Raw genomic sequence first — 267,062 nt, 5'->3', positions numbered from 1 at the left:
GACTCAGCTTAATTTGTTATGGAGGCGTATCAGCTCTAAAAACCTTTATTTATGTTTGCTTTTTCAGCTTCGGTTGTGAGACTTTACTAGTTTTACTCTCAAAATTCCCAACTTTAAAGCCCTCTTAAAGTTAGAAACATTAAGTTAGATTAATCTCCAGTACAATAGAATGCATTAAATGTTACCAGATTAAAGTCAAAAGGGGAAATAGAAAAAAGCTGGTTTAAATAATTTTTATAATTAAATTTAATAATTATTCAGACACCTCCCTGCCTGCAGCCTCACTATTTTTGGGCCAATCTTTGTGCCAAAAAGTGCCAATAATGGACAAGGAGAGTCTGGATAACTCTTTGTACAATGAGATTAAAGGTATAGAGGAGGATCTTTTATTTCTGGGTGGATCATCTAAATAAGTGGTCCTCCTAATTGTCAATCATTCTGGTGATAAGTTTACGTAAGGCTGTCCTATGTGCCCGTCCCCAGTTAGCTTACTTTTTCTGCACATGCGCAGATTCAGCTGTATATGTATGGTTAGCTACGGTTTCAGACAGTCAATGAAGCTCGCCTTTTTTACCGCGGTTCTTTGAAAATGAGGGTCGTAAGAGAAAAAGTGTCTACAAAGTGTGTGAGAAGAAAAGATAGGCCTCAGAAGAGGTAGATATTTCCCGGAATGCTTTGCACAGAGAGCTCTAGTCTTCTCTGTCACAGCAGTGGGGAGACTACTTCATGAACAGGTCTGGTAAGTATCCATGATCCTGGGGAGGGTCAGAACTAAAACATCTAAGACATTCGGCTTTGGATGATCTGATTCTTAGATGGTTGCTATAAACTCAATCAGAAAACTGACAGTTATCAGTTTGATTAGGTAAATATACGTTGTAAACACAGAGAAACCTTTTATTTTTGAACAGAAAATGAATAAAACATTTTTTGTAGTTAATTTTATATATAAATATATATTTATTTATTTATTTTTTAAACTATACATTTTAAAATGTTTTTTCAGTGGCTGTTAATCATTTCCAAACAGACAGAGCCAACTCATTTGCAGAGACCGTTTAAAACAAATGAGCGAAAATAAAACAGACTGTGGGTTGATTCATAAAAGGAAAAACTAAAAAGATGCACTTTGCAAACAAATAGACTAAAGTCAAATGTCATGGTGTAGTCTGGTTTAAATGCCAAAGAATAAAACTGAGTTTTCAAACAGGTTTTGAAAATGTCAAGTGTTGGCGAGGTCTCCATGTGAAAGGGCAGGTTTGGGCCCAGCTGCAGGAAAAGGACCTTCAAGGTGCTTTAAAAAGCTGCTTGGTACAACCAGGAGAATCTGCTCTGCTGATTCCCACCAGCTTCAGTCAGCAGAAATGTATATCGAGGTTTGACATCATAAATGTTAGATGTTTCTTTTGTTTCTGAACAGGCATCTTTAAAAACATACATGATGTAGATCATCTATTTTTTTTTTACTTTTTTTTCACTTCACAAACACAAACTTCATTTATCAAACTTGGATTTTGAGTGATGAACCAACAAAAAAAAGGAAAATTCAGCTCAGTGTCTGAATTTTAAGCATAGTAGTTCTTCCTGAAGATGCTTAATTATTTAAATTTTCAATGGCTTAATATGTCACTCATGTTAAATGTGCCCAAATTTTATCCTGATTTTCTAAACTAAATGATCACAATAAGAAACACTCACTCACTTCATATAGGTACATGATGCTTTACAGAAAGAAATCAACAGAAACTTAAATGCCTTTTTTCAAGGGGAGTTGAACAAACTGTCAGATTGAGTCTCTCCAATTTCCAAGATATCCTCTCTGTCCATCAACCCAGGTCAATTCTACTGTAAAACACAATTTAATAGCAGCTCTGTGTGCCTTCAGTCTGTCATAGACAGTAGTTTCTATCTGTGGAAATGTTGCTGCATGTGCAGAATACCAGAGAATATCTTGTTAGGAGGAGCACTGCCTACAGTGGCTAACAATGCTTGGAGTTTTTCCACCACAGTCGGCGTTCATATATCCCATATGAAAGCAACATAAAGAGGGAAAAGAGTTGGCCTGATACTTATTCAAATGAGCAAGGATGGGTGGAAAGACACAATGAAGTAAAGAAAAGGAGAGGTAGGACACAAGGAAGGGGGTTAAAAGAGGAAAACATAAGGAACAAATGGAAGAAAGGACCATCAATTGATGGATAGGATGATAAAGCCCAGAAGCAAGGGAAGGATCAGATGAAAGGAAGTACGGAAAGGACGAAAACAAATGAAACAAAGAGGAGGAACAGAAGGATAATAATAATGGTAGATACAGAAAAGGAAAGGAATCAAAACACAAGGTAGGAATGGAGTTCAGACAAAAGGATGAATGGACAGAAAGATGTAAGGTCACGAGTGAGCTCATGTAGGAGGGATGAAAGGACACAAGGAGGGCTTGATGGATGCAAGAGAGGAGGAAAAGAGGAAGGGAATAATGGAGAAGCCAGAAGTACAGTGAGGGCAGAAGGAAGTATACAAGGGAGGAAGGACATATTTGGGAATAAAGCCTCGCAATACAAATATTTATATTCATATTTAAACAGAGCTGGAAAATACACAATGCAACATTCCAGCTGGCATTTAAACCCAATTCGCCCCTAAATAATACAAAAAAAGCTTTCCTTTATAAAATTTTAAGGTGAAATATTGAAATTATACACAGCAGAACCCTTAAGTACTTTTTATTTGTCTTTATTGTTAACATGGTGTATTAATTATATATTTATTGGTAAATTTGTTAAGCCCTCAGGAATATTTTACAGCTTCGACTTGACTCTGCAAATACCTCAGTGGTCAAACAGCCACTCTACTGCATGTTTGGAGCCTTAATTATAGATGCCTGCAGAGGAACCGGGGATATCAGAGCAGATCTGTTTGGTACATCTTATCTAACGCATACGGAGCTCAGCCAGCCAGCTGGGAGGAGTAAAAGCCCTCATATGCTAATTTTATTTGAGCGTCAGAGTTCAGTCCTTGAAGTTCTTTATCCATAAACCTTTATAGGATTAGCTGGAAATGTTCCTGCTATTTCTTCTGATCGCTACTTCTAAAACTTGGCTCTTTCATTCTGCATCTTTCAAAACAAGAGCAAGATAAATGGAGTCCAACATTAAATGTACTCTTAGGTAAGACTAGAAATCCTGAAAGGGGTGAATAAAATGTTAAGTATTAGCAGTGAACCAAAGCCACAAAGATTCCCTCCACTAAACTCTAATATCTAAGAAAAGATCCAAGAGAAAAAACTATTTTGTCTTCTTCTATCCTGCTGGACTCTGAGGGTTTAAAAAGTAAATCGATGGTAAATATCTTTGTAACATCCAGATCTGGTCTCGGTACAGCTGAGCTAACAGGGAAAAACCCACCATCTGGCTTAGAAAGGAGGACAATCCTGTTTCATTTTAGGGCTCCGGTGAAAATCCAGCCATTGATCTATTTAGAAATGATCTGCTTTCATGAACTGCCTTCTTATTTCCTTCCTCTGCTGCACCAAATGGTGTCAGTGTAGAGCCGGCCAGGCCTCTGTCAACAGACAGCCAGACGGACAGATGAAGAGGAGGGAATTAACATGCAAGCTTCCCAAATGAGCAGACCTGAGTGTTCATTATGAAGCTAAAAGTGCTCTCCTACAAAACAAGCAGCTTCTGCCTCCCAGACAAGGACAAGGACGCGTCAGCATTTCCCCCGGTTCTTCCCTGGATGATTGCAGGAGACAATAGCAGGCCCCAACTCTGTCCTCTCAAGCCAGCCCTCCCCAAAACACATCCTGAATTATGATTTGCAAATGAAAAATGGATCGCTAATACAATTCATGAATTATGTAGTTGTCATGGTGACATTAATCAAAAAACAGACCCCGTTTCTCGGCTCTGAAAACTGTGTTTGTGGAATTGAGATGCATGACGGGAGCTGCACACCGAGCCGCCTGACTGAACGCAGGGCAAAGCAAAAGCAAGATATTGGTTCTGCCAGTCACTCAGAGGCTTATTATGAGCGCAATGCAACAATCACACGCCCTCAGGCACACAGACAGACAGAACCCACAGAGAAAATACTGAAGTGTGAAGCTATAACCTCACAACAGCAAAGCGTTTGCTGGTTCTTTTTCACTATTCAATCACAGCTTCTCACAAATCCCAAAGTTTTCACACCTGATCAAATGGTTTTCCATTGTATTTTATCTGGAATGTGTGTGACAGACCAACATAGAGTTAATAACTCCTGAGTTAGAAAAAAAATGATACATGGTTTCCTCCATTTAAAAGTGTGGCAGGCATTTGTGATATCTACAAGTGGTTTTAGAAATTTCCTTTAGGAGACACATATGGGATAAAGTTGAAACCATACTCAGGTTCCAAAACATAATCCTTAGCATTTAACATCTCTTGAAAAAATACAAAGCTTTCATTACAACAGCAAACCCGCAAAATATGTCAGAAAGCCACAACAAGTTCTGTCTGCCATTTTCTACAAGCTGTAAACAGGACACAACAAATATGTGTTATCCCTTTATACTGAAACTGTAATTTCCCTCTGGGATTATTAAAGTATGTCTGATTCTGATAGGGCACACAGTGAAATACTTTGAAAATCAAAATTCAAGCCAAGAGTGTTATTGGACGGGACAAGACCTTATTACCCTTGAAACATGGAACAAGTTGGATATTTTGATAGCAAAAATGAATGTCAATGTAATAACAAGAAACGCCAACTTGCCTGAATATATTAAGAAAAATAACAAAAGTGCTTCTATAAGAAATTCATGAAAAACACGCTGAGAGTGAAAGAAACACATTTTTTTTGGTCCAACATAACCTCAGAGGCATTAATGCTGATACTGGCACTTGCATTTTTTAGTTTATAAACCTAAATATTATTGTTAACTAGGCTTATTAACTTTTTAAATGTTTAATTAGCTTTTTCCCTTTTTTCTTAACTTTTCTTTTTCAACTTAATTTAAAGTAGGTAATATATCATCCAAGGGCTCATCTAACTGGTCAAATGCGAAAAATAAGACGTACAGCCATGTAGCAGTATCTTTGCTGAATGGCTGGATATAGATCTTGTGCTTCTAGACCTCACTGAGGAATGGGGGGACTTTTTAAGGGGTATGCTAGTGATCAAAAATGATAACTTGCCTTATAAAGGGTTAAAATGTCCTCTGATCACATAAGTACTAAACAGTTTGACCTGTGTGCAATTCAATTCAACTCAGCCTTACAGTCATACAGTCAAACTGATTCAAAGTTTTCTATCTAAGAAAAACCAGTTGATTGCATCGACTCATTGACTCTTCAGCAATTCCACACACCAAACATGCTTGTAGCGACAGTGAAGAGAAAAAACTTCCTTTTTACAGGAAGAAACCTCCAGCAGAACCAGACTCAGTGGGAGCGACCGTCTGCTGAGGCCTGACTTGGGTTCAAGCAGACAGAAGCAGCCATAGAAAAAGAAGCAGAAATACAAAAGGCAACTGTAAATGAAGCAGCCCCGTCCAGGACACACACAGCCAGCGCCCATGTCAGAGGATGAAAGAGGGCACATACAGTTAGTCACGGTTTGTGGAGGAACACTGGCAATAAGCATCATCCTGAACTCACCCCCACCTTAGTGAAACACGTTCGCAGCAGCATCATGCTGTGGGTGACGTTCAATAATGACTTAGAAGCTGGTCTGAGTCGCTGGGGTGTTGAATGGAGCTATGTGGGGTGTTTGTTTCAAATACACAGGCATTAAAAAATTTTTCATTTGTTTTCTTTCTTCTCTGCAACACCTCAAAGTTGAATACAAGGAATGTACCTTCATGTACCTCTGCTTTTCCAGCACAATCTCTGTCTGAGGGAAAATAAAAAAGCTGATAGAAATCTTGAACTTGGCTAGATGAAAAGGATGAAGTGACATGAAGTCAGACGAAAAGGAAACCTTGGAGGGAAGAAATGGTGGGAAGAAAAACTTCCAGAGAATGAGTGATTAAATGTTTTCTCCAGCCCTGATTCCTTAAGCGATGAATGATGGATGGTTGCCTTGGCTGGCATCATCGCTGCATCTCAGGAGTCTGCTCAGCTGATTAATTATTGAGCACCTAGGGGGGGTAACAGGATCAGTAAAAATCACTTTTCAACCATCTTTTTTCCGTGTAAGCAGTCTACCTTTGCTTGTAAAGACAACTCTCTGTATCGCAAGGATTTCCTTTTTGGAACACAACATCCTGTTATGTTTGTGTTTTTAAGTTACCTCACCTCAGCTCTGTATCTTTTCCCCTTTACCCCAGTGCCCCCTCTGCCTATGTGCCTCCAGTCTTGGCTTCAGCTATCAAATTTTAATCACTGTGTCTCACTAAACAGTCTCCAGCGACCAAATGCCTCACTTAAACCACTTAGTGCGCTGACTGAACAGGGTAGACATCCTAAATGCTCAGAGCTGCATTAGGCTTTTGTTTGCGAACATCACAGATCAATCTCTGCAACAAAATCCACATTTTCTTTTTAACTCTTGCTTCCCTTGTTGCTGCCCTTCAGCATATTTAAGGAAAATCAGACGTTAAGGCTGACCCCAGTGTATGAATCATTAACAATGGCCAGCTCCTTGAATATAAAGAGATTTTATAGTTTTACTAGAATTCTTGTTTTCCACCTTGCAAAAGACAGACCATAAGATGTATGCCCTTAAAAACACAAACATCACACACCTGTTTGTAGAAAAAGTTAGGCAGGATAAAAACAGATCAATCCCAGAAACAACAATGCTCACTGTTCCACTTGGAAAAAACGGATTTATCTGAAATTGATGATCCAAATGTTGTGCAAATTTTAGGAATTTTTAAAATATTGAGGAAACGAAAAGTCATATTAGACATGTTTCCATCCATTCAGGTGTACTTGGCTGTACAAACTACCACAGGCCACCGATTTTAATGGTTTTAATAAATGTGTTGCAATCAGACAAGTTGTAAATCCTTTATCATGTCGGCTTTTATTAGTGATATCACAACATCTGGAGACTTTGAGAGAAAAATGTGATTCTAATGGGATGCCAGTGTTGCACCATATTCTGTCCTACATCATATATTGTGAGCTAAGAGGGTGCCTCGTAGTTATTAGTCTTGTGACGTTAGGTTAAGCTGTGAATCCTGTGATGTTGGGGTTAGTGGACAGCAGACTGATGAGGAGAAGCTGCAACAGCAGGCGCTTGAGTCACAATAAAGGATGGGTCACAGAATATGGTAGAAGACTGGCCTAATCCACTTGAACTTATTCCACAAGCATGTTTCCATCTCCTTTTATGTATTTTTGAGGAGACATTGTGTAACAATTTTTCGTTTTTACTACCTGAAAACGATGACTGCATTCTCATAAGCAAAGTATTTTAGATATTTTATACATACAGGTGATCACTCGTTGGTGAAACGCCATGACAGTCTGTCATTTTGATCTGACGCTTTGAACAGCAAGTATACCAAAATTGTGAGAGAGAAAAAGAAGAAAACATTTTGCATTTAAGATATAAATCCTTTTTGTCTGTTAATATGCTTTATCCAGCAATCCTCAAGTGGAAAAGTTTTAGCTTCACCTGGTTTAAGCCTTCTTTAAGGAACATTTGGCTATCCGATTATTAGACAATTAATGGCAAAAACAATCATGAGATTAATCCATCCATCCATCCATTTTCTTACACGCTTATCCCAAATGGGGTCGCAAGGGGTGCTGGTGCCAGCTCAAGCTGTCTACGGATGAAATAATTTGCTAAATAATTGTTAGTTGCAGCACAATGCAGGACCATGAATATGCAGCAACAGTACAAAAAAACTGTTTCACATTCACTAAAAGAGTGAAAAAGAGAACTTAAAAGACAACAAAACCGCAAACATTAAAAAACAAGGACAGACATAGAGCAAGCCTTCCCCTGGTGGAATAAGCTAATGAAGGAGAAGGAGTTTAAAGGGGATGCTGAAGTTGCCATGTTGAACTGTACTGCCTAAATTAGCAAAATGTGAACTTTTTCTATTTGTTTTAATTAGACAACATGGCTCATTACCAAAGAAAACATTACAGTAGATCCTGCATATACATACAGTGAGTATTTGAACACCCTGCTATTTTGCAAGTACTCCCACTTAGAGATAGACCATGGAGGGGTCAAAATTTGTCATCATACAGTAGGTGCATGTCCACTGTGAGAGACCTAATCTAAAGAATGAAATCCAGAAATCATAAAATATATAATTTTAATTTTAACTATTATGATGCAGCTGCACATAAGTATTTGAACACCTGTCTATCATCTAGAATTATGACCCTCAAAGACCTGCTAGTCTGCTTTCAAAATGTCCACCTCCACTCCAGTTATTATCCGAAATTACATGCACCTGTTTGAGGTCGTTAGCCACATAAAGACACCTGTTCACTCCATACAATCAGTAAGAATCCAACTACTAATATGGCCAAGATCAAATAGCTGTCCAAAGGCACTGGAGACAAAACTGTAGACCTCCACAAGGCTGGAAAGGGCTAAGGGGAAATTGCCAAGCAGCTTGATGAAAAAATGTCCACTGTTGGAGCAATCATTAGAAAATGGAAGAAGCTAAACATGAACATCAATCTCTCTTAGAGTGGGGCTCCATGACCTCACCTCATGGGGCCTTGATACAAAGAAAGGTGAGAAATGAGCCCAGAACTACACTGGGGGAGCTGCTCAATGACCTGAAAAGAGCTCGGACCACCATTTCCAAGGTTACTGTTGGTAATACACTAAGACGTCATGGTTTGAAACCATGCATGGCACGGAAGGTTAAAGCCCATCTTAATTTTGCCAATAACCATTTGGATGATCCAAAGGAGTCCTGTGGTCAGATGAGACCAAAATAGAACTTTTAGGTCATAATTCCACTAACGGTGTTTGGAGGAAGAAGAATGATGAACACCAGCCCAACTGTGAAGCATTGGGGTGATAGCATCATGCTTTGGGGGTGTTTTTCTACACAAACATTAAAAGAAAAATCATATAATATCATATATTGTGATTTTCTTTTCTTTCTTTTAGATTATGTCTCTCACAGAGGACATGCACCTACGATGACATTCTAAGACCCCTCCATGATTTCTAAGTGGAAGAACTTGCAAAATAGCAGGGTGTTCAAATACTAATTTTTCTCACTGTATACCAAACTTGCTGGTCCAGAATTGTACGTTTACGTGGGTTTAAAAAATCTCTTTCTCACAGCAAATGTCTATTTTCTCTCTACCATGTTCGTGTTGCTAAGTGTTAGGATAATTATCATTGAAGATGTGTGAGTTTATTACACCTTGGTATTAGCTGCCCGTTGTGTGGCAGAACTGATATTTTACTCAATTATGTTTATCTAATTAAGACAGTTCCTCTGTCCGGATATACAGTTATAATCTTCATTCTGTACGTGGCAAAGACTTGGAAATTGAATGAGAGCGGTGTCCTTCAGCTAAGAACAAAGTGTATTATTTGAATAAGGCTAGAGCCATGGAAGTCTACTCATCTGCTAACGTGTATGATGTAATGATGTGATGATATGGCAGACTGGAGATGTATAAAATGCCTTTTTAACTGTTAATCGGGGCCACTTCCTGAGAGGTGAGCAGCTGCCTTCTGTAAACTCTAAACAATTTCTCCGATCTGAGTAAGATTAAAATTTCTATCAGGATCTGTTGTCATTTCTCCTGGTTATTTAATACATATAAGTTATGAAGTGTTATTTAAAGAGTTTGTCCCAAGTGATCTGTTTTCCCTGAAAACAGGAGATATAGAAACTCAGGAGATATAGAACATCAGGGTGCAGACGCAGAGCCTATCATTAACATAGGTTTATCCCATTCTCTCATGTTCTGAGTTAATGGTCGACCCAAGAGCAGGCAGGAGGTGGAAATAAGCATGGGGAAGGTGAAGATTCTATAAGTCCAAAGCTTATATGGACAATGTTCACCAAACATGTGAGTTTTACTCTCAGTCCTTTTTAGTCTGTGGTTATCTTTGTTGCTTGTGCAGTTCTTTACTGAACCATTTTTTAACCAGTTTTTCCCAGTAACTGGGATTATCATCTTGTTGCTGCTACAAACTGCAGTGTAATTTCCAAACTGACATTCTCACCAAACCGTGATTTATGTGCAGCAGTTCATCATCAATTTCCCCCACTGTCTCTTTAGACTTTAAATTAGGACCCAAAGGGGTGACGCTGCAAAAAGGCTATTCAAACCAATTGCTCGGGGCAAATAGTTGATTCAGGTTTGGAGAAAGCACAGAAAACTAAAAGATAACTGGTATCCAATATCAATTCTTATAATTATTTAGGTATTTCCCCTCCAGTTGTAGCTCTCTGTTGTGGATAGACTGAGGGAAAGCAACGTGGTGTAAAACTGAAGAGTGCAAGTATAACTAAATTTTTCTTCCGGTGACAGAAATCAGAGAGAAAGTCGTAGAGAGTGAACACAATGCAACTGGATGGAAAAAACAACAAGTGCCTCTTAGTGAGTGACCCTGCAACCTCTCCTCCTTGCAAAACTGTCAGAATCTATGTGCTTTCGAAGGGCTTTTATTCAATGAGGTTAACCCAGAGGTGAGTCTGTTCTCCTGTAACTTCCATCCATCCATCTCTCTACCCCCTTCTTTTACCTCCTATTCCCCCTCTCTTTTATTTTACCCTGCTGGCCTTCCTCTTTCTTTCCCTCCTCCTCCTCCTCCTCCTGCGTTAATAGCTCCCCCCCAACCCCACCCGCCCCCCCCATCCCTTACCTCACCCTCTATGCACTCCCTTTCTCTCCTCTAGTGTATTAAGGGGCTTTGACGCTCTCAGTAAAAGCTGATTTATTCTCTGGGTGGTATCGATCGGTTTTTGCATTAAAGATTATAATTCATTACCCCGGCCCCTTTTAATACATTAAACACTCAAAATAAAAATAAAACACACCCAGTCTGGAGCACACCCACACACAAGCTAGACTTTTGGAGGTCCTGAGGGTGCAGGAAAACAATCTGGTCAAGACGTCTGTGTTTTCCTGGTTCCCACAGCTCCCCCTGTCTATGTGCTTGGGCGGGCAGGTACTGTACTGTCCTTTATACAAAAGCAAAAGGGACCCACAATGTGTGTGACTCAGCATGCATTAACATGTTAAGATCAAGAAATGGTCTCAGGCACAATAAAAAGTCGATGACATATTTAAAAAATATGGTTTGACTGTACATGTCCGAGCTGGACTCACTGGAACAAGCTCTTTTTCATAAATGTGTGCACATCCAACAAAGGCAAAGTACCTTTCAAGATCACAAAAACACTGACGTCTAATGTTGATGTATCTAAAAAAAACATTTGTAATGCATGTTGAAGGCTCACAAGTTTCGGGATTAGCTTTAAAAACCAAGTTTGTACATACAAGCAAGGAACTCTGGTTCCACTTTCCTCTCAGTTAAAACAATAACCCTATTTCCATTGCCATTTAAAAGCCTGAGTAGGATTTACTGGCTAATTTTTACTTTTCTGGCGCTTTACTTAGGGACGAGCCCTTTCTAGCTTTCCCATGGGCTTCTGAGAGCTGGTTTGTGTATAGCTTTGTTCCACCAGTGGCGGCAGTAACTAATGAAGATCAGTCTAAAAATGTTTTTATTCCTTTAGCTTGTGACAAAATAAATCATCTGCGTAGTCATTTTATTGAGTTATAGCCTACTTTTTAATCTTTTATTAATCTGTGTCGTACGAGCAGAGCCCCAAGTCTTCAGGTCAGGCTGGGAGGGGCTACCTACTCAGCCAAGATGATGACTAGCCTCTGTGGAAAACTGCAGTTGTAACGTCTATCAGTCTGTTAGTTATTACGCATTTATTATTTTAACAGAAAAATAATTTTAAGATGTTTTTAACCAAGGTACATCTCAAAACTTCATTTGTGTAAGTTCATCAAGATTATGGTCATACATTTCAGGTAAGCTTCGGGCTTTAATCTCTAAACATCCACCGCTCAATATCGGTACAGTTTGACGTCAGTTTTTTTTGCATCAAATATCACGTTCATATCAATGTAAAACACAGCATATTACACTCACCGGTCACTTTATTAGGTACCCCATGCTAGTAACGGGTTGGACCCCCTTTTGCCTTCAGAACTGCCTCAATTCTTCGTGGCATAGATTCAACAAGGTGCTGGAAGCATCACACAGTTGCTGCAGATTTGTCGGCTGCACATCCATAATGCGAATCTCCCGTTCCACCACATCCCAAAGATGCTCTATTGGATTGAGATCTGGTGACTGTGGAGGCCATTTGAGTACAGTGAACTCATTGTCATGTTCAAGAAACCAGACTGAGATGATTCCAGCTTTATGACATGGCGCATTATCCTGCTGAAAGTAGCCATCAGAAGTTGGGTACATTGTGGTCATAAAGGGATGGACATGGTCAGCAACAATACTCAGGTAGGCTGTGGCATTGCAACGATGCTCAATTGGTACCAAGGGGCCCAAAGAGTGCCAAGAAAATATTCCCCACACCATGACACCACCACCACCAGCCTGAACCATTGATACAAGGCAGGATGGATCCATGCTTTCATGTTGTAGACGCCAAATTCTGACCCTACCATCCGAATGTCGCAGTAGAAATCGAGACTCATCAGACCAGGCAACGTTTTTCCAATCTTCTATTGTCCAATTTCGATGAGCTTGTGCAAATTGTAGCCTCATTTTCCTGTTCTTAGCTGAAAGGATTTGCACCCGGTGTGGTCTTCTGCTGCTGTAGCCCATCTGCCTCAAAGTTCGATGTACTGTGCGTTCAGAGATGCTCTTCTGCCCACCTTGGTTGTAACGGGTGGTTATTTGAGTCACTGTTGCCCTTCTATCAGCTCGAACCAGTCTGGCCATTCTCCTCTGACCTCTGGCATCAACAAGGCATTTTCGCCCACAGAACTGCCGCTCACTGGATGTTTTTTCTTTTTCGGACCATTCTCTGTAAACCATAGAGATGGTTGTGCGTGAAAATCCCAGTAGATCAGCAGTTTCTGAAATACTCAGACCAGCCCTTCTGGCACCAACAATCATGCCACGTTCAAAGTCACTCAAATCACCTTTCTTCCCCATACTGATGCTCGGTTTGAACTGCAGGAGATTGTGTTGACCATGTCTACATGCCTAAATGCACTGAGTTGCCGCCATGTGATTGGCTGCTTAGAAATTAAGTGTTAACGAGCAGTTGGACAGGTCTACTTTAGAATTAGGCAGTCCTGAAGAAAATGACCATCAACTCAAATGTAAGCCAAACATACACTACAAAACACAATAACTAAAAATTCATCATCAACTTAGAATTCATCATTTTCAGATCCTACTTTGTTTTTGAAAATATAGGGTTTATTTACCTTCGTAGTGAGTGAGAGGAGAAACTAACGGTTATGCATGGAGTGCACTTTCACGCTTCAAAATTGGAAATATTGTTTAAAAAAAATTGCTTGAATTTAAATTTGTGTAAATCTAAACATAGAAATTTGTTTTTTTTTTATGGTCAAATTAGTCAAATAATTAGTCAAATTCAAATAATCCAGATTGAGACATTTGGTCCAGATTTAGCCGAATTTGTTCCGAATGGACCTTTTACGTAAAAAAGGGGTCTGAGATTTTACACAGTTGTTGTCCACAACATGAAGAAAAAGTGTAGTAAGTATATTAAGTAAAATATTTATAGAAAAGAGAGAGACAGGGTCAGATTGGTGCAGACAAACAAGGTGTTGATTAGCTGACTGTCGATTATTCATCAGAGAGATAGCCTGGAGGAAGAAACTGTCTATTTGGTGACTTATTTTTGTACATAACGCTCTATTGCACTGCCCTGAAGCAAAGGTCTAAATAGTTTACATCCAGAATGTGTAGGGGTGTCAGACATGTTGGCTGCCCCTTCCCTAACCCCTATACCCATACAAGTCCTGGAGGGAGGGAAGGTCAGCCCAGCTTGTCAAGGTGTCCAGTAACATGCTTATAAATTCCAACTGTGGGAGAACCACTATGCTGGTATTAGTGGACCATGATGCAGCATTTTGCACTGCTGATTAGCCCATTTTATCAGAGTGCTTGGAAAATTGGGTCAGCCTTTCTGGTACAGCAATTGACTGGTTTAAATCCTACTTGTAGGACAGACTTTATCCAGAGAGGCATTTCCACAGCCCTGTTTAATTTACTCTTTCCCCAGATGGGCCTGTTGCTTCCCTACATGTTTTAATGCTTTTGGTCTCTTTTATGTTCCATGTTTTAGCTTTGAAACCTTTAAGACATTACAAACTTGCTGTCAGTGTATAGCGAGTCCATGCACATTAAATCATTTATATATAAATTTCATCACTGTTAAGGAGATTTCCGCAAAGAATTTGGACATTATTGAGTACAGTGTTTTTTCCAAAAACTTTCAATCCTATTTCAAGACATTTCTTGACATAAATTAACAGGACATTGTGATGTTCAAAAGGTTCCAAACAAAAACTAAGGATGGGCTTCACATTTATACTGAAGGTGTTTAACTGACTTACCTGGTCCAGGTCTTTTATCCAACAACCCAGAGAAGTTGCTTTAGCATTTATCTTTTTTCTGGTTCCATTTGAATTTGTTTGAATTTTTTAAGCAAACTTGGTTTAAAGCGAAATAACTAAGCATAATTTCCTCAAACATTGTTGTCCACATTACGTTGTCATGCATGGCTGTACTAACCAGAAATTAGTAGCTGCCATCTAGCACTGACAACAAATCAGTAAAGGAGTGATGTAATTCTACCGAGCAAGTTGGGGAGAGAAACCGGACTAAGCATTAAAGAACAGGGCCAAAACTATCATCTATAATCCATGGTGTTGTTGGCATCAGCCAAGCTGATATTGCAGTCCAGGATGATGTGACAGCCAAACAGGAAAAGACCAGATGAAGCTACTATGACAAGAAAGAGTAGAGAGTACATACAGGTGCTGGTCATAAAATTAGAATATCATGAAAAAGTTGATTGATTTCAGTAATTCCATTTAAAAAGTGAAACTTGTATATTATATTCATACATTACATACAAACTCATATATTTCAGATGTTTATTTTGTTTAATTTTGATGATTACAAATGACAACAAATGAAAATCTCAAATTCATCATATCAGAAAATTAGAATATTGTGAAAAGGTTCAAAATTGATGGCCCCTGGTGCCACACTCTAATCAGCTAATTAACTCAAACCACCTGCAAAAGCCTTTAAATGGTCTTTCAGTCTAGTTCTATAGGCTACACAATCATGGGGAAGACTGCTGACTTGACAGTTGTCCAAAAGACGACCATCGACACCTTGCACAAGGAGGGCAAGACACAAAAGGTCATCGCTAAAGAGGCTGGCTGTTCACAGAGCTCAGTGTCCAAGCACATTAATAGAGAGGCGAAGGGAAGGAAAAGATGTGGTCGAAAAAAGTGTACAAACAAGAGAGATAACCACACCCTGGAGAGGATTGTGAAACAAAACCCATTCAAAAATGTGGGGGAGATTCACAAAGAGTGGACTGCAGCTGGAGTGAGTGCTTCAAGAACCACCACACACAGACGTATGAAAGACATGGGTTTCTGCTGTCGCATTCCTTGTGTCAAGCCACTCTTGAACCACAGACAGCGTCAGAAGCGTCTTGCCTGGGCTAAAGAGAAACAGGACTGGACTGCTGGTGAGTGGTCCAAAGTCATGTTCTCTGATGAAAGTAAATTTTGCATTTCCTTTGGAAATCAAGGTCCCAGAGTCTGGAGGAAAAGAAGAGAGGCACTTCATCCACGTTGCTTGAAGTCCAGTGTAAAGTTTCCACAGTCAGTGATGGTTTGGGGTGCCATGTCATCTGCTGGTGTTGGTCCATTGTGTTTTCTGAGGTCCAGGGTCAACGCAGCCACATACCAGGAAGTTTTAGAGCACTTCATGCTTCCTGCAGCTGACCAACTTTTTGGAGATGCAGATTTCATTTTCCAACAGGACTTGGCACCTGCACACAGTGCCAAAGCTACCAGTGCCTGGTTGAAGGACCATGGTATCCCTGTTCTTAATTGGCCAGCAAACTCTCCTGACCTTAACCCCATAGAAAATCTATGGGGTATTGTGAAGAAGAAGATGCAATACACCAGACCCAACAATTCAGAAGAGCTAAAAGCCACTATTAGAGCAACCTGGGCTATCATAACACCTGAGCAGTGCCACAGACTGATCGACTCCATGCCACGCCGCATTGCTGCAGTAATACAGGCCAAAGGAGGCCCAACTAAATACTGAGTGCTGTACATGCTCATACTTTTCATGTTCATACTTTTCAGTTGGCCAACATTTCTATAAATCCTTTGTTTTTATTGGTCTTCAGTAATATTCTAATATTCTGATATGATGAATTTGAGATTTTCATTTGTTGTCATTTGTAATCATCAAAATTAAACAAAATAAACATCTGAAATAAATGAGTTTGTATGTAATGTATGAATATAATATACAAGTTTCACTTTTTAAATGGAATTACTGAAATCAATCTACTTTTTCATGATATTCTAATTTTATGACCAGCACCTGTAGAGTTAGGTAAACTTACAAATACTGTAGTATGGGAGACTAGAGATAGAATGAAGCAGAATAATGAAAAGGGGTCCTTATGTCCTCCAGCAGTATAAGCCTATAGCAGCATAACTCTGAAGATAGCTTAGATAGCTAATCTGAGCCACTTTAACTATAAGCTTTATCAAAAAGGAAAGTTTTAAGCCTTGCCTTAGAATTAGAAAAGGTTTCTGCGTCACAGACTAAAACTTCTAGCTGGCTCCACGGGTCAGGAGCCTGATAAGTAAAAGAACTGGAGATCAAACCAGCAGATTAAAAGTAAATGTTCTGTTATGAACATAAATAGCAATCAGATTTCTGATATAAGACGGAGCTCGGTTTTTAGTGCTTAATATTATAGACTGAATTCGCAAACAGATGCCTTCTAATGAAATTCTGCTTTAAGTCTTTCTTTTAGAAATGTCGGGATTTTTGTATACTTACTATATATCACCAGGCATCTGTTACCACAAACCCTCATGGCATAAGAACACAGATCCTTTGCAGATAGGTCAAGTTAAGGATTTGTGTACTGCCTTTGTCCACTCCTCTGTTTGTCAATAATATGGCCTCCATGGGATGGTCAGGATTTAAGAAGTACCATGTGTCCCTTATTGATTTTACCCCAAATGGCCGCACCAATTCCCTCCACAAAACAAGATTGCCCTTCCCCACCGACTTGACTGATTGATTTTGTATCTTGGCTGTGAGGACTTGAGGAGCAATTCCTCTGATTTTCCCTCCTTGCGCTGTCACTCTGATGGACAATTTCCCTCTCCATCCATAGCATTCCCTGTCTCACTGCTTTCTCCTTCCATTAAAGGACTCTTCTACCTTTTAAGCTCTAACTCCCCCACCCCCCACCGCTGCCTCTCTTTCTCTCTGACAGGCTTTCAGACAGTAAATCAGAGACATTGATCCAGCGCAGCGCCCAAGTGTCCTGGATTCTGCTAAAGAGCCATTTTCATTTCACAAGCAGTTTACTAGCCTCGCTACCCGCCACCCCCCACCCGTAAACATCGCTCTCCGCCCTCTTCTATCGCTCCCTCCATCACTGCCTCATCCATACGCATCACCCGTCTCAACTAGCTGCTGGATGCTCATCTTCTCTGAGTGCTGGACACCGCTGCAGACTCTCAATTTTCATACAATAGAAACACCTTAAGAAGGCCTGAAAGGTTCTGTTAATAATTAATCACACATAATCATGTATTTATACACCACACCTCTACTACAGCATGGAGTTCAGCAGCTACTTCCTCTGATATCAACAGCTCAGAGTCCTTCAACATCAGGAGCAAATCATCCTTACTGGACGTAGCTTGACATGAGCGCAGTAAAGAATTGCATTCTTACTTTCCAGACTGGTTTTTGCTCTACTCTAAGATGAACTCTATACTTTTCTATAAAGGTAGTTCTTCAATCTGAGTTTTATAGCTTTGAAACTCAGGAGAAAAAGCAGCCCAGAGCTGCTGGTGTACTACAAGATTTATACCTTTTCTACCCTCTAAACATCACAGGTCTGACATTTATGTCTGCACTCTGGAGAAATAAACACACAGAATGCTTGAATTTTGATAGGACCTGCTAGCAAAGTCTGTAGATGATCGTGAGTGGGAATTAAATTATTTCTGCATGCATTCATGCTTCTGTTGTTTGCCATTAGAGCAGCAAGAATTACAACCGTTTCTGGATTAAATGCTGATAAAGGGGCTTCATAATGCAAATAGGCACAATGTGACCAAACTTATGTCACAAAAAATGTGTTATTAACTGTAACAGTTTAAAAATACTGCAAGAACCTTTGAAATTACTAACAGAACATTTTCTGTCTGTGCTTACAAGAACCGATCTCTCCTATTAAACAGACTCAATTTCATTTTTATTCCTTAAATGAATAACTTCTTTATACATCATAAAACAGCATTTCAATTCAGTTAAGGTCAGGGCATTATTGGGATATATAAAAAAAAAAGGTATTATTTTTTATGCTACAAGTTCTGTCTCAAACTTTTGCTTTTTCTAATAAATCTTTTACCATGACTGTCAATTGAGGAAAGGCAGCAAAGCAAAATGTCTGAGAGGTTATATGTTTGTTTATAGAGGGAAATATAGAGAGACAACATTTGTGTCACCAGTGATAGTTAGAGGAAACATTCGAGTTGGCTGGAATGTTGTTGTTTTACTCTGTTAGAACTAATGCTAACCAAAGCTCTTATTGAATTCAATGGCAACATCTGCCACACTCTGTCATCAATTTTTGAGCTACAGCAGCAGAGTACCCAGCTAGGTTTCCCTCCTGACAGTTAAAAACGGGGCACTACAAGATATAGTTCTAAAAGATTTCCAAAAACAGAAAATGACAGGAAAAAGTGTGACACATCCAGAGAAAAGAAGGAATAAGTCAGCAGGGTTCAAACTGAGAAAAAGGGGAAAAGACACCAACTTCTGAGAAAAGGCTGGTTTTGTTTAATTACAAAATGTGTAAGTTAAGAGATTCAAAATAAACACCCAGGTCTGCAAATGACCGCTTTGGAGGTTTAAGAAAGGTAAACTTTGTGATAAACTTGGCTTGTTTTTAACTCTGGAAGGGGCAAACCAGCAGCTCATTCTAAATGGTAAATGGTATGTATTTGTTTAGCACTTTATCAAGTTCAAGGAACCCAAAGCACTTTACACTAAATTCAGTAATTCACCATCAAACTCACACACTTATGGTGGCAGGCCATGTGGCCCTCTGACCACCATCATTAGGCAATGTGGGTAAAGTTTCTTGCCCAAGGAAACAATAACTCAGAGGGATAGAGTACCGCGTCTCAATACAACCTTAGGTTGTAGGATGAACTCCTGCCTGCTAGGGTACGCCAGTATCTGTGTTTCCATTAAGCATCAAATTGGGATAGTTGTAATCACCCAAATTGATTTGCTAAATGGAAATACTGCAGTTTAGAAAAAAAAAAAAACAAACAGATTTTTTATAAAAAGTTTTTACATTTTGATGACGTGGTTTTTAGGCCGCACTGAAATGATTGTTTCTCAAAACTGCAATGGAAGAGCTTTTTTCGCATCACACGTGTCACGTGATCTGCATCTGGAACTTACTACCTTGTAAAAAGATGAAGGGGAGGATGTTGTTGGAGTAGTTGCAGGATGATGGCGCAGCATGTTTGGTTTTCTGAGGAGCCCGAGCATTTTTTACAGCTGGTTTACGATGATGAGCAAGATGAGCACTTGAGGCGTTGCTGAAATCGATGTACTTCATATACTTTATGTGTTTATATCTTCTGCTACCATGTTGCTTTGGGGAGTTATTGTGTGAATTTAAGTATTCAAATGCAGTTTTAACAGTATTTCTTATTTTAATAAAAATATTTAGCATTTTTGAAATTAGCTGAATATTAACATAGGATATGTCCGAATGTCCACCCTAATCACTGTATAGGGCCTTATATAGGGCCTTAGGACTCGAACTTTCTCACAACGCACGTTGAAAAATAGTGATCATCCATGGTCACAGGAGGAGCAGATATATCCCAGAATATAGGCTTTACTCTCCTCGCAAAGCCTATATTCTGGGATAGAATTTGCAAGGAGAGCTCTCGCTGTCGCTACCCGACAGTGGCGACTAAGATGGCACCGCGTAGTGGATGGCACCTGGTTATGTGACCAACGGGGAAACCAACGAAAAGTAGTGATCATCTGTCCAAACTAACTTACCGTATTTTCACGACCATAAGGCGCACCGTACTAAAAGGCGCACTCTCAGTTATGTGTCCCATTTCTGTATTTAACACACACATAAGGCGCACCGGACTATATGGCGCGTTTTTTATATACAGGTACATGTCCTCTACTACCTTTAAATACCTCTACTGCGTATTTAAAAATATAGCCGGGGCAAAACTGAGTATGACTGTGCTTTATTCACCTGGGAGCTGGCCGTGAGACAGACACATCGCAGATGACACAGCGCTGTGATGACTCGTAAATTAACTTAAAATCCTGAAACCTGCTGACGGAATATGTTCGCTTTTATTACCGGTATCCTGGTGCCTGCAGTTTAAATTATTTAGATGAAAAACACCTGCCAGCCACCGCGTGAACCCGGAGGCTGCCCGGCCTAGAGGCTGCTGATGAAGGGATTTTTACTGTCGGTGCACCGCTGGTATGTGGGGGTCTGAGCGCCTCAGACAGAAATAGATAATCTGGATGAACTGACTGCAATTATTACGTTTTCAGGTGGACTTTCTCACTTAAAAACATATTAAAACTACTTTATTCCCACTGATCACAGCAAATATAGCTGCAAGATTTAGATTATTTAGATGAAAAAACACCTGCCAGCCACCGCGGTATACGCGGAGGAGACCCGGCCCAGAGGCTGCTGTTGAATTAAGTTTTCAGGTAGAAAAATAGAGCGGGAGCAAAACCGAGTATGATTGTGCTTTATTCATGTATTTATTACAAAGTATTAATCAAACCCATCAAAGTCATCATCCTCTGTTTCTGAATTAAACAGCTGCGCTAAATCAGACATGCCAATTTCCCCTTCTTCGCTGTCAGAGTGACTTTCCGTGCAGCGCAGCTCCTCAGAAATAATGCCGGCTTTTGCGAAAGCTTGAACAACAGAGCCAGCAGACACGTTAGTCCAAGCATCTACAATCCACCCGCAAACGGTGGCGTAACTTGCCCGGCGCTGCCTTCCACTTATCCTGAAACTGTGGTCTCCGTCATCCATCGCTCCCACGCCGCTCGCAGCCTTACTTTGAACGGCCGCTTCACACCGATGTCGAGCGGTTGAAGTTCCTTTGTCAGACCCCCGGGATAACGGCGAGCACAGCGTTCATTTGATTCACCTTTTTTTTCCACATCGGCTGTGAGATGGGCACGCAGCAATGGTGATGCGTGGAAAAAAACACCTGGTCTCCTCACATTCACCTGCCTCAGCCAGGCTTTCATCATCTCCTCATCCATCAAGCCTTTTTCATTTGCGTTAATATTATATGTCATCAGAGCGCTGTGTCTGTCTCGCTGTCAGCTCCCAGATCAGCTTCTCTAATTGGTTGATGCGGCGCGTCCAGCAGCAAAACTTCAATTTTTCCATCTCGAGCTGCAGCAGCGCGTTGGGGGTGCGTCAGATGCTTAAACGCTCCCAACCTTTTGCTGCACCTATACGTGCGTCAACCATTGACTTTGCATGTAAACTCGCTGCTTCTGCTGCACCTGCTGGGTCCGGTTCACACCGATGTCGAGCGGTTGAACAGCGAGCACAGCGTTAATTTGTTTCCCCATGTTTTTCACATCAGCTGTGAGATGGGCACGCATGGAGTTACATATTAACAGCGATGGTGATGAGTGGAAAAAAAACACCTGGTCTCCTTACATTCAGCCACTCTTTCATCATCTCCTCAATGAGGTGGTCTCAAAAGTCGCAGTTACAACACACATAGGGCGCACTGCACTAAAGGGCGCACCGCACATTTTGAGGGAAAAAAAAGACGTTTAAGTGTGCCTTATAGTCGTGAAAATACGGTAGTTCACTATAAAGTCCACTATACAGGTGCTGGTCATAAAATTAGAATATCATGAAAAAGTTGATTGATTTCAGTAATTCCATTTAAAAAGTGAAACTTGTATATTATATTCATACATTACATACAAACTCATATATTTCAGATGTTTATTTTGTTTAATTTTGATGATTACAAATGACAACAAATGAAAATCTCAAATTCATCATATAAGAAAATTAGAATATTGTGAAAAGGTTCAAAATTGATGGCCCCTGGTGCCACACTCTAATCAGCTAATTAACTCAAACCACCTGCAAAAGCCTTTAAATGGTCTTTCAGTCTAGTTCTATAGGCTACACAATCATGGGGAAGACTGCTGACTTGACAGTTGTCCAAAAGACGACCATCGACACCTTGCACAAGGAGGGCAAGACACAAAAGGTCATCGCTAAAGAGGCTGGCTGTTCACAGAGCTCAGTGTCCAAGCACATTAATAGAGAGGCGAAGGGAAGGAAAAGATGTGGTCGAAAAAAGTGTACAAGCAATAGAGATAACCGCACCCTGGAGAGGATTGTGAAACAAAACCCATTCAAAAATGTGGGGGAGATTCACAAAGAGTGGACTGCAGCTGGAGTGAGTGCTTCAAGAACCACCACACACAGACGTATGAAAGACATGGGTTTCTGCTGTCGCATTCCTTGTGTCAAGCCACTCTTGAACCACAGACAGCGTCAGAAGCGTCTTGCCTGGGCTAAAGAGAAACAGGACTGGACTGCTGGTGAGTGGTCCAAAGTCATGTTCTCTGATGAAAGTAAATTTTGCATTTCCTTTGGAAATCAAGGTCCCAGAGTCTGGAGGAAAAGAAGAGAGGCACTTCATCCACGTTGCTTGAAGTCCAGTGTAAAGTTTCCACAGTCAGTGATGGTTTGGGGTGCCATGTCATCTGCTGGTGTTGGTCCATTGTGTTTTCTGAGGTCCAGGGTCAACGCAGCCACATACCAGGAAGTTTTAGAGCACTTCATGCTTCCTGCAGCTGACCAACTTTTTGGAGATGCAGATTTCATTTTCCAACAGGACTTGGCACCTGCACACAGTGCCAAAGCTACCAGTACCTGGTTGAAGGACCATGGTATCCCTGTTCTTAATTGGCCAGCAAACTCTCCTGACCTTAACCCCATAGAAAATCTATGGGGTATTGTGAAGAAGAAGATGCAATACACCAGACCCAACAATTCAGAAGAGCTAAAAGCCACTATTAGAGCAACCTGGGCTATCATAACACCTGAGCAGTGCCACAGACTGATCGACTCCATGCCACGCCGCATTGCTGCAGTAATACAGGCCAAAGGAGGCCCAACTAAATACTGAGTGCTGTACATGCTCATACTTTTCATGTTCATACTTTTCAGTTGGCCAACATTTCTATAAATCCTTTGTTTTTATTGGTCTTCAGTAATATTCTAATTTTCTGATATGATGAATTTGAGATTTTCATTTGTTGTCATTTGTAATCATCAAAATTAAACAAAATAAACATCTGAAATATATGAGTTTGTATGTAATGTATGAATATAATATACAAGTTTCACTTTTTAAATGGAATTACTGAAATCAATCTACTTTTTCATGATATTCTAATTTTATGACCAGCACCTGTATATAGTAATTGAGGGAGTTAGGGATTAGGGTGGACACAGCCATAGGTTTGCATACATTTGTAAAAAAAACTAAACAAAACAAAAAAAACAGAAATGCAGCACCTGTCCAAAAAGCTCCTTGCCTATTTACACAAGAGAGTAAACTTATATTTGTCAGTGCACAATGTGCAATAAATCAGCATTTAGAGCACTATTTAGAATTTACGGCAAAATATGTATTCATCTTTAGTTTTTAGTAGATGCACAGATCTACTACAGCATCTGGTTTATGCTTTTATGTAAAGACAATCTAATTAAGCCCAAATTTAATTTTGATTGGTTTGTTACATTTCTGTTCAATATAACCGTAAAGCAATATTCACAACAGGATACGAATAGTATAATCAAATACAACATATGCTATAACACATTTGAATTCAACTGGTTGTAAAATTCTAGTTGGTAAGATGGTTTCTTTCTATGAAAACACAGCTGATTGAATAATTTCAATAACTAATTTGGAAGGAATTCCTGTTTTAATCAATAATTGGTGACAGTAAAGAAAAAAGACTTCTGTTCACCAAGAAGAAACCTCCAACAGAGCCAGGTACAGTAGAAGATAGCAAGAGCTGTTCTAGACAGAAGCCAACAGGAGCCAGAGCCCCTTTAATATTGACCTTCCCCTGTTATAGTCCTTGTACAGAAGACATAATATTAAACCCCTTTCTACAGTTGATGGTGCCAACAACGTAACTAACTGGTCCTTCAGAGCAATTGTTGCATTTACAGTTCATGTTTTTGCATTGATTTCAAAGTTAACCTTTTAGCTTCAGCCATTTCAAGTGGGATCACAGTTTTTATCCGTTATGTTAGGCGATGCTGCAACCTGCACCTCCAATGCAGCAAGTGATGCTTTGACTCTATGGCTCACTTAGCATATTAAATAATGAACTACTGCTCTATCATTGTTTTTTTTCCTTCCTTTGTTTGGTGACCTTATAAATTTTAATTTTGGCTAGGAGTGCTTCCTACTGGAAATTGCAAATTGGTTTATTATCAAAGCTATCTTCATTGTCACAATCAATGAAGAAAAACAGGTAAACACCGAAACGCAGAGGTACTTTCTCTGAAAAAGAACAGTGAAGAATACAAAGTTAATGGATATATTAGTTGTAAATTTTACAAATGGAGATTAGTGGGAGAAAGAAACGGGGTAAGAAAGTATTCATCTTGTGCCTGAGCCTACAGCTAAATCAGCAATGGTTCAGGAGATAGCTCAGGATTATCTATAATAACAGAAACCATTTTAAAAAGGAATAATTTGGGCCTGTTTGTAACAATAACTGTGTCCACAGGAGTGGAGCCTGATAACAAAGAAAAAAAACAAAAAAAAAAGCCTCCTATTCTACTTTTACTATACTTCAATAACCAATAGGAAACCTGCAGGGAACATAATATAAAACAATCACTAATAAAATATGAAAAGATGCCTAATCATTCATAGGCTGTATCTAAGAGGGAGAGTGTTTAGCTATATTCTATATTTCACATGAAGCTGTTAAGAAGTGATTGAAAAAAATATTTTACCCGCTTTTCATTTTGTTTCAGTAAAATGTGAACAGAATCTCTTTAAAAGTGAATGATGAATGTTGATGCTTTAAACATAACTTATGACCCATATTCAGACATTAAAAAGAAGCTGAAACTAATGCTCTGATCTGATGTCGCACATCAATAACTAAACTTATTCAGACTGAAAGGAGCCGTCCTTTATGCACACCAGAGCAGAGAAGTCACGATCTCTTACAGTAAATATTTTTACATAACCTCTCTTAAAGGTTCAATGAACAAGTGATTAACAGCAATGTGAAAATTAAAAAGCTTCTGTGGTTTTGAAATGTAACTCTGCTTTCTAACTTTCATCTATTTGTAACATGAATCTATATTTCCATTAAATTAAGAGCTTAACTATGAAAACTAATAGTTTACTAGAAAGGCATTCATTTTTAAATGCCACTCCTACTGGATTAGACCGTTTGGTTTGCCTTTATCCTTTTCTTAAAAAATAACAGAAATGCAACTCACTGTTGTTCTGTTTCCTCATATTGTTTGAAAATTGCAATTACGGTCCTGATTGTAATCACTAATTGGATTTACCTCTGATGTGAGCCACCTAAAGCAGCGTTTACAGTCCTGATTAGGTGTAATTAATTAATGGGGCTTAAAATGGCCTGAAACCACCATTTATGTTGTTGCTTTATGCATTTCTGGCTAACAAGACCCTGCTGGAATAAAGCTGTGGTTTGCCATTTTTATTAAAGCACCTCCAATCTCAGCACTTGATCTGATTACCTGAATCCCGGCATCAAGAGTCATAACCATCTTTCTGCCAACAGCTGAAGATTCCAATAAACCTCCTTTGCCAAAAGCAAAATAAAGATTTTTTTTCATGGAAAATGTCTGAAATGATTTGTGTAATTTATTAAGATGGTGAAAACATGCAGCATAAAAACAGGGGGAAAGAAAAATGACAGAAGTACAGAAAAGGAGATTTAATTTTGCTTCCAAAACTAAAAACAAGTTCTTCAGTGGTTTTAGATTACTGAGATAATTTTATATTTTTACTTTACTTTACTTTATTTGATGAATAAATTGAAAAATTCCCAACCTGCAGAATAATTAATGGGATATAATTTTCAACATTCTGTGCAGACTAGATATTATTTGGTCATTCTGTTCTTTTAAAAACTGTCAGGCATCCGTAAATTACAGTTTTATCCAGAAAGTAAAAATATACATAAATATGAAACATATTTACAGTAGGTAGGTTAGAGGTTTAGCGGTTAAAAACACAGAAGAAAGCAACTTTACTGTTCAAAAAGGCCATTAGGAGCACACGCTTACAGTGAATATGAATGTTCTTAGCTTACCTTAGTAGGTGGAGCTCTTAACTAGTTACACCACTAAGCTAGGACATGGGAAAACATTTCTGTTTGTTCATTTTTATGTTTAGTCTGGTTAATTTTAACCCAAACAACATTTACACACGGAGCAGATATGGGTAAGAGATGTACTGTAGTTTTTTAGGGGTTACATTATAGAACTATCTGAGCTGTCTGAAAACATTTAATGCAGGAAACACTTAGGAGTTCTGGGAACAATGACACCAAGTTGAAATAACTATCTAGTTGCAACAAGCAGATCATCTCATGTATTCTCAAAGGTCAACATACTCACTAATAATTTCACTATTTGTGTTAGTATACTGAGATTAATAATAAATATAAGACCTAAGGGGGCGCTCCTGTTTTTTTTTTCAGACTAGAAAATATGAAAATCTTACCACTGCATAAAAAAAAAAAAAAAACTTTTACTATTGAAGCCTTAAATCCAGCTTCTCTGTAGCCTGAATAAAATGCAGCTAATAGAACACCGCATATAAATGTTTTCAGAGAAGATATTTCTCTGCATTTAAACACAAATGCATATTTGGTAAAAAGGCTACTCAAGAACTAACTTATCTATTTAGTATCTATGATCATGAAAAAAAGATGTAATATTTATTGAGTTTAAAACGTACAAAATCAATAAATACAGAAGAACAGGTTCAGTTACTGTATACCGTCTACTGGTTTATCACACAGCCTCCAAACAACATGGCAGACTTAGCAGAGGGATACAAAAAACTTTAACCAATAACCTAAGACTAAGTCTAACCTGCAGTTTCAAAGCCGTTTGTGGCTCTTTGGCCCCTTCTGTGTGGCTTGAAACAAAATCTTTTATTTATTAAGGCAGTAAGAAAGAGTGCTCTTGCATGTTTCCATGCATATACCAACTAGAGCAGCACAGCGCCAGGGATAGAAGGCTGTCAGAGTCCAAATGTGTGTGGTATCTATAATAAGGTAGGGAAAATGTTGTATTTTATCATTCATAATTTTGTTGGCTCACTCAGCTTTTTCTCATTCTATAAATTATATGATTATTCTTTGCTTTGCAAGGGTTCAATTATATATATATATATATATTTAAAATTGTGCAAGTAGAAAATCTTAGTCACATTTTTTGTTAGACTTTTAATATTAATAAAACATTTATCCTGACTTTTTGTAGCCATGGTGGCAAAACTTTTTGTATTGAAAAATGCACACCCCCAACATAGCTGGTACGTCTACAAAGGAGGATTAGGTTTTATAATTTAGGCTCTTTTCTTTCATTTCTAGCAAGCAGGCTGAGCCACAAAAAAGCTGTTTTAAAAGATATTGAGATTACTTTATGATCCACAGAGTAATGAAAGAGGTGGTAGTAATTCACCAAACACTTCGCAACAGTCCTTTCCACAAGCAGACACTCCTTAATACTTTAAGATATTTTATCCCCACACATAGACTGTACCCATCTTTCCTGCACTCACTCTCCCTCATGATGCTGTACAAGACTGAAGTACAAAATGTGTCATCTTCCTCAGCATCTGTCTAAGGGCAATAACACTTGGGACCCAGAGGATGAGGTTGAGTCAGGAGGGAAAAATGGTTTCCTGGAAATAATAATAAAAACTTGTGAAATGGCAGTCAGAGATTGCCTCACTACTGCAAACCCAGGCGATAATGCTGTCAACACGGAGACATGCATCCCTGATCACACTCCAGAGACTAACACAGATGACAAGAAGTGACAAAACATCAGCTTCCTGGTTCAGCAGCAGAATAAGGATGGACTCTGTGCTCAGCCTATGTAAAAGAATAATAACAAAGGGGTAACTGACAGATATGAGGCTTTGAAGGAGGGTCCTAACTTTAACCACTGCCCCTAAGTGGCTTTGAACTAAGGTTAAAAAGGATAACTTGAAATTTAAGGTTGGATTAAGCCTCGGATATTGTATTCGTAGTTAAACTCTGCAGCTTTATTTGACATCTTAATCTCTCACAGATCACCTAAAACTTTGCATAACAGATTCATGACATCTTCCCAAAGACTGCTGCTCTTTTCTGAACCAGCTTCCAAAGTCTGAAAAAAATCTCTTTTGTCAATAATAGTAATTTTTAATTTGGCCTTCTACCTCAGCCCACATGTCTTAAACAGGTTAAACCCTTTATTTTATTTTTCTGTCTCAGTCAGGTTGTCACTCCTTTAGAGAATTTTGTGTGCAACTTTTGCCTCCTTAAAGGTTTTAATGTTCTTTTTACAGAAGGTAAAAGTATCTGCAACATTTAAAATACAAAGAGGCATTTTGCTCTGAGTCCAGGTAAAAAAATAGAGCCGAAGGTTTTGTATGTTCTGAATGAAACTAATAGGCATATACATGCTTATCTTTTTTTAAAACATATCTGTTTAAGGGAAATCTGCTGCCATTTATTTCTATGCTTAGGTTCTTTATATGTATAACATTTTGCACACAGAGGAAGTATGGATTTTCTTCTACAGTATGCGTATAAATTTGGGTAAATTATGTAGATAACAAAAGTACCAAATTTCCAAGGTAACGACCAGAAAGAATCAAAAAAATATATTAGAGGTTATTTTAATTTTATTCTGCTGAAGCCTCCCAGGTTTGCAAACGTAGTTATACTATATTCAATATCATTAGTTAGTTCTGGTCAAGGTAGAGCTCTGAAGGATATTGGAGGACCATTTTGTCATTTAAAAAAAGTATATTACACATTTTCCTAGAGACACACACTTAGACTTATACTTAATCTGTTTTTACTCCATTTATTTTAATGAAACTGGACTTAAGCTAAAACAGGACAAACTGATCTCAGCGGTTTTAAAAACATCCAAAAAATATATACATTTTTTTCTTTAATATTAATTTTATAGTTGAAGAAAAAGAACTCTCTGAGACAATATAAAAGGTTACTGAACAAAAATATAAACATTTAGCAAAGAAAGTCTAATTCTATGTTTTTGCTACATTACAAACATGTAAATGATTAAGCATTAAATAAAACATACCCTCCTCGCTGTCAAAAATACATTTTGCCTTAACATATTCTGGAAGCAGCACTGATGTCAAACTTGCAGCTAATATGCTGTTCTAACCACAGCTGTCCTGCTCTGAACCCAAAAGGATCGTCATTTTAGAATAATCATAAGAGTCCTAAATTAAACCAAAATTATTATCAGGTTTGTTTGGATACAGCCTGTTATTTATATCAGCTGCAAAGTTCATGTTCGCTAGATACATTTCAAAATAAGAGTATTCAAAAATCAACACCTACTTTTTGGAGGTACTTTTTTTTCAAAATTATGTAAATGGCTTTCTAGTTTGCCTTTTTTGATAATAGCATTCTCCTAAATCTCTTTGCTTGTTTCTCTGTAATGAGATCTGAGCTTTGTGCTGCTGTATGATATGGATAGAAACATTAAAATGCGTAGTTAAATGTTCCAGAAAGGTCAGGGGTTTGGCCCATCAGGGGTTGGGCTCCAGGTGTTCTCGTCTACCCTTCTCTGGTGGGTGCAACCATCCCTATGTCTTCCCTCCTTTTCTCACAGTGAACTGGGTGAGTTTGGATCAGTTTTGTTTCTGAAAACCATCTTAGATTTAGACTTAGTTTTCATTTTAAGGGTTAGGGTGAGGATAACTATTATTAGTATTATTATTATTTTAGTAACAAAGACGGATTCCTCCAAATCGGCCTGGACAGATTCTGGAATGCTCTGAGGTTATCCAGTGACGTCACACGTCAACCAGCTTCCTCAGAAACTCTTAAAGTTTATCCCCAAACTTCGGGAAGGTTAGCGAACCAGAATTCAACACTAGAAACATCGCCCTTTGTCTATGCCTGATCACTCATCTGTCCAATCTCCTTCCAGAAGTTATGGTCGCTGACTCTTGAAAATCCCTCCCAACCTGCAACAGTTTCACATTTTAATAAACTGTTTAAAACTCAATCTTTGCATCTGGTTAAATTCTGGGTCCTCCATTTGCTGGTCATTAGAATTATGACTTAATTCTGTAATTTTAGGAATTTGATCTCATAATATCATAACTTTACAATGTTATGTCTTTATATGCACAATTCTTCTACTTTATTGTCATAATATCACAGCCTGTCAAAAAAAATTGAACTGAACTTACGTAACAGACTTTTATTACTAAGGCATGTTCAAACTAAAATAAATATTGACCTTAGGTCTTAAGGCTAAACTAAATCATGAAACGTATGCAAAGACAAGCGTCAAAGATTCAAAAGCCTTTAATGCAAATACCACTGAAACAATTATTACTATTACTACTAATAAGAACAAAAAGGATCATGATAACAGCTACTACTGTTACTTCTACCAGCTATTATTATAGACTATAATACAAATAATTCTACTAATATTTCTACCGGCCTATACTACCACTACTACTACTGTACTACTGCTTTATTAATACGGTAATAATAAAAAAACACCTACTCTTATTGGTATTATATTTTTACTATTATTGTAGTATTAAACACAAACTGCAGTCCTAAGAAAACATAATTTAGGACTAAGATAGACTAATTTCATAATTTTATTTTTAAGTTTAGTTCCCTCTGTCAACAAATGCATCAATTACATGCATTTCAATCCCTGTTTCTGTGTTCCTTAAAGATACTGTAACTTTTGTGAATTAAATTTCCGACATTTATCTCCTAAGAAAGTCAAACATGTCTTAGCAGCATAAAGTGATATAAGACTATTGCCCAAAGATTATAGCCTAAATATGACCAATTGGTCTTTCTTTACCACTTTGAGGTGAATGTATTGGGAAAGCAGGCTGATAAGACCAGACTTTCCAAAATGACCTTCTTCCATCTATTCTAAAAGTTTTCATATTGATGTTTACTCAGATTGTAGACCAGAGTCTTGATATTATTCAGTCATCTGAGCCACTTTAGATGAAAGTAGTTTGGTAGAATAATCAACAACAGGTAGAAAGCACCAAGGCTGAACTTCTAGTTTCACTGGTGAAGTCTATGCAGTAGATGCACTGGTAATGAAGGATGGATACCTTCCAGTTCTTCTCCATTGGAAACCAGCTGCTAGTTGGTAAAAAAAAAAGGAAGTTCTGACTGAACAATAATCCTGAACTATTGACCAAAGCGCAAAATAAAGATTTGATAACTATTGTTTGGCAGCACAGCATCAGATTTAAATGCAGTTTATTAACTTTTCAAATGAACATAATAAATATCCACCAAGAACAATGTTTGAAATTTATTTATGAAATATATAGAGCAAATAAAAGGACGCCCTTCCTTAAGGAAGTATAGAATTATATGGAGTTATATAGCATACTTGATTTGAGCCTAAACTGATTGTTGCTGTCAGGAATTGTAATACTGATGAAATGTGTTATTTTGATGCACTTTGGAGCTGGAGCATTTAACACATCTTTACAACTGATTGGTGGGATTGGAAGGTAGCAAAATGTTAGATTACTCACTGGGAACCAAATACAGTGACTTTTATTTAATTTTTTTTGGCCCTTTTCTTTAGAGAATGTACCGCCATCAATTCATATTTCTATTCAGCAGAAGCTTCTGGTGTGAAAACATCTCAACTCTGATCAAGCTGCTCCTGTCTCAAAGAACAACACATAATTGTCATTGTAAGGTTTTTCTTTCACACATAAAACCCAAACCTTTACTTATTATTTTACACACAGAGAAGTTATGTGTCACCTTGTGTGGCAGTTGAATTTTTTATCTGACAAAATAAAACCCAACCTCCATTTAAAGGAATTATCTCTTTACAGTCTGATAAGCTGCACTGCCCAAGCGTGCACAAACACAGAGCAGCTGAGACACAGCATGGGGGGCACAGAGAGAGAGCTCGTTGTCATAAAAAAACCATTCAGCAAAACTGCTAATGGGCAAAAATCATGTCGCTTTGCATGCATAGAGCTTTTCTGCAAAACTTAAAACAGCGGGAAGACACTGATTCCAGTCAGAGCTGCTTCGATTCTAACAACAAAAGTAAAATATTGGAAGAGAAGAATAATTTTCAAATTTATTCTGGTGCAAAGAGATAAAACAAATATTTATAGATGCCAAAGGATGTTGAGAGGGCAATAACTTTAATTACTGTTCATCAAACACAGTGGCATTCACTAATGTTAACACACCTTTAGAGGGTTTATAGCTGAGCTCTTCTCCTGGGGATGTTAAATTCGAGCACACACAGGTGGGCTGTGGGCAGAGAGTCATTTCCATTTGCGGAAGATGGTGGGGAATCAGCCTTTAAGTTACCCAAACAGTTAGCGTTAATTGGTCTTCATCTGTCATCTCAAACAGAGCCGAGGATGGCTGGAGATGGAGAGGGGGGGAGGAGGAAGAGTTGGGAGAGGGATTACTGACGGGACAGTGATGAAAATTGGTCGAGGGATAATGAGTCTCGTTGTCTTTTCATCCTCTCATCCTGCGTGTCTCCTGCTCTCATTATTCACAGTAACTGGTTGGAGGGAAACTTCACAGTCTGCTGCTTATTAAAAAATCCACAGCTCCCTTAGATGAGTTCATCAGCACATCCCCCTCCCCCCCACAAGCTCTGCATCATACCCTCCTCCTCCTCTCTCAGTTTGAACAGCTACATCCTACCTCTGATTCTTCAACCCTCGCTCTTCCATCTGTTTATTTTTTCCACCATCCTGTAGAGCAGAACAGTGAGACAGGGAGCTGCTGCTGATGATGATGAGGAGGATGCCACTGAGCTCCAGACAGGGAGTGAATCAAAGTGCTCAGGAGAGGAAAAGGCAATCCCTTTTGAGACAGATGAGGCTTTTATATAAAATATGGGCCTTCTCCCAATTTCCTGTTTATATTCTTTGTAGTTTTCTTCCCCTCAGGCGCTCCTCTCCTCCTTCTCCCCTTCCTTCCCCGTGCGTCTGTGCCACCGTGGCAGATTGCTTGGAATCAATAAAGATGGTTGTTGGCAGACAAGAGTCGTGGGGCGGGACGGTGGCTCGCTAAAAGCTCATTTCGACTCACACAAATCAACACCTGCGTTGAGGCCGACATGCGACGGCCACGTTCTGCAACAATTAAAAACTCGTAGAAATGTGCTGTGGGGAAAGGCTTGACGGCGTTGGCATAAATGTACATATGGTGGGTTTTGACAGGCAGGGAGGGCGGATGGGATTTAAACAGCACAGAGACAGCAGGGAGATGAAAAAGGGGGGTGACTGTTACTAAGGGGGGTGATCAGGGAGTGTTGACTGTTCGGTTTTGTTTCACTTTTTATTTAATAATCCAGAAGGTTTTTACCAATGGATGCAGCGCAAAACCAATTTAGACATTTTTAATGCAGACAAGGCATAAGGAATCGAACTATTTACCTGTACCAGCTTATGACCCGGTAGTTGTGTAGGCAGATTGGCGTTTTCGTTGTGGAGACTTTGCAGTAACTGTTGGAACCGATCAAACTGTGGTTCTGACTTCAGGAAGCACAGGTTCACCTGTCCCTTTGGCCCAATTTCTACTGAATACATCAGCTGGTTTAAAGAGACGAAGATTAAACTCTCTGGCATTAATTGTCCCATTTTGCGGAGGTCAGGCATGGTTCATCTTGTGGCTAACACCATCCCTACAGAGAAGCATGGGGGTGTCACAATCATGCTGTAGGGATGTTTGATCTGAGTAGCTAGCAATGACTGAGACAAGGAAGACTAAGGTAATCTGGGTGTCTGGGCTTCCAGACACCTCTGGAAGCCCAGGTTTCCAGAGGTGGAACCACAGTCGGTGGTCCCATCCGCTCCTGAGGCTGAACCACAGTCGGTGGTGTCTCCTGTTCCTGTGGTGGAGCCACAGTCGGTGGCCTCCCCAGTTCCTGAGGCTGAACCACAGTCGGTGGTATCGCCTGCACCAGAGACTGAAAACACATTCGGTGGTTCCGCATGTTCCTGACCGGGAGCCGCAATCGGCGGGCTCCCCTGTTCCTGACCGGGAGCCGCAATCGGCGGGCTCCCCTGTTCCTGACCGGGAGCCGCAATCGGCGGGCTCCCCTGCTCCAAAGCCGCAGTCGGCGGCTTCCTCAGAGCCTCCTCCAGAGCCGCAGCTGGCGGCTTCCTCAGAGCCTCCTCCAGAGCCGCAGCCGGCGGCTTCCTCAGAGCCTCCTCCAGAGCCGCAGTCGGCGGTCTCCTCAGAGCCTCCTCCAGAGCCGCAGTCGGCGGACTCTTCAGAGCCTCCTCCAGAGCCGCAGTCGGCGGACTCTTCAGAGCCTCCTCCAGAGGCGCAGTCGGCGGTCTCCTCTGAGCCTCCTCCAGAGCCGCAGTCGGCGGTCTCCTCTGAGCCTCCTCCAGAGCCGCAGTCGGCGGTCTCCTCTGAGCCTCCTCCAGAGCCGCAGTCGGCGGCTGTTTCTGAGACTGTTCCTGAGCTGCCGAGGAGGGGACGGGGTACCCCGTGGGGGTACCTGCTGAAGCTTGGGCGTCATCCTCCTGATAAGCTGCTTCGCCTCCGGCCCCGCGGCAGACCTCCAGAGCGTCAGCTTCGCCTTCGGCCTCGCGGCAGACCTCCTGAGCGTCAGCTTCACCGTCGACCCCGCTGCGGGCCACCTAAGACTCTGCTCCGTTGCCGGATCGTAGGCCGGTCTCCTGAACCTCAACCGTGTCTCCGGCCCGGCGGTGGTCCCCCTAAGACGCTGCTTCACCTTCATCTCAACGGTCGACCTCCTGAGCAGCAACTACGCCTCCGCCGTCGGCCCCACGGCAGGCCACCTGAGACTGTGTCCTGCAGCCGGCCCCATGGCAGGCCACCTGAGACTGTGTCCTGCAGCCGGCCCCACGGCAGGCCACCTGAGACTGTGTCCTGCAGCTGGCCCCACGGCCGGCCACCTGAGACTGTGTCCTGCAGCTGGCCCCACGGCCGGCCACCTGAGACTGTGTCCTGCAGCTGGCCCCACGGCCGGCCACCTGAGACTGTGTCCTGCTGCCGGTACTTCGGCCGGCCACCTGAGACTGTGTCCTGCTGCCGGCCCCACGGCAGCCCACCTGGGACTGTGTCCTGCTGCCGGTCCCTCGGCCGGCCACCTGAGACTCTGTCCCGCTGCCAGTCCCTTGGCCGGTCACCTGAGAATCTGTCCCGCTGCCGGTCCCTCGGCCGGCCACCAGAGACTTTGCCCAAGAAAGTTTTTGGGTTTTCTTTTGCTGTCATCCACCATAAGTGGATCGTTTTTTGTTCTGGACTCTGTTTTTGTTTTCTGCCCTCCTGGCCTGTTTCCCCCTTCGCCCACCCTGGGTGGGTTGTTTTTTGTTTGTTGGACCTTTTTTTCTGTTGGTTCTGGCCCTCCTCGCCCTAGTGCCCCCGCCGCCCGCCCTGGGTGGGTTGTTTTTGTTTTCTGGACTCTGTTTTTTGTTGGTTCTGGCCCTCCTCACCCTAGTGCCCCCTCCGCCCGCCCTGGGTGGGTTGTTTTTTGTTTTTTGGACTTTTTTTTTTTTCAGGCGGCGTCTGGAATCCGCCCTTGAGGGGGGGGCTCTGTTGGGATCCTCAGGCTTGCCCACCAGAGGGTGCCGAGGATCCTCTTCTGCTCTCTTTGTCTTTTCCTTAGGGCTGGAGTCATTGTCAGGTTCTGGAGATTACCCTCTGCCTCCAGCAGAGTGCGCCGTGGGTCCTCCTGAGCTGAGCCTCTCACACACCTGTGGCTGATCTACTAATCAGGAGGACCACAGTATTTAAGCTGCCTTCAGACCTGGATTCCACGCCGCAGTGTTGATCTTAGTTGGTTAGCTTCCTGAGCCTCTGTTACTGAAGAATCTTTGTTATCTCTAGTGTGAGATCAGATTCTAACTCTTCCTTGTCTCTGCCTCACAGGAATCCTGCCTCTCGTGAAAGCTCTGGATGAGCTTAACCTCCTGTCTCTTCGTGAAAGCTCTGGATGAGCTTAACCTCCTGTCTCCTCGTGAAGCTCTGCATGAGCTTCACGAACGAGACGCATACAGAATACTTACCAGGTTCAATTCATACTGCTGTAATGTGTATCAACCAATATTAAAATCTGCATTTATCCCTGTAATCTATTAAAATGTATGTTAAATTGTACCTAATAAACTGAAACTCTCACTCCGCACGTATCAATATCAGACAAAGTAGGAGCAAATATTAATGTAAAATGCATTTCCCAGTGGCTTCCTGACTCACTGGCTCATATCACATCCAAAGAAATAATAACTTCACACACACGAGGCCTTTGAGGTTTGCTTTAATAAGCTTTTGTCACATAGACACATGTTTAATTGGAATCCAAATGCAGGAGCACACGGGACACGTGATTCATGGCTGAGCAACAGATCACAGGTTTAATGCAGCTTCAGGTGGATTTTCAATAGAAACAGTTAACATCGTTTCCCACCTTAATCACAACACTTCTTTTAAGCAGACAAAAAAAAAACAACTAATCAACATGTGAGAAAAAAATAAAAACATTCTTGTTGCAGGAGAAGGTCTTGATCTTGCCGGTTTGTATCCACAGCAACAGAGTCTGAGAAATCCACCGGTTCAGAGCTTACTCCTGACAGCGGCATCTGTGGGAGTTACCAGAGAAATATTGAAAACTGTAAAGCAAGTGAAGTGGACATTTTATCCAGGTCACACAGCGGTTTATAGCGCTTTGCCATTGAGGAGCGTCTGCTTGCTTCTGTTAGCAGGATTACTCGCTCTGGGCTAAAAACATGCAAACGCACGAACATGCATATCAAAGGGACGGCCAGCGTGGGCAGCGCGCACCAGGTGTTGGAGACACATTGGGTTTATGTGTAAGGCTTAGAGGCCAGCCTGCAGCCGCTCTGTCACACAGGCAGACGGTTCCGGTCCATCCACCCGCTGAGCACCACTCAGTGCTGCTAAAAATCAGCCGTCTGACCATTAGGGTGGGAGAAAGCAACAGATCCTGCTAAATATTAAAAAATGCACACCTGCAATTTCTGCTACATAATCTCTTCAGTAAAAGGACCCAATGTCTAGATGCAAAAAGCTCTGATTTAATGCGTGGGGAGGAGAGTTGAGGTTGTGTGCAGTTTAACAATTCAGAGGTGAGATTGGAAGCTGGTCTGAACACAGAAGTCATAAAACAGACTCTGAATATAAAGAGGGCTAAAGATGGGTTCACGCATCCATCCATCCATCCATCCATCCATCCATCCATCCATCCATCCATCCATCCATCCATCCATCCATCCATCCATCCATCCATCCATCCATCCATCCATCCATCCATCCATCCATCCATCCATCCATCCATCCATCCACATCACTTTGCTAAATGTTAGATGAATCTTTCTCATTTATTTTTCTTGACTGAATATAAATAGTTTTCATCTAAATCTTGTAAATAGTTTGGGGCTAACTATGTGGGTGATTCTCCCACTATAGTCAGATTTGCTCATGGTATTTTGTGTTAGAAAACCAAATACATATTTTGATTTGTTCTACTTCATCACAATGTTTAGAAACTTAAACTGATACTGGCTTTAATGGAATTCCATAAACATTATATTATATATGGTGATGGAAATGACAATGTCTAGCATTTCTTTTAAAATCTAATGACATATTAGGATACTAATCTCTTTTTTAGAGTTGGCATAAAATATACTCAAAATACACAACATATATATATATTTTTGTGTGTGTACATTCAAAGGATATATGAGGTGTTTGGAATAGAAAAGGAAAAATCTAATTCCCCCCTTCTAACATCAGCTGATGGAACAGTCCAATTTCCCCTCCTGCATTTAGCAGATCTGAGCCCTGGCTGCCACCTTTTGTCTGGCCAAACTCCATAGGCACCATAGAAGGTCAGAAACAGATGGGTAACAAAAACAGAAAGAAATAAGAATGATTACAAAAACATACAGTGAACTCAATGTGCGTGCTTGCAAATAGAACACATGTATTTGACCTAAGAATAAAGTTTTATTGCAAACTAAAGTATGTGTATGGATTAAATAAAGGTGTGGCCATGGGTTTGACCGTCACATTTTGGCTATGAAGAAATTAATTTCAGATCTCCATATTAGCATTGTTACTGGTCATCATTTATACCATTTTGACTATGAAGAAATGCATTTTAAATATCATAAATACATACTAAGTCAAGTTGATAAATGTTAAAATGGCCACTTAAAATGTGCAACTATTTCTAGGTATTTAAAACTTGATTCTTACTAGTATGATTCAGTTGTTTTGCTTTCTGAAATTCAGTTTCTGCTGCAAAAATATAATTTAGAAAATATATTACAACAGTTAGGTCTAGGAGAGTGATTTTGATCAGGAAGAATCTTATTTTAGTGATCTACAAATCGAACCACAGAGAGGAGTGCTTTTAATAAATGTAAAAACGGCCTGCTATAGTCTACGTCATATAAACTTACACTTTAAGAGGAGCAACAATCTTCTCCTTCGTCATCTTCCTCTCCTTTGCAGCAGTGTTGTTTCTCTGTCTTTTAAAAACATTTTCAATTTTTTATTTCTTAATTAGAATCCCTAGTTCCAGTGGGGTGAGATAGCTACTTTCTTTTGCCTGTTGTTCTGGTGACTTGTCGAATGGGGGCTCCACTGATAATGGCTTTTCATACTTGTTATGCACCTGTGAAATTGAGTGGACCTACTTGGAGTTTATTGAACCAATTCCTGACTTTAGGCTAGATCAATTATAGTTGCTGATTTGAATCTGAGTTTTTTAAACCTGCTTCGTGAAACGGACCAAAGTAGTGATGCAGCATGAAAAAAAAAAACATGAATGTGTGTCTGGCACAGAAATTCTTTGATTGTTGGAGAATCACCCATATATAAGCCATGGATAATTATGGATAACAACCTCAGCTTCTTCTTTTAAAGGAAGGTTATATTGCTTAGAAAACGTTTTTTTGTTTAAGCCAGAATCAAAGATTTATTCAAATGGAATTAGTGTTGCTTCAGCACTAATGCTAAAGTCAGACTGAGCATTTTAACCCTTAGGTAGGCGTTGGAGGTGAACGACACATCTGACACATATGTCTGGGAATACGTTTCCATGTTCAGAGATGGGAAGTAACGAAGTACAAATACTTAGTTACTGTACTCAAGTAGATTTTTCTGATATTTTTACTTTACTTTACTACTTATTTTTATGGTGACTTTTTACTTCTACTCCTTACATTTTTACACAAATATCTGTACTTTCTACTCCTTACTTCTTAAAAAATTGGCTTGTTACTTTAGTTTTGAATCATTTCAATAGAGTTACCGTAATTATTTTTCACGTCATCAATACCAAATTCAGTCTAATTGGATGGGAATCTACGTTGCATTTGACGCACCACTACAAGATGAATCGACAGATTCGGCGGTATTCATTCGCAGCAAATCATTGCAGCTTGGTGGCGGTGACGTTAGGATAGTAGTATGGACGACGAGATGATTGAAAATGAACACAACGGAGATCTAGTCCTATTGGCAGACATCCATTTAAAATGTAGGCAACGGTATGAAAAAAGTGGTTTCTACTTTTACTTTTATACTTTAAGTAAATTTACAAGCCTGTACTTTGTTACTTTTACTTGAGTAAAGAAGTTTAATCAGTACTTCCACTTTTACCAGAGTATTTTTTAACACAAGTATCTGTACTTTTACTCAAGTACGGAAAATGAGTATTTTTGCCATCTCTGTCCATGTCTTACTTATTAGAACAGTTCATTTTAAAATGTTAAGCCTTAATCACAAACCAAGTTATTTTTGTTTGTCTTAAACATCCTGAGAAAAGTATTTTTTTTTTTCAGGCTTGTCTTTCCAAGGTGGACACATCTGCTGCAGTGATAAAGTGGATCCTCTGCATCCATCAACTTGTTTTTGGAAACTAATGAGCTGTGAAACTGTATCCCTATCAATCAGACGTGTTTGCTACTAATTGATCTAACTTTGTAAATGTTTAGGGGGAATAAATCTGGACTAAAAATGTTCAAATGTGCCAATACCCTGTAGTTTAAAAAGTATTGCTAGTGCAGATGTTGCATCTGGTCAATGAAACACATTTCTAATATTACCTGTGATGTCTAAAGTGCAAAAACAAGAATACTTGAATCCATATTACCTTAAAGCTACAGTGTGTAATAATTACAGGGATATAAAGTCAGAAATTTAATATATTATACATAACTATGTTATTTATCATCACCTACGAGCTCAGCCTTTTAACCATAATATTTGCGTTGCCTTAGAATTCGTTATTTATAATTACATAGGAGCGGGTCTCGCAGCCATGGGGGCAGACATATTTGCGCTACAGCAAGCGCAGAGGCAACAAACTAGCGATTGCGAGATCTCCCATTACGCTCGAAAATAACTACGGCAAGTTGAGAGAGATTAACTGAGACGGTACTGAACAGTAGATGGCAGTATTATGCCTGAGAAGCGTTTAGTCTGCCTGAAACCAAAGAAGAAGAAGAAGCAGGTATACTGCGCCTCAGTAACAAGAAAGGTGAACAAGGCGGCAGGCGTGAGTGACTTTGCAAACTGTTTGGCACTGTGTGGCCAAACATCAGACGAATGGAGGATCATGCCTACTCTGTATCACAACGAAAAGCGGCGGACACCGAACCCCCGTCATCTAAGAAGCGGAAACACGACGAGAATAAACGCAAGCGTGAGAAGAAACGGCAAAAAACACGGATCAACATTGGCACGGCATTTACACGATGGAAGTCACTGATGGAGGAAAAAGGTTTTCAAAGTGACGCTCAAGTTGCCAGTTTTCTCTTGGACAGGTAATTAATCCTATACACACAATTGTCTAATATCACTGCAGTTTTTGGAGTACAGGATGCTCAGACCTGTCTAAAACAATAACATGCTGCGTGATGATGCTGTTACTCTCCAGTATACTTATTCAGCAACGTCCCTGACGTTTCACAGGTAATGATTCAGTAATTTTCTGTAAAATAATTTTCTGGATATATACCTCGGTTACTTCTCTCCGGCTCCTTTGGAGATCTTCAAGCCTTTCCTCCTCTGCTCTAGTCACCCCGCTGGCACCCCTCTCTCGCCTGGCCCTAGCTGCACGCCCTCGCCCTCTTCCTCTCCCTCGCCTTGTAACCCCCGTGCCACAAACAAGACTTGGACTCTGTAAACGGGGAATATATATTCTTCTAGCGAACACAATCTCGCTGTTAAACTAATGACTACAATTCCTTCGTCTGTTTATATCACCATGCAAAGCAGCTCACCAAAACGTCACAACGACGTAGAAAAAATAACGGGTATATTTATTATCTAAAGTCTACATGAAATCTATACCCTACACAGACTAATGAAATACTATCTGTAAAATTATCTATGTAAACAAACCTCATCACTTGAGAAGGTAGGTGATTCCGACGTCGTGGAAGACATTTTGTCCCGTAACGCTCACCGTACTGTTGGGGGGGAGAAGCGGTGGGGGGGAGATGTTCATGTTGCTGCGGTCTGCAGTCTGGACGTTAGATGTCGCTGAAAATTACACACTGTAGCTTTAAGTATAATATTAAAAATAAGACTGAATTTAACAAATTTCCCTCTTAAAGTTGCAATTTAATGGAAAGTTGAAGCGTTTTTTTAGCCGTTAACGTTAAATATTTTCAATAAAGAAATGATAAAAATACCCCAGTAAAGTGGTTAATACTTACTCAAACTATTCTTTACATTAAGAACATTTACGTCTTTCTTGGCTGAAAATAAACAATCATCTAGTTAACTCTAATGGTTCTGTTAGAGATAAAAAGCTGCAGCCAATAATATCCTGGTGCTATGCAGCCTCACTGGTAAAAACTCTTTTACCTGTACTGTGACCTTTTTATCTGAACACATTTAATGGATGTTCTTTTTTTTTATGTTTGCCATGTTACCAAATAAAAACTTTTCAGCTTCAAAGCAGAAGCTGAAGATGGATAGAAACATCCGATTTCAGCGTAACATGGGGTTAAGGTGTGTGAAACATTGTTATTTCTAACTGATATCTGGTATTCAAAATTCTAAAAGGTTCATTATTCACCAGTAAGCCTGCAGCTCACTGGATAAATGTTGTATTTTTGCTTTTTGCCATGTATTTTCTTAAAATAAGCTCAGAAATTGGCCATAAAATCACCCAAGGGGAATAAGAGAAGAATGATTTATTTTTTTAAATAAATGAGCAACTCTGTTTTACCTCATCTTTATTAATAGTTTTCTGTACTCCTTGTGTTTCTATAACTGTAAGGAATAAAACTGCTCTTTCACTTGAATCCTTATCTTTCTTTCAATGCTTCATGACTTACTTTTCCTGATACTTCAAAGCTCATATCAAGGAAATAATGTTTTTGCCAAAGATAAAGACTTAAAAAGATTAGATACAGATTGAATAAAACATCTGCACTCTGTTGTTTACAGCTACATCAAATATTGCATTTATGAGGCTCCAGCAGATAAAAGGAACCAGCAACAAACCGTATGTGAGACTGACTGTAAATATATTTAGACCTTCAGTGTGCCCTGACCACTCACACTTAGTCACGCTACATTTTTATCTTAAGAAAAAAATAAATAAATAAGCAGGTCCAAGTGCATCACAGCCTGAGATCTCATTATTTTTAGCCACTGATCTACCCTGAAGCCAGAGAAGAAACAAAGAGAAATCCCTCCTGGTTGGATGTGTTCACTAAATAAATCTGAAAACTTGCTCAAATACAGGCGGCCTCTCTCTTCTTTAACTGTGTCTGTTAGGGGGACATCCTTCGCTCGATGCAAATCCTTATTTTCTGCTATAGCACACATGTTGCCTTGATCTGTGAGGCAGAACTCATATCAGGGTTGTACAGGGTGATGTATTCAGATGCCTGAAGCATTTGTCTGGCTTGTACTCCCACGTGGAGACACAAATCTTGTCCTTTTAATTTAAAATTTAAAAAAGCATTTGCTGCTTTGGATTAAATCCACGAGGTTTGTCTGCTCTGATTCCTATAAACTTTTGTCACTTTTCCATCTGCGTTTATAAAACAGCTCCAGACGATGAGAACTGTTTAAGCTGAGGTGCATCATGGAGCAGCTTAGATGATTATGCAATTTTCTTACTATATAGAGGTCAGAGCAGGAGATTTGCATTTCTCAGTATTGGTTTGAACAATATTACCATATTTGCTAGTATGGTGAACAACACAGCTGCCATCTCTGTAATTAGCAGTAATAGCTGTAGATAAAGATTGGTGCATGCACTGTACAGTGAGTCTATCCTCTTAGATACACGTAGGCTAGGTAAATATGTCTAAAATGAAGAAGAATGAGGATTAGTTTGAACGTGGCACAAAGAGGTCTAAATCTGACAACCTAAATGATCCATCCAGCCTTGCATCAGTGGTCCAGCCTGGATGTAGTGGTGTATAATGATGGGGGGATATTTTTCTACCCATTTTGAGCCCAAACTGATCATCATTTAAACACAGCAACCTGCCTATTGTTGCTAGAGATCAGTCCAAGCCTATGGGATATGGAGGAACAAGAAGGATGTGCTCTATGTGAATTTACACCAACTGCATGACGCTATTAAGTCAATATGGACCAAAATCACAAGGCATGTTTCTGTCGCATACTTAAATATTTAGTCTAAACCAGTACTAGCAAAGCATAGTCAATAAAGCGGATTGTGACTTAAGGTTTACATGCATGGATACAGAACATGTCAATAGTTCAACTGTAAGGCATAAATACTGAAGAAACAATCCTTCCTAAATGTATAAGCCTCATTCATTAGGTAAACCTTTTAGCTGCTTTTTCCTCCAAAAGTTGTTTCTTGCTACATCTTTATTCTACAAGAGTGTATATTTAATACAGGCCAATATAAAACCATTTAAATATGAACATGGCAGCTTTGCTATAAATCACTTAAACTCCCTAATTCTAACAGGTAAACTTATATACTCAAATTAAAGTTTACCTTCTCTAAACATATAATATTACCTTCTCTAAAACATATAATATGTTTGACTTCAAACATATTATATGGTAAAGAAGCATATAGTTATTAAGCCATGACTGCTTTCTTTGATTAAAGACGTTGAAGCAGGAAATATTAAGTATTTAAGCTGATCTTTAAAATGAGGAATTTAAAAAGTATTACCGTATTTTCCTGACCATAAGGCGCACCGTACTAAAAGGCGCAGTCTCAGTTATGTGTCCCATTTCTGTATTTAACACACACATAAGGCGCACCGGACTATAGGGCGCGTTTTTTATATACAGGTACATGTCCTCTACTACCTTTAAATAGCTCTACTGCGTATTTAAAAATACAGTGGGCCCAAAACTGAGTATGACTGTGCTTTATTCATGTATTTATTACAAAGTATTAATCAAACCTGCGAGCTGGCCATGAGACAGACACATAGCAGATAACACAGCGCTGTGGTCACTCCTAAATTAACTTAAAATCCTGAAACCTGCCGACGGAATATGTTCGCTTTTATTGCCGGTATCCTGGTGCCTGCAGTTTAAATTATTTAGATGAAAAACACCTGCCAGCCGCCGCGGTGAGGCTGCTGTTGAAGGGATTTCTACTGTCGGTGCACCGCTGGTATGTGGGGTCTGAGCGCCTCCGACAGAAATAGATAATCTGGATGAACTGACTGCAATTAAGTTTTCAGGTGGCCTTTCTCACTTAAAAACATATTAAAACTACTTTATTCCCACTGATCACAGCAAATATAGCTGCAAGATTTAGATTATTTAGATGAAAAAACACCTGCCAGCCACCGCGGTATACGCAGAGGAGACCCGGCCCAGAGGCTGCTGTTGAATTAAGTTTTCAGGTAGAAAAATAGAGCGGGAGCAAAACTGAGTATGTTTGTGCTTTATTCATGTATTTATTACAAATTATTTATCAAACCCATCAAAGTGTTTCTGAATTAAACAGCTGTGCTAAATCAGACATGCCAATTTCCCCTTCTTCGCTGTCAGAGTCACTTTCCGTGCAGCGCGGCTCCTCAGAAATAATGCCTGCTTTTGCGAAAGCTTGAACAACAGAGCCAGCAGACACGTTAGTCCAAGCATCGACAATCCTTCCGCAAACGGTGGCGTAACTTGCCCGGCGCTGCCTTCCACTTATCCTGAAACTGTGGTCTCCGTCTGTCATCCATCGCTCCCACGCCGCTCGCAGCCTTACTTTGAACAGCCGCTTCACACCGATGTCGAGCGGTTGAAGTTCCTTTGTCAGACCCCCGGGATAACGGCGAGCACAGCGTTCATTTGATTCACCTTTTTTTTTTTTCACATCGGCTGTGAGATGGGCACGCAACGATGGTGATGCGTGGAAAAAAACACCTGGTCTCCTTACATTCAGTCACTCTTTCATCATCTCCTCAATGAGGTGGTCTCAAAGGTCGCAGTTACAACACACATAAGGCGCACCGCACCAAAGGGCGCACCACACATTTTGAGGGGAAAAAAAGACGTTTAAGTGCGCCTTATAGTCGTGAAAATACGGTATTACAAAAGTCAGAGGTGTCATAAGTCGGGAAATGGAGCCCTTCATTACAACAATAATTTAGTTCAGATTTTTGTGTGAGACCTTATTAGGGCTGACAATAGTGTTTGATTTCAGCTCTATAGATAAGCACAACTGAATGGAAATGGACACACTAAAGTATGAAATGTCTTTAAACCACGAAGATAATCCAGGTTTTATAGATTTCTTGACACAAACCTATTGATGCATCCCAGCTTTAATTCTACATTTGCTCTCTTACATGCCTTTTTTACGAATGTTACAAATCTGGAATGTCTGAATAAGTTTTATAATATTCTAGAAGACTTATTGAAAATCAAAACCTCAAGCTTTTGATTCCTCAAAGATTATTTCCAGGATAGAAATGATAAAAAGTCAGAAACAAACACTCCCCCAATCATAAACAATCACTTCTTTAATATCAGGCAGGACCTTTAAATAAAATTGACTTCATTGTCCCACAGCAGCTGAAGCTTAGTTACTGGAAATAACTTTTTTATAGCTTGTATAAATAATGGACTGAAATAGTATATTAGCAGAAATGTACTCTATGCCCTGTAGTATAACTAAAGTGCAATATCTGATTATTTTTCTTAGTCATGCCTCCACTGGATATGAACATCTCACACTCCTGATAAGATGTCCTGCTTGGTGACCTGCACCAAGAAATAAGACCAAAAAAGCTTTATTGGTTGTGAAAGTCAGAGACACCCTTAAACTAAATCTTTAAGAAAGAACTTTTGTACTTTATATTTACTCGCTCTTTGTAAAACGCTCAAAATCTACGAGGACTGGATCATTCTATTATTTTAAATCAGATTTTGGTCTAAGCTCCGCTGCGCTAATCCACATAAACATATATTACTATTTTATAAATCTGAATTAGGAATGGAAATTTGGCTTTTATTTTGGAAAAGTGTCTTTTGTGTTTCATGTTTTAGCTTAAGTTGGAATATATGACTGCTTTGTATGTAATGAAATGCCTTATACTTGCCTAATTTTATCTATTTATTCAGTTACAAAAGAGAGATTCTTAGTTTTTAGAAATATTTCATCAAAACTATATTTTCATTCAACACAAAAGAAATAATCACTGCAAACAAATTCACGGATCAGAACCAGAAATAAGTAAACTCCTTTTGTCTGACCCTCCTCTTCGTTTTCACAAAATAGTCTGATCCCATATCCTCACGTTTAATTGGTCACAAAGCTGTAATGCAGTCAGTTCTACGGCGAGCCGAGCTGCTGAGTGAAGACTTAGCTTTAAAAGGAAACAGGTGGGGAGCCGGATCCTCTGATTCACTACGAAGCACCGGCTCTATGAGTATGACCAACCATTAACCTGGATGTATAGTTTGGATGATAAAGGGAGTCTTTTCATCTTTCTAGCTGAAGCCTGAAGGTTAAAATTGAATAGAATTTGCAAATGTTCAACATTTTCACCTGCTTAACAAGAGTTATTTCAGGCTAAAGAAAAAATAAGCATCAAAGCATAATGCCGCCATCACCATGCATCACTCTGTCAGGTTTTATTATTAATGTGGTGCCAAAATGTTTCTCTTTTCTTAATATTTCTGACATGCTTCGTCTACTTGGGATGTTTTCTTTGTAGAAAAAGCTATTCAGTCTTGTAATTCTACTCTTTAATCAAGGCAACTAAGAAACTAGTGTGATCATTATTAAATAGTAGACACCCAGCACAGGAAATGCTGCTGCTCATTGTGGCTATTCTCACCTGATTTCTTTTCCCTTTTTTATCCACTTCAGAGGAAGTGAGTTTTGGTAATGTCCCTGTTACATCATATTTTCTCCACTTATTGTGTTGAAATTTGTTTTGTTCTGCTGCCCTGAATGATACCTTTGGAGATTCTTTGATTAATTTGTGCAGATATTCTCAAAAGGGACTAAGAACAGATCAGGAAAAAAGAAAAAACTGAGGAAGAAATTAGTCTTATTTGAGGCTAATTAGAGGCATTTTTAATAATGAGTTTATTTTTGCATTAAAATGAAATGAACAGGTGATATTAAAGGGACAAATGTTCTATAAACATTCATCATTGTCTTATTGTTTTACTTTAAAAAGAGATTTGTCAAGACTTTTTGCATCCACTCTAAAGAAAACAGTTTTTTATAGTTTTATAGGTTAGAGTTTTATGTTAGATGTTAGATAATAGGAATTTCTCAGTCCAAGGGGAGTAATTTCAAACAATTATGCTTGTGGCAGTAATTTTTCAGGCGTCTTATGTTACATTTATATCTGTAATAATAAATTACATCAGAAGACTCGATGTTCAGGATTTGCTAACAAAATGTTATGGAAGCAGAAGTTGTAGTTTGATTTATATTGCTGGTAAAATTAAGACATGAGAGGTTAAGACTGTAGTTGTAATACTGACACTTAATTTGAATAATTGAGTGAATGAGTGATCATGCATAGCAGACGCACCGTTTAGCTGTATAACTCTATAAATCACAAATGTAATCAAAACAAATGGGAGAAGTCATCATCAGTCATAACAACCTGAGCCAACATGAAATGACTTCAAATTTACACAGTTACTAAACTTCATCTAAGCACATAAATAAATCTTTTCTTTATCTTAGACTTTACTTGAAAGGAAGATGAAGAACAGTAACCCAGACTTTACCTGTTGTTGGGAAAGCTTTTTGTTTTAAACATTTCACACACAGGCCTTCTGCCTAAGCCAACTAAAGCACTTCTACTCTAGCTGGCACACAGCATGCTTGTTACCTCAGCCTGAATCTCTGGGTCGGCTCAGGCTGCAGCCAAAGGAGTAAAAGCAAAAAAAAAACAATTAAACGGAAATAAAACACATATTATGAGAAAAAAGCACAAAACAATAAAAGGCATTTTTAACAAACTTGGCAAATTATAAAACAAATTCAAAATTTGAACATACATGTTTTCCATTCATCCTGTTTGACGAGAAATAAATGAATACTCATTAATCAAAACGTATTTAAACTTTTGCAGGCATTTCACAAATACTAAAATAAAGCTTTTACTCATAAAAATTGGTCAAACATATGAGGTTACTATTTTATTATCCCACTGCTTGTTTTATTACAGTAGTGTCCTAAGGCTGTTTGCATCATAGAGACTCTCAGTTTTTAAAGTGAGCATATATTTTAGTGTTAAACGGCTAATTCTTAAAAACATAATGTAAATAAATCACAATCAGCTTTTGTTTGGGTTGGATAGTTAAGACAGATCTGGAGGAGAGAATCCATCTTACCCACCAAAAAAAGTATATTTTTAGTAGAAAAAGTTAGGTTTAGCTTTTTGTTTCAAAATAATGAAGTTATGGAACAATTGAAATAATTAATTTCAGGTAGTAAATAACTCGAAGCTATGGGATGAGGGCCCATTGTTGGGCTGGGAATGAAAGGTCGACCAAGCAGCCACTTGTAAGCTTGGAATTCATTTGTTGACTAAATGTTTTCTTTAACCAGTACTTAAAAAAACAAACAATTGAACTAGAGATATTAGCCCCATTTACATTACCTTTTTGAAACCGTGCCGAGATCGGTCCGAGCACAGTAACCGAGATAACTGTTGAGTGTAAATGGCATGAAAAACACAACTGAACCGCGCTAAACTGGTACTAGCTCATCAGTAGGGCTTGGCGGGGTTCAGTTCAGGCTCAGTTCTCAGATAACAAAGAGACCACCACAGTCAGCCTCCGTAATCATGAAACTTCAGACATTCATAAAAATACTGGCTTCCCCACTGTGCCGCATGATTTCCCGAGGTGATTCTGCTTAGCAGTGTGATGAGCCTCAACGTCCATCATTGTTTCCTGCATCTGTAACTCCTGATTAGACTATCGTTTGTTGTATCCACTTGCCAAAAGCCGACTCTGTCAAGTAAATTTAGCAAAGGATGCCTTCTTCACCTGACTGTCCTCAAACAACGAAATATCACAATGATAACAAAACATAACTTCCTGAATGTTATGGGCGCCGCAATGTTAGTTAGCTTGTTTACCTCAAGAGAGCAGTAGTACCTTAGTTCGTCACTAGGAGACCAGGAACCGCTAGAGTGTAAATGGTCATAAGGAACTGAGCTCGGCACGGATCGGTTTTCAGAGGGTAGTGCAAATGGGGCTATTATCTGAGTATTTTAACCTACCTTCTAACAATCATTAACTGTAAAATGAAAATTTTAAACCTTTTTTTTTTACTTCATTAATTAAGTACTTTTTAAGGCAAATCAAATGTTTTGGTGAAAGTAATCTCCAGGCGAATAGAACTGGAGTGACAGACAAACGTTACTTAACAAAAATCTTTACGATAAAATCAGACAGGCTACTGGATGTGGAGTAAACTTTCAACTGGATTAATGTGATAGTATGACACTTTGTTAGCAATATATGTTAACACAGTATTCTGTGATTTATTTATTTGGAGACGTGGGACACCTATACAAATCAGAGTAACTACATATTATCAGGACTAGAGATTCAAATGAATTCTTTGGTCAATTACAGGCAGACCCTGCTCACCACAGACAGCTTTTAAATCAATGTATAGAGTGCTAGTTTATGAGGTCTCTAAAGTCTAGCTTTATTATTTCTGTCTTGAGGCACAAAGCTAAAGCAGTTGCCAAAACAATCTTCTGTATTTTGAACTAAAAACCCAAAGATGGTGACATGTTTTCCTTCAGAGCTTCTAGCAGTTAAGATCAGGATGCTGGTAATAGCAAGAGAACCAGTTTATGACTAAATCTGCTTCAGTTGAAAAATCATTTGCCAGGCTGTCAGGTAAAGGTAGTTATTGTGCACACATATGCCTGCACAAGGGACGTTCCTCTGCAAGATTATATCAGGATATCAGCAGACTAAACCAAACAAAACAACAACAACAAACAAAATGAATGGATGGATGATTTCCTGCTTGTTATTGCTGGCTATCACCTTCATACAGATCACTGCTCTCACTACAAAAACTCTGCCTGTATCCATCCAGCCTGCTGAAGCTGCATGGAGGCAAAGAACTGGTACAGCTTTCTGTTTTACAACATTTGAAACCATTTAAGTGGAAACCAGCATCAATGTTTGCATTTATCTCAAGCAACCATTATAAGTGATGATTTAAAAAAAAATAAAAGGCAATGAAAGGTTCTAGAGTCTTTTGGTCAAGACCTTTGCTGTATGCGTTTCTAATGACTGTATCACTCATCCTACTGAGCTGAAGTGTGTACACATGTGGAGTAAAGTCTATGTTTATTTACTGTAATTAAACTGATCTAAACAGGAAACATTTACTAACTCTTGTATGTTTACTGGCCTCCTGCTTGTATGAACGTGTTGAATGTGCAAACAGTGCACAGTGGATGATTAAGTGCGTCTTCTCACTACGCTGTGTGTGTGTATTAGGGTAGTTAAATTTGACTGAGCCAAGTTGTTGACGCTGTAAAAAGTGTGTTTGTGTTTTCTGGGCTGACAACTCACCAGGAGGGAAGTAGAGCGGGAGGTTCTGCAGATACAGCTCCTTATCCGTTGGCAAAAACACGCAGAAGATGACTCTGTCCAGCTGTCACACACACACACATAAAGGACGCACACTTTAGCACACATAAAATGACCTTTATAACAAGCATATGCAGTAAATGTGAGCTCATCAGTTGCAGGTGGGAACTGTATGAGTGAGAATGCAGCTAATGCATCAGTCCATTACTCCACCATTATGTCTCCATTATGAAGCAGCCACGACCAGACGTTTATTACCCTGCCTGCTGAGGTCGGAGAGCAGAGGAGGAGCATGAATGTTTGTGTGAGACGGAGACACAAAAAGTTTGGGAACATACCATCAGTTTATTCGTTGTTTTAAGGACTCTGATTTCCCTTTAATATCTGAAAATGGTTCTATCAATAGTTCGGTTTAAAAACTATTTTTAATGTTTTCTTTGAACTTTTTCACCTATTTATTATCCGTTTCTAGATTCTGACATTTTAAACAAAGCTGAAGACGTGAAAAAAAGAGACTCAGTATCCATTATTTGGTCATGAACTTAACGCTAGGTTGGCAGGTAAAGCATTTCGCATTAGATCATTATCATGTATTTGATAGATTTTTGTATATTGTTATCATGACTGTCTAAAAAAATAAATTTCCAAGCTGGTTATTTGCTCAATTTTTGTTTAATGCAAAATAAAATTCCTAATTTGTTATTACACAGCAGAACCAGCAGAAAGTGTGTCAAAAAGCAGCTACTTTGGAAATCTTGAACACCGAACAAGCTAAAATAACAGAGATGACCATGTTGCCAGAAAAATATTGAAATATGCCTAAAAAAAAAAGAAAAAAAAAAGAAAAAAAGAAAGGAAAACAAAATCCAGAGCGCATTTAATTTTTAGCCCAACACCAATAGAGGTGAATAAATGCTCACCTAGTTACAGTTGACTTTAATATTACTAATATTCAAAGTAATTTTAATAATTTGCTCACTTTGAAGTGATATGAGACTTGCACTGGTTAGTATGTTGGCACTTTAAACATTTCTTTATAGTTCATGCAACTGAATTTTTGTATCTTTGTATACACTCAGTTTTGTTTGTTTGGACTGAGAAACAGGACAGTTTAGGGTTTTCCTGACTGCAGGTCTGATGCTGTAGCTAGAGACAGACCGACACATCGACCAATGGATATTCTTGGTTGACATAATTTCTTTGTATCAGTATTGGCCAATAGATGCATGTTTGGGCTGATTCTTAAGTACATTAAGCAGTTATGCCTTTAGATCATATGGGGTGCATGTACTGGCACTCCCCTCTAGTTGCAGTCAATTGTTAATATCCAGTTTGATTTGTTAATAAAGGTTTCCTTTTTTTAAACTGAACAACAAGCAATAATCTTTTTGCCTTAAAACAGAGCGTCAGAGTCAGCAGCAGCTCTAACTCCCCATACCAACAAAACTCCTCCTCTTTGTCCCAGTTAAGGTGAGCAAAACTGATCACAATGAGAGGCCAGTTTGCATAATTTTATTGATTTTTCTGTCTATTTTGCTCTTTGTTACATTATAACAAATAAAAGAAAATGTTGATTACTAACACAAATTCAAACACACTTTTTCCATAGATAAAGATCATTATAAAATGATCAAACAAAGGAGCCTACTGTCTTGGCAGCTGGGGGAAATTAGGTAGATTGGCTCAGCCTGTATGGAAATACATGTTATATTAAAACATTATAGTTTGATGTTTTATTTTTTCTTGATTAATGAATTTATAATCAAGAAGGCTTGAGGCTGGGTTCTTGGCAAGTCATGGTTTGTAAAGACTATTTTATATTTGAGAGATTCTTTTTTCTTATTTTAGATCATTTTAAAATGTTTAAATGTATTTTAATTCAAAACTTATAAAACATTATACATATCAGTTTTATCATAGTGTGCAATTTACCTTTTTTTTTTAAACTATCATTATTACTAATGTTAAGAAAATAGTGTATTCTTAATTTTATTCAATGAAATAAATACATAAAGACTATAAAATTACTTTGGCCTTTAGCATATTTGTAATGTTTTTAATCCGGCATAAAAAAGTGATTTGCAAAGTAAAAAACAAACATACCATTACTGAAACTCCTAGCTTAGAGGATAAAAATTCTACACAGAAAGAAATTGTAAACACTTTTACAAAATATAAAACCATAAAAAAAAAAAAAAAAAAAAAAAAACCTTGATGGAAAAATCTGAAGAAAAACTGCAAAAAACAAAAACAAAACAAAAAACTATATATATGTAGTTTTTGTGTGTGCATGGAGATGTTGTGAGGGGAGCAGTTGCAGGGCTACAAATTCCATATTTTGTCATGGGGCCCAGACCTCCTAGCACTGCCCCTGTCTATATCGTTTGATAGATTCAACAGTGAAGGGAATCCCTCTAGTTTGTAACAAGGTTTGGATTTTATTTCCCCCTAATAACAAAAACCTCCATTAAAACTGCATGATTTTCTACTGTCTTTAACCAATATAAAAATTTGCACGCTATGTATATTATTTGTATTGTGATAAATTTGATAAATATGAACTCATGAAGAGGAAACCACATTTTTAAAAAACTCTGTATAGATTCAGGCCAATGATTAAAGCTACTTTAGCTCCTTTGAAAACGAGCGTCCAGTGCCTGAAGCTGTGCTCACTCTGATCACCATTATTACCATCCTAATTTCTCTACAGCAGTTATAATTTCTCGTTTCCCGATTCACATCCCAATTCATAGCAGGTCTGTTTCCATCCGTTTCCTCCTGGTGTGGGAGTTTTTAAGTCCTGCTGCTTGCAGAGTTGGATCTTCCTCAGCAGCTGGTTTGCCCGCAGCCTTTGGTTTTCAGTTCAGGCTTGCTACACAATTACCATCCCTCACCGTCATTTGCATAGAGTGTAAGGGAAGGTATGGAAATGTGTGGTAGCTACATTCCCCGCAGCTAAGGTTTGAAAATCTAACCTGCACATTAAGGTGCTTCTGTTCACAGCAGCAAACCGTAAAAAAGTGGGGGGAACTAATATTGATAATACAACAGCTGAGAGCCTGGAGATGCTCCTGCTAACAACAACATCAAGTTAATTTAATGACTCCCTCATGACTGCCCAACTTTAATGGAAACACAGCGTACAACTTGTGAATACTATCTTCTCAAACTGAAAACATCTACATTCAATTTGCATTCAGCAGATCCTTTTACCCAGAGCAGATACAAATAAGGAATGGAGAATTTAGTATTAGCGATTGTGAGAAAGTCTGCTAGAAGAGAGGAGCACTAAGACTGCATTTACACTGCTAACAAACTGCTTGGAAACAGAAAAGCATGAAACACTCTTAATTTTTTTTTCTCCTGCCACTTTTTCTTAAACTCAAATGCACTGATCTTGCATCATATCCTCTCATCCTGCAGGCAAACCACTTCACGGTCAGGATCAACCATGCCGAGACCAGCAGTGTGCATGGATCCAAATGCACGGTGTATTAGCAGAAACACATACAGCAGCAAATTAATGAATTCAGGATCAAGAACAGGATGCCATTAAAGTTTATCTACAAGTAAAAATACTTTCTGCAACATATTGTTTGTCTGATTTAAAGTACATTAAAAGTAGGTATTATAGTAGTAGGTATATTTCATTTTGTTCAGATTCCTGTTTCTCCAAATATTTTTCATTAATCTCATTTAATATTATAATGTTAAAGTTGGTTTCCATTACCTGTCATTGGAAAATGATCATCAACACAAATACAATTTTGAAAACAGTCTGTTTAAATGATTTAATCTGTTTTAGAAACAAGCTATAAATATACAAACCTTTTGATATTGTTCCAATATTCTGCATATTACTGTATATACACACTCTATGAGGTGGCAGATGAGTTTTCCTGTTTTCTAGGCAGCTCTGCTGTTAAAGGAAGACTGGTATATGATAACAACAACAAATAAAAATACTCCATTGCCATGTAGTTCTGGTTTTGAATCTCTTTTGTTTTTTTCTTTCAGTTTTTTTTTTTTTTTAGATTTGATTTCAGACCAATAATTGTCTAACATCAAATAATTTCCTTCAACTCCATAGAGACTAAATTTTTAACCAGATATAAATATAACTTGAAGATTTATTCCTTACTCATATATTTTTTTATCTTCATCATTGTTTTAAATACATTATATACGTTTTTACTGAAAAATATCTTTAAAATACCCTTTTTATTCTACCCTTTAAGACTTAAACATTGTTTGATGAACCGACTGACACCTAAGTAGTTCAGCGCCAATGCATCCATAAGCCTATAGTCTATTATCCTGCATTCACTTGGAGTCAGAAATGTCTGCACTGTTCGGCAGATGCGATATCAAGCGTTTCTATGTTAAAAAGAAATCAAAGCATAATATTAATGATATAGTGGAGGATGTCCTTTTTCAGGGTTGATCATGGTAGCAACATGCTAGGTGGGTGCCTGTTTTATGGAAGAGTGAAGCTGGTCTGAGTTGATTGATGGAATGTCATATGACTTGTTGCTATATATATATATATATATTTATCATATTCAGTGGAAAGAATTCAACTTAAAGGTATAGTGGAGGATGTTCTATTTCCGGGTAGATCATCAAAATAAGTGGTCCTCCTAATTGTCAATCATTCTGGTGATATGCTCATCCTCATTTTGACTTACAGGTGGTGAGCCTGACAGTGGAAAAATTGAAAATCTTATGTAAAGTAAGCCCGTCTGAGCGATGCAAACAGCAACTTTTAAAAAGAGCGTGCACGAGGAATAATAGGCTTGTGCACGCTAACAAACGTTTAACAACTGTTCCCTCTCGGGAGCGGGTACAGTGTTGTGCATGTATTTTAAACTTTTTTTAAAAGTAGTTTGGGGGGGAGGGGTCTTTTCAAAAATTCACATAAATTCTCCACTTTACCTTTAAAGATGGATTTTGTGGATAATAAGATGTCCACATCTGATGTGGACATCTGATGGCCATTCCAGGTAAGGTGAAAAGTACGAGCACGGGCTATGAGAAGGAGCAAAAAAAAAGGGCTGCAGTTCTGTGTTTTGGCCACAGGTGGCAGTGTCATTAGAAAACTCAGTAACGCCTGTTCAAAGCAGAATTAGCTTAAAATCCTAGCCTTTGTTTTTGATCGGGTATCGCTTTCTCAGAGTGTAAACAGAGCCTTGTGCCTGAAACTTTGAATGGTGACCTTAATCACCATGACAATGTGATTCTGATGCTTTGTTCTAAAAAGACTCATGGCTTAATGTTAAATAAAACTTTGTTAGAAAAAAAAAAATCTTCTTTAAAAGTCATCAGATATGTCTCCTAGACTTTGTTCTACAATGTTATTAGATGCTCATGCATGCATGCAGCTTTGTTTTTTTTTTTTTTCTCCAGCCAGATATGACTAACACTTGATGAACAGTCTACTTTGAAAAATTAAGTCTACATACAAACTTGGGGAATAAAGCTTGGGGAGGGAAAGGTTATTTGCCATGCAGATATAAAGCAGCAGCAAAGTGAACACTTCAGCTGAACCTTTCCAACCGTCTGAAACTAATTTGGATCATAAAATTACTACAAGAATCCTGAGTCTTACTCTCTTAAAATTATTTTTGCTGCTTCTTCGTAAACACATTTATTGCATTTGATATGGAGTGCTGGCCCATTGCCTCGTGTCTTGAGTCCATTTTGTGTCTAACTGTGTCTGTAATTTTTAAATTCATTTACCACACAGCTGTGCAAGCCAAACCAGGCACAACGTACAACATCTTAAAATATCGTTTTAGAACCACTGTTTCTCCCTTGTGTGCAGTCTAAGCTTCACATGGATGCAAATAAACTAAAATTTTTAATTATTTACAATTTGGTTTAAAAACACACAGTGGAGCAACTTGTGGGAATGTAAAGTAAATAAAAGGCTCTGTTGGGTTTCTGATTTTACATTCAAACATATAAGGCTTTTTGAGACTCTGTTGCAAGATGTACATGTTTGATTTGTTTTGCTCAGGCAAGCTGATGGCATCGGTTGTCTGGTATTGCCATAGAGCCTCTGGAGATGTGAGGGCTAATAATAACCCTTGCCACCACCCTCTGTGAGGCGGAGAGGTTTCAGACCTGAAAGGTGGAGGATATTCAGAGCATGCAAAACGACTGATTGGAAAGTTTCCGATTGTCTCCAAGCTCCAATCACACCCACACCCCTTCCCCTTTAGTCATCTATTCCATCATTCTGTCTTTTCTTCTCTTGTTCTGTCCCCAGGGGAAACATTTGTGTGCGTTTGTGTGTGTTTTTTCTGTGTAAGGCGGGTTTGGTCCCGCAAGGAGCCAATTAAAGCGCAGACTTGGCCATGAGCATGAGAGCCACAACTTAGCAGTGTGTGTGAAACTGAAAGGTTGTGTGCGTGTGTGTTTGTGTGTCGCTGTATGTTTTTCGATGTACCTTCTCGCACTTACAAGAAAACAAAAAACAACAGCTGTGAAAGAAATAATACCTGGAGGAAATGGCAGGGAAAGATTGCCAATCATATGCAGGCACAAACACACACAGGTATATACCCACCTTGTCATGATGTGCATCAAGAAACTCCCTAACGGCTGCTAGCGCCTCGTGCACTGCCTGTTCAGGTGGATACCCTGCCCAAACACACACAGTATCACAAATGTGCAAAAACAGGTGGAGAAACAGAAATGTGTCATGGCACTTGGCTGTTTTCTTTTTTGCAGACAAATAAAAAAAAAAAGTGTTTTTGCACCCCTAGCTCCTGTGTTCTGTCTCCTCTGTCTGCCCCGTCTCACCCAGGAAGAAGCAGACACAACACACTTGTTGGTTAAGAGGAGACAGACAGCAGGACTGTATTACTGCTGCCATGTATATATTCAGCAGCTGAGACCTTTCACCAGAGATAAATCTGCAAAAACTCATCTTCTGGCTAGACGAACAATTTCAATATGGCTAAAAACATTCAGTTTTACTCTGGGCCATCTGTGAGAACCAAATGAAACAAGACTTTAATATAGTGAGGTATGTTATATAGGTCGGATACAGTGCTTTGCAAAGCTATCCATACTACTTGTCCTTTCCATACAGAGCGTGTTCCAGACATTTCTGAACTATTGCCACATATTTCTATTTATTTTATGACAACGTAAAGTGATAATCCAACACAACAAGTTAAGGACTGCATAATACAGCAAAAATGCTGTTTTAAACATCTATTTTTAAAAACAAGATCTGTAGATCTGAAACAATAGCTGTAGCTAACAGCTTTACATACAGACTTCAAGGGCTGAATCTTTAAAATGTAAATAAAAACATGACTAAACTTGATAGCGCGTACAAAGCTGATCTATTAAATAAGCGGAGCAACAAGGACAACGTTTTAGTCCTTGTCTTCATATGCTAATGATATCAATGCACAAATTAAAATAGGAGATGCTAATGTCATTCTTTACCACCTGTGTAGTGATTGTCCTGCAACAGATTGCAAGCATAGATTGTATCTCTATTAGTAGCTTGTTTTAAAGTCTTGCAAAAAAACACAAACATTGAAGAAGCTGTTTCTCTTTCTGGTCTTGGAGTTTTGTTTTGTAAACATTAAAGAACAAATATCTTAAGTGCAAGTTTATTTGTAAAGGACAATTCAGTATAAAGACCATTCAAAGTCCTTTACATGAGTTAAACAATAAAAGAAAGACCAAGAGCACAACAAATAAAGCTTAGGAAAAGCAGATTTAGGTTAGAAATATATCTGAAACTGTTCAACATGTCTTGGACAATGTTTAGTCTAAAATAGATAGGATAGAGGAAACCGATCTTGTTAAGAGTAGCGATGTTGAGAGAAGCAACCAAGCCTTGGTTACTCTGGAGGAGCTGCATGTGTTGACATGAAAACTAGTAACTGCATTCAAATTCTCCTTCCGCTAAAGCTACCACAAACACATCTCTTTATCTTATGTTGGTTCATCGTCATCTTTTCCTAATCACTGAGATACTCAAAGCCCCGCTCTGCCCTTTAAAAAATATTTTAAAAGCAGTAAGGCACAAACATTTGCCGGATGAGGCATTTATGGTTGACTCATGGGGTGGAAAATCATAAACTGAGAACTGAACCTGCACCAGTTCTGGCAAAGCAAAGCACTGGAACCACTTTAGTGGAAAGAACCCAACAGCAAAGGTCCTGAAGGGGGAGCTCAAACCCCTGAAGCCCCTCCATTTCTGCACTAATGCCCTTCAAGCAGCATGAAGACCAAAACTCTAGTGAGAAAAGAGTGGAAGTGGTGAGGTGAAACAGGTGCAGCAGAGAGGAAGAGATAAATTAAAAACCAAATTAATCAGGAACTGTTGGTATTCCAGCAGAGAGGTGTCAACCAGAGCTCATAGCTCCAGGCTGTGTTTAAGCACCATCACATAACTGTCTTTTCTGCCCGCGTGAAAGAGATTACAGTCACTCTGACACAATCTCCAAACTAATCTATTATAATCTGCCTGTCATAATCCCAAGGCATTAATCTGTAAACCACCTCAGGGTTAGAAGAGAGGAGAGGCTCTAGTTTAACGGAAGGATACAAGAAACAAGACAGTAATGAAACACTTTCAGAGATGGACAGAGAGGCATCACTGAGGTCTGAGGAGGAGACACAGATACTGACCGTAGATTCCAGTGGAGATGCACGGGAAAGCCTGCGGAGCAGAGAGGGTGGAGGAGACGGTCAGACCTGCTGCTCAACATGGAACAGCAGACTATCACCTCTCAGTACCACATAGAGGCCTTTTAACACAGTTTGTAGCAAAAACTCCCTGAATTTTCCAGAATCACTTTCTAAATAATAATTTTTATACAAATTATTTTATTACCAAGATTTTATAATCAACAATAAATCACAACATAATATTGGAAGAGTTATAAATGGCTGCTTTACAGTTATCTGAAGAACCTTAAGACCTCAGTCCAGGTAAATAAAACTCTTTAAGAGCAGCGTATGTTACGTGAGCTTTTGAAATGAATCGAATGATAATTCTGTCCACTATGGGAAATTTGTTGTCATGTTTGGAGTGTTGCAATTTTATGTATATTTCTCAGGTTTTAAAATAAAAAAAAGCAACATTACATAACATGTGTTCAGATGTTTTCCTCTACTGGGTGTTATTTTTGTGAAAAATATATTTGAAAAAAGGACAGTTTCCAACGTAACGATAAGAAAAAAGATATAAAACAGGAATACTGGTAGGTTTGGTACTAAGTGGTAGATATTAAACACAATTATACAGTAAAATAAAAAACTGGAAAGCTGGTAAGACTTCTATTTGTTTTTGTGTTGTTTAAAGAGCATAACATACTGTTGATTTTAATAATGTCCAAAGAGGCAAGAGAGTGCAGACACCTAAGCAGGAATTTTTGTTTTTTTTAGAAAATAGATATTTTGTCTACCAGCAAAGTAACTGGAAACTCAGTTTAGTATTTTTCTGTACTCATTTAGACTTGGCAAATCATTAAAGTCGTAGGGAAACGGCTGTTTCAACCGTTGCATTTCCGAAATTCTCCAGAATGGTCCACGACTTTACACGACTGAATAAAGAGAATGTGATTGGTTGATTATTAAGGGTGAGGGATTGTTGTGGCAGAAGGTTCACAAGCATGCTTGGTTGTGGCCGGTTTCTCTGAAGCATCTTGCTAACCAGTTAGCAACTTAGTGCTAGTAGGTTCCACATGGGAAATTGCATTGGGACCAAGCAGCACTAAATTGGTGATTTAGAAACGACACTGTCAAGGAACACTATGGACAGCGGAAACATGCAGGAGAGCTTTGTGTCGGAGGTCGTGGATGAGTCTCCTCCTCAGACATTTTTTATTTAGAGGAGGAAAGCAGGGATGAAGATGTTGTGGAAAAGGACGCCAGGGCGGCAGAAGCTTGGTTTGGTGTAGAAAGCTTACAGCCGTACATTTTTGAGCCCTTGCCTCTCAATGCTGCCTGTTCTGTTAGCTCTACGCCTGCTGAAGACACAGACGTCCATCCCTGTGAACACTGGGACGCAACTCAATGGGAAAGGAAAGGATTCTGATTTCAACCATTGCGTATAATAGCTGCGACATATGAATCAAGATGCTATGACCGAAAACATTTGATTGACAGATGACCATTGATATATGATTGGCCGAATTTAGGTGTTCAGGCTGACGTAGAACTAACTGGCCTGTATAACATAACGGGAAATTTTTTTTCTAAATTTTTGGACAATACTGTATAGTCTGATAAAGAGTACATTTATATACATGTTTAAGCCAGAATGATTTTACATTTAAATATGACTTCCCTACGACTTTAAAATCTATTGTTTATTTTTCCAGATGCTTTCTGCTTCTTCCCCTCCCCATGCAAACCTACCAATGTAGACCAAATCTTATCGTACTCTTCATGCAAGAATTCATCCCCTCACTATTCTGGGCAAATGCTCAGCTTAACAATGTCAAACAGTGTTGCTGTTTGTGGATTTCTGCATGGTCACTGTTAGAGATGATTTTATTTTGTTGACTTAAACTGTTCAATTAGAGTTTCTGACCTGCATCCTTGGCAAGCTTAAAGCTTTTTCAGCTTTCTGTTTATGAGCTGAGGTCATGGTAATCACAATGTGTCTTTGGGGTCATGTTATCATTGTATACTCTGACTCAGCTTCAGGAAGTCTGCTGTGCTACTTCCAGAGATGTCTGTGAATAATTATTTTCAAATATAATCAGCTTAAAGAAACAACTTGGACTCTCAATACTGGAGTCTTTATCAGCAGGCAGTACTTAACCTCAACCAAGCAAAAGATCAATACAAATTTAGTCCAAGAGTAAGAGAGATTCAAAGTATTTCACATAAAACACACCAAAACAAATAGAAAGAGAAATTGATATAGGTTTGAAGGTTTGAGGAAACATGTTTAACAGTAATGAGGGGACATTTGAAGTGCGCATTATGTTTCTTCAAGATAAGGGTTATAGAATCAAATAAAAAAGTTAACAATAGGTTAAAAGCAAAGGAGAAATAAAAATAATTAATGCAAAACAAAAATAAAAATGAGTTAAAATACTATAAAACAAAATAGAAGCGAAGTAAAACCTACATTTAATTTAAACATCTGGAATTAAATGTATTTGTTCTTTAATTGCAGCAAAATGCATATTTAATAAAAAATATTTTAAACAATAAGCAAAGAATACATCTGCAATTGATTGAATATCAATTGCAAATTAATTGTTAATAATAACAATGAATTTGGATACAATACTTATTTGGCAGGGTATCATTAATAAAGACGGGGGTTGTTTACTATTGAATCAATAATATATCACACAACCTTAAAATATTGTAATATTTTATAACTTGTATATTTTATAAATGTAATATTTCGTAACAGTAATAATTGGGTTATTTGTTTAGCATTTATTTTCACACCTATTTATTTTTGGGATTCTATTCCAAAAGCCTGTTCCATGTTGAGATTTAAAACAGTGAGTTTTTCATGTAAATAAAAATGTTTTTATACCTTTTATTGATGTTTGCTTTTGTACTGTATGTGAAAAAAGCCTCTTGTTTGTTAAGGTATGAAAGTTACATAATCAAAAACCTTAATTAAATATTCCATCTTTAGCCAGAGCGGTGCTTCACTTTAGGACCAGAGATGAGAATTATGAATCACAATCAGTTGAAAACACCAAAATCTTTGGGTTGCAGGTCATCGTTTAAGACTTTTGTGATCTAAAAGTCAGATATACGTTTTCTAACCCTTTGCACAGATGACTGATTACACAGAGACCTCAATGGACAGGCAGGCAGGAGAGAGAAAACTTGAAACAATCTTGGATATTTTGAATCATTTTAACACAAAAAACTCTAAAAGCTTGTTTGTTGTAAATGTTCATATCTGTCAAAAACAAGATGATGGCGTGAATGCAAAGGCAGCTTTAACACATTCCTCACTGTGATCCTGAGGATAAACTGATTTTGGACAAGTTAATAAAAAACACACACGATGGACCCTTGATGCTGCTGACAAGAGTGGTATTATGTGATAATAACACAGATATGATGAATGCAACCAGGCTTCCCTGTTTGCAGAAAAAGTCTGATAAAACTGTAGGCAGACAAACACTGCAGTGTCTGAGTTTTATAGGAAATGGCAAGAGGGAGGTTTTCCTTCATTATCTGATCTGCTTTCAGAACAAAACAGATACTGGTGAACAGAGTTATTGGCTCTGCCATAATGTTTTTGCTTTGAAAGAACCAGCAGGAGTCAGACAGCTGCAGCCTTTTTTTTCTTTTTTAATATTCACTGATTATTGCACAGGTACAAACGTGTGTGTGACAAGTAATTGTTACCTTATGGGGACAGCTAACGACCAATTTCCCAGAAATATGCCGCTTTATTGGGTCTTACAGTGAAATGGTCCCTATGAGGAAAAGTTCTCTTCTTAGGTTACAGGTTAGGCTCAGGACTAAGGCGTGCATTTAATTCAGGTCAGGGTCAGGGTTAGGGAGGGGGTCTCCATCAGGCTATAGTAATGAATACAAAATGAATGGAAGCCAATGGGAAGTCCCTGTCAGAATGGCAGGACATAACATGTGTGTGTGTGTGTGTGTGTATCCTAGTGTGTGTGTGGAGAGTAAATGCATCTAAATGGAAGGCTGCTCTGAAATTGACTTCCATGGAAATACAAGACTTAGACCACAGATCGCTGATGTGATTCATCTCATTTCATCTCATAACTGTCTATTGGGCTGTTTTGACTTTATTTTAAAGGGATTTACAGTCCTCCCTATGTGGGCATTAAAGTCATTTCCTCATTCAGAGGGGCTGCACAAGGATTCCTTAATGAAAGCTAGATATCCTCATTTCACCAGAAGTAATATGAGGATGAAATGGTCAAAATTAGACATGAATTTACAAATCATCTCTGTCTATTAGAGCGTCGCTAAAGTATTACAGCATATATGACTTGATTTAATCCTCTGTCTAAAGGGAGAGCAGTATAATAATAACTTTTTTTTTCTGGAGAAGAGCAAGAAAAGTGTTTTAATTGTGCTAAAATTGAGAAAATTGTATTTCATTATTTTGCAGTTACTGAGCAGCTAAGTTGAACTAGAGGTAAAAAAAAATTGCATTTCTCATTCTTTTAGAGCATTTCTATTTTAACCAAAAACATCTACCTAATTATATTTATAGTAAATCAATCAATAAATAGTAGAAAGATCATATGTACTAGATTGGAAAAGAGTTTTGGGCTCTTATGCTTTTTTAAGTTGACCCCTGACTAACGGAGCAGCTGACAGGACATAAACACAAATCAGTGCATGCATAATGGGTCACTGTGTCAGTAATGGAGAAAACTACAAAGATTATAAGCAAACTTAAAGGGGATCAACGGCATCAGTGTGTTAATTTGTATAATTCATGTGCAGGACTGTAACTTTGAGTCAATAAGACCCGTGTTTAGCAGAATCCTGTAAACCCACAGCTTGTGTCGTGAGTCAAGCTGCCAGAAAACTTCTCATTTGGCAGCTTCTCAACCTGCTGTCAGATGAGGCAGCGCAGGCAGATGCCAGGACACCCGCGCCGCATCCCCCCCGTCCAGCTCAGATCATTTAACCTGACTGCTGAGCTTTAACACACAGTGATGGCAGATGTGACTCACAACTCCCTCAAGGCCAAACAGAAACATATGACTTGCCATTTTGTGAATGTGCAGAGATGACTGTTGCATCTGTCTGTAGATTTGTCAGAAATGAAACAATGCAGCAGCTGTCGATAAAATGATGTGTTAGGCTTCATTCTTAACTTCTACATTTCTGCCTGGGCTTTGGTTTTATTTCTATGTTTCTAATGTGTTTTTCTCCATCTCTGTTCTCTGTGAAACATCCAATCTGGCATGTTCGGTGTAACCTAACAATGCAACCCTCCCACTCCATTTTCCCTTTTCTTTATGTGCCACAGCATGAACAGAGTGTTCTTTGAAAAGGCTACATGTGATCAATCTTTTTCTCTTTACCTCTGGCGTTCCTGCAGCTACAGAAACTCACCTTCCATCCAGCTCAATTATTTGTTTTTACCTTTCTTTTTCTTTCTGCTTTAGAGATCTCTGTGCTTTGTGTATTTTAACTTTGTCACCATGTCTGTCTCTCCCTCACTGGTTGCTTCCTTTTAGATTGATCTCAGCCAGATGTTCTCACCACAGATCGAGCCGTGTTTTCGGTGGCTGCCAGCAGGCTGTTCCTGTAGCATGACCTTAGAGCTCTTCTCTCCTCCTCACCAACTCCTCCCTGAGCGATCGGCCCCACGGTGTGGATCACATCTGGAGACACAGATATAAAGTGTTAGAAGTTACCACTGTGCTGTTAATCATCCATTCAGATGAATTAGTTATTTCCTTTAAATGCAGTCAAAATCCAAAACTAAATGTTTCTGGGGAAACTAATTTTCTCTCCAGTTTCTAATATTTTCAGGAAAACCTTATTTTCCCATTTTTATTGTAACCCCCACATGTGATTCATTCCACAGGACTTGAACCATTTTTAATTTAAAAAATGAAACGACATTTTAAAGTAGAGAAGATTTTTTTTTTACAAGCATATTTATTTTAAGTTAGTTGAAATATAATTTAACACTAAAGAAAAAAAGATTTTGGTCAGGCATTGTTAGCGCTAGCGCAGTTGTACACAACGCTGTGAAGTATAGTTTTACCATTTCATAAGTATTTGGTCGGATTTAAATGTTTTAGATTGTAAAAGAAATGCTATATTTATTGGGATTGGACAGTAATTGAATAATATTATGTATCACTTTATAATTTCATTCAAAAATGTTGATATGAAATTTTTGATAACTTCATATACATTACAGTTAAGGATGTCCAGATCCAATGTTGATATTGGAAATCAGTCCGGTATCAGCAAAAAATGAATATTATTATAATACTATTACATTAAAAACTCTTAGAAAAAATTAGCTTCTATCTGCTTTCTTTGGTGAATAAGAAATGTGTCACTTATTTTCATACCTGTAGTTGTTATTTTTTCTTTAATATTATTTGATCAAGCCTTTTGTATCATTCCACAATATTAAATAGTATGCATGATTAATACTGACATCATATCAGATCAATATTAGTATCAGTTGATACCCAAAGATGAAATATCAGTATTGTATTGGAAATATTGTATTGGGACATCCTTAATTAGAGTCCATCATTACAGAATTTATCACTGACTGATTTTACGGGTTTTACTTAGCTTTATGAGTTTTGTTTTTTAAGGCAAATATTTGTAAAATGTGACATTACAGAAATTTTATACACTTTATAAAATAGTCGTTAGGAGTTTGTATAAGCATGTATTGAGGTCATTCTTGGCAGTCCTTCTGAGGCCTTTATTTTGTTTATTTCAATTATATTTTATCAACCCAAAGTAGGAAATATATCATGACATGAGCTTTGGCCACAAAGTTCAGCCCTTATTATAGGAGAAAGAAAATCTTAGTAAATGCTTTATATCATCGACTAACTTATTTAACCCTGTTAAGTTATGTTTATTAGACAGCGCTGCGCAGTGTATGAAATACAACAACCACAGAGGGTTTCATGTATGTAATATTAGGTAGAATATTACATTTAAGGTGTCAAAGCATAATGAGAATATATATCAGCTGTTGGACGGACTGTTACTGCTCTTAATGCTCTCAGCTAAACTGAGATATTAAGAGTTAGAGGCATAAATGAGAACTTTAACTGTAAAACAGCAAAAACAAGGGGTGGCAGGAAAACCAGGAAAAGACATAACAATTCTAGCAATAATATTGCAACAAAATATTTTCTAGATATCCTGAAGCCTTACATGTACAACTAGAAATGACCTTAATAGCACCTGATTGTTGTGGATTTGGCTTTCATTTAAGGCCTTTGAGCTCATTTGGATAAATTGCAAAAGGAACAAGAAAAACAACAAGTGCCAAAGGAAAATCCCCAACAGGAAAAGGTTAAAATTATGAGCCACATCCCACTAATTCCACAATCCCGGCATTGTGATCCGAATGCTTACACAGCCTGTGATCTTTCTGTAGGTCATGTATGATGGGAAAGGTCAAAGTGTTCAGCCACAGCTGTGAATCCAGGTTATGTTTAAAGTGAATGTATGATACTAATAGGTCTACTGATATCTATCAGTTGGGAAAGGGTTCCAAAGAGATGGAACTGTGATTAACTTGTTCTCACATTACCTAAAAAAATGTCTCAAAGAGCAGATTGGTAATTCATCCAGGAGGTCACAGAATGAAAATGAACATCATCTAAATCTCTGCAGTCCTAACCTGCCTTTGTAAAGGATCACATTTATGATTCAGCCATGAGAAAAAAGACTGGGCAGAATGCCATCAGAGGTCTAAAGGGAAAACCAGTGTTGACCAAGAAGAACACAAAAGCCTGTTTTATATTTACTGAAATAAAACCTAGAATCCCCAAGACATTGGTGGATGGAGATGTCAAACAGGGAACTTTGTACTGCTTAAATCAATTAAAGTGTTTTTTTTTAACCTGTTTAGTACTGTTAAGTTTTCTGCCTCAGAAAACATTACAGCTTTAGATACAGCTGTAAAGCTGACAAACTGCACAACAGAACCAACAACACCTAGAAGGAACAACGATGCTATGTTTACATCGAACGTGATTTGAGCAGCAAAAAAAGAGCCTGCTGCTTCATTTTTGATGCTTGTACATATTAAGGTCAGACGCGCCTCAAGAGCATCTTTGCTGCTCCAGAAGCACGTCCAGTAAAGTGTGTACAGACATATCTGATGCTTCTGCTGCCCCTGTATTCAATGTCAGAGTGGCTTTGCTATATTTGCTGTGCTGAGTCGGTAACAAGTAGTTTTAATATGTTTTTAAGTGAGAAAGTCCACCCAAAAAATATAATCTGTGCAGTCAGTTCATCCAGATTGCGATCCTGACTTCAGATATTATTTCACTGTCAGAACCGTGCATAGCAACATATTGAACTGCATCAGCAGCGCTGTGTCTGTCTCCATGCCAACTCCCAGATAAGCTTCTCTGATTGGTTGATATGGTACATTGCATGTTGGTCGATGCAGCACAAGTTACATTTTTCCAACTCCAGCAGCTTCAGGACCTCGTGAGGCACTGCTTCAGCAGCTCCGATGCATCCAGGTGCACTGCTCCTGCTGCTCGAGACGCGCTGCAGGAACTTTTGATTCCCCTTGATGGGCGTCAACCATAGACTTCGCATGTAAACTGTCTGCTTCTGCTGCTCAAATCGCATTCAGTGTGAACGTAGCAATAGGGTAACGGGTTTTGTTTTGTGACTAAGGTGCTAAGAGTAATCTGCTTTAAGGAAAACACTTTCTAAAGTTAAAATCTTTAGGAATTTTTTTTTGATGTAAAACACGTTAGATCTGATAAATCAAACTATGTATTTTATTTCTTTCAGCCTTCAATAACTTTCAAATATAGCATAATACATGTTTGGGGTTTTGTTAACCTGTAGGTGTTACTCCACCAGTTGATGTTGGGTAATATCCTCATCAACCGTCCTTTGGGTCTCTCAGACGATTTTTCCTAATTTGATGACCTGATTAAGTATAGAGTAAATGAATTGAAATTAAATTTATTTGTGGGTGGGAGTATAACAGAATCTCATAACAACATGCAGAGAAAGAAAGCCATAGAAATGTGGTTTAACACGTAGACGCAGCCACCACAACACATTGTGATGAGACTCAGCATGATGCTCTCAGTGTGAAACCCACTGCTGTCATAAGACCAAGCTGGACCCACACTCTCAAAACAACAAAAACACAGACAGCACGATAGAAATGTTCACAACCAAGACTATTTCCCACATCAGATTCCGTTTTTTATTGTTTAGGGCAAAATAAATGTATTTGTCCACAGATCATGTCTGACACTTGGAGCCTCAAGAAATATATATATTTTTGCTCACACAAGTGCATTATTTTACCTAAAATTAATCAATCATCTTCCTATTTGGAGATTAAAAAAATTCTGATATCCACCACCCCAGGAGAAATAAGAAGCAGCCCAATCAATCAGGCGAAGGTATATCAACCTGCCTAGTATGAGATAACACAAGAAACAACAGGGCAGATACCTTTTCTAATATACCTGGAGGCTTCAAATAATTTTCTCCTAAACAATGGTTATTGACAATAAGAGAAGAGGATTTGTATGGTGTCAATATTATTTGACTTTGTGATAAACTAATAAAAAGTTTGTATGCAGGGGTTTAACTGGGATGCAATTTTCTCCATCCCAGCCTTATTACATTAATATAGACCCAGGATTGATCACTGACTTCCCCACTCATTTCTGACCATGGAAATTATAAATTAAGACTTTTTTTTATCAGTAAGTATATGATATAACCGTATATCCAACCCAATTGGATAGGAAACCTGTTTAAACATTTTTAACTTTTGAACATAGGATATGTTTGGATTAAACAGATGAAACTCTGTTTGACTCTGTTCCTTTAGCCGTATTTTTGTCGCTTAGCTTTCAATCAAGAAACTTCATTTATTCAGCATTTTCAAAGGATGCTTTATTCAGTTGAGGAGCAGGAAATGTAAAAAAAAAAAAAAGTATAGTTTCTTTTTTTTTTTTTTACAACAAAATTTAAACCTAATGAAGAAAAAAAAACAAACAAATAGCCTTAAGAGGCATGATTCTGTTAATAAAATGCTATAAAAATAAATATGACCATATATGGAGTGATGATGTAACATCTGGAATGGGGCAAAGGGTGAGTTCTCATAAAAAGACATATGACTTTTTAATTGTTGAAAAAAGACTTTATCAAAAGGTTGTGCAATTATAGACCACATTTACCAAGGAGGACAGAGTGGAGCCAGTGTTTTTTTTTTTTTATGGGGGCATAGAGCAAAAGAAAGAAACTAGCAGGACAATATTTCTTTGTTTAATATACTGTATTAATTGAGCCAAAGAGGACATTATTTTCTCCTGATTCGCAGGTTGCAAAATGTAGCAGAGGAACACTGAATCTATAAGGCTTAAGCTAAAACTGCCACACATTTACTTTTAAATTAACTGTTAAGATAAAACAAGAAAGTTAAAAATGTTAATATATATGAGACCAGTCAGTTATGGTTATTGTGCCAGAGCATATCAAAATAAGAAATGCATTTAAACATATGTCTTCAGTACATTAGGGCTAGAATGGGCCAAGACCAGCTGTACAGGGGTAGTGGCTCCTCTTACCCTCCGAATAGAATCAACAATGATAAAATAGATATGATGTATGGCTGTTCGAGGCACTTTAATGTAACACTGCTTCACTTCATACAGTGCCCATGGAAACAGCCCATTTAGCTTATTTCGACGACTAAAACTGGGGCTAAAAGAACATATTGAGACGATCAGAGGGAATAATTATTTAAACAAAGTGCAAAATCTACAAAAAGAACCTTAAAAACAGGATGTATTCACGCAGTTATGTATTTTTCCTATTGCCATCTTCAGTCTAATAATAGGATTTAGTGAGTTAGCGGTGTTGTCCAAATAACTATAATGTTGGTTACACAAACGTTATTTAAGATTTTGAGATATAATGTATTACAATGACTTTAGTGGCTTTTATTCTTGAAAGTAGTCAGAAAAAATGGGAGTAGGGATTCCAACTTGTGATGGCTGGGTTAATGACTATAGCCTCTGTACATGTATCGGAGGCTTAACCCCTGCACCAGCACAGCCCCCCCACAGTGTATTACAATGTAATGGTTTTACACGACACACTCCAAACACCAGTCAGAGAACGCATGATGGTAGGTTTTGAGAAAGGCAATCAGCATGGAGCATCATTATGCATTGAGTGCTGTATGTTGACCTGATTATCTATTCACTAATACTTGAGTCGAACGTTGCACTGTTGCACTTTTTTTTTTAAAGATTGCTTTGCATAACAATTGTTAGATGTAGCTTGGTAAAGTGTAATGTAGCATGTTTAGTACATTGTTTTTCAATGACCGTAAAACCAATTGATATTGTCACCACATCCTGGATACTGGTTTATACCCATAGAAATATCAAGGTCTCCTGTCTGTTTACATAAAAAGAATCGGCAACACCTTATAAAAAATCTGTGATGTTGTATTTTATAGTCAGTAGGCAGATTTTTCTGACTTTGTCTCAGAGTTAACACATGTATTGGCTGACGTTTACTATATTGTTTCATATAAAATTCTCCAGGGATGCATCTAAACAGATGCTTAATCTAAATATCTGCTGAGTTGCTAAAGCCCCTTACACTTTTCAAAGTATTTGTTTTACTACGCGTAGAACTTCACAGATAGCTGTGTGAGAAACATGGGTTAATTTGTATTTCATCATCATTTTGATAACGCTTAAGAGAGTACACTTTCAGAAATGTTTTATTGTTACCAGCAGGCTGTTTTTGTTAGACTTAAGATCATAAGGCTTTCAGGGTGAATCAGGATTATAAGTAGTTTGTGTGCACTCTCTAAAATTATATCAACCATAGCTGTACTTTATGAAGGCTGCATCTTGTGTTATTTTCAATGACCACTTGAAAGCCCACTTCAAACGACTAACGGCATTTAGCCCCTGTACAGGTCCAGATTTAGCTCTTTAAAGGGAGAAAAGTCAGACAGTGAAAGTTTAAAAATCAGTATAGAAAATACTTTTTAAAGTGCAGACTTGTATGTTTGAAGATGTGACAGCACCTATAAAGACAAGGCAGAGAAGAGATAAATAGGTAAAACATGAAAGATAAGAGGAGGGTTTTCAACCCAGTAGGTATATGCAAGAAGTATAAGATACATAAAGCAGAATAATGATTTAAGGCGGAACTGTATTATGCAGAAAAAAATCATATAAAGATGACAACTGGTGTGTTGCATGTTCTGTAGGTCATCATATTTGATTGAAAAGGTTAATCAATGTGAACAGCTCACCATTGCAATTCAGGATGAATTACTTTGTCAACACTATATTTTAAGAAAAACATTATATTTGCTGTCATACAGTTTATCTTTTAGCATTATAATGGATTATATAAACTGACTGTGAATGAGAATAAATTCTGTTATGCTTATGAAATAACCCAATAAACACACAAACTCTATTTTCTGTATTTCTGTGGATATTAGTCTGTGTTGGTTGAAAAGAAAGTGGAAAAATTTACCAAGTGCTGCTGTATAAGGACAGAGAAAGTTACTTTCTGTCTTCCAGTGTATTTTTTTTAAATAACCAATGATCAGATCACCTTGCCATCTTAAGATGAAATTTGAGTTCTCAATATGCAATTTAGACAGTTTTTGCTGAATTACTGGGAAAAGGGATTTGATGTAATGTGAAAGAGGGTGCCATTATTTGGGAAATAGCATATTGATTTCACTCAAGTTATGTTTTTAAGATTAATTCTTACTAGGCTGATTGGATATAATGCCAAGTTCTCTGTAACGCCTTTGGATATGGCTAATGGTAGAGAAATGTACATTCAGTACATGAGCAACAGCTCTATTTGACATTTCCGATGTCAACATGCCAGTTTCACAGTCCCTCAAATCTTGTGACATCTCTGGCATTGTGCTGTGTGATAAAACTACACTTTTCAGAGTGGCCTTTTAATGTGGGCAGTCTAAGGCACACCTGTGAACTAATCATGGTGTCTAATCAGCATCTTGATATGGCACACCTGTGAGGTGGGATGGATTATCTCAGCAAAGGAGAAGTGCTCACTATGGCAGATTTAGACTGGTTGGAGAACAATATTTGAGGGAAATGGTTATATTGTGTACTTGGAAAAAGTTTAGGTCTTTGAGTTCATGTCATAAAAAATTTGGAGCAAAACCAAACGTGCTGGTTTATATTTTGTTGGGTGTAGAAGACAACAGCGATCTGGGAGATTGACATACTGACAACAAATCTGTTATTTATTTAGTTAGCTGTTTATCCATTCAGTGATTTATAGACTGACAGAAGGATTTTAAAGTCTATTCTCTGAGCTATAGGGAGCCAGTGTACAGACTTCAGAACTGTGCTCATGTCCTCTACTTTCTTAGTTCTAGTCAGAACACTGGCAGCAGTGTTTTGGATCAGCTGCAGCTGTCTGATGGACACTTTAGGCAAACCTATGAAGACACTTGTAGGATACATAAATGGTTATGTGGTGTATGGTTTGCCTTGGAGGTGAAGTCTCAAAGGGAGGTGGGTGTGCACCAAGGAAGTATGTTTGTATAGGTGCGCACTCTTCTGTCTCACTGATGAGAAAAGTAAGGGTGGGGCTGCTGTAATTTTATTTGACCACTTCATTTCACTACGCTTCATTTTATTTTGTTTCAGTATTCATTGGTGTCCTATATTAATTAAATGGATCTCACTTTGTTTGCTACAATCATTCCTGCTGCACTGTCATAAGTCGTGCTGGTACAAATAAACAAAAGCATCCTGGATTTCAGCGTATCTGTAACAATAAACTAATATGAACGTCAAAAATAGGGCAAGAAACGAGGACCCGACCTACTCTCAGCGACCAAAAGGATTTGTTTGGAAGCCACAATAATACTGTTGCACTTATAATTCTACTAAAGATAAATGCCAAATTGAGTTTTTCTAGAACCTGATTGGACATCAGTTTTTTAATTGTGGAAATGTTCTTCAGGTGATAAAACTGCCTTTATGTGCCTCTGAAGGTTCAGATCTGAGTCCATTTGTGTGTGTATGTGTGTGTGTATATATATATATATACATTTCTCTGTTATACTGAAATTAGTTTAAATTTCATGTTGAAAAGAAGTCGGCAATAAATAGGTTTGTACTATATTTAGTAATCATGCAGATAATACAAAAAAATTTTCCAAAGACATTGGAAAAAGAAATACATTGTTAAGAGGACATTTTGTCAGTTAACATTTGCTGATTGTGCCCGGTGCAAAAAATCCTTTTAGTTAAAAAAAAAGGATTGAGTAAGTACCATCAGGAGGACTGTTTAGCACATATTGTTTTATGTGAATATCAATATACCGATGTTCTTGTTTTCTTTAGATTCTAGAACATGATATGGTCTGTTTTACAATATAAAAATAACCAAAGTAATGATTTTGAAGTAAATGTATATCTATATAGACAAGGAATCTAAGTGGAAAGGAAGGATATTGACAGAACAACACAAAATCCAATTTTCCCCATTTCTTCCATGCCTATGTTGTATATATTCACGCTAGGAGGTCAAGGTGTCCCTGTTGGGCTGTAGGGGGGGGGGGGAAGAAAACACAACACAGCCTAGGACAAACATCTTAGATATTAAAGGATATATCTGTTTGCAAATTCACTTTCCTTTTTTCAAGTATTTTCAGCCTAACATGCCTTGACCGAATTAGAAAACACTTGTAAAATGAGCTACCCTGACAGGCAGAAAGGTAAGATAAGAGCACATTTCTAATTGAAGCATACTCCATTCTCACAGGTAACATTAGTTGGTTGGTTTTTATGTATTTTATTTTGTAGGATTGCACATTGCTGTTTATAAGTAAATAAAACTTCCACAAAAACCTAAATTGCTTAACATGATCCATTCTAAAACATTACATCTAAAATTACTGTTGTGGATTTTTCTCTAAAACAATCAGACAGGAAATGGGAATCTGCCCAAACTGGTGAAAGCTAGGGCTCCTTCTGTGAGTCCTTTTTAAGAAACTACATCGGGTAGAAATATGTGACTGAATTTAGGATGACAGATTAAAGCCAGGTGCTTCAGGAGCAAAGCACTTTTCCGTCACTCAGTCTTTGGCGAGCGGTGGTACTATCCATGCACAGACACTGTGTTGCTATGGCCATCTTTACCCACTAGAAAGATCTGTGTTCATCAAGGTTTCCCTTTCAGTTTTTCTCTGCTTAAACTATAGCAGTTCTTTAGATTTCAATTTAAACAAACAGCAGCTAGAAATGAATGTGTAAAAAAAATAGTTCAGGGATTTAACGTGATTCCAGGGTTAGTGGTTTCATACATTTGTATAACTTTAAGGCCGCTACAACAGAAATGTTTTAAATCTAATACTTGGGTGAGCAATCACTTATATTAACTGAAGCATGAATCTTTTTTCACTGACAGATGACAGAATCTGTTAAGAAAAAGATGTAAATACATATATATATATATATATAGCTAAAAATAAAGGGGGCATGTAAAACCACTCAATATAACTTCAATCAAATCAAACCTCTGTGAAAAAATAACTGTTTACTTAGGAAGCAATACTAATTGACAATCAATTTCAAATACTGTTGTGCAAAAAGACAAAAGGTGCAAGTTATAGGCAATTAGCAAGACATACTCAATAAAGAAGTGGTTCTGCAGGTGGGGACCACAGAACACTTTGCGTTACCTCTGCTTTCTGTCTGATGTTTTGGTAATTTGAAGGTGGGTGGTTCTTTCACACTTGTGGTAGCATGAGATGGACTCTAAAACACACACAAGTGGCTCAGATAGTGAAGCTCATCACAGATGGCACATCAATGCAAGCTGTGGCAAGAACTCTCCGAGGCTGGAGGCGCAACCAGGAGACAGGCCAGTACAGCAGGAGGCCAAAGGAGGGCAAAAACCCAGCAGCAGGCTTGCTACCTCTGCCTTCATGCAAGGAGGAACAGGAGGAGCACTGACAGAGCCCTGCAAAAAGACCTCCAGCAGGCCACAAATGTGCATGTTCCTGTACAAACAGTTAGACATCTACTCCATGAGGATGGTATGAGGACCTGATGTTCACAAATGGGGATTGTGCTCACAGCCCAACACTAGATCATCTGCATTAGTCTTTCTTGCACTGAATCTGGAGAAGCTTCTTACTCAAGACACTCTGATGTTTAAATATTTTATTTCACAAAATTATCATTGAATACATTTGTATGTACTATTTTTTCTGTTTTGTCTTATTTGAATTACTTGTGTGAATTTGTCATTTCTTTAATTGGAGGGTATGTAAACTTTCAGGCACAAATGTATATAGGAAGCACCCAACCTGGAGAATTTTGCAAATTTTTTTAAAAGCTGGCACAAGAACATAGGGTAAAAAATAATTCAGGTCTTTAGGTTGCAAGTGAAAGACAATACAACTTATTTGCCCTGTTTAAACTCTGAAAGGTGTTCTATACAAGTCACCACTGGTATACAAGAGCTGAAGGACAAACATTAGTGATTCGGCATTGATGCAGTGACAGAACATAATCCTCTGTGCAACTAAAGATTACAGTACTCTAAAGTGCACTGCTGACCGAAAAATAAGCTGCATAATTACACCAGTGATCCATGTAAAACTACTATGAAACAAAATAACTAAAGAAGATGATGTCGCTGCAGCAAGCAGGTCATAAAAGGATTAGTGTGAATACACCAAGGGGGGAAAAGAGGAAAAACTACAGGGACAACATATGATTAGAGGAATTGGGTCAAAGTGATATTTCTAAAAGTCATGCTATAGATTGTAAAAGGCAGTGAAATGATCCATCTTATAACTAAATCACTTTATAGATGCATCAATCATTCAGTGATTTTCCTTTTAAACAAGTATATATGTAATATAATGCTAGAGTATACCTTCTTCCCATAATAAAAACTCATGCAAAATAACATCTTAACAAATTAAAGTAAGGGTGAAAATTGACTGAATGCATCCCATCTATGCTGTGCTGTACAAACAAATGTAACTTATTAGTTTTTTTTTATCACCCTCAGAATTATGAGAATCTTTTGGCACATCCCACAACAATAAGGTTGGTACTGTTTAAAAACAAGATTTTAAATGGGATTTAGATTATTTGACAAAAAGATCTAACAAGAAGGCGCTGTCAATGAGCTACTTCTTTTCTTTAGAAGCAGGTTACAGTTTTTACTTTTTTTAGCTCTTGTGTCAACAATACCTTAGGTCTAAAAATTGTACTTGTGAAACCTAAAAAATCCTGCATATTATTTGAATAGAAATGAGCCCAATGAGCCCAGTCAAATAGATAAAAATTGTTGAAAAAGTACTACTATCATAGAGATAAACAGGAAGAGGTTTCGGAGCTAATACTGCAAAAGAAAGAAAAAGAAAATTACATTGCAGTGGCATAAAGGTAACAAAATATTTAAGAGAATAAAAATGAATAATTAAAACAATGAGATCATGAAAAAAGAAAAAATGATTAAAAAATGTTTTTTAAGGAATTTGAACTAAAAATATAATTCTGTTTAGATAGTACAGTTAATGTTCAATCTAAACAAAAATGTTTTTAATCTACATCTAAAAAAATTGGGATTTTCAGATTTAACACTTTTCTAGAATTTTGTTCCAGATTATTGGAACATAAGAACTAAAAGCTGCTTCTCCATGTTCGGTTCTAGGTATAACACTATAGTAACAAAGGCTTTAATCAAAAATGTACCCAGCTGCTTTGAAAAATGATGGACGACTACTGAAAAAATATAGAGGAGGAGAAATGTGTACAGCGGTGACCAAAAACTGGGTTTAGTTGGATTCCTGCCTTGGATTTCTAGTCCTTCAGCGTTCCATGTTAAAAATAATGAACTGCTATTGTTGTTACAAGTGCCACTGAAGGTTTTTTTCATTTTTATTTGATCCAAATGGTATCACCAGTGCTGGTACACTTTATTTTCACATGTGAAACTAACAAACGAGTGAAAAGTAAAGAAAACAAGGGGTCAGCGAGAGGCAGAGAGAAACGGCTCACCTGTGTCAGAGTTAGAGCTATCAAGCTTTATACTCTATATTGACTGGAAAATAATTGGCTATACCACTGCTCAGCAGCACTTATCAAGATGCTATTATATGTACCACTTCTGCAGCGGGTTACTGATGGTGAAAAAGCCAGGGATATTTTTAAAAAGTTTCAACAACAAATTAATTCATAGTTATATTCATAATATTATATAAATGTGTTAATGTGTTTAAGTTCAAAATGTGGGATGTATTAATTTATTATATGCAGACATATTTCAAGCATTAAATCTTACAATTTTTTTTATTAATATGGCTTAAGCTAATTAAAAAAACAATAAAAAAATAAGGTTAAACCAGTAAAAAGTGGGTATAAATACTTAAAACAAAATCAATGGATATGCAATAATAATAATATGAAAATGTAAAATGGTCTGCTAAAATAAAATATGACTCAACTTTCATAAAGGAAGTTCATAAAAACAACTGATTTCCCAGGAAAAGTTGAAACTCTCAAGGGTCACATTTCACTCTTTCATAATAAAAAAAACATTATGAGTCTCTCAGTTAATAAAATTTAAACGCACATTATTACAGCACTGTCTCCTTCACACAGACAGGCAGAGACGTCAGAGAGCAGAAGATGTCCAGAAGAAGCTCTTTAATCCAACCCTCTGAGACCTGGAAGCCATTAGGCTGGAAGATTCATCACAGTGTTTGGGATGACCTGAAGCATATCTACTTTTCGTAATCCAAGTAAGTTGTTTTAGTTATGAGTATTAATGAGATACATCTGTTAGGAAACCACAATAAGTGGAAAACATGTAGTGATGAAGAACATACACATTATTGTGAAAAAAGAACAAAATACGGCAAAAAATTCAATTAAATAATTCTGAATTTTAATTGACCTTAGTGAGGCATTCAGATTTTACTAGTAACCAGTTAAGAAACCGCTGCTCAGGATAACATATTTCCTATGCTTAAGGAAGCCAATCATTGCTAATTCATTAGTGTTTGGCTTTCTAAATTTTAAGAAATCCAAGTTTGGGTTCAGTTTTACAAGCTTAAGGGTCAAGTGCAAAAATCAAGAGCCCAGAAAAACACAAGCAACAGAATAAATTACAAATACCTCATAAACTATTTGTTATATCTGTAAAGATGTTGCTTATTTTTTCACCATTTTTGTTCTCCTACACTGTTTAGATTTGATGGAATGGAAATGTTTATTTACTGTCTGAAAGCTGTACTAAATTTCTGTATAAAATTTCATTTTATATACACTCTGCATACAAAATGACAATAAAAGTTACCTAAGTCTAGTCCTAAAATTGATTTATCCCAGAACAAGTAAATTTGTTTGTACAAAAAAAAAAGAAAAAAAAAGATCAAAGGTGTCCAAGCCATCTCCGCTGACTCTTGAGATGACTAACTTTAAATCAAAAGAGAAAAATCTCTAAACATCATCTGGCACAGTAATGGTGAAATTTGCACAGGCTTCATCACAAGACAAATTCTCTATTTTCACAGAAGCTGCTTGGAGTGATTAATTTTCCCCTCTTCATAATTTGTGTGGTCTGTTGATATTGCTCACTGTTCCGCAGTCTAAGGTCCTGAAAAGGACAGTGGAAAGGTGATATTCAATCTGAAAAGCACTGTCTGTTCTGTGTTGAAAAAGTAAACAAAATAGCATCTAATAGAGGGAAAGGGATAGATACATGATATACAGTATATGGGTTTTATATTTTATGTTCTTTGACAATCCTACAAGTTTTGTATCACAAATGAAGCACTCTTATTACCTAAGCACTCTCATTATCTAAGTTTCTCTTTCTGTCATCTTTATTACCGACTCATCCCGATTCTGCCTAAATTTCATAATACAATACATATAACAGAATTAAATCTATATTTAAGAGTCATCTTGATCTGAATTTGATTTTTTTCTCCTCCATTTATTTACATATTGTTAGGATTATTTTTATTGATGATTTGTGAGTCTGTTAAACCCTAATGATATCTGTCAAAACTACGTAATGTTTTCCTAAATACTTCATCTAATCTACAGCAAGTTCTCTAGCTTTTATCGAGGACACTGAGTAATAGTTTGAGACACCCATTTAAGCCATCCCTCAGCATGAGAGGGTGTGGTTCAAAGTCATCAAAGAAGTGGTCAGATTAGGTTTGTCTCTCATCAGGTGGTGGAAAGAGCCTCCCATAGTGAGATTGAAAGGCAAGGGTGATGCGTGGTTTAACCGGAGTCAGTGCTCTTAGGCATTAGACCCAGGTCGCTCCCTGGAATGAACCAGGAATGATCTACAGGGCAGAATGATTCCCTCTGATCTACTATGTGACACAAAGGCAGTCTACCTGATGCATTGAAGAACAGCTGTTCTGGAGACGGCAGTCAAAATGTTGCCTGCATAAGGGACCAACAAAAGAGAAAAGACACTCTTCACCTGATGTCTGACACAAGCTTTTGGCCTTTTGGTTATTTATTAATACAACTGATCATCTATTTATTTTTTTACTTATGTTGTGCATAATTAAAGTTCTTAAGATTAACATTGTTGTAGCATCTGAGTATTTGATATTCATTTCTGAATACAAAAGAAGGTAGAACTGTCAGATGACCACTGGTCTGACTGTTATTTATAGGTTTTCCTTCCTGATGGTTACTTGGTAAGTATTTACAGACGTTTCATTATTGGAGAATGTCCCAGATCAATATCACTCCATTGGTAGTTTTGCACCTGTTTTAGTTACCTGCCTGTCTTGTTGAGATCTATATGTCAAAGCTCTGATGATGAGGTTATCCAAGCCATCATTGGGAAGAGGAGCGCTGATATTAACCCTCTACCTTGTCATACTGTATGTGTGCTTTGGCTGAACGTAAATCTGAAGAGTAGAACTTGTCAGCTTTAATTACAGATGTAATCTTTTGCAGTGAGATTGATCACTTTTTGCTTATGATTGTCACATGTAGCAACTCAGATTATTCATTATTGTCTTATACTTTATATAGATGCAATAATCTGATTTCAGTAAATTGTTTGGCTTGCTGGAAGCCATAAGTAGTAAGGACCCATAAGTAGTCTTTCAGTATGTCAATTTGCAGAGCCAACCCCAAATATAGACTCTGTTCCATACGTCGCTGTAGATGGTTTTCTACAGACACACAGCACTCCTGGTAGCTTATCTGAACCTCTTCTGAAACTGACCTTAGATCAAATTAGTAAACCCTAAGGCAAATAGTTTTGATTCAATTTTCTTAAGATCACTCGTTATAAAAATGCCAATTATTTATGAGCATTTTAATCTTCAACGCCAAAATTGTCGTGTATTATATTTTTCCCCTTTTCCTTCATTTTTTTATTCCTTCCATTAGAGCATTTCAATAAACCATGTCTGTCTATGTCTTGTTCAACAAGCATTTGAGATCTGTCGTCTTCATTCAAGCCTTTATTTTACTTTTGCAAGGGAGAACAGAGAGTGTTGCCCGTATTCCTGCCTGTTCTGGTCACACAGGATTTCATCAACTACTCACAGCCTGCAAAAAGCTTTGAATGGTTTTTAAATACAGTTAATCAGAAGCAAGTTATAGACAATCGAAGAAAACCGCATACAGGTAATGTTGAAACAACCTTGAATCTATGGGAGTCAGGTCTCTCTTCCAAAACAGTCAACAATCCCTCCCGCCGAGACATTCTGTAGCCTTGTCAGTGTGGGAAGGTTGATTGAATACTTTTATAAGTAAATAATTGATAATCAGTGCTCGAAAATCAATAGTAAAGTCAATATTAGAAGGGATGTGATAGGAATGTTGGTAATTTACTCAAACTCACTTTAAGAATGCATGTGTCAAAATCTATATACTTTTATTGGGTTTCCTATAAATTGCGCTTGGATCCCAGAGGTTCTGATCTTGCCGCACTCCCACAGACTGCCACTCTTGGTCCCTGTGCAAGAACTTTAACTCCAAACTGCTCCCTGGGTGCAGCACAATGGAAAAACCTATACAACCAATTCAGCTTGTTTGGCGTCTGATAAGGTTTCCCATCAGAGACAGCAATATATTCCAGGCTGAACTCATTTGCATTAGTCTGATCACTTGTGAATTCAGTTCTGTTGTTTTTCTCTTCTCACAATAATACAAAATGTTTTATTTATATCCTAACACGACTTTTGATGGTACAATAACAAAAACCATGTTTTTCTGGTATGTTTACAAAGTTCAGTCTTGTTGAATCTTTTCTTACCTCTTTTTTATCGTGCTGACTTTTCATGATCACTTGCACGCTTATTCAGCTCATAATCTACACTTGATTTATAAACAAGAATCTGAGCTCTAGGTTAAAAAAATGCAAACAACAAGATAATCTTACCAGATCACCTAATATAACAAAAAATATTCTGAACTCAAGCGACTGGTCCTAAAATAACAGAAAATGAGCAGAGGCGTCTCAGAGTGATGTCATTACATCTCCAGAAACGCCTCTGGCGATAAATGTTCCTTCCTGTTGTTAAACACCAAGTATCTGAGGAGTCAAAGACAGCAGTGGGGAAATAAACTGAGCTACAACAACTGTATTTATCTTTGTATCTATGATAAGACATGAAATGTTATCTTTGAGTACATTTGTTAATATTTCCAGACACGTATCACATTTTTCAACGGGAATTATTAACACATTATTAAATCCTGAGAGGAAGAAATTTGATCTTAAGGAATAAGATTAAAATTGAACTTTTTGGCCTTCATAAAGAGGAAATACTACAAAACATCACAGCTGAACAAAAGGATGTGAAACATGTTGGTAGCAACATGCTAGGTGGGTGCCTGTTTTATGGAAGAGTGAAGCTAGTCTGAGTTGATTGATGGAATGTCATATGACTTGTTGCTATATATATATATATATATATATATATATATATACACTCACCGGCCACTTTATTAGGTACACCTGTCCAACTGCGTTAACACTTAATTTCTAAGCAGCCAATCACATGGCGGCAACTCAGTGCATTTAGGCATGTAGACATGGTCAAGACAATCTCCTGCAGTTCAAACCGAGCATCAGTATGGGGTAGAAAGGTGATTTGAGTGACTTTGAACGTGGCATGATTGTTGGTGCCAGAAGGGCTGGTCTGAGTATTTCAGAAACTGCTGATCTACTGGGATTTTCACGCACAACCATCTCTAGGGTTTACAGAGAATGGTCCGAAAAAGAAAAAACATCCAGTGAGCGGCAGTTCTGTGGGCGGAAATTCCTTGTTGATGCCAAAGGTCAGAGGAGAATGGCCAGACTGGTTCGAGCTGGTAGAAGGGCAACAGTGACTCAAATAACCACCCGTTACAACCAAGGTGGGCAGAAGAGCATCTCTGAACGCACAGTATGTCAAACTTTGAGGCAGATGGGCTACAGCAGCAGAAGACCACACCGGGTGCCACTCCTTTCAGCTAAGAACAGGAAACTGAGGCTACAATTTGCACAAGCTCATGGAAATTGGACAATAGAAGATTGGAAAAACGTTGCCTGGTCTGATGAGTCTCGATTTCTGCTGCGACATTCAGATGGTAGGGTCAGAATTTGGCGTCTACAACATGAAAGCATGGATCCATCCTGCCTTGTATCAACGGTTCAGGCTGGTGGTGGTGTCATGGTGTGGGGAATATTTTCTTGGCACTCTTTGGGCCCCTTGGTACCAATTGAGCATTGTTGCAACGCCACAGCCTACCTGAGTATTGTTGCTGACCATGCCCATCCCTTTATGACCACAATGTACCCAACTTCTGATGGCTACTTTCAGCAGGATAATGCGCCATGTCATAAAGCTGGAATCATCTCAGACTGGTTTCTTGAACATGACAATGAGTTCACTGTACTCAAATGGCCTCCACAGTCACCAGATCTCAATCCAATAGAGCATCTTTGGGATGTGGTGGAACGGGAGATTCGCATCATGGATGTGCAGCCGACAAATCTGCGGCAACTGTGTGATGCCATCATGTCAATATGGACCAAACTCCCTGAGGAATGCTTCCGGCACCTTGTTGAATCTATGCCACGAAGAATTGAGGCAGTTCTGAAGGCAAAAGGGGGTCCAACCCGTTACTAGCATGGGGTACCTAATAAAGTGGCCGGTGAGTGTATATATTTTATCATATTCAGTGGAAGGACTTCAATACGACGGAGTATTAGGGCCACACATGAAGAGAAAAAATATTTTTGCCATGACGAGATTAAACTCGACATGTCAACTTTAAAGTCGACATGTCGACATTAAACTCAACATTTCGAGAATAAAGTTGAAATGTCATGTTGAGTTTAATCTCTACGTGTCGACTTTAAACTCGCCCTGTCGACTTTAAACTCGCCATTTCGAGAATAAAGTTGATATATCGTGGCGACTTCAATCTCGACATTCCAAAGTTTGGAGAAAAGAGCAACCGCGCTCCACAGCTGCAGTCTGCTTTTTATGAGTGAAGGTAGTCTTTGACGTGCTGCAACTGTATAATCATCACAGGAAGCGGTGGCCTACCAATAATAACGTAACGTCTTTCCCTATGCTTACCCAGGCTCGCAGTTCTGAATTTGAGAACATGTCAGTCATTTCAACTTTATTCTCGAAATGGCGAGTTTAAAGTCGACAGGGCGAGTTTAGAGTCGACATGTCGAGTTTAATCTCGTCATGGCAAAAATATTTTTTCTCTTCATGTGTGGCCCTAATACTCCGTCGTACTTCAAGTTAAAGGTAAAATGGAGGATGTTCTTTTTCCGGGGGGATCATGAAAATAAGTGGTCCTCCTAATTGTCAATCATTCTGGTGAGATGTTTACATAAGGACGTCGTACGTGCTCGTAGTCTGACGTAGTGGAAAAATATTTTTTGGGGAAATTGAACTTGTATGAGCGATGCTAACAGCAACTTTTAATAAGAGCATGCATGTGCAGAAATGGGTTCATGTACACTCTCGCACACGTTTAATAGGCGTTCCCTCTCGGGTGCAGGTACAGGGCTGTACATTAACTTTTTTTTTTGTGAAGATCCACCATTATACCTTTAATGTGGTGTTCACATAAAATATCAGGGGTTTCTGAACAGATCTAAATGATTCCAACTTTTGAAAAATCTCGTTAAACATAAATATTGAATTAAAAGCAATAAATATTTATGTTGCTGTGGTTAAAGGTTTATTTATTCAGCAATCTTGGAGCAAAAGGTTTTTTTTTTATCGAAAACAAGTTGTCTATTTTGTTAATACATGGTTTTCCATCAAAATGTGATTACTTGTAATTATTTACAGACCACATAATTTCCTCAATTACAAATTTTAATTGAGTCCCACCACTAATGTAAATATTGGGATTTTATCCCGTTAACATGAGTATAAAATAACCTCTCCAGTGAGCTTCCTACAGCCTAAACAGCCTCAACCACTTCCTACCAAATCAAGAGATTTCTAAGAAAGACAAAGCTTACAGATATCTTCCCCTTTGTTGTCTAACATTATTGGGAAATGCACACTTGAAAGGAAATATGACTCCATGAGTGAAACAGTATGCACAGATCCATACAGAAAATCTTCAAACGACCTGCGCTGAGCAAACCGTTTGCCTTTTCCCTGCTGCTCTGATTTGGGAAGCTGCACGCTTCCTGCAATCATTAGATAGTAGACAAGGAGCTTTATTGCTATGGCAACTTATGAAAAACTACATGCTCTGATGCCTATGAGTTCGCTTGAGACGAGGAGGGCTTGGATGAAGACACGCACCGCAGCCTTCTACGAGAGAGCTGCTTTCAGAGGTGCCCAAAGATTTAAGGAAACGTGTCTAAGTAATGTGACAGTCATTTATCAAAGTTTTTATTCATGAACAAGAGTGTATTCCCTAAGAAATCACTTAGCTTAAGAGTATGAATCCTCCTCAAATCGAAAAATATAAAACACCAGGAAAAGTCTGTTTAATATGCACTGTTAGGTCGTACAACATAAATATCTCTGGTCACACAGATTATCAAAAAGCTATACTCTTATGGTTTCCTTTAGAGTATATTGTATAAAATCTGAGCTAATTATCCAGTGCAATGACAGAAGAGATTTAATGACTTCTTCACACTCCAATAGCAGTCAGCAACTCAGTGGTGTAAAAAGTCTTCTCCAACTCTGATTTTTTAAATCTTTTTTTTCCGGTAGACTTAATAAAACAGACAGCTTTTGTTGAAGTACACGATTTTGGGTGTTAATGTGCTTGTGGCTCATGTGAGTGATAGATCATTACTGCAGCACCTCAGCAGTGACGATCCCTCCAGAGGTGCTGTGGTGTTAATTAAGATAAACATTTAGATGTTCTAATGGGACGTTCACTACCGCTGACCCTGATGCCTTCCATATGACTTTCCTCTCCGTTAACGATCTGAAACTCAGCTTGGTATCTGTGCCTCCACTGTAAAAGCAATCAGTCAATTATTTTATTTTGATTTTTTGGTGCGTGTTTCTTTTCTTTAATGATAGACCAAAAATGATTTAAATCATTTAATTTGAATAATTTAAAGCTACTAGTAAAAATCTGTTTCCATGCTGGATATCTATAGTATGGTGGATTATGATAAAGTCTGATGTACCTCAAAGTTCTTACTGCGCCATGGCTCAAATAAAAAAAACACACTCATTATCTATATGTAATCAAAAATAGAGGTAGAAATAAACAAAAATAGGGCCAAGGCATAGGATGACCAGTTGCCCTCCAGTTGTGTGGGACAGTCCCACATTTTTCCCTTCTGTCTTGGCATCCCACAAACCAACCATCCTGCATTTCACTAGGTCAAATTAGAAAAAAATTCAAAAAACAAATAAACCAGCACTTTTCCTAAATGCCCAGAAAGCAGAGCTGAAGTCATTGTCGTAGAGCCCTACATCATGACCAGCCTTTACACACTGCTCTTAAAACTGAACAATTCAACGATTTTAATGCAAATTATATTGGAAACTGTGGTTCAAGACGGTAAAACGCACACTGTAAACCCAGATTTTGTTTGTACTCAAAGAGACTGAGTTCATAGTACTTAGAGAGGTCTAATTTACTGACATTACTTGCTTATTTCAATTAAGCTGAACTTTTTTATGTCCTTTTTCAGTGTAATTATATTTTTAAGTACAATCAATGGTTTGGACTTAAACAAACTAAGTTAGTATCACTAAATTCATTATATTAACTATTTTTTCTGAGTAAACACCACTTTCCAATGATCTAGCTTATTGTAATTATGTATTTGAGCTCAGACAACTCAATATCATTAGTTTGCCTCTCACGTCATCCACCTGCCCGCGAAAAATCCGGTTTAGACCAGTTTTGAGCGAGTGAAATAGAAAAGCTGGCACTGAGGAACTCCGAAGCATTTTAAGACGAAACAGACGACAACGTTATTGAGATCTTCAACAACTCATAACAAGGAAGTCATTCCACAGAGATTTAAAGCACTCTGTGAATGAAGTGAGTTCAGCCACAAAACGGTAAGTTTAATCTCTTGTTTTGCTACTTAGCAAAGGCTACTTAGCTAATGTTAGCTTGTTAGCTATCTTGCTTGGTTAGAAAAGCTATTTTTCAGTTACTTTAAGAAGCTTTACACTATTAACTGTAATTTTCCTTACTCCACAGAAGGAAATGATTGTTTAACTGGTTCTTTTTAATTTATGTTGATGTGATTTGTATGCATACATAAAAAGGCACCATCCAAAACTGTATCATGTGCCTCTTATCATTTTTTAACTCCTTTTGCACTAATTTCTGAACTAGGCAGGGGGTGAACACTTGACAGGTCAGACATGTGGGCTGCATAACTGTAAAGGCTGTTGACTGCAAGATGTTAACAAAGTCATGTACTGTTATTTCTTTCAGGACAATGATGAAGAAAGTTTGCACAACAATGTTCCTGTGGGGGTCGTCTGCAATGAACAAGAAAATATAACTCCACACAAGCAGTCCATTCACCATAATGTATCCTCAGTGGGAATTATCCTGGAGGGAAATGTAGTGATGGAAGTTGAGAGCCTTCCGCAGGCCATGTACACGGTCTTTGGACTTACCTATGCACTCCATCTCAGCTACCCAAAGTACATGAAGAACACCTTTGATTTTTTTCAGCAGTTACTTCTTAACTTGGGTAAGACAGATCTGAAGCCTAAACTACAAACACTTAAAAATCAGCTTGCCATGTAAGATCCAAGATCTCCTCTCCCCAACTTGTCAAATGTCGTTTTATGTTTTGATTAATTTGCAGTTAAATAATTTACATTAAATTTTCCTTAAAAGAAGAAAAAATAAATTACAAATGTGGTCATTGGTTAATTTCAAGTTTTAAAATAGAGAATGTATAGAAATGAGGAGAGGTGGGGGGGGGGGGGGGGGGGGGATAAAGTGAAAGACAAAAAAAGATATGGGGATAGAGAAAGCAAACGGGTCATGAGAAGGGACAGAGAGGGTGAGAGGAGAGTGTGGGTTCTAGATGAGCATCTACTGCTAGTTTTATTTGTCATCCTTTCTCTGTATCATTTGTGCTATCTTGAAAATTATTTTGGTTAAGTTCACAAATGCCAAAATGGAAAGTGGGGTTTGAGAAGGTGTAGACTAGAGGTTGAAAGGAAGATGATGGCTGGTACCTGCTTTTTGTTGTCCTTCACCCTCCTGTTCTTTATTTTTTCAGTCTCAATCCCTTTTTGGTTTCTTCTTAGACAAATTTATTTCTAATTTTTAAGATGCCAGAGTTTAGCAGGGCCTTAGTTTATCTTGCCTGTATCTCAGTCACATTTATAGAGCCACAGCACAATTTTATAATGATTGAAGATGAGTGAGCTTTGTGCTTTGTAATCACTGAGGAATATGCTCATTTAAAATCTTTTGGGCTTTGAATTTTTTTGTTGTTGATACAAATAAAATGTTCAATGAAAACAATAAAACGTTGAAGTGGAATGTATTTTGTACAGCTCTATTAATTTAACACGTTTTGAGTTTTATGAACTAAAAAATATAAGTTTGGTCAATTTGAATACACAATTTAATTGAACTAAAATGCAGTAATGCCAACTTAACAAGCTAAGTTTAATTGACAGGTGTTAAGCTGTTGCTCCAACTACATATCGTCAGTTACTACAACTTGATTACCAGTAAATACAACTTAAATATTCTATTCCAATCCATTAGGGGCTCAAGTACATTTAACATAGTTTACTTCACTCATACAACTTATACCACATTACTTAAATTTTTTAAGGCAAAGAGTTTCCTTGATTTTTTTAAGTACATTCTACTTATCCGGGTTTCCAGTGCAGTCACGACGACTACGGTTTATAACTGGGTAAGGTTTTTAATTCTCACAGAGCTTTTTGTAAAGTTTGCTGAAGTTATTTTTCAATTTGATACGAGGGAAGTGCAACTTAAGCAAAAATGTAAAAGTGAGTCATAAAAGAAACGGTAAAAAAAAGATGCTCTGTCCGTCTTAAGCATCCTATTTGTCAAACATTTGTTTTTGTTTTCTTAGATCTATTTACCCTGTTACATACAGATACATTAAGCTAAATGATGGCTGGTAAAAACCTGACAGAATCCTCTAATAAATAACTATTGTTGCTATGCATGTTATATCCCGTTCTACTTAGTCCATGGGTAGGATAAACACAGTCCTCTTTAACTTCTGTGTAAAATTTGTGCTATCCATTGCTTTTCACATATCTAAAATACGTCTTTATGGTCACAATAGAAATAGCGGGGTCAGGGGGAGCAGAGGCCAGAAGAAAAAGATCATGCAGGGTTTTCAAAGGTAAGAGGATACAGTAAAATATATTTACCTGCAAGGAGAAACCAAGCAGGTATCAGGAAAGGGTTTTCATGGATATTTAAAAATAACTCATTCACATTCTAAAATATTTCTGTCTGTAATGTAATAGAAAGAATTCCGGAGAGAAAGGCATGTGTCAGGGCAGAACTAAACTGCAGCATTGACACAGTGTCTCATATCAACAAAGAAAATTTGGAAAAACTAAGTAAGAGAGAAATTGTTCAGCAATTCCCTGCAGCTCATGAGGACATGTTTGGATGTTTCCCAGTGAGATCAGTTTACTGCTACATGTATGCAGATGTTAAAGACTTCCTTATTCATATGATAGAGGATTAGGTGGAGATATTGGCCTCAGATACAGATTTCATGTAGTTCTTAATGAATATAGTTTTTGTCCTCACACACAACTTTCTATTCTTCATATAATTTATTTTGTTTTGGTTGTATTATTGTTTCTGGTTAAGAAATCTGGAACTGATCACATTATTTTGTGTGATTAATCAAGAGATGATTGAAGGAAAAACTGAAACAATTTTTTAAAGCTGTAGTTTATATTTGGAACTTTTGTTTATGGGTTAAAGAAAGATTTTCATATCGTACATGACTTCTTAAAGGAAGCAGGTACAAATCATGCCTTTTTCTTTCACTTCATCAATATTTAACATCTGTTACATTTACCTAAAGTAAGGATTTATTTAGTGTTGTGTATTAGTTCTTATGAAAGTATGTGGTTTATTACTCTGTTAACTTGTTACATTCATACTATTGCTTGCTCTAAATAATAACTTGCTTACAGGAAGGTTTTTACCAGATATCTCATATTCGTGCTTGCCAGAGCACACTTAATGATCAGGCTACTTTTTAGATGTCAGAAACTTTATTTTTTAGGTCTATCTTCTAACGCTGTAGTGTTGTTGTTGGTGGTTATATGGTTCTTTAGTCACTAAGGAGAGGGACAATTGATAGTGAGAGGTGATTTCAACAGACCTTGGAAAAATATGTCCCTCTTACTTCTGAGATGATGATTACGCCCCTGAGCCCAAGTAGTGTTCAATTTGTCTCTAACCCTTATCTGATTTTTATTAATCTAAAAAAAGTGATGCAGTTTGGTGTTGATGGGCTTAGATTTTTCCTTATTTGACCTGCCGATCACCGGTCAAAGCCAATTAAGGCAAAGTTGACTGATTCCCACCTCTAGCTAAGTAATTACAGCATATTGAATGCTTAGCAGTGGTTTCCAATCATATGGGGTTGTTTTGATGCAGAACAATGGAAGCTACAACCTTCTCTTAGAAAAAATAAAGATTGCAGATGCAAGAAAACACATTTTTTCACCTATAATTTTCCCTTTTTTTTATACCAACTGGTCACATAATTATAGCCGTATTTACTTTACCCATACCCTTGCTCATAACTGCAGTCAAATAAAGCTTTTGGATGGTATTTTGACAGTGCAAAACTAACATAAATAGTTCCTTTTTAAGGCTACAACAGAGCTATTTGAAGAGCATTTATAGGGACATACATGCAAAATAATCCAAAACTGCACCAACCCGTTCAAAACAACGTACAGCGCATTTATGCAGCTTCCAAAACCTTCAACAATAATCATCTCATTTTCTCCACACCAGATTCACTGGCCTGTTATGAATTAGTAAACAGTTTCATTATTGCATCTTCGATAATTACCTCTAGTCTTTGTTATAATATAAGTAGAACATCATGATGTGACACATGATGGAAAATGTGAACAGATCTTGAAAATGCTCTAAACAATGGCATGTCTTCCATTAATGCATTAATCTGTCTAACTGAAGCAATTACCGTTTTGTCAGGCTTAATTTGATCCCTGAAAGCCCCAGTTTGCAGCTCTAATTTGCTTGATTTGTCTGAGTAAGGCGTCCAAAATCTTTTTTATCTTCCACCCACTGAGAGCAAGGAAAACAAAATTTGCATTTTTGTGTTTGGAACATAATTGTCATAAAAGATTCAATTAAAACTGGTCAATAATTATGCTTTAGAACAGCAAATGTTAAAAGCCACCGTATTATCACAGAACTACTCATTGAGACAAGTTGAATGAATGGAAAAATACTCTCACATAATCTCACCATCTTTTAAATAAATGTGGTAAATAATAACCCTCCTCTCTCTGAGAGTTGTGAGGATTTATTCAGCTGAAATATTTTTAAGCTTAACTCATCTGAATTCGGAGCTCGTAACGCAGACAAAACCACATCATCCCTGCTTTAGCTTCTTTTGACCAGCTCTCAGAATGTGTTACGATTGATTTTAAGATTACTTATTGATCACCGGGCTCTTTCGTTTAGCTGAAAACTGAAGGGGGGAAAGTGTTTACGTACCAGCCTTCGAGGCTCAGAAAAGTGACAGACAAAATATAATTTTTAGCCAAGTTTGTTTTTGTTTTTCATTTTAAATCCCCACCAGTAGCTTAACCCTGGTTCGTATTATTTATTTAATACTCAGATGAACAGTGACTGGATTTAGTTGTTGACATAACTGAAAGAAACCCTTAAAATATGATTACAATTCAGAAAAAAAAATAATTGTATCAAGCTGCTAATTTAGGAGCCATAGAAAGCTGACTGTGTGATGATTCACTGCTGTGATTCATCATACAGTCAATCCCTCATAGGGCAATTTATAGCAGGTGAAAAAGCAGCGGATAAGACTGGAAATACCAGCAGAGACCAGTCCCACAATCTAAAAGAGCTGAAACACCCACAGACACATTTTTAATATGTTTAATTATTATGGCCAAACTCACAAAGACGAGCATAATTAAACAGTTTGTTCTCCATGAGCTGTCTGGTGCACATTCTGTGGTCGTGTGTTTGTGCTCTGGTTGTGTTTCTCCATCAGCTTGGAGCGGGTGCCGTGGGTCAAGGAATTGTTCAGCCAAGCCGATGCATCATCAGGAGCACCGAAGAGGAACCAGGTTCACCTCTCAGCTCTGTGTGCCTTTTGTTGTGATATTCGAGTTCAGCGGTGGGTCAGTTGTTGGTCATTCATCTGCATGTCATCTACTAAATGTCAGAGCAACAGTACTCTGATTCAAACAGAAAGTGCTTCACTACATCCTGCAGGGCCTTCTGCAAAAACATTCTCTGTTTATTAGACTTATCAGGTGGCCACAGAAATATTTGCTGAATGATTATTTAAAGCAAATTTTTTATCTTAGCCACCATGTCTTTTTATGCTTTTATTTAACAATGTTTTAAAACTTTAGGGTTTACAGACTGGTGGAGAATTGGTTGTCCCAAAGGGGTGTTACGGTAATTTACTTATTGGTGGACAAAATTTGGTAACATAAAAAACATAACTATTTTCTGCAAAAAAAGATTAAAATAAAGAAATTAATGAGAAGTTAATTTAAAAGATGTTTAAAAATCTGTTTGGTAAAGTAATGAACAAACATAGTATGTCACAAAAAGAAATTGAAAGCAGAAAATGTGACTGTCGTAAAAACCAGTGAGTTTATGATTGGTGGACTAACGAAGAAGAACCTTAGTTCCACTATGTTCAAACAGATATTATTTGAATGATAACTATAGTAAACATATATGCTAAAGGTAAAAGATTTAATTAAAATGTATATTAGTAATTGTATTGTCATGAGTCAAATATATATATTGAATGAGCTGTCAATATATGGAATAAAACTTTAATATGCTGAATAATAGCCAGATTATTATTTATTTTATTAAACTTGAAGTTATTAAATTAAATTCTGAATATTTTGAAAGTAATAAATATATCGCATCACATCACATCTGTGTGACCATTTTTCTATTATCTTTTTGCTGCTTTAAACATCAGAATTTCCCCATTGTGGGACAATAAAGTAACTTTCTATTCTATTCTATTCTAATATTATACATGTCACTGGAAACATATAAGCAGACCCTTAGAAAGGGCAAAAACATGGTCCTTAGAAAGATAAAGTGTTTAAAAAAGATTCCAAGGAAGACATATCTTTGCCTTCATCCTTGCGTATGTACTCTGGACAGCATCTGATTTATGATTTTGCAAACTGGCCCGTAAACACTAACCCTAAGCATCAACCCTTTGTTTGTGCGTTCCCGCTGAGAATCAGTCCCAAACCACGTAGTGGGTAGGGCGAGTGGACCATTCAGCCCTTAGATTGCGAGTCAGCATTAGTGCAGGCTCGCTGGAATTTGGCAGCGGGTGTAATGGATCTAATGGCGGAGGAAACACGTGCATCTAAATATCAGTTCCACTGGTTTGCTGCATCTTCGTCATACTGACAGAAAATCAAGAGTTTGGTATGAGAAAAAACATGTAATTAATTCCAAATGGAAAGGTCCCCTTTGTTATAGTTTTATGTAACCATCTATATTTGTTTTAAGAAAGAGGCAAATGTTTGTTTTTAAGTCCAGCACCACAAGGCTATAGCCACGCACACTGTGCTGCCATACTGCTGTCCTTTTCTGCTGGAGGGAAGAGGGCATCTCATTTTCTTTCATCGCATTGATATGAAAACTGGGTAGGAGCTCATTTGCTTAACTTTCTTTCCAAACTGAGCCACCTGTGGAGCTGGTTTACAGTTACTTCTATTAACATAGAAAGTATTTATAGTTCAGTGCCTCTATATTCTTTTTGTATGTCTACTTCTCTCTCCTTGAACCCCAGTCAGGTTCTGCAGATTGCCGCTCACACTGAGCCTGGTTCTGCTGGAGGTTTCTTCCTGTTAAAAGGGAGTTTTTCCTCTCCACTGTCGCTACAAGCTTGCTTGGTGTGAGGGAATGCTGTCGAGTCAATTAGTCGATGCAATCAGCTGGTTATCTGTAAAGTGACCTGAGATGACATATGTTGTGAAGTGGCGCAATATAAATACAATGAATTGAATTTCACTCATTTAAAGCATCAGAGTTGTGACTAAAAGAACCATAAACTGACCCTTAAGACTGAGCAACACTTCCAAACTGTCTACAGAATAAATTTAAATGGCCAAAATTAGATCTAAACTTATCTACATTATTTTTTTCCTCATCTCCAAACCAGTCAGTACAGGCTTCGTTTCCTCTGCCAGCTCTTTCTGTTACCTTTCAGCTTTTCTCCCAGCCATCCACTTCTGTCGTTTTTCTCTTTTCATTCCATCTTCCTTGTATCCGTCTCTTTTTTCTCCTTCCTAATTTCTCCCAACATCTCTCTCTCCCTACATCCTTCTTTCCTTCACCCTCCCTGTATTAGATATTCTCCTTACCCGCTCTTCTCTCCTTCGCTCTCCTTCTGTCACCTGAGGTAGACAGTTCTGTCAGGAGTCGGCCTTATTTACCGCCTCTCTTCGCTCCTGTTTACATTATCGATCGGTGGGGTTGCTTTAGTTCCACCATACATCAACATCCCTCCCCGTCTGCCTCCCGCTCTCCCATTCTGGCGCTACGGCTGCTGGCTCACATTACCCTGAAACGCAGACAAGAGTGGAGAGATGAGGGGGAGCTAGTGGAGCATGTTGGGATGTGTGAGGGATTTATGCTTGAAGGAGAGTGTGTGAGCGAGCATGTGGGGAGAAGTGTTAAATGGATGTGTCTGCTCAAAGTGTGCATGACTGACCGTAAATATGTGTGTTTGTTACGATTCAATATGCCGAAAACATACACAGCCTCCACGTATGAATGCACAGGGCTGTTATCTGACTTTTCCAACAGATAAGAGATTCTGCCTCTGTTGATATAAAAGGAACTCTCTGGCAGAAGGCATCTCAACAGCCTAACATCAGAAAAATATCAGTTCTTCAGCAGCAGTAAATACCTGAGAGCACGGCTGCAGATTTAGCTCTAGTTCATCCCCTGGAGCACTCTGCAGGAGCACTGTCATGGTGAAATGGCATAAACCTCATGTCCAAATAGAGTTCGCAAAATAAATGCCATGTTCTGAAAGTAATATCATGAAAATGTTTGTAAGAGAGCTGCTGAAGAGTGCAGCTTCTAGGTGGACAGAGATGGGCCAACTGAAATAGCTTCAGCTCACTGTTCATTTTTAAACAAACTGCTTCATCTCACTGCCTTTCTTTAGGTTTTGTTTTAGTTTTTTTTATTAATAATAAGGGAAAACAAACAAAAATCAAACAACTGCTTCTACATGTTGATTTTGGAGCATCATTTCTACAGCTTTCATCAGAGCAGCTGCACACTGTGCAAAATATATTCATGTAAAAGGAAAAATGTTTCATCTTACTAAAGGGGGAATTTTCCTAATTGTCATCATGCCACATGGAGAAATGTAAAACACTGCCTGTCAGTGATACTTAGCAGGACATCTCAATTAATGAAAATGAAATGACATATTAAATCATTTCAAATGCAGCTCACAAAAGGGATGCAACTCAGAAGTAAAAGCTAAAAAGAAAAAGTGGAAATCCTAAAAATATTGAATGCATAAGTAAAATAATAAGACGAGTAATATCAAAAATCTTAATAAATAAAACACACAAGCAAAAATAGAAATACAAAAACAAATAAAGCTAAAAGGAATGGAAAAATAAAAATTCAAGTCACTGAACTTATTGAATTTAAAAAGGTAAAAAGAAAGAAGAGGGAACAAAATAAGATTTACATGTATGCAGTGTTGATGCCAATGTAACAAGCCCTCCATGACCCCTGCTTTGCAGATTTTGTAAAATTACACATCAAAGGAACATTTTGTCATCTTGCTAAAGAGGTAATTTTGCTGAATTGTAATCATGTAACGTACAAATATAAACAGCGTGACTGCTAATTAGAGTATGAGGAGATGTTTAGTCGACTAAAATGCAGCTGACCAGAAACATCTACGGTACACTAAAAAATAAACATTTAAAATGAAGGGGGAAAAATGATTGAAAAAGTTTCACAATTCTTTATCAAAAATTATATATATATATTTTTTTATAAATCTAGAGACTGTGGAGAAAGTTTTCCTCTGATAGGCTGGTGAGGAGTGTGAGCCTTGGTGATATGGCAAGTCCAATGATTATATAATCAAGATGTTTGTGGAAGGTCTGACAACATCAAAACTACTCCATAGCCGCATGGACATCCACTCCACTTTATATAAAACTGTGCACACTTCATGAGTTAACGTCACTTAATCGTTTGGAGGAAACAGCACCTAACGTGGATGCTGCGCCCAGCATGGCATCCATGTTAAAGATCTGAGGTGAGAACAGCTTCTAAGCAATAGGAAAACAAAACCCTACCTGGTGAGCCACAAGACCTGTTCAAAACTATTAAGTGAAATTAAAAGTCAAAACTTTAACAGTTTTGAAGGAAAGTGTCTCTTTACACCGAATCATTAACATCACACTGACAGTCAAAAATGGTGGTGGTAGTGTCATAGTGGGGGTCGCTTTATTGCTCCAGAACCTGAATGACTTTCTGTAATTTATGGCACCATAAATTCTAGTCTGGTCCAGAAAATCCTGCAGAGGGTCCCACTATTATCCAGTGTACTTAAGCTCGAGCATCCCTGCTTACTGTTGCAGTGATGAACTAAAGTACATCAGCAGGTCTATTTCTTAATAAGTAAATAAATAATAACGAGTTAGGAGTGGTCTAAGCATCTAAACCAGAGGTCACGGATTAGCGGACCGCAGTCCAGATCCGGACCCACCTGCAGGCTAATCCGGACCAAACCTGATTTAAAACATTTATAAATTACATAATGCGCCAATTCTCCTGTTAACATGGTAAAGCCCTAAAGAGCATCCAGGACCAGGCTACACCTGATACAAATTAGCAAATGAGCTAGTCAGTCTAAGTCACTGGTAATTTTAGACACAGCAGGGAAACCTGTGGCAAGCCGGGCGATGGAAAAGATGGATAAGACGATGAGGAAAAAGTGAAAGAAAGTTTGGACTGCTGGAAGAACTGCAATGAATTGGTGACAGAGAAGAAATGGCGTGCTCAAAGATGACCCTGCACATTTTCAGTATGTTTGGCTCAACCTACTGATGTGAAGCTGGATTCCTCACCATGAACATAATCAACAATAAATATAGACTTATTCTCAAAATGAGCTCCTTGATATGTGCTTGAGATGGCTTGGTCTCCATTCAAACCAGGTTTAAATCCTTGCAGGGCAGCCTAAAGCCCACTGCTCTCACAAAGCCAGAAAAAAAAAGGTCATTTCAAGTGTTTTATAAAATATGTGAATCAGGAAATAATCTGTATACCAAACTGTACCATTTTTGTTCTCTACAAAAAAAAAAAACTTTAGATTTTAAAATGGAAAAAAACTATATTTTTCTATTTTTTTCTATAATTTTATTTAAAAAGTCAAGTTATTTAAAAAGTTGATTGTATTTAAAAATTCAGTGACTCTTGTTCTCTTCTAAGGGGAAAAAAACTCTTAGAATATTAGACTTCCTAAGAGGACAAAAGAACAACAGAAGTTTGAATTTTTTGAAGCTATTGCTTTTTTTTTTTATAAACCAACCGCCTTTTTTCCCCCCTTTTGTTACTAGAGAGTAAAGGCCAGATAACTTGAGCGGTATAAGATGGATTGGATCATGAATACAAATACTTTACTTAGGCTTAATATTTAATTCATGCTGTATCCGAGGCTATCACTAATCTTGCTTTGAAGTCAGTTGTTTTCTTATAATGTTTAAAGCCCCCTCTCTTTTAAGACAGAGCTTTGAGGTCTTATCTTGCTCTCCGCCTTAAAGTCCCGAACACTTATCAGATCAATTAGAATAAGATGATGTTTCTTTCATCAACGTGTGAAAACACAGATCGCTCTGACCCATTTATAACACGGAAAGCCTGTTTGCAACAGACGCACTTAAAGAAAAGATACAGCTTCTTGTTATATTAAAATCATGTCATTCTGTATGATCTTCTTCACTAAAAAATAAAAGATGAGGAACAGAAGTAAAGGAGGAAAACAGACAGGGTGGATGTGCAGAATAAATTTTTCATGCTTCTTGAAGCAGTGTCGTCACAAAGGCAGCAGGAGACTGAGACTGTGGGTCTGAATGACTGTTTCTGAAACGTATGCCCACTTGTTACAAAGTGGCATCCGGTCACTCCCACTTCCCCTTTTGTTTTTTGTTTCAGCTTTTCTTTCTGCTTATCTTCCCGCTCCCTCTCTCTCACTGTGCCCCTCCTTTCTCCTCCTCCTCCTCCTCCAGTGGCCTCCCACTATTCTTACCTGGGATGCCACATGTTGCTGCTCCTGCTTTTCACACTCAGAACATCCATACGTCCATCACCCCCTCCTCTTTCTCTTACCCCTTGCCTCTCATTCCTCCATCTGTTCCTCGCTTTTATTTATCTGCCTTTTAAAGCAGGAGGCAGGAAAAAGGCTAGCTGGGTCCTTTGTGAGCGGGGCCTCAGTTTGTGCTCAGCCAAGCACACGCAGCTCTTAAATCCAGCTCCGGGCTTCAGGACAAATGCACGGCTCACGTCTTACAGGGGCCCATGTGGCTCTCCTTATCTCTTTGCACCTTTCCATTAAAGACACAGAGGGGCAGTTATTGTAAAAAAAAAAGGAGGATGAAAAGGGAGGAACAAAATGCGGATGCTAGAAAGAAGCGGACATGATTTTCTTCATCAGAGAGCAGCAGTAAAGACATTCTTTCCTCGCTCTCACTCCTACTTCTCTTCATCTCCTTTTCACTGAGCCAAGCAACACCGATGCTTTTTTTGATCCTCTTTCCCCCTTCAAGGCAAATGAATTAACTGAATGAATTAACACCAAGGCTGCTGCTGCTGTGATCATCATAGCGCTCCTCCTCATCAGCGGCAGCAGTTTTGATGAAGCTTTTTAACACTTATGAGGATCTCACTGCTGACGCCGTGGCAGGAAGAAGCAAAGATGTCGACAACCTTGAGAAAAAGAGAAAAAAAAAAACTCCTCAACTAGCGAGTTATCACAGTCGGAGTGCTACAGTCTTTAGCCGAGAGCCTTGTCAAGTCTCTTGGCAGTACTGAAGAAACCTTAGTGCTGAAGATGAACAGAGGAGGAGCAGGGAGGAAGGTGAGAAGGAATGGAGAAAAAAGGAGAAGTGAGATTCTGGTGGAAGCAAAATTAGGAGTGAGGAAGACGGCAGGGGGAGGAAGTGGAAAGGTCGAAAGGTTTCAAAGATTATGACTAGAGCGAGGGGGGGGCAAACAAGGTGTTTAAGCTGTTGATCATGACAGTTAGGAGTACTATGTCAGAGATGAGGCAGAGCGACGGGTGACAGGTGAAAAAATAAAGAAAGGTAAAGAGGCGGAGGTTTCCAAGGCAGAGGAGGAAGAGGAGTCCAGGAGAGCTGCCGTAAGGATTTTTAATTAGCGTTAATTGGCCGCTGAGGGAACAGAAACTGGGAGACTGAAGGCAGGGAGGGATGAGAGGAGAGAATAACAGGCAGCTTCTAACAGAGTGATATCTCTCTTGATTTGTGCCTGTATATTTCCTGCAGCACTATTACTGTTCCTACACTGCAAAAAATATAAATCTCAATAAGTTATTTTTTCTTAAAATAAGTGTGTTTTTCCTTGATTTGAGGAGATAAGTAAGACACTTTGCCAATGGAACAAGACAATTTCCTTTTAAAATAAGAAAAAACTATTTTATCGTCTTATTTCAAGTAAATATTATCTAACTATCTTATTTTAAGAGTGAAAATACTCATTCCATTGGCAAATCATCTTATTTACCTGCTCAAATTAAGGCTAAATATACTTAATTTAAGCCATTTTTTACTTATTTCTGGATTGTTTTTGCAGTGTACCGCCAACTGTGAGAGTCCCACACTCCCAAAACAGTACATTTCACCTTCTACTGATTTCCTTGTAATGCATGACACCCCAAAAAACACACAGTATGTGAGAGATGAAACAAGGAAAAGAAATATGAATAATAAATATAGAGTGAAAGTACAGTAAAGGTGGTGTCGGTCTGGAAAAAATAAAGAAAGATGTAGTTTCTGATGTTTATCCTATATTTCAATGTTTACATCATTTTCATTTACATCTCCTTTAAGTAGAAGTGTTGTTTTATTTTCTTAACAACGGTGTATTTGTTATGTTGACGGCTGTCTTGCTGCATTTTACATGAAGTACGAAAGCTCTCTGAGGGGCCTTGTGTTGCAGAAACAGACAAATGTTAATGACACGGAAAGATACAATTAAATCATGTCTGCCGTTCTAATCACTCCTACAACTGTGCACTTCCAGGTCACAAACTCATTCACATAGAACTAATAAACACAAAGAATGTAGCAGCTCAAAAAAATGCTATTTCTTAGATTTTTATCCTGCAGTGGTTTACAGATAGTTCCCCCATGTAATGGTAATGGTCTAATGGGAGGTGGCTTCATTGGAGGGAATGCAAAGATTGGAAAAAATTAATTAATAAAAGTAATATTACTTTTTAGTATTACCTAAAATGTCATACAGAAATGTTGATGTCAATTTTGTCAGATATTTAAAAAATATATAAATATAGGAATTCTTATCAGTCAGATTATAACTAATAACCATTAATAGTCATCTGACCTTTTATAAAAGAAAATAATTTTACACTGGAATTAAGCAAAGCAAAACAAACTAAATGTGGAGCTAATGCTCTGCAGTTCAGATATAAGCACAGCAAATCTATTATTATTACTGGGATGTAGCCTCCTCAGTATTCTCAGGGTTATATTAAGCATTAATTAGAGAGATGACTCCTGTATCATTATGATGTTGTAAAAATATTGTAGAACACAGCTTATGGCAGGAGATGAAACATTAAACCTGTCACAACTCTAAAGTACTGTAAGTATCAGATGGATTTGTAAAAATGTTCTTATCAACAAATCTTCTTGCGAATTGGGAATTCAGTATTCTGAATGACCGATTTTACTGATATTAACAATGTGCAGACTGGATGTGGCCCAAACCCTGGTTTAACACCAAGGTAATGGCATATAAACTTTATTGAAACAGGTTTAACCTAGTAGTACTACTCTAGTCCCTTGGGCCCAGTATTCATGTATTTCAGGACCTTTCAAACTTTAAGTTTGGCTTGATATGTCGAATTGATATCTTTTACATGTCAAAAACAAGATAAAATGGAATGTCAGGGATAATCTTTATTAACCATTCAAATATTTGTTGAGAGTTAAAACAGATCATGGACATAATTTCTTGGGGGGGAATACATGAACCCTGTTTTAGCCCCTGCACTTTTTACTGTCCAAAAGCAATGTTACACTACATTATTCAGACATTCATCGAGAACTAGGACCGAGCAGAACACTGCAGGACTTTTTTGTTAACTTAAATGGTCCAGGGGTTACAGTCTTGTGGAAAAATTTGGGTCTGCAAACGTGACAATTGGTGAGCGAGTCTGCTACTGTAAGTTATGCATTTTTCTTCTCATCTAGAGAGGTTGCAATATCATGTGTATTAATTTACACAAATATTTGTGTGATCGGTTATTCGACTTAAAGCCAGCTCATAATAATTGTAGAACTATGTGTTATTAATTTACATGGATTGTTGCACCTCAATTGTCCAATTGTTCATGTCATGCATCCATATATTTTGTCAGAAGAGGAATAGTAGAAATGCAAGAGAAAGTGGAAAAAAAAAACAGAAGATGTCCTAGAAAACATGCTGAACTTATACATAAAAAAATGTAAATCCCCTTATTGTCCAACAAACGGGAAATTTGTTCTTTGCATCTTAACCCATCCCCTTGGGGAGCAGTGGGCTACGATTGTGTGGCGCCTGGGGAGCAATCAGGGGTTAAGGGTCTTGCTCAGGATCCCTGAGTGCAGGCTGTGGGGATCAAACCAGGTACTTGCAACCTTCTCATATCACAAGTGCACTGCTCTAACCCACCAGGGCCGATACTATACACATAATAGTGATATTAAAAAAATATATATATACTTCTTCCCCCCTCCACTTCTGAAATCAAAATTTCATCCATGAAACAGATTGGGCCTGATCTTCAAAGATTACAAATGAGAGGGACTAAATTGCAGGTGCAATTTAGCATGTTAGAAATGGGTAGATTGTGCCTGGGAACCCCTTGCATTTTAGTAGGGAGTTAAGGATGATGAAAAAAGTAAAGCACCTTTGCCAGGGAGCTGCTTGCTGTTTTATCTGTTAATATGCCAGTTTCGGTTCTTGTTTTTTCTCTTTAAAAATGGCTGAATCTAGTTTGCATTTGGAAAAGATTTGCTTTCCCAAGAGTGGCTTGCAATGTTTCAAACTGCAAGCCCCTGTTTTAGGTTTCTACTAGCTGGGGTCAGAGGGGTTTTGATGTAATTCATTCACTTACACATCCAGGCGTTAAAGCTTCTGTTATATTGGTGGGGGCACAGTTCGTATGGTAGGGCGTCCGTAGAGATGTTCAGTCCTGGGCTTCCTCCTCTTTAGCTTTCCGGTGTTAAAAGGTACAAAGAAACATGAAGGCTCAGCTGGAGCAGTTTCCTATTCTGCAGCAGAGGTTCGAGAATGTGCATCTGGACTTGTTGGGTCTGCTTCCCCCATCCTGAGGTATCACCCATCCTTTGACAATGGAGGACAGGACTACTCCATGAGACCTGTCAGTAAACACTTCAGTAGATGTATCTTGGGTATTTATCTCATCCTGGGTTTTCCACTTTGATTTTCCTTTGGACCTGACTTATGATAGGGGTCTCGACTTCACTTCAAAGTTGTGATCTGTGGTTGTAGTGAGCGTTAGGCTTAAGCTCCACCAAAAAATTCAGTTTTATTTGTGTAGTGCCAATTCACGACATATGGGAAGTGGTTAGAGCAGTGCGCTTGTGCTCTGAGCAGGTTGCAATACCTGGTCAGATCCCCTTAGCCTAAACTCTGGGTCCCTGAGCAAGACCCTTGAGCCCACACTGCTTCCCAGGCACCTTTGGCTCTTCTTCAGCTAAGCTGGTTTCAGGCCACCCATTTTGGTTTTTAGGGGATTTTCCTTCAGGTCATACACATTTAATAACTCCTATAAGAGGTGGATTTGAAAATATTATTTGTTTTTACAGCTTTTTTCACACAGTTACAATGTCCATAGCAAAGGGTGTTATCATTGAGAGATGCTAGTACTTTAAATGTTTGTTCAAAGATTGGAAAAGGTAGTTTATGGTCAGTTTATGGTTTGGTATCTGCAATTGACCAAAAAACGTCAACCTGGATCCTGAGTCGATTTCCTGGTTCATCTCAATAAAAAAGCCTTTTATAAGTTTTAAATGAAAGAGAGTAAAAAAAAAAAAACAACTACAGGAGTGTGGGGTTCAATCTGGCTCCTCATTACAGAGGTATTTAAATGCTATTTTTTTTAGATGCTACATACAGTACTGTCTGGCGCTGCTCTCTGCAGTTTGAAAGCAAAAAGAAAACTGCTCAACTTAAAAGCTACTTCTGTGCCAGAAAACGAGCCGCTGGCAAGAGCAACGTTGCATGTTCAGCTAGCTGTGAAAAAAGACCTTACAAAGACACCATTTGGCTCTAACTTTCTCAGACTGATTATTTCACATTTAAATAAAATCTAAATCAAACTGGGCAGCATTCTTAACTAAGCTAGAGATACTTTTTCTCTGGGTGTTGTGGTGCCTATAAAATAAAGCAGAAGGCACGAAAAGGCTCTCCAGAGACGCAGAGTTAACATTTAAGCCTTAATGGGTCCTATTTGTGCCATTTCATACTCGTTTAACATCTGACAACAGAAACACTAAAAATACACAAATGAGAATACATAAATGGGTGTTCAGCAGTGTTAAAACCAAGGCTCTATGGTCAGAGTGAGATGGAGAGACAGATGTGAGGGACTGAGACAAAAACCACCTGAGAATGAGCTCCAACGAAGCACAAAGGATGACAGGGTAATAAACTTAATCTGAGGGCTTGTTTATAGTTTCACAGAGATCTTAAGGTTTCCATAACTGCAAATTGTCCTCAGTATTACAGCTCTAGCACTGCACACATCTAATGTTAAGCAGGCTCTAAGAGTCACACAGGGTGCACACATGGTTAACTTCATTGGAAAGGCATCGGTTGAGTGATGAACTGAAAGAGAGTATTGACAGCAGCTCCGCCCTCTACTCAGGATTCTCAATGTCCCTCAGCTAATGACTGTCTTTATTGTTTCGCTTTATTCCCAACTTTTGAATCAATTTTCAGCTATTCTGTCTGTTTTATGCAGGAACCCACAGTGCACCGGCTGCCGAGCTCCAAAGAGTAGAAAAGACAGGTCCAGATTAGCTAATGAGCACTTCATGCATTCATAGACAGACATTTCTATCTGTTGTACTCGTAGCTTAAAAACAGAGCACAACCAGCCAACGCTGGGTTTAAATTCTTCACATCATCACATCTATTGCTACTCAGCACCAGCTGGAAAAGTAAAAAAAAAAAAAAAAAATCCTGATAACTTTTAAGGTGGCATCGTAGTGAGAAAGTTTTCAGTGTGTTTTTGTCTCTGTCCCCAAGTGGCCTGGCTGGTGGAAGCTTGGTGTACCTGAACTGATCTGAAGGCTCCTGCAGTCTGCTGCATTAGTTATGATAACAAGCAGCACAGCACAGGAACAGCAGAGGTCCAGAATCAGAAAAAGAACAAACAGGTTCAGGTGGGAAACAAACCAGGCTACAACAATGATTCTGAGCTAAGCTGAAGAATGGATGAGTGAATTGGAATAAAACGTACTTTTTCCCCCTCCAAATATTACCCAGCCACTATTAGCATTTGGACACAGGCCTCTTTTAGGTTATGTATAGCCTACGATAGCACACAAAAACACTAGATGCAGATAAACCAGAGACTACAACTTCAACGCTGGGTAAATAAACAATATATTTATTCTCCAACAATTTATTCTCCTTTAATATTAACATATTAATATTAACACTGGTGGCTGAATGGAGAGGTGGGCAGATGCATGACAGGAAAGATGAATAGACGGTAGAAGTAAAGCTACAATGAATGAAAGGAAGTGGATAGATGTTCTAAAAAGGTGTTATTTTTTATCATTATCACCTCTATCTTTGAAACTTTAACATAATTCTAAGAATGCATCAAACCTTTTTATTAAATAACTTTAAAAACCAAGAGGTTTATGCCTAAACTTGCTTAGGTTTCTACAGTAGATGAGCATTTGAAATGACAACCCAGCCCTTTCATTATTTTACCCTCTTTTTTTTTTTATAAAGAATTGGGCTGAAAACAAACACACCCAGCATATTTCTACCCTCTACTTCCTTTTTCCACCTTTATCGAGACTTGATCCTACTTTAAATCTTTAGCTCTGGGACCCTTGTTTTCCTAAATTAGAAATATCCAGCTGATCAACACCACAAACTGCTAAAGCTAGTTGAGTCAGTGCTGAACCCCATCAGTGTTGCTGGTTAGTTCAGTAGGATTAGAGATCTACACCAAGTGCTTCTTTATTCCAGCTGCTCTCTGCTCTAAGAGTAGATTGAGTTTTACTGGGTTTGACTTTTCAACTAAATGGATCTCATTTAACTGATTAAACTCTTGCTGGTACTATATAAAAATAATTGTCTCATGTTGTTTTCTTAAACCCTGCATGCATTTTTATAGATTAGGTTATTTTGAATGTAGACCAATATAACCTATATATAAATATAAATGCTAAAAAAAACACTTAAGCATTATAGATTTTGAGCCTATTAAAAAAAGAACAAATATTTGAATAACATCATACAGGCTCGATAGTACAAATTACTTCCAGATTTTCCTTATGATGTCATGACAAATCAGAACCTAATTAAAAAATATATTTTAAACTAAAGAGTTCAAATATTTTAAGAAATAAAGACAAAACAATGTATGTTGGTTGAAGGAAAACATTTACATAGTATTTGACTAGAGAGAAACAGAGAAACAATGAAAGAACATCGTAAGAAGGTCTTTTCATCATGATCTTTATCCCAAAATGAATTAGCTAAGATAATGAAATGTTAATTCTGGATATATATTTATTCCCTCAGAAGAAATTTGAGTTTTGCATCACCTCTCGTAAGCTGCAAGAACCAAATCCTGAAAGTAAGACAAAATAATTTCTTACACTTGGCTAATGGTGTCATCCAGGTACTTTAGATACAGATTATTAAGTCAGGATGGCAGAGACAGTCAGGCGCACAGATGACGCTGGGAGAGCAATAAGCATATTGAGTGCACTATGGGGACGGCGTGCAAACACATGCATAGACAAGTTAATTTGCAAGCACAACTGGTGAAGAAAAGTTTCTGCACACCAGACCTGTATTGAACAAGCACACATGAGCTTTAAAGAAACCTCTTTGCTGCAAAACGGTGAACTTTCCATTTTACGCCAACTCTCCAGCCCTGAAGCATGAGATCATGAGTTATCTTTCAAAGGCTTATTTTGTACTATAAATTAAATACCCCAGTCTTGCTTTAGATAGAATGTGCCAAATTGTGGGCTTTTGTTGCATTAAACTTTAAGAATCCTAAAACAAGGTAGGATATATATTTTTACTTTCTGCTATTTACTTTTTAACTCAAGTATGCATTTGAAGTCTAAACAGCAGGTCAAGTCAATATTATTGATCATAAAGCTATAGGGAGGCATGGTGAGGTTGGCAGCTAATATTTAAAATAGAAACTTTCACTGCAAAGTAAAAATATTTCTGGGTCTGACCTCCATTTTCTCACTACTTATACATATTCCCTTAACATTGTTGCTTCTTAGGGTATTTAGCAGGGGAGCTCGGCCAACTGGGAACCAGTTGGCAGGGTTAGAGGCTCATTGGTACACAGGTAAGCTCTGCTTCACCTGGTTGACAACATGATATGCCAACACTCCCTTGTTTAACAACTGTCAAACATACAGAGTAGTTCTCATGTGTGTGTTTTATAGCAACCTCAGCCAGACAAGGGAGCCATATACAGAATAACAAGTGATTGAACATTTAAACTCACATACTGTATAAGATCACTAGAAAATATATATATATATATTTTAACATTTGATTTAGATCATTATGGCTTCTAGAGAATAAAACCCTAATTTTTTTTTTCTCCAAAAACTAATATGAAACCTGAGACGACAAAAAAAAACAAAAACACATGGTCTAATTCAGAATGTCCACCTATGGAAAGGTGAGTCCATGGTCAAACACTTGGTTGGTTCTGTTACTGAATCCCTAGAGCACAGCATTAAGGCGATCAGCCTGTGGTTTCAAGCAACCCAGGTTAGTGTGTCCATCAGTTTTCCATATGGTTTAACTTCAATATACTCACCGTATTCCTATTACATTAATGCAACTTTAATTTACTGAGAAACAGAATGTGCCTTTACCTTTTTTCAGCAAACTGCTACAACTGTCAAAATAAAGTATTATATTAAATCTCTCTATGTGAAATTCATCTTATGAGTTTTAATTTTTTGAACCTAATTGCTAAAATAAATTTTCATTTAACTGAGACGCAGCTGGACATGTTTCTAAAACCCAAACAGATGTGTTTGAAATGTTTGAGCTGTCATTCGTAAACATCCTGACCCTGCATGTGCACTCTGGGTGTTGCTAGGCTACGATGAAGCGATGCTGCTGGCTAAGTGGCAGTGGGATCATGGGTGGACGCTCTGTGTGGAGTGCTGACAGCTCGTCCTCTGGATATCTGGCAACTTGTAAGTCAGATGCTCTTGAAATCCAACATCTGGTGGCAGGCCCGTACAAATCAAGATCAAAGTGCCGGTCCATGAGATTGGACCCGTCTCTCAGCCAATCCATCCCTCTCTCTCTTGTCGAGTGTCATTACATTTCATTTCATCTCTCGCCCTTTTTCCCCAGCACGGCCGTGCTCACGCTAGTATTCTGCTTGCTTTGTTATCCCTCTTTTACCCCCCCTCTCTAGTTGCTGCCCCCCTCCACCTGCAGAGAGGTAATCAAGCCCTGTTGTGAGTGTTTAAGCACTGGAGCAGACGGATGTTGAATTATTCTCAGGCCTTAATATTTTGTCTGCTAGGAGGGAGAGCCAGCCTTCATGCCACATGCTGCGTAATGGCTGCACACACATGAGTGCACCGCAGAGAAGCTCTTGCAGACACCCACACACACTCAGTCAGTGAGTCAGAAAGCTGTCAGTCATCCAGATCTCCTGCTGACAGAGTTACAGGTACAGGAGTGATAGGACCTGACAGGCTGCTCTCGCCGTCTCCACTGATACGCTGCAGCCTGTACTGTACCCGCAACATGCACGGGCAAACATTGAAAAACAGCCAAAGACGCACAGTAATCAGCAGCACTATCCACTCACAGACTACAGCTAAGTCTCTCAAAGTTACACAAGGAAATCAACAGAGGAACAGAAAGTGTAAGAACCCATCTCCCCATAATTCCCCCCTGTATTCAGCTTCCCTCTCATCTCTGCTCTCCCCCACACTACTGCTGCTGCTGCTTCGTTTCTCTCTGCACTACTCCCTGCTTATCTCTCACTTCTACTCATGTTCTCCTTTCTGCCTTAAGCTCGCCTTTATCAGCGATTCTCTCGCTCTTTTTTGTCTCCTCTGTGCTACTGTGAATTTAAACTCTCCCCGGGACCAGGAGCTGATATTACACAGCCTCCTTGTTGCTTTCATCTCTCAACTGAAAACACACACACACACACACCTGGGTGGCAATAATAATGTACGAAGGTAGCTCCTGCATTATTGCAATACCTATTAGTGCCATCATTCTTTACAATCGCGCAGCCACAGCTGAGTTTTTCGCTGCCTGCTGCATCTAATGCTGACTCAAGTGATGGCATTACTGGGGGCAATTTTATCAGATTTTGTGAAGCTCTCTCTGAAGCCACAAATGGTTTTATTGAATTTTCTCTACATACTAAGCAGCATTGGCCTCGGGCTGTGTAACAAACTTTGAAGTCTGAGATGAAAATCAGCAAACTTCTGTTGTCAGTGACTAATTAGGAAAAATAATCCTGGTATTCAGTCTAAATGACTGATATCTTTATTAATATTTATAGTCTGAAGTTTTCTGTAATTCTTTAAAGATTAGTAAAGCCTTGATTCTATTGTAATGTATTCATCTAAAGCTATCCCTTGTTGCTTGGTGTGAAGGGGTAAAGCCTTACCCAAAGGTTGAGTCTCTTCTCTAGGGTTATCCCAGCCCCTACCCTACCCCTCTTCCTATCCCATTATTTAGGTAGCAGTTACAATTTGCCATACAAAAATGTGAACTCTCTTTGTTAAGCTAAAACAAAATATCTATTTGCTGAATTCTGCTGCAAGACTAAGTGTAACTTAAATTGGGCAGATTAAATTGTGACTAAACCTTCCTCCTGGTCCTGACAGAAGCAGTTCAACCTGGAACCAGTGCTAAGCAAGCACCAGCATCAGCTTAAAAAATGAATATTAAAACAACACAAACAAGGAATATTTGTCTTTCAAGTTTCTTTTTCTCTTTCAATTTAAAGATCCTCCTTATTGATGTTATATGTAAAATTGGAAAGTTATTTAAGTCCTTTATTGGTATAACTAATCAGCCTTATGAACGTCTCTGAGATTGGTAGGCCTCTATGCCATCATCATCCACAGTTTTTCTCTTTTTATGGTAAAATTTAATACAATTCAGGTCTGCAAAATCATTCTTAGAAGAGATTGTTTTCATTGGTACAGTATTTTGACTGGGGCATCAAATATGACCTATGCTTTTCAGGTACATCATAGAATTGGGTAAAATCATGCATGAAGAACAGGGACTTTTTTGTTTCATTAGGTAACTTTTCATTAGACTTTCCCATTAAAGACATTAATGGCGTTCCTCAGAGGTCCAACTTGGGGCCCCTCTTATTCAATATCTGCATGTTCTTACTAGCAGAGATCCTAGTAAAAAAATAACATTACGTTACTTTAACTATGCATACGACACACAGCAATAAAAGGCAAGGTCAACAGAATACGGGAGAACTGGAGGAGAAATCAACACATGGAAAAGCCAAACTTTTCTTCAGCTTAATAAAAAAAAAAAAAAATGAAGTAATAATTTCTGTACAAAAAGAAGAGGGTTCAACTGTTAGCACATACCTTCAGTCAATATAAATAGAAAGCATAAATCTGGGTGTAGTGATGGACTCAGACCGGAACTTCGGAGGCTCATAAAGACAGTATCAAAGTCTTACCTTACATCACCTAAAAAAAATCTACAGGGTTAAAGGACTAATGTTTCAGCAGAACCTTGAGAAATAATTATGTTTAGTAATATTCATCACTGCCCAAAAAGTCGGTCAGACAGCAGCAGTTGATCCAGAATTCTGCTGCCTGCATCCTCACTAAAAATAAAGTGGAGAGCATCAACCCTGTTCTAAAATAATTGCACTGGCTCCGTGTCTTTTAGAGAATACACTTTAAAACACATCGTTTAGTCTATAAATCACTGAGGCTTAGCTCTAAAATAAATTACAGACTTTTTGTCAGTATGTTAACCATCCAGACTTCTCAGATCTTCTGGTTAATCTCTACTTTGCAAACCTACTGTAGAACCACACAATGAGAAGCTGCTTTTAGTTCTTAAACTCCAGTTAACCAGAACAGAATCCCAGAAAACTGTAAATGTGCTGAAGGAAGTGATTTATATGAAGTTCAACTTATTTGTTTACAGAAGCCTTTGGCTTTTCTGTTTAAACATTAATAGTTATATTCCTTTCTTTCATTCCATTGTTATCAATTTTTTAAAATATTTTTTTATATGATCAGATTTTAATTATTCATCGTTACTCTCTGTGATTATTTGTGCTGCCCTTATGCTACTGCAATTAAGTATTCCTTTTTTTCTGATGTATAGCACCTTAAATTGCCTTTCTTCTGAAATGTGCTGTACACATTAAATAAACCCTTCTTGCCTTGCCAGAGTGCTGCAGTCCCTCATATCTTGTTTACTTACAAAGACTGAACATCTGCAGAACCACCTTGATAAAATGGAGCTACATGGAACACAGTCTCATTGATAACACTTCAATTAGAAAAGATATACCTTTATTATTTAGTTTAAACAAATATCAGTGCTTACACATAGGGTTATAATGCGTTTGATAACTCATGTCCTGCTGCAGATGACTTTTTCACTCTGAGGATGTGCAGACTCAAGTTTGTTTTCTCTATGCAGTTCCACTTGTCCCAAGCTTTCTTGGAAGCTCCAGTAGACACTGAATGTTCTGATTTAAAAATGCAGAATTCTATGTTTTATATATGTTTTAATGGCTAAAGCTTTTTCTGCATAGAGTTTGCATGTTCTCCCAGGGATTATCTGGATATTCTTATGGCACTCTTGATTCCTCTTACCGATAGGTTAACTGGTTAATGGAAATGACTCACCAGCCCCACAGCGACCCTTAATGATATAGAAAATAGATGGATGGATCTACATGAGCCAATAAAATGTTATATTAGGTCTAGATATTAGTTCAACTATTTCTGCGTGTTTTTAACAAGTGGAAAATAACTACCTATTTAACTGAATTAAAACAGTAAGCTTAGTGAATTAAAAACATTATTTGAGTTTCTTTGTTCTTATGCAGCAACATGAATTGAACTGAACATGTTATACAAACATAGCTATTCTCTTAGGCTATCTCTATTTTATGTGCCCAGCATCAAATATTTACAACAATCCACAATGAGAGTCTGTAAAACACAGCGGTTATAAGTGTTCCTTCTTGGTCCGATTGTGTTGATTCAAGCTGTTCACTTGATCAGCATTTCATCTATTTTATTGATTTAGATCTATATTTATTTATTTTACTTCATGAGGAATTAGATGCTTCATTAGGGCAAATCTTACTAAAAAGTGTGCATTTTTCTCTCACTTTAGAGCCATTTTGAATAAAAGTTTTATATATGTAGAATAAGGAGTTGCAAGCAGACAAAGATCTCTAGATAAAAGTCATTGAGAAGATTGTCTTATCTTTTTATATATAATTCTGTGGAATACCTTTAGCAGTTATAAACACCGATTTGTTCAATTTGAATGTAATATATGAATGTAATATATTAAATGTAATATATAAGTGAGAATTAAGAAGATGAATAAACACATCTGACTGACAGGAGAAACACACAATGGAAATAATGCTAATTTCATAAAAACAAAAATAATTAATGGTTTGTAAAACGGAACCAAATATGAAACTTTGAAATGTTCAAGCTGCAGACAAATGAAGAGATAAAAATTCAATTTGTTTTAATATTTAAAACCTCTTCTACGTGTAGTCACAAAAGGAGAAATGGAGACTTTTTATCTTTCACTAAAAGATCCAGTGAGTTTTTTTTTCTGCTGTCACGTTGGTTCTTCCGTTTTATAATTTCCTACATACTGAGGAGAGGTGCCTTTCAATTATTGAGAGCAATTTTCTGAGCTATAAATGGAAGGAGTCTTATTGTTTTATATGTAGAAGTGCCTGTTTCTGCCAAAGATGATTTACTTTAGCTGTAAAGAAAGAGGTTTCGTATTGTGACCAGATACTCGAACAGGGGTCTCCAACATTAGTCCTTAAGATCTACTGTCCTGCAGGTTTTAGATGCCAACCCTGCTCCAACACACATGAATAAAATAATTGCCTCCTTTTATGGCCTTTGCTAAACATAATGGCATGCTCAAGAGGTCACTAATGATATTCTCATGGCCTCAGATGGACTTCTCCTTGTCCTGTTAGATCTTAATGCTGCATTTGACACAGTTGATCATAATATTGTTTTAGAAAGATTTGAATATTGTGTAGGAATTAAAGGAACAGCACTAGGCTGGTTTGAATCGTATCCATCTGATCGATTTCAGTTTGTTCTTGTTAATGATAAATCTTCCTTATGCTCCACGGTTAGCTGTGGAGTACCACAGGGATCAGTGCTAAGACCAATTCTGTTTACTACAGTATATGTATTCTCCCAATTTGTAGAATTAATACACAGCATGGGATTCATTTTCACTGATATGCTGATGATACTCAGATATATCTGTCTAGAAATCCAGATAAAGGTAACCCATTAAATAGATTACAGGCATGTCTTGAAGACATACAAACCTGGATGACTCTAAACGTTCTCCTTCTGAATACAGACAAAACAGAAGTTATTGTCTTTGGACCAGTCTTTGAAAAAGAAGCTGATTAGCCAGCTTTGGATGGGATTAAATTAAACTTATTTGACCACTTTTTGCATTTGTGGTTTACTTTAAACCAATATACTTTTCATTTGAGTTGCCACTACCCGAGAGGCTGCCATGTGGGCTTGGCCGGGCCGGTGAAGGAAGAGTCCCAGCTGCAAAGAATCTCCTCAGTGACACTGAGACCTAATTGGAGTCATTTATTTCAGAAGAGGTGTGAAGGTTTAAGTTTTTACATAATTAAAATTGAGGAGTTTAATTACTTATTTCTTTTCTCTCATAGGTTGTTGATTTTTTTTAATACTATATATTAAGTTTATTCTTGTAGTTTTGTTAAGTTAAGTTAAATGTATGTAATGTGATATTTCCCCCTTGTGTGTCAGTTTGTTAGATCAGTTAATATTTCAGTTGCTAGTGTTAAGTTTGTTTTTGTTGAGCTTATTCTCTTTTTGGGCCCAGATTCATGTTTAAAGTTAAGATTTTCAAATAAATGTGTTACTATTTTTTTTCCTCAAACTTCACTGTGCTCCTCTGATTTTTTTTTGCTCGGTCCCTCACAGGAACTAGCTACCGGTTTTAGATTATGAGGCCGACACCCTATCTAATTTTTAGGCTAGGCTTAAAACTTGATAAAGCTTATAGTTAGATTGGCTCAGCTTATAGCTAGATTGGCTATCTCTACAGGTATGCTGCTATATGCTTAAAATGCTGGAGGACATAGAGACCCTTTTTCATCATTCTGCTTTATTCTATCTCTATTCTCCCATTCTGCAGGATTTGTTAGTCCAACCTCTAACTTTATGCTCCCTCTGCTTTTTCTCATCATAGTAGCTTCATCTCGTCTGTTGCTGTCTGGCTGTGGCACAATCCTGGAGAGAAATATCAGCTGTGCTGCCACCATCAACACCTTTGTTTATAGATGTTGGAGATCGGCCTGTCTTTCAGTGTAATCCTCTAATCCTCTTTCTCTGACTGTGACTGGCTGGATGTGCTCTCTTTCATCCTCTGACATGGGAGTTGTCTCAGAGCTCATCTGCCTGCTGTGTGTTTCCTGTACGGTGTTCCTTTTACAGTTGTATTTTGTATCTCTTCTTCTTTCTCCTTGAACCCCAGTTGGCCTCGGCAGATGGCCGCTCACACTGTGCCCTGTTCTGCTGGAGGTTTCCTCCTGTTAAAAGGATGTTTTTTCCTCTCCACTGTCGCTACATGCATGCTTAGTGTGAGGGATTGCCTTCGAGTCAATGAGCCAATGCAATAAACTGGGTTTCATTAGATCGAAAACTTTAAATCAATTGTACTGTATGATCTGGTGATCTGTAAAGTGCCTTGAGATGACATGTGTTGGGAATTGGCGCTATAGAAATAAACTTAATTGAATTGAATTTTAGCTTGGTACCATCAGAGTGTGAGTGTGTATGTGAATGCATGAATTACTGAATTTAGTGTAAAGTGCATTGATCAAGTTATCTGACTTGAAAAAGCACCATAAAAGTAAAGGTCATTTACCATTACTGTTAAATGTAAATAATCAGAACAAAGAATATTTACTTGATTAAGGTATATTTCGAAGCGATACTGTGATAATTTACCTAAGATGGTGAAACAGTGTGAATCTCCTGTCTTCTTCGGACTTTAAATGTCTAAAACTGTGCTTTCTAAAAAAACATAATCCACTGCTCTTGTGTCTTCACCGGAAATTGTACAGAACAGGTTTCTCCCTGCTGCAGCCACCTTACATCATTTTCACCTTTTCCCACACATTCACACCTGGATGTGGTCCAGCAGCACCACACCGAGCCGCCTCACACCAAAGCTGCCGAGAGCTACACAAACATATTCGTGACACTTTACACTCACACTTTGCAGGGAGGCCGTAGCCACAGGTGATCTTGGCCTCTCCAGTCTCACAGCCATGGAGGGAAGCGCACTCCTTTTTTAGCAGGGGACCTGCAGCCCGGTGGATGGCTCCGTCCACTGCAAAGACAGAAAACAGGAGACTTAGGCAGCTGCCCTGCTTCTGTGAATCCACTGAGATCTAACCAACCATTGGTTTAAGTTCAGCAAGCAATGTTTACTGGAGCTGCAGCTTAGTGGGAATTGGGCCTGGATAATGCATGCATTGTTTGAATTGACTCCTACTTAAGTCAAAGCATATAGCTCTTTTCGTGTACTGAATGGATTTCAGGGCTCCTGCTTTCAGTAATTACTTCATCTAATGTGTTATTAAAGACTCAGCTGAACCGAGTTTTTGGTCAATTAGCCATTATTAATTACATTTTCATAAATCTACATAACACTTAGAAATGTGCGTCTATCTCTGAACCCCGCCACATCTAAAGGCCGTATTCATTTCCAGAAGGGCAACGATGCACCAAAAGCAATTTTACACCAGAGCCGATTACACTTTAAGTTGGAACTTAAATGCCTTAGATCCTGTTTAAAGTCAAAACTCAGACAGACTTGGTCTTAGCAATTTAATAGTCAACTTCCCATATTTTGACCTGGAGGCTAAACATTAACATGTATATTTCTTAAGTTATTTAGTGATTAAAACCTGTTAAGGTTTACTGAATAATTTCAACAGCTACACAAATCATTCTGTTAAACCATTGATATTAGCTTAAAGTCTATGCATAAACAGCAATTACAATTGAACACAGTGAGACCAAACTGCAAAATCCAATTTGATTTGTAATGTTTTTCCTAACTCAGCATAATGAGGAACCTCAAAAGTCTTTTTGGGCCGTTTTGTGTCCTCAGAAGAGGAGAGATGAAAGGAAATTGAGGGATGAAAGAGACTGGAAATGATGTCCTTGGAAAATTGTGTTTCAGGCAGTTTGCATGGTAAAAAAGGACCAGCGGTGCAGAAAGAGAACAAGCATTTAATTGAAAATATACTTAATTGCTCTTCTCCATAGCATTTGTTTCGATCGATATTGAAAAACAAATGCCTGAAGGAAGCTTTTTTTTAATATTAACGAACCACTACAGCAATCATAGGAAAGGTAATAGTGATATTTTAGAAACAGCTTTGAAAAGTTAAGAATGACTGGAAACAACAGAGAGATGATTACGACTTATCTGGCTAAAATAAAAAAAAATTACTTTTCCAATCACAAAGTATGGAAAGTATTCAGACCCATTTACATTTTTCACTGTTTCATTGCAGCCATTTGCTAAAATCAATAAAGTTAATTTTATTTCCTATTAATGTACACCCAGCACTCCATCTTGACAGACAAAAACAGAAATATAAACATTTTTGAAAATTCATTAAAAAAGAAAAACTGAAATAACACATCATAAGTATTCAGACCCTTTGATCAGTATTGAGTTGAGGAGGAGCAATCATTTGAGCTAGTAAAGCCATGAGTCTGCTTGGGAATGATGCAACACGTTTTTCACACCTGGATTTGGGGACCCTCTGCCATTCTTCTTTGCAGCTCCAGTTCTGTCAGGTTGGATGGTGAGCGTTGGTGGACAGCCATTTTCAGGTCTCTCCAGAAATGCTCAACCAGGTTTCGGTCAGGGCTCTGGCTGGGTCAGTCAATAATGGTCACAGACTTGTTCCCAAGTCACTTCTTTGTTATTTTAGCTTTAGGTCATTATCTTGTTGGGAGATGAACCTTCGGCCCAGTCTGAGGTCTCGAGTATTCTGGAAGACGTTTTCTTCTAGGATCTCTCTGCACTTGGCCGCATTCATCTTTCCTTCAATTGCAACCAGTCGCCCTGTCCCTGCAGCTGAAAACACCCCCATAGCATGATGCTGCCACCACCATATTTCACTGTTGGGATTGTATTGGGAAGGTGATGAGCAGTGTCTGGGTTTATCCACACATACAGCTTAGAATTGAAGCCAAAAACTTCCATCTTTGTCTCATCAGACCAGAGAGTCTTCTTTCTCATAGTCTGGGAGTCCTTCCTGTGTTTTTTTTTTTTTGGCAAACTCTATGCAGGCTTTCATATGTCTTGCACAAAGCAGATGCTTCCATCAGGCCACTCTGCCATAAAGCCCCTACTGGTGCAGGGCTGCATTGAAAGTTGACTTTGTGGAACTTTCTCTCATCTCTCTACTGCATCTCTGGAGCTCAGTCACAGTGATCTTCGGGTTCTTCTTGACCTCTCTCACCAAGGCTCTTCTCCCTCGATTGCTCAGTGTAGCTGGAGCGGCCAGGTCTAGGAAGAGTTCTTCTCATCCCAAACTTATTGCACTTAAGGATTATGGAGACCACTGTACTCCTAGGAGTCCTGCAGAAATTCTTTTGTAACCTTGGCCAGATCTGTGCCTTGAAACAATCCTGTTCTGAGCTCCTTGGGCAGTTCCTTCAACCTCATCATTGTCATTTGCTCTAAAATGCACTGTGAGCTGTAATGTATTATATAGACAGGTGTGTGCCTTTCCTAATCAAGTCCAATCAGTTTAATTGAGCACAGCTGGACTCCAATGATGGAGAAATGGACAGCATGTGAGTTAAATGTGAGTGTCACAGCAAAGGGTCAGAATTCTTATGACCATTTGATACATCTGTTTTTCTTTTTTAATAAATTTGCAAAAAAAAAATTACTTTTTTTCTATCAAGATGGTGATACTGAGTGTACATAAATGATAAATGAAATTAACTTTTTTGATTTTAGCAAATGGCTGCAATTAAATAAAGAGTGAAACATTTAAAGGGGTCTGAATACTTTCCGTACACTCTGTATCACAGCAATTACCTGTAAAACCATTTTAAGGCAGTTTCTGGACATTTTCCAATGATTTCTTTTCTTTCTAGTTGTTTATTAGACAGGAAACAGAATGAGCTCACACAGAAATGTCCCAAGGTTGGCAATCAAACCTCGACAGCTGCATGGAGGGTTATTGTCCTCCATTGCTGTGCAAGAGTTCTGAACAGTTTTAAAGTAATTGTCCCTCTACTTCCCGTTTTTTATTTACTGTAAAAGGGAATTGTGTTGTACAACAAGCCGTGGCAGATCCATGACCAAGTCTACCCCGGTCATTTTGATTTATTTACAGATTTTCAGGTTTTAGCTAAAGTAAAAAACTCACGTTTTAACATGAAAAAAAAAATGTAATTCCTGGTGTAATATTGCAGAACTAAATAAGCTTACAGGAAAATATAAAAAGCAAACACTAAAATTATAATGGCACCCAACAGCCCTGCTTAAATAAAAAGACAGGTCGAATTGGGGGTAAGTTACACTGAAATATTAAACTACTGTACCAACGATAGTTGATGGCTGAATGTAAGTAGTGGGAACTGTTTTCAATATACTGTATGTGCATCAGACACAGTAGCAAAACCACACTGTAAAATAAGAGAGAATAAACCTTTAAAACATGTCTGCAGTAGCTTACCCTGCCACGTCAGAGAGAGAACATCTCAACCTTTTTAGTTCTGCCTTGATTTGTATTTTTGTTCACTGCCTACAGTATGCCATGTTCAAATTATTTTCAGTAAAGTTTCTATATCAATTAATGAGGCATTCACAAGACATTTGAAAGAAAAATTGCTTCTGGATGTAAACACTTGTCAAGCTAAAACTACATCTGTTGTGCTTGTATATTTCTACTGTATTGTGCTGTCTTGTACTTCCTGTTTTCTTAGAAGCAGTGTTTTGTTGTCTTTGTGTCAGAGTCTGTCTAGTTTAATCGTACTGTGTCCATGCTACACTTATATATATGCATTTTACTGCTTTATTAACATTATAGTCAGGGGACTGCAGATGAAGAATAGCCTTCAGCTAATTCCAGGTTGTTTTAATCCATGAATTGTTACAGCATATGTTTGATTAAGTTGCACTGTCCCCTTTCAAATAAATAAATAAAATCAATAAAAATTATTTATCTTTGTAAAATTTTTCCATCCATTTTTGCTTGAAGCACAATTCCATACATATCCAAACTCAAGAACTTCCCGGCATCCAAGCGAGCCAGAGGAATCCATTTAATGCTCTTCTGTTTTAAAACCAATATTTGCGTAGGTTTAATCTTTCTTCATGGGACTTGATAATTGCAAAAAGTGTCTTTGTTCTTAGATTTACGTTTTTAACAACAGACACGGGTAAGAGCTGTAAACTGTTTCCAGTGGATAGACTTTAAATGACATTGTTATTGCATTAAAAGTTAACCAGCCATGCAGTTCTTCAACCATCAGCAGCATCTGTTTGGTGCTAAGATGTTTAAGACTCTGCTTATGTGTTGAAATAGATCTAGAGTCAGAGTGTGGTGTAAACAATTTATAATTAGCCAAGAATAAAACACATCTGTCAGGAGCAGCTCTGTCGCAGCATTGAGCGTCTTGTCAGCTCTTGGTGAAAATAGTCCTGTAACACCCATCCATATGTCACAGCTCAGCATGTCGGCCTGCGGTGCTCATCTTCGTCTGACTGTATACAGGCCAGCTGTTACAGCGGTGTGCGAGTAGCTCCAGGCAGGGGTCTGATGTTATCTTAACGTTATTGTGTTAAGTTGGCATGTTGCATGCCGTGCCGATCCATGGTGCGCCGTGTCGTGCTGCGCCGTGTAAAGCTAAGACTGCTACAGTATGTGAGCGAAGCACAGAAGCACGGGCGTGACAGACGAGCTGCAAATACTGGCTACCCTCCTCAGGGTCCACCCAAACAAGCTCTGATGTGTGCGTAAGGGTGAAACACTGCATGTCGATGCGTATGTGCAACTGCTCAGGCTGAGCTTTCTGTGGATTTCTGTGTGTTTAGGCAGAGCAACTCTGAAACAGAACAAGAGATGAGGGAAAGCAGCAGATGTTAAAAAAAGAAAATACAAAAAATACTCCACTGGGAGAAAATACAAGAAAAGCAGAGACAAAAGAAAAAATAAGAGGAAACGGAACAAACTTTGATTTGAAGTTCCATAAATAAAATACATAACCTGTATTTGCACATTGGTTTACTTGAGCATGTGCACAAACACTCTAGGTTAAAGCAAATGCTTCTATGGAATAACAATGAATCCTGCTTCAGGAAGGTAAACAAGGCAAATGTGTTGACTCAGATTAATACTCATTTTTAGATTAAGTAAGAGTGACGTCCAACTTTTGGAAAACAAGAAGGTTTAAATTTGATAACATCTTTTAATATATACCAGCCCACCAGCTCTAAGCAATCTGGCACACAAGTCCCAGTGCTGTAACTAGTATTTGTCACTAGGCACTATTATCCAAGTCATCTTGAAAACCACCTTCTTCGAAAGGTTGGCTAAATATTACGTGTTTTTTTTTCCTCTGGCCAGAAGTCTGTAGCAAATCCTCCCTCTTGAAGTTGGCAATCCGAAGACAAACTCGTTGATCACGACTCGGAAAGGTGAAATAACTTTTTTTTTTCACTTTGACCCAATATATTGCAACATCCAACTTCCATGCAAGTGGCTATTGTCATTTAACTATAGCCCTCGCGAATTTCAATGGTAAAGTCCTCTCGAAATCTAAAATAATTGTTGTTGATTGCAGGTTTGTATAATAGTTCGCATTGATTTTGCCTGTAAAGCGAGGAGAATGGCGTTAGGCTTACCGCACCGTGATGTCACTGCTGGGAGATGTCAGGAGTGAGGTGTGAGGTGCATAAATGGCAGCTTCCAGACTCAGTGATCGCAACGATAATTAGTATTTTTATTTTTTACTGATTAATGCTAAATTCATTCATTCACGTATTAGTTTTAGGTATAAACAATGACCCATTGATTATTGCTTGCTGACCGGACCTTTCCTTTAATAATTACACTCAAGATGAAAAACACAATGCCTTTAATCAGCAGCCATCACTACACAGAAGACCTGCCTCTAGATGGGGGACATGCAGAAGTCTATTCCTCACCTTATTTACAAATACTTTTATTGAATTAAGTTTAAACAATATACATATGGTAAAGGATTAAGCCAAAAAACAAACAAAAAACATTCATCTATGCCAAACAATACGACACTATTTAGCAAAACAGAAATAATAGAAAATAGACGGCAAAGAATTTCAAAATACAAAAATGAACTGTCACAATAAACAGATTTTTAGTAAATGTTTGATTTTTATGCTCTGAGATCTGCTTAAACTGGTTTTATGCTCACACACATGGCACGGGGGGGCATGTGCCAAAAGTAACATAATCATCCAGTCCAGGCCCCCTGGGCGCCAACCGTGCAGGTCAGCATTTTTCCAAATGCATGGATTCAAAGTTGCCTTTCCAATCATTTTTTCCTGTGCTGACGTTAAATGACTCAAAAGTTTGAAGCAAAATCGTCCCTCCACACAGCTGAAGGAAGATTTACCTTCCAGTAAATTCCTGGGTTGGAACATGACTAAAATCATTAAGAAAGACCATTGGTACCATCATCAGATCGGAAGACAAATCCACTTATTATTCAAATTCAGAATTGATAAATCATAGTTAAAATTATGTCTTTAAAAAGCTCCGGATCAGGACATTTCTGCCCTGACGTGTCACCAACTAGTCCAATCCTGCATCTAATCCATGAAGACATCTAACTGGAATGAATGAATGTGACTTTCAGGCAACTATTAGAGATCATGTAAAATTTTGCAATAAATATTCCCTAGTTGGACTAACCTGTTGAAAAGCGCCGCTTGAAACATGAACAACAACCAAAGATAACTCAAAGAGCTTGGTCGTACCATTTGTCAAGGCCAGACTGTGACCCTAGAACCTGGAATTTGAAGTTCAGTATTTAAAAAGCATTTCGAAGTCCATGTCCTCCATGACATAGTTCCACATCAGATTTGGTGAGTTTTTGCACAGAAATGCTTTTTTTTTTTAAACTGCCTTGGCTAAAAATACATGAACCCCTTGCAAAAATTGGCAGAAAAGAGAGATAATAATAATAATAATACTGACTCACAGTAAAACAATTTGAAAAGGTGGTAGCCCCACATAAAAACACATATTAAGATCAAAATGTGGCCCAAAAATTGTTAGGTTGGACAGGTTTGAAAAACCAAACTTGACATTTTGATTCAGTTTAATTTGCACAGGATGTGTTGCTTTCAAAATTCAGAATTTCTATTTGCTTTCTGTAAAAACACATTGCAAGACAAGCTTAAAAAGCCAGACAAAGAAATTACTGTTGACATCCTGAGTCTAGAGGAAATATTTGAAGAGTAGTTGGCATAAAGCAAAGAAAATAAGTGACTGGCACTAGTGTTAAGCATAGCACTGAAGAGAGTTTTCTGTACAGTCTCTATGCTTTCGAACACCAAAGCTAATAACTAAAATGTTATTTTGTTACGTTTTCCCATAACCGCTGCTGTAGTACTGTATCTGAAAATTCCAGATCATAGCGTTTTATTTGAAGTGAAGCAATCATCTAGATCAGGGATGTCAGAAAGGGCCATGTGGCTGCAGGTTTTCTTTCCAACCAAGCAATAGCAAACTAGACTCCATTCATCTCATCAAGTCATCATGTTAAGACTGGACTCACTTGATGAGATGAATGGAGTCTGGTGTGCTGTTGCTTGGATGGGAAGAAAACCTGCAGCAACACTGCCCTTTCTGGAACCACTTTGACACCTCTCATCTAGAGTGACCTCAGATCCAAAAAGGCTTTTGTGTCTCACACAGTTATTCTATTGGCTAAGAGGGTTACCGGGCAGACTTACAACTTTTCTACAAGAAAACAAGAAAGTACAGACCTGAAGACAAAGGTTTAACCTTTGCAAGAAGGAGGCTTGAGTGTAGGGAGGACGTAAAAGGGAGAGAGAATTTGTGCAGGAGGCTTTAAATCCTAGCACAGATAGTTTTTATGTAGAGAGGAGAACAAAAGAACAAATGTTTGAAGGTGACGGTAGTTTTAAGAGCTAGAAGCGTATGAGATTGAATAAAAGATGTTCTGCCCTTAAATGGAAAATATATCCAAAATTATGAAAGCAAATTCTCCCCTTGTGTTTGTCAGTCATTATTATGGGGGCAAGAGAAGAGCAAATATGACAACATTGTCAAATAGAAATAGAGTAAATAAAAACAGACAGACTCATCAAAGGCACTTTCTATGCAGTCCACTAAGAGGAAATCTGGCCCTTGAGCAAACACCACTGACACCCCCTGTCATAAACTACTCATGGCTGCATGTACACATAACCTGATTAATGCATTGTTTGTGCAGCTTGATGAATTGATCTGCTTACATCGGGGCCAGAGCCACAGAGCTGACCTGAAATCAGGTGTGTTTGCTGCTTCCATGCTGATGTGACATATGTTGAAAAAAGTGCCAGGATCCCACTAACCCTACAATCTATTATCTCTCATCCCTGGAAACCTTTCAACCTTCCTGCAAAATGCTTCTTAATATCCACAAGTCAAAATTACAATAATATCCATCTTTCCAGGCTGCAGGCATTCTATTTTTGGCAAAACACCAGACAGATTTTATTGGTGGTGACAGTCGACAAAGAAGCGTCCGTTTCACTGAAGGCTTCAGCTTGAAGCAGAGGGCTAGAAATGTCAGAAGATAAAGGGTTTGTTTCCTCACACTCATTGGAAATGCCTTACAGTCCATCATTACTGACAAAGGCATTCATGACAGAGAGAACATCATTGACACTATCTTTAAATTTCACAAGGTGAGTATAACCCTGTTCTCCATGTTCCAATGCTTCAACAGAGGCGTTGATTTATTTTACTGCTATTTATTACAATAGGCCATATTGCATGAAGGCTATGTACATGAACATCACGTTTTCACTATTGGATTTAGCTCTGTATTTCTGTATTCTGCTTTTATCCTGGATAAGGTCATTATGTATGCTGTTTTCCTTGCCATTAAGTTTTTGCCATATTAGTTACTTCCTGGGTGTTTGGTTTCTTAGTTTATATTTTATATCTGCTCTTCTGTCTCTGCTAACTTGTGGTTTTGTTAACTTACCCAGCTCTGCTTTAAACTTCTACATAACTTTTTCACAGAGTTGGGTTCCCTGATCTCCATGATGGTGTTTGGTCTCTAACGTTTAGCACAGCTGATTATAATAATTGCTGTAGATCAAAAGCCTGTTAATCAGCTTTCAATTAAAATCAGCAGTGCTGGAGCAAGGAAACCTCTAAAACCTGCAGGACAGGGGGCCTTGAGGACCGAGGTTGGGGATGCCTGCTCTAACCAACCTCTACTTAGAGCTGAGGCCCAGACAAAATGAGGCTGTACTACATGTAGATGGACTCTATTTACCTATAGAGTGATTTCTGAGAGCCATGAGTTATGATAGATTTGATTTATAGGCACCAGAGCCAAGGGGCATAAACACAAATTCATAAAACACTGTGAATTTCATTGCATGAAATGTACTATTTGCTTCCATGACAAAATAAGAATATGAAGGGTATTACTGTAATTCTTTTGTACTTTAGTAGTTGATAAGAAGACTACGTTGAACAGCAGAGCTAAAACATGAATAGATGTTTGTTCTTTTAAGAGGATAAATGTGGATGTATTAGACTTAATAGTGAGGTACGCTCTTCAGTGTAAGAGCTGAATTCTTTTTCTATCTGGGTTGGTTTTGCCAACACTAAGATAATTTGATTAGTATCACTGAATAGATGTAGGCCCAAAGTGCTATGACCCATTAGACCTCATTTTCCCACTGAATTATGTGTGTCTCTTACAGTTAAATCTTAGATAACTTTACCTCATTAGGTTCAGCCCACTTTAGCTCTGCTACTACAGTATATATGTAGTCAAACAAACCATACCTTATATGGATCATAATTGCTTTTAGGTTTGAGGAGTTTTCTTGCCAAAGTTACACTATTTCATGAATTCCTTACTCTCAGTTTCTAACCCTGATAAATGGTTGCAAATTGCTACCTAAACATCACTTAACAGTCTGGTTCCCCCAATTTTCAATCAGTTTTGTGGCTCCAAAAAAAAAAAAAAAATAACCATGGAAATTCTTATATTATTATCTATTTCAAAATCAACTGTAGATCATTCTCAAATGTGCTAACAATTCAATCTAAACTCCTCCTGGGGGAACAGTATGCCCCTATTTAACAAAGAAGACTAAGGCTAACCGTTACTGCAGTGCAGGGAAAGAAGGTCGTATTACTAAGATGATTTCATCCTTGTTAACCCAAAGCAAGGGCCGTGTCTCAGTTCTCAGCACAAGTTCTGTCTCTTCTCATTGCATTCTTCATCATTCTTCTTTGTAGTCCTTTGTGGGAAAGCTCTTACAGATACTCATCCAATAAAATTGAGAACCTCAGAATCCAACATTTGCATTTTTCAGAAGATATCATTCGGCTAAATTCCTAAGACTCAACCCCAACTGGTGCAACTAGGAGCTCTGTGTGGAGAAGTTGGAGGCAAACCCATTCCCGTCCACTTAAAGTTGGCTTGGGGGTGGGGATCTGCCAAGTTTTTTGGTTGGCTAAGGAGCCATTTCCATATGAATCTTCCACAAATCCAACTACAGTTAAAACCAGCTTTAAGAGTTAAAAACTGCCTCTAGTGGCGGGTTAGTGTGGGCACCCGCAAACTGTTACCAGCAACAAACTGCGTGGGTTTATTTTCGAGGCATGCTAATGTATACCTCCCTTAACATGCACATGCTAACCTTCAGAGAACAAAAAAAGCAGGCTTTAAAATTGAGGTTTTAGTTTCATAAGCTCTCTAACTTATTGTGGATTACAGACCAATCAACTGTACGTTGCCATGGCTCTTCTTCCTACAGTAAAACACTTACATGCACATGCAAAGTGTAACATTATTTCCTTCTTTGAAAGCCTCACTGCTAAATAAGTAAAGGCCATTTACCATGTTTCTTTATATCTTGGATCTTTTAATGCTTGCAATACTTTTTAAACAAATTTTTATTCGTCTATGGACAAAATAGGACTGTGAAGAATCGTTGATGGTTTGGAGCAGTTGTTTCTATATTAGCTTTAGGATGAAACCATGATACATGGTTTAAATTCTCCAATACGTTTTTATTTTAAAAGCTGACACACTCTAAAATAAATTATATAAAGGAAATCATTACATTACATTGTTGTTGAGGGACCCTTTCCTTATATTTTTATATTCTCTCATTAAAACTGCCATTTTATTATTTAGTTGCTCTGCAGACATGTAACCGTACACTTCAAGATAAACAAAGTCACTTCCATGACATTTAAATCTCCCAACTGGTTGACTTCTGGTCTCCTCTACTGTGTGTATTGATTTTTCTGATGTGATATAGGAGGAGAAGAACATGTTTCATTTTTAAAAGTGACGGGACTCTCTATGGAGGTTGACTGTCTTAAGTGGATGCAATCAGCTCTGGTGGTTGTGTTGCAGCCGTCTCTGAGGGATTGACAGCATTCAACAGTTTCCTGTGTGAGGCAGCTATTAACAGCTCTCATTGGTGAGTCAATATTACCACTCAAGGGTGTTTATCTACCAACAAAAGATAGGAAATAGGCCCAAGGAAATGCAGAAACATCACAAAATATCCTTAAAATGTCCTCTTTGGGGGAAGTATTTTCAGGATGTGCTGAGCATATTCAACTCTGTTAAATCATCCCTGTGCAAAGAATCCTCTCGGCAGTCTCTCTCGAGGCACAGGTGCATATTACAGCAGTGTTCTTGATGATTTTTTAATTCCTTCTACAAACTGGAGCCAGCACATCCTGTCCATTTAGCAGCAAATGAGGTCATTTTGACTCCACAACCACCCTGCTTGCTCTTACATGAATCACCCTGAGTGGATTTAGCTGAACGTCTCTTTGAGGATCTTATGTTTAACTTGGACTGCTTCGAGTCAAACGAAGATGAGAAGAGTGGGGCTGGAATAAACTGTGCAGCCTCACTCATTTTCTAAAAAAAAAAAGAAAAAAAAAAAAAAAACAGCCGGAAATGTTTCAATACAGTTAATAAATACTAATTCATCCAATCAGCCTCTCCTTAACTCCAATGTCACTAATGCAGAGAAGCCATCGTCTAACTGCCTCCGTTGAGGGCCGAGCGTGTTAGCTATTTTACTGGCTGTGGTAACTTCAGACTCTGTAGGAGGCGGTGTAATAGCCCAGCAGGAGTACTGCTCACCACTGAGGAGATTGAAACAGTGTTCTGTCACTTCAATGCATCCAGAAATATGAAGGCAGATTTCACTAGTAAAGAGGGAGTGCAAATGAAAGATATGTTGGATGTAAAGCTGTACCAGTAACTCTCCCTTTCTGCAGGAATACATGCAGGTATATTAATGCTGAATGTCAGCCTGTGACCAGTAGCATCCAAATTATCCATTTTGTCCCTGGGCCGGCACTGCAACTATGAAGTCCATCTGCTCATGCTGCAAAAAGCTACAAAGACTACATTAAAATCCATTTTTCCTCATAAACTATTTAGCAACCTGAAGTTAAAGGAAAAGGGGGAAAAAATTCAGTGGATTTGTTAGTACAACGTCACACAGTCTGAAATTAAATGAAAGTTAGCCACAATGAATCAGCAGACAGAACAATTAGCTAAATTGATAATTTTATAACTACAACGTTTTGCTGGGAGAACACAGGGTTCTCCTTTGATACTGTGCATTGAAAACATGATAGGTCTTCAGTCTCCAGATAAAGCAAGTAAAGTAAAGAGAAATCAACTGATGGACTGAACTGGTTCATTTTCAGAGACACTGGCCCTGAATTATGATCTGGAGGTAGGAAACTCTAAATGTTTTTTTGTTTTTTTCTAATAAGTAAAAACACTTTCTCACATAAAAACAAGTAAAAACAACAACATTCTTCAACGTGGTTGTTAGTGAGCAAATGAATCAAATCAGTAGAACACAGCTGTGCAAAATAGTATTCAAGATTAAAGGAATAGTACACCCAAAACATGATTAGCCTTCATTTTCTACTCACCTCCATGCTGAACAACACTCTGGAGTACTTTTTTGATATCTCAAATGCATCTGGAGATCTGGGAGGCTTCTTGCTGTCTGCTGACATTCAAATAATGGAGGTCCATGGCGCCCGAGACAGAAAGGTCCATAAAAGTCCACAAAAACGTGTCAATATTCCTCCATACTGCTCGTCCAATGTAATCCAAGTGTCCTGAGTGGGTAGCATCCAGAATTTACTCGAAACGAAGTCATTTAGAATGTTTTTAGAGCATAAACAGTAGTGTATAGGATTACCTAATAGCGCCCCCATGCGCGCTCGCGATTCTACGGAAGCCGGCAGACCAAACCAGCGCATTCAGCTCGGCAAAGAACTCATGCTCTTCCTCAACACTGAAGTCCTCAGACATTTTTCTTTCGTTGTTTCTTTCTTTGCACAGGTAAACAGCACATTTCTTCTTCTACGCTTGCATTATCGGCAGACCAGACGCTGAATGCGCACTTTCTTCCGGTTTGGTCTGCCGGCTTCCGTAGAATCGTGAGCGCGCATGGGGGCGCTATTAGGAAATCCTATACACTACTGTTTATGCTCTAAAAACATTCTAAATGACTTCGTTTCGAGTAAATTCTGGATGCTACCCACTCAGGACACTTGGATTACATTGGACGAGCAGTATGGAGGAATATTGACACGTTTTTGTGGACTTTTATGGACCTTTCTGTCTCGGGCGCCATGGACCTCCATTATTTGAATGTCAGCAGACAGCAAGAAGCCTCCCAGATCTCCAGATGCATTTGAGATATCAAAAAAGTACTCCAGAGTGTTGTTCAGCATGGAGGTGAGTAGAAAATGAAGGCTAATCATGTTTTGGGTGTACTATTCCTTTAAGCTAGTTATTACACCAGGGTTACGATCCTATCTGTCATATCAGCCTGACTGCATAGGATAAAGAGATAAAGATTTTCATGAGATAACAGGAAGGCTAAACATATAAAACAAACCAGCTCCACTACTTTGAGGTTTTTCACAATACTAACATTTCAAACTTGATAGATACTATGAGAAACAATACCGTTTGCATGGTCGCAACTTTCTTTCAAGGCAAGGTTATTTCTGGTTAAGGACAAAAAAAAGTTTCAGTTTTACCAAACTATTTTTTATTCCTAGCTACATCAATAAGAATGATCTCTGAAGGATCAAAACCAACAGCAAAATATAAAAGCAAATAAATGGCCACAAGGTTGTTGGAAGGTATTTAAAAATGCTCAAATAAATATGATTAAACAAAATATTAAATAGAATTAATAAATATGATTGATGACAAAGTAAAAATAAATTCATCAAATTTGGTGTCTATTGTTTCCTTTACTGGAAAATGTATATATTTCAGCTTTGATTTTTCCATCTTGTCAATATTTTAGCCTCCTTTTAGAGAAATATAGAACTTCAGAGTCACTTCTCTGTTTGGTAACACATTTGACCAGATAACATTATAACTCCAAGTATTAACACCATATAGGTCTGTACCTTTGATTCACTCATAGTCATTTTATCCTATTAAATGTGTAATGTACCACTATGTTCTACCAAATGTCTATTTATTTGCTATGATAGTAATAAACTGTACTGCTAAATGACAAAAAATAGTTATTTTATACCAGAAACTAAAATGGAAATGACCCACACCGATGCATTTGCTCCAGTATAACTAAGGATGTGAATCTGTAGGCAAAGTTTCTCCAAACAATTATTTAGTCTTCTTGATGTTGATGAAGAATTATTATTATTATTATATATTTTTTTCTAGGTTTTAATTTATGTGTTTACAAACTTTACAACATCCATCATTATTACTGTCTGGTTTAACTCCATAGAACAGAACGACTGAGACTCTGCAGGGCTGCAACAGCAACAGTTTGGGCAAATCTGAATAGGTCAGTTTATATTGATTTTGATGCAAATGAGTAACTCTGAATAATTCATTTCTTAGGATCAGTTATAATGATTTATTGATTATTTTAAGACCTTAATTTCTATTTAAACTTTTATTTGAGTTTGTTATGCTGGATTTGGAGTCATGTAAGTTTTACATGTAGAATATACACACAGAGATTCACCCTTTTTAGCAGATCATTGCTTTTTGGAAACTGAAGATCATAAATCTCAAAGTTGCATCTCTAGGTTTTGCTTGAAGAGTTGTCATGATGTCTTAACATTAAATGAAAGATCCAAGATGAACCTTCTTGAACTTTTTTTTTCTCGCTATCTCGAGTCAAATGAATAACGATGTTTTCAGAAGACTATTTGTGGAAGCAGTTGAATGAGTAAAATACTGGATGTTAATGAACTCTGACTGACTTTAAATGTGCTTTGAAACAGACAGCTCTGCTTGTCAAAAAACTCTTGCAGCAAACTTTTTTCCCTTTGTGCTTAAAACATATTGTATTCCAACCCTTTTCTTCCAGCTTCTGAGGGATTTCTGACATGCCTGCTTTTTCATGCATGTGCTTGAAACACTGCTGTTACACAGAGAGCTAGCATTCACCTCTCTGAGAACAATAACAGTAGAGAGCTGTGCGATTGGTCATGCAGCTCTCCCAGCGGACATCATCATCTTCTTTTAAAATAAGACCAAGCAGGCGCAGAGACGTGAGTTCATCAACGATATATGCAACTAGACCCTAGCGATGGAAATACTTGGAAATGTGTCTAATGGGAAACGACGGCAGTCGATGGCAGATAAAACAGTGCGGTGGCTTTGTACGTGCAGCTTTAGGCACCAATTTGCAGCATGCTGAGAGAAGAAATTAGCTTCTATTTTAACATTACTGAAACACACACATACTAAAGCCCCATCGCATTGGGAGGGCTTAACACTGCTAACTACCCTACCTTGAAAAACAACTCAAACCTCTTCAACTTCTTTAACTTGTCACATTAGAGTCACAAATTACAATGTATGTTTAGAAACATATTATAGAAATAAATTGGGGGGAGAAATATATACTAATTTATGTTCTGTTGCTTTTACTTAAGTCAACACTTCTATCAAATTTGGCATGCTGTCAAACTTAGCAATATGCTAAATTCTAGCATTTGACATAAGCATGCATAAAAACATATTCGTACTTGTTAGTGCATTAAAAGCTGATCTACTAACTTGATTTGTATCTATGACTTCTTGTGAAAGCAAAAGAGCAGACCTAGTAAAGCATGTTTGCCTTTATTATTACCCAGAGAATTAGAAGATTGTTTGAACATGCTACATACTGGGAGCAGGACATGCAACTGTAATCAATCCAGAGGTGACAAATAACTTAAGTAGAAATTTTGGCTATCTATACTTTACTGGAGAAATTATTTTTTAGACAACTTTTTACTTCTTCTCCTTACATTTTTTAGCAATTATTTCTACTACTTACATTTTAAAAATAGACTTGTTTTTTAATGTAAGCTAATTTTCTGTATGCCCTGTTGATATTAAAAAAAGAACTAAAAACCATGAAATGAATTTGTTGTATCCAGACAATTTATTTCTTTGTGGTTAAACTCAGTACTGCACCAACTTGTTGTTCACCACATTCCAAGATAAACACTGAAGGAAGGAAGGAAGGAAGGAAGGAAGGAAGGAAGGAAGGAAGGAAGGAAGGAAGGAAGGAAGGAAGGAAGGAAGGAAGGAAGGAAGGAAGGAAGGAAGGAAGGAAGGAAGGAAGGAAGGAAGGAAAAGACATAGAGGACAAGACAAGACATGACAGGACAAGACAAGGCATGACAGGACAGAACAAGACAGAGGACAGGCAAGACAAGACATAGAGGACAAGACAAGACAAGACATGGAGGACAAGAAAAGACAAGACATACAGGACAAGACAAGACAAGACATAGAGGACAAGACAAGACATACAGGACAAGACAAGGCATGACAGGACAAGACAAGACAAGACAGACTTTATTGATCTCGCAGTGGAGAAATTACTTTTTACATGGGCTCAATGGTCAAAAAGAAGGTGCCAAAACTAATAGAATTAATAATAATGAAGTTATCATCCAGAATTGTAAAAAAAAACATTCTAATAGGGTAGTGCAGTATAAGCTTTAAAGTTTCTGTCCTGTACTTTAAATTGTTTTAAAAATGGTACTTTTCCACTTTTAATTGAATAAAAAGCTTAAGTTGATACTCTTACTTCTACAAAGTGTTTTTAAACAGTAGGATTTATACTTTGACACGTCTGAATTTATGGCTATATTTATCACGTTTAAAAGTAAGGTGCAAACTGGCATGCAAAAAACTCTGGCAGTCATTGTCGCTAGAGAGAGACATGGGTATAACAGCAGACAGGAGAGGGAGTATTCTAAGTACATGTAAACATATTTAGAACTTTTAGGAACAAATATCCTCCATTGAGGATTTCAAATGTGAGGCAAAACTACTTTAAAACACTGCACCTGCTTTTGTTTGTGTGCATCATTCCAATCTTCCTTAGTAGTCAGGGTGTACATTGTACTATACGTATCAATTTTAGTCTATATCAAAATGGAAGTAAAATGTTCATATGTCCAAATATATTTGTCATGTTTTAACAAGGCGTCTCATTTTACCTCGACTGCAAGTACACATTTTTCAGGCAAAGCTGAGTTGTAGAAAAACACTAACTGGTGACACTGGGTCTGAATGACAGCTGCGCAGAATAAATTTAACATGCATGGAGCTTTGATTGTTCCTCCAAATGCCTTTCCTGATACATCCTTAATTTAGGCAGCAAAAGAGGTGTCGCCCACAGAAACAGCAGCTCACTGTCAAAGGACACTTGTTGTTCATACTCCACTGACCCCGTCACATGCAAATGGACCAACTAAACAACCAACAATCAGCCATAATTGGCAACAACTAATGCCACCAACAGACCTCAACAGAATAAATTAGTCATGAATTTGATTTATATAACGAGACAAAAAGAAAATCTTTTAAGAAGTGTCGAACTGATTTCCATATTAAAAGAACAGCATTCATTATTTATCCTTCATTACCATAGAAAATATCACATCAACGTTTCTTGCCACTGGAGCGAGGTGTTCCAGGAAAAGCAGAGATTCGTGATGACAAACAACAACAAAACAAAGGGTGGGACACAGACACACAGCTGGAGGAAGAGAAATTAGTTTGGGAAGGGATCAAGTGGAACGAAGAAGGGGGCAGGTGAATAGTGCGAGGTTAAAACAGAGGAAAGAGAATACTTTTGAGCTCATTTAATAGATGTGACGCGTGGATGGATGCATAGAAGAGGTGGAAATTATTAGTGCTTTGTTTCTTTTAGAGGGAGAAGCAGCAAAAAACCAAACAAACGGCTGACCAGTTTAGATCTCTCACAGGTGCTGATGTGCAGGGAGGGGAAGCAGGGGGACTGTGAGGTGATAATTGGTGATATGTTTACCTGGCTGGAGCACTCAGCCTAACTCCGACTGAACAAACAGCGGAGCAACAATGAGCTTTGGGCTTTATTGTCATTATTATTATTATTCCTCATACCCTGGTGCAAAAAAACTAGAAATGAATCAACAGAACTGCATTCAACACCACCCTGCTGCCGGTGTTACGCTGGTTATGCGCCGATAAACTAAAACTGCCCTGTTCACCTGAGTATGAAAATGTAATTCTTCTAACCTCTGGGGAGTGGAGCATATTTTAATCACAGCAGCTCACACATGTTGAGGTCACAACATGCTCCATTAACCATATGAACACATATCACTTCACTGTGTCATGAAAGACCTCATATTAGAAGTGAATCTGACAGACTGTCTTTAGCTTTAAAACATACTTGGGATGGGTGAATGATTCAGCACCCTTCACCATACTGTCTTAACACTACAGGTGTGGACAAGTCAAAACAAAGTGAGGAAGCTCTTTGGTTCAGTTTGCATCAGCTCCATGATATGCTGTGCAGGTTAGCTCTTCAACGCCAGTCTGAAGCTCAGTAGAGTCCCACAGCTGCATGGGACCTCTTTAAGAGTCTGTACAGCTAAAGGTGTGAGCTGCTCCTCATCTTCACCTCCTGGTCATTTCTTAACCAGCTTGGCATTGGGGTGTATCATGTCATCATCTGGTACACCAAGTTCTAACCCAACGGGATAATTTCGAGGTACTGAGAAGTCGGTCATGGACTTTCAGACTCAGAACCACCTTATTGACACCAGTGAACATCCAGAGAACTAGAGTGAGAAAACCAATGATCTTTAGAAGAGGGGTCAGAGCAGAGAGGCTAAGGTTTTCAGAATTTGACTCTGTGATGTTATGAGCCATCTTCTATGCTGTGGTATGTTGGAAATGCAGCATCTGTTGCTAAGCAGCAGGTTGATCAGGAAGGAGCTATGTCTCAGGATGCCCCCTTAACCGAGTGCAGGTGGTGGGAGACCGATGGACTGTAAAAAAATAACGCCACTGTTTGACTGGGTGTCCCGTCCCACATCTGAAGCTCTTGCAGTGACAGCCTGCTGCTTCCTAGGTGCTCAAAGGAGCACTTCCACAGATTCTCCTCTCAGCTGTTAGACTTTATATTCTCTGCTGCACTGTGACAAACTGAGATTGTTTACAGAGATGCTACAGGTTTTACAAGTTGTTCATCTGATACAAAATCCTTTACACTTAGCAATATCTCCTCTGGTAGTTTTAGTACCATCACACACATTGCAGTTAATAGGCTGTTGTCTTCATTTTGTTTAAGTTGAACATAATATTCTTACCGACCTATTCCTTATAATCTGTCAATATTTTTGAAATAATCTTCCCTTCTTAATAAGTTCTTTCTGCTGCATTTCAGCCTAACTAATAATTAGTTTTTAATTCAAATAATATAAGCTGTTGTATGAGTCTAGTGTCTTCCATCACCGTGTTCTTTCCCCCAAAACATCCCTGAACTCTCCCATTGTGGGCTTATAAATATATCTATACTCTACTCTATTCAATACTAATCTATTATTACTTCTACCACAAGCAGTAATTAGGGGTTTAGGGTTCCACCATAAACCTGAAAGTGTAGAAGTCTTTGAAAAACGGAGTACAATTTAAAAATTTCCCACTGTGTAACATTACATGGTCCTTCTTGTGTTCTGTTTTTGTTGTTGTTTTTGCTTTATGTTTTGATCACATTCATATTTGTTTATAAAAACAACAAAGCTTTAATAAAAACATTTGAAAAAAGAGCATCATGTCTCCATGGCAACCGGTTGAAAATCCTTAAGGGATGCCACTGAAAAGATAAATGGATCAAAGTTTCATGATGGGGACTGAGTTATGTTGGTGATTAGCGGCTCTTGCCTTTTTTTCTATATGGTTTGATTGTAAAACTATTGGTAAACGATGGCGTTTAAAAATGCAGTGCGGCTGCAGCTTGAAAGTAATATTCTGATGCACTGGAGACGATGAATAGAGATATGTGCCCTATTAAGGAGAAGGTGCAGATTAATGCTCCTTAACATGCCCATAATACCCATAATATATAATATTGTAAAACGATGTATCTTGATGTGAGGAGTTTTATTTGGGGGGAGGGGGTTTCGCACCAGAGTACGGTTGCTGTCAGGCATCAACTAGCGAGCACCAGAGTTTGGAGTTGGAGTGACCACCTCTTAAGGCAGCTTAAGCTTGAAGCGCATTAGACTTTCATACTGACCCAAACGGGATCAAATTTAGGTTGACTTACAGCTGCAGGTATGGAAAACACCTAAGCTGATAAATTCGCACATTTGTTTGGAATCACTTAATATGTCCAAAATTACAAGTTGTAATAACAGAAGATCTCATTTCTTTTTGATTAACACTACATATTATGGCATACGGGATGGAGCACATACCACCCAAACCTGCACACTAAAGGCAATTACGGTACCGCCAAGACAAGTTTGACCTCCTACCAACAAACACATAAACACACTTTCACACACACCCACACATGTGTAGATTGACACAAGAGTAAAACCAATCCCAATGCCTGTCCTGTGGAATAATAACACAGCTGCCCTTGCCAGCTGACCTCTTATAGGCCAAACAGCCTGTCTATCAAACTAATGGGGTGGAACGCTGGCATATTGCTTCCCTACAATCCCTCGGCAAAGCTGGGACACTCATTTACTTCAGTCAGCTTGTTGCCAAGGCAACATTTAGGATGGGTCTGGATACACAAACATGTACACACGCATCCCCAGACACACCTTCATATGTGCATTCATGAACTCCTGCATACATTAACTCAGAAAAATATTGCAATCTTTTAAATGGAAATAAATGTTTTGCACATTTGAACTCAAACGAGTCCACTGCAATCAGAAGCGAAGCAAACAATGCATGTACGACGCTGGGAGATGGGCAGCTCTGCCGGCATGTAGAAAGCACACTAAGTACCCTTGCCACTTTTGACGTCTGCACACCCCCTAACAAATCTACCACTCTCCGCCTTCATTCACAAAACACGCTCTTTTCATCATTTGTTCTAAAACGCAAGCAGACAAGCCTATTCTCTGCTTGTATTTGTCCCCGAATACAGATGAAAAGAAAGCAGAGAAAGAGAGCGACATGCAGACACATGGGGAACCACAGCCCAGGGACTTTCAGCACATGGTACCAAGCCCCATCCTTGCTCCTGAGAATTGATTATAGATGTCGGCTCACAAAATTCAGTAAAGCTGTTTAGTGCTGAAAAACAACAAAAATCCAGAGAGAAAAGGTTTAGGTTTTAATTTGGCATCACAAACAAATGAGAAAATGCAGGAAGCTGAATTTTAATTGAGAACACACTTGTCTATTTTATGTCTGAATGTTTTGAAGTATCAGAATCAGTCAAATGATGGGAGTGTCTACATGACTGATTCCCATCCCTACAGACAAAAAAACAAGAGCTTTTATTCCAGCTACAACAAATGCTTTTAGTTTTAGCTAAATGTAAAATTATTTATAAGCCTAGAACATTTTTTTGCATAACATCCACAAACTATGGAGCATTTAAAAAAAAAAAATTGGTACATCAATGTGAAGACAAATAGAATGAAAGAAGGTTAACTAATTATTTTGAGGATAAAGATGAGATGTTTACTTTAAGTCATCTCTTTATCAATACTTAGGATTACAGCTGAAAGCCTTTAGGGTATGTCTGAGCCAGCTTTATACATCTAAAGACAGATATATTTGCTCATTATTCTTGAAAAAGCAGCTCAAGCTCAGTCAGAGTGGAAGAAGAACATCTGTGAGCATCAATGTTTAAGCAGTGCCACAGATTCTCAACCAGAATTACATCTATCCCGTTCTAGAACTTTATTATGCTATCATCTAAGCTCTTGCTTCAACCCACCCAAGTTAGAAAAAACAGGAAATAGCCCAGATTTTCCCATAGTGGGGAAACTCACAAATCTCAGCAGCAGGCGAAATCGACAAGAAAGCATGATGATACAAAGAAAGGTGAAAAAATATAAAAACAAAGATGAAGATTAGGAAACTGTGCAGTAAAGTTAAAATTGCAAAGTGAAAAGTGTTTGAATCTGTATGCATAATTTCCAAGGAATAAAAAACAGTGTTGGCAACTTTTGAATTGTCCAAATGTGAGTTGACTTACTGAGATTACTTCGACTTTTAGGTAAACGCCTAAGTGGATCAGCATGGTCTGCGCTATGTTATTCCACGTCACATCCCAAGAGGGACAATCACAAACTAAGTGTGGGTCTACATACGGCCGAGGCGGTAAGGAAGTGTGGGCAAGTTTCTGCGACAACAGAGGGACATGAGGGCAAAAAAAAGCGGGGATCCAGGTGGAAAAAGGGTCCCAGCGTTCTTGCGTACCTCGCTCTTCTAACTGGTCCAACCTCACGAGTCCTTTTCCACAATGGGGGTCATACAAACAAAACAAGCCGGTAAGGTACCAAACAGGAAATACGCATAGTGTAGAGCGGATGTAGATTTGACCAATCAGAGGCCCCCGTGTGCGGCACTGTCTGCGGTCACCTATAATATTGCCGTATGCAGCAGAGTGTCTGCAGAAGGGGCGGGGGCACATTTGCATTCACTGCAACACACACGCAAATGACCTGGTTTCTGAGTGTAAATCAGTGTTTAGAAACATCCCATTGGGTTTTTTCAAACACTTAAACTGCATCACTTTCACTGTAGTTCCGGTTTAAGTAGGGGACGCCACCAAAACCGTCTGGAATGAACAACTTGTGGCAAAAGTAGAAAGTATGGAGGCAGTCCATTCTTTTCAGATGATTATTTTTATCTTTCATTTAGACATTTCATTCATACTCTCATACCTGCAATATTACACATGCTTTTAAGACTGCATAGCTATTTTGCTTTCCAAGTGCCACACATCTCTATTAAAGATAACTATGTACAAAATGTACGATACACTATGTGTCTGAATGGCAACACAAACAACGTGTTTGGATTTTTTTTCCATCTCAGAGGACATATTTTTTTAGCAGAGCTCTATAAGACATTTAAAGTTTGCAAAAAAATCTCAGAAGCAGTCTCTCCTGTAAACTTCTCCTCAACCTCTTACCTGACCCATGTCCCTTGATCTGCATGGTCGTACAATTGCACTGAACACAATAGCTGCAACTGAATGGGGTGATTTCCATGTTATCTTTATGTAAAAATGCTGTTTGTTCTCCTGCCTATAAAGAACAGCTGGGTTTGAACTGAGATTAAACTAAAATAATCAATTTAGTTAGGAGGTATTGAATTCAGAGATATCAGAATATTAAGAGATTATGGCTGCAACTAACGATTATTTTGCAAATCAATTAATCTGTTGATTATTTTTTCAATTAATTGATTAATAATTGAATACCCAAAGGTTCCTTATAAGGAGTTTCTACAGAATTAAACCAGGTTAAACTAAAACTTTTCCACTTGAGGAGTTCTGGATAGAGTGTATTGAAAAACAAAAAATATTTTTTTCATCTTATATGCAAAAGTTTTTATATATATTTTTTAATTTTGGTATAATTACTACTCTAAGTGGGTCTCTCTGTCAGCGAAAGTCATGTTTTACAGTCTCTATACTCCAGTTAACGATTAATCGATTACTAAATTAGTTGACGATGATTTCAATAATTGATCTGTAACAATTAATTGTTTCGGCACTACTGTATAAGAGATGAATATATAAACATGGCCCCAGAACTGATAAACTGATACTTTGTTGTTAAAATGTATGAAAAATCAATATCTTGTTCAACAATACACTATTTAGAAATGGGTGCCACATATTCAGAAACAAACATGATGAAATCTAACACCGGCCAAGCAATTTGAGTCTAGATCATAAATGCAGCGAATGAATGAAGGCTGTGTGAAATGGAAGGTTAATGGGAGCCATGTTGCTGCTTGAAGAGGTCAGGAGACAATCCCTCCAGAGATAGGATGGGGCACAAAACCCACAGCTGTCGAGGCAAAGCTCAAATGACACTACAGAAGCCAGAGTTAGCCAAATCAGTTGGGTCTTAGTGTTCCTTTGTTGCGGAAAGTAATCTTCTTCCACAGCCCATAGCAAGGAAACACTGTTCATCGAGCGGTTCATAATGCCGATGTGTAATAAAGGGACTTTGGGAGATGCAAGGAACTCACAATCCAGACTCAGTGTATCAGTGACAGACTGCTGCTCCTCTTATCCTCTACACTTTAAGAACTGTGCAGTAAAAACATTGCAACACAAAGCATTGCATTATCCTACCAGAGGCCTTCTTTCAGTAAGACGTTTTAAAATGCAAATGTTTTCTAATTTTTAAGCCTCTATGGACAGAAGGAACGAGCACACAGGGTTAAGTCTGCCTGAAATCATGAGAGCATTAACAGTCTGAGAAATAATGGCGATCGACGATTCATTTGACTTCCTGTTCTCACCTTGTGTCAGTATCAATTTTACATTAGCATTATTGCTGCAACTCCTATGTACTGCCTTCTCCAAATTATTAGACTCTCCTTCATCCTGTCGTAAAATCAAAGTGTGCAAATTGGCTTTGTAACCTTTCATGATGTGATCGGCCTGAATGCAGCCGAACAGCTGCTAGAGGGAAAAAATGCAGCTGAATATACAGCATGTGCCATAAATAAGAAGCAGAGGAAGGATGAACAAACACAGTGGAGAGGTTTATTGGGAAATGAAACAATTTTGTTTGCTTTTAGATGTTCATCATTGTCACATATGAAGATGAAATCTCTATAAGAGAAAGCAAATGTTTCTGATGATAAGCTGTTCCTGACTTCATCGGGTAAAGATGGAAGCATGTTGTACATCCAGTACTTTGCTCTTAAATCAATGTATGTTCAGTAGAGACAGATCGGTACATCAGTCAGATGATACTTTTGGTTGATATTAGAGCGTTTATCTTGCATTAGCATGTGGGCATTTGATAGCACAGCATCATAATGTGTTACCTCCAACAAGGAGGTAAGGTTTTAGGAGAGTTTGTGTGTCTCTTCTTTCTGTTTACAGGATAATTTGAAATGTTATGAGGAGATTTAAGTGAAATTTTTATCAGAAGTGTCCCTCATCCCAAGAAAAAAAATCTGTTGAATTTTGATGATGATACAGATCATAATCTGGATACAGGAATGTTTTAAAGGATTTTCTAACATTGTGATATAGGAATATCTGAGGGAGTGGCAGCCTAGTGGTTAGGGCATTGCACTTGGAATCCAGAGGTTCTGAGTTCAAGCTCCACTACAACGGACTGCCAATCTGGGTCCCTGAGTAAAGAACCTTAACCCCACCTTGCTCCCTGGGCGCCCCACGATGGCAGCCCAAGGGGATGAGTAAATGCAGAGTTAATTTTGTTGCTCTGTACTTGTGACAGTGTAATGACAATACATAGCTGAAAAAAATAAAAATAAATAAAAAATATTTGGCGGAACAGGTAGTTCCCCACTAAACCAGAGGGGGGCAGCAGTGACTATTGGGTGCCTCAGCATCGGCCTCAAAAAGGCTGAAGGTATTTTACTAAAGACTAAAACACAAGTCAAAAAGGGGACTTTGCTCGTTTGTTAGCAGGATCCTTTGAAGAAATTTACAAACTTATTTTATGGACCTTTTTTAACCAGAGATGTGCCTCATTCTAAGGAACAACTCATTTAAATTTGGTAATGATCCTGATTATTTGCGAGTTTTAGATATAGGCAAGGTGTAAGTAACAGTTGCTGCTTGGTTGAGGTCTGCGCTCTCAGAGTGCTTTTATAGTTAATAATATGTTTGTTTTTGTTGTAATTGAAACTTGTGCAAAATATATTATCATTGTGTCAATTATATCATGTAAACATAGGAAGAGATAGCAAAAATATCAGCAAGAAGAACTGGATAAAAAAAATGCCAGCAGATATTGAACTAATGTCAAAATAATCAGTATCATCCTTAAAAATCCGTATCAGTTGATCTCTAAATTGTATGGATTGAATTAGCTGATTATATGGAGCTTCATGAACATTTCATTAAGGATTTGGTATTTATTTATTTTTTTGTATGTTTTTAAAATGAAATAAATGAAATAAATGGTTTGTGTTCCTTTACTTTCCATTTACAATTTTTCTGTTTTTGTAGCCAAAAATATTGTCATAGAGAAATTCCTCTTTCTTCTAAGCACGGTGGAGGTCTATTAGCTCTCTTTGCTCACACTGTAACAGAAATGCATTCATTAGAAAACCAAAAAACCTTGAATGAGTCATTTACTGTAAAGGTTTCCAGAAGCTCAGAACAATTTAAAAATGACTAAAATGAGCTTATTTCAGAAAACAAACAAAAACATGTTCTCCTTGTTTTGAACAAAGTATATAGATGCAGATAAGGGGGGATATTTTTGTCATGATGCACTGAACACCATGTATTTATCAATTAAGAAGGAGTGCTCGTGAAGTGTGCTGTTAAATTAAAGAAAGTTTTAATATAACAATTTTAAAGGGCTCATACTTTGCAAAGTCTGCTTAAATGCATTTAGTTGTAAGCCTCTAAATATGCAGAAAAGTTGAATTTGTGCTCTCTAGGTCTTGTGTTTATATCTTTAAATGCTCTTTGGGTCCTATTTTAAGTCTAACTATTGTCTCTATTCTCCTTCCCATTTCATTATCTGTTATGTCACAGTGTTTGCTGTGGACCTGCTAAACAAGCTCATAGACTTCTGGCTAACAAGCCCAGTGAATCTGCAATTCTTTGTTGCTCACAGTATTTTTGTAGCTCAAGATTAAAAACACAGAAGCAACGAGTGGATTGGTCTAAATGTTAGGTAGTTGGCTGTATTTACACAGAGAAGTCATTACAATATCCCCAGCATCAGAACCTCTTTCAATTTCCTGGTTAGATTTTTTTTTCCTGGAAAGCCAGTGTGAAGGATTACCTGAGAGACTGTCAGTCTGAGTTCAGTTCCTTCCATCAGAAACGATGGAAATACCAAAGTGAGAAGCTATGAATAATAATATGACAACAAGCTTTATTATAGATGAGTTGATATAACTTACCGGCCACTGTTTTGATAACACAGCCTCATGCACTCTGCTAAAATAAGCGCTTTTAGCTCCTTCCAGTGTGTTTGGTAGCCATATTTTACTTTTTAGACTCATAATCAAATTGTGTTTGGTAATGTTCTGGGTGGTAGCGTTAGCTAACTCATCTATCTTTTGATCTTGTATAAATGAGGAGTTCAATCATATTGTGGTAGCATTTAAGTAGTATCTAACAAGTGAATATTGTTAAATATTGTCAATAGAAATAAAAGGACTACAGCTTATGTTACTGTTGTGAATTGATTAAGTCTTCTTTGCTATTCTTTAATAGTTTACATTTATTCGTGAAGACTCCAAGGGTAAAAACAGGGTTATCATTGTGTTGGATTAGAATTTTCTTTTATTCTTGTCTCGCCATCAGACTTTGGCTCAAACATGTAAGATTGAATAAAAAACTCTTCTGTTGTTAAAACCCGAGTGGAAAACCTTGCAACCTGGCGGGGTGTAAATTTGCATTTAAAGAGACAGCAGCAAAACGCTCTGAGAGGCATTTAAGGAAATCAGTAAAATGCATGCCTGGGGAGTTATGATAATGGTAACTTCAGAGTAAAGCATTGTATGACATACATCTTTTAAAACACGACCAGCAACAGTGTAAGTCTGACTTAAATGTTGAGGTCATGTTATTATTACGACCTCCAAATCAAAGGTTAACTCTGACATATGGTGACCTAAAAGATACTCAAAGAGTTGAACAAGCTGTGGAGATGTTGACAGGTTTTTTTTTTCAACCAAAACTATTAAAATTAAAAATTAATGAAGAAATGTGTAGGAATTTTAGTAACGGAATGAAGAACCAATCCAACACCGTCACAGATGTTGCCTTTAAAACTGCGCTGATAAGCCAGATGGTCTCTGTCCTCTTAAGCCGAAAGGATTCGGTGTCCATGATTTCAAGATGTTAAATTCATCAGAGCACAAAGCTGCCTTGTCCTTCTGCCCGAGTCCATCCCAAATAATCCTGTCTCCAGAGAATGCCTCTGCATTCGTTTCTTAATGTTTTTAACTTGCATTTATCCCCGAGCCTGTACAATGTTTTCTCCATTCAATATCTCTGTTATTAAGGCAGGAATTCACAGGGGCCTGAAGATCATGGCCGTGCAATTTTACTATTAAAAGCTGTTCATAGTGGAGAATTATTTTTCCCTCCGTTCGGAGGCGCTTTTGATGATATGTGTGGAATTAGTCAAAAACTAGTGATATGTGCAGCATTTAAATGAAACCGGAATGTTTATTTGTTAGTACTGGAAGCCATAAGGTCAAAGATAATTTATTGCTGTATTTTTTTAAAGGAATACAAATAAATAAGCATTGAATTTAGTTGTTAACAGATGGGTTTTTTGAACAAACTGAAAATGTTTACATTTTTTATGACATGATATCACCCTGCATAGTTATGATTCCTCTAATAGTGTGCCAAGAGCTTAAAAATAAATGTATTATGGAAAAAGCTCATTGAAAAGTTAGGAAAACCTTTATTTCATTACAGTAAGTCAATGAGACAAAAAAATCTTAATTCTGCAAACTGAATTGTTTCAGCAAAACATCCGACAGTGCAATGTTTGGCAGCTCTAACAAATCCTCTGATATTTCTATTCCACATAGACCACAAATTGACCGCTGGAGATAGGCACCAGCACCCCTCGCGACCCCACTCGGGACAAGCGTGTAAAGAAAATGGATAGATGGATGGATAGACCACAAATCGCCACTAATTGCTCAATTCTCAGCTTCTAGATAAGATTGTTATTAGTTCCAGAATTAGTTAATTATTCAGATTTTATTCTTAGACTACTATTCCAGTTTTGTGTCCCAGTAGACTACTATTCCAGTCTATATTTTGTGACAAAGCCTTAAATTTTGTGCAGAGCTGCAACTAAAAAAAATAATAGTGAGGTCATGAGTCAATTTCTTTTTTTTTTTTTTTAGGTATAATTCAGATTTCTATGTATTCCTAATTATTTGGGAATTTGTAACCAACATCTATAGGGGCATTTTTAAACAGTTTCTCCCTCTCCGCTCCCTCAGTCTGTTGTAGTCAAGGACTGCAGAGCAGCGAGGGACAGTAGGGGCGCATTTCTAAATTAATTTGATCATTAAACATGTAACCTGAAATTTGAAAATATTTATATATAAAATAAAAAAATACCAAAGATGTTTTTTTCATCAGCCTCATTTTCCAATGAGAGAGCGAATAAATTATACCATCTAAAAAGGCTTTTCTAACTGTCCGCCACCTGCCACTGCTAATGGCTGCTACTTTGTTAGCATTAAAGACCTCAGGATACATCACTGATGAAGTAGCCATAGCTTCCATCTAAACATGTTTCAATAAACAGTTGTAGCTAATAAATGACAATACGCATTATGAAGAGGATTAAATAAAAGGCTTATTATCTATCCAAGGAGTAATTCTAGTTTTAAATGTTTTATATACAATATCAATATCATTACAAAATATTTCAATGATCTCAAAGGCGCAACTTATGGGATTTTTAAAGGCTTGAAAACATTAGTCTGTGTCATTAATCAATATAATGTGTTTCACTTAGTGGATCTAATACACTAAATGACAGATGTACGTAAAACACTGCTGAAATATTATCTTAACGTCGTCCAGCCTAATTGTCTAGACCTCCACTGGTCTTTACTATCAATTACTAGAAATCATATGAATTAATAAAATGGCTGATAAACTCTGAAATAACTGAGCAGCTGCTCGATTCAGACAAAAACAGGGTAATTTCTAGCCCAGGTCTTTTGTTGATGCGCCACCGGAACTCAGTGCAGAGCTCCAGTTGCATTGATGAGTAGAAACAATGTCTGCAGGTGCGCGTTTGATCAAACTGAATGACATTTACCCAGGTACCCCTGAGACTGAGTAAGCGCCGTAAAGATCTTTTGTTGCTTCACCTCGGACTGAAAAAAGGAACAGTCTCAAAAGCTGAGTGAGTGAGAGCTGTGTAACTCGGTGGACGGTGGCTTCCTGGTGAATGGAGATTCATACCATATGATGTTTGTGTGTTTTTCCCAGCTGGGCTTTGCTGCTGCTGCTGCATCAGTCTGTCCCCAGCGACTGACTCCCAAACACTGTAGGACCTTTTGTTGCTTTTGACTGTCTTTTCCTTTTTGTTCTAAGCGTCATTTCCCTCCTATTTCTTTTGTTATTCTTTTTCCATTCTTCTCTCAACTCTACGCTCACCTCCCTCTAATTAACACCTACAGCAGGCTCTATCTGCTGTGCTAAACCCTCAGGGAAAGAGCTGGAAAAGGAGAAAGTGAGAAGGAAACAAATACAATGAGACATCAGAGAAATCAACTCAGCAAGTGAGAAATAGGAAGCAACTGGATTCAGATAGTGGCTGCTGGGCATGACGCCTCATCCAGTCACTTGATGGATACACTTCAAATCAGGGGATGTGGCTCCAAAGTAGGACCAGTTTACAATGCTGTAAAAAAAAAATGGGGGCCCCTTTAAAGATCATCTCATCTTTTTATAACAACTTTAAAATTTAACTAATTTCTATATGAAAGACAATCATAATAAACATGAAAATCTGTTTTAAAGAAACAGATATATGCAAGCATAGGTTGCCTAAAAAACTCTTTTGTTATGAATCAGAGTCATTCAAAGTCAGTTCAGCTTCTAACCAGTTCAGTTTATTTTGAGCCAATTTACATCTTCACCTCAGGAACCTTTACAGAGCCACTTCAATCAAATTACACTCAAAGATTGGTTCTAATGTTTAGCATCTCAATAAGGAAACCCAGAAGATTGCATCAAGTCATTGACCTGTAGCATTCTCTACTCTCTCCTGTAGGCACAGCAGACATTCGTTTGTAGTGTGACGTTAACTTTGCTGCAGTTCCTCACAACAAGCAAGCAATTAAGGATGGTGGATTAAAAACAACAAAAAAACTCTCCTTTAAGAAAAAGAAACCTATGGCAGAAGGCAAGTGCAAGTCATTAATTCTCTAATGTCTGAAATAGATATTTTCTCATCAAATCCATAATATCCAGAGGCAGTGACGGCTGGTGGAGTTTTCTCCAGGAGGGGCCATAAATTCAAAATAGACATCAGAGATGGGAAGTAACGAAGTACAAATACTTCGTTACTATACTCAAGTAGATTTTTCTGATATTTTTACTTTACTTTACTACTTATTTTTATGGCGACTTTTTACTTCTACTCCTTACATTTTTACACAAATATCTGTACTTTCTACTCCTTACATTTAAAAAAATTGGCTCGTTACTTTAGTTTTGAATCATTTCAATGGAGTTACCGTTATTATTTTTCACGTCATCAATACCAAATTCAATCTAATTGGATGGGAATCTACGTTGCATTTGACGCACCACTACAAGATGAATCGACAGATTCGGCGGTATTCATTGGCGGCAAATCATTGCAGCTTGGTGGCGGTGGCGTTAGCATAGTAGTATGGACGACGAGATGATTGAAAATGAACACAACGGAGATCTAGTCCTATTGGCAGACATCCATTTAAAATGTAGGCAACGGCATGAAAAAAGTGGTTTCTACTTTTACTTTTATACTTTAAGTAAATTTACAAGCCTGTACTTTGTTACTTTTACTTGAGTAAAGAACTTTAATCAGTACTTCCACTTTTACCAGAGTATTTTTTAACACAAGTATCTGTACTTTTACTCAAGTACGGAAAGTGAGTACTTTTGCCATCTCTGATAGACATATACCAAAAACCAGTCAAACTTATACTAAGTTATCACACCAGTACATTTATATGAATGCCAACAACCAAAAACATCTTAAAAACACTTTTTTTTAAAAACAAGACAGAATTTCATGAATAGGTTTACTTCTTGTATATAAATCTTGCCCTGCTGAGGCTTTGTGAAGGCAAATCTGTGTTTTGCATGGTCCAATATGAACCTAAAAAACTAATGTACCAGTTTAATAATGGAGAATCTATTAGTCAGCTTCATATTTTTTTATTATATAAAAGCTATTTATTTTCTGACAATGTGTTTATTTATGAGCAACTATGCAAATAAACAAACATCTAGAAAAAGTACTTTATTAAAACTTTATTATATTATTTATATCATTTTCCATGTGAATCCTAGATCATTCATTCTTCTTTGCCTTTTCTATAAAGTGTTTTAAATCAGTCCTACCTGTCTTTATCCATACTGAGTCAGATCCTGGGGAATAAAAAACGCTAACCAAGCCTTCTTGTTAAACCAGGTGCTAGAAAAGGACATTTCTTGCACCATTTCTCTCTCTCTGTTTCTCCAATGTGTCTCCAACCCCCGTGACTTGACCTGTCAATCACCTGCATAACGTCTGCGCTGTGACAGGAGGCGGTGAACAAATACACTTCCTGTCAGCTTGGGGCGCACCAGAGCTGCGGCCTAAGCTGTCCTATACCTTTGTATTGTAGAGGAGCTTCTGCGCATGTACAAATTTTAACCAGAATCTATAGGCAGAGATTTTGGCGCCCTGGGCGGAAATACGTCCCCAATCCAACGAAAAATGGATTGTGGCTTTACTAGTAATTAAAAATTAAATATTTATCCTTTATATATTTATTTGTTTTCTTTTAGATATTTTACATTTTTATTTAAAATTAAATAATAAGAAAAACTATAAAAAAAAAATTTATTACAACTTATCAGGGTCACTGGGTGTGGGGCTGCACCCTAGCGCCCTCTATTGGCCAGCCACCACTGTCCAGATGACCTCTGACCCTGGATCGATCTAGGTTTGGAAAATGAGGGTAAACCTCTATTAATCTAATAACTCATTTACTACCAAAAACACAGCTTTTTTGTTTTGTTTTGGGTTTTTTTTATTTGCTCTATTTTCCATTTAATGCAGATATTTGTTCTAAGAAAAGTATTAAAAAGACAAAAAAAAAGATGTTGAATTTTTTGGTAAAAAAATATCAAAGTATATTTTTGTCTTTCTGATAACTAAGCTACATTAACTCTTGTTATTCCCCATCAACAGTTTACTCTTTTACTAGACATTTTACTAAATACAGATTGGAAGGCTTTCTTCTCACTCTGAGCTGAAGGTTATGTTCCCAATATTAGGAAATAAAATTCTAAAACCTCTTTTTTTATTCCTAATTTCAGAATATTGAAGATATTATATTGCAAGACATAGACTAAAACATAACGAATAAGGCAAATGGTAGCAGGTAAATACAGACAAATCTAAAAAAAAAACATGGAATATCATAAAATTTTCTTTTTTACATCCATTTTAAAAAAGTTAAAAACAAATTATTAAATTATATATTTTCTAATCAAAGAAAAAAATATGTCAAGCTTTTAGTTACAGTAATTTTGATTGCGATGGTGAACTACTAATGAAAACCTAACATTCATCTCTCAGGATTACATTATTACCAAACCAAAGCCTTCATAAGATTACAATATTTAAAGGCCTGAAATATTTCACTGCCTGCGACATGAATGTACTTATGATGAGTCACCCTTCCTGAAATGACTCATGAAAAAATATCAACCTTTTTATGATGGATATTTTCTATCAATAAGTGGAACAGGAAGCGCTTGTGTTTTGATATTTTAGTGCTGATTTATCTGCATAATTCTAGAGCCACTTAAACAGGAAGAAATCGTTTCCTAAATGATTTAAGTCATTTAATAAAGCGATTATTAGGAGAGGCATTTATATGGTCATTATTGTGAAGCTGCAGCTGACATGAATGGATTGTTGTGAGTCATTAACACCCTTATAATACACACACATCAGTGGCTAATAATCAAGCCTTTCTTGTCACAGTGAAACATGTGCTCCGTTGCAGTTGTTTTGAAGGTTCAATTCTTTGACCAATAGACCAAATTAGGTCTCTAGTATTTATAGCACAGGCCTAAATTTAGTCTGGAGTCTTTGCTACCTTTTTGCAACTGCAGTTGGAGCTTCCATCTCCAATCACCATCTTTGCCGTGGCGTAACTGACTGACTAATGTTTTAAAAACTTGAATTTCACTGACCACACCCAAGCCAGACCTCAAGAGATCCTTTAGATGGAAACCAGAATGACAAAATGATTTAGACACCTAAAAAAAAGCACAATTTCCTGCTTTAACCATAATTTAAAAGAATACAAAATAAAATGATTGAGCTCCATCAGTATGAAGAAGGTAATTGATGACGTTTTACTGCCTGGACTCCACAGATTCCCAGAAAAACCATCACCCAATCTACCAAAAAGGACTGGCAGTAGTAGATATTCCCAGAAGTTACTGGCTTACCAAAATTACTCCTAAAATAAGCTGTCGTATAGGAAAATGTTTTTACACTTCAATTAGGTGTTTTTTTTTTGTTGTTTTTTTTTTAATCAAAAGGAAATTCTTGTATTTCGTAAAAATTGCAACAGAAACACTTATTTTTGTGTCACCCGAGTCACGCGATCTGCAACTAAACCTTACTCTCTTCTAAAAAGATAAAGATCATGTAAAGAAACCTTCGCACATGCAATTCAAGTTGTATTTCTTATTTAATGGAAATAGCACGACTACAAAAGTTTTCATTTTTGAGATTAGCAAAATAGGGCTGAAAACATTTGTATTAATAGTGATAAATCGATTAATAAAATAATCCTCCACTAATTTAGTAATCGACTAATCATTAACTGGAGTATAGAGACTGTAAATAATGCCTTTAGCTGACAGAGAGACCCACTTAAAGTTGCAATTATACCAAAATTGTAAAACAAAAATGTAATAAATAAAACATTGTCATGTAAAAATAACTTTTTCATCTGTCAATATGCTCTATCTAGAACTGGTCAAGCAGAAAAGTTGAAGTTTCCCCTGGTTTCTTTTCATAAAAAGTCATCAAGTTATTGAGGAAGCTTTGGCTATCCAATTATTAATCAATTAATTGTAAAATAATTGACAGATAATTGATTTGCAGCACTATAGAAAAATATCGACCTAGTTTTTGTGAACTTTTGAAATGAAAGCTTAGCAATAGTCTTTTATCAGGTTTAGGAGTAATTACCAGCTCACTCAAACATAGACAAGGCAACTTTTCTCATAATAAATGAAAACATGATTATATATTACCTATTCAGGTTAACTTTATCTGATGACCTAAAAAATCTGACAAACTGCAAAAAAAAGCAACAAAAAAAAATCTAGAAACAAATAGCAAGATACCTGAAATCCTACACAGATGCTAAAGCAGCAGTCAGATGAAGACACAAATTTAACAGCTCCCCATAAACCATCTGTCTCTTCAGATCCACCAGAGACCTGAGGACAACATCCAAGTCTGCCAGAGATCTCGAGGTGCTTCACTGCTGGCCTGCTGGCCATGAGGGGATATAAGTGAGTTCCCCATTCTGATTCGTGCTTATGAGTCAGGGTGGAGCATTTGTGGGGATGAGGACTTCAAGGGATAATTTTTAGCTAAGCACTCTGATAAATGAACACTCAGAGAGACGGGTAGACTGGTGTGTCATAAGTAGTTCACTACAGGGGCCGAAAATACATCCAGCAACACAAAGAAACTAATTGGAGGTGTACAAACGGCAGCATGGTGGAGCGAGTGGATGGGTGAGAGAGGCTGAAGCTGTTTGAGCGAACAAAGACAAAGAAAACAACCACAGGCAAATGCTCCCTGCCCACATTTGCAAACCCAAAAATTCACACACACATCCACAGCAGACTGTGTATATGGTGTGTGTGTGTTCATAGCGGATGCAGCCACTGCATTAGTAGTGTGGATTTATTACAAATATTGATTAACCATGGACGACTCAACATCACGCTTGTGTTGCAAAGCACTGAGTCAACAATACGTAGAAAAATGACTGTTTATATCTGCAGCACTCCAACACAATAAATTATGAACTATTGACTGTGCACCTGTGCAAAGCAACATGGAGGCAGAAAACAAGCAGACAGAGGCATGCTGAGCAGCATGCTGGAGCATTGTGAACACCTGCAACAACAAAGACCTCCCTGTTACCAAAAAACAAAGAAAGATTCCCCCCATAAAACACATTTATGGGAGGAAAGCAGGAAACTAGAGATTTTAAAGGGCTTCGTTGTTGATAGAAATGCTTTGGTCAATATTTATGGTGAGGCTATACGATGAACAACTGCTGATATCTTTGCATTCTACTCGTGCTGTAAAATGAATAATCAGACAGGTTGGTACTCACCTCCGCCCCCTCCGAGCAGGCTCTTATTGGCTGAAAGACAGAGGAGAGAAGAGCTTATGAACATGACTGAACTGCAGTGTCAAATGCACTAAAATGGATTCATCTTTTTAACACAATGGCTGGAAAAGGTGCAACGATGCAACAGTTGAATAATTCAACTAAACCCTTCAGATTTGGACAGGATTTGTAACTACTGCATGTGATTGTAGCTCAGATATCACCTTACAGTAAAAAAATGTATACCACCAAATTCTACCAATAGTCAACAATGTTACGTTACAGTACACACAAAATCGTCAAGCACTAGGACCAAGCGGAAAACTGTAGCTCAAGCTGAAACCTGCTTCCCTGAGTATAGACCACCCACAAGCTCCTGATTGGCCCATTGTCTTTTCTTGCATGATTGGCCGTCACTTCTGAGAAGCTCACTTTACAAACACCTGACGCGCCACTGAATCTGGTCTGTGACTGGTATTGTTAGTTGTATTGAAATAAAGTTAGTTGTATTGAAATAAAAAATTTCGTCCGTGGTAACAGCAGCAAATGTATAATCAAACAGAAACTCACAAATTAACACATTAGGAAACAAGATCGGAGCAGGATTGTATAACTTTTAGCCACTAGGGGCGCTGGAGCTGTAACTTCCAGGTTCAATGTCCCGGCTCGATGTTAACCATCGCCCGATCTCCCAGGACAAGTCGTTTTTATTGTTGGGAGAGTACAAATTTCATTGCATTTGCCTGCCGGGCAAGTGCAATGATCGCAAAAAAAAAAAATTTTATCACTCAAAATTACTTTCAAATCATCGACATTCGATGAAAAGACCAATAAGTGTTGCCGGCGCCATTTTTGTTGTTTTGTACACATTTATAGAGCTAAACATGTTAAATTGGTGACCTGTTATGTTGTTATTATTCTCTTGTTGCTGCATTTATTTTGTCGGATAAAACTAATGCTGAGTCTGTTAAAAGTCAGGGAATTCTGAAATTATGTAAGACTGTGGAAACCCTGTATAAAATAACTATGTATAATGATTCTCTAGAAAAGTCACATTATATCAATAGTATTATCTTGTATAAAAATACCGTGACTCTAAAATAAAAGTTATTTGTGACATTGACTTCTGTTTTGTGATTTATCTTAGGTTTTTAACCTGTCAAGTTTTTTTTAGATTTTTAACATTAAAATTTATATTTTTCCAAGCACACAACAGTTTAAAGCAAAGTTTAGTTTGAAAAGAATGTGCAGGAAGGGTTGAAAAGTTAACACGGTAATGTTGGCTTGAGTTCTTTATCTGATGCATGCGTATACACACCAGGAACCTTTAAACTTAAAAAATACTGAATTACAAAAAACATTTAAAAAACAACATGTTTCATTGATATATATATATATATATATACAAAATGAATATTAGGAACTATGTTTATCAAACATTATACTGGGCAAGTAAAAATTGTTTCTGGGCAAATGATTTTCCTGGGTTTCCCTGCTTTAGCGCAGCTGATTATAATGATTGCAGTAGATCAAAAGACTGTTAATCAGCTTTCAATTAAAATCAGCTGTGCTGGAGCAAGGAAACCTCTAAAACCTGCAGGACAGCGGCCCTCGAGGACCGAGGTTGGGGATGCCTGTGATAGCAGACCTCTTTAAACCAGCACATAGAGAAGTCATGGAGGTATTGGTAAAGACAAGGTGGCATCCACTATATTAAATCCCACATCAGAGAACCAGATACATGTCTGATCAGGTAAGTGTTTAACAACAACTTTTAACTTTTTTAACTCTTGTGTTTAAGGGGGGCCCAGACTGCCATAAAGCAGTCTGTACACAGTAATAAAATGCACCAATTGCTGTATATTAAAGCTGAAACATAATTGTATACATCTCAAATTAAGCTAACACTTAGGTCAAAACGTACACAGTGCTGCTTCAAGTATAAAGAAAAACTGGACAGCCAACAGAAATACTCGGTCAAACCATGTAGGAATATGTACTTCTTTAAACCTATTCACACATTCCAGGTGGATGCTTGCAGCATTTCCCTCTAACCATAGAAGTCACATAAATCCACAAAAAAAGAAGAAAATAAAAACCTTTCAGTGATCATTCAGTAAATGATCTCTTGGGTTCATGTTTGTCATTTTGGGGTCTTTAAAGATATCTTTATTATTTTCATTGGGGGTATTTCAACTATTTTGCTTCCTACTTTTATCAGACTTGTACAGTGTGCTGTGTGGCACTCCTTGTTTTTTTAATTCTCCCTCATCGTTGTTAAGAAGTCTGAACTGATTGTCTTTTTTTATTTGATCATTTCTCAAGTGGCTGTCCAAACCCTCACTGAGGTTTTTATACTAAGTGTAAATTTTAAGAAAAACGTCTTAGCTATGCTTTTGAGAGCTTTGAGTATTAGAAAGTTGAAGCAAATCACAGAACAGCAGGTTTTTAAAAAGGTCAGACCCTAAGAGGGACCAATAATGTTGACCATGGTAGTTTGGTTTTTTAAGGCTTACATTTATTTCAGTGTTCACAGCAAGATAGTGTGGCCATCTATAATAAAATTAGCATGTCGATTCAGCAGCACTAGAGGATTATTTTTTTTAAAGTAAAATGGAAATGTTAACATAAGCCAAGGATGTATAGTCATGAGCAAGCTTTATTCTGCACCATCCTTGTTACCAACAGACACCAAGTTCATGCGTCATTCTGCCTTGGCTGATGCTGTCCTATCGATTTGGCTTTTAACAGAATGTACCAGAAAACATGTGCAGCTGGTCACAGAGTTCAAATTAGGAAGACTCAGTCCTTACAGCAGCATGGCAGCATGTTCTCCTGTTATATATGGAACAAAACACATCAGGCTTGACACAAACATGTTGAGTTTTACTATTTGAATTTAAAGTTGGACCTTTGATACATCAGGTTTATTCTTTTTTTCTTTTCTTATTTAAAGCTTTACTCTTAGTTTCTTCTCAGCTGTGTCCACACTACAGCTAAATTATCCACAGCAGCCTCTACTTTAGAACGGCAGGGGAAGGCAAGTTTATTTGTATTACACGATTCAGTACAGGGACAATTCACAGTGGTTAAAACTAGTTCATTCAGACAGCTAACTAACTAATTAAACAGTACAATTGAAGGAAAATAAAACAGAATAAAAGCAAGTAAAGAAAAAAACATGATAAAAGCATTTAATAGTGTTAAATTATCATCTGTAGAGGACTCTTTGAATGGAGGATCTCTAAATAAATGGTATACATTGGTTCAATATTGACTACTTTAGATGTTCTTCATATTAATCTAATGAACTTAAGTGTGTTTATTAGGTTTTAATAAAATAGATCAACACAAAGTAGTTTATAAAGCTGTGCTTCGCTGCAGTTAAGGTTCATTTTCTTTCTGCCAAACTCACACCTCTAGACAATGGACAGAGACATCTTTAAAATAAGCTCCAGCTTATTACCCCATTTACCATACCCTTGAAAAACCGATCCATGCCGAGACCGATCCGAGCTCGGATCAGTTAACCAGGCCGAGCTCGGTTCTGACGACCGTTTACACATCACGCTATCTCGGTTCCTCAACTCCTCGCCTCCCAGTGAACATCTGCAGTATTACTGCCAGTATTGAAGGAGGAAATCAAGCAGTTGGTGGCGGTAATGCACCAAAAGTTGTTTGCCAACCGCCATAAAACACAAGAAGAAGAAGACGAAGAAGGAGGGAATCAAGCAAATTAAAATTGGCGGCGCCCGTCACATTCAGAAAGTTATGCATGATTATTATTGCTGTATTTTGATGTTATTATTTAAAATGCCATTATTTAAAATGTTGCGTGGAGAAGATTTCGATTGTTGTTTATAGTTGAAGAAGAAGATATTATTCTTCTGTTTCTGGAGGGGCATTACCGCCAACTACTGGAATGGAGTGTGAATAGGGATGTGCAGCCAGACGGAGATGACGCGTTCTGCTCATAAGCTCTTGTTATCAGAGAACCGAGCCAGGAAAAAACCGAGCCGAGCCCACCTCTGGAATTGGTCTGCAGTTATCTTGGTACGGTTGTGTCTAGCTCGGTTCAGTTCAGTTTGCTTTCCATTTACACATGATAAGTTATCTGAGTTACTGAGCTCGGACTCGGAACGGTTTTTCAAGGGTAGTGTAAATGGGTTAAATGGCTAGCTTTTAAAAACAGTATTTTTGCAACCCTTCCATTTGAAAGTATAAATATTCTTTGATCTATTCCACTTAACTGCTCAAACAACAACTTCAAGCCCAGTTTTAAGTTTTTTGCAGCCTCTAATAGGCTTAATTCCAGGACTGCCACATACAGTATTTCCTAAATGTCTCCACTTTAGGACAATACAAGTATTTCTATTTCATTTCAATTTTATTGATCTTCATCCATCTTCCCATCAACTCCAACCAGCTTCCCTGTCTTTGCAGAGGAAAGCTTTCCCTACAGTGTGATGCTGCTACTCTGGGGATGTTGCAGTATTCAGATTCAGTTCTTCATCCCTCCTACCATTTTGGTCATTTTTTTCTAATGCATGGTTTACAAACATAATGGCATCCCAAATATTGCATCAAATCCACATTAATAGGGGACCACAATGTCATTTCACAACAGTGAAGGTCTACTTGAAAGTAGTATTAATTATGTCCTTTATTTGAAGAGATTAAAAATAAGTTTATCCTCAATTTTTGGGGGGATTTGTTTTAATTCTATAAAAATCTGCAATTTGTCACAACTTTTACATTAAGGAGAGAAGAAGAAGCATTTAGCATTTAACAATATGCAGTAAAATGTCATGTTCTCCACATTATGCCATTAGAAACATGTTTTTAACCTATTTTAGGGCTTCTTATCAGGATTAGCGCTTATCGCTGCAGCCTCTTTCATGGCTCACTGTAACACCACTTTATAACCTGTTACTGAGTTAATTACATTCACTTTTCTTTTCTGCTGCGGCTCCCCTGATTTGTTGGCTAGAATAGGAACCAGCAGGTTCTAAATCTTATCAAGGAGAACAGAGAGGCACAGCACATTATTAGAGGCTAACTCCACTGCCCGTGAAGCTAATGAATAAACTCATGCTGAGTCTTCAGTTCTAAGGATTACAAACAATTCAGTGGGCAGAATAAAAAGACAATATGGCTTGATTTGTCTTTTAGTTATGAAAAGGTCCCCCTTAACACAGCTTTTCTTAGAAATAACAAAAAGTTGACGACGGCTTGATTATAATAACAGCATAATGAGCTTGTTTTATAGACTAAATTAATGTTGGTGGTGTAGCTGGCCAGTGTGTGTCCAATCATTACCCTTCCCTGCTTGTATCATGTCACTGCACAGCTTTAAAAGTGTAAACTGCTGGCAGGGTGATAAGCCAGGCTGTGTCTAGCTTCAACATATGCGATACCCGAGTGTTTTTCTCACCCGCATAACCAAAAACGTGTAGAGTCAGCAATACTCGCCCAGGGACATCTGCAGCGCCGTCAGTAAACTCAAACCTGACCAAATACTCATTTAAATCACATTATCATGGGTCCCTTTATTCCGCTGCCTTTGCATCACATTCTCAGTGGTGTGACCATGTCAGTATAATCTGATAAGCCCATAATCTCACTGCGAGAGGCAGTTAGAAAGTTGTGTCTGAAAACACCGGAGACATCCCTCATTTTAGATACTGCTTGCCAGCAGGCATTGTGCCAGCTGAGACTGTGCGCTCTATCTAAAAACTTGGTTTTACAGTGGGAGGATAAATCCACACATAATATTCTTTCTGAAGGTTATTCAAACATCAAAATGCATGACCCTCATTATCAGTAAATAACTCTATTTTTCTTGCCCTAAAATACACTTGGGGGGTTAATTTAGATGCAAAAGAAAAACTATTGCAACTTCTAAGCCTCCATGCATCACGGCAAAGGTTGAGCATGGTGTGAATTCCTGAGAAGTGAGAGACAGAGGGGGATATCATCAAGCTCTGACAAAAGAAAGAGCCCAAGTTAATTCAAGTTAATTTAGTATTTAGTTAAGAAAGTATTTATTAAGTAAATTAAAATATGTTTCTTCAGAGTCATAATCTTGTCTATCTCTGATAAGCCAAACGACTGCAGAGTCAGTCCAGTTCTCCTGCTCATAGTGAACCTAGTGAAAAAGAATGGTGGGAACACAGATCCGTGTGGCACTCCAGTGCTGTTTAGCACCTCCTACTGGAGCAAAGCAGGTTCTAGAGACCAAGATACCTTCTGGACATAAAGCCTCATCTCCCCAAATGCCTTTTAACTTGACATCTACTGTAGACAAGAGAGGAGAGAGCCAGCATCACATAATTTGGTTGGACACAGCTATTAATAACCAGGAGGATTCATAACCCAATAGAAAAATAAGGCAGCTGAGGTCCATCAGGAAAGATGTGGGCTGAAAGAGGAGTGGAGGTCTGTTTGGAGAGGAAGATGATAAACATGTTCTTAAACCAAGCTTAATGAAAAACAACCTTCAGTAGACTGGCTTTATTGAGCCTTCCATCATTTTCCTCCTCCTCCTGCCTAAAGCTTGATAAGCCTCCTCCCTGACCATCCATCTCTAGCATAGTTCTGCTGGATCTTAATGGTCTTAAGTTCCATATCTATGCTCCCCAATAATCACCCTTCTCCCACCCAGTTTTTATTTATTTTCCTTCAGATCCAAGTGATCAGATGTTTGGTGCTGGAAAAAACTATTATGGTTAAGATGGTCATCTCCACACCAAACTTAAAGCACTGATTAGTGATACTAATGTAAGAGGTATCAAACCTGCTGATTTACCCTGTTTCCATCTTCTAACAGTAGTTTTGTCCTATTTTGCATCTATCATCTGCTTGCCACTGGGCAGGTTGCGCAGATGATTTCTTTATTCTGTCTCAGTACACCTGTCTAAATAGGGATGGGGAGCTTCCTGGCTGAAAGCAACCAAATGCACTCCTTCACTACTTAAACATAGAGTTTAAAAGGCTGTAAATGATAGCTCTTAAATTTACCTTTAGAGGATCTAGGTCACAAGTTATATCCAAAGAAGAACAGCAAGAAGATTCCCAGGTGGAAGAGTTAGAGTTAAACTAAACCAATGTGACGAATTAATGATTAAGATCATTTGGGTAAGGTAAGTAATGGGAGACCCGAGTACAACCTAGAGATTGACAATAATTCAATATCATTATATGTTATTATATCATTTGATTCAATAACATTACCATATTTCATTGTACTTATAGTACCATATATATGTACTTATAGTCTAACTTGACAGCATTTGTCACTGATAGGTGCTTTGGGTTTTATCCATTTTGGTTTTAAATCCATATGTTATAACGTCTGAGTGTTATATAAGCATGGCAAAATACTGTGGACATCCTTCAAAGTCTATCTGCAACTTTGAGTTTTTTTAAATTTCTATCAAAACAGTATGGCATTGACTGAAATCAAAGTATCATTATATAAGTTTCGGCCATATTGTCCAGTCATAGACGAGCTATGATCCAGTAGTTCACAGGACGCCTTTAGAGGCAATAACCCAAATTCTCTTTTCTGTCTTGCACCATGTGGTGGGTGAATCCTAGTCCGATCTTCTTGAGTTTATTGAGGTTTGCAGACATTCATTTCTGCACAGATTTCCTCAGGTCCCACAACAGCGTCTCAATATCTTTTCAGGCATTCTACTGTTGATTTACTGCCACTTTTGGGATTGTGGTAATGTCTAAATATATAAAACTCAATTTTGTCCAAGCTTCAGCTAACTGACAGATGGGCTCATATTTGACTTTAGAATACTTTGGTGTACAAAGGAGTCCATGGTCCATCCAGGGCTGAGTGTGAATGAGGAGTTTGTGGTGATGTTGAGTGTTTGGTTTGTCTTGAACTGTGTATTAAGGCCATACATCCTTATTTTGGTCTCATCTGTCCAAAGGACATTGCTCCAGAAGTTTTGTGGTTCATTTTAGACGGCTTTTAGCAAACTTATATAGTTCTGCCATCTCTTTTTAAGGAGCAGAGACTTTCTCTCAGTATTTTTTCCACAAAAGGAACAAAGTGTGCCCTGCGGTTTAGCAGTCATGAAGGATAAATGTAAAAAAAACTTTAAAATAAGATATATTTTACCGCAAATGCTTCATCATTAAATCTCAGGTTTATCTAGGTTAGGGGGATAAAAACGGTATAAATATGAAATGTGAAAAATAGTCCTGTTTTTGTTTGCCAAATTTGTAACCCTCAGTTTAGAGCTCTGACTGCTGAGGTAAATGAACAGCTGTCCATTTTACAGCCTGGGAATACATATTAACTCCATGTTTGCTGCATGTACTGCAAAACAGATAAAATGCAGGACAGTAAAGCTGCTGACTTAAAACAATTCAATGAAAGAGCTGCAGCTAAAGAAAAAAAAAGACCTGCATGACTATATGTTGCGAGGCAACCCATAGGTTGAGTGGCTGGAAGCTCAGACCACATGGATGAAAACACCTCTGACATCTGAGTCCCACTTTCACACCTGGCCAGCTGAGTCTGCGGTGCATGTCATTTCCCTGCTCCCTTTGCCGCCTTTCATGTCGTTTGAACGGCAAAGATCCATTAAAGGAGGCAGAATCCAAATAGAAAACTTAGCAGCAGTAGAACTGTCGGTCATTGGGCTGAAAATGTGCATTCTTGCCAAAGAGTAATGAAAAAGTAATCAACCCCTTACAGATTCTTTGGTTTTTGCTTTTTTTCTCTAACTTATATGTTCCAGCTCATTCAGGGAACTTTTGGTGTTGGTAAAAAGTAACTTCAGTGGATATAAAATACTGTTGCGCGGATACCATTTTTTGGACCCGAAACCGATAGCCGATACCTGGCTGTGCAGTATTGGTGGATACCGATACCATACCGATACCATCTGTTTGAAATTGATGTGTGTGTGTATATGTGAAGAACTGCATGCTACTTGGATGTAAAATAATTGCCATCATGGCTTTGTCAAGCTGCTGCCTACCTTTGTGAAGCAGGAAAAAGGCTAATACAAACTAAATCCAGTAGAACTTTTTATTGTCTACCTGGAGTGGGTAACAAAAGTTGAATAAACTCTTGGCTCTCAAAATGGTATCAGTGCCCTATTTGTTGGTACTCGCCGATACTGATACCACCATTTTAGTGCTGGATCGGGGCCCCGTCCGATACTGGTATCTGTATTGGTGCAACACTAATATTAAAGGCAGTTTTCAAACCATTTCATCGATTAAATAGAATACGCCATCAAAGCAAACCTGACAATATTAGAAAACAATTACCAATCTTAAATCACTTAATATCAACCATAACATCCTGTTTTGGATAATTTCAAAGGTCATGTCTAGGACTAATTACTACCAGATCTGCATAATCAAGAGATTGATTATATAGATGTGAAATTTAAATAAGTCAAAATGCAACAGATCATGTCTAGATTTACCCTTCTTACTGCAAGGCAACAGTGCTACCCAATGAACCACCGTGCAGCCCTGCAGTGAGGCCTTTCTTTGTAAATGGCAGAGGGTTATAAAATAAAAAATGGCTACGAAGAGTATGAGAATCAGAGAAAGGTCTCAGAAGAGAGAAACAAGACAAGAGAGTTATTTTGGGAGATTCTTTTACTTGATGGCATACGCTAAAAAAACACAGGTCGGGCTTCCCACTGATGAGTCAGTTGCGAAGTTTCTACTCGATAGGTAAAATTTGGGATGCTGTTTAGAGAAATCCATTTCATATAACTGCTAGTAAAATGAGGATAAATTATCTTGTGCATGCTCTCGCACATGTTTAATAGGCGTTCCCTCTTGGGAGCAGATACAGGGTTGTGTATGTGCATTATTTTTTAAAGTGGAGAGGGATGGTTTTTTCACAAATTCGCGAAAATCCCCCACTATACCTTTAAAGTGGATACTCTGCCCTCAGGATTTATGTCCTTTATAGATGGCCACAGCAGTTGGGTGTAACTTACGATCAAACACTGATATCTTTAAACAAATACAAGTACTTACTGTACACCCTTCAGAACTGGGACTAAGTCTTTCATCAGGATAATGGTCCAACAGAGATAACCAGAAACATGGCAAAAATTGTCGAACGATTATAAAAAATAAGCTTTCTTTTATATAAATATTAGTTCCAATACCCAATTCCGTAGTGAACCAGAGTGTCTCGATCATCTAAAGACATTGCACAAATTGTCACATTCAGAGATCCACCTCTTTCTACTCTCCTAGCTTGGAAACATGATGTGCTATCCTAGCAGCAAAACTGGGCTGTTCAAATTACTGACAGCAGAAAAGCCATTAGTTTAGCCACTAGTGATTTTCTTAAAAGCAATTATTTTTTTAAAGAGAACGTTTTTTTTACTTGCATTAATGCCTCAAATTAAAGGGTGGATTTTCCTAAAATGATCAGTGTGAGAATCAAGTTCTGTAATAATAGTGACATTAAATGTTCTGCCTTTTACACATCATCACCATGGATGCCAACAAATATATCTGTCCAAATGCATCATTTAAAATACTGATCCTATATTGGTTCAGACGTGTTGATCCTACTTCCTGTTTTACTCACATTCATGTCGATAATTTATGGACTTTATCAAGTTTTTCACAAATTTCCAATTTCACAGCTCATAAAATCTCTGAATATGTAATATAAATGTATTAAAAGCGACCAGCTTCTCTCTCTCTACATGGGGAGAGAAAGAACACCCGGAGACAGGAAATAAGATTTCTTTTTTGTGTGTTTAATACTCGCTGCAGCGCCGTCACTCAGAATGAACGTTTGAATTTTTCTGTGACTGGTGTTAAATGAGAGCAGCGGCTGCCTCGGTATGTGGGAATGTGTGCACTTACACCTGCTTTTGTGCTCTCTGCCCCGGCACTCACCGTGATCCCAAGTTCAACTTCTTCTATATTATCTTTCAGAAGACCCATAAAGAGACCGATATTCTTTAAGTACAGAGGCTAATACAAATATTCCATGTTTTAAGACTGCTGCTTGCTGATTTCCCAAGGTCGTTAGAAAGGCTCTCCTTTTTAATTTCGTGAAGAAGTGAAAACAAAAACCTAATGAGGGAAAACTCATATTTTTTGTCAGATATTCTGAGATGTTAAGATCAAATTGTGCCATGATTCGAAAGATGTCATTAGAGATGAAGCCAAATACACTTCAGAATCCTCTAGAATGACTGACTTTACCCTCTGATACACAACTACTCCACTTTTAAGGGAACCTGAAAGTAGGAAGAGTCTTCTTTTAATTTTTCAAGGCCTTAAATCCCATGTCTTTGGAGAACAGATCAAGGAGTGGCATTCTCAAGGCTCTGGGAATAAAAACAACAAAGACATTTAAAATAAGACTTGGATAGACATGAAGAAAGCAGCCTGACACCATCACGAGGATCTGTGACTGCTGTAAAAATTGGTGCTTTCAGATATGGCAGGACATCACCAAGAATGACCTACTTAGTAATCTGAATCCTTAAAGGAAAAAAAGGAGGGTTTTTTCACATTTCTTGGCAAAAGACTGAAGAAATGTCTAACCAGGCTGAAGATACCGTGGAATAAAAAGGTTAAAGAGCATCAAAACTTTGAGAAAGGAGTACTTATACATAACATAATAGAGCTAATGCTGCAAATGTGCACAAACGTTATGAAGAGGAAAATATAGAAGTAAAACCAGATATTTTCTGCAACTGTATAAAAAAATGAACCTTTATCTTCTTACTGTTGTTAATTAAACTCGCTTCCTTGGGCTCAATTAAACGCCAGAATAACTTGAGAGTTTTTTAAAGATTTTTTTATTACTGTCTTTTCAAATTAAGAAGTTCACTCTGAGACTACTATTTAATTGCTCAAACAATTCCAAGTTGATGCACAATTCTCAAATATTCATGCACAGCGTTTGAGATATATAAAGACAAAGGTGTTATAAATCTATCACAAGCATGGTTTCTTTTAGAGTACACAGTGCTGGGATATCTATGTTCAAACCATGGATGCACAATATGTTGGCATTAACTAACAGCCAATATTGGGCAGTTTGAAGCACATCTGCATTGGGCCAGTCAAACACTAACCGATATTCATTTCTATACTGTGGTTTGAATTGTGTCCAAAGGTAGAAAAATGTTCAATATATTATGCTGGTAAATATTGGTTATTGGCCATAACGGCAATATTTCTATTGGATATTAATATCTACACAAACGCTTCTAGTAGAAGACCAGCTCTGTTTCCAAGAGATTAATATGTTGAGGTGTGCATAAAACTTGTAACGATTAAAGAGGAAAAATTTAAGAGAGCATCACAGGGATAGTAAAGGGACAGTCAAAGAGGAAGAAGGCATTGCCTCAAAGGAAACCATAAAAATGCCAGAATGCAGTCTGAAGATACACTCAGGGAACAAGACATTGTTTGGGGATAAAGTATGTCCAGTGAGCTGATAAAACCAGGACTAAAAGTTTGAACTAAGGCTAAGTTCACACAGCAGCCTGAAGTGACACAAATACGATTTTTGTACCCATATGCAACCTGTGTCTGATCTTTTCATGGCAGTCTGAACAACACAGATCTGATTTTTTTCCAATGCGACAGCCAGGTCGCATTCATCCGACCTGAACGTCATTAATACTCAACAAATCACTATTCTGCGTCTTTCTGCGCAAAAGGGGGGGGGGGGGGGGGGGGGGGTTACAATAACCCTGGTGGACAATAATCGTCATTGCCTCCTCTACTGCGCAAGCATTGTATAAATGCAGTTCACCCAGGAGATCACATACAAGTCACATATATTTGGAAATGTCTAAAGCACCACAAGAAAAAAAACATCGGATTTCACAAAGAAAATCGGAATTGAGCAGTGAGAGCGTAGCCATAATAATCATTGTTATGTTTGGAGGTAAACGGGGGAAACTTGAACAGCATGCTATCTTTAAGTACGGTGGTGGAAGCATCATGTCCGGGAGGTTGTGGTTGCTTAATAAATGGTATCATCAGGAAAGAATAAAATGTGGACAAAATGAATTAACATCTCAAACATTCTGTCTCAGTTACACCAGTTCTGTATGGATGAATAGGTCACATATCCAGTAAACATTTGACCCAAACCATGCAGTTTATAATGTGTTTCTACCAAACAATAAAACATTGTAAACTTCAAAATTTTAGTAGTAAATAAAACTGATATATTCCGGCATACACCCCATAGAAATACAGGTAATCCCAACTGATGCAAAACATGGTACTTTTAGTTCATTTGAATTCTGACAAAGGGAAAAAAAACTGCCTGTTTTATGCTGAGTTTTTAAAAAAACTAGTTTTAAATGCATGTGGGGCACTTTCTAATAGTTAAATAATATTACTTCATGTTTCAACTTCTCTTTATGTTTCAATAAAATGTAACATCACAATAATAAAGAAACAAAAAGATAGAACTATAGCCCATCAAGTTTGGTCTATAAAGATAAAAAGAGCAAACAGGATAAATATGCCAACTAGGACTGTAAAACAAGAGGGGTCACTCCCATTATTTCCATGATTATGTAATAAAAACAATTGTAATGTAAAACAATAACGTTCAATGTCAATTCTTATTGTTTGAACCAGTTCAAAGACATTCCCACTAACAAGCTTGGAACGCCATGTTCTAAAGAGAATAATGAGATTTATATAGGTGTGTGCATGCATGTCTTAAAGAAACGTTCCCTTTATGAATCAAGGTCTGCATGAAAATGAGCACCTGTGGCTCAGGCTGACACTTTGCCTTCTACTTCCCCACATTCAACACTAATGTACATTTTGTGCATGTTGAAGCATTAAAAAACCTGCTGATTTTTAGCTCTCTCTGTCGAATCAAGCACAGCAAATGAAAGCAAAGCCAAGAGAAAAAAAATGTATCTAACACAGAAACTGCAGTTTATTTGGTTCCTACATTTAAAATAAGTGCCACGGCAGCCATCCTGCAACATTAAGCCCAGGTGTTAACAGTGCTGATGTTCATAAAAATCAGATTTACAGTTTTATGCTTGCTAAAATAAATGAGAAAATCTTCTTCCACACAGCTGAGCATAGCCTCCCAGCAGCAGATCCTAACCTGTTGCAGACGACCCTTTTTAGTCATTTTTCTTGTCTTCAAAAGCGTAAAAAATGAGGCTCCAGGTCACACCAGAATCAATAAGCCTTTTTTCACACATAAAGCCGATCTATTTGTACCATGAGGTATCCAAAGTGGAAACAGTATTTAACAAACTACTGTCATGCAGTTCTAATACAAGCTGGTTGGGAAAGTGGATTATTTTATATATTAATGCGTTGGCATGTGATTTTTAAACATGCAAAATCTAATTTATACATACAGTCACATGAAACTTTTAATTAGTGGCAGTAAAAATGTTATAGACTACTAAGCTATATCAACGGGAGTTATATTCACAGTGTTATAAACTAATTAATGGCTAGAGAAAATTTTTTGTTTCCTGTCACTACAGTATTTACCCATTTAATGCCATTACATGATCTCTTAAATACCTGAAAACCTAAGAATAGTTAAGCAAACATTGGGGACGGTGGTGGAATCAGTTAAGGTGTTTGTCAAACATGGCGAAGTAGGAAATCCACCAATAGAAAATAAGTCAACCAAAATGGCTGACACTTGTGGTGAAATATTAAGCCCAAAATGGAGGCAGAAGGTTGTTGATGAAAACAAAAGGCATGTTCTAAAAATGCAACTTGTATTCATTGCTCTATATCTGAGCATTTATGTATATTTTTGACTATTGTATGCTGTATAACCAAGAACAGTTCTAAGGGAACATTAAAGATATAATTATGACTTTCATTTCCATAACTCCAGGTAAACTAGCTTGGATCTGTTGTTACATATAAACTGAACAGGCAACCAAAGTAAGGACTGAATTGAGAGTGAAAGAGGTTTAACTGGGGGAAAAAATTAAGTTTTCCTACATGGATCCCTTCAATGTTGTCAGAAACTCCATAAAAATCTGAGCCTGTCTGTAGCAAATATGAGCCATTTTTCTCTGTCACACATGAGCGACTTTTGCTATGACACTGCAGCTGTTTAGCAAATGCTTACCGTGGGGCTCACACTCGTTTTAGGAAACCAGAAATGATTCCATCACATTATCACATGTTGAGCCCAAATCCAAGAGTAGAGTGCCCAAGTTGAAAAATCACCAGAGCTGCCTTCCTAATGCTCTACTCTGCTTACCCTCTGTGAGGTAAATGGTTCACACTCTTAATGCTGAACTGACTGCTTAGCTGTCCTTTGGTGTACTAGGACTGGGGAGACATAATCATATTCACAGTCGACTGCCCAGGAGGTTAAAAAAATCTGTAATAAAAAGCCCCAACATCCCTCTTCATCTCCAAATTCTACCTTTACCTTCCCTGTCACAAAAAACATTATAATTAAATCTCCCTTATAAATCATTATTCATAGGATTTAACAGTTATTAAGATTTTCTCCTGCAGGGTACAATAGACCTTTGATAAATGTGCAATGATCCTGTTTAATGGTGCCGTTCTCTGCACAGATACATAGGTGCTTGAGACAGAACCAGCCTCTGAGCCCTCTGGGGAAACAACGGCATCAAAGCAACTAAGATACTCCATGTGCATGCAGAATCACGCAGGGACAGAGACTGAGCTGCACACACAGGGGCGTGCAAACACAGAGAGGTGTGTGCACAAACACAACGCTCGACTGCAGACAAGCGTACATGCATGCACGCACGCACACAAACACAGCCAGCCACAGTTCAGTGTTTGGGTAACCATGGGGACAGCAAACCCAAAGGTTTGTTTCTGAAACCTAGTTAATTAGAGAGAGGCAGAATAATGCCGATACTCTGGGGAAAGTGTTTCGCCATCTGTTAATCCCCACAAGCACCCTCCACTCGGTCGCGCACAGACAAGGAAGCTGGCCACAGTCGCCGGTGCACGACAAACATCTTCTCCCACGGCGCTCCAGTACGTGGAGGCCAACAGTTTCTCTTTCTTACTGGTATTAGATGACTAATTGGAATAGCTAATACTGAGCCGCTAAATAAAGCAGGCTTGCATCTGCTGCTGACACACACCAATTATCGAGTGGGGATGGAGATCAGGGTGATAAGTTATACAACTACATCTAGAGAGAAAAAAGGGCAAGATGGAAGGAGGCATGGTAAGTTGACACGGAGGAGAAGGAGGAGGAGGAGGAGAGCGCGAGGTGTCAGGGGACGGAGGAAGGGCTCGGAGAGGGAGGGGTGATGGAGGTTGAGTGAGTGAGTGAGAGTTAGAGGCAGAGACGAAGTGAAAGAGGCTCGATGTTGGAGAAGAGAGAGAAGCGGGACTAAATTTGTCGGAAACATAGAGAAAACAACAGAATGGAGAGAGCTTTGTCTTTTTAAGGAGGTAAGTGATAAAGCTGAACGGGGAGAAAGATAACTGGAGGAAGGGAGCGGACTGATGGATCAGTGGGGAGCAGGAGCTGGATGCTGAGAACCCAGGCAGATAGAGGTGAAGAAGTTGGATGTGAGGGGAAACCCAGTTAAGATATGAGCTCTCGGCTGCTTTTTGGCACAACCCAAAAACCGGTGTTTATTCACCTGCGTGTGTGTGCGTGTGTGTGTGTGTGTTTGCCTCTCTCAGTGGATTGTTAGAAGGCAGGAGTAATGATGACGATGACTGAAACGGGCTACAATCTACTTTACATTCAGCTGTGTTGAAGCAGTCTTCCGTCTTTGCTTTCTCTGTTGCTCCATCTTATTTTTCTTCCCTTCTCCCACCACCCCACCCACTCCCCCCCCCCCCCAGCCCCCAGAGCAACCTGTTTGTATATTCCTCCCTCTAAAGCTCTACTCTCCATCCTCTGCCCACTTGTCCTAACCACCATTACACCTCCTTCCATCGTTTAATTTCTAGCTATCATTCATTTGCTCCACTCGAGAATCTGAATCAATTTGCCACTGTCCTCATGTCACGGAGGACAAAGCTACTCATAGGATAAATGAACTAATAGTGGTAAAGCTCTACCTGACGAAAAGGATTGATTACAGAAGGAACGAGTAAGAAATTACTTTTTAAAGCAGAGGAAAGCGCATCAATTAAAGCGATAAATACCCTTAAAAGTAATGAACTTAAACAGATGGAATACATTTACAGCCTAATGAAAGAAACAAGCTGAGAGATCAGAAAAGGAAAAACAATCATGCAAGGAGAAAAAAAAGGTGCACTGGGATGAAATTCGTCTTATAGCAGTTCTCTCTCCTGCACCTGTGTTTACAGTCCTTTATTGGTTTCTCTCAGCCCCCTTGGCAAAAGCAGCTCCAGAATCTTGGGTGAATATGAATGTGCTTTCAAGCTTCCAGCAGCCTCGTTCACACCTGATGAACAAACAGGTGCACGCATGCAGACTGCTTCGAAGCTAAAGAGAAGTGAAGACTGAAGCCATCCAGAATATAACCAGCGGGGTGTGCTCAGCATAATCTGGTTTCTTTTTGTTGTGCATTGACATTCATTTCAACATGCAAACGCCCAAGCTCGCAGTACGACTGTTTGGAAATTAGCAAGGCAAAGGGCAAAAAGAGCCAAGGTCTCAAACAGCTGAGGGAAGAGGCTGACTAGAATTCAAATGTATGCAAATGAGCAGTCATGAAGAAAAGTAAAGGTGTAAAGGTGTATTCGCTTTGGGTTTTTTTGTCATAAATCTTATTCCCTTGTTCCAGCAACAACTGGCAGCAATTTAAAGACGTTCTAAATGCTGGAGATAAAACAGATTCCCACAGCTTTAAGCCTAAACAAATCAGCTAAACCTCTGGATGTAAATGAGGTTAGAAATGTGTACATAGCTAAGACAGGCTTTAAAATTAGATTCACTTAGAGCAAAATCTAAATATCAGGAGATAAATTTAGACAAGACTAAGATCTTTTTTTTATTATACGTACCAGATGTAAGAAGCAGCAGGCAGGTTGTGAAAAGGTTACTGAAGGAGGAAGACTTGCCTTTTCATTTAGTATCAGTAAGTTAAAGATCTTTTTAAAAGAAAACTGTTTTCTTAACATAGTGAAAAAGAGCAAGAGTTTCAGCAGCTAACAGGAAGGCTAAACCAATGAAGCCAGTGTTGCTTTGTTTTAAGCTCATAAGTCAGGAAATTAACAGGAACAGGAAATGTTTTTAGACCTTTAGATCCATATTCTTCAATAGGATCCATATTCTTCAATTAGATCCATATTCTTCAATTAGATCCATATTCTTCAGCAATAATTGAAGATGACCATTTCAATATCAGCAGTGCTTCCTGTGGTAATGGCTAAAATAAAATGCACTCAACCACACAATGAGACAGTGGCTCTGGTTCAAGAAAGGAAAAAATAATAATACTACATTATTCTCACACATGGCAGTCCAAACTTACATGAAAATCTAAGGAAAATGTTTAAGCAGCAAAAACATCAAAGGGTGCATTCTCACTGCTGCCAACTAATGCTACACCTTTAGTTGGAATGGTTTGCTTTCACACTGGGATTTTTTACAATGTCATGCAACCCCCTGATTGTTCGAGGGGCAATAAGGACTGGCCTAAACTGTACTATGTTTTCCATCTTTGGATTCGGCTACAGCTCAAACTGGACGACAAAAGCGCAGGGTTTAAAAGTTCACAACTCACGATATACATCTGTTCTAACTAGTGTTGAAACAATTAATCAGTTATTGATATAAACATCAACTAATTTAGTAATCGATTAATCATTAACTGGAGTATTAAGACTTTTAAGCTAAAAGATTTTTCTTTTTTAATTGTCTTTCAATATTCTCTCTTCAGAACTCCTCATGTAAAAAACTTTTAGTTTCACCTGGTTTATTTCGTATAAAAGTCTTCTTTAAGGAAGCTTTGGCTAACCGCTTAATGATTGATTAATAAAAAATAACAATCAACAGATTTCTTGATTTGCAAATTAATCGTTAGTTAGTTTGCAGCCTTAGTTCTTACACTGTACTGCCCAATACTGTGATGCGATCTGCCTGCTCATGCTATACGACCATAAACAACAGGTTGGACTCAGTCCCATAGAGAGATGGCGCTGAATTCCTTCATTTGAACATTTGCAAAGGGCGAAATTCAGGTAAATGGCCCGTAGATCTGCTTCAACAGCAAGATAGGCTCTAGATTACCTTGCGAGGGCCAACTGAATTTCAAATGTTTGATTTTCATCCCACTGTACGATTCTCAATCGGGAAGCAATTGTGAGAGGCTAATAACCCCTTGTTATCCCAGGTATACAATATGATCCAGGGCGCATGATACTCAGCCGATCCAAAAGATTCTGGCATAACTGAATATAATCGGCCAAACAAAGGGTACTCCCACCATAAAGCTCAAGTATTGCACTAATCCAGAATCTTAAAAAGCATGAAGAAGAAATTCTGTCTCATCGATAGGACTTGGTCAGCAAGCAGATTGTTAAATCCCTTTCGGCGACCATTTCATAATAAAGAAAATTTGTACCGCATTGTTCCACAGACCTACTATGGCTTTATGCTGTCATTATTCCAAAGTCATTTGAACACCTCATCTGTAAAACATGTTTTCCCTCTTCTTCTATAGCTGAAATTCTCTGTTCTTACGTCACAACGTCTAGCCCAGATGAAGCACGCACTCACACTAAAAGTGAATTTCACAATTGTACCAGTGCCAGGGTTTGATTCTATTGTCCATTTCAGGGTGAAAGATGGGTTCACATCTATATGGTCTAGTCTAGAAACTGGACTCTGGCCCATTAGTAGCATCCCAAAGGTTTGGTGCAAAAGCAATTAGAGCTTTAATGAAAACAAATACAAAAAAAACAACACATTTTTTAAAATCTAAATTAAAGTACAACATAACTGCAACATGCCTCCCCAAAGTTCCCCAAAGCATAGGATACATTACAGTAAACACAGACTAACTAACACAGATTACTCTTCGAAGCTTGAATTTATTGAATATTTAAACAAGGTGCTATAGCCATCATCAGCCATCATATCATTGATGTATTTATGCATGATAAAATGCTAAAAATGAGCACTTAGGCAAACATTTTAATTCTATTTAAAACTTTTTATTGTAGAATAATGAGTGGCAGTTTGTACTAAGCTATTTTATGTCTAGCACAGATTATTCACTTTGAGTATAAATTATCTTTTTAAACGCCTGTCAAAAAATATTACCGCTAATAAAGGTACTATCTAAAAGTATGACCAAACCAAGCTTTGGTGGCAGGTTTAGCTTTTAAAATCAGTGGCCTTTTATTGTGAAGGCCGGTCTGTTAAACATTTTGTGTTTCCTGAAAGACCTGGCAGGGAAATAAATGAACTTCTGGGTAGCTTTCAACTTCAAGTGATGAAGTGTGGCGGAACATCTGTAGATTGAGAATAGTAGATAATAAAAGCCATAAGCACTCAGAGTTAAGAACAATACAGCTATTGCAGGATGTCCAGATAACATCGAAGGCCAGAGTTAAGAGCTGTCTTAAACTGTAGACAAAACTGAACATTTTTGTAAGCTTGAAAAAGAGCCATTTCTGTTTTCTTTGAGTAAAAAAAAAGCATTGTGTTGTCAACAAAAAGAGCTAAAGCAACCACTTTAAACATAATCCCATCACAGTTTAACAAAACTTCCTGAGGATTCCTTAAAAGATAGAGCTCAAACCCCATCATAGACCCTTTAATCCACAACAAGCTGCCATTTCAGACAGTTCCTTCATAAAATGTGTCGTTTAGCATGCCTAACTCCAGAAAAATCACACTACTGCGATAAAACCTGAACCATCAAACCTTCAGCGGACCAGAAACAACCCAAAATGAGCTACTGGATCCCAATGAAAACACAACATGTAATGAAGAAGGCCATTTTACTGCTTAACAAGTAACTCTAACAACATCCGTTCCAATGTCTCATCAGGAAGTGAACACAAATTTTAGGATCGTCTCTGTCATTCATTGTGTTCATATAGACTGACTAAGGAAAGCAAAACCTTTTTTTGTTTTTACATTTATTTCTAAAGGTTCCAAGAAGAAACTTCTTTTAGACAGAGTTATTAAGCCTCAACAGTGACTCAAAATATGGCAAATTTAATAGTTTACAAAACTATGTTGGTTTTTTCCTTAAAGAGGTTGGAAGGACTACACAGTTAATGCTTTAACCTACTTTCACTTAAGACAGTAATTGCAGGCACAGTGCTATTAAACTGATACCATGAGGAATAACTACACCATAAATTACAATCATTTTACACAGCCTTACTAATAATACCTACAGAAAAACTACTACTATTTTTCATTTCAGATCTTCATAAAAAAAAAGTAATATATATTTATATGTATGTATAGAAATAAACCTAACAAGAAACTGACCTACATTTTTAAACTATTTCAAGCAAAACATGCAAATAGTTTTATTGCTGCGTGCAACAAATCCAACTTCCTCTACTTGATATTCTCAGCGGCATGCATGAGATGGCAGAGATGAAGGAAAATCTTGCTGATGCAATCCTAACAAAAGCTGACTATAATAACCTTTTTTAAACACAGCTTGGATAAAATTGCATTATACGGTGCAGCACCTCGGGCGCTCATGTCAGCGTCTCGCATTATGATACAAAATGGGTCAAGCTGCAAACTATAATTTGAGCCGTGGAATGATAACGACAAATCAGGCAGCATTGCCTCATTGAGAGGAGCAGATATATGTAAGTGTACTGTATGTCACCGGATGAGATAGGACACAGCGTAAAGCACTAATGCAACATAAACTGTATGTATGACTTTTAAATTATGGTTTGAGTGGGTTAGTGCAAATATAGGGTTTTATTCATAATCTTAAGTTCATAGATGTAGTAATGGATAATGTTGTTACTGTGGCCAAGCTTTTAAAATGATTCAGACTGAGTCCTTGGGGGCCATCTTTGAAGAAGCGCCAGAGGGTGCTGCTGGTGCACCAACAGCACCTGCAACCAAGCCTCCAGGGGCCAAACTGTCCCTTAACAGTTGTCCCTGTGTGCAAAGCTGCTGAAGTTGTGTACATCTGAGCATAGCAGGAGATTATGAGGGAGTCCCCGTGTTTGCGCTCAGGTCTGGCAAGACTAAAAATCTGCCGGCGAAAGCTGCTTTGATATTTGCTGTGTATGCAGCATTCAACCGGGCCGAGCTGCTGTGACTCTTCAGCCCAAAGGTAATAAAGGCTAATTAATTGTGAGGTGCGCCTCTAAGGCAAATAAAAATCATTGGTCACGAAGACTGAATTAAAACGCATCAATATCAATTTAACCAGCGTTGACGCCGAGTTATAAGGCCTGGAGGAACCTTGTCTTTGACCTCTAACTCTGATAATTGCAATCTGACGCATGAGAGTGACTTTTTGTTACTCTAGCTGGCGTGTTTAAATTAATAACAGGCCTCTTTATAAATAAGGAGAAAAATACTGCCAGAAATTTGGTCCAGAATATGCTGTGAGGGGAAAGTAAACTTTATGACCTTGGGAGAGAAACTGCAAAGTGAAAATAGTTTGCACACCTGAAGAAACTATTCATAAATTAAGTCAAGTTTTTGCATCCATCCATTCATCCATCTATTATCTGTCACCAGCGAGGGTGCTGGTGCCTATCTCCAGCTGTCAATGGGCGAGAGGCGGCGTACACCCTGGACAGGTCACCAGTCCATCGCAGTGCAACACAGAGAAAAAAACAGGACATACAACCATTCACTCACACACTCACACCTAAGGAGAATCTAGAGAAGCCAGTTAACCTAACGATCATGTTTTTGGACTGTGGGAGGAAGCCGGAGTACCCGGAGAGAACCCACGCATGCTCAGGGAGAACATGCAAACTCCATGCAGAAAGACCCCAGGCCGGGAATCGAACCCAGAACCTTCTTGCCTCAAGACAGCAGTGCTACCCACTGCGCCGATGAGCAGCCCTCAAGCTTTTGCAGTTATATGAATATCCCACGACTCCAGCTGAGTGGATCACAAAGGATGAGTCTATACGAGAGGAGGAGGATAAATTCCTGCTTCCTGCCGCTTTAAATGAACTTGAGTGTATAAGTCGGCGTTCCTAGACTCCTCCCGCAATGTTGTTCACAACAAGAGCGAGAGCGACCGGTGGTTTCCTGTTGTTGATGAGGCGGAAAAACGTCACGCTGAGGTCGCACACATGCGCAGTGAAGATTATTTTACTCTTAAGATCCGAATGGGTGTTTACATGGACGCCAATCGGAATGGCGATCTTCAAAAACCACCTCTCTCTTTCGGAATTAAATTTAGATCCGATCGGACCGAATCGGATTAGAATCTTCAGCCTGACATGTTTGCATGAAACATTTTTGATCTGATCAGGCCTTCAATCCGATTAGTTGTGTCCATGTAAACGTAGCTAGTGATATGAGTCAAAGGGAAAAATGGGGAATTGTACATTTGTAAGAAACCATAAAAGTCAGACAGGAAGTCAGAGTAAAACAGATCCTATGATCAGTTTATTAGTAGGAATTGATCCAGTATGGATTGTAGCACAGCATGCTTTGTATTATGATGAAGCAGACAGTGAACCTAGTTGGTTTGAACCTGGTTAACTCAAAAGTAACAAATACTAGCTGTGTTCACAACCAGAGGTAATTGTGACTTATCTGTTAAAGTATCTGCATAAAAGCAGTGATGGGCAGTAGCGCCGCTACATGTAGCGAAGCTATTAGTTTAACTACATTTTCAAGTAGCTTGACCGTAGCGTCGCTGCTTTATTTATCAAGTAACTTTCCTGTAGCGACGTTATTGTTTTGATCAAGTAGCGACGTAGCGTCCACAAACGCTACAAAATCCAGGGCATAACTAAGAAATGAAACCAGGTTTTCTATTTCTAAACAACAATCAGCCACAAAACTACTGTAAATAGCAGTTTCAGCTGACGCTTTATAAGTGGCGTAGTAGCACAGGCACACTCAGTAGGGTTAAACAAGCGCACCCTTTCCGAGGCTGTCGTTCTATTGGCTGGAAAGGTTGCTAGGCAACGATCCAACTGCAGTCTGAGAGAGCAAAACAAATCCGCAAGCAAAGCCTACGGGTTTGCGAGCGTAACTGAGGCCCGTGCAGAGCGCGGTTTGTGCGCGAAGAGATGGAGGCAAGCGAGAGGAGAAAATATCTGTGATAATATAGAAAATATCTGTTTAAATCTGAGAGAAGAAACAAAGATTTTTGAGAGAAGAGAAAATATTTGAGAGAGAGCGCATGTTTTGAGTGTGAGCATTATAAGTTTTGAGTGCAAGAAGATGAAATTCTTTTCTCTAATTGAAGTTATGTGCTCTTGCATTATGGCAGGATAATTCTCCCATATCTATGTGCCACTAAGATACTCTAATTAGAGAGCAGTAATGAAACTTCGATATTGTATTTTCATGGCCTAGTTTACCTGACAGGATGTTTACATAAATCTGTTTTTAGGCTGTGCACAGAAATAAATAAATGCTCAATAAATAAATAAATAAGCATTCAATTAATTGCCTCCAAAAATACAATGAATAAATATTTAGGTAGAAATTAAATTATATGGTGAGTCATATATATGTATCTCTTAATTAGCTTCTTTATTTTTTCACCTTCTTTTGTAAACAGTTTTGTTTGTTACTTGAATCAACTGTTTAATTGAGGTCTTTTGTAGGGTTTTGTTTTCCCTAGAGATGTCCATTGAATGCAAACTCATAGCCATGTCTCCATGTGTAGAACACTACACAGTACCTTTAATTTGGTTCTAATAACAGCAGATTGTTTACTAGTTTGTCTACTAGTAATTACTTTAGTTTTTATTTTAATATGCTGATCATAAAGCAATGTTTACACTGTGTTATGCCATTGGTTGATCTTTAATAAATATTTTAACCAGTGTATCAGACTCATTTTGAATTGACATTAGGTTGGTACAACGTTAAGTAGCTTCTGATGTAGTTAAGCTACTTTTAACACATTAGTGTAACTTAGCTTGCTATAATTCTTTAGGTGGTAGCTTTTGTGTAGTGAAGCTTAATTTATTGTTGAGTAACTGATAGCTTAGCTCACTACAATGGACAAGTAGCTTGCCCAACACTGCATAAAAGTAAAACACATTAACCACATCCCGTAAAAGTTTAAAAAAAAATCCACTGGACTTGGTTTCCAAGATTTGAAGATGTTTCGCCACCTCTTAACTTTTACGGAATGACTATGACCTGGATGACTGAGAATCTTCATTTCTCCTGCAACATGGTTCTGTCTGGGTACTCTACATACAGCTTTGTATTTGTAATCCAAATTAAATAATTAGCTTCCTACGTCTACATACAGCAGCCTCCTAAATATGTCAGTAGACTTCAAAACACTTTGTCATCTCTGCAGCACACAGGCCACTTTATCATATTGGGAATTTATCAAATAGACCAAAACACAAAGTAGCACACATTTGTGAAGAGGAACAAAAAAAACAGCTGGTTTCCTCAATATTTTTTAAATATAAACAGCACAATATGACGTGTCCATTATGCATTAATACCCTTAACTAAAATGCAGTATAACCAACTACCTCCAGAAACATGATGCTATGATAAATCTCAGTACCAATAGAGTGAAGGTTTGTTAATAGTGAGCAAACATCATGACCTTTTAGGAACAGAATAAAGCCCTGTTACATCCATCTTCTAAAAATGGAGAATATAGAAAGACTGCAAAATACAATACCTGGTTTTCCCTCTATATGGGATGGGTAAAGATCACATACCAGAGAAGCAGATAAGAGACTGTAGAGGAGTAGCAGACATCCACTGCTCAGGTAGGAGAATCTGTTAACAGGACTGTTAGCAATGCACTCGCCAGATTGAAGCTTTTTACAGCTATAGTAAACCCCGAACAACATCCCTGATATAAGGAAAATAGTTATGCTCGATCCAACTTCTCAATAGCTCCCTTGTAGCGTCCCCACACCATGAAGCTGGCACTACCATGTGGAAATACTGTGAGGCAAACTGTTAGAAGCAGAAGACAGGAGAGAAACTGTAATATAGTGTTAAATAAAAAGGGTGAAGAAGAAAATATAAGTAAAAAAAAAAAAAGGGTCTCATACATTTCCTTAAATTGCATCATTTCCAAAAAGGAGAACTTTATTTGAAAACTCTGCTGCTGGAATTCGTTGATCCTATTCACCATGTTTAAATGATGGGAATACTATCAATATGGCTATACCATACCATACTTAAAACAATATGGCTAATGAATAATGAATAATGTGGACAAATAATAAAAAATTAAAATATAAAACCCCAAAAATCTCTACTTTTTTTCATGTGGATCAGCTTAATTTCCTAAAGCTCAATATTTCTACGATTATTGAACTGCTGATTCAGAGGAAATCAGAGGGCCCCTCCCTTCATTTCGGACCCCATGTCCTCAGCATACAATCAGTCCCAGAGGGAAGACCTGAAAGCTGATGTTCAGAGGAGCCTTCTGTTTGGAATAGCTGAGCTTGAGCTTCTTTGTAAAGTGGAGAAATATGTCTGGTCCATAAACTTGCAAACCCAAAAAAAGACTAGCAGCTGAACTCCAATCTACACTTTTCAGATTTTAACATATCTCCAGAACCACGCATCACCATCAAACTCATAAAATCTCATTAAAATGTATTCAATCTTGTAGTGGGAAACTTGAAGGGGTGTGAATACTTTCACGCTCCAGCAGCCTTTGGGGTGGGCACCTGTCACCACTGGCAGCGCCTTGTCAGGAGCTGTCGGACCGTGACGACCTGCTGAACCCAGTAACGGAGCTCAAAGAGCTGCTATAAGGAGCAGCTCCTATAGAGCTCCCACACCGGGACAGGGAGGAGGAGGAGGTGGTGGTGACACCTGTCAAGCTGCTGCTAAACGCGCTCGGTTTATGGAAAAAAGACTGCAGACTTCGGGGGATAAACCGAGCAAGAAACAGAGATAAGTCGCTCCTTTATAGTCGGCGTTTATCGCTCAGACCTCTGAGGAGGAAATATGAGGAATTAACGTCATGTCAAAAGCTGCCTGTGAAGAGGATGTTGAAGCCAGCATCTGATTGGTCGGTTCCCTCTCGCGCCCTCGTTAAAGGGATAGTTTGCAACATTTCATTACGATTTTATCCGCTTTCATTGGAGATCTGAAATTCTTGGAATGGTCAAAGTGGACTGCACTGTTTTATAGTCATTACAGAGTTTATCAAACAAGGCGCAAGATTTGCAAATATTTAGTGAATTGATGGAAAAAAGTGATAACTTTTAACCACACGATGGATGGATGGATGGATGGATGGATGGATGGATGGATGGATGGATGGATGGATGGATGGATGGATGGATGGATGGATGGATGGATGGATGGATGGATGGATGGATGGATGGATGGATGGATGGATGGATGGATGGATGGATGGATATGCACTTATAATTGTCAGTTGTGACCCAATCTTTAAATCAGAGTTTGTGATTTGAGACATTTGTATTCAACTTACAAACAATTAAAGAACTGTTATTTTCCGCGATGGTTGAAAATTAGCCTGATAAACCAGACTAAATGGGAGATGAAAGGTGTTATTTAATCTGGCCCCGATGAATGAGACATCGGAAGATTATTGATGAGAACAACCCGTTGTCTTTCAAACCACGTCTGTGCCTATTGGCCAACGCTCTGACCAATGAGCACAACTGAGTGTGACGTAGTTAAGGCGACAGAAAGCTGGTGGGGGAGTGTAAACAAACAGCCTGTCGGTAAAACGGCGAATACACCCTTATTAAAAATAAACGAACGTGGAGCGTCTTCCTGCTCACGTTTCAACAAAAACCCCAAGTCTAATCCTTCCAAAACTAATTCCAAAGCTGAGTCAAAAATCACCATCAGAGCCAGTGGTCTATCACACCGGACTATGCCAAGAGAGGGCCGCTGCAGACGGGCTGCTGTTAGCCCTGGCTGCCTGGTTGCCGCGCTCCTCTCAACTTCGGAAATTGTTTTTTGTTTACGTATTAAATCGGTAAATGGACCATATAGTGAGGCTTTAAAGTCTAATATTCTCACATCAAGTGATCTTAAAACGTACTTTTATTGAACAACAGCAACAGAAAGAGAACTATCTTTGTCGTCACGCCCTCAAAACCCCGCCCACTTTGCATCCAGACGTTCAAACACATCTCTGCGTGGTGATTGGCCCGTCAGTTCTAGGGCCTGGGGCACTGATCAAAGCTAGTACACTCGCAGGCAAAAATTATTTTGGCCGCTGGCGGGTTGGGCTAGTTTACTAGGCTAGTTGAAAATGGTGACAGTTAGATCCATTTATTAAAGGAATAGTACACCCAAAACATGATTAGCCTTCATTTTCTACTCACCCCCATGCTGAACAACACTCTGGAGTACTTTTTTGATATCTCAAATGCATCTGGAGATCTGGGAGGCTTCTTGCTGTCTGCTGACATTCAAATAATGGAGGTCTATGGTGCCCGAGACAGAAAGGTCCATAAAAGTCCACAAAAAACGTGTCAATATTCCTCCATACTGCTCGTCCAATGTATTCCAAGTGTCCTGAGTGGGTAGCATCCAGAATTTACTCGAAACGAAGTCATTTAGAATGTTTTTAGAGCATAAACAGTAGTGTATAGGATTTCCTGAAAGCGCGCGCCTGCGCGTTCACGACGCTACGGAAACCGCGGCAGACCAAACCAGATGAAAGTGCGCATTCAGCGTCTGCTCTGCCAATAATGCAAGCGTAGAAGAAGAAATGTGCTGTTTACCTGTGCAAAGAAAGAAACAACGAAAGAAAAATGTCTGAGGACTTCAGTGTTGAGGAAGAGCATGAGTTCTTTGCCGAGCTGAATGCGCTGGTTTGGTCTGCCGGCTTCTGTAGCGTCGTGAACGCGCATGTGCGCGCTTTCAGGAAATCCTATACACTACTGTTTATGCTCTAAAAACATTCTAAATGACTTCGTTTCAAGTAAATTCTGGATGCTACCCACTCAGGACACTTGGAATACATTGGACGAGCAGTATGGAGGAATATTGACACGTTTTTGTGGACTTTTATGGACCTTTCTGTCTCGGGCACAATAGACCTCCATTATTTGAATGTCAGCAGACAGCAAGAAGCCTCCCAGATCTCCAGATGCATTTGAGATATCAAAAAAGTACTCCAGAGTGTTGTTCAGCATGGGGGTGAGTAGAAAATGAAGGCTAATCATGTTTTGGGTGTACTATTCCTTTAACTCTAGACCTGAGTCCATCCCTAGACAGAAGTGTTTAGAAATAATAATAGATTTAAGTGCACAGTTTGTAGCTTGTGATATTCTATTTCTATTCAAATGGTTCATTAAATTGACAATATTTATATTTTTCTCGGATTAAACTATTTTACACATAGACCATCTTAGAATTTCTGCCACTGAATGCTGAACCTACATGACAAAAAATCATAATACAGAATATATGCTACAGTAAACACAGTTGACAAATCCATTACTGTTGGCAAAAGGTCATACATTTGAAAAACCGTGCTGCCCAGGTTCAAACTGGAATCATGTAAATGCAAAAAAAGCATAACATTAATATTTCACTTCTCACAAACTGAATGAATACCTCACAAAACATGAAAGATACAGCAACGTAAAATAGTCCAGATCAAACGTGTTAAATTGAAGCTTGTTAAAAGTTGTCCAAAACAGGAGCAGAGGTTTGTTTAGCCTCGAATCGGATACGAGCTTCAGCGCGTCTGAGTTTAAATTGAAGTTGATGAGAAAGACACCTGAGCGCTGCGCACTGAGCGCACAGAGAGGCGCGCGTGTTTGCGTGTGTATGGGAGGGGAGGGGGGGTGTATATTATATCCAGCTTCCCGCGGCTCTCTCTAATCCTACACACACACATTAACCCACAGTGGAGCGCAGCACAGCGGGGTGGGAGCTGGTGCTCATCGCGGACGCATTCCCGATCCTTCCCATCGCCCCGCTGTACAGGCTGATACAGGAGCTGCTGTAATATCCGCTAACTGAAGAGGAGGGAATAGAAAGGGATGGACGCGGAGAGGAGAGAGAGGAGGAAAGGCTCCCATGCAGTAGGTATGGATCGGGTTCATGTTGATGACTGTGCATTTGTGGGGGGAAAAAAAAGTCTATCCATGTAGGTTTGCATAGGCTGATAGGGACTGTCATCCTCTGAATGCATGTGCGCCTGTTGTTGGACTGTCGCTTTGTTGGAGCGCTTTTACGCAGCGGACTGGAGCAAAAAAAAATAAAGTTGGGCTATTTACCCTGCAAAGCTTAGGAGAGTTTTCAACGAAAGCAAGATTAAAGAGGGAGATTATACTTTGTGACGATAAAGAATCCCTTCCTGCACAATCTTCCCTGTCTCCATCCTTCACAGGAGCAGCGATGTCTGTGTGTGTCTGTGTGATTTTAATCAGGGTGTAAATGTGTGCCGTCATTTCCATCATGTGTTTGTGCATTTGCATGAAGACCCCCCCTTTAATCTGTCACTTGTGCGCCAACAGATGTGCTTTGCGGTTTCACTTTGTGAAGGACTAAAACCACACACAAACAAAAACAAACACTCACTGCACTAAAACTGTCGAAAATCCCCTGCTGGGTGCAAAGATATATGCGCAAACACACACACACATAATGTGAGGGATTACTGTAGTCACACATAACACCAACACTGCAGATTAGAATAATGTTCTGGGGGCCAAAGATGTACAGACCACGGGATTAGAGACATAGAGAAATGGTTGGATGGATGATGGATGTATGCATGGATGGATGAAGGGAAGCCAAAAAGAGGGGCAAGAGAAACGGAGACAGAGAGCAGCGGAGAACATGAGATTAAAGTGTAATGTCCTAGAGAGAGACAGAAGAGAATAAGAGAATCCAGGCCAAGACCAGTGGTTAGAGGGAACTGCCATGGCAGAATGTGGCAGGAATAAAGACGAAGAGAAGGCAGCAGACCCTCTTTTGATCTCCTCCTATTCATCCATCCAAAAGCAAGAGAGGAGAGCTGCTTATATAACTCTCACTTTGAAACCTATTAAACCAAGGAGAGAGAGAAAAAAAAAACAATGAGTCTTTTACAAATTGTAAAACTGCAAGAAAAATTTTGAAACAAAACCCCAGGAAGAGGAAAAGATGCTTTTGTCTCGGAAATCCTGCAGGCTGAACTGAGCCGGTGGCAAGTTTCTACCAGCACTTGATGCTAAAGGGTATGTAAATGTAGACTTGTTCTGCACAGCATGTGCCTGCTGTTAACGCTTTTGTAGGCCCTAATTGAACTCCAAGAATTACTCCTGACAGATTAATCTGGTCTTTTAATCAGCCCTTTGTCTTGTGCCGTTGACTTGTGCAGCTCTGCAATCAGGATGCAAATACTGACTGCAGGCAATAAGATACAGCATTAAAATATGATCGGAGGGGGGTCTGTGTTACAAGCAGGAGCTCAACAGGCTGCAACTGTTTACAAGAAAAAACTGCATTTTAGATTATCCCTGCTCACTGTGAGCATAATCTCCACTGGAATGGATAGATGAAGCTGAGGTTTATGGGGATGTACTATTTTTATGGCATGGTTATAGTCATTACAGTTTTGGTTGGACAAAATAAGACATATTTTATTTCACAGTATATGTCTGCAAGCCTTTAAACTAAGGTTACACATACTCAAAATGCAATTACTAGAACCATATTTGGTCACCTAAATGGAGTATTATTCATGCTCCACCTGTTGATCAGTGTGATAAAAAAAATGCTAAAGCTATGTGAGAGTGTTTCTAATGAGAAAGATGCTGAAAATGTTGGTCAGGCAGTAGTTTTCTATTATTGTGCAGTGCTGAAAAAATGCAACAAACTGTGAACACAAAATAAGCATTGCGGATCATTAGGTTGAGGTCTGGATCTTTATTAAAGGCAGAGGAGCTGTGAGGACATAAAAACAGAGGATCTGATTTTAACCATGATTTTTAAAGTGATCACCTTGTTTTCTATAGACAAAGAGGATCCATCCACTAAAGGATACTATTTTGTGTTCAGTTTTTGCACTGTGCTTTTAGGCTCTCCACTTTTAATTCCAAAGTTTTGCAATTCAGTCCAAATCTTTTCAAATACATCCATCTATCCATAAAGTTGTTCTTAATGCTTATTTATCAACTTATATTTCTTGGAATCATGCCTTTTTGTTGAATTTAGCTATAGAGCTAGCTATTACTCATCACCATCATCTATTGTTATATAATTTACATATGATTGTTTACTATTTTTCACAGCATTTAAATTAGGACTAACGTTTTTGTTTTATAGACGGATGCAAATAATAATCAGCAGCTGTCTCAAACTGAATTTATCAGCATTGAGTCCGCTGGGTTGGAGGTTAACCTTCCTCTGCTCCCTCTCATTTCGACAGGAAGGCATGCATAGTGCACAGGTTTGGTAAGGCTTCTTGTATTTAAGTATACATGGCAGTAGGACATGGAGGCTTGAGTGCAGGCCTTGTAAAGGCTGAGGTGGACTAAAGAGGGGCTTGTCTCTGTGCAGCCATAACTGGATTAATGATGTTACTACTGTGGAGTATTCATGGTTCATGGTCTACTTTAATAAAACATCCATTTAAGTTTGTAAGGGTCTTTCTGAATATGACAAGAGATTATGAGAAAAGGAAAGGATGATTATTTACATTTACAATCCATCGTTAAGGGAGCACATGGACAGAAAATATATGCTCAAGTTCCTTGTGGGAAAACAATGATAGTATATTAGTGTTAAATGGAGGTTAACAAACAAGAGCAATGCTAGACATTTTGGATTAGATTCTATCATGATGAACCCATGAGTTGAAAGACAGGGCACAGCAGGTCTGGTGAAGTACAACTGATTGGGGGCTTGGTAGAAAATCCCAATAGCTTCAAAGATTTGGATTCAAAAACCATCATGAAGCCCTAAGGGGGAGTTAGCTATCTGCAGCTCTTTACTTCCCCAATAACTTTATCAGCTGCCCTGGCTCAGTTTGCTTCCCAATACAAATAACAAACCACCCAATCACACAGGCAGCTGCAAGTTAAGCATTTAGAAAAGGTAAAGCAGACTTGGTAAAGTTCAAGCCTTTGGTCAGAATGATGAATAAAAGCAGATTTAATTGATTTTAAAGGTTTCCTGTTTTTTGGTGCCATGCAGAAAAATCTAGTTCAGAAACTGATGATCTATAAGGAAAGAACATATTCAGTTGACTTCAGCTGTGTGGAAGGAAATACCTCCTTGATGGGTCAGCAGATATTAATCCAACAGAGAAGCTTTGGATCATGGTGGACTAGGGGGGATTCTCATCATGGCCAAATCTGCAGCAGGAGCTATGATATGTCGTCATGTTAATATGGACCAAAACCTTTGAGGAAAGGTTCTGGTGCCTTGTTGTATAAAGACTTTCTGACGGTTAAACAGGGTACAGCAGAAAGTTGTATCTAATAAATTGTCCAATGAGTGATTCATTTTTGTAATTATGTTTATATAGACTGAAGGATTCCTTAAAGATGTTATCGAAGCATATGAGTGGTTTTAATTTAAAGGCTGCAGGTCTTTTTACTCAACAAGACTCAGTCTGCCTCCTGCTGTATTTCACTCTCAACAAAAGGGAAAAAAATGTTTCGCTCTATAGGCTCATATGCAAGCATTTTCAACACTAAAGTTGCATGCCTGTTGTGCAAAGACAGACATTTATCTTTCAGTTGGCTTCCTGTTGTGTTGTCATAATAGAGTCAAGCCAAACTGTGATCTGAAAGACTGCAAAGTCCAACAGAGCTGTGAGGGAACCATCTTCCTTCATATTACATGTGGCACCGTTTCAAAAAACAATCCTTTGCATTTCCTGCAGTATCCTGTGCAGGAAACTGCTCCTCCTTCTCTATAAGGAGTTAATTTATTCTATAATGTTTAATGTAAACCCAGCAGTGTGACTCGAAGGTTCCAGCTCCCCCGCACCGTTCATCAGCAGAGCGGGCATTTTCCCCGGTGGCAGTTTGTTCGGTTTACCAGTGTGTGATTGCATGTTCATGTTCAAGAGCATCAGGTCACCTCCCTGTGGCTGTGCCTCTGCTTCATGTATCTAAGTAATACGTCTGCTCTCCCCAGGCGGCTTCGCCCTCCTATCTAACACGCCGACCTGATTGATTTCTGACTCTATTCATCTACTGATTCATTATTTTACAAAACATGACCTTCATCATCTCTATTACCTCAATGTAGATCTTACTTTGGCCTATTAAAAGTGGAGACGGATTGACTGTACATCACATTCGAATAATACACTGCTTTGTTTAGATTAGTCATGACATTCGGCATTAATGTTTAATGCCTACATATCAATGTAAGAGAGAAGTAAGAAGGCGGGAGCACAGTTTAACTAAGCAACAATACTTACAGTAATTTCTTTGGCATGCTCTTTACGTTTGCTTTTATTAATGACTCAATTATGGAGCTGGTTTCAGTCCAAGTCAATTACTAACTGGAACAAATGAGAAACATGTTCATGCCATATCGTTATTATTCTACTGCGTGAAGCTTAGGAATGGTGGGGTAAAGAGGGCATGCAGACGAACCTGAGCTGTCCACATGTACACAAGTACGGTCCTTTACCTTCTTCAACAAGTACAACAAATCAAAAGAGAGCAGTGGAGGCTGTCTGCTATATTTGGACCTGCAGCTACACCCGTGCATCAGTGCTTGCAGGCATCCCAACTTATCACAGCCGGATTTGGAGTTTAACCCACCCCTGAAAAGAAAAAAATGATTTCATAACCATCCTCTGAACAGCTTTAGAGGCACTCAGACTGAGTGAGAGAACTGCTCTTCCTGATTCAAAGTATATATTAAGGCCATTTTACTTTCCTTAACTAACAGTTTGGAAGATAAGCTCATTTAGATGAAAACACTCATGGTCACAGGGATTTCATTTAATTACAAAAGTTAAACTTGTTCAGTTTAATTAAACTTAAAACCTTCAGAAAGTATGATAAAGATATAAAATACAGGAGCTGATGGTTTGTTTTTCCATGGTATGCATTCCTATTCTCGTTCATATCTAAACATATCCATGTTTTGTTTTTTTAAACATATACCATTCTACTTTGATGGTTTAATGAATTTCCAGCCTTTTTAGAAAACTTACACACCCCATAAAAAAAAAAAAAAAAAAAAAGTATAAACAGATGAAAGAAAACAGAACAGCAGAAGGACAGAGAGGAAAATTCACTAAATGACACAAGCTCATTTACACCTGATGTTAACATGTGATCTGTATCTGTTTAATGATCCAATTTATGGGGCGTCGCATTTACACTTGGCAGGGGTGTTGGAGTGCACATGAATGTCACCCTGGGAGCCAAACAAAGGCAGGCGGAAGGATCTGTTTTGTTTATCCGTACGCAATGCACTCATAGATCAGCAACGAAGAGAAGGTTTAAACACTGCATGTTCCACTTGTCTATCAGCTGCTCTTATTTATCTTCCATGATGCAATCTCAGTCGCCTCAATAGGTTTTTAAATATCTTTTAAATAATGAAACTAAGATGAAAAATCTATTCAGTATATATTTGTAGCTATTATGTTTAGATGATTGGTGCATAAAACAGTCGAAACTATACAAGACAAATTTCCGATGTTTTGTGTGATAATGTCAGCGTCTGAAGGCCGAATTCAATACAAGAAATATTCAGTAGCTGAACCCATAATTAAAGGTACATGGTGAACTGTGTGCTGGTACAAACCCCGGACAAGCTGATTAACATGCTCATTATCTTTATTCTGCCTGGATTCAAACTGGATCTCAGTATGCAAATGAATTAATCATAGCTGCTGAATGTTTCAAAGAAGCGCTTTGAATGGGCGACTGACAGCCTACTGTTAGGTAATCCTTCAACCTGCTGATTCATTTTTTACCTAAAAGAGCTTTTTCAAATTATTTTGTCAATCAGCTTCAAAGGAGAATTTTGATCCTATAAATCTGTGGCAGTTCCATATGCATAGTTTCAGCTTTAAAGCTGCCCAAACTGACATATTAAAAAAAAAAAAAAAAAAAAACAATAGAGAAAAGATCTTTCCAAATACCTGAAAAGAGACATTAAAGAAGTTACAGAAGCAAGGTTTAATGCGTTCTTTAATACTGGCATAAACACTGGACTCGTTAGACCTATCTTATGTAGATAAACAAGCCCCACAATCCCTTGCAGCTGCAACATTCAAAGCAACACTCAGTTATTTTCCTACAGTCGTCCTAATTAGCATTAATGCAAATACTCTGGAAAAAGGGTGAGTGCGGGCAATCAGAAACAACAATCTGTTCCGCTTATGTGGGGTTTTTATGCACTTTTTCCATTCCTTTGTTTTCAACGATAAATCTTGCTACTGAAGTATTAGTTTAGCAAAGCTATGCATGCTTATACTTTACAGCCTGCTCGACAAAAAAAGGAGAACAAAAACGTCTCCTCTGTGGCTTTCCTAACGGCAGCCAGTTTATCCAACCTGAATGGCTGTTCAGCAGCTTTTGAACATTTCCTCCCAAGTTAAAAAGGGATTTTATTACTTCTTAAAATGAAAACAAGATCAGTAATCAGAATATATTTTAGAATATATTGTTTTTTTCCCCATCACCTTTAAATCTAACATCAGCATTCAAAAGTCTTCTAGGTTACACACCTAACATGGAAAAAATAAGAACATTTCCAATGAGCGACTGTATTTTAGAGCCATGCTATAGAATGTTACAGGTGTCTGCTAGCAGGCTGAAGATAGAGAAGGATGTTTTTAAATACATCAGTGTGGCCATGAATACATCTAAACCCCCAAAATATATTTAATAAAGGACATTTTAAGTTTTAGAAATGCTATGTCAGGGTTCAGGAAATACCTGACCAACCCCATTGGCTGGTGGTGGGGGGCATGTGAAGATGCTGATAAGCTCCAACTCATCTAATCTAGATGCTGAATTAAAAGGGGATTCAACCCCTCATAGCACCATTTAAAGCAGGTAAAAGCACAATTTCTACTCTAAAGTGTTCTTTCAAACAGATCTGTGTAAGCTGACTCGATCAGGATTCTCATCATGGCTTTTATGAAACCGTGTTTCCTTCCTTTTCTTTTTGCTTCTTTCCTAACTAATCCCACTTCTACTCCATTCGTTCTCTCTTCATATCCCTCCTTATATGCAAACTATCAAAGTGACCCAGTGAGACAATGCTCTGAACCGCCTGCAGCTAGGGGTGGCAGAAGTGGCTACACACTGGTGATGCACTGAAGCTGTGCTTCACTGGTTAGAACAAGAAAAAAAGAAAAACAGTCCGAATATCAGCCGGTTTGGCTTGACAGACCGGCCATTTGGGAGTCCTTCCCAACAACAATACTCCATCTCTGTCTTCAAAGGTTGGCCTCTCTGCTGGTGGGGTGGGAGCGCATGTGTTCACCTGCCTACAAGCGCACTCAGGAGGGGGTCTGCGTGAACAGAAACCGAGTGCACAGGGTGGGCGGGTCCACATTTTCAAAGTGCTGAACCGAGGTCCTAATGTACAACTGTCAGTTTTCTCAAATCAGGGTGATAATTATGTTTAAAAATGCAGTTTCTGCCACTGTTGTGCTCATTGGGTCCATGATGTGGCAAAAAAAAACCACCAGTGAGAACGTTGCATCTAGAAAACTTTAAGACTCTGTAGAATAACTAACAAGTCTCATTCACCATAAACCCCAGATGATTTTTAGAACAAATCTGTGAAAAGCACAGCAGGGGAGACATGGTGGCTCTATTTTTTGAGTAATCGACCAACCGTGAAGTTTTTTCCAAAAGTATTTTTACCTGACCCAGAAAACAACTCGAAATCATGAGAAAATATGAAGGAGAAGTCATACAGACAACTGAATTGGGCTTACAATGAGATGTGCATTAGGTCGTTTGGCACACGGCCTGCCTTGATGAATGATCCAGAGGAAGGAACAGAAACTAAAAGCGAGCCACGTTCTTTATTCTTACTGGAGCTGTGTCATTTAGGGTTGGGTTTGAGTTGTAGATAATTAAGTTCCCTTCATCATTTCAACCATGCTGACTTCTAAAACCCATCCACACACAGTTATTCAGTTCCTCTTTCATCCTCCAAGACACCTATGCTGTTTCTGTGCCGACTGATACATAAGCCTGCAGTGCTTCACTTAATGCTGCTGCTGTGAGGAACCGTGGAACAGCTTTATCTCCACTCTATTCAGAAAGGACGGTCCGGTATTTCCTATGCAAGAGGAGATAAGACAGAAAGCACTGAAGCACCTTTGCTCAGCATTTAAAAACTTGAAGTGGGTCTTATCAGAGCTGCAGCGTAGATGCTTCTGGGTCATCTCCCTAAGCTGGAGGGCGGGGGGGTATTTGAATATGGGGCTGATGACGAGAGGTGGGCTGTTCAAAGTCTGTCATCATATCAAAGCAAACCCACAGTCATGCGGGAGAGGAGTCTGTGTTTGCTTTAATTGTTCATTTTTTAGTCACCGTGCATTAACTTGCTTTTTAACTCACAAACGATATCTGTGCTATGATTATATAACAGTGTCTTTAGAATAGAGGGAATTCCCCTGCAAAAGTATTCACACCTTCTCCTTTTGTCATAATACCACTACAACCATGATTTTATTTTATGGGGTTTTCTGTTACAAAACAAGACAAAATAGAACTTAGAGTCAGTGAGTGCAGATAAGTACTGGTGAGTTAGTATTTGTATCTGATTAAAACAAGAGAAAACATGGAATGGTAAAATCCACAGTTTTCGGCAGAGCAATTCAGAGTTAGTGATGTGAGAATTTAAAAGTAAAGTGGAGGATGTTTCTTTTCCAGGAGGACCCGGAATGGACTAAGATCATCAAAATAAGTGGTCCTCCTAACGGTCAATCATTCTGGTTATATGTTTACGTAAGACCGTCATACCTGCTCGTCCACATTCACTTAAGTCGGGCATACACTGAGCAATAATTTCAATCATTGCAGGCAGCTACAGCTCAAACTGTACGACAAAACCGCAGGGTTTAAAAGTTCACAGCTCACAATGTATGTTCTCACACGGTGCGGTCCGACGCTCTGATGTGACCTTACAACGGCCGACTGAATTTCAAACATGTTTGATTTTCTCCCGACCTTACGATTCCTTATCGGGAGGTGGTCATGAGAGGTTGATCGCCCCTCGTTACCTCCTGTACGCTACACAACGTAGGACGCACGATCAGGCTGAAGGTCGGCCCGATCGAAAAATTCTCGCAGGCCAAAAAGGGCAATAAATCGTACAGTATATGCCTGGCTTTACCAATAGTGAGTCTGGCATAGTGGAAAAATTGCAAATCTTGTTTCAGAAAGTAAGCTTGTATGAGCGACGCAAACAGCAACTTTTAAACAATTCAATTCAGTTTATTTTTATTCACAACACGTCATCTCAAGGCACCTTACAGTTCACCAGATCATACAGTCAAATTGAAACAGCTGAGGTTAGAAACAGAGCGTGCATGAGGAGAGAAATGGGCTCTTGCATGCTATCGCACGTGTTTAATAGGCATTCCCTCTCAGGAGCGGGTACAGGTTAGTTCATGTGCGTTTTTTTTTTTTGTTTTTTTTTTTAAGTAGAGAGGGCAATCAATCCCGCAAAAAATCCTCCACTAAAATGGCTAAAAAACCGAACATCAATATTAGCGTTTCTTCTTGTACTGGCATCTGCTGATCTGTGCAAACGTTGGCATTTCATTAAGACCAGAACACACTGAATTCAATTTTGCGTCCGATCCAATAAAAAATCGTGTCATACGAGGTTGTGGAGTTTAACACTCATTGAAAGCCAATGGGGACAATGACACCAGATATGATTTCACACAAGAGGGCATGAGTAGGTCCGACTAAGAAAGACCCCAGGTCTATTTTTGTCAGATTAAGCAGCAATTCAGCAACAATGTCATGGGTCTGACAGGAAGAGAGACGCGGTTACAAAGTGAAACACATCCACTTTGGGGGGAAAATATAATATTAAATCTGTTAATCACACAAGGAAAGATTAGAGCACCCATGATAGGAGTTCAGGGATACAGAAAATGGATAAAGTAGAGATCCTCTTAGAGCCTCACAAAACATGAGGGAAAGAACCCGCAGTTTATCAATCTCCTAAAAAAATAACTTCAGGAGAAAAAAAACTGATATAGTAAGATGGTGATCCTCTTTGAGCCTCACTTGGGAAAAACCCAACAGGCCTGGGATACAGTTTTGGAGTTTGACTAATTCTGGAGGAGATGGAGATATTCACAGTTTCTTTTAGAGGTACTCTTGACAGTATTCCCTTTGTCAGTAGTCCAGCATTCTAAAAAGCTAAGATGAGAGACATTTGAAAAAAAGAGATCCCACTTTACAGTAAGAGACAATGAGCTCTGGCCTTCAGAAAACAAAACATGAAATATAAAAACTAAATTGTCAAACATAGTGGTGGCACCATCATGCCATTTTCTTCATTAGGCAGAGAAGCTGAAGGTTTGTGAATGGGGTAGAGGTATTTCAGGAGGAAGACACTAAACATTCAGGCAGAGCTAGAATTGAACTGTTCAGATCAAAGCAGATTCACATGTTAGAATTACAGATCCACTAATACAGACCATGTTTAGGTCTAGTCAGAATCTAGACCTCCGTCTACGTACATCATCCCATCTGATTGTTCTGGAGCTACTCTTTAAAGAATGGCAGAGTTGGTAAGTAGCAAAGCTGTAAGAGACAGACCACAAAATATTACTCTACAAAGAAAGAAAATATGGATCTGAGAGGGGGAAAAAAGTTATACAGCCTCGTTTTTCTTTTTTCCTTTTGTCAAACTGCAAATAGTTGTAATCATTTGCAGTAAAGTATGAGAAATTATTCATTTGCACTGACATTTTGTGCTATCTAGGTCTTGTTACGGTATTCATTTATTCTTTTTATAATCTACCATAGACAACGTGACAGAAACAAACTGTGCTTCTGCATGATTAAAGTAATGCCAGTTTTCTTTGGCTAATACCGTCCCAAAAAGACTTCATAAATAGCCGACAGAGAACATTGCAGAGATACATTTCTCGAGAGGATCTTTTGAACAACTTAAGTTGCTTTTAGACTTACAGACATTAGCATACACAAAGACATGGAAGAGACCGTGGGATACTGCTTTATGGCTTTTTGTATTCGAGTTGAAGGGTGGGCTGTGTGGGAGATCCAGGTGGGTCAGAGGCTGCAGCAGTCGCAGAGAGAAAAGGTCAGAGCTGAGCTTTTGTTTGAGCAGAGGGATCGCCTGCGTGATTTCCTCACCTGTCTTAAAAACTCCCCCTGGAGCCTTTAGAGATATTTCATTTGATTAAAGACCATCATGAACCGGAAAAAAAATATGCTAGAATAAAGCGGAGGAAACAAATGCTCATCTCAGTAGATAGGAAAACCCCAAGGGACCACTGCCTCTTTATGCAGAAACCGTGCTGAGTAGTGAATGCATGTTCAGTTAAAGGTCCTGTCTTAAAAACACAATTTAATATGCAAACGGAGCCGTTTGCCATTAACAAGCTCTGACAGAAATACTGGTAGTTGGCGAAGCACATATGTAATCATATAGAACACTAAAAAAAAACGGTAAACAAACACAATGTTAGTCAATTAAATACCCAAAAACTAGAAAAGCAATCATTGCATTTTTCCAGCTGGAACTTTAATTCAAACCCCATTATCACAACAGGAGCAAAAAATGTTCAGCTAAAACTTTCCGCTTTATCAAAAAAGCCCAGATGAACTCTTGCTACGCAGCACTCCTGCTCCAGCTTAATGAGAAATAACTAAAGAAAACAGAAGCACCAATGACTGACAATTATAAGCGATTTTTATTTATCTATTTTTTATTACTGTGGGACTAGTGAATGCCAACAGAGAAAATAAAGCCAGCTGCAAAAGAAAAGCAACAACTGAAGATGTTCTCATGTGAAGGAGATGTTCGATTGAGATGAAGTATGGTTTCCTTTTTTATTCTGAAGGCAAAGGTGTAAATCTGCTAACGAAAGGAGAGCTTTAGGAAAATAGATCTATTTCTTTTATGGAAACGATTCTTTGAAGGATACTACATTTCTGTAAGTGTGCCACTGATAACATAAAAGACGCGGCATGGAGGGCTTTATAATTAGAACATTAGAACAGAATACTAGATGAGCCAGAATAATAGGAAGACAAAAAAATTAAAAATCAGCCCCTCATTATTATGGAAAAATGGAGAGCATTTGTGATGCCATCAGTGTGCCAAAAGCTCCAGATTGTCCACATTTTCCCCGTTTCTCACCAGTCGATCCACACGTCTGTGTCGCAGTCCGACCGCGTCGCCTGTGGCAGAAATTACTGTTGCCATGGCATGTGAAGAATGTAATTTATCTGGAGCTTGAATGTTCAAAACTGTTGAATGTTTTTTTGCAAATTTAGGGACAGGCGCCGACTGTGTGCTGTTGCTGGCAGCGTTTTTCCCTCAACCAACCCGTTTCTTAATCACAAGCAGCGGGGGTTCATTGTAATGTGTTTCTGTCTCCTGAATGTAAATAAGTTTTTCATCCTTCTAAATGTTTTTTCTTGAAACGGTGGAAGATCTTTGGTCTATGGATATGTTATCAAGATAATGGCTTTTTTTAGCATTATAGTAAGTTACAGTGTCTGCAGGAGAAGCAAACTGGGAAGGAAGTTAAAACACAATAACGAGATTCAGATTAAATACAATATAAATAAAGAGTAATGAAAAGTGTTGAAATTAAATGGTTTCATTTGGAATTTAACGGATGAAAATGCCAAGTTAGCAACTACAGAGGCAACAAAGAGAAAGAAACCCTGCCACAGCATTTTAAGAAACGTACGTCCACAAAAGCCAACTGCTGGACTTCAATGCAACAAATGAACCCATGGTGTAAGAGTGACCTACAGAGATGAATATTGTTGCGCTAAGGTTTCCATGTGAAGAGTATTTTATAGCGGTTTGGGATAAAATCCAACGGAAAGTGATGAACAACAAAGATGTTTAACCCAAACCAAAGTCAAAAAGTTCATTAAGCCCATTTAGCCCCGATACCATTGAATACCATCTAGCGCAAACACACGTATAATATTGCAAATGTAGTCGAGTTGTTTGTGATATTATTAATTACAGCTGGTTTTACAGAGGTCTGTCTATTATTCCTAAATTGGAGGGTTTGGTAAAACACAAAGACATGAGCATCCAACAAACAGCCATTCAAAAAAAAACAAAAAAAACTCTGTGGTGAGAAACCAACACTGTACTTTAATTAGCCTTTATAAACCAACCCACAGTAAAACATGGGGTATCCTCATGCTATTGGCATTCTGTTATTTAGCAGGTCCAGGAGAGCTGGTCAGATTTGGTGAGAAGTTGGAAGGGTGGAGTTCACCTCAGCCGGGTATACGCTCTGCGATAGTTTCAATCTTTGCATGCAGCTACAGCTCAAACTGTATAACGAAACCGCAGGATTGAAAAGTTCACAGCTGATGTATGTTCTATAACTGTAAACTTTGATGTGACCTTACGACGGCCGACTGAATTTCAAACATGTTTGATTTTCTCCCGACCTTATGATTCCTGATTGGGAGGTGGTTGTGAGAGGCTGATCGGCAAAAATCGTACAGTGGTATGCCCGTCTTAAGAGGACAACAAGCACAGATCTACAGCCAGAGATAGTGATGTTTCTAAGCCGATTTCTCTTATAAAAAGTGCATTAAGTGAGACAGTTTTCCAAAGGAATAGGAGCATCTATATTTAAAATGAGAAAAAAACAACTGCAATCTCTGATTTCAATTGCATGATATCTAATTATCTTAATACTAATTCCAATGGTATCATCTTATTATCCCACTCAAATTAAGAATAAAGACACGCATTTTAAGAAACTTACTAACTTAAGATATTTTCTGCTGTGTTTGAATCTGTGGCAGGGTTTGAAAATAGATGCTGACTTTCAATCTGACTCAGGGTGAGATATTTTTTTAAAAGAATGGTCAACAATTTCAATCTCTAGATGTACAATCTTTATAGCAAACCCAACTCAAAAGCAATATGTTGTTGTACAAAGTGGGACACAAGGATAATTTTGTTCTGGTCTGGTGACGTTTCCCCGCACCTCATTTTCAACCATGTAAAAAAGGAGGTGTGAATACTTTTTTTGTTGTTGTTGTCTGGAGGTTGTACGTTCCAGACGATCACTCATATGCGCAGAGGGTTCTCCTTTTACGGAGCTTCATTCAGCTTTGATAATTAGCCTGCAGCTTTTCTGGAGTGTGCTTTATAATTATAGGTAAACAGAACGGCAGAGAGATCAGCAGCAACATCAAGGCTCCCACTGAAGCTTTCTTAAGTTAAAATGTTCAACTCCTGGATTTTCTTCCCTTTTCAAGCTAAGGATGAAACAAAAAGCGACATGAAACATTAGAAATGGGATGCAAAGGGTTAGCAGGAGAGAGGTAGAGATATTGTCAGCAGCAGGTTGAGGCTACATGTACTTCACTTCTTATTGGATTTAAAGTGGCCTTTGGTTTGTCTGTCATCTCTGTCCCCGGCCAAAAGGAAGGACTCCAGGGATTCTCCATCAAAACTTCAAGTGCCGAGCTCAACGTAGCGAGAGTAATAGCCACTGATCTAAGAGTGCTCATTGGTGGCATGTTGTGCACAGTGGTGAAAGCCTGTGTAAAGGTGTCTGATCCCTAAATTACCCCTCTGTAGCTGCTTCCGACCTCACTGAGTGACAAAAAGAGAGGCAAAGAAATAGAAGAGACGGCCGCAAAAACCTTCAATCATATTTAATGTGCTTATTTATTAACATTCTGTCATGAGGGGGATGTGTACGCATGCCGGGCTGCCTGTAGAAAGCTGTGTTATGCTGAAATATGAGGTGCATCAAGGCATCTCTAGTGCATTATATCCCTAGCTAAGGTGCGAGTGGTGTTCTAAGGTTTTTTTTATAGCAGATAGGTTTGATGCATTCCTCCCGTGCCGATAGAAAGCAGCGCTGGGCTGATATTAAATCCGTTTCAGACCAGCCAGGCCGCTCTGTCTACTGCCAGGCAGATAGAGGCTGCGCTCCCGCCACAGCCTCCAAACCGTGCTTCTGTTAATATCTGCGCTCTGCTGCTCGCGACTGAGCAGAGAAATTAATTCCAGTGTGTCGTTGGAGGATTTTACTCCCATCTTCAGGCTGTCAGTCTGTAAAACTTGTAATAAAACCTGCATCAGGCTGCCCTAAGTAGCTGCCAACCCGCCTAAAAGCTTTCATCTCTGAGGTTTTCGCCGGCTTTTCAGCTTTCCCCTCTCTAATGTGATTGTGGTGGCCTGTCAAGAATAACATGTTGGAATAAACAGCTAATCATCTATAAGAGCAGTTTCTGCTTTGCCACTATGATATTAAACATGTAACGAAAAGGCTTTCCCTGGTAGGAATGGGGATATTCATTGGTTACTCATGTGCTGGAATGGGAGCAGGTGGAGGAAGTGGACTCATGTGAATATAGAGTCAGCACCCCAAGGCCTCAGCCAGCAGAGCCCCCCCAGAGAGAACATGCAGTCTATTTGGCGATTATACATCATACTAATCTGTGTGCCGTCTCTGTAGCTCACTGCAGGGGGTCTGGCTGTTTTAATTATTAGCTGCTGTGTTTAAAATTTTGCTGGCAGCCGTTTTAAAGTTTATGCAAACCATCCTCAGAGTGTGCCATGTGGTTCTGGGTCCATCTCTGCCTCTTCTCACCTCCTTAATGTTGCCCCTTTGGGCTTTTTTCCCCACCTATTCTTGATTTTTTGCTCCATTTAAACCCCAATTCCTCTTTTATCACTTTCTTCCTCCCCTACTGTGCTCTCTCTCATAGTCTCGTTTACTCCCTCTTCCGCTGCTCATTCTCTTTTTGCAAACTGACCCCCCCCCAGGGTAGAAACTCCACGGCTCACTTTATCTCCCTGTCTGCCTCCGTCTACGCTCCCCTCCTTCCATATTTCTTCCTTAGCCTCTTTCTTTCATTCTCTTTTTTCATCTTCTCACTCGCTCTCTGACAATAGACTTCAGAACCTATCTATTGAAATTTTCCATTTGCGCCGCCGCTTGCCTCTCAGCGGGCTGATCACCGTTGGAGGTTTGTCCTGCCTTTACTGTACGGAGGAATTAGGTAGTGGGGGCAGAGGGAGAGAAAAGGAAACACAGCAAGAAACACTGACACACACGTCTACAAGACCCAGTGGTTGGAGATGGTATAATGTAAAAGGTTTTTATTTAATCGTCAAGCTGCGGGACCATTCTGAACCCAAGGAAATATCACCCACATGCAGCCAGATCGACTGGGTTACATAAAGGATATGATCGTTTGTCAAAAGATGTAAAATTGGTCCAAAACTAACACTGTTCATTGAGGCTATTTTCATTCTAATTCATCTACAGTGATTGGCCCAGTTTTAATGGGCAGTCTAGTCATATCTCAGAGATAGATAAATGTTTTCTTTACCCCAACTGTCACACATTAAGCACACAAACAGTTTTCCTGTTTAGAAAAGTTGGCGTAATTATTACCATTTGCTAAATGGCAAAACAAAGACAGAAATTATATATACATAGTAATTGGAGGTTTTACACATATTGCTTTTGAATTTGGCCGCACTACCTTCAAACTTGAGTCAGTGAATTTGGATATTCCCCTACAAATCTCTCACAGTTGTTTGATAGAATTTTGTCCCATTCCTCCTCACAGTGCTGACTGTAGGTAACCATGCTCCCATACAACTTTTCTACTCGGTCCAAAACTTTCTGATGGGACGGAGATCAGAATCTATGACTGCCAATCAAAAACAGCATATTTGTTGTTATCAAGACAATCTAGAACTAATGTGTCTTTATGCTTCAGCCCATATGATTTTATTTTGTAATGATACCATTTATTTTGGGAAGTGCACCAGTTCTTCCTTCAGAAAAACAAACCTTACATGGTAGTGCCACCTTTGAGTTCACAGATGGGATGAGTTTCTCAGGATTAAAAGACATCTTTTTTTCCCCAAAACATTTTTAAGACAAATCAACTTTTTTGGCTATTCAGACTGACGGCTGCTTTCTCACCGAGTGTGCTTTCAGTCTATGTTACGCTCTCTATCCTGACATTTAGCAGATGGAAATTATTTTGTCAATGTTTTTCAACCGATAAAAAATAAACAGACAAAAAAAAAAAATGCAATTTTGCGAATATTGCGATTTTACTTCGAATTTTCCTTTGCACTAATCACAAACATTGAGATGTTTCACTACAAGGTGCCAGTTTGTCATGTCCTTGATGCTTGCTTGTCTGGAGTCCGTTGTTGTAGGATTTTACTGTAAACATTCTGTGGAAGAGTGCCAAATTCTACTTGCATGACTGGATTTGTGTGCTAGCTTTAGCTCTCTCTAACCTGCTGTTTGGCAACAAACCCACGTTAAAAGAGCAAACACCAAAAGAGCTGGAGTGGAAAATGTAGTGTCTTACACTAGTTAATTGCCCAAAGCCCATAACATCATCACCCCAGGCTCACACTGACTCCGGTCTTACCGTTGCGGTGCGGTGGGTGCGGAGCCGCAGTGATTCCAAGGCATTAAAAAGACGTAAACCTCTCTCACCGGCTGCTGAGCTGTCCGGCTGCGGTTACCGAGACACTCCGGCGCTGCAGCAAATTCCGCAAGAGAGCTATCCTTGCGGCGTGCCGGAGCCCTCCGCAACAAGCTCTCGCAAATATCCTTATTTGGGCCGTGTTATCGCGTGAAGTTACGTGAACTCAAGTGAACTTCTGTTAAATCTCCGGACCTGTTGCCGGAGCCGCACCGCACCGTAGTCAAAAGGGCGGTGTGAGAGGGGGTGTGCGGGAGTTGCGGTCTCCGTTGGCTCGGTAACCGCACCGGAGCCAGTGTGAGCAAGGGGTCAGTGACCCCTCACACCCCCACCATGGAGGGTTCTCCCTGCTGCCCTCTCGGAGGAGGCTTCGCAGCATTCGATGCAGGTCCAGCGAATTCCGAAACAGCTTCTTCCCCACTGCCATTAGACTGCTAAACTGATGATAAAACTCTAAATTAGGCGTCCCCAAAGTGGGTCCTGGAGGGCCGATGTCCTGCAGGATTTAGAGCTTTCCTGCTTCAGCACAGCTGATTAACATTGATGGCTGATTAACAGGCCTCTGCTAAACTGCAATGATCAGAATCAGCTGTGCTAAAGCAGAGAAACCTCTAAAACCTGCAGGAGAGCGGCCCTCCAGGACCCACTTTGGGGATGCCTGCTCTAAATCATGTCACAGACTCTGCATCAGACTGACAACACCAAACCAAAACACTGCATATTTGCACCATATATATTTAATGCTCTGAACTTCCATATCAATGCGTTTTTTGGCACTTACAATGCAAACCTTGCAAATGCAACTGATTGCTCCACCCGATTGTCAGATTCAACTTCAGACATTGGGAAAAAAGACTAGGATTTATCTGCATTAGTCAGTTTTTAGCAATACACCAAGTAGTGACAAATTCAACTTGACATTCTGCAGCCATACTTGGAAAAAGCAGAACCAAAAAAGAAGCCAAGTATTTAGCTAGAAATGTAATCAAGCTAAATATGTAAAATGGTTTACAACAGATGCTGCTTCGCACCTTGCAGCATCCTGCAAAAGTCAAGCTTTTCTCTAAGCAAATTCAGAGCTAATTGACCTCGACACAGCTCAAGGTGAGAGGCAGAAGATGGAGAAGCAGGGGTAGAGAGAATCCAGGATGGTGTGAAGTGCCATAAGAAAAAGAGTGGGAGGTAGTGTTGTCACAGTGCATAATGCTGTTGCTGTCATTGTTACTGGCTGGAAGAACAAAGAAGGGAAAACTACAGTGTTTGTGTGTCAGGAGAGTGAAGTCAGTGCAAGTTCACGAGTCAAAAGTGAAAGAAAAAGTACGGAACCGTGAAGAAAAGGCTGCGAGGGTGACTAAAGCGATTCTTTTAGAAGGAAAAAAAAAATCTCAGTGTAGATGTTTATTTTTAGTGGAACAACTACTGGTGTCAAACCACTGATCAGTGAGATGCAGATGAAAAATAAAAAGTACATTACTGACTGTGTTCAACACATCTGTCGTGACATTTATCAGCAATTTGACATTTATTCCTCCAAAAACTGGTGCAAATTTTAGAGCCGTGCTTCTGATTCCAGCAGCCATGTACGGCTCTTAATGGCAAAACTGGGAATGACATTTTAGAACAAATTATATTTGGCAATTAAACAGTCTACTAAAGGTTCACTTTCACCTCATAAAGAATATAAAATGAGATAGAGCTGAGAAGAATATTAATATTTGACTGTGGCTTAAACGATGCGGCACCTCTGTGCTAAAGAAAGGGGTGCAATAAGCATAAAGCACGAGTTAGCTTTAATTGTGAGTGAATGGAAACCATGCAGACGCACTTTAATGCAGAGCCTCTGGGAAGTTTGTTTTGAAAGCTTTTATCATTTCTGTCAATAACATAGTCTGCTGTAAATCTGGATAATCCACTTAGCAGCTGCAGATGAGCAGATGTTAGCAGTGATGTACGGATTACGGTTTCCTTGATCAATTTTAGATTTCAGCGAGCAGGCAGATTGTTCTACTGACCGTACACACAGCTGGTACTGCAGGGCTTTTATTAGCACTGGATTAACTGAGGGTGGTTCCAATGTTAAGTTCAGTTATTTAAAGCATGTTTTATATGTATTCCACTCAATATACTACTGCACTGAAAGACGAAAAATTTATAGTAATGATTTAAAACATTTTTAGATAGAGGTGCTCATAGATATTCCTGCAAAATATAAATAATACTAAGTAGATTTAGACATGATGCAGTTTAAGTGAACCACAAACTCTGGTGGAAATCAGATCATTTTTTGAAGCTCTATTGTTCAAATTCTTCTGAATAAAGGTCAGTTAGAGCCTGATTAGAGGCTCTTCACCATCAACCACCATGTTGGAATCCCTGTTCTTTTGTTTTTACCACGTTTCATCAGGTAATCCCACCAGACGGACCTGTAGGCTGTGAAGTAGGACCTCAACTTTCTTCCAAGGCTTCCTGCTGACAGTTAATTGGATTTGTCAGCTCCCTCTAACTTCCTGAGGCCATCATATTGTTTTCATTGTTGGTGGGATTCATGCCGTGTTTAATTACTAAATCCATATGATTTACCATCAGAAAGAAGCCTCTTCTAAACAACCCGTTTGCCTTCATTCATTTCCTGAGAATCTCTCCTTTTGGCTGATTTAGACAAATTTTAGGGAGAAAAATATCTGATCATTTGGATAACGGAAATAAACATATTAATAGAATGGGCATGTTAAAGTAGCCAAGTCATTAGTAAAAAAAATAAAAATAAAAAGGAAGAAAGTACTGTTTATTGGGTAAATTTCTAAATTCTAGATCCTTAAAAAAATATAGCTGTTTGTAATGTTTTCGTATTTGTGAAATTCAAACAGGAAGGTTTTCCAAGCGTTTCCTGTATTAGAACCCCCTAAAAATTGAATAACCATAAATAATACAGTATGGAAGAGTCGAACCTGGACTGGATTATTCCTGGCGGATTTGTTTTTAATGTACAGTTCTAAGTACCTTAAATCCAAAGGTGTTCATCCGAAAGATATCACTAAAACCTTCACTAGTGTTGATCGATTTTGGGAGCAGAGTGTATGTTCAATCATGGAAAAATAAACCAATCTATTCAAAATTTGTATGTTTCCTATCAGAAAGATGAACATGATAAATAGAATAGAAAATACCTTTATTGTCCCACAATGTGGTAATTGTGGTGTTACAGCAGCAGCAAAAGGTTTTAGAAGTGGTCACACAATGTGGACATTAGAAAGTGTATAAAAATAACAGAATAAGTAACAGAGTTAAGAAGTACTGTACTGTACAGTGTTTTTACTATATAAACACTGTATCTGGAGAGTGAATAATCAATAAACAGCTGTGGACCGTTTTACAGTAATGGATATGAGGAAAAATAGCAACAACATGAGAGATGTGCAAAATGGCAGCAGCATGTTATTTAACTAAGATAGACACGGTGCAAAAAGCAGCATGAATGTAACAACTTATTGAGGTTGTTGGGAACAGTGATGGTTATAAAGTCTTACATAAAATAATTAAACATAGCAATGTTACCTTCTCTTTTATGTTTTTGGAAATTGTTCAGAACCACATTAATGTAGTTTATAGTTTTTTCTGGGTTCCGATGTATTTTACGGTTGAATCATTTTTGTAATCATTTTAGTTTTAGCTCCCCCCCCCCACGTATTTCTGACAGGAGCACTAGCACCAGCTTTCGGTTACCTTAGAGATTGTAGCCCCACTAAATAAACATTAATAAAGGATGAAAAGTTGAACATTTCCTTGTGGTTTTTCTGATGATTACGAAACTTGCTGTGAAGATCAAAATAACTAAGAAAAAGCATTGGAGGGTATGAAGATTTGAATCTTGTTAGAATCTAAATATGCAAGTTTTGAGCTGTGGTACAGAGACAGATGTAGGGCTCCCGCTGGCAGCCTATTTCTGGCAGCAAAGTAATACCGTATATATAAGAAAAGCAGTTTCCATACTGTTGGTAGCGTAAGTGGTGAAGAAATGCTCTGATCAGCAAAGTCAGACAGCTAATGAACAAACTCTCAGCATACAGGCCTATAAAAACACCTTTTTTAGGTCTACCACTCATAACTTTTCCTCTGGCTTTGGGAAGCTTGTAGTGACAATTTTCATATAAAACATCATACATTTAAAATATTCCTGATTAATACTCAAGAGGTTTCCCTCCATAGCAATTAGCTAGCAGAGACATCTTCTCACTGGGTAATGGTTTTTATTTATCCTCTTATGTATGCCTTTCTATCAAAACTCAAATGAGTAAACAAATTTTAATTTTGGATAAACATAAACAGAGTAAATACAAAATAATAAGGCTTAAAATGTGTTATTTTCTTAAAGGGAAAATGTACTATTTAAACCAGCCTGGTCCTATGGAATCAGAGTCGGATGGTTCCAGAAGAAAGACAGAAACAGTAAAACGGAACCCAAAAGACAACACGAAGTAGGCTAATGTACGACACGTCAATCCTTGGTCTGAAGAACTTCCACTACACATGATAAACTAGATCACTTATATCTATCGCCTTGGGCAGGATTACATAGCTATCTCTAAGGGTTTGGGTCTGGGGTGAACCATCGGCAGGTTTCTTTTGTTTATCGAAACATAAGAAAATATGCAACAGTTGTGAACCAGGAGTGTCCAGAGGACACAAACATTTCCAGAACAACTCATATACCTAAGTTCAGGTCCTGGTGCATAAACAAGAACGAAAGAGAGAATAGGAGAAGTGACACCTAATGTTTCAAGGAAAACCACTGATGGAAAAAACAAAAAACAAAATGGTCTCTGATTTGGGAAGAAATAAAACTCTTGATAATTCTCAAAACATCCTATGGAAAGATATGGAAAGTGTGCGCACCCTTTAATCCAGACATGTAAGAAAAACATCATACAGACAATGAAACATGGTGGCGGTAGTGTGATGGTCTGCATCTGATTTTCTGGACCCACTATAGACTCAATTTTACTTTGGTTATCCAGCAGAAAAATGGTACCAGAAGGACCATTTCTGAATGGTTCTAAAAGCAACCAAAAGGTCTGGCTAAGACATATATTTTCCGTACTTACCTCAAAGTGTAGAATGAGGGCCCCGTGACAGAAGAGTAGTCATAGAAACGCTGCAATGCAATAGCTGAAGTGTGGATGCACTCACTAAATTCAAACCAAATGACCATGGCCAAGCCCTTCATTTCTGTAAGCTGGTGGGTCACATTTGTTATTAAACAGCTGCCAACACCTGCAGCATTCTAAAACACACACCTGCACCTACAACATAATCAACAGAGGCAGATTTTCCAGCTGGTAAAAAAAAAAAACTATAATCAATTGGGACGTCCCCATCTCACTCAACGGTCCACAGTCTACATAGCTTTTAATCAATGAAAACCAAGGAGGGCATCGCTAAATGATGCACTCTATACTCTCTAAAAATATGCTGTCATTTTATGATGCTGAAAAGCCAGAATGTTAATAGTCATACTTAATTAAACTGACAATTTTATCTGTTTACTCTTTTTGAGCCTGACGATTAATAATTACAAGCTTTTATGATTTTTAATGAATTAATATGTTTCAGAGGGCAATTTTGTATACAGAGACTTCACAATCAGTTGTTTTTATAAGGTTTTTATTTACTGTTTTTGTGTGTACTGGGATTTTATTCAAGTTGACATTTCTTGAGAATGAGTCATTTTATTCATCATAAGTGGTTGATTGTTTCATAATATTTAAAATGGATTTTAGTCCCAGTGATAAATATTCTTCAGGGTACTAGCATTATAAAGCCAATATTTAATAAAACATATTTGTTAAAAATGGTCTCCAAGCAACAACATAATCAGTGCTGTTTTTGAATGATTCCTCCAAAGGCAAGCTAAAGACTTGTTGCTAGTTGTTTCAAATCTATAATTGTGAGGTTTAAGGAATTACTTTAATAACCTTATATTAAGAATAATTTTTACTTGCATCAACTTCTGATTCTGGCATCAAAAGCAACAAAAGAAATAAAAGCTTTTAAGGGGCAAATACATTTTATTGGTACTGTACCTTTAAAAACCAGCCTCAGCTGTCTGCCCTATTTACTCACTGCAGCTAATTGAAGAGGAGCCCAAGTAGAAATTAGCAGCAAAAAGAAGCGACCCCTGGTGAGTGTGTGTGTGTTACAGCTGAGTGTCAAAGTGATGCTACATCAGGAAAACACAGTATTGAGCTTTTCTTCCCTTCAGATCCTTTGCTGATTATCCCTGCTTTGTTGCTCTCCTCGCCCTCCCCTCACTCCCTTCCAGTCTAAATGGAAGCTGTGTGTTGCCGACTTGGAAACCAAGTCACATCCCTCACACTTCTGTTTAGCCCATTCTTTGAGCCTCACACTTCTTCCTTTCCATTTTCCACCTCTACCTTTTTCTCCTTCTATCCTTCACATGCCCCCACCCTCACCCCCTCTCTGTCCAAGCCGACACCCTCGACTGATTCTGCTCGAGTCATGGCCTTCAGAGGCTGACAGGAATTCAGAGCCCCGTGTGTGCTCTCATGAATCCGTGTCTGCGGGCAGAGGTGAAATATGAACTGTTAAATATGAATGCGGCGCGTTGTTGGGATGCCGCGAAGCTGTGTCGCTCACACAAGGTGGTGAAAACAGGCGTGCGCTCACAGGCGAGTCTGTGTGGTATTATTCTGCATTACATTTACCGCCCATTTGGGTGCGATACTTGCCATACAAACACACGCAGACAAAGGCCCCGGATTCAGGCTTCACTGAATTTAAACCGTGCTCAGGCTGACAGTAATTTCTGCCTCCAAATTACATTCCAATGGCTTCATAAATCTGCTGCCTCCTCCTCCATCTTTTCTCCTCCTCTGCTCTCCCTCCTTTAACTCCAACCTCACTTCATTTTTACCCTATAAGCCTCCCCCTCCTCCTCATCCCTCTATCTACACCTCTATTTTCCTTCACATGCACCCCCCCACACACTCTCCTCTATCACTTATTTTCTCGTTTCCCCCACACTCCTTCTCCCTGGCGCTGGCTTGGTAAATGAGAAACAGGGAGGCTGAGATGGGGAGGTTACGTGTGTGGGGTAGTTAAACAGTAACACACACATAAATCCACACAGACCCCCCCAATCACAAACACACACGTGAACAACAAAATGTGTAAATACACACAGGCATGAGCACACACCCGCAGTCAAACATCATAAACAGCACATTACTCTCTGATGGAAAGACAAGCGTTTTTGTTGCCATGTATTTGAACTGGCTCATGCACATTTCAACGAGTCCACATGTGTGCACTCTTTTTAATGAGAGTGTTCATTTTACAGATAGTACCTCCAGGTGAAATAATTGCCAACGTTGGGCCCTGACGGCCGGTTCAAGTGTTCTCCGGCCGGTCGTATTTATTGGCTGTGAACACGCCCATAGGCTCCCTCAGCGCCGTTTTAACTGCTGCTCTGCTGCAGCTGCCGCTCGCATGCAATGAATACACGGGCGCAATATGCATAAGCACACGACGCAGACGGCAAGTTGGGCATTAACACCGTGCACATGAGCTAAGGGACAGGCCAGTAGAGAACAATAGACCGGCTGACAATGGGGCTCAGAGGAATTCTCTCCGCCGTATTAATATTCAGAAGAGCGGATGTTGAGAGAGTGTGCGTGTCAGCAGGGAGGCATGCTCATCAACCCCACTAACACCGAGGTTAGGCAGCCACATGATTGCAAAGTACTCTGATTCTGAATCCCTCAGTCCTGCTGCTTTTGCTTCCTCTGTCCAAGCTCTGCGCTGGACAGAGAGAGCAGAGGATCTGGGCCGTTACGAATGATTCCAATCGGTCCCATTAGGCAGAAGTTGGGCACAAATGGAGCAGGGATTTTGTCAATGTTTTGCTACCCGTCCACATCACTGTCAATTGTGTGATAATGCAGCAAAAAAAAGAATTACCAGAGGTAGCTTTTTAAAGATAATTTGTTAATTTTTCTTACTTATAATTCGTCCCTTTCCTCCACAGAAGCTTACTTTAGGACAAGGAACGCTATAAAGCTATGTAAGGCATCATAATACAAAAAAAACAAAACCCTTCAATCTAACAAGAATAAGATTTCACAATTATTTTAGGAGCTTCATAATAAAAGAATGCAATATAGATTTAGGGATTTATGAATCACATTCTGCATTTTAAAGAATTAGTAAGTGAGTCTAACATAATCCACTCCCTGTTTATTAACTCCATATCTCATGTTTTCAAATGCAAATCTATTTCCTAGGTGGTCCTGACATAAAAAATCCTCTCTTGAATGCAGGTTTCAGACATCCGTCTCTTAATCACTTCTTCATTTGATCTTTTTTAATTACAAACCAAACATCTATAGAAGAACCAAACCTTTAGATTACCAGATACCCGAGGCCAACTTCAGAAGGGTTTGAATGCAACTCTGTAACTCTTCTTTTTATTTTTCACCCGGAACCTAAAATGCCGCCAGACATATGATTTAACAGTGGTGGAGGCTTATGCAATGTAAATGTAATATAAGGTTGAAGCCAAAAATGAACTGGGAGAAATACGGTTAAGTAGACAGATATGTTGAGGGGTGAGGTGCAGTCAGCTGGCTTTCTGTTTTGCTTTTAAAGATCTGACCTGCCAATTTAAACCTTCTAATGACTTCTAAATATATACAAAGTTTGCTTTTTAATAAAAAAAAAATATGTAGTGTTTGTTCCCTAACTGAGGAAATAGTTTTAATCCACCAAAGTATATTAAAAAAATGACCAAAATACTCCTATTAATACACTAAAGCATACTGTGTTTAATGAAAAAGAAAATTAATAGTGTTAATTACAGGAGATCAACTCAAGACTAGAATAAACCAGAATAGAAAATACTTTTATTGTCCCGGAATGGGGAAATTCTGATGTTCAAAGCAGCAAAAACATTATAGAAAAATAGGTAACACAAATATGGACCTAAGAAAAATGTATAAGAATAACATAATAGTGAAGAGTTAAAAGATAAACAATTAAATATTGTACTGTAGTGTGTTTCATATCTTCCAATTTTGGGAAATAATCCATCTTTGAACCCACAGAAGAACCCTAACTAATAATATCATTTTATGTGGTTCATTCAGGCTGTTAGACAGCGAGAGAGAGCAAGACTTGTAGCAAATAGCATTAAGCCGAGGGTATTAAAGCTAAGCTACACTGCAAAAACTATCTCAAAATGAGTAAAAATGTATTAAATTAAGAGTATTTACCCTAATTTGAGCAGGTAATTAAGATGATTTGTCAATGGAATAAGTATTTTTGCTCTTAAAATAAGGTATCTAGATAATATGAACTTGAAATAAGACAATGCAATTGTTTTTTCTTATTTTAAGTGTAAATTGTCTTGCTCCACTGGCAAAGCGTATCACTTAAATCCTTAATTCAAGAAAAATGCACTTATTTTAAGAAAAAAAATGACTTATTTAGATTTTTTTTTTTTTTTTTTGCAGTGTTGGTTGGATTCCTGATTTATAAACAACGTTTGCAGCACTGTTTCAAAAAACTAATTGACACTATAAGTTAATATATTGAACTTTTTTAATCAGTGTTTATGTAAAATAGTGACTGCTCTCTCCTACATATACTGCTATCACATAAATAAAAATAATCGCTCAGGCCTGGAAGAGTAGAAGGAAATATTTTCCATGCATTTTATATATCTTCCTGTGTCAGAGGTCGGAAATTGTCTCTAAACGGCACATATGAAGATACTGGATGCATATCTACCCATACTGTTCCACCATCTGGAAGCTGTAATAACATAAAGGGTTTAGAGCTCATATTTACATATCTGCACACCTTCCTCTCAAACTTCTTGCCCGTTTTATTTAGTATTTATGCAGTCGTCAGCAGCAGCACTAAGGTGCAATGTGTGCCCATGCAGTTATATTACAGTCAGTTCATTCAGCCATGTTGTTGTCACCGGGTGTCTCTGCCTCCGTTCGGCAGAGAAAAATAAATAGCTAATATTTCATCATTACTATTCAAAGCAAAAACTGTGGGTGAGGCCACAGTGAAAGTCACACAGTGCTGAATGCCTGAAGGCTGCACAGTTGTCACCGTCTGGCTGACAAAAGCAGAAAGATTTCTGTCTCCCCAAGGAACAGCACATTTTCTGTGAACTGTGTTATGCATGAAAAAAAAAAGGAAACGGGCAACGTAAGAGAGCTGTGGCAGGGTCAGGGAGAAATGTTTTAGATCAAAGTAACGCTGGGTCGCAAGAGCTTATGAGAACTTCTTCATGTTCGTCTTCATTTACTGCCTTTAGTGCAAGTAGAAGTCAAAGAAACCAAATAGTTTTCTTTTTTTCTATAAACACTTCCTTTAAAGCCCATCAGGGAAATAGAAAAAAAAACTTAAAACATTACACTTTTATATTTGCAACACCTTCATTCACCTTAGGAGAAACTATATAAAGTAACATAACACTTCATGAGTTAAGACCGCTGAATTTATAATTCACAAAAAAGGAGCTACTTATTCTCTCTGAGTGATTAACCATTCCCTTCTCCATGGATTCATTGCCCGTATAGTCTGCTCTAGTCTTTGTATTTCTACGTAGAGCTTCTGCAAAGATCAGTCCCTGAATGAAAGCCAAGAACGTTCAACAGAATGAGAGTAAAGGACTTTAATGATGGCGAACAGATCATAGTTATTTACCTCTCACTCTGATGGAATACTCTAACAGTTTAAGTCCATTCATTAAAGATGTGATCCAGGAAGTAGGTCAGTAGTTAGGATACATTGATTGTCTGATTAACAGCATTTGATGCAGCCAGATTGATGCAGGAATACATGAAACTTTCACGTCCACGCTACGATGGTCGCTAATCATCATGAGATGGACATCATCGCCAATTCTTCCTCTGTAGGATGGGATGGATTTACCCTAACAGAAGGGGCTAAGAGCTCCGTCATGCTTGAAGTGGAGTCGCAGCTCCTCCGCATCAAAATAAGTCAGTTCAGATGGATAAGGAAGAATCCCTAAGAGCTCCTTTAGATGTGGTGGCAGCAAAAACAATCTGCTGTTCCTCTGTGATATTTTAATGTCAGTATTTACCAAAATCTAAGTCTTTTCCCCAAAACTAAACTGTTAAGCTTATGCCATGTAGAAAAAATGAGGTTCTGAGAGGGAAAATGGGTTAAACCTGCCATTACCAATGTGTACCTTTTAAAGTGCATGGAAGGTGGATATGCTGGAAAGTCTTAGGGGGAAATATGGAAAACATAAATCTTAGATTATATGTTTATTTGCCAGTGCAAGGCAGCAGCCCACTGCCCCTTCCTCTAACCCTGATAAACATTTCTATCCATTCCCATCTCTCCAAATGTTTTTGACTCCTGACTCCCTGCTTTTCCTCTTCATGACCCCCCCCCCATGTCTGCATACTGAGTTTGACTTCTGAAAATCCCTGACAGTTTGAAGGGCAGCCTGAACTTTACACACATATCAGTATCTAATGGGTGACGGCAGTGAGCTGTGGGGAAACGCTGCACTTACAGGCACCGATACAGGCAGATATTTTGCCTGAAGTAGATAAAGATTAGCGAAGGGTGTAAGAAAGGTTGGGTCGCCGAACAAATCCCATTACAGGAGGATTGTTTTTAAACTAACTGCTCCCAATATTCAAGGTGACCACTGCTTTCTATACACAGCTAATCAGGCTACATCATAAGCTCCATTTCTGTTAATGAACTCCAGATAAACAATAATAAAAAAAATATTTGAGTGTGTGTGTTTACTATAGTGTTGCATCATTTGTTTGTTAGTAACACTTTTTTATGGATTTTGAAAAGTCTGACTTTTTACCGATCTTGCAGGGTTTTTAAAACTTTAGGTTGTTTATTTGGGGTGGTTTTGTTTAGTTAAAATTAGTGTTGCGCCGATGCCATTTTTTGGCCCCGATACCGATACCCGATACCTGGCTGTACAGTATCGGCCGATACCGATACCATAATAATGTAAAATAATTTCCATCATGGCTTTGTCAAGCTGTTGCCTACCTTTGTGAAGAAGGAACAAATCTAATACAAAGTGAATCCAGTAGAACTTTTTATTGCCTACCTGGAATTGGTGACGATAGTTGAATAAACTTATGGCTCTCAAAATGGTATCGGTGTCCTATTTGTTGGTACTCACCGATACCACCATTTTAGGGCAGTATCGGGGCCCCGTCCGATACTGGTATCGGTATCGGTGCAACACTAGTTAAAATACTTGTTTCAGGATAGTTTAAGGTCATGTTAAGGTCACGTTTGCAGACAAGTTTAGGACCTAATGCCTTTTCCTGATTAGACATACAGAGGGGGTTAATGTTGTTTAAATAGAAAACCTCCCCCCCAAAGCACCGCATCACACAAGGGTTCAAGTTTTACCAGCAAAAGTTAAGTTTTTTCACAGCAGGAAAGACTCTTTTTTTGGTTTATTAAAAGTAATTTAGTCTGTTAAATAATCAGATAAAAGCTGCAACAATATTATTTTCCTGCCTACAGCTATCAACACCTACAACACCCGTTAAAAAAAAATGGGATTAATAAAGTATTTTTGAATTGAACTGAATTTTGCTTTATTTATTATTACATCAATTAATTTTCTAATAAGAAATTAATGACACAGATTTTGAATAAAGTGAAGCTAAAACAATCAGTTTAGAAGAGAAAGAATGTTTATTATTTTAAAGAGACATGTTTTTATTGAACAATATCTTTAGAATACCATTTTTAATTGAGCCTTTACGATTAAAACATAGTTTGATGAGTAGACTGACACCTCAGCAGTTCAGAGCCGATACGTCTATAAACCTGCAGCCTTTTTCCTGAATTTACTTTGGGTCAGAATTTGCCGCTCTGTTTGGCTGTGGATGTGACATTAAGCACGTTCATATTAAATGTGTCCAACCTAACAAACAATTCAAGAGAATATTCAAGATGGATTTTGTGGGTACTCTGAAGCAAATAGCATTCAGCTCAGCTCAGACACCAATGGCAACTCCACATAACATGGAAAAATAATAAATAACCTTGTCAAGCAGGAGTGTGAGCTACAAGAATGACAATAGGCTGCAGTCCTGTGTTTTGGCCACAGGTGGCAGTATCCTTAATAAACTCCTATATGACCCTTTAAATGCAAAAGGTTTATATAAAAATGTTTGCTTTGAGTCCATTGCTTTTTTCTGCACATTGCATGATTTAGTCTTTGAAGGATTCTTAATGATTCATCTACTTTTAAATGTGTTTATAATTATCTCAAAACACGATTAATCAGAGCTTTTAAACCTTCTAAATATCAAATTAAATACAAAAAATGTAATTAAATATGAAATTAAATATACTAGTATTCCTGATGAAGCATGGCCATATGGCCCCCAGTACTCTGTTCATAGATACTTTTTCATAACATATTTAATTTTTCTGTTAGTTTACCAAATAAACACCTGGCAGTGTCATCTTGTTTAACATTGTGTAGATTTAGTCTAAACCTTTAGAAAAGGCTCTGGTTCTAAAGTGTGAACAGAACGTAGACTTTAACTTTAAAGCCACTAATTCAAGGAGGAATTTCTGACAATTGTTTTAATTATAACAATTACAACAGGTTTCACTGACACTGACCCAAGTTATTAATGGCATGAATAGGTTTGAAAGCTTCATAGCTTTAAAGTACCATAAAAGCACATCGTAAAGTATCCTTTGTATGTTTCTTTATACCTTACTGTTGGACCGTTTTTGATCCGGAACTTTTGGTCTCAGTATTTCTTCAAACAGTAATTTGAACCAAGACTTTCTGTGAGATTGAATTTTCTTTCTAAAGATATTATTTAACTTTGTGTTAAATAATAACACAACTCAATATGCGTTGAGATGTTTTTATGCACAGTAATTTACTGAATTTACTCTGCTTAAATAGCAAAGCTGAGATGTAGGCTAGAATAATATTTAAGCATATTTCTGGCATTTCAGCTTCTCTCGGTAAAGCCGTCTCCCACACATCCAGAACAGATCACAGGACATGCAGAGAGCGGCTGCAGCACCCAGTACAGTCTCCCATTAAACATCACTGTAAGGCTGAAATTAAACGTTGCTAATTGGGGAAACACAACTTTGTTTGACAACATTTATAATGAGAATGAAGTCATCCAAATAACAATTGGACAGTGAGCATTAAAAAACTAAACTAACCAGCAGATGCGCAGCTCAGTAGCAGATTACGGTTAACAGAGCTGCCATCCAGTGCCGGCTTTCCACCTTATATGATTTGTTTGATTGATTGAGTTTGATTACCACTGATTATATAAATGTGCTTTGTGCGGTATTGTTGAGTAAAAAACAGAGATAAATGTCCACAGCTTGAATACAATACTCCTATTTGGTATAATATAATAATTTTTTTGGTTTATGACTAAACTCAGGGCTACTTCATTTGTACTAAATTTACTTTTTCACTAATTTAGAACCTCAACAGAATTTGCTGTTAGTCCAATTTTCACCAAGTTAAACTTCAGTTTTTTACTTTTTTTAAAGAGTTTTTCCCCCCCCCACATTTTTAGATCTACATGACTCACTGCTCTACTTAAGATTTCAACTATAATCATGTCAAATATTTTGTATTTTATTTTGACTCTGGACTGGAGCCCATTAATTTTAGACTCATTTAAAGCAGTCTTATAGTGTAATTCCTGACAGGCTCTAGCCAGCTATCAAAATCTCCTTTCTTTAGCTAAATCTAATCAAATGTATATTTTCTAGGAGTTGATCACATAACAAGATTAGTTAAACTGCAGCTGAAAAAAAACACATTAAAACTATGTTACCAGAAGCTTCATACAGCTACTGGAAAACAATGGAAGTAGGAATAGATGAGCCTACAAATGTAGGACATGACAAATATGATTTAAGACCTATTGTATTATATTTTGGACATATTCAAACTTTTTAGGATCCAGCTGCTCCTTAAACTCTATCTAAGTTAATGCATTTTTAAACACCCCAATTATTTGACTGCCTTCTGAAATGTTTGTTTATATTTCTGTACATTTTCTATTCATTACAATGCGAGCTTGACTTTTAATATCATAAGCATTAATTATTCAACGTGTCTCAGTGGAATATTCAATCCCTTTTTTTTATTATACATCCCTTCCTTCATGTTTAAACTCTTTGCAGTATAGTTAGGTCATTTCTTCAGCTGTAGCTCAACTTATAAAGGTTCTCATACATCATTATTGCCCTTGAAAAGGCAGTGTTTACTCTCTTTCCATGCAAACTACATTTTACAAACACTGTTTAGCATTCTGTCCCAAATGAAGCGGTTTTCATTACATATTTCTGCTTCATTCTGCTCAGAGAAATCTTTTTACGATCCACAAACCGGATATCACATTTCTCATGTTCTTATGAATAGGACAATTTATATTACCACATAACTGCTTCCTCCAAACTGCACCCAGTAAAACGCATTCCTTCCCATCTGTTTAGCTAGTCTTATTGCTGAATATAAAATAAAAAAACGCAAATATACCATCGCCTAGACTGTCAGGTGTTCAGTTTAAACATTAAGCACCCTTGGTGAACATACACAGACTATAGTTTAAGTCAGTTAAACAAATCCTTCTGGGCTCCAGCGTGTGTCCTTCAGAAAGGAAAATGAGGTCAGTTTTATTTGTTTCTGTTTGTGTTTTTGCAAACTGGATGAAAATCTCGCAGTTGGCTTTGTAGTCTCCCAACTCTGGGATGAAGTGAATGGGCGAATGTGAGCAGCGGAGCCGCTAATGGCTTCTGATGAATCTGTCTGTGAGCCTGATAAAAACCTTGTATTTTTAAAGCCAGTATTCACCCGGGGTTTTATTTTCTTCATAAGATACAGGCACTTAGTGTGTGGCTGTTAATGAAAGATACTCGGCTTTGTTCAAAGTTAAAAAAAAGAAATAAGTAAAACTGACATAAAACATGCTGTTTCCTTAATGGGAGGTCTGATGTGTGTTGGGAGCATAATGTTGCACATATGCAGCACTGACCTTCATTTTTTACAACGTACTTCATTTCTAAAGGTACAACCATTCTGACGGGATAATTATTGAGTCCTTTTAGTACTCCATATTATGTCAACAGTTATATAACAGTCATATTACAACTTGGTGCTATTTAAAACAAATTCACATGATAAAAAATAAAACTAAACAAAGAAATAAAAACTGTTTTAGGTATAACAAAATCCAAACTGCAGCTACAACATCTGAATATTATTCTAGTTTAAACAGGAGAAATAAATACCATCCAAAGGTGACTTTTTTGCTGTAATTCAATTCAAAAATGTCATTGACCAGCTGCCTTGCACTGGCAACCAAAAACCAGAAATAAAAATTTATATATTTTTTATTACTGCTAATTTCTCAATGATTTGCAGATGAAATTCAGTTATTTTTTAACAAAAATGAGAATATAGAGTATATAAGACCACAAACAAGACATTCTAATGCAGAAACATCAGTCTGCCTAAAAGATCTCCATGTGCTGGACTGTATATGCAGGCTTTGTTGGTCAGGGCTCCTTCTGCATGAATCAGTGCATCAATAAGACCTGTTGGCCTGTTAAGAAATCCCAGCCTGATTGAATTGTTGCTTTCAGCTCTACAGACTTTAATTCAGCTCAGTTTGCTGCCTGTTAACACAGTGGTACCAAAGTAACTAAAGCAGCATTGGTGCTTTTGGTGCAGAAAGCAGGTGGACTAACACTCAGAGGAATAACATCGGTTCACTCTAAAACTAAAGCAGGTTTGATTCTCGGCCTCTCTGCTCTCTTTGGAATCTGGGATCCTGATCTAGAAAAAAAGGATAAAATGTCCCTTTATTCTGAACAGACCACAGGAAACACACCTGTCGGTTTTCTCCTTAGCTCTGGTGAAACACTTTTCTCCTGTATTAATGCAGGGAATGCATCAGTAGCTTCAGATATCCTGGATACATTTGTGGAAAGAGTTGTCATCTTGCATTTGGGAAAGTTGTAAGTTCAACTCCAACCAGTTCCTCTGGAGTCTGGACAAGGCATTAAAATTGTGCCGATCTGTGCGTCTGTATCTGTGTTTGGGTGAATGTGGCTATGTTGTAAAGCTCTTGCACTGGTCAGTATTGCTGTAAAAGCTCTGTATAAATTCAGTGTATTTATGTGTAGTGACTCCATGCTGCTTGTCTTTTTCTGCCACTTTTGCATTCCACGGAATTTTCCATTAATACGTTTAGACACTGCATACAGTAAATAGCCTGCAGAAAGTATCAACCATTGTCAGCACTTTCCCATGTAAGCCATAACATAATGATGAAGCAATAAAAATCTGTCTTTGTCATCTTGGTGAGTGTTCACATAATCAGAAATTAGTATCTTTAAACCATACTCAGATGTAACTGAAAAAAAGTTGAAATATATAACTTTTTTTTTAATCTATATAATATTTATGTTTAAATTTTCACCTGAATTTCTGAAATGAAGCACCAATTTAACTCATGTTGTTTGAGGTGCACCTTTATACCACAGCGTCATGGAATCCCATAAATGTTACTTTATCTTTCTATTCTGACCATATGGGAAGCTGTTTTATTACAAAATTACATTCTCGGTTTTGTAATAAATCGGTCAAAACTCTTTGGGATCTCTAACTCACACAAAAAGCCCAACCCAAACTGTATAAACCTTTAACCTTGAATCCCTTTTTACAAAAGGTTCCCAAATATTAAGTCAAAAATTAAGTACAGGCACAATGAACCCACTTTTCATTCAGAGTCCAGTTACCTTAAAAAATAAGTTAAAGCAATTAGTTTAACTCTAGGAGTAAACTAAAATGACAATAAATCTTTAAATATATGGCTTTTATATAATTTATATAAAGTTTTCACTGTAAAATATTCTGTTTAGTATATTTGTTATTTATCATATCAAAACAGAGGCTATTTGCCTCCATTCCTCCCCAATAAGTCCAGCCTACAGGAGAGGTTGTGTTTTCAAGGTTGTGTTTTCCTTTTGTCAGCAGTGACAATAGTTTGAAAGCAGAAGAAGGTGCTGGCCTTTCTGCAAGTAAATCAGTGATGGCAAACACTGTAAAGCCTTGTTCTCCCGGGTGGATAATGGTTTTTATGGGTCATTTCAAAAGTTAATCAGTGATTTTTAATGGACTGTAGCTGAATGATAGGCCTTTCATCTGTGCTGCAGGTGCCCCCACCTCAAAGTCAGCTTGTTGGGGTCGGGGGGAGTGGGGGGGGCCTCCAACAAAGAACATTCTGTTATGGATAACAAAAGAGTGCATAATCAGTCAAATTCGCTTCCAAACATAAAATGTTAAATATGAGAGCAGATACTAAACATCTGCTCAGCAACTTCAGTGAATGAGTGTGAAGCTATTCAAACACATTTGTGCATTTTCATGTAATGAATAAATTTATAAACAGTCCAAGCAGAGGAAGAGGCCATGTTAAGCCAGTGGTTGTATGAAAGTCAATTTATTTGTTGCTTTAGGAGTTTGTTGGTCTGTCTATGTGAGCAGCTGAACACATCCACTTAATATTAGTATAAATGTAAGAGTGATGTTTCAAAATGATCACGATCATCATCAGTAATACCCGTAGAAAAAAGATAACTTCATATATAAACAACAGAAATGAATGCTAACAATAAAGCTCATCTTTTAGTATTATTTCCTTCATCTCGACATAAATTCTGATGTTTTTTCCTTTTGCCTCTGTCTTTACAGATGAATGACTACTACTAGCTCCCAACCAGCGGCTGATCTGCTGAAGTGAAGGATTTTCAAAGATTGTCTATTTCTTCAAGGCTGCAGCACAGAGCTCCCTACATTGAACTGTGTACCAGCACTACTCAGAGAGGGCTCTATACAGCAGTGAATATCCTCTGACTTTGCAGATGATCCGTGTGATCTAGAAGAAGCTTAGAGACTCAACACAGGACAGTTGGACTAAACATTTTAATCGTCATCAGTAAACTGTGACACTTATTTTGGAGTAATTGTGATTTCTCCTTTGAGGCCTGTTTAACGCATCCTCTCATCTCTCCCCGCTTTTCACCAATCCAAATCCCTACCTGTCTTTTCAAATTGAGTGTAGCCCGATACGGCACTATTTCTGCATGACCTAGTGCTTGCATGGGGATCCAGGATTGTTTTTGACTTCCAAGTAAGACCCTGAAGCTGTCAGCCATCTTCTGACTGCCTGCCCGCCCAACTGCAGCATTTGGGTGTGGAGGGGTAGTTCCAGAATTAATCCTCTGGACACTCAATGAAGATGACTTAAGTTGGCAGGCCTGAAAGCCCCTTACTCAGAAAGAGAGAACAAGGCTTGGCAGGAACACTAGCACCCACCAAACACACACAAATGTGGAAGCCGTGGCGGCTTTGAGCCATGCTGGTGTTGCTACTTGTGGAGCCCTGGAGTACAGGCTATCATCATCCCTATCATAATTCACCAAAGCTGAGGAAGATTCCACAGCCCGAAGGAAAGAGGCTACACTTCTGAACGATTCAAAGGAGACTGTGAAACCGTGCTAACACAGAGAGATCCAGAGCGGCATCTTCAATCACACGCACAGACATTCTAATACTCCTCTCCACAAATCCCCGATACAGGAAAAACAAAGCTGCGGCGGACGTGAAAGGCACAGAGACTGAGCAGGTTAGAAAGCCCTCTGCAATCACACACTGGGTCGATCAGACCTTTTACACGCACGTCTTCGCTGTGCTTTCAACACATCGAGATTAACTGCACTTACAGGTGGTTTTCTGCTACATGATAAGCAAAAAAAAATACAAAGACACACAAAGGTTCAGAGCTTAAAGAGCGACCTTTCTAAGGACCTCACATCAAGGCAAAAAGTGAAACCAGTTGATTTTATGCTCCACTAACCCTAATCCATGATAGGCCAACTGAAATCTAAAAAAGGTTTAGCTTCAGTAAATGCATCACACCTGAGCAGTATCAGGCTGCACTAGAAATTTACTCTTTAGTGTGGAACTTGTGACTGAGTAAAAAGGACTCAATTAGAGACTTTTACTACAAATTTTCTGTTTGAAAATGAAATGACAGGAAGAAAAAAAAGAAAGAGGATTTCTGAAAGGGAAATATTTTCAGGCATCATTCATCTTCTACAAGACGGAGACTGTAGACAAAGATATACAGAGTTAATACAAAAACTCGGCTGGAATTATGATTTTAAATCATTAAGGAGGAAAAAAATTAAACAAATTGGCACAAAGTGACAAAGTGTACCTAAACCCAATAACAGGATTGCCATCCTTTTGATAAATATAGCATTTGGATCTCTGTCAATGTGGGAGTTTGGTCCTATCTTCTTCACTTGTTTTAATGCAGCCAAATCAGACAGAAGCCTGTTAAACATATTTCTACGGCACCTAAGCAATATTTAGGTCTCACTCTGACTGAGCTACTACAAACATTACTTCTTTAGAATTCAAGGTCTTTTTAAATCATTTTTATCCTTAAACTGTCGAACTTATGATCTGATATTCTCCTTCAGGATTTTCTAGTAGAGTAGAATCGATTATACTAGTAACCACAACAGTTAATTAAAAAGATTATAGTATTATCACCTCAGATTATCCTAATGTAATATTAGAATGTTTTTAATCTAAGAAATATGTTGTAGGTTAATACTTTTTCACAGCTCTATAAATTGAATCTTTTCTCCTGTCAAGTATAAAGCTAGATGCAACTCATCTATTCTGAATGAATGTAGAAAATGAAATGAGTTTCTGCTTTGATTTGGTGAGTTATAAAACCTTACAAAGTAAGGTTTTCTGTTATTGGCGTAGGTTAGTTTGATTTCTACGGAAACCTCTGTCCTATAACCTGTAGGACTTAAGTAATTAATAAATACAATGCAGAGAGGGACAAAGCTTAAAGCCTAGGCCCCTTTGGGGAAAAAAAAACTGTTTTATTTTACTATAAGCAAATTGTTATCAAACACCTGACTTAAAAGAGGGCCCCAGGTAGAGAAAATACATTTTAAATGCTGTCATTTATAGTTCCTAAAGAAAATACGCCAGAACTGGTGTCGGCTGGTCACATAATTTCAGACCAAGAATCTGATCAGTTCTTATCTACAGCAGAGAAGAGGCTGAGGAGTGAGAAAGAGAGGAAGGGGGGGATCTGCTGCATCTGAATAGAAAATAAGGTCTCTGTTGCCAAGGAGGAGAGGAGATGAGGAGTTGTAGGCAGGGAGACTAAACCCCTTCTGATTGATCCAATCTCAGTGTGTAGGAATCAACAAACAACTGGAGAGGAAACGATAAAGGAGGATTAGAAGAAGATGGAGACATTTGAAGAGAAGACAGGGATACTTCTGTAAACAAACCTTAAAGTGGATATAATGACAGGTCATAAAGGGAAGGCGTGCGGATGAGAGAGGTAGACGGTGTCAAAGATAAAATTGCAGAGAAATAAGAAAGCGAGAGATCGAACAAGGGACGGCGTAGGACAGAACATCTGAAGATCATTAAAGCAACATGTCGATTGGAAACCTTAGCATGTGGGCGAAAACACACAAACAAGCTTGTGCCAAGAAGATATTTATGAGAGGAAAGTGGGGATGTTGTGGCGCCGAAACATATGCTAGTTGATATTCATAGAGCATCCCAATCTGGTCTCAGCTCCTACCTTTACACTCCCTTTATGTACATGCTCATGTCTACTTTCTCTGTCTTTGAAAACACAGGTTACAGCTGAAAAAGGGTTGAAAAGAGGGAATCAGAACAAGGTTCATGCCAAATTCTGTAGCACACACAACTATTCACCCTGATGTATCTAATACAGTGTCAGGCCGAGACAGGAGCTTGTTGTTGTAGATACAGATCTCTGTCACATTTTTACACTGAGAAGCAGCACAGCCATATAAAAGCACCAAACAAAGCTATTTTTACACCTATCTAGCCGAAAAAAACAACACTCAGTCAGGGATTGGATCCATTCTTCTTTCTGCAGCGAACTCAGCTGATACCGATTTCAGTCTTCTCTGCCAGCAACTCATTTCCCCTTTCCTCCCCTGACTGACTGTCCAAGTCTCCATCTGTCTCCTCAGCCCCTTCCAACCTCTTCATTTCTTCTATTGTTGCCATCTCTTGTTTGCTTTGCATGGATTTTGACTGCAGCCGAGGGGCAATTTTGCATCGAGCACAGAGTTCACACACGAACACACACGTGTGGGTATAAAGGGGGGAAGAGAGAGAAAGCTTGCCTGTGGAGGATTTGTTTATCAAATGTGCTGTCAAATCACGTCAGGCCTTTCACATCAGGGCACATATTTCAGCCTCAGGCTACCCACATAACAAAGGGTTTATCAGTTAAAATGTAATTTCCACAAATTTTGTTACTGTACATTACTCCAGCTGCACAAACAGAAGTGCTAAAGAAGTTTAATTGGAATTGTAGAAATCATGTAATTAAAATTTGATTAAAGACTTCTTTTGTTTAAAAAATTTAAAATAGTGACCTAAAATATAAAGAGTTATAAAAAATAAAAAAAAATAAAAATCTGAAAATGTCTCGAATTATTTAATAAATGAATGCTGGTTATTCACCTTATTAAGAGGGAAAAGCCAATTTTCCTTAAATCTATCTGGGGGGAAATGTTATCAACAGATTGCCCACCTATGACTGATAAATCCAAACTTTTTATGTATTGGTTTCAAAAGCAAATTCTACTGTTAATGGTTCCAGTAAGTAAAAGTAAAAGCATTTTTTAAATAAACACAGGCAATATGCCTCGGTTAGGGTTGGTCTCACATATACCAAAAACATCTTGATTATCCAAAAAAACATTGAGAATATTCATTCAGGGAGAGGTGGCAAAATAGAGGAAAGGTTTGGAAGGAAAATGTCCAGTTGCAGCTGGAATAAAATTAATTCAGCTTTTCAAACAACAACAAAAAAGCATACAAACAAATTACACTGGTAGACTGTTTCATTTACCCTGAAGAAGATGTAAGGAGACCGTTCTCTGACCAAACTCAGGTTAGCTTTGGTAAAACATTGAGACAAGGATCTGAAGCACATTGGTGACTCAGAAGTTGCTTAACAAAGACACTAAAAATGAATAAGGATTTTTATACCTAATAAGACCAAGCTAAGAAGAAATTTAACACATATAAATAAAGAATAACTAATCAAAACTCAATGTAAGAGACTCAATCAAATTTAACATTTGAAGGATGCCCCTGCCAGATACAACTAATGGTTCAGGTAGCCTGTTTATCTTTGAAACCTAAATGAATAGAGGTCATGGTATTCTTAAATTAAAGGCTATATGATGACCTGAAATATGAAGATGCAACACAAAGTAAAAATATTTTTCCAGAGCTATTTTGATGATTTTCTGGATAAAGGGGAAATTCAAGAAACCTTTTATTGAATAAATTATAGATATTAAACAATAACTGGCTGATGAAAAAAAAAAAAGAATAGTACTTACTGCTTGGTATGTTAATTACCAATATATTGAGTGAGCAACGCACCAAGTGGCTGTGACCTCAAACGGGCACAGGCTGCATCTGACTAAACCTTCAGAAATCTGTAAAATTATATTTCTCTGTTGAGTTATTATGCTCATTTTCTGACAGGGTCAGATCTAGTGCTGTCACAGCAACTTTTATACTTGTTGTTCTCAGATCCATCATTCTGCCGCAGCCAATTAATCTAATCTCCTTCTCCCTGATCTATCCTCCAGTTTATTTTCGTGTCACTCACTCCAGCTCTGTTAACCTCCCAGGAAATAAAGCCCTCTTCACTTATTTTCCCCCATTTCAACTGTCACTGTCCAATTTTCTCCATTTCTGTTGTCTCTTTCCTTTCTCTGATTCTTATAATCTGTATTGCCAGTCTACCCACCCCTCTTTGCACCCACTGCATCTAAATGTCACTTTGTCTTCTGCTTCGTCGCTTTGACCCACATAATACTGGACAGTTTCTCTTCAGGGCATCTGACTATTCTATTCTCAACTCTTTTCAGCTCTTGAGATAAAAGGCTTAACTTTAGCCAGCAGGTGGAAGTTTCAAAATTGGAAATCTCAAAAAGTTCAACTGTCCAGTTTCTTTTTACTTGAATTTAATATGTCAGGTGCCCTTTGGCTTTAGAATGATTGACCTCTTCTTGTATTAATTTAGTTTTTCCCTCTCTTTTGGTTAGGAGCTGTATCCCATCATGGCAGCTGAAAGTCTTGCCGAGCTTCGCGATTGGCTCTTTCTCCTCCTCCTGGTCCTCACCTTATTGGCTGAGGTGTTGGAGCTGGCAGCTGCTGCAATCGCCATGGAAACGGGCGAAGGAGATGAGGGCATTGTTTGTCCCTCCGTGTGCCGATGTGATGAGGGCTTTGTCTACTGCAATGACCGTGGCCTGAGTATAATCCCTCCACTGCCATTAACGGCTGCTATTCTCTACCTGCAGAGCAACAGGCTGAGCAACGCCGGGCTGCCACAGTCATTGGAACGCAGCACTTCTATACGAGTGATCTACCTATATGCCAACCAGTTGGATGAGTTTCCAATACACCTTCCACCATCCTTGACGGAGCTACATTTGCAAGACAATAATATACGAACGTTACCGCGATCAGCTTTGTCAAAATTACCATTACTAGAACGTTTACACTTGGATGATAACTCAATATCAACGGTTAGCATTCAGGATCGAGCTTTTTCAGGGACCCCAAAGCTTCGACTGCTGTTTTTGTCCCGGAATCACCTTTCAAGCATCCCAGCAGGCCTTCCAGCATCCCTGGAAGAGTTGCGACTGGATGATAACAGGATAAGCACCATACCAACGCACGCCTTCCGTGGTCTTTCCTCCCTACGACGTCTGGTGTTGGATGGAAATCTTCTGGCTAACACGCGCATCGCAGATGATACCTTTTCTCGTCTATCCAACCTAACAGAGCTGTCACTAGTCAGGAACGCTCTGCAATCTCCACCAGTCAACCTACCTTCAGCTCACCTGGTACGACTACACTTACAAGATAACGGGATGACCCACATACCAAGGGCAACATTGGAAGGGATGAGGCACTTGCAGAGACTGGACCTGTCAGGAAACAATTTGACCAGTCTGCCTAGAGGAATTTTGAGAGACACAGAGAGCCTGGAGCTGTTGCTTCTACGAGGAAACCCCTGGTACTGTGGTTGCAACCTTCGCTGGCTTCATTCTTGGTTGCATGGTCGTGGGTCGGCAGTGACTGTCAGAGGCCTCATCTGTCAGGGGCCTGAGTCTGTACGAGGCCAGACGCTCAGAGATCTTACATCATTAATGGAGCAGTGCGAAGGACCCCCACCAGCAGGTTCCAGTCCTGGAGAAGTGGTGACCCCAGTCGAGAAAGATGGAGAAGCAGAAGATGATGTTGGGGAGAGTCAAGTTATCCCCCATGAAAGCACTACTACTGCGCCTCTGTTGGTCTCTACACAAGGTTCTCTCTTCATTCTGCGACCTAAGCGACCTGGCCTAATTATGCCCTTGCCTCCAGGGAAAGGTGGACAAGTATCTGGAGAGGCCTTAGAATTGACTGTGAAACCTCTCTCTTCAGACAGTGTCCTTGTGAGTTGGCTGTACCCACAGCCGGCACCCTCCTTTCGTTTGTCATGGCTAAGAATGGGAAGCAGTGCAGCTCTTGGCTCAATGACGGAGACTTTGGTTCCAGGAGAGAGGAGGCAGTATGTCCTTACCCAGCTAACTCCACGTTCACGTTACCTTATCTGCCTTGTGCCACTACGACAGGAGGCCTCATTTGGTGGATCCAGCATGGGTTCATCGCGAGGTGGAAGCTTGGACACAGACAGTAAAGACTCAGCTTCAGCCTGTGCTCAGATAGAGACTGGAGATGCCAGCTCTGGAGTGGAGGGTACAGACAAAGACGGACAGGACACTGAGCTAACAGCTTTGCCATTAGCTGGAATTATAGGGGGTGCCACAGCATTGGTGAGCTTGCTCTTAATCTTTGCCATCTTCTGCTGGTATGGACAGAGGTCGGGTTACATGTCTGGGGACTCAGGAACATACAGCAGAGGACGGGGTGGGAAAAATTATGATGATTATGTAGAGTCAGGCACCAAGAAAGACACTTCTATCCTAGAGATCAGAGCCCCACCTGCAGGGTTTCAGATGACAGCTATGGCCCATCAGTCCCTGCAACCTAAGTTAGAGGATGTTACATACATCCACACAATTTTTCCTTCCTCCTCCTCCTCTTCCTCCCAAGCTAATGGGACCTATAGAAGCAACCATGGAACTGGCAGTCTCAATGGAACCATACTAAGTCAAGCCAGCCACCATCATGTCACTTATGGTACCAACCGTGGTTACAGAGAGGGTGGCATCCCTGACATAGATTATGCTTACACGTGATGATGCAGGGCACACTGCCTGAGCTACCAGAGCCCTGTTAGCTGGTGGCATTTTGCCCTTGGTTTCCAAAGTACCCTCTGTGCCTCTGATGGTTTGATTCCGATTGGTTTGCTTAGTAGATGACAATGACGGGACAATGTTAATGAGCGGCAGAAGCAAGAGTCCCATTAGACAGTAGGCTCTTCTCTCAGCACTGCTTATTGTTATAAATTGTTATGTTTTCTCTTTTGGATATCTCAATGTCTTTTAAACCTACTGCTCTTCTCAGCTCATAACAATACATGGTAACTTATTTGAGGTTGATATATTAGGCTTAGCCGATTTAGCAGGATATATATTTATAATATGAGGAAAAGGCACTTGATGTGAATAGAGATAGCACTCATATCTTTTCCAACTGTAAACTCTGTGCTGTAAAGATAAAATGGATGAGAGAAAGGAGAAATCAATGGTTGTTAGAATTCACAGATGACAATGCATCATGGCTGACATGAAAAGATGTGTTCCTAGCTCCCTTCTTTCCGATGGTTTACTCCCTCCCTTTTTAATTTTTCCATCTTTCCGCCTGTTTTTTTAGTTTTTTTTTTTTTTCATTTCCTTTTGGAGCAGAAGCTCCTCTCCTTTTATTCCTATCGTATCTTTTGTGGTGCTGTGAGCAGAGGACGACTTTGTTCTCGCCAAGGGAGCTGACAGCGGTGACAACAGCGCTGACAAAGATGGGAGACACAAACCACAGCATGGGTAGACTAATGAGTGGGAAAGATAGAGGGAATGTGTGTGTTTGTGTGTGTGTTTGTGTGTGTGTGTGGGTGGGGGGGGGGGGGGTGATAGATAGATGGGTGGATGGAGAAAAGATAAAAAATGAGGAGGGGGGAAAGAGAAAGGGGTGTTGTTTGAGAGGGATGCAGTATCTCAGAGAGGTGGTTTGCTTATGGCAGAGAGCGAGGAAGGAGAAGACACAGGAGTTAAGTTAAAAGGGGCATGTGGCCAATGAAGCAGCAGGAGGCAAAAAAAGGACAAAAAGAAAAGGAGATCGAGGAGGGATGACAACTGAAATAATTCTTCATCTTAAAAAACTGATAAATTTGGCCCTCAGCGTGTCCCCTGCTTCCAGTGAATATGAGTGATAAAAGACTGCATGATTCTGTCAAAAAAAACCTGACTGAACTGTGTTTGATTTATATAGCTAAGTCTATTTCAAAATATAAAAGTACACAAGCAAGAAAGAAACAAAATGTAAAATAATACCCAAGCAATCAAGGCAAATGGAAAAAAAGGAGAACAGCATGAACCCAGTTTTTAATTTGTCTTGGTCTCTTTATTGAATTATTTCTTCCAACAGTCATGAAAGAAACTAGTCATGCATCTTATAATAGCACCTCATTTATCTCCAACAGAAAAGCCAAACTTTTTTTTTTATCTGTAAATAAATTGGAGCAGCATATTATTTCGGTGGAGGACATTATATTGTCTGAATTCTTTTGGGTTTATTTACAATGGTTTAGGAAAAATTAATTGTGGGGAGACATGTAAACAGAAAAAAATACACATTAAACCAAATGTGATTTTGCAATTTGATATTCATGTTTTTATATAGTCTGGTTACACATAAAACCACAGTATTTTTTAATTAACATGTAATGGGTCAACAGTTAATTATAATAAAGTACCCCTTCTATAATTACCAAGTTTTTAAAATTATGTCAAAAAAGCAGAGTTAGACTTTTTTACTTTGTTGGGTTTGACAAAAAGAAAGGAGCAACGAAAAGTAAACCTATTATTACTGCATGTTTGAATAAAAAATATTCAAAATTAATATTAAACACAAAGTCCTCATGAAGTCAGAATTAAAAGAGGAAAAAAACAATCCAATATGGCTGTCATGTGGGGGTAACAGCTTTATTGAGGCTATTTGCATCTCATTAAATCTTTCATACAAAAATACAGACATGTAAAACCTCTTCTGAGCCTAATCTATTAGGGTTTGAGTCAATCAAATGCCTTCATATTTAAAAGCAAATACTGCTTAAAGTATTTAGTTTAGTCACAGACAACAACAACTGATAAATAGTAGTTTTCTAACTTGCAGCTAAAATCAGAATTACTTTGGGATTTAAGGTAATCTTGAGACCCAGGCTAAGACTTAGATGAAGTGCGGCAGAAGAATCCACCATTAATTGTTCTCGGCTTAAAAAGAAAATCCTAGATGTAAATATCTATTTTCCAGCTATATCAATTACCTTAAACAAAAATTCTAATGGACTTTTTGAGCTTCAATTCAAATGAAATCAATTCTATGAGTTCCTCTTAAAGCTGTCAAATGTTCACCAATGGAGATTTCCAGTTTGAGATCCAAGGATCTGCAGTAGTAAATTATACAATGCTTAAATGTTTCACCAGAACTCTGTCATGTTACCCAAGATAGAGTCTTCATGGGCACAGTATATAAAGCTATAGATTTATGCCCTGGAATAAAACGTTTTTATTGAAAACACAATGTTCTGTTTAGCTTCTAAGATGTGATCTTGGCCCTTTTAGCCTTTTAGTGAAAAGAAACTAGTGAAAAGAATTTACCAGTAACTTCAGGAGAGGTTTTGAACCACAAATTCACATACACTGTGTCAATGGACTTGGATTTCAGATCGTGGAAAATGCCTGCAAAATAGGTGTTGTACCTTAGTGCATCTGCAAGGTGTAACTTGAATTTGTTTTGTTTTTTGCTTTGGAGTAACTTTAAGCCCATGTAATTTCATGTAAGTCATGTTTGACCAGATGAATATGGGCTTTCAGAGCTCTAGAAAGCATGCCTAGGTTGAAGATATGCAGAGGTCCATAATTCTCCTCCTGATATCTTAAGAGGTTTGTTTTAATTGATACAGTGTATTTGAGGTATTCCCTTTAAATAGCGTCACAGGTCTGCCCCACATCTAACCCGAATATAGGGAATTTATCATTTAGATGTGTACAAAGACATTGCCAGGTTTTTACAAACTGCCGTTATAATCTTGGTGTATCAAAACTTAGGCCTTCAAAAGTAATCATTAGTGTCTAATTAGTTTGGCTTTTAATGAAACCAATACTTTTGGCCATTCTTACAGATGATGAACAGGAAATAATAAAAAAAAAATGTGTCCTTGTTTACAGTAAAAGCCCTGTTTCCCCCGAAGACATCCCAATGTCCTCCCGCATTTTGGACCAATCGATAAATCAGCCGAGATCACGCTCCATTAAATCGAGGCCTCAACAAACTCCAGAACTGGAGCCCTTTCAACTTGTCTTCTTTAAATCGTTAGCACTGAAATCTTCATTTGAGCTAAATTATTCAAGGTAAGCTGATAAATTGTTGACAGTATATTCTGTTGACTCAGGCTTTTCAGTTTTACGGCCTTAGCTCAGCAGAGAAACACAGGACCTGTTAATAGCCCGACCGCTTCACTGTGCAGCTCAACAGAACGGCTCTCTGACCGCCTCTCACTGACCCCGCCAACACACCCAACTGCAGGAGGAACTTTGATGGAAAATCCTTTCTTTAATACAACCAGATGTTCCGATGATGGAGAAAGGGGGATGTAGAGGGGACATTTAGATAGAGCATTTAAGCAATGAGGCCCTTTCCCTCTTTCTTTGGTTGTACTCAGCTGATTTTCCTTCCTGTGTTACTGTGTGCCGATGATAACGGAGGAGCTCTGCTGTGGTTCTTTTTTTGTTGTTTTTTTTAGTTTCTCTACTCTTGTATTTGTTTTTTTTTTTTTTTTTTGTACTATCAGTTTTAAAAGAGCAGTAAAGCTACCACTTATTCTTTCTAGAAAATCTTTCCTTTAAAAATCTCCTCAGATGTGATACTGAAAAGACTCTTATGTATAGACAAATCAGAGTACAAAATGCTGTTTCATTTATTGGTCTGTCCTCTTTTTTTCTACACGGATGAATAAAGACTTGTGAGAGGAAAAGCAGCTTCATGTGTTTTCTTTGTGTGCGTTTGTGTTAATCAAACCAGAATAATGCTTCAATGCCGACTTAAAAACACGCAAAAAAGAAAGGAAAAAAAAAATCAATGTGAGATTATTAATATGATTTACGACGGGACAGCGTGGACCTTGTTAAATCACACAGACTGGATGAATGCCTCAGCTGCTTTGTGATTCAATTTGGGGGAATCAGGCAGCCCAGAGCAGAGGCACGCGCTCATTTAGCGGGAAGTTTGCTCGCATGTTGCATGTTTTAAAGAAGTGAGCTCTGCTCTATGTTCGGGTGAAGACATGTCTGCTCATTCTAAGTGAGTGCTAACGCTTGTGTAAGCATGGATCAATATAACGAAGGCAAGAGTGTATAAGTGTCCATCTCGGAGTTACTGCTTGTGATGGGCGTTTGTGAAGAAAAAAAAAAACGCTGCGTGGAGAAAGAGACGGATGGATTCATAAGACAGATTGAACGATGAGTAATTATAGTAAGCTTGTCATTTTTAGCCCACTGTAAATCTCTTTGCTTAGAACAACAGAAGCATGAGATCTCATCAGTCACTAGGCAGGCCTTTTATAATTTTACCGTTAAAACCCATTATGATGTAAGGCCCTCCAGCTTCATTAATCTAACGTACTTTTAGGACTAAAGCTGAAACAAATGGGATCTAAGGGGGATTATTTCATTAAGTTACATCTCCTAACTGTTTTCTTCAAATAATTAATCGAAGTGAAAGATTTATGATGAATCACAAGAATAAGTGTTTCACTGTTTTCCGTTTAAATCCTTTTCTTCTCTGTGTGTCGCCTCTGCTTTGGACAAATTGGGCCACAGATGTGCAGGAGAACAGTTTTAACTTTGCCTTTTTCTGCACCACTGTGTTGTGAAGGGTGATTTAAAGCTGCACCGTAAAAGCTAAAGGAACCCTCCGGTGTTTGCATGCATTAACGGCCCATTTAGTTAAAGGTCAATTTATTCCCTCTAAACGCGCTTGTTTCAGAATGGTCAAACAAATTCCTGATACGAGTATTTTTTCAGGGTTGGTTTGAATGCAAATCTTTTCCGCAGATTGCAGGTATCCCCCAGACAAACCTGCAGCATTGATCTAACATTTAAATTATCCTTCAGACTTTCAATTACAATGGTATGGTCATTTAAGGAGCACATTAAATAAAAGAAAACTGCTTAAAAAAAGAAGTGTAAACAAATAAAGGGACATGATTTTTCTAAAACAAGTTTTCTGTTTCCTCTGGTCAATATTTCATGCATTTTAAGATAGTCTCTGAATATTCCACATTTCCTGAAACAACACATTGCTGAAGCTGCCATCTGATTCAGGAGTGGGGGGAATACTATCTCACTAGAATATAATTTAAACAATTTTAACTTTCTATAATTGTATGTAAAAAGGTCATCTGATAAAAGTTTTCTTTCTATAATTGTATGTAAAAAGGTCATCTGATAAAAGTTTTCTTTTTGTTTATGCAAAAAAAAATTTATTTCGTCCATTTTTTTTCTGGCAATGCTGATTAATATGTTTTGCATTTCATAAAAAACTTTAAATTGTATTTCTAACAAGATTACAACCCTACATAGGACCAATGGATGAAGATTTTTGATGAAAAATGCCATCTTCTGACACACAGTCATGGAGCAGGACAGTTTTCCAACAGATGGAGCCAGACACTCGTGACAATGATGCAAAGCCAAAAAAAAGGTCATTGCTTAAGAAACTGACTTCAGAGTGCTTCATCCAAGCATACTTATGGAACGTTTGTGTGGCAGAGAGCAGGGAGCAGGGATAACCTCAGCCTCGAGAGCATTTGCTTAAGGATGATCTAATTATTATTATTATTTTTTAGATTGCATGCATTGATTTATCTGGAAATCCAAAACTCCGATTCTGTGGGAAGAAAAGAGATAAACCCAATTCAGATGCTTTAAGTCCACAGTGAAGTTTCCCCATCAGTGTTAGACTGGAGAGCCACAGTATCGGTAGTTTTATCAGGTCTAAAGTCAACATAACGCCCTATCAGAAACATTTAAAAAACTTCATGCATCACTTTGCTGTTAGGCTTTATGGACATGCTGATTTCCAATAGGACATGTTACCTGCCCATGCTGCCAATAAACTCACCTGACCTCAACTCCATCAGAAGCTAGAGAAGATTGTCAAGTAGAAGATGAGAGAAACCAAATGAATACAGAGAAGCTGTGGGTCCCTCTCAAAGCAAACTAGGATTCCTTAAGACCTCAGAAGAAAATCAGGCTGTTACACTGATAAAACAATTAATGCACAAGAAGTCCCAACTTCTTTATAGAGGATCAGATCTATAATAATTTAAGAACACAGTACCTATTAAAGTCTGGAAAGATAATTCCAAACTTTTGTCCAGACCTGGATGATGATGGCTTTCTGTTCCATTACTATACATGGCTGCAGTATGTAGAAACCATCTTAAAGCAGCTCTCCGCTCTCTGGCTGCTGCTGAATAATTTCAACACAGCCCTAAAAATGTAATTCGCAGAATGATGATTTATATTCTTATGCCAAAAGACTCTTACTTGCTTGCGGTCACCATGGCCTCACAGTGCAAACAGCATGTCTGTCAAATTATCATTTTTTTCTATTATTATTTGGCTGAAACATTTTTGCTTTGTGTTCATTCTGCCTCTTACTTTTTTTCTTTTTACTTTTCACATCAACATCACGCCGTTTTCCTCCGACTGCATTTCCAACTGACAAAACAGACGCATGCATCATAAAATGATCCATTGTTTGTTATTGCTGTGTTTTTGCTCTAAACTGACAGGAGAAAAGGGGGGATTTTAAAGGACCGTGAACAAGAAGGATAACCAGAACCTGACAGGTTTCTTTTCACAGAAACACACAGAGGAAAACCAGGGACACTCCTCAGAGGGATGCAGTGAGATAACGGAAGCGACAGCAAAAAAAACCTGAAGCTGGTGTGGCCTGCTGTAGCTATGGGTGGAGCGGACATGAGCGAAGTAAACAAGGCAGAGAGCAAACCAAGACGGCCTCTGGGGCGTTATAACAACGCAAACTGTATAAATCAGGCTGCCTATCAGAGAGAGAGACACTTTAGTGTCCCTGTAAAAAGCTCTGTTTAAAAAGGATGACAGAAACATCTCAGAGAAACTGTTCCAGCGTAACAACTTCGTCCTTTTACAGCAGCGTTTCTCTACTCGCTTCCATCTGCTTAGTCTTCAGACAGTTCATGCTGCATATTTTCTAACCTTACCAGAAGGCAAAAGAGAAGAAGATACGGAGGATATTAAAGACATTAACAACCTTAAGTGTTCTCTGAGCTGCTTTCCTCATTATCACCCCGGCAGTGAATGAGTATAATGGTCTTTCTTTGCTCTGTAGTTTAGGGTAAACCCTTGGATATTCAAACCCATCTCCACACCACATGAGTAATCCAGAAGGATAGCTCCTCTAAAGCTCCCAGTCATCTTTGAAGTTTGCCCGTCTCTCCTACGGGACCACCGAAACACCTCAGCAAGTCTCCTTCAAGGGAACATTTATTATCCTCTAAAGTAATGACTCTCAGCCTTTGCTTTGGCAGAAGCAGATAGTTCTTAGCCTACAAAATAAATAAATAAATTCCTAGAGTATGGTGAATTATTCATAGCCTTAAAATGGCCACACAGTGACATTAGAGCAGAGCAGCTCCGACACAAACTCTGAGCACTCAGTGCCACTTGCTGAACTTCACTGCAAAACAGAAACTGGGAACCAGGGAAGTGTTGTTAATTAGGGGGCAAAGATGCTTTAACTTGGACCTTTTTGTCAACATTTAGCTGCAGGCCATAAAAAAAGATCTTTTAAGTTGAAGTGATGATTGGATTAGCTATTCTGTTTCATTAAAACTTTGATTTTGTTTTCTTTACCAGTGTGAGACAACAGGGGGGGGAAATGAAGACTTTAATTTGGACTAAGTCACCACCCTGCTCCTCATTTTCCTTTTTTAAATACCTAAAACTTTATATTTAGTAAGTATATGTGCATATATCAGTTGGGGTATAAAAAAAAGAAGTTGCAACATTCCAGTACCAGTTTAGACAAGTTGAAATTATTTATCCCTTATTCCTCTTTCAGCAAATTATGGCCACAAGAGACCATTTTAAGCAAATGTAGTAACTGGGTAAAAACATTTAAGCCAGAAGAAAAAGCAAGCACACTCTGCAGCAGCTTCTTAAAACCCAAACCAGCCTGTAACCCAGAGGCAGATGGGTGGAGTAAAGCACTCCAGGCGGCCCCTCCAACATCAGACTATTACTGTGTCAGCCAGATGTCCAAATATATCAATTATTCAAATTAGAGAGCAACAATGAATTTGGAGATGTCAAGAATTTTTTCACTACATTTTTCCTAAAGCTTTCATTTAAGAGTGATGTACCATAAAGCAGCAGAGCAAGATACCAACCGCTGCTTTTAGGCACAGGTGGGTAGTATCTAGTTACATTTACCTGCTCTAGAGATTGGTTTTATAAGTTCTTGCCGAAAGATCTCTCTCAAAAAAACTGTTCTGTTATTTCTTAATAATGTTGTTTTGTTGTATTTGGTTTTAGAGGATAGGTCTTTATCAGATCACATGCATTTATACATTAAATCGGATTTTACAATCCAAAAATTACTTTGGACTTGTGTAGCCATTTTACCAAATAATGTTTGACTCTTACTTGAGGAAAGATTTGGGGAACTCTATCCACGGCTGCTTATAGACTACCTAACACACACACCTTATCGCATGTTGTGTCCCACAATCATAGTGGGAACTTTCCATCTCATTCCCCCCTAATTAATTTCTATGGCCTGACCCTGACCTTAACCATTAACAATACAGGCCTAACCCTAAACCTAACCTAAACTCAATTAATACCTTAGTCTTTAACCTTACCCCTACCCCAAAAAGAGAACACTGACCAGTCATTTGTGCCACAATTACCAATAAGTCCCCAAAATAAAGCATATTCCTGGGAAATTGTCCCCACCAGGTAACAAAAACCTGATCACCTCGACCCCTATAGGACTGAGATCTAGGCTTTGTTACGGCCACTCCAAAAGACAGACTTGGTTGTCATTAAGCTGACTTGGTGGTTAATTTGGTTGGATCAACAGACTCAGCACAGCTTTATTTATCATTTGCACTGGGTACATTTATAATTTTTCAGAAGCGTTTGACAAATTATGTTCACAAAAACAAATACAAGAGATAAGAAAAAAGAAACCTCAACAAAAAGGTAAATATATTAACAAGAAATGACTCAAATAGTATAGCAACTGGGGGCAGTAAACAAACTGCGAGCAAGCAATAAATTACATAACATTACTGCAATTAGTTTGCTTAAAAATACTGCCCTTCATGACGGAAAGTCCCGTGGGGTAGTGAACATATGGATATTTAACGGCGTCCCTGGTTAATGTCAGCATGAAGCTCATGTAAAAATGCTCTCTGTTGTTCCAGATTAGGTTTCCCTAATCTGGAACAACATCTCCCTCCATCTGAAACATGTTCTGGATCGTTTTTGTTCAAGCTTTGACTTCCCAGCTTTATTCTCTTGATGTTGCATTAATATTTTAACATTATGTTCTTTTAATGATTCTTTTTGGTGGAGTACACAGTCCTGGCAGTAGAGAAAGAAAAAAACAACCACAAGATGATGCTTCCACCCCTGTGCTAGTGGGGTGATGCTCTCAGGGCTGTAAGCCTCCCCTCTTTTGTTTAAATGTAGTCAATTTTAATTACGAAATCTTAAGTATACCCGTTTCTATGTATCTGACTGCATTTGTAAACTTTTTGTTTTCTATTGCTTTTAGAATAATGGCTTCTTCCTCACAAGTGGACTCTATATGTCGGTGCAGAACTCATTTAACTTGGGACCATAAGTCTCTTCAATTAATTCAATTCAATTCAAGTTTATTTCTATAGCGCCAATTCACAACACACGTCATCTCAAGGCACTTTACAGTTCACCAGATCATACAGTCAAATTGATTCTAAGTTTGATTGCATCGACTCATTGACTCGAATGCAATCCCACACACCAAGCATGCTTGTAGCGACAGTAGAGAGGAAAAACTCCCTTTTAACAGGAAGAAACCTCCAGCAGAACCAGGCTCAGTGTGAGCGGCCATCTCCCGAGGCCGACTGAGGTTCAAAGAGGCAGAAGCAGAGATACAAAAAGCAGCTGTAAAAGGCGGCTCCGTCCAGGAAACACATAGCAAAGCAGATGAGCTCCAAGCCAACTCCCATGTCAGAGGATGAAGAGGGCACATCCAGCCAGTCAGTCAGAGAAACAGGACTACACTGGACAATCAACAATAATCTTCACAGGGTCTCTGACTTCTATGGAGGCTATGCACATTTCTGTAACATGTCCATTTTGGAGGACCAAACCTGACTCCATCTGAAGAGTATGAAGATGTTCATACTTTTATACATACTTTTATGAGTACCTTTGACACGTTTTCTATCAAATCCCCAAAAAACGAAAGAAAAGCATATTGAAAAACTTGGCATTATTTTGCCTTCAATTGTGATAAAGATTTAATAGATGAAAGTTTTTATCAAAACTTTGCATTTTTCTTTGTTACATTTGAGTCTAAAAACCAGAAGGTACGGCGCAGAGAAAACCTAAATGAAAAAGGAAAGCTATGAAAACAAACGCTCCTACACGTACAAAAATGTGCAGCGTTTTTAGTAAAATAATGTCAGGTTTGAAACACTGAAGCCAGCGATAAAATGGGTAAGGCAAGATGTTGAACTTTGCCTGCAAACCACTGAACACATGAATTATCAAGTCATTGCTTTTTCTGATGTTGTGGCGCATAGTTTAAATAATAATATGATGCAATGGCACATAAATGGGAATGTTTCTGTATGATCAGAAGTAGGACCATTTTTTTCATATGTTATTTAGGTTCAGATTTAAAAAGGAGCAGTGATGATGGGATTGCTCCTGTTATCATGGAAGAAACAGGTGCTGTTACAGTGTGTGAACAGATAAGAAGCTCCAAATGCTTTCTATACCCAAGACACATAAGTGACTGGTTATAATTTATAGCATCAAAAATGAATATTAAAAACAAAAACCCACAAGTTAAATGGAATATAATGAAATCTAAAACAAATCAGAATATTTAGCCCATTAAATAAATTAACAATTTAAGTTTAAATGTGCTGAAATGTTAAATGTTGCTATTTCTTATGTGATGCAGGTCCAGGAGAGTCTAGAGAAACTGGAGCTGGTGTTAAATTTTACTATTTTCAGTTATCTTATTTCACTTTGAAGGTTTGGTTATCTGTAAACACTTACTTGATCAAAATGTTGATACAGATATTGTTGAAAAAGATTTGTTATAAAAAATATTGTTGGGAATTTCCACTCATTTCTAAATTGTGCTCCTCTTCAACCATATTTCTTAACAGCTGCTCATTTGTGTGACATTAATTGAAACAGCATATTGTCAGTTTTATTTTTCAACACATGCAGTAAAAACATAGCAGGCCCGACTCCATCAGAGCCCTTTAGTTTCTAAGAAACTCATAAGGCCACACAGTCGTCACCAAGGCTTTTTCAGGTTGATTAAATACAAGAAAAAATAAAATAAAGATAAGTAGATTTCAGTTTTGGGAAAAGTAATAAGAAAATCTATGTCATTATGAAATCATTTAATAGGAACCATTCAGGTGATCCTTGCTGTTAGGCTAAAACAGGAAACGTTTAGACTGTTTTCAAGTCAGACATGACGTGTGTACATTTTGGTTTGAGCTGTAAAACTAGTACTACCCTCTGGCCATTAGAAACAGCTGCTACATGATTTAGAAAAGCTGCAGTGTAATACTGCTAATCTAGATTTATTCTAATCCATCCAGTCACTCAGATGTCTTCGTGTTCCCATAATGACCTTTTTTTTTTTCTTCGCTCATAAAATATTTTTTTTCGAAAATAGTGAGGTCAAGTGCTGGCAGGGATTTCCTAAAAATCTCCAGCTTACATTTCTTATAAGAAGTTTAAGTGGATTTGGAGGTCTGCTTCATCGACGTCCTGCTCCAGGATCCAGAAACCTGCAGTCAGATGATGCTTAGGGGGATTCATTTTTTTGATTGACAGGTGTAAGGTCTATTTTTTGAGTACTAGTGTCATTAATGCATGTTGATGTGGTGAAAGAATATCTAAAACATCACTTTATAACAAACAAGCTAAAATGATTCTTAAAATTTGGTTTTAGGTTCCTAAAAGTAAAAACCATACATTTGTTTTTGCACTAGGCTCTGCTCCTCCAAACTAACAGATCTTCCCATCAGTCAGTCCAGCTCTGAGGGCCGGACAATAGCGACAACAGGATTTAAGTAGATAACAAGCTCCTATAAATAGCCTCGTCATTTCCTAAGCTCTGATAATGCAGAAAACTCAACAGTGCGCAGATCAGGCAACATTTCACAATAATGTCTGATAGATCGCAATTACAGGATGGTAATTGTGTACATTGTGCGCTGTGTGTACTCTCTGTACCCTCTGTATGTGCGTGTATGCAATTATGTGACAAAAGCATCATCTGTGATGAGGACATGCAAGTACACAAAGAGACTCACTTGTCTCGTCTTTGCGAGCAGAGGAAAAAAAAAAAAAGAGCAGACAAGGACTCAGGTTTTCTTTAAAGCCTATTTTAGAAGGAAGAGTTAAAGAGCCCCTGGACTTAATTCACTAAGCCATTACTAAAAAGATGAGAGAGAATGAAGGCTTAATGTAAGACTGCATTATACTTTATTATTTAAATATAACACCGTCTACAATGAGGATAATCTTCCTGAAATGTGTTTTTCATTTCCATGTCAAATTTGTTTCTAATCCTGACCTGGATGTCTTAGTTTTAGTCAAAATTATTTGCACAGTTCATTTAATTAATGATGAATTCAAATCAGTAAAGTCTAAATGGAGGGAAACAAACACAGAGACAGAGGAGAGGATAGCGGTGAAGCTGCAGTGGACGAGGAGAGAATTCAACGAATGAATAAACCAACACATCTTCATGCATCTGTGGCCTTTAAATAAAGTTAGCTCCCAAACTCCGAAAGGCATCTAAATGTGATTGATTTTGAGCTTCTTTTGTGTTGAAAACACAGCATGACCTGACAGCAGTTTTCTACATCTCTGATCTACTTTATTGACTGACTCTATTTTACCTCTTCCGATCAATGAGCTCCAGCTGCTCCGTGGTCACAGTCAAAGTTTACATCAACCCTTTAAAAATCCATATAAGTAGACTTTTAGGGTTATTTCTGGCCATCAGGTTTCTTTTTCATTTCTTAACGGCGAGAGGACGCAGTCGTCTAATTGGTTCACTTGAAGCAGAGTGTTAATTCAATATTTACAGTATTATATTGATACATTTATTTGTTAATATTTACAACATACTCGGGAAATGCAAAAAATACTTTTAACTTTACTGATGTGACAAATTTCATGTCGACTTTTATATTAATTACCATATACTACAGTATATTGATTTTTTAATACCCCTGCCTTGGAGAGTAAATTAAATCAAGTATTGAAATCCTTCTTACTACATTACTTAGTTAATCATTGCGTTATGTGACTTCATCCTAGATAGGCAATAATAAATGTGAATAAAATGTGACTTGTTTTTTTCTTTTAATCACACAAAGAGTTTCGGATTGTTTTATTTTACCCTCGGGACTGTTTAATAAACTAACATCTTTCCAACGTCGTTCTTCTGAATCTGGAACTTTAATTCTATGTTCCTTTCTAATTATAATTGCTTTTTTATTATTATTGCTTGTTTTATAAAAACTGTTTGGTCTTTTTTTATGCCAATGAGTAAGCTGATGTTTTGTTGTGCCTTTTTGTGTATTAGTCTATTTTTCTCTTTTTAAATATGGTTGTAATAATCTTTAATTAAATAACTAATAGTTTTTTATGAGAATAGTGGGCAGTTATAATTTACAGTTTTTTTGGTCCTTTCTCAATTAATCAAAAGTTAATTCTAATAATTAAGGGCTACCTGATATTTGCAGTTTTTCTGTTACAAGAAAATGTAGTTTGATATTATCTACCAGTTTTAGCTCAGTTAGAACTTTCCTTAGACCTGATGTTTACTATGATATTACACTGAAAAATACCTTGAGTTGAGATGATTTATATCCGTTTTTTCTTTAATCTGATGTTTGGCTCAGGTCATTCATCATCACCATCTTAGCTGAAGTAAACCGGTTAATTTTTTTTTGCAATATTTTCCCCTGAATAAATGTTCGCTCCATGTTTAACTGGTTGATGCTGTCGAATCAGTTTGTCTTCATTTTAATCATATTTAATTATGTATTGATGATGTTAATATGTTAATATTAGTATCAAATATTCACTTGATAAACTCAAATAATATACACAAGTTAGACATAGAATTAAAGTTTTTGTCTCATTCTTTTTATTATGCAACTCCATAAACAATACAGGCTTTATTTTATTTACTTTTGTATAGGTGGGACTTTAAACATATTATTTGAATATATCAAAATGGCATGTCATTAATAATTTAAACTTATGGTATACTTTTATATGCAAGAAATCTAAAAGTCAGTTCCAAAAAAACGAAAACAAAAAGAGATTAAAGTAAAGTTTTTAGAGGAAAATACACTTTTTAAATTTCTAAATTGGTAGATAGCTTAATCAAAAAATAAGTTTTTCTTTTTTTATGTATTTATTTATTAAGCTGATCCAAGAGAATAAAGCTCTTCCCATTAGGACAGGAACCACATGTGGTTCCGGCTCCTAGCAGTGACTCTAAATAACATAATGACCTTGAACTGAGTAGTAGTTTTTATATTATTTATGTTAATAAAATGGTTTTACCATTCTTTGAAGTGCTTTCATTCTGTATCTGCATATAATTTATAGAGCAGCATTACACTAATGATAGAGGGAATTATTTTGGTTGAGGGGCCGTTCTTGTCATCAGGTCACAAATTACATATTCTTTTCTTCATTTTCCATAAGTATAAAATATCTGTCATTTTTTTTAATTGTCAAATTCGATGTAGAAGGATAGAGGCAAAGGTGTTTAAATTTTGTCTTTTTCAAAGATAACACATTTTAAATGTAGGATCCCTTCTCAGATATTTATTATTGAACAAAGAGCCTCTCTGCAGGTAAGAGGTCAGCTTTCCTGAGACGTTTTAGCTCTCTGTCTCCATAAACACGTGTATTTATCGGTTGATCATATACACATTCAATTAATAAGTCTAGACCTTCCACAATATGAGGAACAGGGTAGAGAAACAAAAATAAAAATACGTCACATATATATCAAGCTTTGTAAAACTGATCCAAAATAAGGATTTATGATATGCAGGAAACTGTTTAGTTGAACCATTTTGGTCCTAAATGCTTTAGTACGACTACTTGAAAATAAACCCAACCATTTTTTTTTGGCAGCAAACTTTATTAGGATAGGCATATCTCTTGTTTTCCTTTTTTTTTTTTTTATTACCCTTGTGATATTTTGTCTAGTTTCATGCTTGGGTTTAAAGGTTTTTTTTTTTTTTTTTGAATGGCTGCACTTTGCTTTACAAAAGAATTTGTCTCAAACTACCATTTGAAAACTTGTAAAACTCAAGTTGGTTAAGTTATTTAATTGCAAGCTATAATCTTTTATTCGTACTTGAAATGTTTGGCTTTGGCCAACGGGTATGCAAAACAAACTCCATTAATAGCTTCCCATTCAGCATGGCAGCCATCATTAACGTCCACTGGGAACCGTGATTCTACAAAACAAACATATTTGAACGCAGCATTTGCCTTGTTGACAGAAGCTCTGACGGGCCAAGTGCTGATGACCAAGCTGCCTCCTTTTCCCTTTTATTCCCTCATTCCCTCCATCTCTCTCCATCTCCCACATTGGCCCAATCAGGCTAATGAGGCTCGCACTTCCTCCATCCCTTCCTGCTTGCTAAAGTGCCGATTGATTGGAGGGGTGGGAAAGCTTTTAACAAGGGAGGGGCGGGAGAGAAATAATTAGCACAAATGAGCTTTTCTGCAAACTCCCTCAATTTGGCTTTTCTCCTTCTGTTTATTTACTGACCCGGTGACATTAGGGATTAACTATCCGAGGGTATGTTAACATCTCAACGTCAGCGTGTAGATCAACGAGATGCTGCCAATTTCTTTAATGCCAAAGTCTCACTCTGTGCCGCGATGATGTCTGAGCTCAAGAAACAAAGTGAAAAGAACCAGGAAAAGACAAACAAACCAAATCCTCCCATTTAAATTAAGATACAAAAAGAACATCGACCCATCGAGGCAATGAACCCTGAAAAGCCGAACTTTTCAAGTCAAAGGGAGCATTAAGTCCTCGGCCAAAATGACCACTAAACCACTCTTTCTGACAGTTTCCCCGTAATTGACTCCGACAGATTTGGGCAGAAAAAATAAAACAAAAATAGAGCAGCAGTGTATTAACCAGGCTGCGGCGTAGTCACAGTCCCCTGCAGGCTCCAAACTTCACCCATGGCAAAGACAGACAAGCGAGGACAAAGTGGACCTAACACAACCTCAGAGTGCAGAGAAACGGGAAGGAACAGGATAATTAAACATCAAATATGACTGGAGGCCATAAATCTTTGATCCGGATCCAAGGCTTCAAAGGAATAGTCATAAAAAATAAAAAAAAAACGAACAGAAAAAGTTTTTGTGATAGAAAATTAGAAAAATAAAATGCTAATTCCTATTTTTCTTTTTTATTCTGTCATGTGGGGCGTTTTTATGATTAATCTATATTCAAATGAAAGCTATACAAAGGCCTGCACTTAGTAAAAAAAAAAAGGAATTAAAGCAAAGAAACCAGAACCACCTACGGAAAAATTAAAATGATCATAACAGATTTTAAACGACACAAGAAAATGATTTTTAATTAAAAACACTTAGAATTAACGACTGACTTTTAAAAAACAAAGACTGTACGGTTGCACAGGTGTTTTCTATGTCAAATATTAGTCCACCAGTAACTTATTTGTTAGCTTCTAAATGAATAAAAAGAACATGAATATAACGAAGTATTAGGTCCAAGTTAGAGATTTTTTATTTTATTTTTTTTTAATAAAGTCGTAATATTATGAGAATAAAGTCGCAGCAAAACGAGAATAAAGTCCTAATATTATGAGAATAAAGTTGTATTTTATGACAACTCTTATAAGAAGCACTTTCTTCCCTAAAAAGAGGAATGTCAAGGATCATGTAAAGTTATACTTTGGCATCGGTTTGACAAATAAAGAAATGTTAAGTCTTTTAGCACCAGCATCAAATTGGGCAGTATATCAAAGTGGACTCAGGTTGCTGTTTGGTGGTGTGTTCTGGTCCGCCGTCATATGCTGGTTGGAGCTCGAAGCTTTTTTTCTGAAAAGGGTTGTGGTATGATGACTTTCTTCTCGTTATTTTTAAACTTTTTTTCTCATAGTATTACGACTTTATTATCGAAAAAAAAAAAAAAAATCTCTAGCCTGGCCCTAATTCTCCATCGTACATAAAAGATAATCTAGTTTTTATGTTTTTTTAAATGATGTTTATGGTAGCAGGTATGTTCATTGATTACTGCAATAACACGTCTAACATGCATCCTGGCTGATTGAGATCCAAATAGACAGGCCTAATAACCCTCCATTCACACTTGGCATTAGATCTGTTATAATGAGATAACAGCTATCCTGCTGGTTTTGATAAAAACAAACATATAGCAATAGCACAGAGTGAGTTTTCAGCAGGAAAACACAGAGGGAATCAATGTAACATCAGAGACCTTCAGTTATTTGAACTATACCATTATTTAGACATCGATACAGCTGGGATTAACTTAGGAGTTATTTTGACTGTAAAGCACTTGATCAACAGAATTACATGAGCTTACAGACACAACGGAAAAGAAAAAATTACAGATTTTAAACCGAGATTTCTAAACTTTCGTTGTTTTGCAAAATTTAGCAACTTATTTAAATCATTACCAATTCCTGGTTCTTTTAATGCTCGGGGTCTAGGATTGTTGTAAACAGAGAGTTCAGGGAAAAGCTGACAGACTAAATCTGGTACATAAGCCATTCTGGGACATTTGTTTTAACATTTGTTACTACTGACAGTACTGTTTATAGTCCCAATTCATCGTTCTATCCATCCATCCACTGTATTCCACTCATTTGGAGATTGAGTCAGGGAAAGGGAGGTATCTAACTCCCCAGAGACACTCAGGTGCATTCTGGGGAATCCTAATGATCTCGTTCATGGAGTTCTGTGTCTGCCCTGGCATCTCCTACCAGTCAGACAGGCCCAGAAAACCCTCTAAAGAAATGCATCAATAGCAAACGTTCGTCAGACATCGTAACCTTCTCAGCTGACGCCTTCTGATGCGTAAGAGGAGCCGCTTCACTTTCAAGGACTAACGGATGATAAAGCTCCTCACTTATTACCTTCTCCCATTTCTGAGGTTTAATTCAGCTCTATTGTCTGCTCCGCCGCCAAGTCTGCGTGATCTAATATCTAACAGTGTACCTGTCATCTAGGGGCTGCCTGGCCAATAAAGGTAGCTGTTCTTTCAGTTACGATCAATATCTCATGGCCAAAGTGAGAGTGGAAATCTAGAAAACCCTGGAAATGAATGGCTCAGCTCAGTGGGTCTTTCTTCACAATGACAGACCAGAGTAGCACTTTCATCAGTGCAGATGAGGCCCTTATTCCTCTATGCATCTAATGCTTCATGGTAACATTAATCATGGAAAAGACAGCAGGATACTTTTACTCTCGTCTTGAGGCAAACTGTTGAAGCTGTTTCCTGTTGAGAACCTTGATTTTAGACTTATGGTGTATTCACATGAACACAATCCTACCAAATTGTACACATTTTTTGCACTGCTGATTGCTTAATATGTCGGCAGCGATTTGAGGGCCAAACTAGGACAACACGTGACCGCATCATCAAGTAGCAGTAGTTTGTATCCGTTCAATTTGTTGGACCTGGATTTTGCAGAGTGAGTAAATGTGCTGTATTTATTATGGAAAGCCAAACAATTGCACCGGCACCTCTGGGTCTATCAGATCCTCAAAAGACCATGGAGCTGAAGTCTGCTCCCCTGATTTTAGACCGCCCTCAAGCTCCTAATTGGCCCACCATCTTTTCTTGTGTGATTGGCTGTCACAGCTGTCCCTCATGAGAAGCTTACCGTACAAACACCTGATGCGCCACTGAATCAGGTCTGTGAAAGGTCCTGTAGAAAAACCTGGCTCTGCAAAAGATGACAGTTGGTGAGGGAATCTGCTACTGTAAATTAGGCATTATTTCTTCTCTTAGGTCTTGGAATCTAGAAAGGTCGTATTATCAGGTGTATTAATTTACACAACTCTTGGAATTGCTGCCATGTGCATGCATGTTTGGTTATTAGAGTCGCAGCCTGGATGTCTGAAAAACGTAAGACTTACTGTAAGAGACTTCCTTAAAAGTCAAAGTACAAGTTAAATTCAAAGAACTGCGTCACACACCTTCACTTCCTCCATAAAGCAGCAAATCCACTTCAAGATCCTCCACATTTTAAAGCTTTCAATAACCTTGTAGAGTATATTTGTGTGATTAAAAGTGCTGATACATCAAATGTATTATAGTTGTATATCTTTATCAAAAAAGGAAAAGCAATACAATATCTGAATGTGATTTTATATATCTAAGCTCATAATAATTGTAAAACTATGTGTTTTGGATTGTTGCACCCCAAATTGTCCAATTGTCCATGTCATGCATCCATATATTTAGTCAGAAGAGGGATGGCAGAGAAGCAAGAGAAGTGGAGGAGACAAATACAGAAGAATAACTAGAAAACATGATTAGATATATAGTAGTTACATTAAAAAATACTTGCGTACCCTTCACTTTTCAAATCACAATTTAATCCATGCAAAAGGTGCTCCCAGTCTGAAGAGTCCAGGAGCTCAATCACAGTTGCTACTTACTAAAATGGATATCCCGCTTTGGGAGTGGATGACTGGGACAAAAGAGATAAAGGAAAAAGAGATGTTTTAAAAGCCACACATGCATCTGAAGAGCATATCTCACTTTATCCGATGTCATCATTATTTTTTCTATCCGATGTGCTCCTTCCTCCTACGTCATAGCCACATCCACTCCCTGATTGGTTGGCTTGGTGCAAATTGACAGAAAAGTTCTGATTCTTCAACGCCAGATAAATGTCATTGTGAACAGATAATCAGAGTTCCAGTCACACATGAAACAATGGTTCCATTTTCTGCTTTTCACCTGAAGTTGCATCATAAACATAAACATTTGGCCTGTTGTCAATCACTACCACATTGCAATAAGGAAATGCATCTTAGTGCCAACTGAACTCTTTGATATAGACTAGAGGACAGCCCCACCCCAACTCACCAAACCTATCGTCCATACATTGAATATAAGGATTTTGGCTCAAAGAGACATAAGTCCTCAGCATTTATGGGTAATTCACAACTATTCATTATAGATGGTGGCATGCAGATAAGGAAGCAAACCTCAGGGACGTTTTTTTTTCTTTCAGTCTCTCAAACACTGGCCGAAAAACCCGTTTAAATCTGGGAACAATCAGCTTTTAGTGGCAGTGGGAACGTGTTTAGTGGCAGTGACCCGGGTCAAAAGACTCGGCAAGTGACCCACGTTAAAATCGCTTTGATCCGAATGCAGTGGGAACACCAGACCTGGATTGAACCGCTAAAGTACGTGATACCATTGGATGGGTATGGATGTCAACACACGGCGCCAGTTGTTTCTGATCTAATAAGCCAAATCGTGTTTACATACAATAAACATGGTGTAGCACTGGTAAGAGATTTGAACAGATAAAAGAGGGAAATATCAAAGAATAATGACTACCCTCTGGCTCCATTCCATGTTGGACTAGCAGGTCACGCTGGTTTTGAAGAACCTGGGTTTTCAGTGGGAAAGTGGCTAAAGAGGAAGGAAAAGAGGCCCTCTCTATGCAATGTAGGCTTGATTGTTTTAATTCAGAGTATTTATAGCTGAAAATCCCCCACACATAAAAAAACATTGCTTTTAATAAACTTCTTGTATATGCTGCTATTTATTGTCAGTTATTTTAAGCCTTTCTATGCCCTAATCCTGATTACTCTGACCAGTGCGTCTCACCTCAACCTCAACTCAATTCACACCCTGGTCCTAAAGCTAACCATTAACAAAGCACAAAAAGAGGACCAGGAATATGTTCTTCCTTTGGTAAAAATGTTCCTCAAACTCCAACATTTACTACCTACATTTCCAATAAATCATCAGCTTTTTTTTTCCATGGCAGACCCAAAAGAGACGCCCCAGGTGTTGCCTATGGATCTACCTTTACTGGTTGGATACTTCAGCTTTCCACAGGGATTATTGAAAGAAATCTCCAGCTCATCTCTCTTACCAATAGGAGCCTGGTGGTTTATAATAGTATGCTTTGAAATGCTGGTACAGATTTGTCACGGTAAAGAAAATTGTGATTTCTACTCCACAAATAGGAATATCAATCATAAAACAAACTCTGCTGTCTAGTATTAGCTTGTGCATGTAGTTTATACACTTATATAAAGCTAATAGCATACTTCCTATTCAACCATAAATTGTGTGCTATTTTCCCAGGTAGTAGAGGAAGGAGGTGTTCATGCTGTTGCAAAACTTTGTTGACAGATCATATGTTCACTAAACTGAATTTGCATCAGCAATGCCAATTTGCCTCTGTAAGAGCTTTTGTATAAAGGCGTTTGACAGGCGTATTATAAGAAGCTAAGCTGCCCATTAGCAACTGCTTCACAAAACACTCAGTCAGCTCTTTGGGGCTGCTGCTGTAGGAGCTGTAGCTCAGAGGCTGTAGTAACTACAGCAGGGAAAAACAGTGCTGGTCACCAGGGATGTGGAACCTGTTCTGCCTCAGCGTATGAGCTAAGTTTACCTTTCAAGTAAACAAACTCTAGTTTAATTAAATGTTACAGATTTTTAAATCCCGGCCGAGTGCACCACAGCAAATGCACAAGGCTCATTCTAGCACCTGTTCCAAGGCTTTCTTGGAGTATTTGATTTTTCCTTAGAAAAACTAAAACTGGTGTGACATTTTGCATCTTGTAATATGAGCTTGTCCTAAGAGGAGCTGACAAGCGCTCTAGGGTGGATGTATGGTAACTGCAGCAAACATAGAAACAGAGATCATCCACTGCAGGGCCTGTGAGACCTCAGCTGGAGGTGTAGTCTCTGTTCTGGGATTTTCCAACAGAGCCTTAGACCCTGTTACTGCTAGAGAGGCAGGCTAGATCACAACAAGCAGCTTCCCCTGAGTGAAACCTTAGATAATTGACTCGGCGACAAACTGCCAGTGCCTGAAATACAGCCTTGAAAACATTCATTACAGAGGAATGGAAAAAAAAATATTCCATCTGGCTACAATGTGGTTATCCTCTGACAGAATTTCAAACAAGCATACTATACTAAACAATGGGAACCACAGTAGATTTGGGGGCTTTTAAAATAGAGGAAAGACTTAATCCTTGACCTGATGCTGAATAATCCTCCATAAAAACCCAACACTCTGTGTCTTGTACTAACCCAGCAGCACAGGTGAAATCTAAAAATTTTCTTTAGTCTCACAAAGAGAAATTCAGGCCAAGCAGCACTGCAGCAGCGCGTTGAAAGTAGGGCCGTCTGCCAGGCCGATTTCTGCCGCTCGCAGCTGTGATAAGCCCCAGTGACAAAGCCAGCTAAGGAGCAGAGAAGCCTTCCACAAGGAGGGTGACGCTGTGCTGCTGTAGAGTAATACTCCCATAAGGCGCTCTACCTGCAGAGCCGAGGGTTTTTAGGCCTTATCCTCTTAAAAAAAAGGAAAAAAATATCAGCAAACAGGATCAGAGAGCACATCCCTCGCAGCAATGCCTTCTAGCTGTTCTGGTCATCGTCCTGTTGCTGGAGTCCGCTTAGTCGTGACTTCCGACTGTCCAATACCTTTGTCCTCAATAACTATCTTGTTTCTCTTTTTTTTCGAGGATAAGGCCTAAAAATCCTCAGCTCTGTGGGTAAATAAGTGCTGCTCTACACAGCTGAAATTCAGCACAGGTTATTTATACACGGCATTACTAGTTCACAACAGACATAATCACAATATACCATACTTAGACTAAGACTTCCTTTATTGACATTGTTTAAAAAAACACAAGGTGAATCTTGACAACGAAATGTCGATTACTTGGCTACCAGTGTAACAGAGCTAAGACCTTATTCCTGCACAATAAATATGTTTGCTATAACTAAGCGCTAGCTATATACAGGGTGAAGAGTATGTATATATATATATTGCACTGAGTTATTGAAGAAGTAACATCAATAAATAAATATTGCACCGAGTTATTGAAAACAAAATATGAAATTGAAGACAAAACTTCTGTTAAAGGAAATAAAGGATGAGGTACTGCCTAGCTGACAGAACCTTAAAACTTCAAACATTGAAGCTATCAATAGGCAGACATGTATATTAGGGCTGCAACTAACGATTATTTTGAAAATCGATGAATCGGCCGATTATTTTTTCGATTAATCGATGAATCGGACACAAAATATTTTTTTTATATTAACCTCTTTATTCCAAAATAAACATTTTAGACAGAATAAACAAGCACACAAGTACAGGTTTCTCATTAACTGTACTGGTGCAATATGAAAAATAAATGTTTGTTTTAAAACTACGCAAACTTACATGAGAAATGTAGCTGTACATCCACAAAATATAGGGTACTTTGTTTCATAAAGCGCAAAAAGAGACAGGCATTTTTGTTTTTTAAAGCCCCTAAGGGGTTCAAACAATAGGCCCCCCCATTTCAACAAATGAGGTTTTTTTTAGACTAGAAGAGTTCTGCCTTTTAAGACAGGAAAGTATAGCAGTTAAAGTTGCTACTTGAGAAAATACTGAACCATAGAGATAAAAATAGCCCTGTGATTCAAATGATAAATTGTATTTGGAATAAAAATGAGAGAACTAGGGGTGCTAAAAAACACATCCTCCAAAGACAGATACACTATATTGCCAAAAGTATTTGCTCACCCATCCAAATTATTGGAATCAGGTGTTCCAATCACTTCCATGGCCACAGGTGTATAAATTCAAGCACCTAGGCATGCAGACTGTTTTTACAAACATTTGTGAAAGAATGGGTCGCTCTCAGGAGCTCAGTGAATTCCAGCGTGGAACTGTGATAGGATGCCACCTGTGCAACAAATCCAGTCGTGAAATTTCCTCGCTCCTAAATATTCCACAGTCAACTGTCAGCTGTATTATAAGAAAATGGAAGTGTTTGGGAACGACAGCAACTCAGCCACGAAGTGGTAGGCCACGTAAACTGACGGAGCGGGGTCAGCGGATGCTGAAGCGCATAGTGCGAAGAGGTCGCCAACTTTCTGCAGAGTCAATCACTACAGACCTCCAAACTTCATGTGGCCTTCAGATTAGCTCAAGAACAGTGCGCAGAGAGCTTCATGGAATGGGTTTCCATGGTCGAGCAGCTGCATCCAAGCCATACATCACCAAGTGCAATGCAAAGCGTCGGATGCGGTGGTGTAAAGCACGCCGCCACTGGACTCTAGAGCAGTGGAGACGCGTTCTCTGGAGTGACGAATCGCGCTTCTCCATCTGGCAATCTGATGGACGAGTCTGGGTTTGGCGGTTGCCAGGAGAACGGTACTTGTCTGACTGCATTGTGCCAAGTGTAAAGTTTGGTGGAGGGGGGATTATGGTGTGGGGTTGTTTTTCAGGAGCTGGGCTTGGCCCCTTAGTTCCAGTGAAAGGAACTCTGAATGCTTCAGCATACCAAGACATTTTGGACAATTCCATGCTCCCAACTTTGTGGGAACAGTTTGGAGCTGGCCCCTTCCTCTTCCAACATGACTGTGCACCAGTGCACAAAGCAAGGTCCATAAAGACATGGATGACAGAGTCTGGTGTGGATGAACTTGACTGGCCTGCACAGAGTCCTGACCTCAACCCGATAGAACACCTTTGGGATGAATTAGAGCGGAGACTGAGAGCCAGGCCTTCTCGTCCAACATCAGTGTGCGACCTCACAAATGCGCTTCTGGAAGAATGGTCAAAAATTCCCATAAACACACTCCTAAACCTTGTGGACAGCCTTCCCAGAAGAGTTGAAGCTGTTCTAGCTGCAAAGGGTGGACCGACGTCATATTGAACCCTATGGATTAGGAACGGGATGTCACTTAAGCTCATATGTGAGTCAAGGCAGGTGAGCAAATACTTTTGGCAATATAGTGTATTTACATGGGAATGTGGCAGATAATTAATTGACATATTACTGATCTTGCTGGATTTTATTCTGCTTTACTTCCATAAATTGCAGGATCTTCTTTACTTTATCTTTGCCAGAAGATTTAAACTTTAAAAGCCTTGCCCTCATAATTTGCAAATTAATTTATTTATAAAGAAAATATAAACGCTGCTTAAGCTAATTAAATGAAATTAAAAGTAAAATAAGTAGCCAACCTTATCACTGTCTGTAACCTACTAACACGGTAAGGAAAGCATCAGATGAGCTACCTGAGAAACTAACTTACGTTTCCCCACTTTAAAATGAAACAAACATGGTTACTCATCCTGCTGATCAGCTATCTTCACTGCCATTGAAGGCTCCAACATGTTTTCTTTTCAGGTGCTGCGTCATAACAGTGGTGCTTCCGTGCCATGTTTATTTGTTTTTACAAAAGTCGCATGTTACGACTTTTTTCACTTTACAAAGCGCAGGCTATTTTAATTATTGTGATCAATTTGCGCCGTCAATCCCGGGGCATGCGCGCTTCATTTGCAGTCTGGACGCTGAGGGTAAACTCCTCACTAAAATCCTGCGGCTCGGACTGCAGCGCTGAGAGGGATTCTTGTGGGAGAGGGAGAAAGGCGTTGGGATGGGGGAGGCGCCCCACGGCAGCAGCTGCCGCTGGAGGACAAGAGTAGGAACGATACATGCTTTCACGTAAGAGTCTCCAAAAGCCGCCAGTGACACCGTAAAAAGTCGCCAGATTTGTCGCTAGTCGCTTTTTAAAAAAATAGTCGCTGGAGGGATCTGAAAAGTCGCTGAGTTGGCAACACTGCAACTGCGGCGCTGACTCGCTCCGCCATATTTTTTTTTCTTCCCCGGGATGACGGCGGCGGCGGATGACGCATTAATCGCGCGACACAACTAATCGATGATTAAATTCGTTGCCAACGCTTTTAAAAGTCGATTTTTATCGATTTTATTGATTCGTTGTTGCAGCCCTAATGTATATATTTTATAACAGCACCTTTGTCTGGTTGAAGAAAATTTGTATTATCAACTCAAAATTTAAAAAGTCACAATTTATTAGCATTATAAATGTGCAACCAATGTTAGAGAGCAAATAGTTGTATGACACCATGAATTAGTAATCTAATGAACCACACATCCAACAAACAGATTTTCTGCCTCACATTAGAGAGTCGACATATGATGACTCACTCTGATTAGGTGGAAAACAACCAAACGGAAAATCTGATTACTTCTTGCAGTACAAAAAATTTACTAACACAGAGGGTTTATAAAATAAAAAAACATAAAACTAAACTTTTGAATTGAAAATATAGAGATTTTTCCCCCCCCAAATTTTATGGTGACAATTTAAATGACAAATATTACCTTCAAAAACTAGGTTTTCTATTCAACATACGAAATAAACATCTAATCAATAAAGCCTTAGTGTATGGATTAATCAGTGGGTCCTTTCTCTGTAGCCATACTCAATACTTTATTTGTTTAACTTTGATCATTTCTGAGAATATTCCTTCAGCTATTGTTGAAATGTTGAATTGAATCTGCAAAGCATGAGGCCTGCACAAAATGTCCTATTTCACTTTCAATAGTACCTGGCGTCATCAGTTAATAGATTGGGTAAGCAACAAAACCATGGATTAGTTATATTTACTGCAACCCTGACAACAGAAACAGACTGAGGATGGGAGTTTAACAGCATTAACATGTGGTAGATGGTGCAAACAGAGAGCAGAGAGAGAGACAGATGTAAAAGGCAACCAGAACCCAAACAAATCAATTTAATGTACGGTCTACAGCAGACAGAGCCCTTCAATGGGATCATTTAACTAGAAAATAATAGATACAACAGTAATTCATATTAACAGATAAAAATTAGCACTGTGATGACATAATTCTATGTTCATCAATAACTGACTTCATCTCTTAATATTTAGCTATTTTGTTTTTATAGATATCACCTCTAAAGTGAGATTCATTCATTCACCCGATTATCAAGAAATGATTTGCAGATGAAGCAATGATATTTATAAAACAGCTAAAAGAAAAGCCACAGAGAACAAAACCTTTTAGGTCTTATTCAGATTTATATATATTTAGATTAATATATGATTTATTCCTGTTAATCTTTCCATTAATAACCCAACATTGCACAGTTTTCTTCTCTCTGTCCTGCCAGCCCTTCCTTATGTGTACTTCCTGTTCACTTAGCAGGTGGTAGACGGTTGCAATCAAAGCTTGTTTATCGAAACTTGTGATAAAATCACTTCTCAGCTCATGTTGTTATAACAGCAACGCCTCCAAAGGGCCGCTGCTTCTAAAGAACAGCCACCATTGCTCCTTGTTCCACAGCTTTCATCGGGGACAGCTTGAAATTCACAGAGTGTGCTCTCAGTTTAAGACTGAAGACGCCTCTCAGGCTCTAAGGATCTGGTTCAGAGACCTGCAATGTCACACCCTGACATCAGAGTTTAAGACAAATCTCTCTGCATTGACTTTTTATTGACTTCAGATCCATAAAGCTGTAGGAAAATATATTTTTGACCTTAACTGACTTCTTCTGGTTCTGCTTCTTTTCTTGTTGGCAAGTTTAAAAGCTTTAGATTTTCTAACTAATTTCAATATCAGAACATTTTAACTTAACGGAGAAAAAAAAAAGAGAAGAGAGTTACGGTTTCAACAATAAGAAAAACATTTTATAGCGATGGCATCATGAGTGTGCTATGGTAAAATTATGCTGATGAAGATTCTCAGTCATCCAGGTCAAAGTCATTCCGTAAAGGTTTAAAAAACAATCCACTGGACTCCAGGAAGCTTTCTCAATTCAAATGTCTTAGACCAGTGGTCTTCAACGTTTTCAAAGCCAAGGACCCCCAAACTGATTGCGAGATGGAGCGGGGACCCCCTAATTATATTTATTGTATGAAATTGTGTTATATCAAACTGGTCCTACAGTCACTCTATTACAGATGGAGTAATGTAATGAAAGTTATTTCTCCCTGGGATTATTAAAGTATTTCTGATTCTGATTCCTGGTTGATGGGACAGGTGTTGTGAATGAAATGGTGCCCATGTTTGAAAGCGCTCCTGTGTGTCGCTGAATGTGTACATTGATGACTGAAAGACATCTTCTGCCTCCATTTATCTGTTTACTACAGTGTGTTGAATTCATGTTAATGTGTATTTAAAGACATTTTAATTAGTGCAAAAAATTGCAGGAGGGAATATTAAAAAAAAAGTAATCAACCAAGACTTTCGCGACCCCCATGCAGTACCTCCGCAGACCCCCTAGGGGTCGCGGACCCCCTGTTGAAGACCTCTGTCTTAGACATTTGAATTGAGAAAGCTTCCTGGAGGGGAAGCGAAACGTCTTCAAACCTTGGAAACCAAGTCCAGTGGATTGTTTTTTTAAACTTTTACGGAAAAAGGTCAAATTAGTTCTGACTAAAAGCAACACTAAAGTCTCGCTCCCGTTTGGAAGCCAGCATCCAAATGATGGGGCTGAGTTTTTATATGAGGAAGGCTAAAATGTAACCCTGTATAAACTGAAAACAGCATTTCAGAACCAAACCCACAGCAAAACAAAAGCTGATGGTTTGGAGAAGCTTGGCTCCTTCAGGCTGTAATAAATGGAGCTGATGATGCTCAGCCATCAGCGACCAGAAGTCCTTGGGGGATGGAAGGACTGGTTGCCGATTCCTGATGCCCACTGTCCCTATTAAAGGGGGTACAGCCAGTTTAGGTTAAGGGGGAAAAATAACTCATTCACTTAAAGGAAAGTTTGAATTAGGACTGCAACTAACAATTATTTTGCAAATTGATTAATCTGTCAATAATTTTCTTAGATTAATTGATAAATAATCGGATAACCAAAGGTTCCTTAAAGAAGACTTTTTACAAAATGAAACCAGGTGAAACTAAAACAAGTTCTGGATAGAGCATATTGACAGATGAAAAAACTTTTTTATTTTAAATGCAAAATTATTTAAATATCTTTTTGATAATTTTAGTATAATTGCTGCTAAAGGGTTGGTTACCTGTCACCTAAAGGCATGCTCTACAATCTCTAAACTCCAGTCAATGATTAATCGATTACTAAATTAGTGGACGATTATTTCAATAATCAATTAATCCAATTAATTGTTTCAGCCCTAGTTTGGATAACTTTTTTTTTTTTTTTTTTTTTTACTTATTATTGGAAAACAGTATTTTTTGTTACATCAACTCATTTTTTTAAAGAAATCCAATATTGTAAGGTGAACACAGATCATCTGGTTCATGTTTGGTTCAGAGATCATCACAATCTTTCTCTGTAAACAAGAACCTTTAGAGGAGGTTGAGGCGGAGACGCTGACCCTCTTGCTGCATCCTTTTCTGACTCTTCCCCCCCTTACTGTCTGTCAGCACACCGGCTGCGCCGTCCATCACCAGGTCCGCCTGCGTTTTTAAGGTCTCTTATCAGCGAGGGAGGTTGCAGCACAGTCCACAGACTCTCCGGTTCTCATCCTGTCTGTCACCTGCAGTCCGACTCTAATCTAGTATCTCTCAGCTGTTGCCACGCTGAGAGGGCTTTTCAGTGCCAACGCACAGCTTTATCTCTGACCAGCAGAAGAGAGACCCCATCTCCTGCACACACATGCATATGACAGTACACCTGCACCAAAAAAATAAGTAAAATTCCCCTCACAATGCACACACAGATCCACTGATGACGTAAAGTATTGTATAAACTCACAAAACACTCCTGTAGGCTCTAAATTGTGACAATGACAAGAGCTCTAAAGACTGAGATAGCACAGAAATATTATTTATCACTTCACAGAGCGTGGCTTAATTTAAGGACAGTTTTTTATGTCCTGGCTTGAAAGATTTATCAGCCTACTCTGCTGCTGCATTTCCTTCCACCGGGGGAAAAAGAAAAAAAAAAAAAAGGACATCACCAACAGCAGAGAGGCGACACTTTATCTGTTTCTAAATCACTTTCAATTACACTGCAGCTTTGCTGTTCTACAGAGAAAACTTAAACTTAGTTTCAATTTCTTAACTTGACCAGCTCCAAACTGAGGATAAGCAAGTATAACACATGAAATGAAGAACAGGATCTTTGGAGGTGAAAATCCAGCTCAGTGAAGCCAAGCAAATTTGCATTTAATCAGATCGAAAAAAGGTTTTAATGCAGAGTTAGTTGGAGAGACGTGAAGTAAATGCAAGCGCACGCACACACCCGCGCCAAGAACTCATTTCTTCTGCGACATTTCATTGTGCAATCCATCTTAATCAGCCAGCCCATCAGAGACAATATATCCTCCCCTCCATCCCCATCTCCTTCTCCAGATGGATTGATTGAGGGGTGTAAAGAGGAGGATGTTTCTGCCCACCGTCTCCTCCCACCCAAACGTCCCCTCCGCCCTCCTTACCAGGACAGCTCTTAAGTGCTTGTGGGTTTTTATGTTTGTAGTGTTTTATAGGAGTGGGCAGAAGCCAGGGGCTGTAAAAGTGTTGGGACATGGGTGGGAGGGAGAGGAGGGAGACAGGGGGGAGAAGAGGAGGTTGGAGGCGGAGATGAGAGTTACTGTAAATCCAGTCTTTATAGAGAGAGGAGAGGAGAGGAGAGGAGAGGAGAGGAGAGGAGAGGAGAGGAGAGGAGAGGAGAGGAGAGGAGAGGAGAGGAGAGGAGAGGAGAGGAGAGGAGAGGAGAGGAGAGGAGAGGAGAGGAGAGGAGAGGAGAGGAGAGGAGAGGAGAGGAGACGAGACGAGACGAGACGAGACGAGAGGAGAGGAGAGGAGACGAGACGAGACGAGACGAGACGAGACTTTAGTTGGGTGCAGAAAGCATAATGTTCCTACCAGCCAACTTTCTGTTTTTAACCATCATCCACAGCTGACTGACAGCGTTCAGCAACAAGTGGAGGAGGGGTGTTGTTCTGCTAGAAGGTAACCCCATCACAGTTTTTCTGTGTTGATGGGTTAAATGATTATTAATGATTATTCCCAGAGCGTATCCAAACATTTGGATACAAAGATGTTCTGATTTCATATGAAATCCATTTTTTTTTTCAAAGCTAAAGCTGCGTTCTTCTCTTTGACCTTTGCTGCCGTATGTCTGAATCCGTTTGCTTCTTTGCCTTTATCACGGGCTTGTTTCTGTATCTGTGTGTCAGCTTCTCTCTACCAGCAGGCCCTGGAAGTCTCCTTCTCCCAACCTTCCCACCAGTCTGTCCGTGTTGCATATAATTGGCCGCAGTTGGCTTCAACTGAATGCCTGCCGCCTTAGGGGCTAAATGATGCTTCAAGGCCTTCTGGAGCAGCCAAAGAAAATCCACAGCCCTCCCTTCCACATGTCAAAAACCAAAGGCGCCGTCTTGGAGGCTTTCTAAGCAGGAGCTATGCTGGTGAGATTAGCAAAAGAAAAAAAGATGAGGACTCCATCTCTGCTCGCTGCGCTCTCCCATTTCAATGTCACATTACCTAAAGTGCGACTGTCACCCAAAGCCTCTTAGTCAATCAGTTAGTCACTGAGGAAGAAGGTCGCCCTCTTAGCCAGCAAAACAGCCACACAGAGAGTCAGCAGGACAGCCAATCAGTCAGACAGAAAAGGATGTTCAGACCTTTCTGCCCAAAGCCCTTTTCAGGCTAACCTGTACCTGCTTGTTGCCATGGCGATGCAGAGCGAGATTTAAATACTAGCCTGTGCCCTCTCCCCGTCTGGCTTTTATCTTCTTCTTTCCTCTATCCCAGACTCCTCTCTGGGTTTACTTACTCTGAGCGCGCCGACTCTCTCGGTCATGATTCCTCCGAGTTCTTCTTCTTTTTCTTGTCTCTCCCCTGCCTCACCTTGTTTCGTCCTCTCTGCAAAGCGACACTTTACTAGCTCTTTTCATCTTGTTAATTCAACGCAACCCTGCATCCTGAGACTCTGTTAAAAAAACCCTTCAAAAAAAAAAAACAACATACAAACTAGCTTCCCCAGACACACACAGACTGTAACTTACTGTGTAAACACTCATAATTACCCAAATATTTGTAGGCAGAGCCACACGGCTGCACACAAACAAAAGCAATAACTGTATAAACAGAAGTCAACAATCAACATGTTTATTAGGTGCTGGCACGGCGTCCGCCTGCTGACAGTCAGCTGCCAATAAAAATCCATAATTTTCAGCTGAAGCCTCATCATAAAGCATTGTTTAGGCCCGTCCGCCCCGCTCGCTGCTGATACGCCACCTGTGCCAAGACTAAGATCAAATTTCCCCTAAATACTAAAAGTGCCTTAGAGAAGACACTCCTGGTGGAATACACCAGTATTTGGCTCCATCTAATGGTAACCATTAGGGCTTTAAGACTACATTTTAGCTTCTTAATGACAAAACTAAAAAGGGACGATAAATTTTGGTTGGTTTGCTGAACTGACATGGGAAAATTTGTTGTTGAGGACTTTAGATTCATCCTACTTTACAACACGTCTTTAATTCCTTAAGGTTTGCACACATTTGACTCCATCAGGCTGTTCCCTGACATACCTTCAGTTGTTTATCATTCTCTCTGTTGCAGATTTACTGCTTTGTTTGGGATCAGTGATACTTGACCACCGCAGAGTCTGGGCCAAGCTTGACAGATGGAAGGAGATTCATCTCTAGAACACATCAGCCTACAGGGGAGATCTGCTCCGGCGCCCGGATCCAAAAACAGCCTTCCTCCAACCACCAGTTTGACGATACATACAAGGGCTTATACATCAACAAACGGGCCCCAAATGCTCCAAAGCACGTTTCTAGGGACGTCCTGTCGTCCAACTTGCTAATTATCAGCTTTTTTTTTAACCAACTGGTTCTTATAGAGAGCCGTTTACACATGAACACAAAGAAAAAAATCTAATTTATTCCAAACACACACAGCTTTGTATTCAACTAATCAATGCGAGCATTGCAGTGTCCTTGTTTATCTGCAAATCACATTACTCCACCTAAAAACTGGCCCCAAATTTAGGATCGGCTCTCACTCAGGCTTTTGAGCCACTATGAGGTATCATGACCAAAGCGAATAAAAGGCATTTTGCTCAACTATTTCTAAGTCTAATAAGTGTCTCTATTTACAAAAGTTATTCCAAAGTCTTTGTCACTGGGTATTCATGCAAACCTTCTGTTCTTGATCTTATCCTAAGATGTCGTAAAAGAAGAAATATGCAACACTTCTTCTTGAAACGATGTAGAAATTAACTGATTTTTCTATTCTCCTTTCTCACAATGCTCCTAAGTTTTTGCATTTTAGCAATTAATACCGAAACCTGACCTGAGCAGTGGAGGCAAAAAGGGATTATTTTATCGGTCACAAGCTTCCACCATTCATTAAAAGCTAAGCAGTCCCTTTGTTATATTTGTATTGGAAATCTTTGGTATTTTCAACAGCTCTAAATAGCAGTTCTCTTGTTCTCGCTTTCGTTAGAAGGGTACTTAAATTAGTTGAAAGAATATCTTGAACACAATGCTGATAATCACTTGAAAGCCTCTGGCTGTCCCACCAACACTTGAAAAATACATTATGCACATAATTACAGCTTTGACGTTGCTCACAGATGTTTCCTGCAAAATTTATGCATAGGCACATCAATGCACAGCCAGGCTAAACACTGCTGGAACCTTTTAAATTCATAATGCCTTTTTAGATTTCCCCCTCTCGTGTTCTTCAGAGTGTTAATTCTTCTGCTTTTTGTTGGAGACGGAAGCAAAGGGGGGAAAAAAACATACATCTAGTTTATGATGCAAGAAAATAATTGTTCTTTCCTTTTTATGGTGACTGAAGTTGTTCAGGGACAAAACGGAAAAGGAAACACTCATTCTGTACCTGCATTGACAATGGCATCTATCTCCAGCTTGGTGATGTCGCCACTGTACACTGAAATCTTCTGGTCTAACTTTTCATTTCTCTGGTAGCGACTTGGCTCAGAGGCTCCTGAGGAGGGGGACAAACACAGCAAGGGTTAGATTTATAAATCTGTTCAAAGAGCAGCAATCAGCAAGCTGGGGGAACAGGTACTCAGGAAGTACAAGAGCTCCCTCTAGTGGTATATCACAATTCTGCATTTTCCAATGTATAAAATCTGTATGTTATTTCAAGATGAGGGGTCAGGAAGTTATCTCACACACCATGTGGCTCGTATGTAGTGGATAGGGATGCCTCTAAAGATGAATGTCCATCTTTGGAGGCATAAAGAGGAAATCTACGGAAGAGGATTAGGGCCACTTGGGAAAAAAAGTGAAATGATTTTTAAATTTTATTTCAGTTTAGTATGGGAAAAAGTCAGACTTCTGACTTTAATCTCAGAATTCTGACTTTAATCTCAGACTTCTGACTTTAATCTCAGACTTCTGACTTTTTTCTCGGAATTCTGACAATAAAAAAGGTCAGAATTCTGAGATTAAAGTCAGAGTTCTGAGATTAAAGTTAGAGTTCCACTTTTTCCCCATACTAAACTGTAATAAAATTTAAAAATCGGTTAACTTTTTTTTTCTTCTTCAGTGGCCCTAATCCTCTTCCGTAGAAATTCCATGATCAAAATGTCTTCTTTTACATTTTGGTTTTATCCAGAATGGTTGTGATCTTCACAAAGCGAGAATTTTAGACCTCTGGTTGATCCAAGGTGAAGCTCCTTCACATTATCCATTCAAAAGCTTCATGCTGTACCTCACCAGTCAATGTGGTGAAGGTAAAAGTTATTCTGATGTGTACACGTCAGGGTCCACGGTCCAATTAACATCAAATAAATAATGTTGAAGAACAACCTGACTCCAGGTTCCTGTAGAGATGACTCCAAAACTTTGTGCCACAAAGTAACATAATGCTAAGGTGCTGCCACTTTATTGTTTTACTACCTTAATGTAGAGACACACCCCCTCCTGTGATGAAAAGTTCTAATAAATCTCGACACAAATATCTTTGTTTGGCATTTTCAAAAACAAACATCTTATCACTTTTTCTATACATCACTTTAGAGTGATGCCAAGAGTCCCTGACTTATAGCATCTGGATCATCTTAGATACGTTCCATTTTAAAAAGTTTATTTCTTAAACAAAAAAACGTATCACAATAATGCAGATACCTTGGAGCAGCTAAAGCATTTCATGAAATACATAAAAATACCATGAAATGAGTAGATGGGACATTTATTTATTCATCTTTCCATCTGATACATGATTCAAATAGTAAATATACAATTAAATTGTAAAATATCCCAAATAAAAAATTTTTAGAAAGTGATAAATTAATTAATCAAATATAATTAAAAAATATATTAATAATATGGATTATATGGAGTTTTTTTAGCGGTGTCCAGTCTGCTGCATGGTTGTTTTAGTGGTCACTGCCTCTATACAGTTCTTAAATTTGCAGTTCTGCTGCTTTGCTCAGCCTTTGAAGACATTAGGGATAATAGTAGTAATAGTATCCGTGATACATGGAGACTTTCTTCCTCATTTTCTCCTCTGGATTTCTATCAATCTGTGACCTTTAGTATTTTGGGTAGTAATGGTTTTACTTAGTGTGAGCGTGTCCTGCTGTGAGCTACCTAAATCTTATAAATATTCAAAACACTATTGAAAATTATAACCAATAATTACTACACTCCATAAATTATTTTCCATATGTACTGGCACAAAGTGATAATGCGATTTGTTATATATTCTGCAGCCTTATGTTTGAGTTGGTTTAAAAACCACTATACCAGCTCAAAGTTATCCACAGGTTAAACAGAGATTAAGATAGTCCCAATTCTTGGAATACGTCTGCATTGATCAAAAAATTATCTCCATCACAGAATTTTTTTTGTTTTTTATCCTAAGCAAAAAATAAAAGCTGTTTTTAATTCTTGAAGGCAATAACATCTCCTCCACCCTGAGCTGTGCAGATGACTGATGTGAGGTCTGACCTGCTGTGGGAGTCCACACTGGGATGTCATCCAGTGGCACCGAGCCAGAGGTTCTGTAGTAACCACGCCTGTCCTTCACAGACAGAGACAGCAAGAAGTCTGGGAAAAACAGATGGGGGAGGATGTAAACAATCGGCTAACAAGAAATATATATATATATATATATATATATCCAATATATCCATTATATTGGAACTGAAGTTGTCAAGAATGTAAGAGAAATCCAACAAAACTTCCTTTGTCTATTATTCAAAAGTTAAATTAACTAATCAGTGAATTATCCAGCTCGAACCCACTTTTAGGCAATATAAAAATGTGAGTAAGAGAATTGTTGATATTTTAATGTCTAACTGTTGTATTTGTGTGGAGGTTTTCAAAAGATGCTGATGAGTCACTCTAAAGAGGGAGAGGTTTTCCACTAGTTCTTCCTCAGTGTTCTGATAATAATACTTATAATCATCATTATTACCACTAAGTACCGAGACTGCCCTGCACTGCACTGCTAAACGGAAAACAATCCCATTATATATTGGAAACACAAGGAAGAAAATATTCTAAGCAATTCTTTAAAAAGGATTTTAGTGCATTTCCAAATGTAACAAATGTCTATATTTTCAAACTCTGGGAAGATGTGTGTTATTTAAAACAGTGTTTGTTGCCTCCAAATGTCCCAATAAATAAATCATATGCTTATTTATATATGTGTTATTTTGGGGTTGGTGACTGTGGGGTCTGAATTAATCCAGTGATTAAAACCATTTAGGTTTTTTTGTACCAATTTGCTTCCATGGCTATTATTGACTTAGTAGTAGTTTACAGCACAGCGCTGACTCTTCCAATATGGCGAACATGCACTAGCCAACCCACTCAATGAGGCGTCTATGTATTCATGTCTATGTCTACTGGTTGAGAGCTGCTCTGTTTAGCCATGTTTCTCTCCAAGATGGAGCTGCTGCTGCTATCAACCCTATTTTAGCTGAAACAGGTCATAACAGATAAACACAATGAGCTAGGCTCTGCTGGAGGGTTTAGTTTAGAAGTTTTCCTTTCTGCTGTTGTTAAATGCTTTCAGGAGGAGGGATTGCTGCAAGATCAGTAAATCAATGCAATTACATTTATGCTTTAATATTTTCTTCTGGTTTGAATAATAAAGAGATTCAAGTTCATTGCCAAGTAAGTTTGCACTTCCAAGGAATTTGACTTGTAGCTGATGGCGCAGACAAATTATATATATACATGTGCACAGGATACAGGATCTATGGCTACATACAATACAAATCTTACAATATACTACATACAGTATATAGTATGAAACATACATACAAACTAAACTTGGAATTAAGTCCATGTAATTAACTCAGACTCTATTGACCTGGTGAACTATAAATGTATTTGTATAAATTGGAAGCATTTTGTAAAATACCTTGAGAGGACAGTCATAAATTGGTGCTAAATAGATAAACTAAATAAAGTTACATTTATCATAATTAGGGGGTAATGACTTTAAGGGAGACAGAAATGTATCCTACACGTGTATGAAGTCCCAATAAAAAAAAAACATTTGCTGGTTTTTGTACAGAGTAGAAAATATTGACACTATAACATGTTTTGTTGAATCAATGTGGAACTGGAAGGAAGCCTCAAGCAAAAGGCAATAAAAGCATCATAAGCAGCAAACCTTACAGATGTTAAAATCTTAAAATAGGGTCCCCTTACCAATAGGAAACTAATATATTAACACTACTGTGAGAGTTGTTTCATTGGGTTTCATACTTAATTATTCAGCTTTTTTACAGCTTGTGATCAATCCAGGCAGCTGACAGTTTGGCCAGGTTCATTTGAAAGGTCGTGATTTTCTCTTTCTCACCCTTGGTTTCCTTCCAGTCCCCCTCAGCAGAGTCCAGGTTCATTTTTAGAGCCATAGCGGTAATGAGTCCAGTGTGAAGGGCCTGCACCACAGCGGCTGTCCCCACTCCGAGGGCGGCACCGAAGGCAAACTTTCCCAGCCAGCCTCTCCTCAACCCAGGTGGACAGGAACCGTTAGCCCGGGTGGATTTGTGAAGCGCCGCTGCTGTGGTGGAGAACTTGGCCCCTCGGCCTGCGGCGTTAACAGCACTTCGTATGGGACTGGTTACATGTGTCCCGGTGAGCTGGGGGCTACCCGGGGTGAACAAGTGCCTGAACTTGACACCTGCTCTCTGGAAGTCAGCCCGGACACGGGACAGAGCACTGCATGGCAGGGCTCTCACGTTTGAAACCCGAGCTGATATTAGCAGCGCCATGTTTGAGTTTTACCGAGCAGGCTGTAAAGAACTGTGTTTAAAAGTTCAAATGTCGGCCACAGACTGTGGTCGGCTTTCACTTTCGATACATACACAGCTCTCAGTGTAAAGTCTCATGTGCTACCTTTGTTTAGGAAGTTAAGGTGTGGAATATACCATTTGTGAGGACATAGGGGGGTCCATCTTTGAAACCACTAATTGATATCAGTAAATATTGTAATATTCCGATTAAGATACTCGCAGCATACACAAAAATACCTAATTCAAAATAAATCTAAAATGTAAAGCCTTTCACAGAGGGTTATACCCCGTAAATGAGTAAAAATGGAAGAGTCAAAGACAACGGTCAAAATCCAGTGTGAGCTTCATGATTATCGGATATTTCAGTTTTAAGTGACAATGTCTGTTTAAACTATATATTCGGAATATAAAAACTATATAATGTGGTTAAATTTTCAAATAGCAGCCAAAATATAAGTGGACGCTATCCAAGTGAGATAGTGTTAGTAAAAAATACTTTGCAGTTTTCAGCAAACTGTATTTTAAATTCAATTGTATTTATTTATATATAAAGGGTTAAAAAAGGTTCCATTTCAAAAATATAGGACATATATTCAATAGGAAACTATAAACTCCATTATATAAATTATTAAAAAATACAAATCAATTAGCAGAAAAAAAGAGTTGTTGTCTAAACAGGTAATTACTAATAAAATTAATTACCAGATGGTAACATGTGTTACTTATAATAACATGCAGTTATTTAGGGTTTATTTAGTTATGTCACATTTCCTATCATGAATTAATTTAAACTGTCATCACTTGGTTGCCTGTAATGTAACCCTGCAGACAGGTTTTGATATGTAAAATAAATACAATGCATTTTGCATCAGAAAGCTTTTAATTAATGAAATTTTACAAAAAATAAATATTTATGCTTTTGTCATAAAATCAAATCAAATCAATACAATACTAACTTTTTTATTACTAGTTATATTGATAATGCCTTATGTTTGAAAGCACTTGTCATAGCACTCAAGGCCGTATTACAAAAAAAATAAATAAAAATTGTTGAAGAATTTAACAAATAATTGTAACTTATTATTGAATAACTGAAAACTGAATTATGAACCTAAATATTAGGAAGTTAGACAAGTTAAGACTTTTCTCTAACTTATATATAATTAATCAATAATTTTTAAATTTATACATAAAAAATAAATTATTTGCATTGTTCATATGGGACTGTTAGGTTTAAAAGGAAACACTTTAAGGCAAGGCACGGCAAATTTATTTGTATAGCACAATTCAGTACAAAGACAATGCAAAGTGCTTTACATGATTAAAATACAGGAAGATAAAACAGAA

At 38.4% G+C, this 267,062-nt stretch overlaps 2 protein-coding genes and 1 long non-coding RNA gene across 5 annotated transcripts; 2 read left to right on the top strand and 1 right to left on the bottom strand.

Moving 5' to 3' along the window:
- Window positions 1-36,915: 36,915 nt before the first annotated feature.
- macrod1 (mono-ADP ribosylhydrolase 1) lies at window positions 36,916-265,838 on the bottom strand. 2 transcript variants are annotated; one of them, XM_038286533.1, is made up of 11 exons: window positions 265,280-265,837; window positions 263,413-263,511; window positions 261,332-261,439; window positions 152,954-152,983; window positions 116,256-116,372; window positions 65,926-66,047; window positions 60,367-60,397; window positions 58,277-58,350; window positions 51,688-51,769; window positions 48,966-48,994; window positions 36,916-37,253 (listed from the first exon to the last, which is right to left on the bottom strand). In XM_038286533.1, the coding sequence occupies exons 1-10, from the start codon at window positions 265,692-265,694 to the stop codon at window positions 48,990-48,992; spliced, it is 1,083 nt and encodes a 360-aa protein (XP_038142461.1). In that variant the 5' UTR covers window positions 265,695-265,837; the 3' UTR covers window positions 36,916-37,253; window positions 48,966-48,989. The 2 variants fall into 2 exon arrangements, with proteins under 2 accessions (XP_038142461.1, XP_038142460.1); XM_038286532.1 differs by lacking the exon at window positions 48,966-48,994 and having other exon boundaries at window positions 265,280-265,838.
- On the top strand, window positions 169,240-228,194 carry flrt1b (fibronectin leucine rich transmembrane protein 1b). 2 transcript variants are annotated; one of them, XM_038286531.1, is made up of 4 exons: window positions 169,264-169,390; window positions 182,903-183,083; window positions 219,477-220,410; window positions 224,936-228,194. In XM_038286531.1, exon 4 carries the CDS (start codon window positions 224,951-224,953, stop codon window positions 227,138-227,140), a length of 2,190 nt encoding a protein of 729 aa, XP_038142459.1. In that variant the 5' UTR covers window positions 169,264-169,390; window positions 182,903-183,083; window positions 219,477-220,410; window positions 224,936-224,950; the 3' UTR covers window positions 227,141-228,194. The 2 variants fall into 2 exon arrangements, with proteins under 2 accessions (XP_038142458.1, XP_038142459.1); XM_038286530.1 differs by lacking the exon at window positions 182,903-183,083 and having other exon boundaries at window positions 169,240-169,390.
- LOC119784479 lies at window positions 258,285-260,540 on the top strand. The gene is made up of 3 exons (XR_005280938.1): window positions 258,285-258,424; window positions 258,652-258,882; window positions 260,042-260,540. It is a non-coding gene; the product is annotated as an uncharacterized LOC119784479 (long non-coding RNA).
- Window positions 265,839-267,062: the final 1,224 nt, after the last annotated feature.

The sequence above is a fragment of the Cyprinodon tularosa genome, unplaced genomic scaffold, assembly GCF_016077235.1.
Source record: "Cyprinodon tularosa strain WSP-4 unplaced genomic scaffold, ASM1607723v1 ctg228, whole genome shotgun sequence".
Classification (NCBI taxonomy): domain Eukaryota; kingdom Metazoa; phylum Chordata; class Actinopteri; order Cyprinodontiformes; family Cyprinodontidae; genus Cyprinodon; species Cyprinodon tularosa.
Note: the sequence above shows the minus strand (reverse complement) of the source record. Positions and strands in the feature narration are given on the sequence as shown.

Coding starts and splice junctions, on each gene's coding strand:
- flrt1b (XM_038286530.1), top strand. CDS start 224,951: ATGGCAGCTGAAAGTCTTGCCGAGCTTCGCGATTGGCTCTTTCTCCTC.
- macrod1 (XM_038286532.1), bottom strand. CDS start 265,694: ATGGCGCTGCTAATATCAGCTCGGGTTTCAAACGTGAGAGCCCTGCCA. Junction 263,512..265,279: donor GGACTGGAAGGAAACCAAGG/GTGAGAAAGAGA, acceptor TGTTTTTCCCAG/ACTTCTTGCTGTCTCTGTCT. Junction 261,440..263,412: donor AGTGTGGACTCCCACAGCAG/GTCAGACCTCAC, acceptor CCCCCTCCTCAG/GAGCCTCTGAGCCAAGTCGC.